Source organism: Elephas maximus, chromosome 12 (genome assembly GCF_024166365.1).
Source record: "Elephas maximus indicus isolate mEleMax1 chromosome 12, mEleMax1 primary haplotype, whole genome shotgun sequence".
NCBI lineage: Eukaryota > Metazoa > Chordata > Mammalia > Proboscidea > Elephantidae > Elephas > Elephas maximus.
Window position 1 is genome coordinate 69,363,387 of NC_064830.1, and position 288,358 is coordinate 69,651,744.

The 288,358-nt window shown below is 47.3% G+C and overlaps 3 protein-coding genes across 5 annotated transcripts; 1 reads left to right on the forward strand and 2 right to left on the reverse strand.

The window, feature by feature from the left end:
- Positions 1-2,961: 2,961 nt before the first annotated feature.
- Positions 2,962-15,093, forward strand: RMI2 (RecQ mediated genome instability 2). Its single transcript, XM_049903873.1, has 2 exons — positions 2,962-3,361; positions 9,941-15,093. The coding sequence occupies exons 1-2, from the start codon at positions 3,073-3,075 to the stop codon at positions 10,087-10,089; spliced, it is 438 nt and encodes a 145-aa protein (XP_049759830.1). The 5' UTR covers positions 2,962-3,072; the 3' UTR covers positions 10,090-15,093.
- A 27,698-nt stretch (positions 15,094-42,791) lies between these two features.
- On the reverse strand, positions 42,792-196,458 carry LOC126087495 (uncharacterized). The gene is made up of 72 exons (XM_049905028.1): positions 196,392-196,458; positions 193,501-193,578; positions 191,983-192,036; positions 190,523-190,683; positions 186,436-186,506; positions 184,518-184,683; positions 184,300-184,437; positions 183,049-183,232; positions 180,991-181,136; positions 174,964-175,067; positions 171,601-171,766; positions 164,221-164,406; positions 163,951-164,103; positions 163,184-163,328; positions 160,316-160,474; positions 158,718-158,842; positions 156,656-156,850; positions 151,753-151,908; positions 150,969-151,153; positions 149,837-150,019; positions 148,125-148,216; positions 145,704-145,867; positions 145,030-145,189; positions 144,725-144,804; positions 142,131-142,317; positions 140,631-140,786; positions 140,144-140,277; positions 137,633-137,791; positions 133,870-134,050; positions 126,862-127,073; positions 125,022-125,210; positions 124,433-124,572; positions 122,754-122,916; positions 122,559-122,645; positions 116,100-116,237; positions 115,887-116,006; positions 114,270-114,362; positions 111,201-111,418; positions 107,241-107,434; positions 102,834-103,142; positions 101,681-101,895; positions 101,442-101,603; positions 99,518-99,595; positions 96,266-96,622; positions 94,429-94,785; positions 91,913-92,257; positions 89,262-89,393; positions 84,628-84,835; positions 82,338-82,504; positions 80,565-80,677; positions 78,193-78,274; positions 74,877-75,014; positions 72,050-72,212; positions 68,999-69,120; positions 68,001-68,141; positions 67,660-67,773; positions 67,430-67,558; positions 66,625-66,786; positions 65,020-65,184; positions 61,386-61,554; positions 60,827-61,011; positions 60,465-60,557; positions 60,100-60,304; positions 58,510-58,694; positions 58,330-58,427; positions 55,862-56,046; positions 54,404-54,609; positions 52,086-52,263; positions 51,279-51,388; positions 50,944-51,060; positions 50,680-50,821; positions 42,792-43,410 (listed from the first exon to the last, which is right to left on the reverse strand). Exons 1-72 carry the CDS (start codon positions 196,456-196,458, stop codon positions 43,406-43,408), a joined length of 11,226 nt encoding a protein of 3,741 aa, XP_049760985.1. The 3' UTR covers positions 42,792-43,405.
- Positions 196,459-220,652: 24,194 nt separating this feature from the next.
- LITAF (lipopolysaccharide induced TNF factor) lies at positions 220,653-255,198 on the reverse strand. Of its 3 annotated transcripts, none has more exons than XM_049903308.1 (4): positions 255,105-255,198; positions 228,717-228,936; positions 225,696-225,852; positions 220,653-222,227 (listed from the first exon to the last, which is right to left on the reverse strand). In XM_049903308.1, the coding sequence occupies exons 2-4, from the start codon at positions 228,928-228,930 to the stop codon at positions 222,119-222,121; spliced, it is 480 nt and encodes a 159-aa protein (XP_049759265.1). In that variant the 5' UTR covers positions 228,931-228,936; positions 255,105-255,198; the 3' UTR covers positions 220,653-222,118. The 3 variants fall into 3 exon arrangements, with proteins under 3 accessions (XP_049759265.1, XP_049759266.1, XP_049759267.1); XM_049903309.1 differs by lacking the exon at positions 255,105-255,198 and adding an exon at positions 255,068-255,090; XM_049903310.1 differs by lacking the exon at positions 255,105-255,198 and adding an exon at positions 232,281-232,489.
- Positions 255,199-288,358: the final 33,160 nt, after the last annotated feature.

Consider the following 288,358-nt stretch of genomic DNA (forward strand, 5'->3'; position numbering starts at 1 on the left):
CATATGCATGTGAAAGCTGGACGATGAATAAGACCGAAGGAGAACTGATGCCTTTGAATTGTGGTGTTGGTGAGGAATATTGAATATACCATGGACTGCCAAAAGAACAAACAAATCTGTCTTAGAAGAAGTACAGCCAGAATGCTCCTTAAAGGCAAGGATGGCGAGACTGCGTCTTACATACTTTGGACATGTTGTCAGGAGGGATGAGTCCCTGAAGAAGGACATCATGCTTGGCAGAGTACAGGGTCAGCGGAAAAGAGAAAGACCCTCAACGAGGTGGATTGACCCAGTGGCTGCAACAATGAGCTCACGCATAGCAACGATTGTAAGGATGGCTCAGGACCAGGCAGTGTTTCGTTCTGTTGTGCATAGGGTCGCTATGAGTCGGAACCGACTCGACGGCACCTAACAACAACAAACATCCCTGGTTCCACATCTTCTGAATCCAGCTTCAATTTCTGGCAGTTTCCTGTTGATGTACTGCTACAACCACTCTTGAATGATCTTAAGCAAAATTTTACCTGAGCGTGATATTAACATTGTTCGATAATTTCCGCATTTGGTTGGATCACTTTTCTTTGGAATGGGCATAAATATGGATCTCTTCTAGTCGGTTGGCCAAGTAGCTATCTTCCAAATTTCTTGGCATAGACTAGTGAGCATGTCCGATGCTGCATTTGTTTGTTGAAACATCTCAGTTGGTATTCTGTCAGTCCCTGGAGACTTGTTTTTCGCCAGTGCCTTTGGTGCAGCTTGGACTTCTTTCCTGAGTACCATCGGCTCTTGATTGTATGCTACCTCCTAAAATCATTGAATATCGATCAATTCTTTTTGGTATAGTGACTCAGTGTATTCCTTCCATCTTCTTTTGATGCTTCCTGTGTCGTTCAGTATTTTGCCCATAGAATCCTTCACTGTTGCAACTCGAGGCTTGAATTTTTTCTTCAGTTCTTTCAGTTTTAGAAATGCCAAGTGTGTTCTTCCCTTTTGGTTTTCTAACTCCAGATCTTTGCACATTTCATTATAATACTTTACTTTGTCTTCTGTAGCCGCCATTGAAATCTTCTGTTTTTCTCTTTTACTTCATCATTTCTTCCATTCGCTTTAGCTACTTGACATTCAAGGACAAGTTTCAGAGTCTCTTCTGACATCCATTTTGGTCTTTTCCTTTTTTCCTGTCTTTTTAAATGACTTCTTGTTTTCTTCATGTATGATGTCCTTGATATCATTCCACAACTCGTCTGGTCTTTGGTCATTACTGTTCGACACACCAAGTCTATTCTTGAGATTGTCTCTAAATTCAGGTACAATATACTCAAGGTCGTACTTTAGTCCCATGGACTTGTTCTTATTTTCTTCAGCTTCCACTTTTTTTTTTTTTGAACTTGCATATGAGTAATTGATGATCTATTCCGCAGTTGGCCCCTGGCCTTGTTCTGACTGATGATATTGAGCTTTTGCATCATCTCTTTCCACAGATGTAGTCAATTTGATTCCTGTGTATCCCATCTGGCGAGGCCCATGTATATAGTCACCGTTTATGTTCTTGAAAAAAAGTATTTGCAATGAAGAAGTTATTGGTCTTGCAAAATTCTATCATGTGATCTCTGGCATCATTTCTGTCACCAAGGCCATATTTTCCAACTACTAATCCTCCTTTGTTTCCAACCTTCGCATTCCAATCATCAGTAATTATCAATGCATCCTGATTGCATGTTTGGTCAATTTCAGACTGCAGAAGTTGGTAAAAATCTTCAATTTCTTCATCTTTGGCCTTAGTGGTTAGTGCGTAAATTTGAATAATAGTCGCATTAACTGGTCTTCTTTGTAGGCGTATGGATATTATCCTATCACTGACAGTGTTATACTTCAGGGTAGATCTTGAGAAGTTCTTTTTGACGATATATGCAATGCCATTCCTCTTCAAGTTGTCATTACTGGCATAGTAGACTATATGATTGTCTGATTCAGAATGACCAATACCAGTCCACTGCAGCTCACTAATGCCTAGGATATCAATGTTTATGCATTCCATTTCATTTTTTATGATATCCAGTTTCCTAGATTGATACTTTGTACATTCCACATTCTGATTATTAATGGATATTTGCAGCTGTTTCTTCTCATTTTCCCTCCCCCACATATCTGTCAGTTTGTGGTACTGTGGGGGCTTGCATGTTGCTGTGATGCTGGAAGCTTTGCCACTGATATTCAAATACCAGCAGGGTCAGCAATGGTGGACAGGTTTCAGCTGAGCTTCCGGACTAACACAGACTAGAAGAAGGACCTGGCAGTCTACTTCTCAAAAAAAATTAGCCAGTGAAAACCTTATAAATAGCAGCAGAACATTGTATGACACAGTACCGGAAGATGAGCCCCTCAGGTTGGAAGGCATTCAAAAGATGACTAGGGAAGAGCTACCTCCTCAAAGTAGAGTCAACCTTAATGATGTGGATGGAGTCAAGCTTTCGGGACCTTCATTTGCTGATGTGGCACGTCTCAAAATGATTAAGTACATTAAAATATAATAAATAAAACTCATATTAAATATAAATAAAATAATAAAATAAAGAGAAATTTTAGTAGCTGTCTCCGTCTCCTTCCACCCTTATCTCCTGAATGGATTGGACGTCCTTGATCACTCTCAATAAACACTGAATTATGACACTACTGTTCATTTCAGCTCCACTACCATTTACTGAGCATTTACTGGGTACAAAATACTGGCAAGGTTATGAAGATGAGTAATCACATCCCCAAGTGATTTGCATGCACGCCAAATTTTGAGAAGCTTTGAAAGAGGGAGTCTTTACCTCTCTCCCTTTATTTATCCTTTATTAACGCAGCGCATCCGTTCGTTCCTAGCTTGGAGGCGTGGAGTTACTGACATATGCATGCGCACTCCTGGCGGCTTGCGCGGGGGCGGGGAGGCGGGACCGCGGACTGGAGGCCCCGCCCCTTCCGCCGGCCATTGGCCGGCTCCATCAGCGCTTCCCGCAATAGTGACCGCGGGCCGGGCCTCGTAGCCCGTCAACGTTGGCGGGAAAGCTGCGGCGGCAGCGGAGTCGAATGGCGGCAGACTCTTCGTTGTCCGTCCGGGGCCCAGCGGCCGTAAGGCTGCCGCGTGCGCCGCCCCTTAAGGTACTGGCGGAGCAGCTGCGACAGGACGCGGAAGGCGTGCCAGGCGCTTGGCGGCTGCTGCGGGCCGGCCGCGAGCCGCTGGAGCTGGCGGCTGTGTGGATGCAGGGCACGGTGGTGGAGGCGGGCGGCGGCGAGGCGCGGCTGCGGGACCCGAGCGGGTCCTTCGAGGTGCGCGGCCTGGAGCGGGTACCGCGCGGGCGGCCCTGCCTCGCGCCAGGTAACGGGCGGCCGGGCGGGGTCCGGGTGCGGGGCATACTCCTGGGCCGAGGTCGGATTCGAACCCGGGGCTGACCCTGTCTGTACTGCCAGAGGCCGGGCCTGGCTATACCATCTCCCGGCCCTTGCTCTTGCAGTTCCTTCGCCTGTGTATCCCTTCTTGCTGTCCCTCCCCCAGCCCCCGTTATCTGAGTTTATCCGATGATGAACCTCAGCTGCAGCCTATTTAAGGTATACGTGTTCCTGGAACGCCTCCAAGGGGCCTCGGCATCTGCATTTGTAAGAAAATTCTGTTTATTCCTAATGTCTCAACCAGGTGACATTCCTCAGGGAACCCCTCCCTGACCCCGAGGAATGGTGACCCTCCTGTACCTCCAGCATGGAACTGCCTAAGGCTGGTTGACTAATGTTTGCCTCCTCTGTAAATGCAGTGGTGCTCAAACTTGAGCATGGTCAGACTTACCCAGAGGGCTTGGACCCACCCTGCCAGCTTGTTAAAACCCACATAGCTAGACTTTAACCCAGAGCTGCTGAAACCTTGGTGGCGTAGTGGTTAAGTGCTTTGGCTGCTAACCAAAGGGTCGGCAGTTCGAATCTGCCAGGTGCTCCTTGGAAACTCTGTGGGGCAGTTCTACTCTGTCCTGTAGGGTCGCTATGAGTTTGGTTTTTTTGGTTTTCTTCTGAGTCTGCAGGTCTGGAGGCCCATACCTGGCCTTTCTAACCAGTGCTGCTGGTGCTGCTGATCCAGGGACCACCTTGAGAACCTCCCTTCCAGAGTCTGCGCTGTGTCCCCAGCGACTCACCCATAGGCGCCCTGAGGAAACAGCATTTCTCAGAGTGACAGGCATTGAACACTCACCTCATTCAGTCCCTGGGATGTTTATGTGGCACCTGCTGTGTGCCAGGACCTCGTGCGGGAAGCACTGGGCTGCAGCAGAAATCAAGATGGACATGACTAATCTGCTTTGAGGACAGGCGGTGGGCACAGGACAGGGACAAATCTTCCAGAGAATCGCTGATCCCAGTGGAGCCAGGAGGAGGTGCTGGTTGTTGGAGTGATTGGTTGGAGAGTTTCCTGGAGCGTGTGAGGTATAAGCTGAGGAATCTGAAGGATGAGTAGACCCCCTGTCCCCTGAGAGACCTTCCTCCCAGATTGTCGTGGATTCGAACTGGAGTCAGTGATCTGGTCAGGGCTGCCTAAGACTCAGACAGTCCTGGGTTGAATTCCTGGCTCAGCCCCTAGGCAGCTGAGCTGCCTGTAGCACTTTCTTAACCTTTCTGGACCTGGATTCCCTCTGTAAAAAGGGAGTAGGAAGTCTTGCCTGTTGTGTGAATTAATAAGTAGGAATGTAATGAAGCAAAAATGAGTTAAAAATGGCCTTAGCACAGTGCCTGGCTTACAGTGAAGGTTCAAAAAGTGTGACTGTGGTTATATACTGATTCCCACCCCACTCCCTGCCCTGTCTGTCCACCTTCCCTCTCTCCTGCCCTCCGCTCCAGTGCTATTGTGGCACAGGGATTGACTGGCAGCCTCTTTTCCTACAGTCCACAAGTTAAAAATGGCACACATGTATATATATATAGTGCTTTAAGTGAAAGTTTACAGCTCAAGTTAGTTTCTCATACAAAAATTTATACACACATTGTTATGTGACACTAGTTGCTATCTCTATGTCAGTACACTCTTCCTTTCCACCCCGGATTTCCCATGTCCATTCAACCAGCTCCTATCCCTTTCTGCCTTCTCATCCTGCCTCCTGACAGGAGCTGCCCATTTAGTCTCATGTATCTACTTGAGCTAAGAAGCACTCTCTTCATGAGTATCATCTTATAGTCCAGTCTAGTCTTCGTCTGAAGAGTTGGCTTCGGGAATGGTTTTAGGGTTTGTAAATAGCCGAAAAACAAAATAAAGATACTATTTCCTGGCATGTGAAAAGTCTATGAAATTTAAATATCAGTGTCCATAAGTGAAGTTTTGTTGGAACAGATTTGCTTACATATTGTCTAGGGCTGTTTTCTCGCTACGGCAGCAGAGTTGAGTAGTTACGACACAGACCATATGGCCTGCAAACCAAAACCCAAAACCGTCAAGTTGATTCCCACTCATAGTGACTGTATAGGACAGAGTAGAACTGCCCCATTGGTTTCCAAGGAGTACCTGGTGGATTCAACTGCCGATCTTTTGGTTAGCAGCTGTAGCTCTTAACCACTATACCACCATGGCCTGCAAAGCTCAAGTATTTACTGTCTGGTTCCGCACAGAGAAAGTGTGCTAACCCTTGGTCTATCCTTAATCCGGGTTGCCTTGTGTCGTGGCTTCCAGGCAAAGCCCCTTGAAGGCAGTGGGGCATCTCTGTGTCTGGGCCCCAGCTCTGGCATAAGGCCTGGCCTGGGTAGGTAGGTAGTGTTTGCCGAGTGAGCACTGGTGAACCTGTGTGACTTACTACTGGCTTGAGTGCCTGTGGGCAGGGCTAGTGCTATTCCCTCTGAGGAATTAATCCCTGCATTGCTTTACCAAGTCTCAGCTGACAGCCAACTCAGTTCCTTCAGGTGGGAGCCAGGAGAGTAAACAGGTATCTAAAGTGCAGCAGTGATATTACAGGCGGGAGCATGGGGTACTGTGGGTGCAAGGAACCCTGGTGGTGCAGTAATTAAGTGCTTGGCTGCTAACTGAAAGGTCAGTGGTTTGAACCCACCAGCCACTATCTGCTTGTATAAAGATTTCAGCCTTGGAAACCACATGGGGCAGCTCTGCTCTGTCCTACAGGGTTGCTATAAGTCAGAATTGACTCGATGGCAATGGTTTGTGTATATATATATGTACTGTGCGCATAGAGCAGGTTCAACTGAGGCAGCCTTGGGGATCAGGGAAGTCTTCCTGGAGGAGGTAGGCCTGAAGCAGTGCTGGAGTTTGTAGGTTGACCAACCATCCTAGGTGGCCTGGAACTGAAGGGTTCCTGGAACGTAGGACAATCCATCACCCTGTGTCCATGTGCAGTGGCAGGAGATTGTCCAGGTCCAAAGAGCAGCATGTGGAAAGGCTTGGAGGTGACAGAAAGCTCAGTGTCTTTGGGGAGCCTGGAGCAGAATGTGGGGCAGCCTCCATACTGTTTGTGGAAACTGCCAGCCTTAAGGTGGCCTTTAGCTGATGTCACTGCACCTGCTGAACCTCTGCTGTGCCGTCTCTGGAGCATCCAGCAGTTTTTCTCTATAAACATCAGGTGCTGAAGGTGCAGAGCTGAGTAAGGTGCTCCCTGCCCTCGAGTTGCTCCCAGTCTGCAGGAAGAAACAGGAGACAAATCACCTAGAATGTGCTGTGGTCAGCGTGGTTCTGGAGGTTGGGGTACTGCTGAGAAAGGTCACCGCAGAAGCAGAGTGGGGCATGGCTGTGAAGAGGGAGAGATTGGAAGCTGGAAGGAGCCTTTTTTTTTTTTTTTTAATAGTGCTTTAAGTGAAAGGTTACAAATCAAGTCAGTCTCTCATACAAAAATTTGTATACACCCTGCTGTGTACTCCCTATTCCTCTCCCCTTAATGAGACAGCGCACTCCTTTCCACCCTGTATTTCCATGTCCATTCACCCACCTTTTGACCTCCTCGGCCTTCATATCTCCCCTCCAGACAGGAGCTGCCCACATAGTCTCATGTGTCTGCTTGATCCAAGATGCTCACTCCTCACCAGTATCATTTATCTACTATCTATCTAGTCCAATCCCTATCTGAAGAGTTGGCTTTGGGAATGATTCCAGTCTTGGGCTAACAGGTCTGGGGACCATGACCTCCGGGGTCCTTCTAGTCTCAGTCAGACCATTAAGTCTGGTCTTTTTACGAGGGAAGAAGACTTTTGAAGTAGTCAAGGCAAGAGAGGATGAAGGCTTGATGGGGGTGGGAGGGTAGGTAGAATTAATAAAATCAGTTGCAGTCCTGGTGGCGAAGTGGTTAAGAGCTACGGGTGTGTTATGAATTGAATTGTGTCGCCCCAAAAAATGTATCAGCTTGGCTAGTCCATGATTCCTAGTAATGTGATTGTCTACCATTTTGTCATCTGATGTGATTTTCCTATATGTTGTAAATCCTACCTCTATGATGTTAATGAGGTGGGATTAGCTGCAGTTATGTTAATGAGGCAGGATTCAATCTACAAGATTAGGTTGTGTTTTAAATCAATCTCTTTTTAGATATAAAAGAGAAGTGAGCAGAGAGACAGGGGGACCTCATACCACTAAGAAAGTAGTGCTGAGAGTAGAGTGTGTCCTTTGGACCCAGGGTCCATGCATTGAGAAGCTCCTAGACCAGGGGAAGGAAGACTGATGACAGGGACCTTCCCCTAGAACCGACAGAGAAAGCCTTCCCTTGAAGCTGGTGTCCTGAATTCGGACTGCTAACCTCCTAAACCGTGAGAGACTGTTAAAGCCATTCACTTGTGGTGTTTCTGTTACAGCAGCACTACATATCTAAGACAGGTTGCTCACCAAAAGATCGGCAGTTGGCATCCACCAGCTACATCTTGGAAACCCTATGGGGCAGTTGTCCTCTGTCCTTTAAAAAAAAATTAGGGTTGCTAAATCCACCTGACAGCAACAGGTTTGGATTTGGAGTTACCAGTTCCTGGTTGTGTGTGCATGACCAGTTGCCCCTGGACAGTGCAAACGGTTCACATGCTCAGCTGCTAATTGAAATGTTGGAGGCTCGAGCCCACCTTGGCGATCTACTTCCGAAAGGGCAGCTATTGAAAACCCTATGGAGCACAGTTCTATTCTGACACACATGGGGTTGCCATTGAGCCGAAGTGGACCTGATGTCAACTGGTTTAGTAACGAGGTTGTCTAATCTCCGAGGAAAGAGGCACCAGCTGAAGCCAGTGAGCTCATCTGTGTTTCGTACAGGTCTACAGTTGTTTACTTTCTCTGGTTGGGGTCATTCTTTTTCTGAGGGTTCTGTCTCAACCAGCACTTTAGGGCCATTCACAGGTCAGTCAGTGAGAGATCTGACCTTAATTACTTACTCAAGGAGAATCGTGAGGTAGGTTCAGCGTAGCCTAAAGATACCCTGCCACTGGTTAAAAACCATAGAGCTCAGGGATCAGCCTGCCTGGCTTCCTTCACCCACAGGAAGCACAAGTCCAGCCCTGCTGGATAGAAGCAGCGCGAGGTGTGAGTACAGCAGCCTCGCGGGGCACAAGGTGGGGACTGGCAGGGTACCTGTTCTTCCTGCTTTCTTTGGGGTTTTTAACACAATTGAGTTTTGTGTGGTTAAGACTGGCCAAGTTTTGCTTTCAAGGAGAGCCACTTCCCCGAGGGAATAGGAAGAGAGTCACGGTTAATATGTCATTAGATCATTCCTATGGCAGCCAGCCCTCTTGTTGATTTGCCTGTGTGTGCTCAGCCAGTGGTCAGGCTACAGAGGTGGTGGCAGGTGTGGGTCCTGTGCAGTTGGAGTGGGCGGGGGGGGGGCGGGGGGGAAGAGACGCTGTCATCTGCCTGGCTTGACAACATTGGGGAAGATTGGATTTGCTTTGGGGCTGTCACAGGGTATCTTTGCAAAGAGGGCCCATCGTGTGCACAGAGACCAGTCACATATACTGGCGTTGAACAAGCGACAAGTAGAGAAAAGCCTGGATTTCCTGCCTCTGCCCTACTGCAACCTGTCTGATTATATCTCATGCTCTGATGTGAGGGTCTCCCCATTCCTAGGATGTGATTGTTTTGTGCATGACGGTAGCTTGCTGCGAGTTCGTTGAACATTTTAAAACAAGAAACCAGAGAAGATAACAAATGTCATCTTCCAAGTTCAATGTTTGACTTATTGTGTGTATATATGTATATGTATGTAATATATGGAAACTCTGGTGGCACAGTGGTTAAAGGTTGGCTGCTAACCAAAAGGTCAGCAGTTCAAATCCACCAGCTACTCCTTATGGGTTAGTTCTCCTGTGTCTTATGGGGTTGCTATGAGTTGGAATTGACTTGACGGCAGTGGGTTTGGGTTTTTTGGTTTATGTGAATACATATATATGAGCCCTGGTGGCACACTGCTTAAGCACTTGGCTGCTAACCAAAAGGCTAGTGATTTGAACCTGCCTAGTGGCTCTGTGGAAACCCTGGTGGTGTAGTGGTTAAGTGCTACGGCTGCTAACCAAAGGGTCAGCAGTTCGAATCCGCCAGGCACTCCTTGGAAACTCTGTGGGGCAGTTCTACTCTGTCCTATAGGGTCGCTATGAGTTGGAATCGACTGGATGGCACTGGGTTTGGTTTTTGGTTTTAGTGGCTCTGTGGGAGAAAGATCTGGTAATCTGCTTCCATAAAGATCACAGCCAAGAAAACCCTGTGGGGGCAGATTTCTGTCACATGGGGTCACTATGAGTCGGAATCTACTCGACAGCAACAACTCTGTGTGTGTGTGTGTGTGTGTACATAAAACTGACTACCTTGACATTTAATAACTCATCTGAGTTTTCTTCTTTCTCTGTTGTTGCTTCTCTGATAAAGTTGGGCTCTCTGGACTGGGTCCATTTGCTGCATCTTTTTTTTTTGTTTTCCTTCTATTACTGTGAATATTAAGATGGGCTTTTCTTCTTCTAGGCAAGTACGTGATGGTTATGGGAGTGGTTCAGTCGTGCAGCCCTGAGCCGTGCCTTCAGGCTGTGAAGATGACAGATCTCTCTGATAACCCCATCCATGAAAGCATGTGGGAACTGGAAGTAGAAGACTTACACAGGAACGTTCCTTAGACGATGCTGGAACTGTAGTTAAAGCGGACATGGAAAGCCTGGAGCTGTTGAGCTTCTTATGCCATGTGGACTTCATCCACCTCGTTCAGTGTCTATTTCTCCACAGTTTCTCAGAGAGCTTTGGTTGATCAAGGAGTCTGGATGTAGGAATTTTTTATGCGAGGATACTTAACTCAGCCTGCGCTGCCCCTTGCCTTGAATATGTTTGCTGATGAAAAGCAGATGTTGTGTTATATTTTGGGAGGGAGGGGTTTGTGTGTGTTAATTCTTTCTCTAAAGCACGCAGAAATCTCATGTTGTGTTTTCCAGATTTAACAAGCGATGATACTTTTTCCATTACTCCTGCCACCCTGTTTTTACGATGCAAAATTTTGAATCTTGGTCATTGCCCGAGGTGATGGTACCAGGCAGGAAAACAGCCTGCGTCAGAAAGGACTGACATCATGCCCATGTCTTCTCCATCCACGGCCTCCATACCTGTCTGCAAGTCAAATGGCATTTTCCAACTGCAGGGCACAGCGGCCCTCCCTGACACACGGCCCACCTCGCTTCCACCATAGACACCACTCAGCCAGTTAATGTCCCTTTCCCCGTAGATGTGGATACCTGCCTGGCCCCCTTCACTTAGAGATGTTGAACTGTGCTCAAAATTTGTAACATGAAGGAGGATCTAGAGTGGAATGAAGATCACGATTGTGAACCGCTTTCAGGCCCTATCTAAACTTCTGCCTCATCACCTTTAGTGAGAAACCACACAGCCCCCTGCTCCCGGATTCTGACATCTTTTTGCTTGGAATGACTTTTCGTTTTGCTTGTACCGAATGTTGGTTTTCTGCTCTTTGCTTACTGCCCATGCCTCGTTTTTATTTATATTGTAAACATTAAAGGGGTCACGTTCCAGCATAACGGTAGACTTTGGTAGCATCGCAAATTTATAGTATCATGATAAACAGAAGTAAATAATTTTAATATAGCTAGATGTGTTTGTTTTTTCTGGCTTGTATTTTTTGTTGTTGTCTGTTATTCTTTTTTTATTGTTGAAAGTATACATAGTAGAACATACACCGATTTGACAATTTCTACATGTACAGTTCAGTGACATTAATCACATTCTTCAAGTTGTGCAGCCATTCTCACCCTCCTTTTCTGAACTATTCCTCCACCATTAACATAAACTCACTGCCCCCTAAGCTTTCTATCTGACCTTTGTATGCTGTTGTCATTTTGATCTCATATAGATAGTTCCTCAGAAAAGCATAATGCCCAAGGCAGGCATTCTTTACTAATTAAGCTAAAGTATTATTTGGTTTAAAGAAAATTCAGGGGATATTTTTAGGTTTAAAGATCTCAGGGCAGTAGTTTCAGGGGTTCATCCAGGCTCAATGACTCCAGAAAGTCTGGATTCTCGTGGAACGATTTTTGATGTGCCTGTACTGGATGTTGGGTTTCTGCTGTCTGCGTGCTACCCGTGCCTCATTTTTCTTTAGATGCAGACATTAGAACGGAGTCGTGTTCTAGCATTCCTGTAGGGTTTGGTGGCATTTCATATTTTATGGTGTCATGATAAAAGTTTTTGTATTTTTTTTGTGTCTTACATTTTTGCATGTTCTCAGTAATAAATATTTTTAGATACTGTTTATTTTTAAACGATAGAAATTTTCTTTTAAAGGCGGGCAAATTGGAAAGTATGTATTGCTTTTATTATGGATCTGAGCTTGTTGGAAGTTTGGAGCTTGTTCCAAGTTGTTTTGCATTTACAGTTTGGGGTTTTTCAGGCCGTACTGCTGAGCTTTAACGGGGAGCTTTGCAGCCCCACAGACCTGAATTTGAGCCTTTCATCTGTCACTAAACTTGCTCTGTGACCACAAGGAAGTTACCTAACCTCTCTGAGATTATACCCTGCTCATAGCACTTGTGTGAGGGAAAAATGAAGACTCGTGTAAGTCACTTTTACATAGTATCTGGCACGTGGTAGGCACCAAATCATTGTTGCTGGGAGGAGGAGTTAACATCTTGCTTAGATTTTTCAGTTGCCTTAAAAAAAATGTGTGTTTTAGAACAGTTTTAAATTTGTAGAAGAGTTGCAAAGATAATACAGAGAGTTCCCATACACCCCCCACCCAGTTTCCCCTATCATTAGCATCTTATATTAACCTGGTACGTTTGTTACAGCTAATAAACCAACATTGATGTGTTACTATTAACTGAAGTCCATGCTTTATTCAGACCCCCTTCGTTTTCGCCCGATGTCTTTTTTCTGTCTTCAGGATTGCATCCAGGACACCATGTTACATTTAGTTGTCATGTCTCCTTAGGCTCTTGGCTGGGACACTTTCTGGGTTGCTTTGAATTTTACATTGAAATTTAATTTTTGGTACGGTCCATGGGATCTCTGTTTATAGGACTCTTAGGTTAAAACTTTATTACCCCCAAAAAGACTCCCGTGGGGTGCCCAGTAGTAGCCCCTTGAGCTGGGTCTGTGGCAGATGCTGTAAGGTCTTAAGCTGAAGTTTGCCCAGCTGCAGCTCTCTCTTATCTGAAACCGGCATTTCTGTTCACACACTGACCCAGGCTACCGAGAACCTCGGTGACCATATCCTGCCCGGCTTGTCCTCCCCTAAGTGTCTGGCGGCTAGTACCTGACTGAAAAGTGCTCATTGAGTAACACTGCTGCCTGGCTAGTAAAGTGTCTTAGGAAGATGGGGGTTGGAAAAAGAGGTCTGTGTGTTTTTCCCAAGTCCTCACAGACTGCCAGCAGCTCTGTTCTGGAAGCGGGCCGTCTCAGTCTGTTAGCTGGACTGCTGTGGTTTCTCTGAATATTAATAACTTTTACTGCTTCGACTAGTGTTTCTTCCTTGACATCACCCAGTGAAAACGCATTTGGGAGGGGGGCGAAGTTTCGTTTTTCTGGTGCCAAATCAAAGTTGGTTTATCAGCAAGCACCCATGGCAGACAACGGCAGGCTGTGTGCTTAGGCAGCGTCGCTTCCCTTTTGAAATTGGCTCTTTTCTAAGAACTGAAAATAAGCAACCTAGGCCATGACTTCACTTTTCTTGGAACTGCTTTACATTAGAAGAAGAAAAAAAAAAACCCTCAGCTGGTTTTGATCACTGAGTTCCCTAATTCTTTCTGTTGCATATTCTTGTAAAGCTAGAGTTTACTGCAAACTTCTTATCCATCAGGTAAAGAGGAGGGGGAAGAAATGACCACATAAAAGAATTTTGTCTTCTGGTCGCTTTGTGTCCGACTTAACGGTTGAGAAAAAGAACTTGGAAGGGATGTTGTGTGTGCCTTCAAATCCCAATGGTCTCAGCCCATCTGTTGGGCCACCAAGTGGGCCCGGGCTGGTGTTGTTAAACATCAGGCTGTGGTCCAGACTCCCCGAGCAGCTGCTTATTTGCAAGGATAAGGGGGAAAACGTGTTTTCAGCCATAGTAACCTACTTTTAAGCAGTGGTCTTGGAGCCTGTGCAAAAGGACATCTTTAGGGGGCACTGCCTGCTTAGGATAGTGGATACAACAGCTCAGTCAAAGGGGGTGCCACTGAGCAGTGTCTAATAACCTGCTAAAGCCGAACGTCCTTCCTCAAGCGTGTTAGACATAGAGACATGGGGCGGGGCAGAGGGGTACACTTATCCCTGGGCACAAGTTCAGAGGGGCGCCAGATGAAGCGTGAAATGACTTTCCGAGGTACCACAGATATGAAAGGCGCCTGAGTGAGGCAGCCGGACGAGAAGGGGGAAGGAGCTCCAGCTGATGCTGCCACCCACGTCTCCATCTTAAAATTGGGGAGGGGGGTGTGCAACTTAAAGATGGGCTGTGGGTGCCTCTTACGCCCCAGAGGGACGTAATTTTAATGCTTGTCATAGACCCTGTTTTCTTCTGTTAGCCACACCTGCTTCCAGCCCTGGTCCCGCCCTTTCCTGTCCGACCCCAGGCTTGGAGGTCATTCTGTAAAGTGGAGATAATTCTTCCTTTGCAAGGTGGTTCTGAGGAGTAGAGATACTGCCTGTAAAGCCTGGTGCCTGGTAGGTTGTTGGAACGCTGATTAGGTGCCCCTCCCCTACCCTTTTTGGATCTCTGTACATATGCACATAGACTGTTGTGAAATCATCTCTCAGTATCTCTGTCCCCATTGGAGGGGCCTGCAGGGCTTCAATTTGTCTTATTTATCTGTGTTTTTTTTTACCCTAGCACAGGGCCTTGCTGGACATGCATGGGGAGGTTGGACCAGTAGTAATAAGTACCATTTGCCATGGAGTTGATCCCAATTCATGGTGCCCTATGTGTGTCAGAGTAGAATTGCTCCATTGGGTTTTCAAAGGCTGATTTTTAGGGAATTAGAATCCCAGGCCTTTCTTCGGAGGTGTCTCTGGGTGGACTAGAACCTCAACTTCTCAGTTAACAGCCAAGCGTGTTAACCTTTGCACCACCCAGGGACTCCTTTGAGGTCAGAAGACAGGAAATATATAGCAAATGCACAATGTTCTTGACTTTACACTTGGCTCACAAGTTTCCAAATGAAAGGACCCCTTACAGGCCTGACTGAAAGGGCCTGTTTAGTCAAGCTCCAAAAACCAGTTGCCATCGATTCCGACTCATAGTGACCTTTATAGGACAGAATAGAACTGCCTCAACGGGGTTTCCAAGGAGTGTGGTGGATTCGAACTGCCTATCTTCTGGTTGGCAGTTGAGCTCTTAACCACTGTGCCACCAGGGCCCCTGTCAAGCTCTAGTGTACTTTATAAATGGTCTGAGGGTGCTTGCTCGAAGGATCAGGAATGCTGAGTACAGATAGGGGAGACTCCTGATAAAGACATAAAAGGCTGGAGGAAAAGAAGCAAGGCAGCTGAGTCCAAAAAAAGGATTTACCTGGTTTGGGCAGAATTTGAAATTACAGTCCTTCGAGAATCATTAAACGTCTATTCTATGTCGGCATCTCCTCCCTGGAGGGGAGATGAGAGGGTAGGGGGGTTAGAAGTTGGCAAAATGGACACGAAAAGAGAGAGTGGAGGGAGGGAGCAGGCTGTCTTATTGCGGGGAGAGCAAATGGGGGTGTGTAGCAAGGTGTATATAAGTTTTTGCGTGAGAGACTGACTTGATTTGTAAACTTTCACTTAAAGCACAATAAAAATTAAAAAAAAATCATTAAACGTCTCTTGATAAAGAATACAAATTCAACTAAGAGTTGCGGGCCATAGAAGCTTTTCCCTGTGAGGTGCACCCCTCCCCCATTTTACGGTTGTGAAAACTGCAGCCCCAGTGATGAGGTCATTTGCCCAAGGTCATCCGGCCAGCAGGCCAAGGCAAAGACTGTCGCAAACCAGTTGATGTTCCACGTTGTTAGAGACATTGTTAGGGACACCGTTCCTCAGCATGTGATTTAGTTTGTGGCCAGGGCGTTCACTCCTTAGACCCCCTCTGTGGAAGCTCAGTGTCTCCACAGTTGAGTGCTAGCACCCCCTGCTGGTCTGTCAGAGCAGCTGGGCTTCCTGTGGCCACCGAAATGGGATGACAGCCAGTGACCAGAATGGAAAGCTGCAGGATGAGGCAAAGGAACAAGTCAGGGCCATGAAAACTTTGCAGCCACCCCTTTCAGAAGTTTTCCTGCGTTGGCCAAGCCATCTTCAGATGAGTTCCAATGGGCCTGCTTTTGAATCCCAGCCCTGCTGTCTACTAAACGGGTGACCTTGGGGAGTGACTTCCCCTTTCTGAGCATTATTGCCATCATCTGTAGAAAAGGGATAATTAGAGGGCAGAGAGGTTAAGTAGCTTGTCCACATGGCTATAATTGGGATCCAGGCAGCCTTAGCAGGTGCTCAAAAATGCTCATGCCCGTGGTCTCTCTGTTACCAACCACTTACTGAGCATCTCCAGGGGTCCCAGGCTCTGGCAACTCACACAGTGAACAAGACACACAAAGCTCGTGCCTTCCAGGGCGTCTCCTGCCGCAAGCCTCTCCTGCCTACAGCTAGAGAAAATTCTCTGTAATGGACTCAAACATACCAACGACCCTGAAGATGGCTCAGGACCGGGCAATGTTTCGTTCTGTTTTACACAAGCAACTAACAAGTGTTTCGATTGGACTCAGCTGGGTCATCTGGGACGCTCTTCCAGCTCAAGGTCCTTAACTTTCGTCACATCTGCAAAGTCCTTTTTGCTATAGAACATATTCACAAGTTCTGGGATTAGGACGTGGACATTTTTGAACATCATTCTGCTGCCAAACCTGCTCTCTGGCCCCTAGAGATGCACGTCCTTCCCAAATGCAAAAATACATCCACCCTACCCCAAGGTCCCCAAAGGTCTCCTTCCCATTATAGCATCAACTCCCAGTCCCAGATCTCGACTAAATCTCATCATCTGAATCTGGTATGGGGAGGCTCTGAATATAATCCACCCTTTCCTCTCCACGATCACTCAAGGCTCAAGAAACAAGTTATCTTTCCCCAAAATACCATGGGCAGCCACCTAGATGGGTTGCAGTCTAGTTCCTATCCAAGGGACCAGCAATGGGATATGGGCACGGAAGATAAGAAACAGTGAGACTGGCCCCAGAAATCCCAGACTCCTAAGCTCCTTCCCATCTGCTCAAATAGGGAAAGGAAAGGGGCTTTTCAAACGTAGGGGCTGATAACCAGTAAGCCAGGGACGTGCGGGCTTACCTGTGTTTATTTACTAATGTGTAGTGAACAATTTCATGTGGGTCTGTGGCGAAAAATAGGTGAAATTGTTCACTACAGATTAGTAAATTCAAACAGGTAAACCTGTGCATACCTTATTGGGTATTCTGGTGTATTGGGTAATCCGGCCCTACAAAAGGGTCTGTCAGCACCTAACTCTGTGTCCCGTGAAATAAGGAAAAAGCAGAACCAAAACTTTCCATCAAATCAGTAGTGCCTGTTTTAGAAAGTGAGTCAGACTCAGCCCCAGCTCTGGGGTCGCGATTGTGCCCTGGGCTGCCTCTTTCTGTGGAGGTTGTCTAAGGCACAGGATGCCTTTTGGGCTGATTATCCACCCGACCTGGGCTGCTTCTGACCTCTGTTATCCACTACATGTATTATTAGAATTAGAATCTTGTGGGTATGGCTCAGGGAAACCTAAGTTTTCAAAAAGCTCTCCAGCTGATTCTCGTAAGGTTTGGCAGCCGTAGATCTACGCTGCCTGGCCTGGTGAGACCTGGCAGAAGGGGGCAGGGTGGGCAGAGCTGCCTGGTTAGTGCTGCCTGAGGCCTCTGGGGAACCTTGGGCCTTAGCTAGAGGGTGAATGAAGAACTCCGGAGCCCATAAGACCAGGACCTAGGGGCCACACACCCGTTTGGTTCTCTGAGGAGGAGAAGAAACAGGGTAGACAAACCCACAGCAGAGGACATGGCTCATCCACTGACGGGCTGCCCTTGGACGTGCAGATGTCAGTGCTGGACTTCTGCTAAGGGCGTCACAAGGTAAGGATGTTGGCTTTCTGACATAACTCAGCAATCCCCATCCTAGGTATACATCCACGGGAACTGAAAGCCGGACTCCAAACTGAAACTCCTTGAAGAAAATCTCAAGTAAACACTAGCACAGGTGTATGTGAATAACGAACGTTGGGGAAACCCTTCTGCTGACTGTTGGCTTTTATTTGGTGTTCTGGAGTGCACTGTTCTGTCTGATACGAGGGCCACTATCCTCACACAGCTACTGAGCACTGGAAATGTGGCTAGTGTGACTGACAAGGTGGCCAGGTTTAGCAAACAGAAATACAGGGCACCTGCCCAGTGTGGGCTTCTGTCCAAAGAGCAAAGAGCTCACAGTATGGGGAAAGGGGAAGCCTGACGAGTACTCCCTAGCCAGGTGATCAATGTTAACATCCGCAGTCACGAGCCAGCTTTTTGTTTATTTTATTGTGGTAAAAATACACAAAACAAAAACATCTGCCAATTCAACATTTTTTTTTACATGCACAATTCAGTGACATTAATTACATTCCTCATGTTGTGTAACCGTCACCATTTTCCTTTTCCAGATTATTCCATCACCATTAACAGAAACTCTGCACCCCCTAACCAATGACTTCCTCTTTCCCCCTCCCAGCCTTGGTAACCACTAATAAGCTTTGATCTTTATGCATTTGCCTACACTAGATGCTTCATATAAGTGGGGTCATATAGTATTTATTCTCCTGTGACTGACTTATTTCAATCAGTAAAGTGTTTTCAAGGTTCGTTTATGTCATAGCATGTGTCAGGACTTCATTTCTCTTTTTGGCTGAGTAATATTCCATTGTATGTATATAACATTTTGTTTATCTGTTCATCTGTTGATGGACCTTTAGGTTATTTCTACCTTTTGGCTGTAATGAATGTGGGTGTTTGTGTTTGGTTTCCTGCTTTCAGTTCCCTTGGATATATACTTAAGTTTGGGATTGCTGGGATATATGGTAGTTCTGTGTTTACTTTTTTGAGGAACTGTCAAACTGTTTTCCACAGCAGCTGTACTATTTTGCATTTCTACCAGCAATAGACGAAGGTTCCAATTTCTCCACATTCTTGCCAACACTTGTTGTTCTCTGTTTGTTTGTTTGTTTGTTTGTTTATCATAGCCATCCTACCCATAAACCCATTGCTGTCTAGTTGTTTCTGACTCAGAGTGACCCTACAGGACAGGGTAGAATTGCCCCATAGGATTTCCAAGTCTGTAATCTTTATAGAAGCAGACTGCCTCATCTTTCTCCTACAAGGCAGCTGGTGGATTCAAACCACTGACCTTCTGGTTAGCAGCCAAGCACTTTAACCACTGTGCCACTAGGGCTTCTATAGCCATCCTAGTGGGTGTGAAATGGTATCTCATTGTGGATTTTTTTTTATTGTGGTAACTATATATGTAACAAAACATTTGCCGTTTCAACATTCATCATGTGTACAATTTAGTGACATTAATTATGTTTGTCAGGTTGTTTAACCATCACCCACAGTTAATTGTTTCTGGATTTTTCCATCACCCTTAACAGAAGCTCAGTGCCCCCTAAGCATCAAGTCCTCCATTTCCTCTCCCTCTAGCCCACCCCCGTAACCACTAATAAACTTCGGTTTCTATGCACTTGGCTATTCTACATATTTCATATAAATGGGGTCATACAGTATTCTCCTCTTCTATTTTTGGAAAGGTTAAAGTAGGATTGGAGTCACTTCTTCTATAAATGTTTGATTCAACTCCCCAGTGACAGCATCTGGCTGAGGACTTTTCTTTGTGGAGAGGTTTTTGATTATAGATTAAATCTCTCCACTTCCGAGGGAGTCTGTTGAGATCCACTGTATCTTCTTGAGTCAGCGTAGGGAGTTTATGTGTTTCAAGGAATTTGTCCATTTCCTCTAAGCTATTAAATTTGTTGGCATACAACTGTTATAGTATTTTCTTATAATCCTTTTTATTTTTGTGAGGTTAGTTGTAATGGCCCCACTTTGTTTCTAGTTTTAGATATTTGTGTCTTCTCTCTCAGTCTGGCCAGAGGTTTGTCGATTTTACTGACCATTTAAAAAAAGTCAGTGTCTGGTTTAATTGATTCTATTGTTTTTCTTTTCTCCATTTCTGTATCTCTGCTCTGATCTTCATTATTTCCTTTCTTCTGGTAGCTTTGGGCTTAGTTTGCTCTTCTTTTTCTAAAGCCTCAAGTTGTAGTGTTGGGCAAGTGATTCGGGATTTTTCTTTTTTTTTTAAATATGAGTATTTGTTGCTATAAATTGCCTTCTGAATACTGCCTTCGCTGCATCCCATAGGTTTGGTATGCTGTGTTTTCATTTTTGTTGGTCTCACAGTATTTTTTTTATTTCTTTCTTGACTTCTTTGACCCACTGGTTGCTTAGTAACATGTTATTTAGTTTCCACATGTTTGTGCAGTTACGCATTTTCTTTCTGTTAGAATTTCTAGTTTCATTCCACTGTGATTGGAAAAGATGCCTTGTATAATTTCAAACTTTTTAAATTTGAGACTTGCTTTATGTCCCAAGTATGGTCTATCCTGGAGAATGATCTGTGTGCACTGGAGAATAATGTATATTGTGCTGTCGTTGGGTAGAGCGTTCTATAGACGCCTGTTAGGTCTAGTTGGTTAACAGTGTTGTTCAAGTCTTTTACTTTACGGATCTTCTTTCTAGTTGTTCAACTGAGTATTGAAAGTGAACTATTAAAGTCTCCAACTTTTACTGTAGACCTATTTCTCCCTTCAATTGTCAGTGTTTGCTTTATAAATTTTGGGGCTGTTAGGTTAGGTGCATAAATAGTTATAATTTTTATATCTTCTTTATAAATTGACCCTTTTATCATTATATAGCGTCCTTTGTCTCTTGCAATAGATTTTGATGTAAAATCTGTTTTGTCTGATGTTAAAATTGCGATGCCTCCTCTCTTTTGATTGCTATTTGCATGAAAATTTTTTTTCCATCCTTTCACTTTCAACCCATTTGTGTCTTTGTCCCTAAGGTGTGTGTCTCTGGTAGACAGCACATAGATGGATCATGGTTTTTAATCCTTTCTCCCACTATCTGCCTCTTAACTGAAGTGTTTAATCCATTAACGTTTATAGTAATTACTAATAAAGTGGGACTTACTTCTGCCATTTTGTTACTCATTTTCTGTATGACTTATACCTTCTTTAAGGAGCCTTGGTGGCTCAGTGGTTAAGCATCTGGCTACTAACTGACCACCAGCTGCTCTGCAGGAGAAAGTTTTGGCAGTCTGCTTCTGTAAAGATTACAGCCTTGGAAATCCTATGAGGCAGTTCTACTCTGTACTATAGAGTCGTTATGAGTGGGAATTGACTTGAAGGCAATGGGTTTGATTTTGGTTTATAATTTCTTTATTCCGCTTTTCGCCTGTTCTGACTTCTTTTGTGTATAGATTTTCTCTTCTTCTTCTTCTCCTCCACATTTTTTTTTGCCGAATCTTTTTATTTCTCTTCTTTATTTTCGTGCATAATATTTACTATCTTTGTGGTTACCGTGAGGATTACATTTAACATCTGACATTTATAACAACCTAATTTGTATTAACACCAGCTTAACTTCAGTAACATACAAAAAACTCTGTATGTATGCCAATCCCTCCCCCCCACTTATATTGTTATCATTAATTATAGCTTTATACCTTGGCTACCTTGTAATCTAAATTTATCTTATTATAGATATAATTTTTCTTTTTTTCCTATGCTTTTGTCATTGTAAAGCATGAAGGACATACCAGTTGTATTTCTTTTTTTAGTTTAAAATAAACATTTATTTGATTTTAGGTGAGGTTAAAAGTTCTTTACAGTGTCTTCAGCTATTTGTATTTCTCCTGATATGAACTTGTTTATATCTTTTGCCCAGTTTTCTATTTGGTTGCTTTCCTTTTCTTGTTGATTAGATATGTTCTTAGATATGTTGGCTTTGAGTCATGGCGACCCAGTGTAAAACAGAATGAAATATTGCCCAACCCTGCACCATCTTCATGATCACTGATATACCTAAGTCCATTGTTGTGGGCACTGTGTGTTTTGAGTGGCTTTCAACTTAGGGGGCTCATCTTCTAGCACTACATCAGACAATATTCTGTTGTGAGCATAGGGTTCCTTTTTTTTTTTTTTTATTGTACTTTAGATGAAGGTTTATAGAGAGCAAATTAGTTTCTCATTAAACATTAGCACACATATTGTTTTGTAACATTGGTTGCCAACTCCACAACATGTCCACACTCTCCCCTTCTCAACTTTGGGTTCCCCATTGTCAGCTTTCCTGCCCCTTCCTGCCTTCTTGTCCTTGTCCCTGGGCTGATGTGCTCATTTAATCTGATTTTATTTTATGGGCCTGTCTAATCTTTGGCTGAAGGGTGAACCTCAGGAGTGACTTCAGCACTGAGTTAAAAGGGTGTCCGGGGCCATACTCTTGGGGTTTCTCCAGCCTCTGTCAGACCAGTAAGTCTGGTCTTTTTTTGTGAATTAGAATTTTGTTCTACATGTTTCTTCAGCTCTGTCAGGGACCCTTTATTGTGATTCCTGTCAGAGCAGTCAATGGTGGTAGCCAAGCACCATCTAGTTGTGCTGGACTCAGTCTGGTGGAGGCTGTGGTAGTTGTGGTTCATTAGACCTTTGGACTAATCTTTCCCTTGTGTCTTTGGTTTTCTTCATTCATTCTCCCTCGTTCCAGACGAGGTGGAACCAGTGGAGTATCTCAGATGGCCGCTTACAAGCTTTTAAGATTCCAGATGCTACTCACCAAAGTAGAATGTAGAACATTTTCTTTATGAACTATGTTTTATTAATTAAGCTAGATGTCCCCTGAGACCATGGTCCCCATCCCTTAACCGAGTAATTCGGTCCTTCAGGGTTGTTGGATATGTCTGTGAAGCTTCCATGAATTTGCCTTGGTCAAGTTGTACTGACTTCCCCAGTATTGTGTACTGTCTTACCCTTCACCAAAGTTACCACTTATCTACCACTTATCCCTCCCCAACCCTCCCCTCCCTAGTAACCATCAAAGATTGTTTCTTTCTGTTTGTAGACCTTTTCGTGAGTTTTTATAATAGTGGTCTCATATAGTATTTGTCCTTTTGTGATTGACTTATTTCACTCAGCATAATGCCCTCCAGACATACCAGTTGTATTTGCCAACAAAAATTAGATTTATTAATTTAAAAAAATACAGGCCACCCAGTTAAATTTGAATTTCGGGTAAATAACGAATAATTTTTTATATGAGTATATCCCATGCAGTCTTTGGAACTTAGTTATATTAAAAAATAATTAGTTGTTAAGCTGAAATTCAAATTTAACTAGGCATCCTGTATTTTATCTGGCAACCCTGCTCATAGAACTAAATTTTAATTTTATTTAGCTTTAATTAGTTTAAACTTAAATGGCCAGATGTGGCTAGTGGCTACCATATTGGGCAGCATGGGTTTAGAGCTATCCAGCTTGCCCCAAGGTCAGCAGTTAAGAAAACAGGTAAAATAGCTTAGGCCCTGAGAGGTTGAGACTTGTTCGGAATATTCTTATTCCAAGGCCAGTCATCTTCTCACTGCACTTGACCTTGGCCCTATAGAGTAGAAACAGTGCCCTAGGGGCCTGCAGGAGCCCCATGTGGCAGTGTTGGGCCCCTTGGAGACCTGGAGAAGAACTGGAAGACATGGAGTCCTTGGTAGGTGTGACAGACTGGACTGGTTAGGGACTGACTGCACTACTGTGTAACAAATTACCACAAACTAAATTAGGGGCTTAAAACAACACAAGTGTATTATTTCACAGTTTTTGGAGACTCTGGCAGGTGCAAACAGTTAATGCACTTGGCTGCAAACCAAAAGCTGGACATCTGAGTCCACCCAGAGGCACCTCAGAAGAAAGGCCTGGTGATCTACTTGTGAAAAACCAGCCATTGAAAACCCGATGAACGCAGTTCTTTTCTGAGACTCATGGGGTTACCGCGAATCGGAGTTGACTTGACAGCAACCGTTTTTTTTTCTGTGAGTCAGGATTCTGACACGGTGTGGTTGGGTTCGCTGCTCAAGGTCTCATAAGGCCTAAAGCAAAGTGTTGGCTACTGAGGTCTTTTCAGGAGGCTCTGGGAAGAATCCACTTCCAAGCTCATCCAGATGAGCTCGTTCTAGCAATGATGTAATGAATCATTCTCATGTGTACGAGGTTGAATAGCATCCCCCAGAAATTCACATCCACCTAGAGCCTCAGAATGTGAACTTATTTGGAAATAGCGTCTTTGAAGATGTCATTAAGGATCTCAAGGTGAAAACATCCTAGGTGTAGTGCAGTCTAATGCCTGGTACCCTTATAAGAAGAGGAGAGGACAGAGAGAGCCACACAGGCAGAGAGAAGACAGGCACAGAGAAGAAGCCCAGGTGAAGACGGAGGCACAGACTGGAATGATGCTGCCACAAGTTAAGGATTGCCAGGAGCCAGAAGCTAGGGGGAGGCAGGGAAGGATCCTCCCCCTGAGCCTTTAGAGGGAGCATGGCCCTGCCAACACCTTGATTTCGGACCTGTAGCCTCCAGAACTGTTGAGTTTGTGGTACTTGGTTAAAACAGCCACAGGAAACAAATACATCATGCTTAGAATCTCTGACTTCCTCTTCTGCCCTCTAGACCTAGACTTCAAGGGCTCCTGTGACCAGATCAGGCCCGCCCAGGGAGTCTCCCTATCTCAGGGTCAACTGATTTGAGACCTTAATTAAACCTACAAAATCCCTTTACAGAAACACCTATGTTAGTGTTGATTGAATAACTGGAAGGAGATGGGTATACAACCGCTCCATAGGGTTTCCAAGGCTGTTAATGTTTACGGAAGCAGACTGCCACATCTTTCTCCTGCGGAGCGGATGGTGGGTTTGAACCTCTGATCTTTCAGTTAGCAGCCAAGCATTTAACCACTGCGCTACCAGGACTCCTTGTGTGTATACCAGGGGCTAGGAATCTTGGGCGGCATCTCAAAGAATTCTGTCCACCACAAGGGGTTGCCAGATGGAATTTAGCATAAACAGTAGAGCGAGTGAATTTTCGAGCTAGGCAACGTGGTTTGAAATTCCAGCACCATCAGCACTCAATGTGTGACCTGGGACACATCCTCTCTGAACCTCTTGTTTCCTCATCTGTAAAATGGGCAGAAGAATGGCCTTGTTCAATGAGTCGTATGGCCTGTGTCTGACACAACTGGTATAACGATGCTTGTTCCTGCTATTCTTGGTTGCTTGCTCCTAGAGTGGCCCTGCTCACTGCGAGCCCAGCTCTGTTTTCCTAGGCGTGAGAGTGGAGCCTTCCCTGCCTTTCCACATTCCGCACCTCTCTGGCTGGGCTGGCCCAGACATGACATGGGAGAGAAAGATCAGTGGGAAAAATCTTTAAAAAAAATACACGTACATAGTAAAATGTATATCCAATTCAAACACAAACGTCATTGCACATGTGGGCAAGTGTTGATGAGCCCGAGCTTGGGGTGTTTGTCAGTAGAAGTTAATTTCCATCTGCTCCCTCCCTGCGTGGCTTATGGACGGCGACCTTTCTGGCTTTGATATTCTTGTGGAGGCATTTCGCCATGAACATCCTGTTTATTCCATGGTTATGGGCCTTTAGTAACAAATTTGCTTGAAAACCTTTTGAAATTATTTATGGAGAGAGAAAGAACAAGGACTCTTGGGTAATATGAAGCAACCGGCCAGTTTTGCAAACGTTCCAACATGGGTGGTTTATAACTAAGTGAAAAAACGTGTCTCTTCTCCGCCGATTTAATGCTTTGTGCAATGCCTGGGCCATAAGTGCTCCCAGAAGGTGTGAGGAGGCGTAACTGGCTCCCAGGGTGGCCACCGCAGTGACAAATGGAGCCAAGAGCACATGTCTGCGTCTGAGGGCCCTTCAGCTGCTGCCAGCTCCAACCGGGAGAGCAAGGTCCCTTTCTGTCACCAGCCTTCCTGGCTGGGGCAATGAGACGACTTCAGCGACAGCAGAGAGAGGGATTAGTTCTGGCTTAACATTTAGGTTTTGCAACTAACGTTTCTGGAGGCAGTGTTTGGGGCCCAGACAGGAAGAGGAAACAGCTCTGGAGTCCTCAGAGGCTGAGGAATCCCTCACTCTTTGATTGTAAGCACAGGGCTTGGGCCAGTTCCATCCTTCTGCAAAGTTATTTTCAGAGACTCAGAAGCTGATAGTCCCAGGTTTCTCTTCCTCACTGGGTCCCTCTATAAGAGAATGTGTCTGAGACAGACCATCTGGCTTTGCTCCAGCCCCTCCTGTGCCCTTAAGAGGGTCACCTCTCGTCAACAGTGAAGCTCAGCCCTGGTCCGAGCGCTGCAGAAACAAACAGCAGCCCTAAGACCTTTGTAAGGAGTCCCTGGGTGGTGCAAACGGTTAAGTGCTCAACTACTAGCTGAAATTCTGGCAGTTCAAGCCCACCCAGAGGCGCCTCAGGCGACAGGCCTAGTGATCTGCTTCTGAAAGGTCACACCCTTGAAAACCACGGGAGCAGTTCTACTGGGCACACATGGGGTCGCCATGAGTTGGAATCAACTTGACAGCAGCTAACAATAATAACAATAAAGACCTCTGTTTCAAAGTGGCCAGGCAAGTGTTGGGCTGCTGTGGCATCGTTTACAAGATGGGAGAGTAACACCCTCCCCATACACAGGGGTTTCAAGATGGAATGCAGCCTGTGGAGCTCCCCACCCCCACCCTGCCTCTCTTCAAGGGGGAGACACAGTCAGGGTGGGACTGGGAGGTGATACTGCAATTAAGAGTTCTATGGGTTTGTGGTTTCCTCTCACTGTCTCCACTTCCTTCCTGAAACCCCAAAAGAGGCTTTGCGGGAAAAAGAAGGACCTTTCAGATCCCAGAGCGCAGCCAGGAATGGCTGTCCCCAGTTAGTTAGCCAAGCTGGTTGGAGCTTGGGCGGCTGGGCTGGCCTGTGAGTTTGAACGGCCAGGGCCACTGAGGCACAGCTGGCCAGCTCCTGAGCACTGCTGGCCATTCTGCAGACGTTGATCTTTGTTCCTCCTCAGAAGCCATTTCAGCATTGACCAAAGGGCTTTTCAGGTCTTATCCTGCTCAGGACAGGCCACCTTATAGTGACCTATAGCCACACTGTGGAGCCCTGGTGATGTAGGGGTTAAGAGCTCAGCTGCTAACCAAAAAGTCGACAATTGAAATCCACCAGCCACCCCGTAAACCCTACGGGGCAGTTCTACTCTGTTTTATGGGGTCACTATGCTACTAGACGGCAGTGGACCGACTGGATGGCACCTAACAACAACAACACAGTTCCACTGTAGGGACAGATGTCCTCTGGCCTCCAGAGGTCTTTAGCACAACATGCGTATACAGGCCCCAGCCCCTGGGCGCTCACTGCCCCTCTCGTTACTATCACAGTGAAGCCTGTGACAGCCGGAACTCTATGGGACTACCTCGTTCTTCTGAGTCTCACAAATTTTCTGCCTTTAACAGGGTGCTTACTGTCACTATTAAGAATCCTACCTCATTTTAGCGCTGAGTTTTCCGTCTCTGACAGGTTCCCGCCTTACACAGGCTCCAGCTTTTCCAGGTTTTATGGTCATTGTGCAGCTGTGTGAAATGGACTGGGTCTGGAGGAGGTGGGTTGCCTGCCAGTCAAGAAAGTGGTCCAGGGACATGGCACCATGCTGTCTAAGGTTTGGCTAGGCAGTGGCCCTAGTATGGTCATTCTAGACCTCAGAATGGGTTTCCCTTTTGAGAGTCTTGTGGCTGATGGCTCCTCGTTCTGTGGGAACCCTGACCTGCTCCAGCCACCTGAGAAGCTACTTTAAGTGGCTCTGTAGTAGGTCTGGCTATGTCATCTGCAGGGCCCAGTGCAAAATGAAAATGTGGAACCCCTCGTTCAAAAATTAAGTAATTCCTAAGAGTGACAGCAGAACATTCAAGCAAGCGTGGGGCCCTTGTGAGTACGGGGCACGTGTAACTGCACAGGTTATGTGCCTGGGAGGCTGGCCCTGGTCCACACAGAGAACAAGGTGGGCAGTCATCTGCACATGCAGCTGTGGGTCACCCTACCCTCTGGGTGAACGGACTAGCATCTTTTGGAGGCTGTCGGTCTGGGGAGGCTAGCGGAACCGGCAGAGCTTGCTGTAGCCTAGGCTGAGTGTGTGGGATACAGTGACAGAGGGGGGTTCTCCAGGCAGCGTCTCTTCTCTGGATCAGGAGGTCCCCTGAGCTTGGACCCCTGACCTGGCCATCTGTCACAGGGCCCAAAGTTAAACCCAGAAGATCAGGCAACGGTGCATTCAAATTGCAACTCCCTACAAGTCAGCTGTTCTCCAAAACTTTGTTTTTTGTGGGGGAAGGGAGATGTGCTGTATCCATGATTTTGGATTGTGCATCTTTTATTATTCTATTTGAGAAAGCAGACCAAATGGATGAACTTCAAACACAGATCTATCACTGTCATGCAACCTTACTAAACTCGGGGGGTAGAAGTCTACCCCAAAACACTGCAAAAGGATTTGTTCCTTGTTTTCTCCGCCTTTGGCCTCCAGCCCCATGCGTTCCAGGTTTCCATAAATGCCTCACACACTCTCCCCAGGGAAACCTTAGTGAAAACCTTCACTTTTCTGTTTTAAGTGAGATTTCAAAGCGAACTGTGTTGGCTGGAAAAAGATGTGGTTCCCAGTTACAGGGAGCAATTTGTCTCTGAAGAGGGTAGGCTAGAGGTTGTCAAGGAAACCATTATTTGCAAAGTTTGGCTTTTTTAAGTTATTGGTGAATAAGAAAAACAAGTGCCATTTTATCCCTTCTCCCAGATGGTAAACAGGAAGGGACGCCCTTTGCTGGGTAAATGCTGGGTAAAGTGAGTCATGGGCGTGCTCGGCCGCAGCTGGCCTGGGGCTTATGAGACTCCTCTCCCTCTTGACTTCGGGCCCCTTCCTAATTTACCTGAGAGGGTGAAAAGTAAAAGGCAAACAAAGGCCTTTGGTCTAACTGGATGGGAGGAGACAGAAGTTCTCTGGGTGGGGAACTGACGGAAGAAGTCTGCAGAAACTGAAAAAGATTTGTTCTTTTTTTGGAAAAAAGCCTCTTGTTTAATTTTGAAATCAAAACATCATTTGCAATGCTTTCTCTTGCCTATTAGTCTTTTTTTTTTTTAATTGCGATATAAATTGCATAACAAAATTCACCATTTTAACATGTGCAATTTAATGGCTTTAATATATTCACAAGGTTGTGCAACCGTCACCACTGTTTAATTCGAGAACATTTTCATGTCCCCAAACAGAAACCCATACCCATTACTTCACTCCTCATTTCCCCTGCCCCCAAGCCTCTGGCAACCACTAATCTACTTTCTGTCTCCGTGGATTTGGACATTTCATATAAATGGCATCATACAATATGTGGGCTTTTTTTGTGTCTGGAGTCTTTCACTTAGCATAATGTTTTTGTTTTTCAAATCTTTATTGTATTGTGGTAAAATACATGAAGCATAAAATGTGTCATTTGAACCATTTTTAAGTGTACAGTTCAGTGGTGTTAATTATATCCACCATGTTGTGCAACCATCACCACCATCTAAAACTTTTTAATGGCCCCAAACAGAAACTTAGTCCCCTTGAGCAATAATTCCCCATTCCTCCCTCCGTCCAGCCCCTGGTAACCTCTAATCTACTTTCTGTCTCTATGCATTTGGCTGTTCTAGATTTTTCATATAAATGGGATCGTACAATATTTGTCCTTTGTGTCTGGCTTATTTCACTCAGTATAATATTTTCGAGGTTCATCCATGTCATTTTAGGACTTCATTTCTTGTTATGGCGGAGTGGTATAGTATTGTAGGTATGTATCACATTTTGTGTATTCAAGTGTTAATGGTGAGCATTTAGGCTGTTTCCACTTTTTGGCTATTATGATTAATGCTGCTGTGAACACTGGCATACGAGTATCTCTTTGAATCCTTGCTTTCAATTTTTTGGACTGTGTCATATGATAATTCTATGTTTAACTTTTTCAGGAACCTCCAAACTGTTTTCCACAGCAGCTACACCCCATCAACAGTGAACAATGGTTCCAATTTCTTCACATCCTCACCAACACTTGTTGTTTTTTGATTTTTTGATAATAGCCATCCTAGAGGGGTGTGAAGTGGCATCTCATTGTGGTTTTCATTTGCATTTCCTTAATAACTAATGACAAGGAATATCTTTTCATGTGTTTATCAACCATTTAGGAGCCCTGGTGGTACAGTGCTTAAGTGCTTGGCTGCTAATTGAAAGGTTGGTGGTTTGAACCCACCAGCTGCTCCACAGAAGAAAGATGTGGCAATCTGCTTCCCTAAAGATTACAGCTTGGAAACCCTATGGGGCAGTTCTACTCTAACTTATAGGGATGCTGTGAGTCAAAATCGACTCAATGACAAGTATTGGCCATTTGTATAAATGTCTATTCAGGACTTTTTCCCATCTTTTGGTTGGGTTGGTTGTTTTTTTTTTTTTTTCCCCTAGCATAATGTTTTCAAGATTCACCCATTCTGAAAAAATATTTCATTGTATGGATATACTACCTTTTGTTTATCCACTTACCAGTAGATAGACACTTGGGCTGCTTCTACTTTGTGGCAAAAGGGACTTCTTGACACCTAGTGGAACTGCAGGAGTCTTGGAGCTGGGCCTGGGTCTGGGAAAGACTTAACTGGAAGTTAGGAAAAAGGAGTGCAGTATATAGCATTTCTCATGAAAACAACCATTTTCTCAGTTTCTAATTGTGGTATCAAAAAGTACTAAGTCCACATATTATTTATCTACTTTGATGTTAATATAACATTCTTATAATTACTGCTTACATGGTATATCTTTTTCTATACCATCTCACTTGTGTTTTTACATTTAAAATTTATGTCTTCTACACAGCATATAGTTGGGTCATGATTTTTTAATTTAGTCCAATAGCCCCTCTTTTTCAATTGGAGTGTTTAGTTCACTTACAGTCAGTGGAATTACTAACATGGTTGTTGTTTGTTTTCTATTTGTTCCTTTCTTACCTTCTTTTGGATTAATGGAGTGATTTTTTTTTTTTTAATATTTCATTTCATCTCCTCTATTTTTTTTTTTTAATTGGTTTTTAGGTATACAGGCAGTCCCCAGGTTATGAACGTACATCGCATAGTTATGAACCAATTCCCGTAAAGCCTATTATATTAAAAATTCAAGGTACATACAGTGGTTTGTAATAACAAATGGGCACTACTTAGCCAATGAAAACATTATTATTATTATTACAGTATTATTCTGTTAAAGATGTTTTAGTGTATCTGGAAGTGTTTCTTTAATGTTTTCTATGTATAGAAAGGTACACTATATACTAGGACAAACATTTGACTAACTGACATTAGATATAAACCATACATAAGTGTTGTGACTTACGTGCAAATTCAACTTAAAGATAGACTTAGGAACAGAACTTGTTTGTAATCCGGGGACTGCTTGTACCTCTTTATATTTTTTATATTTATTAAAATTATTACATTTTCTTTATTGGTTGCTTTAGGGATTACAACACACATCCCGGATTTATCATAGTATACTTAGAGTTAATATTGTACTGCTTTGGCAGTAAGGCAATAAAAAGAAATTAAGTACCGATACATGCTGCAACAAGGATGAACCTTGAAAATGTTATGCTAAGTGAAGGAAGCCAGTCACAAAGGACCACATATTGTATGATTCCATTTATACAAAATGTGCAGAATAGGCAACTCTGTAGAGACAGAAAGTAGATTAGTGGGGTGGAAGAGAGGGGTGCGGGTAATGGCTAAGGGTAGTGGCTTTCTTATTTGGGGTAATGAAAATTGATTATAGTGATGGGTGCCCAACTCTGTGAATCTCTAATAGCCATTGCATTGTATACTTTAAATGGGTGAATTGTATGGTATGGGAATTATATGTCAATAAAAATATTGTACTACTTTACATGTAATGTAAGAAACTTCCAACAGTATAATTTCATTTACTGCCTCCTAATCATTGTTCTGGAAACCCTGGTGGCATAGTGGTTAAGAGCTATGGCTGCTAAACAAAAGGTTAACAGTTCGAATCCACCAGGCGCTCCTTGGAAACCCATGGGGGCAGTTCCACTCAGTCCTATGGGGTTGCTGTGAGTTGGAATCCACTCGACGGCAATGGGTTTGGTTGGAATCATTGTTCTCTTGCTGTCATATATTTGAACACACTATAAACCCAACCATGAGTTGTTACGGTGTTTGCTTTAAATTATCAATAGCCTCTTAAAAATTAAGAGGTCTTATACTTGCCTACATATTTTGCTATTTTGAGGGTTCCTCGTCCCTTCCTCCAGACTTGGGCTTCTATTTAGGATCGTTTGAACTTCTTGTAGTATCTCTTGCACTGTTGGCCTGCTGGTGACAAAGTCTCTCATCTTTGCCTGAAAATGACTTTTATCTCGCTGTCATTTTTGAAGGATGTTTTTGTTGGGTATAGAATTCTGGTAGATAGGTTTTTTTCCCCTGTCATTCCATTTTCTTCTGGCTTCCACTGTTTCTGATGAGAATTCAGCCATCATTATTACTGTTGTTCCCCTGAATGTAATGTCTCTCTATTCTCTGGCTGTTTTGGGGATTTTCATTTTGGTTTTTATTAGTTTGACTATGACTATGCCTTAGTGTGGTCTTCTTTGTTATTAATCCTGTTTGGGATTTGCTGATCTTCTTGGGTCTGTAGGTTGATGCCTTTTATCAATTCCAATAAATTATTGCCTATTATCACTCTTTTTATTATAGTGAAAATATACACATCAAAACATTTGCCAATACAACAACTTCCACACTAACAATTCAAAGACATTGATTATATTTTTCATGTTGTACAACCATTCTCGCTATCCTTTTCCAAAATACTCTACCACCATTAACACAAACTCAATGCTCCGAAATAAAAACTCCCTCTTCCCCCTCCCTCCTACCCCTGGTAACCATTAATGATGTTTGGCTTCTATATATTTATTTCATATAAGTGGGATCCTGAAATATTTGTCCTTTTGTGACTGGCTTCTTTCACTGAGCATAGTTTTTTCAAGGTTCATCCATGTGGTAGCATGCATCAGAATTCATGGCTGCATAATATTCCATTGTATGTATGTACCATGTTTTGTTTATCCATTCATCTGTTGATGGACATTTTGGTTGTTTCCACAGGCTATTATCTTTTAAGATATTCTTCTGCCCTATTCCCTCTCTCTTCTCCTTCTATAACTCCAGTTACATGTATGTTAGATGATTTGATACTGTCTCACAGGTCTTAGACTTTCTGCTTGTCCTTCCTCTCTTCCTTCTTGTTTTTTCATGTGTTTCAATTTGCATAATTACTACTGACCTGTCTTCAGATTCACCGATTCTTTCTTGTGCTGTGTCCAGTCAGCTGTTAAGTCCAGATTTTTCATTTCAGATATTGTACTTTTTAATTCTAAAATTCTCGTTTGGTTCTTTTTTTAGAGTTTCTATTTTTCTGTTAGTTTTCCATCTCTTCATCCATTTGTCCCTTTTTGACTCTAAATAATTTAACGTATTTTAAAGTCTTTGCTAATTCTAACACCTGGGTCATCTGTGGATCTGCTTTTATTAACTGTATTTTCCTGTTTCACATAACTAGTCATTTTGGATTGTATTGTCAATGATATCTTGTAAAAGTTGCATTATCTTCCTTTAGAGAATGTTGAGTTTTGTTCTGGCAGACAGTTAAATTATTGACTGATCACCTTGAACATATTGAGGCTTGATTTTTCAGCTTTATTAGGGTGGGTCTATTTTAGTATTTTTCCCCTCAGATCTAGGGTGTAGCCCTTCCTCCTACGGCATGGTCCATACGAGTAAGGCTTGACCTTCTTGGGCTGTCAACTGAATGCCTAGGATGTTCATCAGGGTCTTTCCTCTTAAGCTGGGTTGGAACTGTTTACCTCTAACATTTCTGTTCCATTCTCAACCACGCGTTCAGCAGCTGTTTTCCAGTAGGTCTCAGAGTCTCCCCCTCTCAGAGTCTCCCCCTGCACATGCAGAGTTTAGAATTTAACCAAGGGTCTGAGGGGAACTGCTATGAGATTTCTTCTTTTCTGTGGCTCCTTCCTCTTCTGTGCCCTGACCTGCAAGTTCCAGGTACCCTAACATCCTTGGGCTCTGAATCCTGTTCCCCCACCCAGCAAGACTGCTGCTGCTCTCTGCTTGGGCTGTACTTCCCTGCTCAGCATTTAAAAAGCTGCTCCTAGGATGAAGAACACCAAAGACACAAGGAAAATATGAGCCTAAGAGACAGAAAGGGCCACATAAACCAGAGACTCCATCAGCCTGAGACCAGAAGAACTAGATGGTGCCTGGCTACCACCAATGAATGCCCTGACAGGGAACACAACAGAGAATCCCTGATGGAGCAAGAGAAAAGTGGGACGTAGATCTCAAATTCTACTAAAAAGACCAGACCTAATGGACTGACTGAGACTGTAGGGAACCCAAAGGACATGGCCTGTGGACTCTCCGTTAGCCCAAAACTAAAACCATTCCCAAAGCGAGCTCTTCAAACAAAGATTAGACTGGACTATAAGACATAAAATGATACTGATGAGGAGTGTGCTTCTTAACTCAAGTAAACACATGAGACTATGTGGGCAGCTCCTATCTGGAGGCCGGATGAGAAGGCAGAGGAGGGGACAGGAGCTGGTTGAATGGACACAGGAAATACAGGGTGGAGAGAGGAGTGGGCTGAGCAGAGAGAGCAACTAGTGTCACATACCAATGTGTGTATAAGTTTTTGTATAAGAAACTGACTTGAATTGTAAACTTTCACTTAAAGCACAATTAAAAAAGGAAAGAAAAATGTTCCTAAGCAGAAAGCCATGAAGAATGTGGACTTCGCTCATGTACTTCCCTTTTCTCAAGGATTGCAGCGCTGTGCTGCACTATTTAGCTCATGCAAACAATTGCTTTTTGTATTTTGTCTAGTTCTAGAGTTGTTTATAATGGGGGTGGGTAAGTTTAATATAGCTACTTTACTGTGGCTGGCCATGCAGACTTTTAAAACTTTTTATTAGGACACACACATAAATATATACATGGTTGTTAGTTGCTGTCAAGTTGATTCCAGCTCATGACAACCCCATGTGTGAAGAGTAGAACTGCTCCATAGGGTTTTCAAAGCTGTGACCTTTTGGAAGGAAATCACCATCCCTTTCTTCTGAGGTGCCTCTGGGTTGGTTCAAGCTGCCAACCTTTCAGCTAGTAGTTGAGCATTTAGCTGTTTGTGCCACCCAGGGACACAAATACACACACACACGCACATTATATTAACTGTATTTTCCTGTTTAACATAGCTACTCATTTTGGATTGGACTGTCGATGACATGTTGTAAAAACTCTGAAATTTTCTTCTAAATTTCTGGATTTTGAGTCATGCTTAGAAAGGCTTTTCCTGCAAGAGATGGTTAAAATTTTGGGGGGGGGGGGTCCTGCTAGTGTTTTTACAGTTTCTTTTTTTATGCTTAAATCTTTGACCAATCTAGAATTCATTTTGATGGAAGGAATAAAGTAGAGGAATTTAACAATTTTTTTCCTAGATGCTACCCAGTTGTTCTAATACCAATAACTAGGGAGTATTTTCCACTGTTTTGAAATGAAGTCTTTTTTTAGTTATATACTAACTTCTTGAATATGTTATATCTATTTCCGGGTCTTATCTTCTGTGTCCTTGATCCATTTTATGTACATATACATACATACATACATACGTCAGTACCAAATTGTCCTAATTCTTGTGGCATTGTAGCTTAATACAGTATAGTATCTAGTTGTATTAGTTGCTTTTTGTTATTCTTTTTAAAAAAAATTTCCTGGTTGGTTCTTGTTTTAAGTTTATGAACTTTAGAATCAGTGTGTCTAGTTAAACATTATGCGTGCACATACACGCACTCATATTTTTATTAAGATCACCTTATTTATAGGTTAAGTTTAAGAAGAAGTTACTTTTTTTAATGGCCTTATTTACATACCTTAAAAATTACCCATTTTAAGTGTACAATTCAAAATTTTTTAGTAAATTTACAGAGTTGTGCCACCATTACTACAATTCAGCCTTACAATATTTCTGCCCCCCCAAAAGATTCCTGGTGCCCATTTGCAGTCACTCCTGTTCCTACCCTCAACCCCAGGCAACCACAAATCTACTTTCTGTTTCTATCGATTTTTCTTTTCTGGGTAGTTTATGGAGCCCTGTTGGCACAGTGGCTAAGAGCTATGGCTGCTAACCAAAAGATTGGCAGTTCAAATCCACCAGTCACTCCTTGGAAACCCTATGGGGCAGTTCTACTCTGTCCTCTAGAGTGGCTATGAGTTGGAATTGACTCGATGGCAACTGCTTTGGATATTTTATATAAATGGAATCATGCAATGTGCAGTCTTTTGCAACTGCTTCTTTCACTTTGCACACTATTTTTGAGATTCAGCCATGTTGTAATATGTATCAGAACATCATTCCTACCGATTGCTAAGTAGTATGCCGTAGTGTGGACGTACCACAATTTGTTTACTCATTCATCAGTTCAGGGGCATTTGTGTACAAGTCTTTGTGTGAGCATGTATTTTTATTTCTCTTGGGTAGATACCTAGGAGTGGAATTGTTAGATCATATGGTAAATTTAAGGAGCCCTGGTGGCACAACGGTTAAGTGCTCGCCTGCTAAGTGAAAGATCGGTGGTTCGAACCCACCAGCCGCTCCGTGGGAGAAAGATGTAGCAGTCTGCTTCCACAGATATTACAGCCTTGGAAACTCTCTGGGGCAGTTCCGCTCTGTCCTGTAGGGTCGTTATGAGTCAGAATTAACTCGAAGTCATCGGGTTTATGGTAAATTATTTTAAACTTTGTGTGTGTATGCTTTTGCTGAAGGTTTACAGAGCAAATTAGTTTCTCATTAAACAACACAATATGGTTTTGTGATATTGGTTGCCACCCCCACAACATGTCATCAATCTCCCCTTCTCGACCTTGGGTTCCCCGTTACCAGCTTTCCTGTCCCCTCCTGTCTTCTTATCGTTGCCCCTGAGCTGGTGTGCTCATTTAGTCTTGTTTTGTTTTATGGGCCTGTCTGATCTTTGGCTAAATGGTGAACCTCAGGAGTGACTTCAGTGTTGAGTTAAAAGGGTCTTGGGGCCATACTCTTGAGGCTTCTCCAGTCTCTGTCAGACCAGTAAGTCTGGTCTTTTCCTTTTGTGAGTTAGAATTTTGTTCTACATTTTTCTCCAGCTCTGTCTGGGACTCTCTATTGCGATCCCTATCAGTGCAGTCGGTGGTGGTAGCCGGGCACCATCTAGTTGTGCTGGCCTCAGCCTGATGGAGGCTGTAGTAATTGTGGTTCATTAGTTATGTTAAACTTTTTAAGAAGCTGCCAAACTGTTTAAACTAGCCACACCATATGACATTCTCATGAGCAAGTGTGAGAGCCGCAGTTCCACATCCTCGCCGACACTTGGCACTAGTAATTGCATCTTTTTATGTTGAACCTTTATACTTATGAACACGGGCAGTATGGCTTTCTGTGCATTTGAACTGTTTTCTATCTCGTGGAAGCTTTTAAACATTTCTTCGTGTAGAATTTAAACACGTTTTAGTGCATTTATTTCTGGGAGGTGTTTTGTTGTTCTTGTTGCATTCTTGAGTGCTATTGTCAATGGGATATTGTCTTCTGATGAATTTTCTAACTGCTTGCTGTTTATTCAGAGGGAGGCTATGTGTTTTTTTTTTTCCAGGGAAATTTTATTCATGTAGAAAGATATTAATTTTTTTGAAATTAATATTGCATTTAAGGTAGAAGTTTACACAGCAAATTAGGTTCCCATGTAACAGTTTCTACACAAACTGTTCACTGATATTGGTTACATTTTTCCCAATGCGCCATTATTCACATTCATTCCATTCTGGTTGTACCATTTCTATTTCTCTAATGTACCCACCCCTTTACCGTCTCATCTTCACTTCAGAGTAATTTTTGACCATTTGGTCTCCTGTAGATGATTTTTCTTAAAACACTATTTGTCTTGGGATGTTAATTTTGCAGCCAACCCCTTGGTGAAATCTCTGTTTGCTGTATTTTTAGGTTGCCTCTCTTGAATTTTCCAGGATCAATATATTTCATGTCCTCCTTAAATGGCTTACTTCTTTCTCTTACCTTTCATCAGCTAGAATCTCTCGAATAACAGTAGTAAGGATCCTTGTTGCTCCAGAATTTAACAGATGGAGTGGTTCCGTTGCTTCCAACTGTTACAGATGGTGCTGGTGTTTTGGCATGATGGGTGTGAGTATCCGTGTATAATTTTATCATATTAAGAAAGTAACCTTTCTAATTTAACGGAAGTTTTTGTAATGTATAGTAAGTTTTATCAAATGCCTTTTCAGCATCTATATGATGACCATGATTTTTCTCCTTTAATGTATTAATATAAAGTAAATTAAATGATGTCCTTACATTGAGCCATCCTTGCCACACTGTGCAAGTCTCACTTGGTTTTGGTGATTTCTTCTTTTAATGTCCTGGTTGAATTTTTACTTGGAGCCCTGGTGGCACAGTGGTTAAGCGCTTGGCTGCTAGCCAGAAGGTCAGTGGTTTGAACCCGCCAGCTGTTCCTCAGAATGATGTGGCAGTTTGCTTCTGTAAAGATTCACAGCCTTGGAAGCCCTAGGGGAGCAGAGTTCTACTCTGTCCTATACGGTTGTTATGACTCTGAATTGACTTGACAGCAGTGGGTTTTTTGGGGTTTGGATTTTATTTGCTAATATTTTATTTTGGGTTTTTGCATTTATTGTAAATGAAGTTGATCTGTGGTTTTCCTTCTTTGTGCTATAATTTCTGGCTTTGATAATAAATGTTCTACAGGCTTCCTTAGCCTTCCTAAAGGCTTGATAGACTTCACCCATGCCTGAGGTGGCCCCCACCCCCATGTGGTTTGGGGGAGGCAGTATCTTTCTTACAATTTTTCCAGTTTCTTCTAGTATAGTTACATATTTTCTCTTTTTAATACTTTTTGGTACTTCATTTCCCTAGAAAATATCCGTTTCCACCAGGTTTTCAAACTTGCTTGCATAGACAGTCTTTAGAGTTTCCCTATTTGCCCTGATTAGTTTAACACCTTCCCCCTCTCCCCAGTAAAACTTTTCAGTTAACGTAAGGCCACCATCTTATGGTTAATATATTTATTAAGCCTTTTACATGCTTCCAAGCTGATCTAAGAGAAACAAATTGTCTAAGACATATATCTCCCCACAAAGCCACTGAGGCAAAGGGAAGTTGCTGGAAGCACCCTCTGCAGCCAGCGGTCTAGGGTGCTTGTCCAGCCCTCTCCAGAATCCCAAATTCACTGGCCAGAAGACTTCAGGTGACCTCATTTCCACCCACTCTGTTTTAAAGGAATAATTGAGATGCAAGATGGGATAATAAAAGCTGACTCTGATTCTCCTAAGATGTATGCTGACCTGGTCAGCATCCTCCCTTGCTTAGACAATGGTCGAATGTGAAAATGGCCTGAGGCACTTTTTTCCTTTCCCATGTCTGCTGCAAAACTCAGGCCTTCACTCAATGGCCACACTTTCATTTGATTATAGCCCCAACACATGGCAAGAATGGGATTGATGGAGGTTTCTTCCAAGAAATGACTCACATGTTTTTCTCCTTGGGGTTAGACCTCAGTGTCAAGGAGGAAGTGGTACCTGCCTCCTTAGTCTCCCTCATCTTCCTCACTTACTTACCTTTTGTCTCCACCTTCTCGCTCACTCTTGACACTTCTGCCATATAAACAAGCTCCAGCAGTCCCCCTGCCCCAATTTTGGGGGGAACAAAAACTTCATTTGACCATCATATTGCCTTCCTTCCTTTTAATTTTTAAAATTTGTAATTATTATACAACCCATATTGTAATACTTACAAAGGAAACTTTAAAGGAGAAATGGCCATCTGCAATTACACCAGCCTTCATAGCTGAAAGATTTCAGTTTTTCTAGGTTCCCTTCTAGTTACTGTCCGTCTGCAGTTGTTCTTTTTATATATATATATATAATTTATTTTTGTTGTTTTTGAGAATATACACAGCAGAACATACACCAATAATTTCTACATGTACAATTCAGTGACATTGATAACATTCTTCAAGTTGTTCAACCATGCTCACCTCCTTTTCCGAGTTGTGCCTCCCCCGTTAACATCAACTCACTGCCCCTAAGCTTCCTATCTAACCTTTCGAGTTCCTGTTGTCAGTTTGATCCCATATATAAAAGCTCGGCTGCTAACCAAAAGGTTGGCCCTTCAAATCCACTGGGCATTTCTTGGAAGCCCTGGGAGGCAGTTCTACGCTGTCCCATAGGGTCGCTATGAGTCAGAATTGAGTCGACAGCAACAAGTTTGGTTTATTGGTTTAGACAGATTTTTAAAAACACAATACTCATGGCAGACATTCTTTGCTAGTTAAGCTAAGCTACTGTTTGGTTTTAAGAAGACTTCAGGGGATATTTTTGGTTTCAGGTTTAAAGATTATCTCAGGGCAATAGTTTCAGGGATTCATCTAGCCTCCATGGTCCCAGAAAGTCTGGATTTCACATCTGCTGTCATCGTTAGTGCAGATCTTATGCAATCTTGTTTCCTGATTCTGTTGTTGTTAGTTGCAATCGAGTCAGCTCCGACTCACGGAGACCTTACATACAACAGAACAAAACGTCGCCTGGTCCTGTGCCATTTTCATGATTGTTGGTATATTTGAGTCCATTATTATGGCTATTGTGTCACTCCATCTCATTGAGAGTTTCCCTGTTTATCACTGACCCTTCGTTTTACCAAACAGGATGTCCTTTTCTAGCAACTGGTCTTTTCCCATGACCTGTCCAAAGTAAGTGAGACGAAGTCTCAACATCCTCATTTCTAAGGAGCATTCTGGGTGTATTTCTTCTAAGACTGATTTGTCCATTCTTCTGACAGTCCACAGTATATTCAGTATTCTTTACCAACACCGCAATTTGAATGCATCAATTCTTCTTCTGTCTTCCCTTTTCATTGTCCAGCTTTCACACACATGTAAGGTGATTTGGGTCAGGCGCACCTTAATCATCAAAGTGACATCTTTGTTTCCTGCTTTACCTGGAGATTAATCTTTTTGTCATGTTACTACATTGGTATATGTTGGACTTTTTAACAGATGATTTCAAAATAATGCATCAAATTGGTGAACCAAAACTTTGAAACACCATTTCCCTGTTGGATGCTTATGACTTTTCATCATTTGAATAATGAGATTATTTTGAAATTTTTTTGGAATCTTTTATATTTCTATTCCCTCCCTTTTTGGATGATGTCTTAGGAGTGGGCTTATTAGGTTAAAGGAATGAATTGTTTTAAGGCTCTTGAAACACACTACTGATGTTATACTAACTGAAACTGCCAGCTACAGAATGTGAGGGTATGGTATGGGTTTTGCCAACAGCCTTACCAACTCTGGGTATTATTATTTACATATTTATTTTGCAAAGTAATAGATAAAATTATACATGGTTATTTCAATTCACATTTGATTACCAATAATGCTGTCTGTTTCCCCTCCCCCCTAATGTTTATTCCTCAATTGTATTTTTTCTCTTTTGAATTGCCTGCTTGTATCCTTTAACCAAATTATCTCATGGAGACTCCAGTTTTCTTATTCATTTGTACTTGCTCTTTATATACTGTAGACATGAATATTTATGGGTCTTTCGATTGAATTATTCCCCTTCCTGTTTTTTATTAAATTCTGTGTGTGCACGCACACACAAACGCAACTGCGAAGTGTTGATGTTGGCAGCTCCACCTTGAGAAGGGAGAACTATCTGTCCATCTTTGTGTCCCTGACAGTGCCCAGCCCACTGCTGTGTTCCAGGTAGACACTGACTGATGAGTTTGGGAGGCAGGTTGGAGAGGTTTCTGCAGTTTCCTGCCATTAAGCAGATAGAAACTAATAAGTTAGGTGGTTGCAGACTTCGGGCGCATCAGACTCTGAACTGCCTCAGCCCCTGCCCTGTGCCTTCCAGCTCATTTGCTCTCCATTGTGAACCATCTCCCCCCTAATATCCTGGGCTGAGTAGACACGTTTCTGGTCATGCACGAGATGGCTCAATGGGCATTTTAACGTGTATCAGGGAAAAAAACTAACAAGCACTAGCTGCTACGGAAAGAGCCCTGGTGGCACAATGGTTAAGCGCTCAGCTACTAACCGACGATCAATGGTTAGAACCCACCAGTGGCTCCATGGGAGAAAAGACCTGGTGATCTTCTCCCAGTAAAGATTACAGCCTAGGAAACCCTATGGGGCAGTTCTTCTCTGTCCTGTAGGGTTGCTATGAGCTGGATTCGACTGGATGGCACCCAACACCACCAGCACCTGCTATGGCTGGGGACATGGCTAGTGTTCACTTGACTCTCTTTCTTAAATGGTGGAATCTATGGCACGATGCTATTGCAAAAGCAGAAGTTCGTGGCCTGTGTAGAAGCTCAGACCAGTCCCAGTCTGGCCGTTTTGCTAGTTGTAAGACCTTGGGCAAGTCCCTTGAGCCTCAGTTTCTTCTTCTATTAAATGGGCTATTGGAATGTCTAAGAAAGGCACTCAGCAGTGCCTGGGCTCAGGGTCCCTTTACTGTAATAGGTAACAACAGGGCAGGTACTCGGTAAGTCAGATCACCCTCTTCCTCCCCACAGGAGTGTGGGAATGTACATGACTGGCTTCCCCAGCCCCACTCACCCTGGAGTCTCTTCTAAACTCTCTTGAGCCCCTGCTGTGGGGAGGCCAGGAGTCTGGCATCTGGCCTTCCAGTCACCCCCCTCCTCTTGGCTCACACTTGGTTCCCTTTGCTCTGGAATCTGGACCCTCTGAGCTTGGGGCAAAGCCTTGGGATGGAGGGGGCTGGCGCCAGGCCCCTGCTGGCGGGCAGATGTCACAGAACCCCCACCTCCTCCATCTCTCTAGGGGTGGGGTAGGCCCAGCATCAGATCACATGTTCTGGGGTTCAGCCAGCTTTATTTTCCAGTCAAAAACACAGGAAGAGCACGTCCACCTCCTCCCCTACTCGCAATTACAAAGTAAAAAATTTTGAACACTGTATCCTCAGGGCTTGAGTTCTGGGGTGCACTTACCACATGTCTATGGAAACCTACCCTTCAAAAAAAAAAAACCCTTCAAGAGCTCCCGAAATGTTCAATTCCAGTGTATGCACCCCAAATAGGGAGGTTACTCAACCTGGTTCCTGATGAAGGGACTTGGGACCATTAGTTCCCCTAAAGGACCCTCGTGCCTCAGGAGAGACCCCTACAGCAGGTAGAGGAAGCCAACCCCCAGGTGGCTGTTGGACAGAAGGGGACACAGCCAGGAAGAGCCCTGCTGTGTGTCACCCTCTGCAGGCCCAGCCCAGGGCATGTGTGGAGGCATCAGAAATTACAGATGAGAAGTAAATATCTTAGCAAGTGCTGGAGGCAAACTCCCTTCCGGGGGTGAGGGCAGGTGGCCAGGCTGTCCCCTAGTTTCCAGTGTAGGTACTAAGGATGCAGAGTTACCCAGACCAGGTGGCGAGTCCCTGTAACCGGAAGCATTCTGAAAGCAATGACAGCAGCTCTTTTTTTCCTTGGACTGGAGCAGGTTCGGTTTTCTCAGAGCTTCCTGGCATTTCGTGAGGGTGGTTCTGCCCCGGCCAAGAATCTTGACCTTGCTGAGAGTCAGATATTGCAGCTGGGATTGTGGTAGAAGGTGAATGATTTTGATGTCTTTGGCAGCCTGGAGCTGGCTTAGGCAAAAGCTCAACCTGTAATGAGAACAGGAGAGAAGTCAGGCTGTGCTCAGGGTCCAGAGGAGAGGGTGTCCAACTGTTCTACCCTGGGATGCGCCAAGGCCCCTGTTACAGCCTGGCCCCTCTGCAGGCCCAGCAGTGTCTCCCATCACCCTCTCCCCTTTTTGTAAGAGTGTCAGGGATGGTTCCATGGCTCTCTGCCTCTGCGGGGCGTTGTGAGTGCAGTGGGTGCATGAGCCGCTCAGAAGTTGAACAAGCATCTACTGAAGGCTCAGGCAGTGTCAGGCCCTGCTGTGGGCCCCCTGGAGACAGGAGACTTAAGACCTGGTCTCTGCCTGAAGGGCGTCCCTAGCTAGCCTAGTGAGAGGACAGAACCTCAGCACACTGGGATTTGGGAACATAGGATGCACCTGAGTTAGTGGAGGGGGGTCAAGGGAAGGTCTTGGAGGTGATGCCTGACCTTCAAAGGACTGACAGGTGAGGCTTGTTAGTCCTTTGAAGGTCATCTTTTTTCCCTCTGACACTGTTATCTTTGCTCTAGTTTCACTACTTGTCTTGGTGTGGATTTCTTTTCTTCTTAGTTGTTTTATTGTGGTAAAAATACAGTAACAAAACATTTGCCAATTCAACATTTTTACATACAAATCAGTGACACTGATTATGTTACCATGTTGTGCAACCATCACCACTATCCTTTTCCAGATTATTCCACCACCTTTAACAGAATGACTTCTCCTCTCTCCACTCCCTCCCACCCCCAGTAACCACTAATCAACTTTGGTCTCTACAGATTTGCCAATTCCAGAGACTTCATATCAGTGGGCTCATACATTTGTCCTTTTGTGATTGATTGGTTATACTCAGTATGTTTTCAAGGTTGGTCCATATTGTAGCAAGTATCAGGACTTCACTCCTCTTGATGGTTGAGTAATATCCCACTGTATGTAGATACAAGGAACCCTGGTGGCACAGTGGTTAACTGCTCAACTGCTAACTGAAAGTTGCATGTTTGAACCCACCAGCCACTCCGTGGGAGAAAGATGTGTCAGTCTGCTTCCATAAAGACTTACAGCCTTGGAAATCCTATGGGGCAGTTCTACGGTGTCCTACAGGGTCGCTATGAGTCGGAATCGACTCAGCAATGTTTTTTTTTTTCTGTATGTAGATACATTTTGTATATCCATTCATCTGTTGATGAACATTTGGGTTATTTCCACCTTTTGGCTACAATGAATACTGGTGTTTGCACGCCTGCTTTCAGTTCTTCTGGGTATAAACCAAGGATTGGGATTGCTAGGTCACATAGTGGCTCTATGTTAACTTTTTGAGGAACCATCAAACTGTTCTCCACAGCAGCTGCACCATTTACAATCCCAGCAGCAGTGGAGGAGGGTTCCAATTTCTCCATATCCTTGCCAAAAGTTGTTATTTTCTGGTCATAGCCAGGTGTGGACTTATTTATCTTGCTTGGAATTTATTGGACTTCCAGAATCTGTGGATTCCTCACCATCCTCTTCAAATATTGCATCTACTTCATTCTCCCTTTTGCTTTGGGAATGCCAACCAAATGAATGTTACACGTTTCACTCTATGATCTTTGTCTCTTACTTTCATCTATATTTTCCATCTCTTTGTCTCTGTGCTGCATTCTTAGTTTCTTTTGATCTATCTTCTAGTTCACTAGTTACTTCTTTAATGATGTCTAAGGTATGCCTGACCCAAGGCATGCTATTTTCAATCACCTCATATGCATGTGAAAGCTGGACAATGAATAAGGAAGAACAAAGAAAAATTGATAGTTTTGAATTATGGTGTTGGCAAAGAATATTGAATAAACTATGGACTGCCAGAGCAATGAACACATCTGTCTTAGAAGTACAGCCAGAGTGCTCCTTAGAAGCAAGGATGGAGAGACTTCATCTCATGTACTTTGGACATGTTATCAGGAGGGACCAGTCCCTGGAGAAGGACATCATGCTTGGTAAAGTAGAGGGTCAGTGAAAAAACAGAAAGACCCTGAATGAGATGGATTGACACAGTGGCTGCAACAATGGGCTCAAACCTAGCAAGGATTGTGAGTATGGTGCAAGACCAGGCAGTGTTTCGTTCTGTTGTCTATCAGGTCACTAGGAGTTGGAGCCAACTCAACAGCACCTAACAACAACAGTGCATGGTTTAAAACCCATCTGCTAAATTCTAAATTTCAGTCATTATCCTTCATAGTTTTATAATGTCTTTTTTTGGTTCTTTTTCAGATATATTGTACGTTTAATAATTTCTAGTTCTTGGCCAAAATCTACAGTCTGTGTCTGATAAACTCAATATCTGAATCCCTTGAGTTTGTGCCTGTTCATGCTGGTTCTTGCTCTTAGGGTTTCATCTATTATGTTTTAAAAATTATTTGTAGAAATAACTTGAGGCCTAGAATGGAGGATGATTCTTCAACTGCTTTTTCCAGGTGTCTAGTTTTTAGTGATACTAGCAGTCTGAATTCCAAGCTTCAGATTCTCTAGACTCGAAGCCAGGCCTGGCCTGTGTAGGACTGGTTTACTTGTAGCTCACCCTCACTCCTAGGGTTCAGCATTTTGGGGGCATGATCCAGAGTGAGTGATGGCTAATTAGGTCCCCAGCTTGGCTGGTATGAGATTCTGATTTAACATCCTAATCCTACCAGCACAGCTAGCCTTTCCTCTGCCGCTTCAGGATCGGCAAATACCTACTCACGGGGCAAATCTGTCGTAAAGTGCTGGGCTCTTTTGATTTCTGTCCTCCCTTGGATTTTGAGCAAGATGCTTTTAACATGCCATTTTCTCTGGCTTATCCAGCTTTCTCAGATGCCCCACCAGGAGGGTGGTTCTGAATTACCTACTTCAGTATAAACCCATTGCCATCGAGTTGATTCCGGCTCATGGTGACCCTATAGGACAGAGTAGAACTGCCAGCCTTATAGTTAGCAGCTATAGCTCTTAACTACTGCGCCACCAGGGCTCCTACTTCAGTATATTGATGTTAAATACCATCCTTTGATTCCAGGGATTAATCCCAGGTGGTCATGATGTTTCATTAGCTGTTTGTTTGAACATTTAGAATTTGGTTTACTAATACAGTGAAGCCTGCGAGAGCCAGAACTCAACAGGACTGCCTTGTTTTTCCGGGTCTTAAAGCTTTCTGCCTTTGATGGTACAATCTCACCACTTTTATATCACTCGTTTTAGCGAAAAATATTTGCGTTCTCCTCCTCTGACACGTTTCCACCTTACATAGGTCCTGGCTTTCCCAAGTTTTATCTTATGTGTATTGCAGGACTTTTGTATCTGTGTTCAAGCATGCAGTTGGCTTCTACTTTCCCTCTCTTTTATGATCCTTGTGGGGTTTTGGTATCCTAATACTAACTTCACTAAAATTGGGTGGGGAGAGGCAAGTTTCCTTTTTCTATTTTTCTATTCTGCAACAGCTTCGGGAAATTTTTCTCAAAGACTTTTTAATCTGAAATGATAGATTCAGAGGAAGTTGCAAAGTAGCAGAGAGAGGTCCTGCATACCTCTCGTCCAGTTTCCCCAGTGGTTACATCTGACGTAATTATGGGACAATGTCAAAACTCAGAAACTGACATCTCAGAAACTGACATTGGGAGCGTATGTGTGTATAGTTCTATGTCATTTTATCACATGTATAGATTTGTGTAACCGCCACCACAGTCAGGACACAGAGCAGGTCCGTCATCACTTAGAGACTCCCTCATCCTACTCCTTTACCTACTCCCCAACCCGTCAGCTACTAATTTGTTCTCAATATTCATAATTGGGTCACTTTAAGAATGTTATGTAAATGGAATTATACAGTACGTGACCTTTTAAGATTGGCTTTTTTCACTCAGCATAATGCCCTTAAGATCCATCCAAGTTGTTGTGTGTGACAACAGTTGATTTCTTGTTACTGCTGAGGAGTCGTCCATGGTATGAATGTACCGGAGTTTGTTTAACCGTATAGCAACTGGAGGGTGCTTTGGGTGTTTCCACTTTTGGGCTATAACAAATAATGCTTCTACCGACAGTTGTGTACAAATTTGTGTGTGAACACAGGTTTTAATCTTCCTAGGGTAAGATAACCCACCAGCAGCAGCACGGAAGAAAGCCCTGGCAAACTCTTCTGTAAAGATTACAGCCAAGAAAACCCTACGGAGCAGTTCTACTCTGTAACCTGTGGGGCTGCCATGAGTTGGAATCGACTCCACGGCGGCTGACAACACCCGGATAAACGCCCAGGAGTGCACCTGCTGGACTTCATCTTAAGTGTGTTTAGTTTTTTACAATATTTCCATTCTGTTTTGTTTCCATTAATCTAGTTTCCCTGCCCCCTTTCCTCCTCATCTTTGTTTTTAGGTAGTTGCTGACCATTTGATCTCATTGAGGTGATTTTTTTAAAGGAGCACAGTACTTACAGGTGATATTATTTTCTGGGCCAATTTGTTATTTAGCTACCAGGTGACCTCAGGGGTTATTTTCAGTTCAAGGTTCGAAGAGTATCTCAGGGCAGTAGTCTCGGAGAGTCCTCCAAACTCAGCCAGTCCAGTAGGTCTGGCCTTTTTTTTTTGGGGGGGGGGGGTCTGTTTTTTGGGTTTTTTGTTTGTTTTTAGGAATTTGAGGTTCTGGTCCACATTTTTCTCTCATCAGGGTTCTTCTGTTGAGTCCCTGATTAGAATGGTGGGTAGTGGTAGCTGGGCACCATCTAGTTCTTCTGGTCACACAGTAGGTGAGGCTATAGTTCGTGTAGACTATTTGTCATTTAGTGACTTTTTAAAAATCTTTACTGGATCTGTAGTTTTGACCTCTTGCTCATTCCTAACATTTTTTGTTAAAAAGCTTCTCTGTGGTTCATTTCTTTCCTATTTCATTCATATATCTTGATTTCTCCCTTCTGCTTTCCTGGGTCACACCAGGGATCAGCAAATTTTGTACTATCTGGGCTTTTACAGAAACAGTTTAGCCTTTGCAGGCTACACAGTCTCCGTCTCAACTACTTGCCTCTGCTGTTGTGTGAAAGCAGCCGTGGGCAGTACATAAGCCAATGGGCGTGGACAGGCTCCTTTAGGGAGGCCCACTCAGACACATCGGTGCTGAAAACTGATTTCATCCTTAATCTTAATAGTTAAATACCCAGTTCAAACCTATTTTGATGTTTTAGTTTCTTAGCGCTGCTATAACAGAAATACACAAGTGGGTGGTTTTTTTTAAGAGGCTAGAAATCTGAATTCAGGGCACTGGCTTTAAGGGAAGGAAGATCGTTGTGTCTTTTCAGTGCTTAATCTGCTCTTTTATATCTCAAGGGTGATAGGATTATGTTAATTAGGGTGTGTTTTAAACCAATTTCCAGATGGGATTACATCCACAGGTATAGGGATTTAGGATTTACAACACATATTTTTGGGGGACAGAACTCAATTCATAATGCTTGACAATTATTTTCTTGTAATGCTTTAAAGATTTATTCCACTCTCTTCTGTTGTTGCTGGTTGGAGAGTGTTGTCTATTTTCAAGGAACAAAAAGTAATCTCTTTTCCTTCCTCTCTGGTAGCTTTTAGGACCTTTGCTTTTGTTTTTCTGCAGTCTCACTCTGCTGTGTCTTGCTGTGGGTTTATTTATAGTATTTGGAATACTTTCAAGGAGCCCTGGGGGCACAATGTTTAAGCACTTGGCTGTTAACCGAAAGATCGGTGGTTTGGACTCACAAGCTCCTCCACGGGAGAAGGATGTGGCAGTCTGCTTCTATAAAGATTACAGCCCTGGAAGCCCTATGAGGCAGTCCTACTGTCCTATAGGGTTGCCATGAGTTGGAATCAACTCAACGGCAATAGGTTTGGGATACCTTCTGCTTCCTGAATCTAAGGATTCATGTGTCTGAACTATATTTCCCCGTTCTGGAATTCCTGTTAGACATGTTTGTTGTCCTCGAGTTGAGTACGACTCACAGCGACCCCAGGTGTGCAGAGTAGAACTGCTCCATAGGGTTTTCAAGGCTGTGACCTTTCGGAAGCAGATCGCTACTAGACCTTTCTGCCAAGTTAGACGCTCTCATTTCAGTCTCCCTCTTTCATACATTCCATTTATTAATTTTCTCTTCTGCTCTTGAGCCTATGTGTTAAATTTTAAATTTCAGTGAATGTTTTTCATTTCTAGAAATTATTTTTAGGAGTATGCTTATCATTTTATCCAGTTTCTTTTTTTTATATCTTTAATAGTTTCAATAGTTTCAGACAGCCACTAATTCTATCATCTGATGTTCTTGGGGGTCTGCTCCTGTCATTAGGGAGCCCTGGTGGTACCCCGGTTAAGCACTAGGCTGCTAACCGACAGGTAAGCAGTTTGAACTCACCAGTTGCTCTGAGGGAGAAAGGTGTGGCAGTCTGTTTCCACAGATTTACAGCCTTGGAAACCCTGTGGGGCAGTTCTACTCTGTCCTAGAGGGTTGCTGTGAGTTGGGATCGACTCAGTGGCAATGGATTTTGGGTATTCCTGTTTCTTAGTGCTGCTGTAACAGAAAGTTATTTTCTCATAGTTTAGGAGACTAGGAGTCTGAAATCAGGGCACCGACTCTAGAAGACTCTTTCTCTGTCCTCTCTGAGGGAAGATCTTTGTCTCTTTCAGCTTCTATTCCTCAATTTCTTGGTGGTCTTCATGTGGCATCTAGCATCCCTATCTTCCCTGTTTGTGCTTGCTTCTGTGTGTGATCTGCTCTTTTTATATCTCAAAAGTGATTAACATAACAAAGAAAACCCTAATCTCAGTGACTGTACCCACAGGTATAGGGATTAGGATTTACAACACATATTTTTGGGGACACAATTCAATCCATAACCACCCCCATGCCTGTTTGGTGGGCTTTAGCTGTGGGAACCCTGCACAGCGTTGGTGGAAAGGTATGTCCCAGGGGTTTGCGGACATCGCAAGGGGTGTACGTTCAAACCCCCTAAGGGTAGGTATGTGATTGTAAATTTTCAGGAGGTACCTTTTTACCATCCTGTCCCCTAGAGTTCTTGTCTCCTTGGCCGCAGGGCTTTCTAGACCTGGCTGGGTGGGCGTCTTTTGCTCTTTCTTATTAAGTACTCCTTTGGACATTTTTTTTTTTTTTTTGGACATAACTTGGTTTTGACTCTTAGCACATGGTATGACAATGGAGCTGTCCTCCCTGGCCTGGGCTAAGACAAAGGAACTGGCTTTCCCTCTGGGATGGGAAGCAGAGGTCAGCCCAGACACGGGGAGAGTGGTACTGGCTGGGACAGCTTACCGCAGTATGGAGGAGTGTCCAGGGGCACAAAGCCCCGGGCACACAGGTGGACATAGGCAGCCGCGAGGCTGCAGGCAGGCTGGAGTTCCTGGGGGCCGCAGGTGTCCTGGAGGCACAGGCTGAGGAATGGGGTGGGGTCCACCTGAAATCCAGCAGCACAGTCATGTCCCTGCCCACTGTCCCTCAGGAGGAACACAGGCTGGATCAGGACATGGGTCCATCTGCTCAGTGGCCTCCCTGGGGTCCAGGCGCAGCCGCACTCACCACACTGAAGCAGCTCCCCAGGCTGGAGTGGGGATCCTGGAAGAGGGCCCGGCAGATGGGGCTTGGCCCTAGGCACACCTGCAGAGGCTTCTCGGGGCTCTTGCAGTCACCACCCACCTGAAGGGACACACACAGGCTCAGGCCTTTTCTCTCTCAGGCAGGCTTGGACAGGGGCATCCGCCCCGACCCTGGGCTTTGCTCAGGTCTGCAGCCAGTCGCCACACATACTTCTGTCTCTCCCCCCACCACGGAGTCCTGATAAGTCAGTCACAGGTCCCAGGGAATAGGGGCTGCTGAGCTACCCACTGGGCTTGGGGCCACCTCTTTCAGCTCACCTGCCAGGCTTGGGTGAGCTCCTCCAGGCCACTGGCCCTTGTGCCATCCGGCAGCATCAGCTCATCATCTGCCTCATTGTTGTTGGTGCCCAGTAAGCCGGCAGAGACACCTGTGGGATGGGTGTGGTGGACAGGGCGGGCCGTGCACTCTTATGCTTTTTCCGCCAGGACGTGTGTGCGTGGGGTGAGCATAAGGCACACAGGGCTGGCAGAGTCTCACCCCTCCCGCCCACCCTGCCTTTGTACCTCCATTAGAGGCAGAGAAGACAGGAGAGAAAGGGACTGCAGATGCCACTCGTGCCCCCCCCCCCCCCAGCCCCACAACGGCCTGGCTGCTAGCTCTTAACAGGCATTCTGTGGCCCAGGGCACAAGTGTTTCTGGGGCTGCCTGGCCCGATAGAGGGGGGAAGCTGAGAGTTAGTCTCACACCTGAGTGGCATCCCCCAAAGGGTGGCAGACTATGGGGTCCGAGAGCTCCAGGTGCAAATCCCGGCTCTGCAGTGAGGGTGCGTGACTAAGAGCGCCTATAAATGGGATCCTCACCATGAGGACTAGATGAGGCTCAGTATGCAGTCAACAAGGGAGTGCCCCACCCCGGAAGGGATCAAAGTGGAGACATGGACTTTGAGGGTCATCCTTCCAATCCAGAGCCGCTTGGAATGTTGTCTTGGTTCAGGTTGGGAGCCCCCAAGGAGGAGTAGCTGGCTGAGAGAGGCTCACAAGGGTGGCAAGAATGCTGCTCCTGGAACCCGTCACCCCAGCACTGGGATACAGGGTAAAGAGGCTGCCCACCAGGCCCAGACCCACCGTGGCGCCAGAGGTCCAGTGTCAGGCTGCAGAGGCTGGCTTGGGTGTCACAGGAGACGGAGACACCGTTCTCACCAGCCAGCTCGATCCTAGGGGCATCCCTCCTCGTTGTGGCAGGAGGCAAATCGGGGTCCAGACAGTGCTCCCCAGGTGGGGAGGGGTTGTACAGCTGGTACGTCTGTGGGCAGATGGGGGATGAGTAGGATGGCCAGCCTCAGGCTCCGGGGCATGGCTGGCAGCTGGCAGGGTCTGCCCCCAGGGCCTCGCCTGTGGGCCTGAGAGGAGACTGCCCAGAGTGGACCGCCCAGCTTCAACCACTGAGCGCTGGGTCAGTGGGGAACATAAAGGAACTTTAGGTAAAATGCCACCCCCTGGGGGCATGCAATAAGACCACTTACTGTTTGTCTCTTTACAAATTCACCTGCTCTAAGTGCTGCCTTGAGTTTTGTTTGAGGTGCATAGCTGCCTGAGCTCAGCTTTTCTCCAGTGATGGCCCCTTATTCTCTCGGTACCAGAACAGTCTAACAACACTGTCAACATGCCCAAGTGTCTATTGTTTTTAAAACTCCCTCCAGCTAGCCATCTCTCAGTCTTCCTGACAACAAAATTCCCTTGAGGGTCCCTTCCTTCCCAAGTCAACATTTTCAGCTCCTTTTCCTCTTCTACCCCCACGGCTTCACCAAAGCTGTACCTGTCAGTCACCCAGGCCCCTGGGTGGCCTCATTAGCGTCAGACCCTCTCTTCCATTCACTGCCTGTGAGTCCTGCTCAGCCTCTTGGGGGCCTCAGACCCATGACTTTAAAATCCACCTCAACATGGCCGCTCCCACACATCAGGCTCTGGACCCACGAATGCCATTGTGCTGTCTGCTGGTCTCTGAGCCCCTCAAGCTGAACGTGTCCAAGTCTGAGTTTTGCCCCCTCCCCCGACCATCACCATCTTGCTAAATGGCACATTACTGCCACTAACCCAAAAACCCCAGTCACCTCTGACTTCCTTCCCTCTCACATGCACTTCAAGTTCCCTGGGGGGGCGGGGGGGTGGTATTCCCCAAAACACATCCTGAAACAGACCCATTCTCACTTGTAGCAGTGCTGTGACCTCCTACCTGGTTTTCAGGCTCCAACCTGGCCCCCAACAGTCAAATCCCCCAAAGTGGCCAGAGTGAAATTTTAAAACACAACCTTCTTCCATAACACCCTCAAACAGCTTCCAATCCCTTGGAGAGTAAAATCTGAACCTTGGCCAAGCCACACCAGCCTTGTTTCTGCTCATGAATACAGCACACCTCAGGGCCTTTGCACCTGCCAGTCCTCTGCCTGGCACACCCTTCCCACAGGCGGTGGCAGAGCTGGCTCCTTCATCGTTTGGGGACCAGCCCAATTGTCACTTCACTGGAGGTATGACTTTCCCTACCTAGTGTCTAAGACCGGCCTTCACCCAGATACCCTGAAATGATCTTGTCTACCTTGTACTTCCACCGCCTGTTTGTCAGTGTGTTGTACTGTGGTGACTTGCATGCTGCTATGACACTGGAAGCTATGCCACTGGGATTCAAATAACAGCAAGGTCACCCATGGTAGGCAAGTTTCAGCAGAGCTTCCAGACTAAGACAGAAGGAAGGCCTGGCAATCTACTTCCAAAAATGAGCCAATGAAAGCCCTTTTATGGATCACAACAGAATACTGTCTGATATAGTGCTGGAAGATGAGCCCCCTAGTGGCCACAACAATCACGCATACAACAATCATGCATACCAACAACTACAAAGACAGTGCAGGACCTGGCAACACTTGGTTCTAATGTACGTGGGGTCGCCATGATTCAGAGCTGACTGAAAAGCAACAACCATAAGAAGAACTGGAGTTCCCAATTTACCAAGTAATTATGCTTAAGCGCTCACCTCGTTAATCTGGCCTTGCTGTTGTACGCAGGGTCACTGTGAGTTGCAGCAAACTCAGTGGCAACTAACACCACCACCCTATACTTATATTCTACTTCTCGCATGAGATGGGGACAGGCTGGTGCATGTCCCAGTGGCTGCTTGCAAAGCCTGCATCACCCCATTTAACCTTCTCACCAACTGTGCCCTTGTCTCCATTTAAAAGACGAAAAAGCCGAGGCCTGATATCAGATGGCTTGTCAGTGGTACACAGAGCAAGGATTTTATTTGAATCCAGCCTGTCCAATTTCAAAGCCTACACTCACTGTCAAGGGGGTACCCACAAAGTCACATGGATACCGGTCTCAAGAGGCAGCGCTGTCTCCCCTACCATCTGCCCCTGGTCACCAGGCCCCTCCTGCTCTTGTATACTCACCTTCAGGTCAGGATAGAAGATGAGGGCTGTGTGGTTCAGCTCCACAGACAGGGACGTGAGCCCTGAGCTTGCCCGGCTCAGCATCAGGGAGAAGGCATTGTGAGTGAAGTCCTTGGCCAGCAGCAGCCTGCCGCATCGGGCACCGAGGCCCCACACCTGGCCATCAAAGGTCACCACATACCTGGTCCCAGCCACCACGGCGTGGTCTAGGAAGAGGAGCCAAGGCAGGGTGAGCAGGGCCACTGTGTCCCCCTGTAGGATGTCCAGGCTGCTCTGGCTCTCTCTGCTCTGTGGGCAGGGACTTTGTGGACAACCCACGGGTCCTGTAATCCCAGGTCTCCCCCAGCCCCAGTTGCCAGGCCCCAGGAACGTCAGAGCTACAAAATGACCTGCACTCTAGGGCCTCCCTGAGATGAAGGAGGCCATAAAAAGGAATGAAGTTCTGATACCTGCTACAACTTGGATGACCCACTAAAACATTATGCTGAGGGACAGAAGCCAGACAGAAAAGGCCACATGTAGTATGATTCCATGTACATAAAATGTCCCGGATAGGTGACTCCATAGAGACAGAACACAGATGGGTGCTTTCCAGATGCTGGGGGGGATAAGGAGACTGAGGGTGGCAACTGAGGGGTGCAGGTGTTTTTAGGGTAATGAGAATGTTCTAGAATTGACTGTGGTGGTGTATGTACAAATCTGTAAATATATTGACAAAAGCCATTGAATTGTATACTTCAAATAAGAGGACTGTATGGTACATGAGGAGAGGACATGAACACCCCCCCCACACACTGTACCCCACTCCTTAGCAAGTCCAGGTGCCAGCAGCTCCCCCAAGAACTTGAGTCCTCCCATTAAGGGCTTGGGCTCAGACTACCTCATGCCTGTTATCTATATGAACAGGCAAGCTGCAGTGTCTACTTCACAGAGGAGGAGACTGCGGCCCAGAGAGGGCAGATGACTTGCCCAGGTCACACAGCAGGCATGGAACTGGATGCAAACACCCCAGGCACCCAGCCTGCAGAGCTGTGTCCAGGCCCCCTCAGCTCTTGGCTGCAGGCCCTGCCTGCTCAGCCAAGGAGTCTGGTTCCCATTAGTGGCCTTGGCTTCCTGGTGGATTGGAGGCTTGCCTTTTTTTCTCCAGCAGGGTCAGTGGGAGGGAGCTGGCCTGGTGCCCTTCACCACTCTCCTCACCCCTCTGCTGGGCCCTAGACTCAGGCTCTTAAATCTTGGACAAGAAGCCTACTCTGTAGCCTTAGCCCTAGTTCTAGTCCCATATGATATTGGGATGTCTGGTAACCTCTGGGCCTCGGAGGGGGACCAGAATGGAGACCTCCCCGCTCCCCCTCCCCTCCGGCCTCAGTCCAGCCCTGCTGGGCTCTGAGTCTACCAGGCTTCCTGTACCACCAGGAAATGGCCCACAGGGTGGATGGGTCCTGGGCCAGTAGGACTCACATTCCAAGGGGCTCTCTAGCAGGCGGCTCTTGAGTCTGTAGTACTCAGCCAGCATGTTGGCCCTATACAGGTCCTGGAGTGGCTGCAGCAGCTTCTCCTCAACCAGGTAGCTGGCCACCTGGGCCAGGTCCAGGGGCTCGTCCCCTGCCGGCAGCAGCGGCAGCGTCACCACCACAAGTCGGTTCCTGGGGAAACATGGTGGGGCTGAGGGACCCACAGCAAGCAGCTGTGCCTTTCTAAGCCTCACATTTCTTAGCTGTGGAACGGCCAAGAGGGGGCCCAAAATGATACCACTTTATCAGTGACCATTTTAGGGAGGGAACTGTCTTTGTTCTGGAAAGTTTTTGTTCAGGAATTCAGAGCCAAGGAACCAGGGGCAATGGGTCAACTCTGACAATTCCCAAACTACTCTCCTGCCCAGGTCTCACCCTTGAATGCCAGCTGCCTACTGGGCATCTTCACTGGGGTGTCTTGATGGTGCCTCAAACCAAACATATCCAGAAAGGAACTTCTGACACCCTCCCCAGGGCAGGCAGAATAAAACCAAAAACTCAAACCAGTTGCCATTGAGTCAAGAGTTGACTCATGTGTGTCAGTAGGTGTGTCAGTAGAATCGTGTTCCACAGGGTTTTCAGGGGCTGAGTTTTTGGACACAGATCGCTAAGCCTTTCTTCTGAGGCACCTTTGGGTAGGTTTGAACCGTCAACCTTCTGGTTAGTAGTCAAGTATTTAACCGTTTTTGCCACCCAGGGACTGGTAGGCAGAAAAAGGCCCTCAAAGATGTCCACGTCCTAATCCCTGGAACCTGTGAATGTGTCACCTCATGTGACAAAAGAGGTTTTGCAGATGTGGTTAAGGACCATGAGATGGGGAGATGATCCTGGGTTATCCAGTGGGCCCAATGCAATCACAGGGTCCTTCTAAGGGGGAGGCAGGAGGTCAGAGAAGAGAGAAGACGTAAGGGTGGAAGCAGAGGTCGGAGAGGAATGGAGTTGCTACCGTGCTGGCTCTGAAGATGGAGGAAGGGCCAGGAATAGGAGTAGCCTCTAGACCCTGGAAAAGGCAAGAAAACGGGATCTCCCCTCGAGCCTCCAGAAGGAGCCGGCCCTGCCGACACCTTGACTTTAACCCAGTGAGACAGACTTGGGACCTCTGACCTCCAGAACTGTAAGACAATAAACTTGTTTTCAAGCCTGAGATTGTGGTGATAATCACAACACCAACAGGAAGCTCAAACACCCCCAGTCAGCTTCCCTGCAGTCTTCCTGTCTCCATAAATGGCCACGCCATCCTTCCAGTTGCTGAGGCCAAAAACCTTAGAGTCATCTTGGCTCCACCTACATCCAATCCATCAGCAAATCCTGCAGGCCTGACCTTCCAAACACAGCCAGAATCTGCCCCCACCTCCACCCCTCCATGCTAACCCTGCGGTCGGGGCCACTTTCCTCTCTCCTGGACAGATGCTTCTACCCATGCACCGTCCCCATAGTCTCTATTCTCAACACAGGGGCCAAGGGGTCCTTCTAAATGAAGTCAGCCACCTCCTTCCTCAGCTGAAAACCTTTCTGTGAGTTCCTATCTCACAGCAGAGGGCAAAGTCCTCACACTGCCTGATGCCACTGGAACCCCATTACCACTGGGACGCAGCTATCTGCCCTCCCTCATGCACAGGCTCCAGCCCTGCTGGCTGCCCAGATGATCCTCAGACAGGCAGGACCCACTGCCAGGGCCTTTGCACTGACTGTGTCATCTGCCTGGAACTCCCTTCTCCTGATATCCACGAGGCTCCCTTCCATGCCTCCTTCAGGTCTTTGCTCCAATACAACTTTCTACTCAAAGCCGACCACTGCTGCTGTATTTAAAATGGCCCCCTCAACCCACTTGCTCTGCCTTGTTAATTTTCTATGGCATCTACCACCCAACATGCTAGATAGGTCGGGGGTTGGCAAACTCTGGCCTGCAGGCCAAACTCAGCCTGTGGCCTGTTTTGGGACTGCCTGTGAGCTAAGAATGGTTTTTACGCACTTAAGGGGTTATTTAAAATGAACAATCGAAAACAAAATAACAGAAAAGAAGACTATGCAACAGAGACCACACGGCCCGCAAAGCCTAAAACATTTAAGGTCTGGTCTTTACAGGAAAATTGGCGACTCCTGGTCTAGATAGCGAGCATGCTCAGTGTGCCTCCCCTCAGTAACTGGGAGCTCAGTAACAGGGAAGAGGCTTTGTCTGTCTCGTTTGCTGCTCTGTTCCCAGGACTTAAACAGTGCCTACAGGCAGAAGGCTCTCACTGTTAACACCTGCTGAATGAACAGCGAGCCTCAGTTTCCTCATCTGTGAATGGGCCCTGGGAGTGACTGCGTGGCAGGGCTGTCTTAGGATTAAAGGAGATCAAGAGCATCCTGAACCCAGCATACTGCCAGGCAAGTGGCAGGAGTTGAGAAAATGTTGCTCTGACCCAGAGTTACCTGGCTGAGAAGCTGTACATGTCCAACAAGGGTCTGCAGAGCCTCCGCAGTACCTGGGACAACCTGGCTTCGGCCCAAGAGAGTGTCAGGTGGGCGGCCTGCAGACAGAGGGCACAGAGAAAGCCTTAGGGCCGTGCCCACCTGGCCAGGCCCGTGTCCCATCCCCTCACCCCTCCTCACCAGCTCGAGGGTGTCCCTCATAGCTCCTAGGACCGGCCCAATGGGCCTTGGCTCCCCGTTGCTGAGCATCCCGGGCACCCAGGCCTGCAGCCACCGCACAGCTGTCTCAGCCCGCTCCCGCCACACCTCATCCAGGGGCCGCAGTGTTACCTCCAAGTAGGCATCCTTCAGCGTGGCCAGGGGCCCTGCAACAGGCAGTCACAACACTGGGAGCACTCAGGGCTCTGGCTGCAGGCAAGGGGGCATGGCCCGCACCCCAGGCCTAGGCCAGAAAACCAGCACTGCCTGATACCTGGCCTTGAGGAAGTAGGGCCTGCTACCTAGGATAAGGAGGTGGGGTGGGAGTAAGGCTGCGGGGTGGGGTGGTATAATAGAAATAAGGCTGCAAGTGGGGTGGAACAGTAGAAATAAGGCAGCAGGCTAGGAATAGGACAACAGAAATAAGGCTGTAGGCAGATGTGGGATGACAGAAATAAGGCTGGGGGTGGGGCAATAGAAATAAGGCAACGGGCATTAGAGACTGTGCAGTGAAGAGTTCATGTAGCAGACCTGACTGTGCTCCTTAGAAAGGCCTCCTTAGGCTGGCCCTTGGCTGGCATCTGGGAACTTGGATATCGGGAGGGCTCCCCGCATTCCCAGGGCTCATGTGCTTGGACTGTTTGTACAAACGATATGGTTGTGGCTGAACACCCCCTTTCCTTCAGGGAGTCTGGGATTTTGGTATGTGCCAGGGCAGGGGGTGCCTATGTGACCTGCCCCCAGTACAACCTGGGCGCTGAGTCTCTGAGCACTTCCCTGGTAGATATTTCACACATGGGGTCAAACCTCGTTGCTGGGGGAAGTTAAGTGCATCCTGTGGGGAGAAGCCTGGGAAGCCCTGCCTGGTGTCCCTGGACTTTGCTCCCTTTGCTGACTTTGCTTTGTATCCTTTCACTGTAATGAATTATGGCCGCAAGTACAACTCTATGCTGCATCCTGTGAGTCCTTGCACAGAATCACCCGACCGGGGGGTGGTCTTGGGAACCCCGACACAGAAGCAGGGGTGAGAGAACACTTATCAGCCCGTCAGAGGGACGCCCGCCTGGCTGCTGGGTAGGGTCTTGGGGGCTCCCAGCTGCACCAGGTACTCCTGGATTGAGGCGGGCCCAGGGGCTCCCAGCACTGCCAGTGGCTGCCGCACACTGATCAGGACAGAGGCCTTTAACCCCGCACAGCCACACTGCTGCTCTCTGCAGAACCAGAACCAGGCCCTGGAGACCACGGCAGAGGACCTAAGAGACACAAGGCTGTGTGTGCAAAAGACACCAGACAGCAGACAAAGAAACTTAGGCAGCAGTTCCAAAAGAAATAAGGCAGCAGGCATAGATCGGAGACCCGCAAGAAGAAAGCATGCAGCAGGGAAATGGAGGTGGCAGGTCCCTTAAGAAATAAGGCAGAGGATCTAAACAAAGATGGGCTGCAGGTCCCCAGGAAAACAGGGAGCATTTCTGACTCCTATAATGCCGTGTGCCCAGTGTGAGGGCCTGGGCTTGGGGGCCCTGGGGCTGGACATGGATTGGGGGGTGGTCTCGCCACCTCTGCCTCACTCACGGTCCAGCTCGCTCCGCAGCTGCTCCAGCCCCGCCTGCAGCCACTCTAGGGACAGCGGCAGGTGGTGGGTCAGCATCCGCCCAGCCTGGCTCTGGCTCCACAGTGAGGCCGCCGTCTGGCCACCTGCCTGTATGGCCTCTAGCCCTGCCTGGGACAGCTGTAGGAGGGGGCCTGCCACACTGTCCAGGGGGCCCATCAGCCGCACCTGAGCAGGGAAACCAACGCAGGGTCAGTGTGAGGGTCTGGGGCACAGAATGCTCCTGACCCTCTTAGCTGGGGTAGGATTCCTGGTGAGCCAGAGATGGGCCGGAGGGGGTTCTTTCCTTTCCCCAGGCATCCCCAATACCCTGACCTGGTCTACCTACCAGGCGCTGGGACCTCCTCACATAGGCGTCCAGGCTTCGGATCTTTTCCTCCAGCTGAACTTGTATCCTGGACCCAATGGCTGCGATCCTGGACTGTGGAGACAGAAGGGCCGGCTGTGGGCTCTAGGAGGGCCTCGGTGAGTGGATGAGTGGGTGGGGGGGGGCCCCAATATTGAAGATGAGGCAGGGATGAAGCAGACAGCAGGTACCCGGTGCCAGCCCCAAGGGCCTGAGGATGTATCCATCAGGCCGTGGGGTATCTGCTCTGGTTCTCTTGGCACTGCTGGACCCAAACAGTGTGGGGCTCCTGGCGATGTGGCCTCTGCCCAGGGTCAGTGACACCACTACCTGGGTCCTCTTACCTTCACGTGGCTCAGCAGGGCCACCCGGCAGCCATATGCAACCAAGCAGAGGCTCTGGTTGGCAGCCAGCAGGGCCAGGCGTCCCAGGGGCTGGCTGGGCTGCCCACCATCCTGGAGCAGGGCCTCCACCTCCACTGCTCGCCCCTGGGCACAGGCCCGCAGCACCATACTCTCCTCTCGGCTCCCTGGGGAATGGACCTGCTGTCACACCTGGCACTCCTCCATCAGCCTCTGGCTGCCACTCCTCCTCCCCTCCATAGCCTTCCATAGCTCCCCACTGCCCGTGGATTTAAGGGCCTCAAACTGTGCCACCTAATCAGCCTTCTGACTCACCTGGTGCCTACATTGTGCTTCCTCCACTGCCCCCCACCCTGCCCACCTATCTCTCATCCAAACCCTCCCCAGTCTCAGGAGCAGGAAGTACGTTGCCTCCAGGCTAGGGGTCATTAAGTCCTAATGGGACTCTCAACACTACATATTTGTACTCCCTGGGGCCAAGGTATGGCCCTGCCCCAGTGGCTGAGCCGAGACCTGGCCATTCCGCTCGCTCTGCACTCACCTTCCTCGTGACCCACAGAGGCCTGCAGGCAGCTCAGGGCCCGTGACACTGACAGCCCCACCTTCTCACGCCCGCTGTCCACGCTGCCTTCCAGCCAGAGCAGACTCTGGGCGTCCGAGGCGGAGACGCCCCCCTGTAGGCTGAGCTTCGGCACCCTGGGGCATCGGAGCTAGAGGGGCAGAGTGGGTCTGAGTGGGGCCCAGCCAACCTGTGCCCTGGTCTCGGTACCCTGCCAGCCCAGGCCTGGGAACGGGCCCGTTGGGGAAGCTGAGGTGGCTGTGGGGCGGGGATGGATGGTAACACTGTACCCCATTATCTCCAGGGGCCCTGAGCCCCCTAGCTTGCCCTAGCCACAGGGCCAGAATTCCCACCCTTTGCAGAAAATGACTATTAAAAGAGCACGTGGGAGCCCATCAAGCCCAGCACTGCCAGCCGGGGAGTTAAAAATTACTGCTGCTTGAGCCCTACCCCAGAGATTCTGATTTAACTGGTCTGGGGGGCACAGGCTTTAGCATTTTTAGCAATCCGAGTGCCAGGTGTTTCTATCTGCAGCCCACGTTTTCTATGTTCACAGGAGACTCACTGCAGATGTCTTAGCAAGTTCAAGGGAACATTGTGAGCCACATCTGGCAGAAAGCCCTGGTCACTGGGCAGTTGTAACCAGCAGAGATTCGATTTGTTTATCCAAATCCTTGAGAGAGCCTAGACTTGGAGTGTACAGGACAGGTAAGTTCTGAACAGGGTGCGGCAAAGACAGGAAGGCCTGCAGGGGTCCTAAGAGAAGGTAAACCTGGTGGAGGGCAGGGACGGCAGCCAGTGGACTGATCTAGAAGCAGTGGGGTTCAGGCCTGGACTCAGCTTTATTCTAGTCCAGACACTGCAACTAAAAAGCTGTGCAACCTTGAAAAATTGTATCACCCTCTCTGGGCCTCGGTTTGAAAATCTGTAGAACTAAACAAAAAAAACAAAACTATTGACATCAAGTTGATTCCTACTCATAGTGACCCAATAGGACAGAGTAGAACTGCTCCCATAGGGCTTCCAAGGCTGTAAATCTTTATGAAAGCAGACTGCCACATCTTTCTCCTGCAGAGTGGCTGGTGGGTTCGACCCAGCGACCTTCCAGTTAGCAACCAAGTGCTTAATCACTACACCACCAGGGCTCGTATCTGTAGAACAGTGGTCCTCAAAATTTAGTGTGTATCAGAACTACCTCTGTGTGTGTACGTGCGTGTTTATGAAACATGCAGATTCCTGGGTTTCCTTCCCCAAAGATTTCTGTGGTGTTAGGTTGGAGAGGAGCTCATGAATGTATATCTTCAGCAGTACACAAGATGAGCCTGATAGGGGCGTCTGCAGACCACGCTTCACATTTGGGAGTCCTGGATACCCACCGTCCCACCCCTGTCCCCAGCTGTCATCTGAGCCCTGTCCCTCTATCACTAAAGAGCAGAATGGCAGTGACTGTCCTGGGCATCTTAGCCCCTCTAAATCTGTCCCTCCTCTGTATATGGGGTCACTGGGTTGGTGTAAAAAAACAAATCCATTGCCTTTGAGTAGACTGTGACTCGTTGCGACCCCATGTGTTACAGAGTAGAACTGCTCCGTAGGGTTTTTTTTTTTTTTTTTGGCTGTTATCTTTACTAAAGCAGTTCACCAGGGCTTTTTTTCATGGTGCCACTGGGTGGGTTGAGCCACCAACCTTTAGGTTAACAAACCATTTGGGCAACCCAGGGACTTGCATTGGTGTAAGAGCCTGAGAAAGGCCTCTGTCCCACTCCTTGGACCCCCAAATGGGGCAAGCAAAGAGAGGGAAGGCAAGAGAGAAAGGGTATAGGAGGAGCACTGGGGAACAGAAGGCTGGCCCTCACTGAGCCGACCCTGGGGGGTATGTGCCAGGCCTCTGATTCTGGAAGGCAGGTGCTGGTGCACCAGGGGCTTGGCTGGGTAACTGGGAAGCGAGAGTCAGCCCTGGAGAACCCCAGAAAGAAACCACCATGCCTGCTGGGCTTGGAGAAGGGACCAAGTGGGCTCCCAACCCAGAAATGCCATCCTCAAGGGAGGGATGAGGTGCGGGGATGGAAACCCCATCTTGTGAGCACCTACTATTTGCCAGGCACTGTGCATACACTGTCTCTTTCCCACCCAACAACTCTACAGAGGAGTGGGCACTTATTCCTATTTGATAGAGGGGAAGACTGGGGCTCAGGGAAGTCACAAGATCTACAGCCCTGGAGAAACAGGCAGGCTACAGGAGTCTGGCTGCAGCACTGGCTAGCACCTGAGCTGTGCTGGGAGAGGGGAGGGAGCCCAAGAGCCTTCACAATGTATCTCACCTAACCCCAAAGACCACCTTCAAAGAACACCTGATCCCCACCTATGGAGAAGGATACCCACGTACGGAGGCTGAGAGAGGGAGACACAGCTCTATTCCTTTCTACCTCCCTGGGCCAGTGGGTGGGGGAGGAGGAGATTGGACCTATACTATCTAATAACAATAATAAAACCAAACCAGTCGTGTCAAGTTGATTCTGACTCATGGCAACCCCATGTGTGCAGAGTAGAACTGCTCCACAGGGTTTTCACGGCACCTTTCAGTTGGCAGTGATATGTAACCATTTGCGCTGCTCAAGGACTCCATGATAATAATTGTTGTTGTTGTTAGGTACCACCAAGTCAATTCTGACTCATAGGCACCGCATGTGACAGAGTAAAACTGCCCCATAGAGTTTTCTAGGCTGTAAACTTTACAGGAACAGATTGCCTGGTCTTTCTTGCAGAGCTGCTGGGTGGGATCGAAGAACCAGCCTTTTGGTTAGCAGCTGAGTGCTGAACCATTGTACCACCAGGGCTCCTTAATAACAGCTCATACTTACTAAGTGGCTGCTCTGTACCAGACACCCTTGTACGCAATCTACACATTTTAATACATTCAATCCTTATAGTATTAATCCCATGTGAAGTAAAAAAAAAAAAAAAAAACCTGCTGCCCTTGAGTAGATTCCAACTCATTGCGACCCTATAGAACAGAGTAGAACTGCTCCACAGGGTCTCCCAAGCTCTTAACCACTACACCCCCAGGGCTCCATGTGAGATGAAAACCAAAAAAACCCATTTCCTTTGAGTTAATTCTGACTCACAGCCACCTTATACGACAGAGTAGAACCGCCCCATAGAGTTTCCAAGGAGCACCTGGATTCAAACTGCCGACCTTTTAGTTAGCAGCCATAGCTCTTAACCACTACACCACCAGAGTTCCCATATGAGATAAGGTTGATGCAATTTTTAATCTCCATTTTACAGGGAAGGAAACTGAGGCACAGAGAGGTGAACTAAGTTGCGAGGTAGGAAGAGCCTGGGCTAGGATTCAAATCCGGAAAGTCCAGCTGCAGCCTTTTGGTTATAGGAAGGGCTGGATGTTAGGGGTGAAGGAGTAGCCGCTTTTTTATCTGGTGGTCAGTGGGTCCAACCCAGGGTTAAGTCCTGATCCCCTACCCGTGTCAGCCTGCAATTCTGAGGATAGCCACTAGATGGCAGGACCACCCAGGCAGGGGTGGGCCTGTTGAGAGGGAGGGCTGTCAGGGCACCTTTCCATGGGGCAGGCAGACTTGGCCTAATGGGGGGTCCCACCCACCTCCAGCTTGCCAGAGAAGTCCGGTGCCTGGGGATTGCTGGGACTGCGGAGGGTCAGACTCAGGTGCAGGCCGTGGTCCGGGTCAGGGGCAAGGCCCAGCAGGCAATGGGAGCGCAGCAGAAGCCCACCACGGCCCAGGGTGTGCTCCCCAGAGACCAAGAGGGCCTGAAACAAGAGGCTAGGTGAGCAGTCACGGGGCCCAGGGCATGCTCCCTGGAGACTGAGAAGGCCTGGGATGAGAGGGTGGTGCAAAGTCAGGGGGCCCAGGGTGTGCTCCCCAGAGACTGAGGGTCTGGGATGAGAAGGTCAGGAGGGCCCAGAGGCGGCAGCCTCCTCTCTGCCACTGCCCTGGGCTGGGCCACCATTCCTCATGCCAGGCCTGTCCCAGCAGCCTCCTGTCCAGTCTCCCAGCCTCCACCCCTGCCCCAGCCCACAGCCCTTCTACCGCTGGGCAGCTGGATTGACCTTTAAGAAAATGCGCATCAGGCATTATTTCCCTGCTGAAAGCCCTCTGCCTTCCCACTGCACAGAAGAAAGTCCAGTCTCTTTGGCTTGGCCTACGGGCCTGTGTTATCCTCTTGACCTCACCTCCTACCCTTTATGTGGGGTGCCCTGTGCTCCTCAAACACACTAAGCAAGACCCCACCACAGGGCCTTTGTACTGGCTATTCCTTCAGGGCTTGTCAGCAAGCCCCCCACAATCACCTGCCCTTTCCCTTGCTTCATTCCATCATAGCGTTCACCACGCCCTGACCATATCTCATGTGACTCTCTTCTCTTCTTCACCCCACTGGAATGTGAGGTCCAGAAGGGTAGAAACTGAGCCTGTCTCTTTCACCATCTGTGGCACTGCACCTACAACAGGGCCTGGCATATGTGAGCCCTCCAGTGTTTTCTGAATGAATGGATGAGTAGACAGGAGTTAGCAAACTATGGCTCATGGGCCAAATCTGGCCCACTGCCTGTTTTTGTAAATAAAGTTTTTTAGGACACAATCAGATCTATTCTTTGAGGTATTATCTATGGCTGCTTTGGTATTACACGGCTGAGTTGAGTAATCGTGACAGAGATTGTATGGCCTGAATTTACTGTCTGGCCTTTACAGAGAAACTTTGCAACCCTTTGGATGGATGGATGGATAGACAGTTGGATAGATGGATGGATAGATGGGTAGACAGAGGGACAAATAGTTGGGTGGGTGGGAGGGTGGGTAGGTGGATGGATGAATGAACAGGTAAGTGAGAGGGTGGGTGGATAGATGGATGGGTGGGAGGGTGGAGGAAGGAAGGAACTAAACCAGCTGACAAACCAGGAGCAGTGTCTGGTGGAGGAATCAGTCCCAACAGCTTACCTAATAATGCTGATGGTAAGAGCATTTTTCTCTTATGGTCCAGGCACCGTGCTAAGTTCTCCTCTCACAGCTCTAACTCCCACAAACAGCTCAAGCGCTGGAACCTATTGCTTTTTGCGTTCCTCGATGTAACCCCCAAGGCTCACAGAGGAGACGTGCCTGCCTGCACTCCCCAGCCAGCAGATGGCACAGCCTGCATGCTGCGGGTACCCCCTCTCCCCTCACCCCTGGTCCCTGGTCCCCAGGGCACTCACCCTGGGCAGGCCGCAGAGCCCCACAGAGAAGGTATGGTGCAGCCAGTGGGTGTAGTCAGTCTCCACCTCTCCCCAGAAGCTCTGCTGGGCACAGGTGGCCAGGAAGATGTGCTCCAGCATGACCTCTGCATGGATTTTGTCTAGTTGGGGCCCCTGATGCCTCTGGGAACAAAGGGCACCGTGGGAAAGGGGGTGCGTTGTATTGGAGAAAAGAATGGCCACGCTCGTGCTGATGCCCTGGGCACAGCCAGGTCCAAAGTCCAAGACCCTTTCCCAGACAGGAGGAGGTGCCAGAAATCCCACTATTAAAACCCTCATCAGAGAGCTTCAGCCCAGTTTACAGAGGAGACAACTGAGGCCCAGAGAGGAGAAACCGTGGTGGGAGACCCCAGAGGAGCAAAGGGGCTTTCGAGGTCATCTGTCTCCATTTTTTCCACCACCTGGTTCCTGCCCCAGGCTCGGAAGAACAGCACTCAACCCTACCAGGAGGGCCATGGTTCTGGAGGACACCCCATCCCTGACAGCTCTGGGCACCTGGGCTCCCAACCTCCCGCTTCAAGCTCCCAAGGGTACCTTGCTTTCCTTATCTCCTACAGCCCTCACTGTATTCCAGTCAGGAAGGGATTAGCACACCCATTTTACAGATAAGAACACCAAGGCTCACAGCAGAGAAGTAAATTGCCCAGGGTCCTGCAGAACAGCTAGCACTCGTACCCAGGACCACCTGGCCCCAAAGCCGGGCGCTTTCTGCAGTGGGGGAATTGTCCTGTGGGGGTGTGCCCAAGGCCCACACCCAAGCCCTCACCTCATATGTCAGGTTCTGTTGCACCCGGTGTCGGTCCCAGGACAGGTCAAGGTGCTCGCTGAACATGGTTGGAGTCTGCATTAAGGCCCCACAGGCCTTGAGGGCACCTAGGCCCAGGGTTTCCTGGAGCTGGGGGGGAAGAGAATGGGCATGTGACTTGGGGACAGCAAAGAGGCTGGAGGAAGGGAGAGAGAGCCCTGTGCCTGCTCAGCAGTCTAGCCAGTGCCTACCTGCCCCATGGAGGCATCCAGGCAGCTGTCCCAGGTGGTACTGTGCGCAGAGGACCTGTTGGCCCAGGTGAGTGCCAAGGTCACGGCCTGCCCTTGGTTCCAGGCAAGCTGCACCTGTGTTAAGATGGGGACCAGTGGTGGTGAGGGGGCTGGGGGACATGGAGAGGCTGTTGCCCACTCCCTCCCCTCCCTGCTCATATCTGCAAGAGCTCAGAGCCCTGCCCAGACTGGGAGATTAGAAATATTTGAATGGAATACACCTCATCGTCCATATGCAGACATGGCTTGTCCATGAAATCCACAGAATGAAAGCCACTGGGAGGTCAGCACATCCCACTTACCTGCCATCTCTGCCTGCTGCCCGTACTCTCAGCAAGGCCCCTGGCCTCAGCGTGCCGCCAGGAGAGGTGGAAGGGGTGAGCCAGGGCCAGGTGGGCAGCCAGTTTGCCCTGCCTCAGCTGCAGCAAGGAGGAGAGCAGCACCTGGGGAGGGCACAGGCTAAGCCTAGGGGGGCCATCCCTCCTCCCCCTCCCCACCCCACACAGACAACCTTCATCATCAAGGTCAAGGGTGTACAGGCATCTGGCTCTGGGCACAAAATCCCAAACTGTGGGAGGCCCTCAGAAAGCTCCAGCCCATTTCACAGAAAAGGAAAGTGAGGCCTGGGGAGGAGCAGACACGAATAAGTGTGTGATTGAAGGTGGTACATGTGGGGGCTGAGGACACAAGCGCTGGAGCCATTTACAGGTTCAAACCTCAGCCCCACCTCCTCTAGCTCTGTGATTCTGGGCAAGTTACTGCACCATTCTGTGCTCCAACTTCACCTTCTGAAAATGGGGCTAACAATAGCACTGAGTGGATGGGGTTGATGTGGGGGTAAATAGCATGGCTCTTGGCATTGGAAACCATGGTGGCATAGTGATTAAGAGTTTGGCTGCTAACCAAAAGGTTGGCAGTTCGAATCCACCAGCTGCTCTTTGGAGCAGTTCTACTGTCCTATAGCAGTTCTACATTCCTATAGCAATGAATTGGAATTGACTCTGTGGCAATGGGTCCTTTTTTTTTTTTTTTTGGCATGGGATAAGTGCCCAGTATGTGCCGGTCACTATTATTAGATTTATTATTGTTATTGCTGCTGTTGTAAAGGTGTTGTTGGAACCCAGGGCTCCTGCCCCCCACCCAGGGCCTTCCCCACAGTCCCTTGGAGACTGGCCTGAACAGGCAGGCCCTGGGGAAGTCTCCTCTGGCAGGGGCAGGGCCCTGGGTGTCCCCTTCAGGCGGCGAGAGTTCATCTCCACCTGCTCCCCAGGGTCCCCTTCTAGCTCCGATGCCTACCTACCTGGCCCTTGCCTTCCCAGCCGATGACCAGGTTGTCCCTGTGGCTGTGCCCTGAATGCTCCGAGGAGAGGCGGAGGCTGCAGTGCCTTGGTAGGGTGTGTGGCAGCGGGTGGGTGAGCTCCACTGGACAGAGGAGTAGGCACATGAGGCCAAGGATGTCATCTGAGACCGAGGGGGCTCAGAGAGTTTCAGCTGACACTGCTGCTCACTGGGCAGGTGGCCCCTCCAGCCAGGTGTGGGTGCTTGGAGCCATGAACTCAAGTAGTTTTCACAAAATCCAGGTGCTACTTGTCCACTTAGTCACCCCACACTCAACACGATCCCTAACTGGCCTCAAATCTCTGCCTGTCCTTTGTCCATACTCTCTGCAATGACACTCTGCAGCTCCCCCATCGAGAGGTGATTCAGTTTCCCCAGCCCTTCGATCTTGGCGGCCTCACACGAGCCAAGGCCACTTAAGGCCTTGTTCCTTCCACTCGCTCTCTCGGCGCCCTGCCCAGCCACCGAGAGAGCAGACCCAGGCTGGCCCACTGGACGACTGGCCACCCAGAGGGCAGGTCGGTGGTTTCAGGCAAAGCCGTCTGTTATAGGGTGAACTGTATCCCCCCAAAAGAAATGTGGGAGTCTCAACCCCTGTACCTGTAAATATGACCCTGTTTGGAAATGGGGGTTTCTGTTTGTTATGTTAATGAGGTCACACCAGAGTAGGGTGGGTCCTAAACCTAATCACTTCTGCCATGTGTCTTACCGAAGGAGAACAGACACAAACAGACACACAGAGGGAAGACAGACACCACATAAGGACCTGTCTGCAAACAAAGGAACCCGAGGATTGCAGCTGACACCAGAAACTAGGAGAGAGGCCACAGAAGGAATCGACATAACTGAGACCCTGATTTGGACTTTTAACCTCCAGGACTTTGAGAAAAGAAATTTCTGTTCTTTAAAGCCACTCACTCGTAGTATTTTTGTTACAGCAGCACTAAGTGACTAATACACCATCCTAGATCAGCTATCCCCCAGGCAAGTGAGAGAGCCCAGCCAAAATCAGCAGAGCCACTTAGCCCCCTGGAGCAACCTCGATGCTGAGTGAGTCCAACTGTGACCAGACCACCCAGATGATCTGAAGATCCATGAGCAGTGATACACACTTACTGTCTTAAGCCTGGGAAACCCTGGTGGCTAGTGTTTAAGAGCTATGGCTGCTAACCAAAAGGTTGGCAGTTTGAATCCACCAGGTGCCCCTTGGAAACTCCTGTTCCAGTTCTACTCTGTCCTATAGGGTCGCTATGGGTCAGAATCAACTCGACAGCAATGAGTTTGATTTTGAATTTGGTCTTAAGCCCCTGAATTTCAGGATGGCTTGCTACGCACCAGTAGCTGACTGATACAGTCCCTCTACTCAACAACCTGTAATGCTCCGAGACACCTCCCACTCACAGGCTCCCCACAACCACTGTGCCATGGTCAGGTCAGCCATCCCATGCCCTCATTCCATCTTGGGGCCTGATACAGGTGGCATCCCCAAAGCCAAGACCTCACAGGCTGCCAGTCCCCTGGCCCAGCTTTTCTCCCCTTCCCCTCCTGGCTGAGTCTCTGCCCTGACGTCCTGCATCACTTGACCCTATCTTGAGAGTACACCAATTGCTCTTGCTTCCCAGACCCCCTGAGTCTGCCCCATTGAGGGTAGGCAGTGGCCATCTCGGCACCCTCTGAGGTCTCACAGACAGGATCTAGGGGCTGTGCCCACAGACACAGGCATTAGCTGGTTCTCAGGGCATCGCCTGGCCATCCAGTCCAAAGAACGCTGACCACACTTGTGCAACCCACACGCAGAGCTATAGCTCTTCACTCCCTCAACACTCTGACCCATCAACTCCAGGGCTCTGTAACCACAGTGTGGGGGCCACAGGCTCCCAAGGGTGGGACTCCCTCCTTCACTCTGCTCAGCCCATGCAGTGCGGCCAACCTCTGCAAGGGTTCCTGTGGTCCCTGTGTGCACACATGCATGCACACACATACACATGCATGTGTACACAGGTGCACACATGCACCCGTATACACATGCAAGCACACATATGCACACAAACACACACACGTATACACATGCACGACACACGTGTGCATGCACATACACACCGTCTTGACTTGCCAAGGATTTACACCTTTCCTCTGCACCACAGGGTACACGTGGCAAACATGACTGGAGAATTCCATCAGGCCACCCTGTCAGCTGTGCCTCCAGGCTGAGGTCTGCACTGTGTCTCCTGCTTGGCAGGGTCAGCAGGTCAGATTCTGCTCTGTGCTAAGGGCGCTCCTCAAACAGAAACTGACAGTCTATGTTGCTACAAAAGCCTGGGGGGCCTCTTTCTTGCAGGGCCCCAGGGTCCTGGGTTCCACTGCTGGGCCGCTGTGAGGAAGTCCCTGAGACAGCTCTTACCTTCCTGCCAACACTTAGTGGCCAGCCGGGCACCCAGACCACACCTTCCACACCTTGCTCCCTTCTTGCTGTCCCAACACACTCAGAACAAACCCCAACTCCCCATCAGGGGCCGAGACCCTGTGTGACACCCATATCATCCCCCCTCTCTCCCTGTTCCTCCTGCACTCCATACCAGCCACGCAGGCCTCACTGCTGTTGCTCCAGCACTCCAAGCTATTCTCACCCGTGGGCCTTTGCACCTGCTGTTACTTCCTCAGACTGTCACCACGGCCAGCTCCTCCTCATCATTCAGGCCTCACTCAAACATCCCCCGCTCAGAGAGGTCTCCCTAGGCCCCAGCTGACCCTGCACCCCAAAGCCAAAGGCTGCTTGCTTTCCCGGCCCTTCTCACCTTTGAAAGTGGCCATGTTCTGACATTATTTTGTTCACGTGTTTCCCTGCTTACTACCTGTCCTGAGGGCAGGGGTCTGGCTGATCTTATTTCCTGGTGGCTTCCCAGTGCTGGGAACAATGCCCGAGGTAAGTGGGCACTCAATAATTGCTTACTGAATGAGTGGGTTGGTGGGTAGGGCACCACTCAGCAGCTGCCTGCAGCTCCACGACACTCACCCTGCAGGCTGAAGTCCCCAGTGGGCCTGAGGAAGAATCCGGTGAGGCTCCCATTAAGGGCCACTTCCTGGCCATCCCACAGCAGCATCTGGCGCAGGACAAAGGTCCCACGGGCTCGCTCGTATACTGTCTGCAGGACCAGCTCCCTGGGCAGGGCACTGAGCTGGAAGAGGAAGATGGAGCTGGGGTCATGGGGTAACCCAGGCCATGGGGCTGCCTGGGGCGAGAAAGGAAGAGAAGGTTTTAGAGGAAAACCAGGAAACATCTGTGGAGCATCTGCGGTTTACTGAGTCCTTATATACATTCAAAAAACCAAACCTGTTGCCGTTGAGTTAATGGTGGGTTTGAGCCACCAACCTTCGGGATCGCAACCAAGCACTTTAACCCCTGTGGCACCAGAGCTCCTTACGTGCAATCGGGGATGAAACAGCCACCCAGGTTCAATTCCTGCCTAATGCTCCTCATGTGCAGCTACCACCCATCTATCAGTGGAGGTCTGCATGTTGCTCTGATGCTAAACGGGATTCAGTGGAGCTTCCGGACTAAGACAGACTAGGAAGAAAGGCCTGGTGATCTGTTTCTGAAAATCTGTCAATAAAAATCCTATGGGTCCCTGAGACCGGAAGAACTAGATGGTACCCAGCTATAACCGATGACTGCCCTGACAGGGAACACAGAGAACCCCTGAGGGAGCAAGAGAGTAGTGGGATGCACTCAAATTCTTGTAAAAAGACCGACGTAATGATCTGACTGAGACTAGAAGGACCCCAGAAGTCATGGTCCCCAGACCTTCTGTTAGTCCAAGACAGGAACCATTCCCAAAGCCAACTCTTCAGACAGGGATTGGCCTGGACTATGAGATAGAAAATGATACTAGTGAGGAGTGAGCTTCTTAGGTCCAGTAGACACATGAGACTATGTGGGCAGCTCCTGTCTGGAAGGGAGATGAGAAGGCAGAGTGGAACAGGAGCTGGCTGAATGGACACAGAAATACAGGGTGGAGAGAAGGAGTGTGCTGTCTCATTAGAGGGAGAGCAACTAGGAGTATATAGCAAGATATATATAAATTTTTGTATGAAAGACTGCCTTGATTTTTAAACTTTCACTTAAAGCACACACAAAAAATTTTTTTTTAATTGCACAAAAGAAAAACAAAAAAAACCCTACAGGTCACAATGGTCCAATCTACAATCAATCATGGGGATGGCACAGGACAGGGCAGCATTTTATTTTGTTGTGTATGGGGTTGCCATGAGTTGGGGGCCAGCCTGATGGCAGCTCACAAGAACAACAAAGCTAGGCACGGCAGATGATGTATAGAAAGGGAGTAAGTGGCGGGGGAAGTAGAACCCACAGGAGACTGCATAGCCCCACCTCTCGGCTCCCTTCGAAGCTGTGTGGCCTTGGGCAAGTTCCCTAACCTCTCTGAACCTGTTTCCTCATGTATAAAACGAGAGTAAAAATAACAGAGCCCACCTCGTCAAGATCATGTGAATGATGTGGCCAGCCCGGGGCCAGACCCATGGAAAGAGCCAAGTAGGAGCTACTGTAGCTGGTATTATCATCTGTCAAACATTTGGCAGCAGTTACCATGTGCCTCCCCCATGCTGTACAATGACAGGAGCTGATCCCTGCCCTGAAGGGGCTCCCAGGCTGGTGGGGGAGATGGTCACACAGACAGAAGGTGATGGGACAGGTGACAAGGGCAGCCACAAGAGATACTCAAGGGACACAGGACCATGGAGAAGGAGGCTGGTGGACAAAGCAGGGAAGGGCATTCCAGGCAGAGGGAATAGCCTGTGCAAAGGCTCAGAGGGTGGAAATGTCCCCGCCTGTGGGTGCCATGGTTGAAGGGTGGCTTGAGAGCACTGCAATGGGAGCATTGGAAGGGGGTTTATAAATATCTCTTGAACCCACCACTACTGCCTCCACATTGGTCCAAGACATCATTATTTCCTGCCCTGCCCACTATGGTGGCTTCCTCACTGGTCTCTCTGCTGCCCCCTGTAGGTCCCTCCCCACACAGCAGCCAGAGGGATCTGAAGCCATCAAATGGATCGTGTCCTGTGATGACTTCCAATTTCCAATACAATGACATCAACTCCTCCCTGTGGCCTGACAAGCTCTGCATGATCGGGCCCCTACTATCTCCAATACCCCTACCCGCCCCCCGAAAGGCTTCTTGGCCATTCCTCAGACTCGCTGCCTAGGCCCTCTCTACGTGGTGTTTTCTCTGCCCGGAATGTCCCTCCCCCAGACTTTCAAATGGCAGAAACTTGCTTGGTATTCGGGTCTCAGCACAAATGTTGCCTTAGTGGGGCCTTCTCTAGCCACCTAATCTGAAATACCACCCTGTTTTCTGTCTTTTCTATGGCACATATCACCATCTGGAATGTTTTCTTACTTATCTGATTTTTTTGGGGGGGGGGTCAGTCTCCCCACCAGACTATAAACTTGATAAGAGCAGAGACTCATCAACTCTGTTACAGGCAATATCCCCAGCTTCTAGAACAGAAGGACCTAGTAGATGCTCAATAAACAATGTGAAAGAAAGAACTGTACATGTAGAAACTGCTGAATTGGTATATGTTTTGTTGTATATGTTCTCAACAATAATAAATAAAATTTAAAAAATGAAAAAGAGAAAGGAATGAAGGAAGGACACAGAGACGAGCTGAGAACTCCTTCTGGAAAATTTTGCCCACTTCATAACCTTGCCTGCATTGCATGTGCCCAGGAACCAGGACTTCAGGATAATTCTTCTTTCCTCAAAGGGCTGTCCCAGGGGCCTCCCAGGCTGTCCTGGCCCTGGCTGTTCCTCACATACCTGGAGAAAGGTTTGTTCCAGCTTGATGGTGTTGGTGAGACCAGCCTTAGCAGCCACCAGCCGGGCACTGATGTGGAAACGATGCTCCTCCATCCCCAAGACAAATGTGCTCTCAGCTTCACCTTTGGAGTACCATAGCTGTGTCAGAAGAAAAAAGAGTAAGAACTTTCCTCATCAGGTCTCTGATGGCACATTCAGATGAACTCTGATGTAACAAAGGTCTTGAGCTTCAGTTCGGACCGCTAGATGTGGCCATGACAACAACATACCCCCCCCCCCCCCGCCCCCAACATGCTCTCATCCTCTAAAATTAACTTGAAGATAGCTACTGGCCTGAGGCCAGCAGGCAAAAAAATCTGGTTGTACTACCACTGCAGACAGCAGGGGGCGGTTTGGCACAGAGAACAAAGTACAGGTGTTGGCATCCACCAGACCAGGGCTCCAATTCTGACTACCACGTATGGGGTGAATGAACACTGGGCTAGTTACTGAACCAACTGATCTTCAGCTTCCTAATCTGAAAAATGGGGGTAACAATACCTACTTTATTAACGAGCTCTTAGGAGAATCAGAAGAAATAAAGTGTTAACTTCCAGGCTGGCTGAATAGGAGAATCACTTGGGGGAACTTTGCTAAAAATAAAGATTCTGGGCTGCCACCTAAGACTTGTAAAAACAGAACCTCTGCGGAACAGAGCCAAGAATTGGTATTTTGAAAGAGCTCATTTTAAAGACACGGCAGTATCCACGTTGTACCCTTGTCAAAAAATGTTCAACCAAATCTAATCGTGAGGAAACAATCTGACGAATCCAAATTGAGGACATTCTGTAAAATAACTGCCTGGAAGGGTGGTTAAGCACTTGACTACTAGCAGAAAGGTTTGCAGTTCGAATCCACCCAGACTTGCCTCTGGAGACAGGCCTGGTAATCTGCTTGCAAAAAGTCACAGCCTTCCATGGAGCAGTTCTACTCTGCACACATGGGGTTGCCACAAGCCAGAATCAACTCGACAACTAACAACAAGAATAACAATGATATATGTGCTGAAATGTCTATGAGTCAGAATCGACTCGACAGCAGTGGGTTTGGTTTTTTGGTTTATACTGACATCTGCAACTTACTCTGAAATGCATCAAAACAATAAGGTGGATGGAGAGGCATGCGATAAAGCAAGTAAAATAAAATACTAATGGCTTGTATTTGTAATGTAATTATTTAATTGAATAAAAGTTAATTCAAAGACAATTCTCTTAATTTTTCTATGTTTGAAATGTTTCATAATAAAATGTTGAGAAAAAAAGGTGGGGGTGGAAGAAAACTGTTCTAGATCAGGGGTTGATAAACTAGAGCCCTTGGATCAAATTTGGCCCACAGCTTGGCTTTGTAAATAAAGTTTTATTGGAACACAGTCACGCCCATTTTATTTACATACTATCTGCTCTGGCTGCTTTTGCACTACAATGGCACAGTTGACCCTACGACCCACAAAGCTGATGATATTTACTATCTGGCCCTTTACAAGTTTGCAGGCCTCTGTTCTAGATTAAAGAAACTAAAGAAACATGGCAACTCAATGCCATGGGTGGTCCTGAATTGCATCCTGAATTCCAATAAATAAAACAAACAGACAATACTGGTACAACTGGGAGACTTTATGATGGACTGTCTCTTAGATGACAGTATTGTTCTAGTATTGAATTTCCTGCATTTTGCGACTGTACTGTACTGCTTATGTCCTTGTTCTAGGAGATATTACTGAATGATTTAGAAGAGGTAGGGTGTCTCCAGAAACACCTCTGTATCAACTCTCAATGATACAGAAGAAATATGTCTGCATGTATGAATATATACAAAGATATATATATAGTGTATGTATATGTGTGTGTGTGTGTGTATATATATATGTATATATATATATATATGTATATATAACCTATTGCTTTTCAGTCAGCTGTGACTCATGGTGACCCCATGTGTGTCAGAGTAGAACTGTGCTCCATAGGATTTGCAATAGCTGATTTTTCAGAAGTAGATCACCAGGCCTTTCTTACAAGGCACCTCTGGGTAGACTTGGACTGTCAACCTTTTGATTAGCAGCTGAGTGCATTAACTGTTTGCAGCACCCAAAACCCATTGCCGTCAGGTTGATTCCGACTCACGGTGAGCCTACAGGGCAGAGCAGAACTGCCTTGTAGAGTTTCCAAGGCTGTAAATCTTTATGGAAGCAGACTGCCACATCTTTCTCCCACAGAGTGGCTGGTGGGCTCAAACTGTTGACCTTTTGGTTAGCAGCCAAGTACTTGTAACCACTGCACCACCAGGCCTCCTTTGCATCACCCAGAGACTCCATATATATAACACATATAAGTACAAATAGGGCAAGAAGTAGCAACGTATTAACAGTTGGTGAATGTTCACTGTCCCGTGATAACTTTTCTGTAGGTTTGAAATTAGTCACACTAAAAATTGGGGAAAAACTAGGAAGTTTCCTGAGTGACTGTGCTGCTGCAGCCACGTACAGGGAGCTCCAGAATCATGTGAGAACATGAGGTCCAGGGCCTGGCGCACAGTAGGTGCACTGCAAACCAGGGCTTCTGGGCCAGGGTGTGGGGGGGTGGTGTTCAACAAAGCTTGGCTGCAGTGGGATATTAATGTGAGTCATCAGCAGGGGTAATCACTCATTCATATAGTCATGCGTTCACTCACTCAGTGCCTTTCCCTGAGCACCTACTATGTGCTGGGCCCTGGGCCACCTGCCGAGCATTCCTCCAGGAGCTCCTGGCTTGGGGAACCACAGTGACGACATAGAGGGAGAGAAGGAATTCTGGCCCGGGGCCCAACCGGCCCTCCTGCCCAGCCCTGAACCCCCACAGCCACAAGTAGGGCTGACACGTGACTGAAGTGCAGGAGGACCTGCCTCATGGGGATTCCAGAGGCCAGGTGGGAACGGGTCTTAAGGACAAGGGTGAGGGGCCATGCAGGGCACCTGGGAGTAAGCTGGATCAGCTCAAAGGGCTGTGTCATCTGTCCCAGCTGCTAGGAGTGTACCAGGCCAGGGAGGCAGTACCAGGCGCCAGGCACTGGGCAGGTAGGCCTCCCCAGCTCCCCGGTGCTTGTGGGCCCGGCTGGGGACCCCGGGGGGTAGTGCAAGAATAGAAAGCTGGAGCCAGGGGTTTCCAATGGCAGCCCACTGGGCCTGCAGTAGGCCTGGACAGATGGGGATGTGTTAGCACAGTCCCACGGGCTGGGCCTGCCACAGCTCGGGCTGGGCATCTGGGATCATTGAGGTACTCAGGGGTGGCTGGGGCACTGTTACCTTTGCTGAAGCTGAGGCTCTGCCAGGGACACGGCCCAGAAGCCATGTCAGGTGATGCCGGGCTGAGAGATGCAGCTCTTTGCTGGAAGGAGGGAAAGAGAAGGACTGAGGCCTGGCACCAGGGTGCCTTCTCAGGGCCCCAGGGTGGGTCAGGACTAGGACAGCCTCCCGGACTGAGAATGTATAAGATTCAGAGGTTCCGACCAGCTGGCAGCCCAGCAAAGCCATTTGCACACCCAGGGCGTGAGAGCCCCATGGCGCAGTGGTTTCGGCTGGACTCTGGAGCTGGTGGCCTCTGCTCTGGCTCCTTGGCCAAGTTTCTCTGTCACCTGTCTCTGGGGCTCAGTTTCCCCATCTGTTGTTCTTGGTTGTTTTTGAGTTGCTTCCAACTCACAGAGACCCCATTTGACAGAGCAGATCTGCTCCACAGGGTTTTCTTGCTATAATCTTAACGGAAGCAGATGGCCAGGCCTTTTCTTCTGTGGTACCACTGGGTAGGTTTGAACCACTAACCTTTAGGCTGAGTGCAAACCGTTTGTGCCACTTTTTTTTTTTTAAGGACCTTTCCTTATCTGTGTTAGTTGTTGTTAGGTGCCATCCAGTCAGTTATGACTCACGTACAACAGAATAAAACGTTGCCTGGTCCTGTGCCATCCTCACAATTGTTGCTACGTTTGAGCCCACTGTGGCAGCCACAGTGTCAATCCACCTTATCGAGCGTCTTCCTCTTTTTTTACTGATCCTCTACTTTACCAAGCACGATGTCCTTCCCAAGGAACTGATCCCTCCTGATAACATGACCAAAGTACATGAGACAAAGTCTTACCATCCTCACTTCTAATGAGCATTCTGTCTGTGCTTCTTCCAAGATAGATTTGTTCATTCTTCTGGCAGTCCATGGCACATTCAGTATTCTTCACCAGCACCATAATTCAAAGACACCAATTCTTCTTTGATCTTCCTTATTCATTGTCCACCTTTTACATGCATATGAAGTGACTGAAAATACCACATTTTGGGTCAGGCACACTTTAGTCCTCAAAGTGACTTCTTTGCTTTTTTAATACTTTAAGGAGGTCTGTTGCAGCAGATTTTCCCAATGCAATACACCATTTGATTTCTTGACTGCTACTTCCATGGGCGTTGATTGTGGATCCAAGTAAAATGATATCCGTGACAACTTCAATCTCGTCTCCGTTTATCTCAATGCTGCTTACTGGTCCAGTTGTGAGGATTTTTGTTTTCTTTATGTTGAGGTGCAATCCATACCGAAGGCTGTAGTCTTTGATCTTCATCAATAACTGCTTCAAGTCCTCTTCACTTTCAGCAAGCAAGGTTGTGTCTTCTGCATATCACAAGTTGTTAATGAGTCTTCCTCCAATCCTGATGCCCTATTCTTCATATAGTCCAGCTTCTCAGCTTATTTAATCAGCATACAGACTGAATAAGTATGGTAAAAGGATACACCCTGCATACACTTTTTCTGTGTAAAAGGATAACAGTGGTACTGGGTTGCTTGTCATCTGTGTGCTCACCAAAGGACCCCTGTGGGTCTGGCCAGTGGGCATCCCAGTAGGACTGGGAGGTAGAATAAACTCAGGCTCCCTCCCTGCAACCTCTCCATACAGTTCCCCTCCCCTTACCCCTCTAAGCCTAGGGTGGTAACGGCTCCCCACTGTGGTTAGCCCCAGGTGCTGCCCCATCCCGATGGGTCCTCTACACCAGGGCTTCTTAACCTTGGCACTACTGATATCTTGGACCAGATAATTCTCTGTTGTGGGGGCCGTCTCTCATTGCAGGACGTTTAGCTGCATCCCTGGCCTCTACCCACTAGATATAAGTAGCAACCTCCAGTTGTAACAAACATGTCTCTAGATGTTGCCAAATGTGCCCTGAGAGGCAAACTCACCCACAGGTGAGCACCGCCATCAACAAAAACACCATCTTTCAACAAGGGGCTCACTTGTCTCCCTCAATGACTTGGTCTGGGTGCTCATCCGGGTCCTGTGGAAGCCCAGCCAGTGGTCTACCCTGATTCAGCCCAACTGTGAGAGCACTGAGCACTATGCCAGGCACCCAGTAGGGGCTCCAGACTCAAAACTCGTTGTGCTTATTGATGGGCATTCGAGGCCTGCTATCATTTGGTTTGTGGGACCAAGGACTCCTGATTGATGTCCTGCCCCCAGAGGTGAAGTTATTAGCTACGTGACCCTGGGTAAGTCACTCTGCCTGTCTGAGCTTCCTTTTCTACTTCCATGCAGGGGGACTGGGAGGAGTCAAGGAGGCCTTGTGTCTGGTGTCAGCACACAGTAGGAGTGCAGCTAACGGCTACTCCACCCCCTGCTCTCAGAAGCCCCTAGGGCACCCCTCACCTGCGTGCCTGGTTCTGGCCATGAACGTCGAGGACCAGGCAGGCTTGAGAATCACACGTCAGTTGCAGGGAGGAGCCCATCTCTTCCGCTGCCCAGAGTTTCCGGAGCACGAGCTAAGTAGGGAGCAGGAAGAGGCAGCAGGCTGAGAGGTGTGGGGGCCTGGGGGGCCTGCAAACCCTCGCACGGCAGGCAGGGATGCCAGCCACGTCCTGTAGCCCCAGCGTGCCTCGCTCCCCCAGCCCACAGCAGCATGGAGGCCACAGACGTCCAGGAGGCCTGGCCCCGCTATGCACCCTCCTGGGTGGTAAGGACCGTGGGCAGGGCAGGGCTGGCAGTGCCTATCGTGCCCCCATCCCCAGCAGACTTACAGTCCAGATACCAGCAGAGACTCAGCTCAGTGCAGATCTCCCCCATCCCAGCCTGGAGGCCAGGAATACCCATTGCAATCGAGTGGATTCTGACACCTAGCAACCCTATAGGACAGGATAGAACTGCCCCACGGGGTTTCCAAGGCTGTGGTCTTCACGGAAGCAGACTGCCACATCTTTCTCCCATGGAGAGAAAGCAGCCGTTCAGTTAACAGCCAAGCGCTGAACCACTGCATCGCCAGGACTCACTGAGGCCAGGAATAGGGGGTATCAATGCAGTTGGGAGAGAAAAGGGGTCTAGTCTGCTCCATCATGGGGATGACCTCTTTACGCAAAGTGACGGAATAGGGAGTTAGATCCTCCACACGAAGGTGACATCCTGGCCCGCCTGGACCTCTGGGGACCGTCCCCCAGGTGGAGTGGACTAAGGGTCAGGGGACTGTTCAATAATCCAAAACAGGGGGCCATCAAAAGGCATCAATGTGTGCTTCCAGAATGTGCTCTGCAACTTTTGGAGGCAGAGTGCCCACCCAGGCACAGCCAGCTCCTGCCAAGTTGACGGTGGTTGGGTAGGGCCTGACGCCATGCAGTGGGGCCACAATGATCACCCTCAGAGGCAGAAGAGCACTGTGGGGAAGGGCCAGCTCCAGGTCTGAGTCCCCGTTTTGCTACCTACTAGTTATGTGGCCTTGAGCAAGCCACCCAAATGCTCCTGTGGGCACCAGAGATGACGATGATCATGGTAATCTTGGTCACGATCACAGTCATCATCACAGCAGCAAATGCTTCTGAAGCACCTGCTGCACCAGACGCTGTCCGGAGTGTGCGGCTGGCTTTATCTCATTCGACCTCACCATCCCTGTGTTACTGGTACAATTATTATCCCATTTTTCAGATGGGGAGACTGAGGGCACAGACAGTGCAAGGAATTTGCCCAAGGTCATATAGTCAACAACTGGCAGAGCTGGGATTCGAACTCTGGGAATTGCATTTGTAATGACTGGGCTGACCTGCCTCTTGCTGGAGTGTTTACAGGATGAAACGAATGAATACCTACAAAACCCCAAGGACGGTATGGAGCACACAGCACGTGCTCTAGACACAGAAGCTGATTAAAGTCTAGAACAACAGAAAGGACACAGGCCCGGGAGCCCAGACTCTGGGAAGCCAGTCCACACCTGCCCCAGGGTGGGACTATAGAGGCTGCTCTGTAGATGTTAGTTACAATGGTTGTCATTGTTAATAAGGCCTTTGCAAACCGTAAAGTGCTGGAGCAACACAAGGCATGATCACCCCCATCGATCCTCCCCTTGGTGGGTCCCCTACACACCAGGAACTGGATGGGAGATGACAGAATTTGGAGGAGGCCCCACCCCACGCCCAGCCACCCCGGCCCACTCCTCACCTGGCTGGCCAAGGGCAGGCCCAGCGTCCTGAGGGCAGACACTGTGTGGCTGGCGTTCACCACCAGCTCCAGTGTGCCATTGAGCGGCCTGTCCACCAGGGCTGCCATGTCCACACTGACCCTGTTGTCCCCACCATGGAGGGCCACACTGGCCCAGGTCTGGGTCTCTAGAGGCAGAGAAGGTGGTAGGATTGGGTTCACCTCCCCTCCCAGTTCAAGGACACACCAGAGACTATAAAGAGGCCACGCCCTGTGGCCTGTGGGTATAGGCAGGAAAGGCTGCTGTGGGTTGAATACCCACTCCCATTGAGTCAATTCCAACTCATGGCAACCCTATAGGACAGACAGAACTGCCCCATAGGGTCTCCAAAGCTGTAATCTTTTCGGAAGCAGATTGGCACATCTTTCTCCTGCAGAATGGCTGGTGGGTTTGAACCATCCACTTTTGGTTAGCAGCCAAGAGTTTTAATCACTGTGCCACCAGGACTCCTTGTGGGTTGAATGGTGGCCTCCAAAAGATATAGTCTGAGTACTATTTCCCAGTACCTGTGAATGTCACCTTATTTAAAATCAGGTCTTTGCAGATGTGATTCAGTGAGGGATTTTAAGATGATATCATCCTGGATTAAGCAGGTGGGACCTGAAGCCAATGAACGTCCTTAGAAGAGACAGTAGCGGGGATGAGAGACAGACGCACAGGGAGAAGCCACCTGAAGACACAGGCAGAGGCTGGGGGGAAGCACGCACAAGCCAAGCAATGCCAAGGAACGCTGGCCGTCACAGAAGCTGGGAGAGTGGCCGGGGCAAGGTTCTCCCTCGCAGCCTCCAGAAGGAACCAACCCTGTTGGCACCTTGATTTCGGACTCTGGCTCCGGAGTCGAGAGAGAATGAATGTCTGTGATTTTCAGATGCCCCGTCACAGGAACTTGTTATGGTGGCCCCGGCATGCTGCCACACCAGGGATGACTGCCATATCTAGGCCACTGCGTCCCCAACCATCCCTTCCTAGAAGCAGTCCATGAGGTAAGCTCTCACCAAGGACCAGCCCTGTCTGATCCAGGCCCCCATTCACCCCACAGGAGACCCAGGGTAGAAGGACCCAGGGGGCTGGAGGAGCCACACGGGGTCCTGATCATTCAAGAGCTAGGTCTCTGCAATCTACATGGGGGCTTAGGGTGGCTCTAGGTTCAAGTCCTAGCCTAATCATTGGCCAGCTCTGTGGCCTTGGACGAGTGGCTCAGCCTCTCTGGGCTTCCCTTCCTCGTCTGCAGAATAAGGATGATGTTAATAACACCTACCTCATAGGTTTGTTCACGCATTCATTTAAGAGACGTTTAATTGAACACTTACTATGTTCATTCAGCAAGACTAAACTCATTCCAGCCCTCATTCAGCATAAATTCTAGTGTGTGGTGGGTGGAAGACAGACGATGAAAAATAAATATAGCTGATAAGTAAGTTGGAGCCTGGATGGTGCAGTTTGCACTCAGCTGCTAACCTAAAGGTTGGCAGTTCAAACCCATCCAGTGACATCTTGGAAGAAAGGCCTGGCAACCTGCTTCCGTAAAAATTACAGCCAAGAAAACCCTACAGAGCACAGTTCTACCCTATAATTCATGGGATCACCATGAGTTGGAATTCGCTTCACACATGTTTTTTTTTCTTTGGTTTGCTAAGTCAGTTCCATGGTATGTGAGAATGACAAAGCCGGGAACAGGAGTGGGGAGAGCTAGAGGGAGGTGAGGGTGCAAATTCAATAGGGTGGGCAAGAAAGAACTCAAGAGGAGATGGCATTTGAAGAGTACCTGGAGAAACTGAGGGGGTGAGCCAGCCACGTGAGTGGGACAAGAACATTCCAGGCAGAGGGAACGGCCTGTGCAAAGGCCCCACGGTGGAAGCCAGGCTGGTGCATATGAAGAACAGCCAGAAGCAGACTGAGTAGGGGTGGGGTTAGGAGATGCGGTCAGAGAGGTGAAGGGCTTGAATGGTGAGGGCCTCCTACACCCCAGTAAGGATTCGCCTTTTACTCTGTATAAGTGAAACTGTTGGGCAAGTTTAATGAGCTCATGTGCATACAGCCTGCCTGGTGTGTATGCAGTAGGCACTCAATCAATGCTGGCTGTTATTACTGTTGTTATCGTCCCTGTCCTCCATACCAGGAGTCAGATCCTTGAAAGGCGAGGCCATCCTGGTTAGTCCAGGAGCTCAGGGCCACCCAGGCCTGATGGGGTTCCCTACTTGCCTGGATCCAGGTCCCAGCAGCTCCCCAGCCGTGCACTGGGGCCCTTACCGTGCACCTGCAGCTTGGTGTGGAGTTGGGCTTTGTTTGGGACCCCGGCCCTCAATAGGACCTCACTGTTGTGTTCACTCCAGCCAGAGAGCTCCAGGCGCCCATCATGGTAACCACAGCCCACGGAGTAGTTGAGCGATGTGGGTCCCACCGAGACAAATGAAGAATGCTCAAAGCTGGAGCCGTCATTGTGAACATCCACGGAGACCTGGAATGACAGCAAGGAGATGCTGGTCACCTTGTGCGGTAAAAGCCAGTCTCAGCCAAGCTCACACAGCTCCTGCAAACCTTCTGCATTGCTGGGGGCGGGGTGGGGGGGTACTAAGACTCCTTCGGAGGAGCAGGTTTCAGACACCATGGGCGTTGCCCTTTGGCTAACTACACAGCACAGTTTTGCTGAGTGGGGCATGCAAGCTGAAGGAATGAGCTGAATTGCTCACACCTAAAGAGAAAATGAAGGAGCCCTGGTGGCACAATGGTTAAGTGCTCAGCTGCTAACTGAAAGGTTGGTGGTTTGAATCCACTCAGTGGCTCTGTGGGAGAAAAGACCTAGCAATCTGCTCCCGTAAAAATTACAGCCTAGGAAACCCTATGGGGGAGTTCTACGCTGTCCTATAGGTTGCTATGAGTCAGAATTGACACAACGGCACACAACAACATAGAGAAAATGTTGAGGAACTGATCAGGACGTGGGATAGATGAGAAGGATGCTTGGGATGGGGTAGGAGACTTTGGGTAGAGGAAAATGTTCTGGGTGGGGAGAAACAGACGTTGGCAAGCTATACCTACAGGCCAAATCTGGCCCTCCACCTGCTTTTTGTAAATAAAGTTTTATCAGAACACAGTCATGCTTATTTGTGTACATACAGCTGCTTCTGTGCTACAACAGCACAGATGAGGAGTTGCAACAGAGACTGTATGGCCCACAAAGCTTAACATATTTACTATCCGGCCCTTTAGATAAAAAGTTTGCCATCCTTGGTGTGAAATATAACTGCCACCCTGAACCTCCAAAACATATGCTGAATGAAATAAGCCAGACACAAAAGGACACATACTATATATGGTCCCATTCACATGAAATATTTAGAATATGTAAATGGACAAAGACCAAAGTTATAAATGGTTACCAGTGGCTGTGAGGGGAGGGGATGGGGAGCTATTGCTGAATGGGTACTGAGTTTGGGGTGATGAAAAAGCTCTGGAAATATATAGCGGCGATGGTTTCACAACATGGAAAGCGTGAGTGAGGCCACGGAATTGTACACCTGAAAATGGTTAAGTGGCGCAAATTTTCTGTTGTATTTTACCACGATTAAAAAAATTGAAAAAAGAAAAAAAGTTCTTGAATGGATGGAAGAATGACCACACTGATTCCCACCATCACTGGCGCTTGCCGAGGCCAATCTGTAGGCCCATCTTGTCCCCCACCCACAGCGTGTACAGTGTGGGGATACCGTGTTGGAGTGTGTAGTTGAGAGACATGTGCTGTGGCCGCTGAGCGAAGGTAACTTCCTCGGACACCTGTGGGGGGCGGATGACTGTGGGACTTGGGCCACTGGGCTCAGCCATTGCCACAGCTCCCCAACCCCAAGGACTCTGCCAGCTGAGCCCCACACCTGTCTGCCGTCCACTTCAACAGGCAGAGTGCGCTTGTAGCTGGGCCCGGGCCACTTGGTGGCCAGGTCCAGCAAGGTGCGGACTGGGAGGGTCATGGGGCTGGGCTGGGGCAGGCTGTGTGTCAGCAGCACGCGGGGTACCTGCTGGTCGTACACTGGAGCAAGGGAAGTGAAGACTCAGGGGCCTGCGAGGTGGACAGAGCAGAAAGCAAACCACCCACAAAGTGAAATCACGGCTCTCTTTTTTTCCCTCTGTTGGCCATGGTGTCATGGAAAAACCGCTGGACAGACTGTTAAAAATGTAGTGAATGTGTTTGGGGTGTCTGATATGAAGAGTCACGTGACAGGTGCAACATTCAAGTGGGAATTCTGCCCCCAGGGGCAGAACGTCAGAGAGCAAGGCTTCAGTGTAGCATGGGGAGGGGCCCCCAGAATGTTGTTTGGCCAGAGAAAACCATCAGATAAGGAATTAGGAGACTTGCAGGATGACAAGTGCTGACCTGCAGGTGGAGCTGCTTCTCGTTCAGGTAACTCAATGTCACATGCCTGGGTGAGATGCAGCAGGGATTTTTTAAAAATTGGGGGAAGGGGTTGGGTTTAAATTAAGCAGTGGTTAGTGACTCTCCCAAGGAGCTTTGGGAAGGCCAGCTAGTTCAAGTTACAATCAGAAAAGTGAAAGTGAACCTACACATACCCTATGACCCGGCACTTCCACTACTAGGCGTATAACAACACAAATGGGCATGTAAGTTCACTAAATGGCACAGGCAAGAAAGTTCCAAACAGCTCTATCGGCAGCAAACAAAAACTGGACGCTATCTGTTGTGCATTGAATTGTGTCCCCCAAAATATCTGTTAAAATCCTAACCCCTGTGCCTGTAAATGGAGACCCTGGGTGGTACAAAGGGTTAAGGTGCTCGAATGCTAACTGAAAGGTCGGCGGTTGGAGTCCACCCAGAGGTGCATCTGAAAAAAGCCTGGTGATTGACTTCGGAAAGATCAGCCATTGAAGCCCCTGTGGAGCCCACTTCTACTCTGCCACACACAGGGTTGCCATGAGATGGCAACTGGTTTTACTGGTGCCTGTAAACACGGCCCTGTTTGGAAACAGGGTTTTTCTCTTGTTATGTTAACGAAGTCGCACCAGAGTAGGCTGAGTCCTAGATCTAATCACTTCTGAGTTCTAAAAAGAACAGGACAGAGACACACACAGGGGGACAGCAGACACCTGGGGACATCAAGGATGGACAACAGTCAACAGAAGCTAGGAGAAAGGACCATAAAAGAAATCGACACAGCCAAAACCCTGATTTGGACTTTCAGCCTCCAGAACTGTGGAAAAACACTCCTCTTATTTAATCCTTTCGTGCCTGGTGGTACATATAGTGACCGTAAGCTGTTTTAGCCTCTGGTGTTTACTGGGAAGCTGCTATGCTGCTGACAGTGCATGCTGCCACCAAGCAGCGGCCTTTATGACTGCTTGAAACCAAGGAAATGGGAGTGTGCTGCGAACTACTGTTTCTACAGGGTATTGTATAAGGTGTCTGAATTTCTGGTAGGAAAAATGAAAATTTTGAAAATTCATATTGGTTACACATATGTACCAATAGACCTGGTGGGGACTCTGGGGTATAATTAGTGGTATTTCGTATGTCCCACTTAACACTCAGGGTAGGCTTGTGTGAGGGGGCGATAAACAAACAAACCCATACTAAAAAAAAAAAAAAACCATACTACCTACCGAAAATTCAGACACACTCAATGATTCGGCATGCTTCCGTTAATGAAAACACATGGTATCAACAAAAAATTCAAAGCAGGAAATAATTGGGTCACCAAAGTTAAAGCCACTACTTGTGGTATTTCCATTACAGCAGTAGGTGGCACCATGGTTAAGAGCTTGGCTGCCAACCAAAGGCTGGCAGTTTGAATCTGCCAGCCACTCCTTGGAAACCCTATGGGGCAGTTCTACTCTGATCCATAGAGTCCCTAGGAGTTGGAATCCACTTGATGGCAATGGGTTTGGTTTTTGTTTGTTTGTTTAGGTAATTAAGACATGATTCAAATGCTGACTAGCAGTAGAACAAATACATGAATACGCACAACAGAAGGATTACACAGCTGTGAACATGAACAATTAACACCAGCCTGGTGAATCCCATAAACATGATCTGAACAAAAGCAGACAGATACAAAAGAACACGCTGGAAGCTTCCAAGGACATAATGCTCAAGAACATGTGAAACCGACCCATGTCGGGAGAAGTCATACGTGCAGTGACCTTTGCAGGGTGGTTAGTAATTGGAAGGGCCAAAAGGGGCTTCTGGGGTGCTGGTTGAGTTCTGTGCTTTGAGGTAGGTGCTGGAGTGTTCAGTTTGTGAAAATTCATTAAGCTGTATGTTTATCACCTGTGCAGTTTTCTATACGTATGTATATACATTACATCGTTAGCTGCCACTGAGTCGGCTATAGCGATTCCGCACACAGTGGAACAAAACCGCCTGCTCCTCGCCACCCCTACGGTTGGTGACAGATCAGACTGTTGTGATCCCAGGGTTTTCACTGGCTGATTTTCAGAAGTAGATTGCCAGACCTTTCTTCCTAGTTTGTCTTAGCCTGGGAGCTCTGCTGAAATCTGTTCAGCATCATAGCAACACGCAAGTGTCTACTGACAGGCAGGTGATGGCTACAGTCTTATTTAGTGCCCTCTTTGGCACATTTTTGTGCTACTTCGATAAAAAGGCTTTTAAAAAGCAAACAAGCAAGAGAAGAGTGGGGAGCTCGAGGGTGGGGGCGGCTGAAGAATTTCTCCAAAGAAGCCCTATCTGTCTACTATGAGGTCCAGAGGTGCTTCTCTTAGGAGCTTGGAGGGTGCCCAGGAATCTTTCTCCTGGCAGCCTCCTGAGCATGCCAAGTGGAAGTGACGGTGGGCAGTGTTGGCACCAGGAGGTCATGCGGTACCCCTCCTTCCCCTGGCCACCCCAGGCACTCCCACCCGCCCGCCTACTCCCTCACCTCCATCGTCTTGAGGTTGAGCAACGTCCGCAGCGTTACGGTATCCACGGTGACCAGTGCCTGGGTGTCCAGTACCACAGAGTTCACCACGATGTAGCCGGAGCTGTTGACTCGCCCAGGGAACCCCAGGGCCTAGAGGGGTGTAAGGCCATGAAAGCACAGCTTCTTAACCTGGGTGGGCAGGGTCCACAGTGGATGACCCCCCTGGAGCTGACCACAGACTAGGGCGTGGGTGTGTATGTGTGAGTCTTCTGGGAGCAGGTTTATGACTCTGATCCACTTCTCAAGGCATCTAAGGACCCGAGGTTGGAACTGCTGCACAGATTAATAAGCTTCTCCCTCCCCACACACCCCACAAACCATGAGTGATCCGGTTTTCGCGTCCAAGAAAACCAAGCTCGTCCTCAGCCCAGCTGGCAGACAGCTTTCCCAATAGCAGCTGTAGAACTCCCATTTCCCCAACTCTCTCCTCCCTTTCCATCTACCTCCCGGGAGCAAGAACCCTAACATCTGCCCTCACCAGGGCAACAGAAGGGAGTGTGTCCAGGAAACAGGCTGGGAGGCTGGCCTCAGTGACGGTCTCTCAAGCCTTCTTGCCAGCTCATCACCAGCATCACGAGGGAAAGAAACCATCGTTGACTGGTGCCGGCTACGCAGGCGGTGGTGCTGGGCAAGGAGCGTTTGCTGTGTTAGCTGATCTTCGCAATGGAGCAGGTCTTTGTGCCCCATTTTATGAGATGTCATTGGGACCCAGAGGGGAGCAACGACTTGGTCAAGACCATCCAGGAAGGCAGAGGGGATCTGGGATTCAGAATTTGGTCTCTCCTGGCCTTGAAGGTGGTCTTCCTAGGCCCCCCCAGAGCCCGATGCCCTGGCTCCCTGACGTCCCCCTGACCTGTCACAGGATTGGATCCCAGTAACCCTTCCCTCCTCTTTGAAACACTTTCTTCCTTGGATTCTGAGGTCCTTCTCTCTTGGGGTTCTTCCTCCTCCTGGTTCCTTCTTTTCAGTATCTTTTGCTGGTTCTTTCTCACCTCCCCAACGTTGTAAGTTGGGGAACCCCAGGCTCAGTCTACACCCACTCCACACCATCTCATCCAATCTTGTGGCTTCGAGCACCGTCTACAGGCTAAAGACTCAGTGCAGACCACGTCTTACCTCTGGGGTCCAACACTGCCCGCCCCCATGCCTCCACTTGGAGTCTATCAGGCATGTCAAAGTCAACATGTCTAAAACAGAACTCCCAACTCAACCACAGCCCTCTCTACAACCTGCTCCTCCCACAGCCCACCCACTCAGGAGAGGGTTACTCCAGCCCCCCAGTTACTCAGGGCAAGAGCAGTGGTACGGGCCCCAACTCCTCTCTCTCATACCCATATCCAAACTTCCACCAGATCCACTCCACCTCTACAACATATCCTGAATCTGACCACTTCTTTAAAACAGGGGGCAAATCCAGCCCATTGCCTGCTTTTGTAAAGTTTTATTGGAACACAGCCATGCCCATTCATTCATGTATTGTCTGTGGCAGCTTTCATGTGACAACAGCACAGCTGAGTAACTGAGAGACTGGGTGGCCCACAAAGCCTAGAATATTTATGACCTGAACTTTTATAGAAACAGTTGGCTAACCTGGTCCTTGAAAAGGCCCCTTCGTCTCCAGCCCAACTCGGGGACTTTGCACAGGCCAGACCTTCTGCCCAGAACATTCTCCCAAAACCCACATGGGTCCTCCCTCATCTCCTTCGAGTCTTGACTCAAATGTCATCTTGTCTCTAAGCCTACCTTGACCAACTGATATAAAATTACAAGCCTATCCCACATCTCTCCAACACCCTCCGCTACCCACCCCCACTTTCCATTTCCCCATATCCTCCATTCTCTCATAAACCAGACAAACCAAACCAGCTGCTTTCAAGTTGACTCCAGCTCATGGCGACCGCATGTGTGCAGAGAACCGCTCCAGAGGGTTTTCAGGGCTGTGGACTTTCAGAGGCAGATCACCAGGCCTCTGGGTAGGTTCAACCATCCACCTTTCAGCTGCACCACCCAGGGACACCTCATCCTCTAATATACCACAACCCAAACCATTGCCATCGAGCGAATTCTGACTCATAGCGACCCTACAGGGTAGAGTAAAACTGCCCCATAGAGTTTCCAAGGCTGTGATCTTTACAGAATCAGACCACCACATCTTTCTCCTGTAGAACTGCTGACAGGTTCAAACTGCTAACCTTTTGGTTAGCTGTAGAGTGTATAACTGCTGCACCACCAGGGCTCCTTTTTAATATACCCCATCACTCACTTGGAGCCCTGGTAGCGCAGTAGTTAAGAGCTCGACTGCTAGCCAAAAGGTAGGCAGTTCGAATCCACCAGCTGCTCTCAACGACAACAGGTCTGGTTTTGGATTTATCACTCACTTATTTTTCCTGTGTATCACTAGCTCCCCCTGCTGGAAAGCCCATCCCATGAGGCCAGGCATTTCTGTATTTGTTTATGGCTGTATCTCCAGGGCACACAGTAGGTGCTCAATAAATACCTAATGAGTCCATCACTCTCTTGTTTTTCCAGTGGCTAAAGGAGGGACCCTCTCCTGCCCCCCAGAGGCCCTAGTATCGGCCCCTACCCCACCCTCTGAGCCCCCTGCCTACCTGCAGGGCCTCGCAGGAGCTCTCGCCCAGCACGTGCCACTGCAGCCTGCGTTCCAGCTGCAGCTCACCGCTGCCCCTCAGCTTGCAGGCCCCCACCTGCATCTCCAGGCCCAGCTGGTACCCAGCCTCCTGTCTGAGCCAGAGGGTCAACGAGGTCTCTGGGGGTACAGTCTGAAGTGCAGATAGTGTGTGCTTCAGCTTCGCACGGAATGTGGCCTGGGACGCAAGCATGGCTCCAGCCAAGGTCAGGGAAGCGGCCTGGCCAGCCGTGGCAAGTGCCCCCGATGCTTCTGCTTCTTGCAGTGAGCCACTGAACTTCGTGCCTGCTGGGAGGCCCAGGCCCTGCTGGACCCCAGAAAGAAGGTCAGAGGGCAGTTCTGCACCAGGAATGACCGTGACCCTCACCCTCCTACCCCGTGCCTGGCTGTGCTTCCCCGAACCATCACGCTAACAACAAATCGGCAACAGTAACACACAACGGCCACTTATAGAGAGCACACAGCAAGAGCCAGGGCTCATGCTCGGTGCTATACAACAGCGCCCTCTTTTCATCCTGTCTGGCAGCTCTACCTAGTTGGCGGTCACTATTCCCATATTGGAGCCCTGGTGGCACAGTGGTTAAGCATTTGGCTGCTATCCAAAAGGTTAGAAGTTCAAATTTACCAACCTCTCCTTGGAAACCCTATGGGGCAGTTCTACTCGGTCCTACAGGGTCACTATGAGTCAGAGTTGACTCAATGGAAACGAGTTTTATCCCCATATTACAGATGAGGAAAACTGAGGCTCAAAGAGGCAAAGTGAGTTGCCCAGGATCATATGGCTGCTAAGTGGCAGAGCTGGGATTGTACGTCTTAAATCTGTGCTGTCCAACATGCAGTGCGATGCTTAACTTTATGTGCCGAACAGGCTAGGCTACAGTGACAGGTGTTTTGGTCAAACGCTTGTCTAGACAGGTGTTGCTGTGAAGGTGTTCTGTAGACATGGTTGACATCTACAACTGGCAGGCTCTAAATAAAGGAGATTACCCTCAATAATGTGCATGGGCCTCATCCAAGCAGTTGAAGGCCTTAAGAGCAAAAGCTGAGGTTGCCCAGGGAAGAAGAAACTCTGCCTCAAGACTGCAGCATCGTTAAAATCCTGTCTGAATTTTCAGCCTGCTACCTGCCCTATGGATTTGACTCACCAGCTCCTGCAATCACATGCACCAATATGGAGTCCTTGGGTCATGCAAACAGTTAACATATTTGGCTGCTAACCGAAAGGTTGCAGGTTTGAGTCCACCTTTGAAAACACCATGGGGTGCAGTTCAACTCTGACCCACATAGGGTCACCATGAGTTGGAACTGACTTGACAGTAACGGGTAGGTAGGCGTGTATGCACATGCGTGCGTGCACGCACACGCACACACCACACCCCTATTGATCCTGCTGCTCCGGAGCACCCTGCTACAGGTAGTCACTAGCCACATGTGGCTTCTTCAATTTAAAGTAAAAATTCAGCTCCTCAGCGACCCTAGTTGCACTTCAGGTGCTCAGCAGCTGCATGTGATTGTCATACTGAACAGCAGAAAAAAGGTTTTCTCATAGGAAGTTCTAGTAGACAGGGCTGCTTTATCCCATGATGCCTTACTCTCTCTTTCTCGTAGCCACTCTCTGTCCACTTGATTAGTATTGACAGGCTGCCCATGGGTGCCGATCGATCTGTGTTCAGGGTGCTTAGCGGACAAGACCCTGTCCTCCCAGCTGGGAGGACAGACGGACAAGGACACAGGCAGAGTGTCCATACACCCCACTCAGACGAGGACAAGGGGCTGGTCTGCTCACCGATGACTCCAGCATTCCCCTTCCCCAGAGACACAGCTTCCCCTCCCCCAAATCACCAGGCAATTCTCAAACCCCGTCTGAGGTGGACTCTCTTGGAGCAGGTAACACCAAGCCTGTGTTAGACAGGTTAGAACCAGGGCACAACTGTTCCCCGCTCGGCTGACAGTGATTTCCTCCCTGAGCTCAAAATGTTACCCCAAAACCAAAAAAACAAACCAGCTGCCAATGAGTTGATTCCTACTCATGGCAACCCTATGTGTACAGAGTAGAGCTGCTCCATAGGGTTTTCAATGATTATGACTTTCGGAAGATCGCCAGGCCTTTATTCAGAGGCACTTCTGGGTGGGTTTGAACCACCAACCTTTCAGTAAGTAGTCTGTGCCACCTGGGGACTCCAGAGTGTTACTAAAAAAGACAGATTCTTCTTAGAGATCCCCGAGCCCATGGCCCTTTAATGTCATAGCACCATGTGATTCTAATCTCTCCCAGCCTCAGTTTACTCATCTGCTGAATGGGGATACAGGATACTGTGAGGACTAGAGAGGGTGTCTGGGAGAAAGTAACTAGGGGTCTTAGAGAGCCCCTGGAGGGAGGGGCCTGCCCTGCTCACACCTCACCCCAGCAGAGACTCAGGAAGCCTTGGTGATAGTGCTCAGAGCTGCCCGCTCACTTCCCTGGCCCACCATACACACCTCCAGAAGTGGGCAGCCTGGCTCGGTGCTCAGCGTCCACTCACTCCAGTTCCCAGCACGGTGCTCCAGGGTCCCCTGAAGGGCGCACGGCCCCACCTTGAGGGCCAGGGAGCTGTGTACAGCAAAGCCAGGCCTGGCAGTCAGGCTGAGGGTGTTGCTGGGTGGTAGGCCCAGGCGGCCCAGCAGGGGCAGAGAGTGGGTCAGGCGTCCAAGAACTGCAGTCTGGTGCTGGCAGGTACGGGCCAGCTGCAGGTGGGCGTCCCCGCTGTCACTGTGGAGGCCCGCGGCCAGGTCAAACTCACAAGGGCCATGACTCAGGCTGCCCTCCGAGTACAGGACCCGAGGGACACCTGCTGCCTGGAAGGAGGAGGTGAGGTTCAGGGGCAGCTCCTCTCTGGGGCTCAAGTTGATTCTTTTCTCGTCATCTTGTATATTCACTTCCCTCAGCAATTATGACATGCCAACTGTATGCTTGGAGTCCCTGGGTAGTTCAAAACAGTTAACATGCTCAGCTGCTAACTGAAAGGTTTGAGCCTCCCCAGTGGTGCCTCGGAAGAATGGCCTGGTGATCTACTTCCCAACACTCATCTACACCGTCCTCACCGCCAAACAGCAAAGTGGCTTAAGCCACCAACCCACAGACGTGGGCTCCAGCTCTGGCTCCACCACTGGCCCTGCTTTTCCAATCTGCGGGCCTCAGTTTCCCCATCTCTAAAATGGGAATGGGAGTCCCTGGGTGGTACAAACAGTTAAAGCACTCAGCTGCTAACTGAAAGGTTGAAGGTTCAAGTTTACCCAGAGATGCCTCAGAAGAAAGGCCTGGCAATCTACCTTGGAAAAATCAGTCACTGAAAATCCTATGGAGCACAGTTCTGCTCTGACACATGTCAGGTCACCATGAGTCAGGGTTCACTCGACGACAAGCAGTTTTTTTGATTAAAATTGGAATAATCAAAGCATGTACATCACAAGTCATTCAGAGGTGTAAGTTAATACTTGTGACTTGCTATTTCAGGGCCAGGTATCAAGAACGGCTGAATATCAAAATCCACCATCAGTATCAACAGTTATTGGCTGGAGGGCAGGGATTCTAAGTGACTTGTTCTATCAGGGTTCAAAGACGCCCCACATGGGGGCACTGACCCAAGATGGGAGTGGCAGGGCTAGCTTCACTCCAGCCCCCAACCTCTCCGAGCCCCAGACCCAGGACACAAGCAGCCTCCTCCTCACGGGAGGAGGATTTAACATGCATGTCCTTGAGACATCGGCACAGAGCTCAGCACACAGTACATGATCAATGACCTGTTATTTTTTGACTATTCTTATTATAACTCCTAGATCCATAATCCTAGGACTGTGATAAGCCAGATCATGAAAAAAACCATCAAGCTGAGCCCCAGAGAGGAAGCGCAGCCAGTGGCTTGGCAGGGCCCTTCTCGAAAGGGGAGAACATTCGGTTTCAGTCCTATTTCTGGCTCAAAGCTTCATAGCTGATGAAACCCCAAATTCAGGTGGCAACTGCAAAAAGAACAGACATTCCCCACGCCAACTGCAGTAAATCAGTTGCCGTCAAGCCAATTTCAACTCATGGCGACCCCACGTGTGTCAGGGTAGAACTGTGCTCCACAGGGTTTTCAATGGCTAATTTTTTGGAAGCAGACTGCCAGCCCTTCTTGTGTGGCACTGTTAGGGGGACTCACACCTCCAACCTTGCAGTTAGCAGTTGAGCATGTTAACTGTTTGCACTACACAGGGACCCTGAGCATAGTAGGCAGCTAATAATTGCTGAGGGAGGTGGGAGCCCTGCCAGGACCCCAGGCTGATGATGGGGACATACCTCCAGCAGGGGACAGCGGTTCACTAGTGAGAGGGTCCAGTTGACGTGAGTGGCATTGGCCTCGGCCCTCTCCTCTCTGTAGGCAGTCAGGGTGCACTGGCCCAGGGCCACCTCAAGCTGGGCACTGGAGGCTTCACTTCGCTCTACCGATACTCGGATGTGGCTGTCAGGGGAGACTCCCAGAGCCTGAAGCGATGGCCACATGTGCAGCAGGCCAGCTTCCAGGAGGGTGTGGCGGCCACAGGCTGTGTGGACATGGGCCCTGGTGAAGGTGTCCCCAGAGGATATTTGTGCCACCAGGCTGGCCTCGCAGTTGTGGGCCAGGAGGGAGCCATTCAGGGACAGCACAGCTGGGCTCTGCCACCAAGAGAGACCAAGGTGAGGCCAAGCCAGTCCCCTACCTCCTCTCCCAGCCCCCACATAGAAGCCATGTTGCAGAATCTCAGTGTAAAAGCCAATGACCCCAGCCGCCACCTGAAGCCCACTTTTACCCATAGCATCCCCTCCCAAGCCATGGTCCATCTCTGCTTGGTCACGGGAGGTCCCCTTTCCCATGGCCACCCCCCTTATTAACAGACCACACTCATGCAAAACACTTCCCTCTCCTGGGCCAACACACCTCTCCCTCCCAGGAGGCAGTTGTGAAGTTCTCACCTGGTGTGCACATGTCTGAGTCCTCCCCCTAGTCTTCTCTCTCTTTTGTAGGACAGTCTCCCTTCCCTCAACATCCCTCTTGTGGCTGGGGTTCAACTCCCCTCCTGCCTTTGCCCCCCAGTCTGGACTTGCTCTTTCTTAACACCCAATGAGAGACAAACCCATTCCTGTTACAACTCCTGTTACAGAGTAGAACTGCTCCATGTGGTTTTTGGCTGTAATCTCCACAGGTACAGATTGCCAGGCCTTTCTTCTGTGGTGCCACTGGGTGGGTTTGAACTACCCACCTACCTATTTGGGTTAGTAGCTGAGCACAAACCATTTGTGCCACCCAGTGCTCCTCCAACTGGTGTGTTCTTGGGACTTGGAGGCCCGGTCTAGGGCATCCGGGGGGGAGTCTGTACCCCAGGAGCTACTTACCAGTTGCTTCCTGTCATCTGGTCTCATCTATCTGGCCTGCATAAGGGGACAGTGCACCCATGACTGTGCAAGCGATTGCTATCAGCCCACAGTGGCTAAATAGTGGCCACAGGAGGAACAACTAGCTCTGGCTGACGAGACACCATGCTCTCCAGCCAGGCTGCTGCTGACCCCTGGGCAAGGACTGAAGAGCGCCTGGCCCAGAACACACTTTGACTTCTAGCCCCTTCCCCAGAACTCCAGGCCCTGGATATCTGAGGGGTGTATAGTTCATCCACCCTCCTGTCCTAACCCTCTTCCGTCCGGAGCACGGGAGTCTTTCTGGCAATTTCATCTCCCCAGGTGTCTCTCATACACGTAGCTTACATCTCTTCTGATGGGAGCTAGCCCTCCTGTCCAGCCTGCTCAAACCACACCTGCCCCGGTCCTGATCCTAGTACGTCTTAATCTGGAAGCTCCACTGAAACCTGTTCAGCATCATTTCCAAAAATCAGTCAGTAAAAACCCTATGGATTGTGTGTTTGGCTGTGTATATTCTCAACAACAAAATAAAGGAAAGAAAACCCTGTGGATCACAACGAGTCCCTGGTGGTGCAAATGGTTAAGTGCTGGACTACGAACCGGAAGGTTGGTAGTTCAAACCCACCCAGATGTTCCTCAGAAGTAAGGCCTGGCAATCTGCCTCTGAAATGTCACAGCCTTGAAAACCCTATGGAGCAGTTCTACTCTGCACACACGGGGTCGCCATGAGCAACTCAACAGCAACTAACAACAACACGCCACTCTAAAAACTGTATGTCTGAAAACCCTGTGGATCACAAAGGAACACTGTCTGATCCATGACTGGTCGGGGACGGTACAGGACTGGGCGTCTTTTTGTTCTGTTGGGCATGGATCACCACGAGTCAGGGACCAACCCAAAGGCAGCTAACAGCAACAATTCTGATCCTATGCTCTCTTAGCAAACCCTTGCACCATTCATGCCACGGTATGACCTTGGGAAAGTGACATAATCTCTCTAAGCCTCAGTTTCCACATCTGTAAAATGGGAACAGTGATTCCCTGGTAAATGAAACCAAGAAAAGAGAGAGGCCACTAGACATGTGTTGGCTCATGTTTCACTCAGCACCACCCCATGGGGTAGGTGTTGTCATCTGCAATTTACAGATATGACGGTTGAAGCTCAGGGAGGTTAAGGGTCCTGCCAAAAGTCAAATAGCAGTGAGTGGCAGGCTGGGCATGAAGCCACCTGATTTTCCTGCCCCTGGGGCTCCCTGTGTAGGTGCAGCCGCCACCACTGCCCAAGCTGGAAGCAGAGGCTATGTGTCTTTCCTGCTGACACAGAGCCCGAGCTGGCACAAAAGGGCCTCCCTGGCCAGGCCGAGCTCCAGCTACCTGGACAGCCAGGCAGTGGGCCCGAACTATCAGCTCCCAGGACCTCCGGACTCCCAGCCCTCAGCAGCGTCCCGTGCCGGACACCCTATAGCACCTGCTCAGCACTCCAAGCACATGTTTCCCTAGACCCTAACACCCAGCTCCTTCAGGGGACACAACGTGCAGCCAGGCCAGGCCTGCCCCCAGCTGCCTGCTCAGCTGCCCTTAGGGTGGCACCGAGAAGCTCTGCAGGTGCACCCACAGTGTCCTCAGGTCCAGTTCACCCCCAGCCCAGGGTCCAGGAGCCAGAGGGCCAGGCAGGAGTGCTGGGAGTCAGGCCTCGCTGCAGTTGCAGCCCTACACTAAGGCCTCTTCACCGTGCTTTCCCCCGAGAGTGAGAGGCCCCACCTCCCGCTTGAGTCTGGGCTCCTGCGAGCTTGGCACCACCTGAGCCAGGCGATGCTCCAGCCCCACTGGTGTGTCCTGGCTCCGAGTCATGCCGTCTGCCTGCCTCAGGACACCCGGCCTACCCACCTGCCACCCAATCGCCCAGGTCAGGGTCTCACAGGAGGGGCTGTCTACCAATAGTCAAGTGGAGCCGTGCCAGCCATGGACCAGGCCCCCCTTGCAGCTAGGAGAACAGGTACATGTTGCTGGGGACACAGAGGGCACGGAGCAGCCCAGCTGTGACTCGGGGGATAGGTCACACTGTAGGCAGCCCCCTGTGCTCAGGCTGTGCCAGCCTCCCTAGAGGAGGACCATGACACACCAGCACCACCCTGCTTGGGACTGGGACCCCTGTACCTCAAGAGGCCTCCTGGTGACATCACCCTGGCAGACTCCGGACAGCCGGGTGGGTGAGACATCTCCACTGCAGTTGACCTGTGGAAACCAGGTGGGTGGGCAGGGGACAAGTTAATAGGCGGCCAGGGATACAGGAATGGAGAGGCCTCTTCCCCCGACCTGGATCTCAAGTGAGCTACCATTAGTGCCAAGAGCCAGCTCTACCCATTTCCCTTTGTGGAGTTCCCCCCTGGGAAAATAATTCTTCAAGAGAGGTTTATACAGGGCCCTGAGTGTTAAGCTGCAGTGTTGCCATAAATGGAGGTAAGGAGCACACGCTCACACAGCTTCTGTGTGCCAGGCGCTGCTTTAAGTAGTTTCTCCTCAGATGTTGCCAGTAACCATTAAAAAATGAACACGTTGCCGTCTAGTCAATTCCAACTCATAGTGACCCTACAGGACAAAGTAGAGCTGCCCCATAAGGTTTCAAGGAGTGGCTGGTGGATTTGAACTACTGACATTTTGGTTAGCAGCTGAGTGCTTAACCACTGTGCCACCAGGGCTCCTCAGTAACTTTCACCACCTATTGCCATCGAGTTGATTCCAACTCACAGCGACCCTATAGGACAGAGCAGAACTGCCCCAAAGGGTTTCCAAGGAGAGCCTGGCAGATTCGAACTGCCAGCCTTTTTAACCACCACACCACCAGGGTTTCCTCAGTAACTGTTAGGAGTCAGGAATTGATAACAGTCCCATTTTGCAGATGAGGAAGCTGAGGCACAGAGTATCAAGTCTCTTGTCCAAGGCCTCATCAGTGAGGGATGGGTTCAAACCTCACCACCTAGCCTTGGGCTGCGTGCCCTTGTCACCCTTCCTGCCTTCTGCACACTTTGGAGGGCTGAGCCATCCCTGCCATGGGCACAGGGAGGCTTCCTGGTTTTCAATCTGCCACAGACGTCTGCCTGCGTGTACCCTTGTCTAGGGGGACATGTGTTTCTCTAGGGGGTGCCCAGATGTGAAGATGGTGGGTGAAGGTTTCAGCGGTTGTGATTTTGTTACATGGGGCCAGGTGCCCTCCCAATTGGCTGTACCAAATCACTCTTTCAGGAGAAGGGAGGTGGGGGAGGGGTGGGGGTTTTAAGGACAGATGAGAAGGTAGACGGGAGGACAGGGGGATGGGATGGAAGGAAAGGGGGATAGGTGAAAGAAAGGAAGGGGAGAAAAAAGGAGGGATGGTGGTGGGCAGATGGGAAGTTAGAGGGGAAGATGGCAGGGGAGATGGGAGGGTGGAGGAGAAGGGTAGGTGGGTGGAAGGCGGTAGGTAGGAGGTTGGGGGACAGGTGGGTGGGAGGGGGCTAAGTGGGAGGTTGGAGGGTAAGTGGGTAGGAGAGGATAGGTGGGTGTGAGGGGATAGGTGGGTGGGAGGGCGTAGATGGGGGATTGGAGGGTAAGTGGGTAGGAGGGGGTAGGTGTGAGGTTGGGGCACAAGTAGGAGGTTGGGAGGCAGGTGGGAGGTTGCGGGGCTGGTGGGAGGTTGGGGGGCCGGTGGGAGGTTGGAGGCAAGTGGGAAGTTGGGGGGCAGGTGGGAGGCTGGGGGAGAGGTGGGAGGTTGGGGGCATGTGGGAGGTTGGGGAGCAGGTAGGAGGCTGGGAGCATGTGGGAGGTTGGGGGGCAGATGGGAGGTTGGGGGACAGGTGAGAGGTTGAAGGGCAGGTGGGAGGTTGGGGACAGGAGGGTGAAAGGGGTGGGGGATGGGAAGAGCTAAGTGGGAGCTTAGAGAGTAGGTGGGGGGGTAGGTGGGAGGTTGGGGGCAGGCAGGAGGGAGTAGATGGTGACTAAAGGAGCCAAGGCCGGAAGGAGGGCTCTGGTGGCCCCTGTTTGGGCCAGACCACCCAGCAAAAAGAGCAGCGGGCGCAGCTGGGCAGGGAGTCTCAGGCCGACTCACCTGCAGCCGGGAGGGCAGGGCGCCCAGCAGTGTAGAGAAGCTGTGCTGCAGCCCCAGGGCCAGCCCCTCATGGCCACCCTCTCTCCTCTGCTTCAGGTCCACTTGAAGCTGCTTCCCATCCAAGCTCATTGTCAGCCCAGCCACCAGTCCTTGTTCTGTGCTCTGGACAGAAGCAAAGCTCTGTGTCTCTCGAGCCCGCTGCCCACTGAGGGTGCCCGGGCCCAGCACCCCTCACCCACCTGGAAGTATCCACTGCCATCCATGGAGAAGCGGATGCCCTGGTGCTGCAGGCCTGGCATGGTGTGGCTAAGGCTGTCTGTGGAGCCGGGGGATGCGACTGCCAGGCCCAGGGAGGTGTCTGGCTGACGCCGGCCACTCCACAGCCCCATGTGCACAGAGTGGTTGGAGGCCACACGCATGAGTAACAAGACCAGCTCTGTCTCTTCAGGGACACCTGTGGATAAGAGGCCCAGCGTAGGGAGGGCGAGGGGCCACTGAGAGGCCCAAGCCCAGTCTACCCAATCGGGGACAGGGCAGGGCCAGAACGTGGGCCCCTTTTCAGCCTTCCTTCTCTCTGCAGGGCTCCCTGAGCCCCGAGGCAGACCACGCTCCCAGGCCCCACTGCCCCCAAATACAGCAGATCAAACCATATGAAACTGCCAGTATTCAACCATTTCTGATGCACAAAAATGGCAGTTTCATCTGTTCCAGCCTAATGGCACTGTCACCATACTTAACAGGTGGTAAGTCCTGCATCCCCTCCAGATTCTGCAGGCCCCGAGGATGGGGGCCTGTTCTCAGGAAGCCTAAGGGGAGTCAGAGAGAGAGAGCATGTTCTCATTGCAACTTGGGGTCCCTCCAGGCCTCGCAGAATGTCCCCAAGGTACCAGGGCGGGGGACATTTGAGCTTTTTCCCATGGCAGAAGCTGAATTGGGAGGGACGGAGCCCTGGGTTAGGCTTGGGGCAGGAGCTGTTTGCTGTCGGGTTTGGAAGTACGCCGTATTGTAATGATGGTCCACGCCGTATCGTAATGATGGTCCCCCTGTACCCATTTGTTGTGGCTGAATAACAATACGAGAAAGAAGGTGGAAGATGTAAACTAAGGCTCAGGCCTCTCCAAAGCTGCTGGGAGAAGCTGGGAGGAGGAGGAAACAGAGACGGAGCTGGGAGCAGGGATTTGGGCCAGCAGTTCTAGCCCACCTGCCTCCCCGTTGGAGAAAGATACAGTAGCCTGCTTCTGTAAAGATTTACAGCCTTGGAAACACTAGGGGGCAGTTCTACTCTGTCCTGTAGGGCCTCTATGAGTCGGTATCGACTCAAGGACAATGGGTTTGTCTCCCCCCTCCCTTGGTTCCAGGGCCTGTCTTTGTGGCCCTGTCCACCCCTCCTACCTGCAACACTCAAGGTGCTGATGTTGTGATTCAGGCTACCCGTGAGGTGGCCTTGCCCAGGGACCCAGGTGCAGGCCCCACCCAGAGCCAGGCTGGCTGCATCAGCATGGAAGGCAGCCTGGCCCAGAAAACTCCCCTGCTGGGCCTGCAGCTGGCCCCTCAGCCAGAGCTTCCCCGGCAAGGCCTGGCTGCTGTTTTGGGTGAGGACGAAGGTCATGCTGCGCACGCTGGTGCTGTTCCTTGTCTTCTCATGCTTGTCCCGCAGCAGGAAGCCCAGCACAGCTGAGTCGGCAGTGACCTTGATGCTGCCTGTAGAAGATGGGAAAGAAGCCACACAGAGTGGCCCAGAATCAGAGACTGGGCTGCTTTGGGGAACAGGGGAAAGAACCATGGGGTAGGAATTACCAAGGTCGTGATGTGATTCTAACTCACGCCAGAGACAGCAGGCCTGGGAAAAGGACCCGATGACACCAGCTCCTTCCCAGGAAGTTTTGAGGACCAAGTGAGCTAATTCACAACCTGACAGGGAGTTGGCAAACAGCATCAAGCCTGATACAGGACGCCCATTAATACAAGTAAGGAGCCCTGGTGGTGCAACGGTTAAGTGCTTGCTTGCTAACCAAAAGGTCGGCGGTTCAAATCCACTCAGAGGTTCTGTAGGAGAGAAGACCTGGTCTGGTGATCTACTCCTGTAAAGATTCTGTTGCCATTACCATTGAGTCCATTCCGACTCACAGTGATCCTACAGGACAGAGCAGAACGGCCCGCAGGGTTTCCAAGGCTAGAATCTCTATGGAAGCAGACTGCCACTTCTTCTCCTGTGGAGCAGCTGGTGGGTTCGAACTACCAAACTCTCAGCGACCTCCTGTGCCACCAGGGCTCCTTCCCCTAAGGATTACAGCCTAGGAAACCCCACGGGGTCGTTTTAGTCTGTCCTATAGGGCCACTAGGAGTCTGAATCAACTCGGTGGCATACAACAGCAACACTAACACAAAGGCACAATTCCTGCTCAAGAGGACCATATCCCACTTGTGACAGAACAAAAATTAACTCAGGATGGATCCGTGACATAAATATAAGAGTTAAAACCATAAAATTCTTAGGAGGAACACATCTTCATGGCCTTGGACTGGGCAGCAACGGCTTTTCAGATACGAGGCCAAAAGCACAAGCAACAAAATTAAAAAATGAATTAGACTTCATCAAAATAAAAAACTTTTATGCATCAAAGAACATTTTCAAGACAGTTTAAAGATTGCCTACAGAACCAGAGAAAGTATTTGCCAATCATGTGTCTGATAAGGGTCTAGTATCCAGAATAGATAAAAGAAATTTATCACTTAACAACAGAAAAACAAACGACCCAACTGAAAAACAGAAAAGGGACTTGAATAGACATTTTTCCAAAGAAGATATGCAAATGGACAATGAGCACATGAAAAGACGCTCAATGGCATTAGTTGTTAAGTGTCATTGTTAATTAGTTGTTAATATCATTGTTGTTAAGTGCCTTTGAGTCTATTCTGACTCACAGTGATACCATGTGACAGAGCAGGACTGCCCCATAGGGTTTCCTAGGCTATAATCTTTATAGAAGCAAATCTTCGTTTTTTCTCCCACTGAGCGAGCTGCTTATGGGTTTGCACCAGGAACCTTTTGGTTAGCAGTGGAGCGCTTAACCGTTAGGCCACCATGGCTCCTTACGGAAATGCAAATCAAAACCACAATGAGATACCACTTCACACCCACTAAGATGGTTTTCACAAAAAAAGAACAAAAAATAAGGGTTGGCAAGGATGTGAAAACATCAGAACCCTTCTCCATTGTCGCTGGGATTGTGAACTGGTACAGCCACTGTGGAAAGCAGCCTGGCAGTTCCTCAGTAAATTAAGCATAGAATTACCATATGACCCAGCAATCCCACTCCTGGACATATGCCCAAAAGAACTGAAAACAGGTGTCCAAACAAAAGCCTGTACATGGCTGTTCATAGCAGCACTATTCACAACAGCCAAAGGGTAGAAACAACCCCAATGTCCATCGAATGATAAAGGGATAAACGTGTTGTCTATCCCTACAGCAGAATATTATTCAGCCATAAAAAGAGAGGAAGTCCTGATACATGCTACGGCATGGATGAATCTTGCATACATATCCAAAATGAAAGAAATCAGACATGAAAGGCCACATATTGTATGATTCCATTTATATAAAATATTCAGCAGGCAAATTCATAGAGGCAGAAAATAGATTAGTGGTCCCTAGAAAGGGGGGAGGGAGGAGATGGGGAATAACTGCTTAATGGGTACAGGGTTTCCTTTCGGGATGATGAGAACGTTTCGGAAAGAGACGGTGGTGGTTACACAGCCTTACGCATATACCAAGTGTCTGTAACGGTAAATTTTCTGTTACATGTATTTTACCACAATTAAAAAAAAAAAAAAAAAAGCCCAATAATAAACATGCAAATAAAACAGATGTGACACTAGACAAAGGAAGATATACGAACAGCTAATAGTACGTAAAAAGTGTTCAACAATATCGTTAGTCACCAGAGAAATGCAAATTCAAACCACAATGAGATACCATTATATAAGATTACTGTTATTTTAAAAACCCTGACAATACCAAGTGTTGACAAGGATGGGGAGCAGCCAGAACTCCACAAAGAAGCAACAGTGCAAAATATTTCCTCTTTGGGATAAGTTCTGGCAGTTTCCTAGAAAACTAAACATGCACTTACCCTGGAAAAAAAAAACCCAAGCAGACTGCCAGGCCTTTCTTTCGTGAAGTGCTGAGTGGGTTTGGACTGCTAACCTCTAAGTTAGCAGGTGAGCACAACCTGTTTGTACCACCAGAAACATTTTACACTTACCCTATGACCTAGAAATTGTACTTCTAGCTATTTACCTAAGAAAAATGAAAAGCCTACATCCAAAAAGGCTTATATTAGAATTTTTGCAGCAGCTTTATCCCTACTAGCCCTGAATGGAAACATCCCAGGTGTCCATCAACAGGAAAATGGATAACAAACTACAGCATATTTACACAACGGAATACTACTCGGCAATACAAAGAAATGACTGCTGACATATGGAATGACATGGATGAATCTCAGAAAAAGAAGTCTTAAAACAAAGACTATGCACTGTATGATCGCATTTATATGAAGTTTTAGAACAGGCCAAACCAGCCTATGCTGGAAAAAAGCTGGAAGGGTGGTTGCCTCGGGGGTGAGGGCGGGGACTGACTGGGAAGGGGCTCAAGGGAACTTTCTGGGGTGATGGTCATGCTCTGTATCTAGTTAGGGGTTTGGGTTGCACGGGTGAATGCATTTGTCAAAACCCAGTGAATATACACTTAATATTTTTACATTTCACTGTATGTAAATTTTATATCGCGGGAAGGAAGGGCGGGAGGGAGGACCGTAAGCAAATACTGAACTCTGGTTAATGCCATATGGAAACCTGGTGGTGTAACAGGTTAAGCACTTGATTGCTAACAAACAGGTTGACGGTTCAAACCCATCCAGCCACTCCGTGGGAGAAAGCCCTGGCAATCTGCTCCTGTAAAGATTACAACCAAGAAAATCTTAAGGGGCAGTTTTACTTTGTCACATGGGATTGCTATCAGTCAGAATCCACTTGATGGCACACAACAACAGTCTGTGGTATGTGTGCTAAACTGTTTAGGGGTAAGGTGTTCTAAGGTCTGCAACTCACTCTGAAAAGTACCAAAAAATAAAATGGATGGATGACTGGACAGATAGATGGATAAAAACCAAAAACCTGCTGCTGTCAAGTCAATTCTGACTCATAGTGACCCTAAAGGACAGAGCAAAAGTGCCTCATAGAGCTCCCAAGGAGTGCCTGGTGGATTCGAACTGCTGACCTTCTGGTTAGCAGCCGTAGCACTTAACCACTACACCACTAGGGTTTCCAATGGATGGATAGATAGGTGATAAAGCAAATACTGCAAAATATTAGTGATTTTATAATTTAGATGGTGGGTATAGGGTTGTTGACTATGTAATTTTTTTAACTTTGCAGTATGTTTGAAATTTTTTGTGGCAAGATAGATGGGGGAAAGGACACAGGAGCCAACCTGGAGGGACTTCCAATGGCCAAGTGTGGGAAAGCTGAGCATCAAAGTAAGTACTGATACCCAGAAAAAAAAACCCATTATAACAGATTAAATTACACTGACTTAAATAGGAACTCATGTGTCCATATTGACATAAAGGAAAAGTGGATATTAATTTCTCATGAAGGGGTATCACCAGTGTGTGAGATCCTGGGATAGGGTACCAATGGACTTGAACTTGGTCTTTAACCCTGTGGTTAAATATAAAGTGCTTGCCCAAGACCTCCACTGCCCCTGTCCCCATGCATCCCCTAGGCCCTCACCCTCTCTGAGCATCTCCTTCTGCTTCAGCATGCCCACGAGGGTCAGGAGGCGGGGCACCGCTGCCCAGTCAGCCACTGTGTGTTGGGCTTGGCTCTGCAGGGTCAGGACCCAGCCTCCCCTCCACTCCTCAGCTACCTTCAAGAGAAGCTGTGCTTTGTTCCGATCCAGCAGTGCCTTGGAAAACAACCAAATCCTAGAATGGAAAGATATAAGGGGATGATAAAGGGAGGCATCCATCCCTCTAGATACCTAACATTTCTCCCCTTCAAGTAAGTAGGCCAGGCCAGAAAAGGTGGTTCCTAGACCCCACCATCCAGGCCCATCACAGGGTTGATTTTAGTGGACCCTCAGTCCATGGGAGGCAGTTTAGTAAGGAAGTTAAGATGATGGACTTTACGGTTAGCCAAGCTGAGTTCATATCCCAAAAGTGCTACTGTGTAGACTTGGACGAGGACATATCTTCTCTGGGCTTCAGTTTCTTCCTTTTTAAAGTGGGGAATAAAACACTGATATTGAGCTGATATTAATAATGATACTGATGCTGATAGGTGCTAACACTTTACCAGGTGTGATTGTGTTTCCAAAGATGGCCAGAACAATAGCTCCCAACCCACACACTCTTTTGCAAGGTGACTCTGCCACTCTCCCATTAAGAAAGGGGGTCTATTTCTCCTCCCTCTGAATATGGGCTAACCTCTTGGCCTGTTTTTTTTTTTTTTTTTTTTAATCAACAGAATGTGGTAGGCTGTGTAACTTCCAAGCCTGGGTATTACATGTGTGAAAGCAGCTTTCACCTTCACACTGAATGCTCCCTCTTGGAACTCAGCCACCACGTAAGACGTCTGACTAACCTGAGACCACCCTGCTGTGAGGAGGCCCAAGCCAGCCACTTGGAGCAAGAGAGAGACCATATGGAGGGACACTGAGGTGCTAGATATGTGAGAGAAGTCTGCTGGCGCCTTCCAGCCCACCCCAGTCCCTAGACCATGCATGTGTCTGGCTGAGAGCTGACTCTGCTGAAGGCTGAAGTTGACCAGGAGACCCAGAGAATGACCTCAGCTGACGCTATACAGAGCAGAACCACCCAGCTGAGCCCTGTCCACATATGACTGACAGAATCATGAGCAAAAAAAATGGTTGTTATTTTAATCCACTGTGCTTGGTGACACAGCAACAGCTAACTAAAACATGTGCACTTTACACGTACTATCTGACTGCTCACAAAAGTCCCACGAGAGTGAGACATTATCATCCCCATTACACAGATGGGAGCCCCGGTGGCGCAGTAGTTAAGAGATTGGCTGCTAACCAAAAGGTCGGCAGTTCGAATCCATCAGCCTCTCCTTGGAAACTCTATGGGGCAGTTCTGCTCTATCCTATACGGTTGCTATGAGTCAGAATCAACTCAACAGCAATGGGTTTAGTTACAAGTATTACACACATGAGGAAACTGAGGTACAGAGAGGGTAAGTAATTTATTCAAAGCTCTTATAACCAGTTAGTGGTACCTACTGCATGGGGTTGTTTATAGAATTAAATGAAATTGTGACTATAAAGTGCTTGCTCCTGATTATAATCAATGATCAATTCATGTTATTATGGTGAGGGACAGAGATAGCCCCAGGAAGCCTGTTGTTAAACCTCCAGGAGAAATGGGACAGGGACATGGTTCCTAATATTACACAGTGGGTTTTTTATACAACACCATACGAAATACTTCTATTGAGTATCAACACTGGAAAGAAACGAGCCATGCTTTCCTTGGTGCACATGCACACAGGTGTGTGTGCGTGTGCGCATCCCTTATGGCCACTACAAATACTGCCCTGGGATGGTTTCTCTCTTTGCAATGGCTGCTAGGAAACTCAGAGTCAAATATTCTGCTCAGCTTCAAAAATGTAGAGGACCTCATGGCAGACATTGCGTTTACTGATATCATTTTCCCATTTTTTTTTTTTTTTTCCTTTCACCCTAATTTTCTCATGTATTATTTTAAATCTAGAACAAGAGTTGACAAACTACAGCCTATAGGTCAAATCTTGCCAACCATCTGTTTTTGGAAATGAAGATTTATTAGAACATGGTAATATCATCCATAGTTGCTTTTGTGTTGAACAGCAGTTGAGTAGATGAGACAGAGGCTGCATGGCCCACAAAGCTGAAAATATTTACCATATGTCTGTCCCTTTACTAAAAGTTTGCCAACTCCTGATCTAGAACAATATACATTTTTATAATCTGCCTCAAATACTTTTTAGATTGGGGAAAAGGACAGGCAGTTGGACATGAACAGGCAGCTATAGATGATAAATCTAAGACCATGTCCAAAGCCTCGGGTCTTCTTGAATTCACGCCAAAGCTAGGGACAAAACTGAGACTGCAGAGGCAAGAGAGAACATTTGATGGGGATGTAATTTGTGCCAGCAGGGCACAGTACTCAAATTAGCAGCGGTAAGCAGTGGTGGGTAGTGAACATGTACGCTGGCCAGGCGCTGCCTCAGAGCTCAGTCCAGCACTCAGCCAACACTTAGGACAACCCTAGGAAGCCAGTCCAGAGACACAGAAGGGCAGAGGGGCTTAGCCAAGGTCACAGAGCAGCAAGCGGCAGAGCCAGGATTTAAACGCTGGTGGTCTGGCGCCAGCTCTCTTCTTCTTGACCATCATGTTATTGTTGTTGTTGGGTGCCAGCCAGTCGATTCTGACTCATAGCAATCCCATGGGACAGAGCAGGGCTGTTCCATAAGGTTTTCTAGGCTACAATTTTTTTTTTTTTATAATTTTTGTTGTTGAGAATATACACAACAAAATATATACCAATTCATCAGTTTCTACATGTACAATTCAATGACATTGATCACATTCTTCAAGTTGTGCAACCATTCTCACCCCTTTTCTGAGTTGTCCCTCCTCTATTAACATAAACTCACTGGCCCCTAAGCTTCCTATCTGTCCTTTCGAGTTGCTGTTGTCAGTCTGATCCCACATACAGGCAGTCCCCGGATTACGAACAAGATCCGTTCCTAAGTCTGTCTTTAAGTCGAAATTGTAGGCAAGTCAGAACAGGTACATACTTTTTTTATTTAGCGTCAGTTAGTGAAATGTTTGTCTTAGTACATATTTTACCTTTCTACATACACAAAACACTTAAGAAAAACTTCCAAACCACACAATGTTTTCGTGAGCATCGCAAAGTAAAAGTAACGTGTGCATTCGTTATTATGAACCATTGCATTTAACTCAAATTTTTAATACAATAGGCTTTATGGAGGTCCATCCTTAAGTACTAGCTGTCCATAAGTCAGATGGTCTTAACCGGGGGACTGCCTGTAGATGGTTCTTAAAAGTAGGCTGTAACCTTTACGGGAGCAGGTTAGGTTTTTCTCCCACAAAGCAGCTGGGTGGTGAACTGTTAACTTTTCCTTTTAGTTAGCACCCGAACACTTAACCATTTGTACCACCAGGACTCCTTTTGACCACCATACCATACTATATATATCCATATATTATATATATGTGAAAACAGAGCCCCGGCGGCAAAATAGCTAAACATTTCGCCATTAACCAAAAGGTCAGCAGTTCAAATCGACCAGCTGCTCCTTGGAAACGCTATGGTGCAGTTCTACTCCGTCCTACAGAATTACAATGAGTCGGAACTGGCTTGACGACAACAGGTTTGGTTGTTTTTTTTAGTGATTTTTGTTTTATTTGTAATACCTTATTATAATCCACCAAGTCATCTATAATGAATGTTCTCATAATCAAAAAATGAATAAATGACAAAAGCAGAGAAGTGAATGCCTCTCTCTCCCGTTCTCTCAATGCCTTAGACCCAAGAATGGCTCTAACTGGGGTAATTTAGACATGAGTGAAAAAAGAGTGATTCTGCCATTTCCAGGACATCAGCCCTTTAGCCTCAGAGGCCCCATCTCCCCCTTTGCAGGCCCCCTGGGGACCATTACCTTGTTGGGGCCATCTGGCCCGAAAGCTGCAGCTCAACAGCCCTGGGAGCCCGGAGGATGGCCTGGTGGAGGAGGATGCTCCCAGCCCAGCCCAGCCTGCCTCTCTGCATGTCCAGGCTGGTGACGGCCTCCAGCAGCAGCAGCTTCCGGCCGGCTATGTGCACGGACAGGGAGCTGTTGAGGCTGCGCTCTTTAGAGCGCCAGGCAGCCACCTGCACCTGCAGCAGGGTAGGACAGGGGTCAGTGGCTGAGGGAGTGACAGGAAGGGCCTGTGGGAGGTTGGGGGTGCAGCAGGGAGGGCATTATTCAGAAACACCTCCTCTCCCCTCAGAGATCTTGGGCCCCCTCCTCCAGGAAGCCTTCCTGAGCCACTCCAGGTCCAAGCACTCCCACACAGCATGTGGACAGCAAACACTTGGGAAAAGGCACAAAAGGGAGGGAAAAAAGGAGACGACTACCTCCCCAGACCCCAGCTCCTGGCCAAGGCACCATGCGAAGGTGTGACAAAGACTCAGGAGGCGACTCTGGGTAGACTCGAACCTCAAACTTTCTGTTAGCAGCTGAACCTGTTAACCACTTGCCCCACTCCCAGCCCTGGTCTCTATGCATTTGCCTATTCTCTTCATCTAAGTGGGGCCATACAATAGTTGTCCTTTTTTTTTTTTTAAAGAAGAAAATAAATATTGCTTTTATTTATTTAGGTTTTTCATTTGCCTTTTTATTTTATGATTTTGGACATACAATATATTTTTAATTTTCTTATTTTTTACTGTACTTTAGATGAAGGTTTACAGAACAAACTAGTTTCTCATCAAGCAGTACACACATTGTTCTATGACACTGGTTAACAACTCCACGACATGTCATCACTCTCCCCGGGTTCCCTATTACCAGCTTTCCTGTCCCCTCCTGCCTTCCAGTTCCTGCCCCAAGGCTGGTGTACCCCTTTTGTTACATGAACCTGTTCAATCTTTGGCTGAAGGATGAACCTCAGGAGTGACCTCATTACTGAGCTGAAGGGGTGTCCGGGGACCATACTCTCAGGGTTTCTCCAGTCTCTGTCAGGTTAGCAAATCTGGTCTTTCTTTTTGAGTTAGAATTTTTGTTCTACATTTTTCTCCAGTTCTGTCCGGGACCCTCTATTGTGATCCCTGTCAGAGCAGTCAGTGGCAGTAGCCGGGTGCCATCTAGTTGTAGTGGACTCAGTCTGGTGGAGGCCCGGTAGATGTGGTCAGTAGTTTTCCTTTTGTGTCTGACTTATTTCACCAGGCATAATGTTTTCCAGGTTCACCTGTGTCACAGCATGTATGAGGACTTCATTTCTCTATATGGCTGAGCAGTATTCCATTTTATGGACAGACCACATTTTGTTTATCCATTCATCCACTGACGGACCCTTAGGTTGCTTCCACCTTTTGGCCATTGTCAATAGTGCCATAATGAACACTGGGCAATGCTGTCGATGTTCAGACACATTCCAGTTCCACAGATTTCAAAACCTCTGTCCATGAAAAAAACACGCATCTGAGAATGATCAAGTCCCTGAAGCCAGAGCTGTTCTCAGTCTACCTTCGACTTTCTGAAACCCGCCAACATAGTGTTGAGCACGCAGCAGGCATCGAGAAGCTGAATTAAAGGGTCCCCCCGCCTTCTGTCCCGTCTGCCCTCCAGGGCTGGCACTATCAGGGTTACCTGTTTACAACTCTGTCTCCCAGACTCCACTGCTTTATTTCTGTATACCTAGCACACAGCCCTCGTCCAACGAAGAAACAAATGTGTTGGGGCTTTCCAAGGGCTGGCCCTGGGGAGCCTGTCTACCTGGAGGTCTTCCTCCTGTCCCTGAAAAAGGGGACTCATTTTCCTTGAAGAGTGAAACCCTCCAGGGTTGCTACCCCACCCTGGGCAAAAATACCCTTAGTCAAAAAAACTTCTTTGCAAACAGGTACTTGAACAGCCATGTTCACTGCAGCACTACTCACAATAGACAAAAGGTGGAAACAGCCTAAATGTCCCTCCACAGGTGAATGGGTAAACAAAACGTGGCATATGTACATACAATGCAGCCCTAGCGCCACAGCGGTTAAGAGCTTGGCTGCTAAACAAAAGGTCTGCAGTTTGAATCCACCAGCCACTCCCTTGGAAACCCTATGGGGCAGTTCTACTCTGTCCTATAGGGCCGCTGCGAGTCGGAATTGACTCAATGGCAATAAGGTTGGTTTTGGTTTGGTTATACATACAATGGAGTATTACTCAGCCATAGAGAGACATGAAGTCCTGATACCTGCTATGACATGGATGAACCTTGAAAACACTATAAATGAATGAAATAAGCCAATCACAAAAGGACAAATAATGTATGATCCCACTGATGAAATACCTAGAACAGCCCCACGTATAGAAATCAACGTTTAACAGTGATTATCAGGAGTGGGCAAGAGGGCAGGGAAAGGAAGACACAATGCTTGGGGGACATGGAGCTTCTGGGAAGGGTGATGGGGAAATATGGGAATGGTTAATGGTGATGATTGATGATGAACATAATTAATGTTACCGAATTGTACGGGTGAAGGTTGTTGAAACAGCAAATGTTTTGTTAACACAATTAAAAAAAAAAAAGCAAACGAACAATGAGGATCTAATCAGATCTAACATGAAGCTGGGCATGAAAATAATATAAATTAGCAAGATGATTAGGGAGAAAAAAAGAACTTCTTTAAAGAATCGCACACAAAGATGCCCTGGGCCTCTCCCAAACCCAAACATTGGCCAGGATGTTGAGGGGCGAATTCTGGTTCTCTCCATTCTCAAGGATGAAATGTGATCCCTTCACCCCCAGGGAGCTGAAAAGCTCTTCTCGCCTGGACAATCACTTCCAAATGATGGGTCTGGAAACCTCCCTGCCATCTGTTCTTGATTCAGAGGGGCTGTTTGGCGAAGTACATCACGGGGTGGCCTCCCTCCCTTCTCCTTCCTCCCTTTCCTTCTGCCCCATCTCCCAGCAACCTGGCTTCTCAGAGGCAGCACTTGGCAGGCAATTCAAGGTTCTCCCCAAGGGACCACTGTGCATACCTGTAAGTTTGGAGGAAACATTGGCTCATGGGGATGTCTGAGCTGGAAGAAAAACACGAAGTGGGAGTCCGACCCATTCAGCTGGACCAAGACCTGTTGGGAGGGGGAGTCAGAGAAACGGAGGTCAGAGGGAACAGAGGCGTGAGACGGAGAGACCTGGAGGTAGCTGGCTGGTCGGGGAGGAGGGGAACAAGTCATCCCAGAGTTTGCCCAAAGCAGGCCCAACAGCAGATCCCAGAAACTTCCATCCTCCCTCAGCATTTCTCAACCCTAAGTTTTACTCAGTTTGCCTTACTTGGAAGGAAGCTTAGGAAGTGAGGCCTTAGCTATGGAGCTAGGAGGACAATTTTGGGACCCCAGACCCCGTACTTCACCTGCTATAGTGCCTGCTTATGCCTGGCACTGTGTTACTGGCTTTACGATTGTCCCCTCATTTAATCCTCTAAAGCTGCTCTTCCGGGCTTGTGTTACTATGCACATTTCACAGCTAGCAAAACTGAGGCTCAGTAGGGTTAAGTAATTTTCTCATGGCCACACAGCTAGTCCGAGGTGGAGCTGGGATTTGAACTTGGATTTATATAATGCTAAAAGCCCACTCGACTGCAACCTCCTTGAAGATGGGGACAGAAACACGGTTACCTGGGCATCCTCAGTACTTAACAGAGCCTGGCACACAGCAGACACAATCCGTATATGGTAAATGAATGAATGAATGCACAAATATACCTACAGTGATTGCTATACATTCACCAAACCGCATTTCATTTTCCTCTTGGACACACAGCTAAGACTACATTTCCTAGCCTCCCTTGCAAGCTAGGTGGGGTCATGTGATATATTCTAGCCAATATCCTGGGCAGGAAGACACGTACTGCTATGGGCCTGGCCCATAAAACCTCCTGCATAATTCTTCACCCTTCCTCTCCCCTATCTGCCAGCTAGGGCAGAGACACAAGGTGGAAGGAGCCTGGATCTCTGACAGACTACGTGGAGCACAGCCACACTGTACTGTGACAGGACCAGGGAATAACCTTTCACGGTGAACACACTTCTGTTTATTACAACAGTCAGCTCATCCCAACTGTTCTGGATTCATCTGTGTCCCCCAAAAATATGTTTTGTAAATCCTAAATCCCTATATTTGCGCATATAATCCCATTTGGAAATAGAACCCTCTTTGTTATGTTAACAAGGCCATATCAGTGCAGGGTGTGTTTTAAAACAATCACCTTTAAGATGTCGAAAGAACAGATTAGGCACAGAGAAGGAAAACCGAGGGGAAGACACAGTCACATGAAGGTGTCCGAGGAATGGAAGCTGAAAAAAAGACAAGGACTTTCCCCAGAGCTGACAGAAAGAGAAAGCGTTTCCTTCGAGCTGGTGCCCTGAATTTAGACTTCTAGCTTCCTGACCTGTGAGAAAATAGATTTCTGTTCCTTAAAGCTACCACTTGTGGTATTTCTGTTACAGCAGCACTAGATAACCAAGACACACTGACTAATCACACACACACTGCCAAAATGAGGACTATGCTGTCAGCTTCCCAGGGCCATCTTGCCTGCACTCTGACATTAAAGCCCCTCCTTTCTCAGTAAGGGAGGAGAATGTAGTCCCGACCTGGGATGTGACGTTGTTGTTGACTGCAGCTCGTGCGTCCACACCGCAGGCAAAGGCTCCTTGGGGACTCCATCTGAACATGACATCACCGTCCAAGCTCAGGGCCTGGGGAAACTTCAGCTGTAAGAAACAGACAGCCTGCTTTAGTCCCGCAGACAGCTGACCTCAGCCTGGACGGCAAAGACTAGCATGGCCTGACCTGGGAACCGGTACCTGGGAGGAGTGGGCCATGTCCAGGGCCAGGCTGTGCCAGGTTTTCCCATGCCGAGATCTGTCACGGTGCAGACCCTTCAAGTGCAGCACAACCTTCTGGTTGACTTTCAAGGTGGCCTTGACCTCCCGGTTCGTAGCCTGGTGGTACGAGAATCAGAGCCACTGAGAGGCTGCTTCCCACCTCTAAGTACCTGCAGATGCCATCCTGGGAACCCAGTAGTTGGAAGAAAATGGACCCAAGATCCATGAGTTAAAGCAGAATCTAGGGCAAAAACTGCACACAAGAATAGTATAAGTGAAAAATGCTGAATTGGCAAATTACAATTAAAAAAAGTTAAAAACTTGAAAAACTAGGGACAGGAGCATGGGGACCTATTACACAGGGATGGTCAACTCCAGTGCCCACAGACGGGGCAAGTGGAGTGACCCCCAGGGGACAAATGTGCCTGCATCTTGTCCAAAGGGGGTGCCCTAGTATTAGCCTGTTTTGTTCATCGCTGTATTCCTAATACTCAGCACGGCTTCTGGCACATAGTAGGTGCTTGGTGAATATTTGGAAGAATGCAGAATCACTAGCTATAGCCTGAAACCCAAGCTAAAAGCAGTGCTGGGTTGGAAGAATATTTAGTTCATGGCGTGGGTGGCAAAATGATGGACTTCCAAAGATGTCCCCACCATCTATCAGTTGTCTTACTATGGAGGCTTGGTGTTGCTATGATGCTGGGAGCTATGCCTTCGGTAGTTCACATACTAACAGGGTCACCAATGGTGGAGATGTCCCAGTGAGGCTGACAGGCTAAGATAGGCTGGGAAGAAAGGCCTAGTGATCTACTTTCAAAAATTAGCCAATGAAAACCTTACGGATCACAAGAATACTGTCCAACTCACTTGCTGTGGAGACGTCATCAGGAGGGACCAATGCCAGGAGGATATCGCGCTTCGTGAAGGAGAGGGCCAGTGAGGGTGAGGGAGACCCTTGGTGAGATGGACTGGACAAGAGCCACAACAATGGACTCACATTCATTCCATTGTACATAAGGTTACTGTGAGTTGGCGTCAACGCGATGGTAGCTAACAACAACAACAAAGGTGTCTACATCCTAATTCCTGGAACCTGTGAGCATATCACCTCACATGGCAAAGGGACTTTGCAGATATGATTGAGTTAAGGATGGGGAGATGATCCGGGATTAGCAAAGCTGGCCCAATGCAATGATAAGAGTTCCTGTGAGAAGGGCAGGAGGGTCAGAGCCAGAGAGAGGCTAGATGTGCTACTTACTCTGCTGGCTTTGAAGATAGAAGAAGGGACCATGAGCCAAGGAAGGTAGGTGGCTTCTAGAAGCTGGAAAAAGGGAAGGGACAGAATTCTTTCCGGGAGCCTCCAAAAACAAACAAAAAACAGTGCTGCCAACACCATGATTTTAGCCCAGTGAAACAGACCCATTTCAAATTTCTGACCTCTAGAATTGTTAAGATAAAATCGGTATTGTTTCAGGCCACTAAATTTGCAGTAATTTGTTAAAGCAGCAGTAGGAAACTAACACACAGTTACTCAATCATTTATTCACTCAACAATTACCTGTTGTTGTTAAAGGCTATTGAGCCAGCCCTGACTCATGGCGACCCCATGCACAATGGAATGAAACACTGCCTAGTCCTGCATCGTCCCTATGATCAGACTCAGATCAGGCTATTGTGGTTCATAGGGTTTTTGTTGACTGATTTTTGGAAGTTGGTAGCCAGGCCTTTCTTCCTAGTCTATCTTAGTCTGGAAACTCTGCTGAAACCTGTTCAGCATCACAGCAACACACAAGCCTCCTCCAACAGACAGTGGTGGCTGTGGGTGAGGTACGTTGGTGAGGAATTGAATCCAGGTTTCCCGCACGGGAGGCAAAAAATTTTTACCACTGAACTACCACTGCCCCCAGCAACAATTTAGCTTCTGCTAAATGCCAACCACAGACTACACCTCAACATAAAGAAAACAAAAATCCCCACAGCTGGACCAATAAGCAACATCATGATAAATGGGGAAAAGACTGAAGTTGTCAAGGATTTCATTTTACTTGGATCCACAATCAACACCCACAATCAAGCAGCAGTCAGGAAATCAAAAGACCCATTGCCTTGGGCAAATCTGCTGCAAAAGACCTCTTTAAAGTGTTAAAAAACAAAGATGTCACCTTGAAGACTAAGGTGTGCCTGACCCAAGCCATTGTGTTTTCAATTGCCTCCTATGCATGTGAAAATTGGACGATGAATAAAGAAGAGGGAAGAAGAATTGACACCTCTGAATTGTGGTGCCGGAGAAGAATATTGAATATACCATGGAAGGAACGAATCTGTCTTGGAAGAAGTACAGCTAGAATACTCCTTAGACGCAAAGACGGCGAGACTAAGTCTCACATACTTTGGTCATGCTATCAGGAGGGATCAGTTCCTAGAGAAGGACGTCATGCTTGGTGAAGTAGAGGGTCCTCGAAGAAGAGGAAGATCCTCAAAAAGATTGATTGATTGACACGGTGGCTACAACAATGGGCTTAAGCACAACAATGATTGTGAGGATGGCGGAGGACCAGACAGTGCTTCATTCTGTTGTACGTAGGGTTGCTATGAGTCGGAGCCGACTCAACAACACTTAACAACAACAAATACCAAGCACACAGTAGCATGTTGCCGCCCTCTGCCATCTATGTAGACTGAGAAGTTTAAAAGACTCTGGCACAGAATTTATCACTGGTGTGTGTACACCTTTAAAAGAATAATGGATTTTTTAGAACCAAGATGGAGGGAGGAAAAAAAGAAGATCCAGAAGAGGAAAACAATGTGTGTCGTTAAACAAAGACATGCTTAAAAAAAAAAAAAAACTAAATTAAATTGAAGGAACCATCTATTGGGTTTTAGCCTGTTGTTGTCAGGTAGGGTTTTAGGCCCAATATGGTCAGATTTTCTGATTAAGAAGCAGAAGTCTGTGTTTTACCCCAAATCTGATTTTTTTTAATGTTTCAATTAATTCAAAATATTTTTTAAATGCTGAGAAGGCCAAGCCAAACACATCTGCAAGCTGGATTTGGCCCACGGCGCCATTCTGCAATCTCCGGTTAAAAAAAAGAAAACACCATTGGGAAGGACTCCTGCAGGTGTTCTGAGCTGTCATCCTGCCCGATGTTTCCCCTCTGAAGCTCCCGGGACTTCACCTCCCTAACCTCCAGGGAGTCATTCCCAGCCTCATTTAACTGACAGGGAAGTGAGGCCCCGGAAGGGCAGGTCTGGCTGCTCAACAGCTGGCCTAGCCTCACGTTCCATCCAACAGACCTCTGTATATGGGGTGGGGGAGGGGAGGGTGTGTGTGTGGAGAATATACCACTCTCTTCCTTGCCCAGGGCCTGGCATATAGTGGGTCTTCAACAAATAGTTACTGGAGAATGGGGCCATCTCCCAGAGCTTCAACTTCTCCTAAAAGGGTCAGGAACGAGACCTTGAGAAGGGCCTATTAATCATGTCTTAAGTACTTAAAAAACAAAAAAATCAAACCTGTTGCCATCTAGTCAATTCTGACTCATAGAGACCCTACAGGACAGAGTAGAATTGCCCCATAGAGTTTCCAAGGAATGCCTGGTGGATTCGAACTGCCAACCTCTTGGTTAGTAGCCATAGCACTTAACCACTACGCCACCAGGGTTTCCCTTAAGTACTTAAAAGAGATTATTTTACAGGTAGTCCCTGACTTACAACAGGGTTTTCTGTTTTGATGACTACTCTGTCGGTAATCTTTTTTTTTTTTTCCTAGTTTTCATTATTACTGCCTTTTATTTTCAGTATCTTTAAGAATCTGATCTTTATTTGTCTTTGAGGGTTGGAAACATTACACCTGAGAACGATAACATCAGCAAATCACAAAGCTGCAACACTGTACGTAGTACACATTACTAACTATAAGATGTATTAAAAAAAACCACAGATGGTTGTAAGTGTGGTTTGTTGTAACTCGAATACGTCATAAGTCATTTCATTTCAAGTCTCACAGCCACTGCATAAACTAAAAAACCAAACCAGTTGCTGTTGAGTAGATCCCCACTCCTGGCACCCCTCTGTGTTACACAGTAGGGTTTTAGTTACTGCAATCTTTACGGAAGTAGATCACCAAGCCTTTCTTCCACAGCTCCACTGGGTGGTTCAAACTCCCAATCTTTAGTAGGAGAAAAAACCATTTTCGCCACCCAGGGACTTTTCACTGCATAAGGGATGGGTATTGCTGTCCCCATTTCACAGATGAGTAAACTGATGTCCAGACACTTGAAATAATTTGCAAAAGACACATAGCCAAACATAGGTTTCTAGGAAGACAAAAACTAGGACCCTCTACGTCACAGGTCAGCAAACCTCAGTCCACAGGGCCAAATTTAGCCTCTTTTTTAAATAAAGTTTTATTGGAACATGGTCATACCCATACATTTATGTATTATCTATGGCACTTTTGTGCTACAAGGGCAGAGTCGAGCAGTAGTCACAGAGACTAAGACAGGGAGTAAAGACCCTGAGATTGGAGGGTGCCTGTTTGAGGAACAGCAAAGAGACTGGTGTGGTTAGAGGAGAACTGCAAGTCAAAGAGAAATAGACTATACTATCAGGGAGGTAATGGGGGTTCGGTGTGGAACACAGGTGCTTATTAAGACAAGTAACAGAGGAGCCTCTAAATCTGCAAACAAAGTAACAAGAAATGGGCCAGGGCGCAGAAACAAAGCCATATCCCAGAACAAGGGGGCAGGGTACCTAAAAATAGCCTGCAAACTTCTTTAAAATGGCCTTTCAGAAGCAGCTGGAGAAAACCAGCCCCAGGGACACACTCAGAACATCCCTCTGTGACCACTGTGTGACATTCAACTAGGGGCAACAAGGGGCTACAGTCCCAGCCAGGGAGTCGAACCCGGGGAGCCAGAGACTGTACAGGCACGACATCCCATAATAAGTCCTGCTACTAATCCCAGAGGCCTCTGGAACAGAAGCCATCTTGGAAAGCTGCTGTGCACGCACCTTAGTTAACATATCCCCGCCATAAGACTATATATCCCGCAAAGCCTAAAATATTAAAAAAAAAAAAAAAAAACAAGGAAAAAAATATTTACTACCAGGTAAATTACAGATAGTTTGCCGACCCGTACTCTGGGTCACAGTATATAAAGGATTTTAAATAGCACTGAGGCAACAATTATTCATTAAGCTCTTATTATGCATCAGTTCCTGGGACTACAATAATAAAGTACCATATTTTGAGAAAATAACGCACAGTTTCTACATTTGTTTGCCAACCCTACTCCCTCCCCAGGTATTTTCATAAGCAGAGCTATGCCAATTTTTTTACATGTTGCTGGAAAAAAAAAAATTAGCACACTGCACTTACAAAAATACCTGCGCGGGTGTAGGTGGCAAACAAACATAGAAGGTGCACTTTATTTGTGTAAAAATACAATAGACAGGAATCTTATGGACTTGCAGAGGAGACAGTGATGAATCAAAGAATCACACAAAAACACAACTGGTATTTGTGATAGGTGTTGGAAGCAAAGGTACAGGGTACTCTGCGGGGGTGCATGTGGAGGCTACGTGAGGAAGAGAAGGCTTCCCAGAAGAGATAATGCTTGAGCTGAACCCTAAACAATGAACAGAAGTGAAGCAGGCAGGCATGAGGAGAAGTTCCAAGCACAGAAGTACAAAGGTCCTGTGGCAGGAGAGAGCCAGAATGGAAATGAACCACAGCTGGGTAAAACGAATGCCTGAGAGGGGAGCTAGAAGAGTTAGCAAGACCAGAGGGTCAGGGTGTGAGTCTTTATCCCAAGAGAAGTTGTGAGGGTTTTAAGAAAGGGAGTGGCATGAGAATATCAGCATTTTGCAGCAATCCCTCTGGATTGTAGTTGGGGTGGTGGGCGGGGGGTGGGAAGAGTGGAACAGAATGTCTTGGTCACCCAGTTGAGTAATGGTGGCCACTTGAATTGGGAGTGGCTGGGGTAAAGAGGGAAACCCGGTGGTGTAGTGGTTAAGAGCTACAGCTGCTAAGCAAAAGGCTGGCAGTTCTAATCCACCAGACGCTCCTTGGAAACTCTATGGGGCAGTTCTACTCTGTCCTATAGGGTCGCTATGAGTCGGAATCGACTCAACAGCAGTGGGTTTGGTTTGGGTTGGGGGGGTAAAAGGGAAGGAGCCCGGTGGCACAGTGGTTAAACGCTCCGCTGCTAACTGAGGTCTGTGGTTCAAACCCATCAGCCACTCCACAGGAAAAAGATGTGGCAGTCTGCTTCCATAAAGACTAAAAAAAAAGATACAGCCTTGGAAACCCTATGGGAAGTTCTACCGTGTCCTACAGGATCACTACGCGACGGAATTGACTTGACGGCAGTGGGTTTGGTTTTGGGATTTTTTGGGGTGGAAGGCGTAAAGGTCTCTGGGATCTCTCTCACTTACAGTGTGCTGATTCCAAGTAACCAGACATCCCTCCAAGTTGCTGGGGACAGCCTTGCTGCTGTACGGGTGGGTCAGGCCTGCACAGACCTGGGAGAGACAACCACATATATACACATGTAAGAGGGGCAGGAGGTGGGGTGGGGAACTCCCTCCTGTCCCCAGTCTCCCTCCCCCTGCACCCCGGAGCGCACTCACATAGGGGTGCCCGGCCTGGTAGCCCAGGATGATGGTCTGCAGAGTCTCGTCTCGGCCATTCAGGACCACGCGGGTCTCCAGGGAGAAATGCTGGAGTTGCTTCTCAGCTGTGAAAGTCTCCTGCAGAAGGAGGCTCTGTGGGATGGGCAGGTCCAGGGGGTGCCTGGTGTAGAGAGGGAAACAGATTGTAGCCATCAAAGCTGCTGGCAGGGCAGGGGGCAAGTGTGTCCCCAGCCTCAGACTGGGTCTTCCATGGTCTTGCAGAGTTAAGACTGTCTCACAGAGAGAACATGTCAGCCTTGTGCTTGGTAATCTGCCAACTAAGAGTCACTCACCATCGCACTAGCTGCCTGGACAACCCTAGGTGGGAGACAGTATTATAGATTGAATCGTGTCTCCCCAAAATATGTGTTGGAGTTCTGACCCCTATAACTGCAGATGTGATCCTATTTGGAAATAGCATACTTTGTTATGTTAATGAGGCCAGATCAGTTGTGGGGTGTGTTCTATACCTGAGCCACCTAGAACAGAGATAAGCAAGCACAAACGGCTGGATGATGCATGCCACCTGAAGATCGCCAAGGAAAGCTGTGGTTACAGAAGCTGAAAGAGACAAGGACCTTCCCCCAGAGCTGACAGAGGGGGCCTTCCCTAGAGCCAGTGCCCTGAAGTCAAACTTCCCCCTTTATGAACTGTGATAAAAATAAATTTCTGTTCTTTAAAGCCACTCACTTGTGGTATTTCTCTTATAGAACCATTAGGAAACAAAGACAGCATGGCTAGGGACCCTCACCACTGGGCAGCAGAGGCTCAAGGGACATACAGCACATGGAGTCTGCGTTACGCAGACCAGAGCTAGAATCCAGGCTCGGCCTCTCACTAGCTGTGTGACTTTGGGCAAGGGACTCAACTCCTCTATACCTCAGTCTTCCCATCTGTAAAATGGAGGTAATAATAATAATAGTAAATAACAGTAAAATGGGAGTAATAATAATACCACCCACCTGGGGATTATTAGAGATAATGCATGCAGAGAATTCAAGCTCCCCAGGGGCAGGGATTTCTGCCTTTTTTTTCCTCTGCTATTTCCAGGTGCCTTTTTAAAGTAGCACTTGGCACATAGCAGGTACTCTGTAAACATAAATGGACTAAACAAATGAATGAGGCCTCTGGAGATGAGAGCTGCTGCTTTTTTGACATTACTGCTGTCATTTTATTAATGGTAGGTGGCTCGTCTAAGGTTGCACAGCTAGTCCACGCAATGCCTGGAGTTCAGGTTAGGTCTGCTAATTCCATCCCTATGCTGTTTCCTGCACACAAGGGACAGCCTTTTTAACCAGCTGTGCCTGTGAGGGAAGAGACCCCCCACTCACCCCAGCAGGTTTCAGGCTGGGGCAATTTGGGCATACTAATGAAGGCTGAGATATGGGGGCTTTGAAGTGAGGTGGCTTTTCTCTGAGTTATGGGCTGACTGGGGCTGGTCCCTAGCAGACCAATATAGGCCTCTCCAGGCAGCATTGCACATCCTGCCCCCACTTGGTGACCTTCTGCACGAGAAAATTGGACTTGGGCAAGTGATGCACACAGTGTTTGATCATCCAGACACCTCTGTAGGGGGCAGACTAGCAGGGATGTGGCCTGCCTTAGAGTGTCACCCTAGGAGCAGGGGGTACACGTACCTAAGGAGGAAGGTCCCTCGCTTCTGGTACGATCTCCCGTCATGCTTCAGCTCCTCCAGCTTGCCTTCCAGCTGCAGGCCCTGAGACTGGCCTTGAGCGCCGGTCCTCAGAGCCATCAGTGATATGTGGGTCTTCCGGGGCTGCAACATGGAGTGGGCTGCTGGCCACCCTGCCCTGGAGGTGGACCTGAACGGCAGCTGCCAACTGCCCACCAACTCACCCCTGGGAATTACAACCTGAGAAGGGCTGCTGGCCTGGGCTGCAGCCTCCACCCCACCAGTCCAAGGGGAGCCTCACTGGCATGCTGCCACACCAAGGCCCAGTAAGATAAAGCAGCTGGGTTCCCTGGCTCACAGAGGCTGAGCTTTGTTCTGGGGTCTGTGCTGATATGGTTGGGGTTCATTTTGAAGATAAAGAAACTGAGTCTCAGAGTGGCCTAACTAGGGTGCCCAAGGTCACATGCCAAGTTAGTGGCAGTGCTAGGACATGAAGCCCTTTCCCATCTAAGCAGAGAGAGAGGGGACTCAGGTGAGAGATTCCAGGTCTCTCTGGATGGCGGAGCCCCCAGCACAGGCCACCAGGTTCTTACCCATTCTGTGTGCCTGTAGGCCGCAGTTAGGTTCAGCTCCCTCTGGGGGCCCCTCAGCCAGCAGTGAAGGATCTTCCAGTCCCGGCTGTTCTCCACATGAATCTCACTCTTCACAGGCGCATTCCAGACTGACTCGAGTTCATTCCAGCTGCGGAAAAGGCTCCGCTCCAAGGCCATCACCGTGGAAACCTGCAGTAAGGCAAGGAAGGCCTCTGCATACCCTATTTCCTCCCCCCGGGATGCGCTTTCATTTCTTTCCCTCCCAGGGAACTCCTACTCATCCTTCAAAACCCCTCCAATGCCATCTTTGTGAGGCCTTTCCTGACTGTACTAAGAGGAGCTGGTTGCTCCTACGGGGCCTTGAGGAATGAGAAAAAAGTCTTTTCCATCTTCCCAGCCCCAGCCCCCTTTTCCCTCCTCCTCCTCAGCTCATGGAGGGAATATGATCTCATTGTGCCACTAATTACTAGCTGGCAGGGTCTATGTACCCCAAAGGGCACACGTGGACAGTTGGCCTCTCTCCCTCACGTAAGTATCCCTGCTGTGGTCTTCAGAGCCTGGGAAGATCCCAGGGTAATTGTGGCCTGATTTTGGGGGGCAGGTATAGAGCATTTGTAGCCTTGTACTGGACTGCACACCCAGCCCACTACTCCTAAGGATGCTGGGCACAGGCCCAGGAAGCAACACCTGGGGCTGGGGGCCCAGTTGGCTGCTGTTCCTTGTTCACTTGGCTCCTAGGAGCCTTACAGGGGAGGTGACAGGGCTAAGACAGGGTTTGGGCATTGCTGAACCTCTAGCCAAATACCTGAATGTCACACCTTGTCTCATATGTTGCTGTCCCCCTGGCCTTTCCCCTGGAATCTGCTGGCTGCTTGATTTCAGAAAAGGTACTTCCTTCTGCCAGCTGCTTGGGCCCATACCTTGGAATCAAGTTTGTCTCTTCCCCTGCACTCCCTCCCACTGCTAATTCATCAGCCCTGCCTTCAAACCAGCTGCTGAACCTGGAACCTTCCTACCACCTCTGCTGTCACCACCCTGGGCAGGCCACCATCCTCTGGTGTGTCAACAGCATGAGTTGCTGGCCACCTCTCATGCCTGTCCTGGCTCTGTCTGCTACATAGGCTTCATTGCAATCAGCAGTGGGTATAAAACTAACCTACATCTTTGGAAATATTCGGCAAAAGCCCTATTGTTCCTCACTTACAGCTACTTGTTTCCAAGGTACCATAAGACCTATCTTCAGATTTCATTTTACTTCCCCTCAGCTGTGAAGCAAGAATGTGGGAATCTACCCAAGAGACAAATGCTCCTTAGAACAATCTATTACATAAAATCAAAAGGGCAATATCTGCCCAAAAGCAAAGATGAGAAGGCAGGAAGGGGTAGAAAATCAGGGAGAAAGGAAATGGGGAACCCAGGGTGGAAATGGAGAGAGTGCTGACACGTTGTGGGGAATGAAACCAAGGCCATGAAATACTTCATGTTCAAACTATCGAATGGGAATGTAATTTGCTCTGTAAACTTTCACCTAATGAACACACAAAAAAAGAGTATGGAAATCCAGATTTTTTAAATACCCCCCTCTCTCAGGTTCACCTGGCAGCTAATTCTGATTGTTGTAAACGCTGGGTGAGCCAAACATGCCACATCTGTGGGCTGGTATGACCCATGGGTCTTGGGTTTCCCTCCTCTGCATGGAAGATCCAAACAGCGAGGAAATCAGGCTCATGTGTTGGGGTGGTCAGAGCTCCCTGGGGACCCTTCTGCTCTGCCCCACACAGCTCCTTCTGCTGGGATGGTCGTCCAATACAGGGGCAGGGGGTGGCCAAGCACTGCTCACCCGGAGGTAGGTGGTCTTCGGGGTGTAGATGTGGATCTTGCCCTCCTTGTTCCAGCCCTGGCTCCTCAAGGCCACGTTCACCACCAGATTCTTGAGGGCCCAGGCCTTGCCCAGTGTCAGCTCCAGGATAGCCTGGAACATGGCGTGCTGTGGCCAATGTAGCCTGTGAGCTGCGGAGATCATCAGCCATGGACTCTCCAGGTTCAAGGCTCCTGTGAAGGGCAAAGAGGGGCAGAAGCCAGTAAGTGGGGCAGAAGTGGAGCCTCCAGCAGGTGGTAACTCCCTTCGGTGAAGAGCAGTCACAACAGTCTCCTCATGGCCACCGCAGGTACCTCTCAAAGCTGGGAATGGCTGGGATGGGGCATGAGGGAACTTTCTAGAATGATGGTAATACTTTGAATCTCAACAGCGATATGGGTTACACAGGTATACGCACCTGTCAAAACTCATCAAATGGTACCCTAGAGATAAATGCATTTCCCTCTAGTTAAAGGTAGTGTTGTTAGTTGAACATCGAGTCATTTCAGACTCACGGAGACCCCATGTGTGCACAGAAGAACTGCTCCATAGGGTTTTCAAGGCCGCGACCTTTCAGAAAGAGAACACCAGGCTTGTCTTCCAAGGCACCTCTGGGTGAGATCAAACTGCCAGTCTTTCAGTTAGTAATCTCATGCTTAACCACCGATAAAGGTACACATGTGCATATGTCTCGGGGTGAAATATACTGATGTCTATGGCTTACTTTGAACTGCAACAAAAAATAAGACGGCTCCAGACTTTCTGGAGCCATGGAGGCTGGATGAACCCCTAAAACTGTTGCCCTGAAATAATCTTTAAACCTTAAACCAAAAATATCCCTTGAAGTCTTCTTAAAACCAGACAACAGTTTACCTTAGCTAGTAAAAAAAAGTTTACCTTGAGTATTATGCTCTTTTAAGAACTATCTAGAAGCTCTGGTGGTGCAGTAGTTAAGAGCTTGGCTGCTAACCAAAAGGTCGGCAGTTCAAATCTACCAGCTGCTCCTTGGAAACCCTATGGAGCAGTTCTACTCTGCCCTGCAGGGTCGCTATGAGTCGGAATCATCTCAACGGCAATGGGTTTGGTTTTTTGGAAGAACTATCTAGATGGGACCAAAGTGACAACAGTAACATGAAAGATTAGATAGGAACCATAGGGGGCAGTAAGTTTGTGTTAATTAGGGGGGACAACTCTGAAAAGGAGCGTGAGAATGGTTGTACAACTGAATTTTACACGTAGAAATGGATGAATTGGCGTATGTTTCGCCACGTACATTCTCCACAACAAAAACAAAATAAAAAGAAAAAAGATGGATGGATAGGTGAACGGAGAGGTGATTAAGCAAGTACAGTAAAATGTTGGTGGTAGAATCTAGGTAGAGGGTGTGTGGATCTTCACTGTACAATTCTTTTAACTTTTCAGTATGTCTGGAATGTTTTCATAATAAAACGCTGGAAAAAAGAACTAGAGGCAAGGGTTTGGTAAAAGCTGGATGGGGCAGTGTAGTGTGGTGATAAAGAGCATGACCATTGCTCTTCCAAGCTATGTGATGTCTTTGAGCCTCTCCTTCCATCGTGATGAACTAAACTAGGCTGCAGAACCCCCCTCATATTTTGTGATGATTATTCCAATTCATTCACTCAAATACTGCTGCTTGAGGCTCTTGGGATCTGGCAGTAAACAAACAGGCACAGTTGCTGCCTTTTGTAGTCTTGGGGCAATGGGGAAGATGGTGAACAAATAAACACACAAGTGCCCACCTAAGTGGAACATGCTGAGTGCTGTGAAGGAAAATAAAGAGGGAATTTTATTAAGATCAGGCAGGTCACTGAAGGCTTCTCGGAGGAAATAACCACTTAGCTGAGACCTAAATTACAGATAAGTGCCAGTGGAAGTAGAAGGCAACCCCTACTGGAGATGGAAGATTTACTCTCTGCGGAGATTTACTCTCTGGGAGGCAGGGGCACCAGGCACAGCAAAGGCAGGCGGTGATCTGCCAAGCTGAAAACAGGGAGATGCTGAATAGGGAGTAGACCAGTCCTCTCCCCACTGCTATCCCTCCCGGCAGGAGATGGGAAGTTTGCTCCATAAAAGAACAGAATAACTAGAAAGAAAAGATCCATAGATGCAGACCCTGGGAGACCCCAGTGAGTGCCAGGTCCCCACTGTTATGAATTGAATTGTGTTCCACCAATATACATGTTAGAATCCTAACCCCTATACCTATAAATGTAATATAATATAATCATCTTCCATAATGTAATCAATAAATCAGTTGTGGTCATACAAGTGTAAGGTAGGTCCTAAACCTAATTGCTTCTGAGTTATATAAAGAACAGCATAGAGACAGAGACAAGCAAGCACAAACTGGGAAGACAGATGCCATATGAAGATCACAAGGAATGCACGGGGCTAATGATAAGGAAGGAACTGACATGGCCAAGACCCTGATTTAGACTTTTAGCCTCCAGGACTGTGAGAAAATTAATTTCTGTTCTTTAAAGCCACCCATTTGTGGTATTTGGGTTACAACCGCATTAGGAAACTAAGACACCACCAGGGACTGATTGCCCAGTAAGCAAGGTTAGCACGAGCTGAGGGCATCAACAAAACAGGATCACCAGTTGTTCAAAGCAAGACTCATAGATGCCAAGCAGACAGGACACAAGGAAAAGTGAGCACGGTAGTGGAAGGGAACTGGCAGGGCATTAAACGAAACCGATACCAGCTCCAGTGCGTAAGAATGTGCTGGCCGGAAATAAAATTCACGCAGGGTCATGAGGGCATCCACATGCAAGGTTGTTTAAGCTATGAGGCTCCTACCTCTTCAACACCTTCATTGACATCTGTCTCCTACAGTCCCCTCCCATGTAACTGAAACTCCTTATCTCAGTGGGTCTCTTGGGAGTATACTATTTCTTTCCAGTAAACAAGAGGCGAGGGTGCGCTGTCAGAGTCTAACTCTTGTTATATTTAGCCACTAAAAATTTTCTAATCCAGTTCATCTCATTCTGTTAACATGGCATATGCCACTTTTGTATTCAATCGCTAATATTATAAAAAAAAAAAAAAAATTATAGTCGTGCTTAAAAAGAGGTTACATCATGGATAGGTAAGACACACACTTACACATATACATGTACACATGTATATACATATATAACTCACATTTCCCATTCATATGTGTCAGCAAGCAGAGGAGGGGACACCACAGATTATCAGTGTTTAGGGCCCTCACGTGCCTTAATCCATCCCTGGACACCACCCAATTGCTCAAAACGGAAGCCCAGCAGTCAACAAGTACTCCCCACCCCCAAGTAACTCACTCTTCAACCTGAGCACAGACCCAAGATCTCCTGATATTTGGGGAAAGCCTCTAACAGGAAAGACAGAAACAAGAAGAAAATCACAAGGAATGGATAAAACCCCCCAAATTCCATAATTTATACCTCAGAGAAGATATTGCATTCATGAAACCAAAACCAAAACCCGTTGCCATTGAGTCAATTCCGACTCATAGCAACCCTATAGTTGTTCATGAAACTGGATGCTATTAAAAAAAAAAAAAGAAAAGGGAACTTTCCACAACAAAAAAGTTCTTAGAAATATACAATAGCCAAAACATAAGTGTCAGTAGAAGGGTTGGCCGATGAGGTTGAGGAAATCAGCTCTCAAAATAGAACAAAAGGAAAATGAGATGGAACAAAGGAGAGAAAAGAAGAGACTCAGTTTCTGACCAACATCTGACCAAAAAGAATTCCAGAAAACAAAGGAAAGGAAATTATCAAAGAAATTGTACAAGAAAATTTCCCAGACCTGAATGATGAGTTTGCAAATTGAAAGGGCTTTTGCTAAGTGCCCAGTGCAATGGACAAACATAGAATCACAACAAGGCCGTCATCATGAGATTTTAGGCACTAGGAATAAAGACAAGCTCCCAAAAGCTTCCAGAAAGTGAGAAAATCACAAAGGATCATGGATCAGAAATAGCATCAGACCTCTCAACTAGTTCTAAACAACAGTGGAACTATCTTCAAAATCCCAAGGGAAAATTATTTCCAACTTACAATTCTCTGCTCAAATTATCCAGGTAAAATGAAGGGACTTTAAACATTCAAAACTCATTTCCATTAGGTTGATTTTGAATCACAGAGACTCTATAGGACAGAGTAGAACTGTCCCATAGGGTTTCAAAGCTGCTGTACATCTTTACAGAAGCAGACTGCCATATTTTTCTCCCGTGGAGCGGCTGGTGGGTTTGAACCACCAACCTTTTGGTTAGCAGCCAAGCACTTAACCACTGCTCCACCAGAGCTCCTTTTAAACATTCAGGGGCTCTCAAAATGTTTACTTTCCATGTGTTCTATTTCAGGAAGCTTCTGAAGGATGTGCTCCACCAGAATAAAGGAGCAAATCAAGAAAGAAGATGACATGGGATGCAAGAAACAGGGGTTGTGACCCAGAGGTGGAAGAAATTCTCAGGGTAATGGTGAAGGGAGGACCACAGCTGTTCCACTAGTCTACACTGGAGCAGGAGGACAGAAGCTCCAGGGAGAGTCTCCAAGAAAAATAGGATAAATGTTTGAAGCCAATACATTATCTGATACGTTTGTCTGGAGAAGAGTTTTGTTATGTCTAGAGAGGAGTTTTGTTACGTTGAGGAAAATTCTGGAAAACTAATCAAATAGGGGGAGAGGCAATTATAACTCTGGGAAAAACAAAAAAGTTGCAATCTTAGTACAACATGTGTCTCAGCCATGAAGAACATTTACAGAGTCAAAATTATGTAAACATTGAACACCGATTTAACAAAATGTTAATCCTCTTTTAGGAGGATGGAGGGAAAGAGACCTTTGAAAAGGGCTGGCATAAGAAATCCTTAGTAAGAAATCTATGGAGAATGCCTAAAACAGAAAAATCAAGAAATAGCAGCATGATGGTATTATTTTCAAATACAGAGGGTAAAAGAAGAAACATCTCAAATAGCTTATAGTGACTGCTTGGTGAGTAAGACTTGAGTCAGGAAGACATGGAGCAGATTACTGTTTTTGTTATACACCATTTAAAAATTTTTTTTTAAATTTCAAGTATATACAAAAGTAGAAACCGTAATATAATGAACCAGCCATACGACAATTACTCAGCTCCAACAACAACGAACTCATTGTCTAATTCACTTTTTGAATTAATTCAAAGAATTGTTGTTGTTGTTGTTAGATGCCGTCGAGTCAGCTCCAACTCATAGCGACCCTATGCACAACAGAAGGAAATACTGCCCGGTCCTGCGTCATCCTTACAATTGTTGTTATGCTTGAGCTCATTGTTGCAGCCACTGTGTCAATCCATCTCATTGAGGGTCTTCTTCTTTTCCGCTGACCCTGTACTCTGCCAAGCATGATGTCCTTCCCCAGGGACTCATCCCTCCTGACAACATGTCCAAAGTATGTAAGACACAGTCTCGCCATCCTTGCTTCTAAGAAGCATTCTGGTTGTACTTTTAAGACAGATTTGTTCGTTCTTTTGGCAGTCCATGGTATATTCAATATTCTTTGCCAACACCACAATTCAAAGGTGTCAATTCTTCTTCGGTCTTCCTTAATCATTGTCCAGATTTCACATGCATATGATGTGACTGAAAATACCATGGCTTGGGTCAGACACACCTTAGTCTTCAAGGTGACATCTTTGCTCTTCAACACTTTAAAGAGGTCCTTTGCAGCAGATTTACCCAATGCAATGCGTCTTTTGATTTCTTGGCTGCTGTTTCCATGGCTGTTGATTGTCGATCCAAGTAAGACGAAATCTTTGACAACTTCAATCTTTTCTCTGTTTATCGTGATGTTGTTTATTGGTCCTGTTGTGAGGATTTTTGTTTTCTTTATGTTGAGGTGCAATCCATACTGAAGGCTGTGGTCTTTGATCTTCATTAGTAAGTGCTTCAAGTCCTCTTCACTTTCAGCAAGCAAGGTTGTGACATCTGCATAACGCAGGTCGTTAATGAGTCTTCCTCCAATCCTGATGCCCCGTTCTTCTTCATATAGTCCAGCTTCTCGGATTATTTGCCAGCATATGGATTGAATAGGTATGGTGAAAGAACACAACCCTGACGCACACCTTTCCTGACTTTAAACCAATCAGTAACCCCTTGTTCTCTCCGAACAACTGCCTCTTGATCTATGTAAAGGTTCCTTATGAGCACAATTAAGTGTTCTGGAATTCCTATTCTTCACAATGTTATCCATAATTTGTTATGATCCACAAGTTGAATGCCTTTGCATAGTGAATAAAACACAGAAAACATCCTTCTGGTATTCTCTGCTTTCAGCCAGGATCCATCTGACATCACAATGATATCCCTGGTTCCACGTCCTCTTCTGAAACCGGCCTGAATTTCTGGCAGTTCCCTGTCAATACACTGCTGCAGCCATTTTTGAATGATCTTTAGCAAAATTTTGCTTGCGTGTGACATTAATGATATTGTTCTATAATTTCCACATTCAGTTGGATCACCTTTCTTGGGAATTTCAAAGAATAAACTATAGTAAATCTGTTTCTAAAAGGCAAGGAAAACAGTGTTCCAAGGAGAACAGCAGCAAATGCTAAGGGCCTCTCAAAATGTTTACCTGCCATGTACCCTCTCCCAGGAAGCTACTAGAGGATGTGCTCCATCAGAACAAAGGAGTAAACCAAGGTAGGGAACAATTTATCATGTTTGGGAAACAGAAACGAGCTCAATGTGGCTGCAGGACAAGAGGTAACAGGAAGAGTGGGGATAAGAGAAGATTGGTGAGGTAGGCAGGGGCTAGATCATGTTGAGCTTTACAGGTCAGGGTAAAAAGTCTGGCTGTAATTCTAAGTGTCATGGGACACAAAGGAGGTAGTGAGGCAAAACAAAAAGGAAAGGGTTCTAGGTGGTTGGCACACCTTGAACAAGGGCCTAGAGGCCAGAAATCCGAACCACTAGTGAAGGATACTCCAGTCAACACTCACCTTCCCACTTCCACAGGGTGGCCCGGGATCTGTCCTTCCACTGCAAGCCAGCCACCAAGGGCAGCCGCCCATCGTACTGCACCTTCAGGTGTGTGCTGCTCTCCACATGGGGCTGGCGGAGGCTTGAGTGGTACAGCTGTGTCCGGTAATCCATCTGCCTCTCAGGCACCTGCAGCACAAACTGGAGAAATTCCACACCCAAGATGCCCATTGCATCATGCCACTCCCAGCCCAAAATGTTCCACTTGTTCTTCACTATAGCAACTAAGCCCCTGGCTGTCAGGATCTGCCCCGACTCCACCACCCAAGCCATACAAGCCATAGCTCCTATCGTTCTGCACCTTACCTGTTACCTTCTAAATATACAGGTGAGAAAGTAAAAAATATCTTGGACTGAAAATTAAAAATCTGCCCAGCCATTCATCAGACTGATATAAGAGACACAGATTAAGTCAGAAACTTCACATCGTGACATCTGCCTCAGAGACCCTCCTGACACACACACACACACACACACACACAAACACACACATCTGCCTATGGAGGCACATCCATGGTTGTTCAGACACGCCCTTGTAAAAACCACCAAGAGGGAACTGGACAAACAAAATGTGGGAGAGCCACACATGGAATACTGCACGGCCACTTAAAAGATTACAGTCTATCCCTACAAAATAACATAGAAGGAAACAGCCTAAATGGCTATCCACAGATGAACGGATAAACCAAATGGGGTACGTACACACATACAGTGGACTATTTCTCAGTCATAAAGCGAAATGAAGTCCTAATACATGCTATGACACGGACGAAGTTTGAAAACATCATGCTGAGCCAAGTAAGTCAGTCACAAAAGGACAGATACTGTATGGTAGTATCACTTACGTGAAATAAGCAAACATAGAAAAGCCAAAGATGATTAACGGTTACCCAGAGTGAGAGGGAGGGGAAAGGGGGAGTTTTTGCTAAGTGGGTGTTGAGTGTATGTTAATGGTGGTGGAATAATTTGGAAAAGGATAACGAGAATGGCTGTACAACATGAAGGATGTAATCAATGTCCCTGCACCATACATAACTACAGACACTGTATTGACAATGTTCTAATGTGTATATTGCACAATAAGAAAATTAATAAAAAATGTTAAGTGTAAGAAAAACTAAGTGTGGGGTATTTGGGAACTCTCTTACTATCTTTACAACTTTTCTGTAAATGTACAACTATTCAAAAATAAAAAAGCTTATTTAAAAAAAAAAAAAAAGACATGGAAAGTTTTCCAAGACCCATTGCCGAAGAAGGCACAGCAAGACACACCAAGTGAAACTATGTGCTTCTGACAAGTCCACAGAAGAAACGAACAGGAGAACATCTCTGCTCTGTGTCTTAGACTATAACCACTGTCGCCTCCAGGTGGCTGACAAGGAGACCAGTATTGGGGTGGCATTGGTTAAAGGGAATTTTAGCCTGATTTTATTTATTTTCTTAATCTTATTTTCTTGTTGGTGTTGGGAATATACACAGCAAAACATAAACTCATCCAACCGTTTCTACATGTACAATTCACAGACACTGGTTCCATCCTTTGAGCTATGCAACCATTCTCACCCTCCTTTTCAGAATTCAGTTTTAGCCTCATTTTAAATGACTTATTTTTTTTACAAGGTGAATTTATTCATGCAGTATTGGTACAAGTTAAAATCAATTTAAAAATAAACACAAAAAGTGTGTGTCTCATAAGAGCACATCACCTGTTCAGTTGACGGGCACACGATCAATCCCAACATACTAAAAAGAATGAACTCTGTTTTTGGGTTCAGTTGTGTCCTCCAAAAAGATATGTTAAAGTCATAACCTTCCTGTGGTTGACTGAATCGTGTCCCCCCAAAATATGTTACTGGAGTCTTGGCCCCTGTACCTGTGGATGTGATCCTATTTGGAAATAGGGCTTTCTTTTGTTATGTTAATTAGGTCATACAAGTGGAGGGTGGGTCCTAAACCTAATCACATCTGAGTTATAAAAAGAGCAGACGGACAGAGACACACAGGGGTTAGACAGACGCCATGTAAGGACCCATCCATCTACAAGCAAAGGAGTGCCAAAGATACTAGAACTAGGAGAGGCCCGTGGAAAGAACTGATACAGTTGAGACCCTGATTTGGACTTTCAGCCTCCAGAACTACGACAAAATAAATTTCTGTTCTTTAAAGCCACCTGCTTGCAATATTTTGTTATGGCAGCACTAGGTAACTAAAACACCACAACTAACCAATCAACCCATTGTTGTCGAGTCAATTCTGACTCATAGTGACCCTATAGGACAAAGCAGATCTGCCCCATAGGGTTCCCAAGACCGACAGTCATGTCTTTCTCCTGTAGAATGCAGTGGGGGGTAAGACGCCCCAGTACCTATGAATATGACCTTGTTCGGCAATAACGTCTTGCACATGTGATCAAAACGAGGACGTACTAAATTAGGGTGGGTCCTAATCCACCATAAGGAGCCCTGATGGCGCAGTGGATAAAGTACTTGGCTCCTAACTGAAAGGTCGCCAGTTCGAACCCAAGTGGTGCTCTGTGGGAGAGAGATGTGGCAGTCTGCTTCTGTAAAGATTACAGCCTTGGAGACCCTATGGGGCGGTTCTACTCTGTCCCATAGGGTTGCTATGAGTCGGAATTGACTCGACGGCAATGGGTTTGGGTTTTTTTCCCTAATCGAATATGGCTGGTGTCCTTATAAAAGAAGAGACCCAGACATAGAGGGAATACAGCCACGTGACCACAGAGGCAGAGGCTGCAATGAGACCTTTACAAACCAAGGAATACCCGAGGCCACCAAAAGCTGGAAGAGGCAAGGAAGGATTCTCCCCTAGAGCCTTCAGAGGGAGCATGGCCCCATCGCCACCTTGGTTTAGGACTCCCAGCCTCCAGAACAAGGAGCCCTGGCGAGGCAGTGGTTAAGCACTCCACTACTAGCCAAAAGGTCCGTGGTTTGAACCCACCAAACGCTCCATGGGAGAAACATGTGCAGTCTGCTTCTGTAAAGATTACTGCCTTGAAAACCCTATGAGGCAGCTCTTCTCTGCCCTATACAGTTGCTAAGAGTCGAATCGACTTGACAGCAAAGGGGTAAGCCTCCAGAACGTAGGGGTCCCTGGGTGACGCAAATGGTTAAACACTCAACTGCTACCCAAAAGGTTGGCAGTTCAAACATACCTGGAAGCGCCTCAGAGAACAGGCCTGGTGATCTGCTTCCAAAAGGTCACAGCCTTAAAAACCCTATGGAGCAGTTTACTCTGCATGCATGGGGTCAAATGGGGTCGCCATGAGTCGGAATCAACTCCATGGCAACTAATAGCAACAAGAAGTCTCTAGAACTGTGGACAATAAATTTCTGTTGTTATAAACCACCCAGTTTGCGGTACTTTGTTGCCACAAACAAAGCCCTAAGAAGCTAATACACCCTCCCAAGGTAAAACCTAAAAATGAACTCTTGTTCCCAAAACACATTTTACAGTTGGAAAACTGCATTTCACAAGCCTAGCAGATAATGGCGGCCAGGTCCTTGGCAGCTGTTGGCACTCAGAGGCCCCCCTCATGGAGTTAGGTGCTCATTTGCCTGGAGCCTGGAGGTGAAAACGGTGATGTTGCTAAGCCTGAATTTTGGCTGTGGGGTTGTGACTTAGCAACCAGGGCCTGAGGCTGACACACTAGGACCTTCCCAGCTCCCTCCATCCCTGCTGGCCTGCAGGGACTCGGCAGCTCACCTCCATGAAGTAATTGCTCAGGGCGGGGCCTGAGTCGTTCCTAAAGGTCTGGCTGACACGGAGGCGCCTCTTGTTGTTGGCCTCGTCCCAACGATCCCCAAAGCTGGCCTCCAGCTGCGAGTGTACGAGGCCGGAGTCCTCCTTGTGCTGAACCTGGACCTGAGACACACACTCCAGTGAGACCCCCTGAGGCCTGCCCAGTCCCCGGGCTCTTCTCCGCCACCACCCGTGGGGCACAGGTAGGCTTACTTTCTGGGGAGAAGGTTCTATGAGAGGCACGGATTTTTTGCATTGATTTTGATTTTTTAATTTAAGAACTATGTTACTGCATTAGAATATGATTCATCATGATGACTAAGTTTTTTACACCCTAGTTTTTTAAATTTTGCACCTGAGGTGAGTGTCTTAGTCACCATGCCCTACCTAGTCTGCTCCCCAACATGGTGCTAGAAGGGCCGGCAGCCCTGCGGGCCGGGCCCTCTGGGGAAATGATGCTGATCTGCTTCATGTAAACCTGGGGCTTTGCTGCCCCCCACTCTTCCATGGTAGCTTCTGGTCCCAGCTTCCTGGATAGAGCCTACCTGGCTCAGGGTCTCACACCTTCAGGCTCCTGGGATTCTCTCCCACCTCTAGGGACGTGGTTGAGGCAACACACTCTTCCTGAGTGTCAAGAGGGTGCCAAGCTTGGCACTGGACACCAGGTACCCAAAAGTAACAAGCTAGACATGGACCTTGCCCTTGTGGAGGAGACAGTCCCATGGGGAAGGCGGATCTTTAAACAGGTAAATGAACGAATGCTCCCTTTGTTCATCCTTCCAGCCACTCTGGCTGCCTACCAGTCCTTTACACATTCCAGTCTCCCTCCTACCCCAGGGCCTCTGCACATGCTGGTGCCTCTGCTTTCATGGGACTGATATTGCCTCATGTTTTCATTTTAGCTTAAACATTACTTTCCCAAAGAATCCTTTCCCAGTCCCGCATCCAAACTAGACTCCCCTCTGCTGTGCTCGCTTAACCTCTGCTCTGTTTACCACTCATGGCAATTAGCTTTCTGTTGATCTGGCTTTCCTCTCTCTCTCTCTCTGTCCCCCTGCCACTCAGCAGTGGGGTGGCAAGGACCAGGTGCTGCCTTTGTTCACAGACGAACCCCCAATACTGGGAATACTGTAGATGTTTAGTAAATGCCTATGTTACGGGTTAACCTGTGTCTCCCCAAAATAGGTTATAAATCCTAACCCCTACAGTGGTTATGGAGCCCTATTGGCACAGCGGTTAAGACCTTGGCTGCTAACCAAAAGGTTGGCAGTTCAAATCTACCAGCCACTCCTTGGAAACCCTATGGGGCATTTCTACTCTGTCCCATAGGGTCACTATGAGTCAGAATTGACCCTACAGAAATTGGTTATAATGGTTATAAGCCCATTCAGAAATGGGTTTTCTTTGTTATGTTAATGAGCCAGTATTAGCGTAGGGTGTGCCTTAAATCAATCTCTTTCGAGATATAAAAGAGCAGATGAAGCAAGCAAGTAGTTGGGGGAAGAGAGATGCCCCACCACATGAGATCTCCAAGGAACCAAGACACAAAAGCTGAAAAGAGACAAGGACCTTCCCTCAGAGCCGACAAGAGAGAGAAAGTCTTCCCCTATAGCCAGCGTCCTGAATTTGGACTTCTAGCATCCTAAACAATGAGATAATAAATTTCTGTTCGTCAAAGCCACCCACTTGTGGTATTTCTGTTACAGCAGCTCCAGGTAAGTAAAGCAGTCTGTCTGAACGGTTCATTTTATGTGTCAGCTTGGCTAGGCTACCGTGCCCAGTTGCTTGGTCAGACATTTAGTCCAGATGCTCTTATGAAGTAATCAAGAAAAAAAAAACCAAATTCGTTGCTGTCAAGTCGATTCCAACTCATAGCAACTCTACAGGACAGAGTAAAACTGCCCCATGGGGTTTCCAAGGAGTAGCTGGTGAATTTGAACTGCCTACCTTTTAGTTAGCAGCCATAGCTCTTAACTACTTCATGTGATTAAATCAGCTGGCCTTAAGTAAACAGATTAAAATCCTCTATAAAATGTGGGCAGGCCTTATCCAATCAGCCTTAAGAACAAAAAGGGAATTTTCCCTAGGGTGTATTCTGCCTCCAAACTATATACAGGTATCTTGCCAGAACTCTTCTCCTCTTCCCATCACCTGACCTATGGATTTTGGGATACTTTCTCTCTCTGGACATATGGATACATATATACATATATACACACATACATAAAAAATACACACATATATATACCATTGGGTCTGTTTCTCCAGAGAAACCTAAGACAATAAATAAATGACTTAAATAAAAAATAATTTAAATAAATGCAGAACTGAAGACAAGGCCTGAAGTTCCAAACCCTGATCTGTCTGCCGTAGCTACACGACCTTAAGCAAGTCCACCTCTTTGAGGAGTTTGGGGTGCTCAAGCCCCGACCACCCCCGGCCCCATTGCACTCCAGTCCCCTGCTGAGCACCTACCTTGTGGTTGAAGGCAGGGACCTGCGTGCAGTGGAGCTTGTGGTCCAGCGCCAGCCTGTAGATGCCGCCTGCACCGTGCTCTGCCCGCAGCTCCTGCCTGGTGCTGCACTCCTGCTCTGGCCGCCTCGCCTGACCTGTGTCCGTCAACCCGAGGCCCTGCCTTTCTGCTCCCAGGCAGCCCCCAACCCAGTCGGGCCTCAGCCAATGCCCCCCCCCCCCCGGGGCCTCCCCCACATAGCTCCATTGGAACCCACTGATGGGCAGTTTTAAGAGATGGGCAGGATGTCTGCCCACCTCCTGTTTCTCTGCCCCGCCTCCCCACGTGTACTTGTTTTTTAATGGGGAGGTACACAGTCACATTCAGAGCGAAAGAGGCAACTAGTGGCTAAGGACATGGCAAGAGCAGCGCCTTCACCCCCGTAGCCCCAACCCCCAGGCGGGGCAGGTCCCACCAACCCACCCCACCCCACCAGGTGCCAGTGTGTACCCTGGAGGCCGTACTTGATCCTCAGGATGTTGGTCCAGTGGTGGCCCCGAAGCTGCAGCAGGCCCAGGGCGTACAGCCCCAGGAGCCCCGGCAGAAAAAGGTCACCACCCAGAGCCACTACCTGTAGCCCGTCCTCCACCTTCTTCTCCAGCAGCACTGTAGGGAGGAAGTGATGGCCGAGAGGCGCAGGACTGGCGTATGGCTCCACCCAGGGAATGACACCCCTACCCCCAGGACCAGGCAAGAAGATGGGAGGCAGGAGACTGCAGGGACCAGGCCAGGGTGAGCTGCTCCCAACCCCCGATTTCTCATGCCTGAGGGAGGCTGACAATGGGGCTGCAGGTAGTTTTATTTGCACTGTGGGTGGCAACTCAGAAAATCCATTCTGTGGGTCCTAGGTCCCTAGATGGTACACACAGTTTGTGCTCAACCTCTAACCTACAGGTTGGCAGTTCAGCCCCACCCAGCAGTACCATGAAAGAAAGGCCTGGTGACCTGCTTCCATAAAGATTAAGGCCAAGAAAATCCCACGGGCAGCTCTACTCTGTCACATGGGGTTGCCATGAGTCGGAACTGATTCAACAACACACAATAACAATGGGCAAAAGTTTTTTAAAATGAAGTCGAAGTAAAATGGAATGGAAGAGAAGAGAAATGGCGGTGTGTATGTGTTATCTGGGTAAATTCTACTTTCTGAAACATTGGTTTCTGCTCCATGAGTATGTGTGCACACTGATGTTCAGCCAGAACACACAGTACGGCAAGGCACTTGTTAAAACACTGAAAAACGCTCCTGCCGCGTGGTCAGCACAATCCTTGGCTTGTACAAACTGTTAATGCACTTGGTGCTAACCAAAAGGTTGGAGGTTTGAGTCTACCCAGAGGCGCCTCGGAGGAAAGGCCTGGCTATCTACTCCTAAAAAAGCAGTCATTAAAAACGCTGTGGAGCACAGTTCTACTCTGACATACATCAGGTCACAATGAGTCAGAATCAATTGGATGGCCACTGGGAAATGCGGTCAACAGCCACCACCTCAAGTGTCCCTGTCCCTGACCTTCCTCAGGACTCCCCAGAATGCCTCATGACGAGCCCCTAAAGGTGACACCCAGGCCCACTCCAGCACAACAGGAGGCATGTTCTTGGACTGACCAGTGCCTGGGCCAGCCCCTGCATTCAATATTTTAAACGGTACGCTGTGTCATTTGGGGTCAAAATGCAAAATGTGTTTCTTACTGCGGACTAGAATCGAAATAGTCCAAAAGCTGCTGTTTGAAGGTACGGAAGAGGCATGGGGGTGGAGGGGGAAGTAGTACATTAGAAAGGGAGCCTGGGGGGCTCAAGGAGAAGCTATGAGTGGCTATAGAGCCTGGATTTCTCCTTAGGTGGGATGTTGGTATTACGGATGGGAATTACAAAAGGGGCCCTTAGTCCCCATAGCCTGATCACTGAAGATAGGGTTAGGGCATGGGGGCCATGGGTGAGGGGGTTCCACCTCCTACCTGACATGTAGGCCTGGTCGCTCAGCAGGTTGCTCAGGGCCACAGAGAAGGCCAGCTTGCTGCCAGCCTGCAGGGTGAGGTTCCCAGCCAGGACCATGGGGTTGCCTGCCCTCACTAGCTTCACCTCCAGCTGGGCCTCAAACCACTGGGCCCCACCATCCGCCGCTGGCTGCAGGTCGCTCCTGCCCTGAAAAGGCCCAACATCAGCTGGGAAGGGCACCGAAAGGAAAGGTTCTCCTGCATGTCTTTTACTGCTGTTGTTACTGTGGTGGGATATACATTTAATAAAATATTTACCATATCAACCACTTTTTAGTGTACAGCTCAGTGACATCAATCACATTCCCCATGCTGTGCAACCATCACACTATCTGTTTCCAAATTTCTCCATCCACTCAACAGAAACTCAGACCTCTTTAAGCAATACCTTCCCCTTCCCCTCTTATCCTCCTTTGTTGCTGTTGTTCAAAAAAAAAAAAAAAAACATTGCCATCGAGTGGATTCTGACTCATAGTGACCTTATGGGTCAGAGTAGAACTGCCCCATAGAGTTTCCATGGAGCGACTGATGGATTCGAACTGCCAACCCTTTGGTTAGCAGCCACAGCTCTTCACCACTGAGCTTTTGTTAGGTGCCGTGAAAAGTTGATTCAGACTCATAGTGACCCCGTGTGACAGAGTAGAACTGTACCATAGGGTTTTCTAGGCTATAATCTTTACGGGAACAGATTGCTAGGTCTTTCTCCTGCAGAGCTGCTGGGTGAGTTCAAACTGCCAACCTTTTGGTTAGCAGCCATGTGCTTAACTGTTGCATCACCAGGGCTCCTTACCCGCCCCTGGTAACCACTAATAAAGTTCGTTCTCTATGCATTTCCCTATTCTAGATATTTCATATAGTGGGATCACATAGTATTTGTCCCCATGTCATTCTTAAATACCATCAAGTCTGATCCAACTTGAGCCCCACTCTGCTGCCTTATATTCATGAGCTCCTCTACCTGCTTCCCTACCCCATATGGGGTTACTGAGAGACTTCAAGAGAACTGCATGGGGTACCCTGGGCCCAGGACCACCCACAGGGCAGCCAGAACAGGCTTTGGGAAGCTCCAGCTGTTTCCGCTTTTGTGATGGGCCTGGGGCAGATGGAACTCGAGTTTCTCTAAAGCCAAATGCTTCCAGGCTGCTGTCAGCTCTCTGGGGAGCAGCAGAGGGTCCTCGGGAGGCGAAGGCAATTAGCGCTTCTCATTTCCCAAACAGTGGAAGCCTGAGGGCTCCCAGGGGCTCTGCAAGCCATTTGCAGGGCTCAGCAGTCAGCAGGTCTGGGAGAAAGCCAGCTTCCCTGGCAGCTTTTCTGCCACCCAGCCACAGCAGAGGTGGGAACGGGGACAATCCAGCCCCAGCTCTAGATGCTAACTCCAGACTTCCTTGAGAAATCACTGGAAATCGAAGCCTCATTGCCTCATTGCCAGGGGTACCCAGAGGTTCAGCTTGAGGAGAGGTCTAAAGCTGCTGTTTTTTACCGTTTGGGAGTCACAGACCCAGGTGAGAACTGGACGAAAGTGCTAAACCCTGTCCCTGGGAGGATGGGCAGATGCAAAAATTCTGCACACAATTTCAGGGCCTCAATGACCCACTGAGTTCCCTCCAGGCACCCTGGTTAAGAACTCGCGATCCCATGTGTTACAGGGTCACAGTGAATGGGAAGGAGAATCATCATTACCATCCAGCTCAATTTTCTTCTTGGGATGGAGAAGCCTGAACCGGAACTTCCTCTGGGGCAAGAGTAGAGCTGCTCCATAGGGTTTCTTGGTTGTAATCTCTTGGTTAAGTGCTACGGCTGCTAACCAAAGTGTCGGCAGTTCGAATCCGCTAGGTGCTCCTTGGAAACTCTATGGGGCAGTTCTACTCTGTTCTATAGGGTCGCTATGAGTCGGAATTGACTCGACGGCATTGGGTTTTTTTTTTTTTTTAATCTTTCTGAAAGTAGATCACCAGGCCTTTTTTCTGGGGCACCACTGGGTGAGCTGGAGCCAACAGCCTTTAGTTTACCAGCTGTGCAAAATCCGTTTGCACTATTCAGGGACCTTTAGGTGTATTGGCTATTTTTTAAAAAATTAAATAAAATTTAACCTGTGCCAGCACATGATAGTATAAAAAGATAGCAAAGATATATTTTTGAGTAACAAAAACCAAGGTGTAAACAAAGACTAGAGTGTGAGCCTTCTGTATAAAACAAACAAACAAAAAAAACCCAAAGGTTTTGCAGGCATATAGCCTGGTGGATACGTCAACATTTCTTCTGGAAATTTTTTAATGTTTTAACTTGGCCTTTTATACCTTTCTGTACTCCAAAATTTTTAAGGCATTTCCTGCATTCTGTTAACATCAGTGGGACTAGCAAGGGTAGAAATTGAGCCCATTCTTTCTTCTTTAAATTTTTCTGGGTAATAAGAACTAATAGGTGCTGACAGGTAGAAGAGGAAGAGCTGCTGAAACCCCAAAGGATGTGGGACCGTTAAGCGGAGACCTGGGGTCAGAAATGCCTGGGTAGATGGCAGGTCCCTGGGACAGATGGGCCGAGGACATGGAGCACACCTTGATATAGTAGACATCCCTGTCATCCAGGATCAGTTCCAGGTGGCCCATGTGGGTACTCCGGAGAGCTTCTATCTTTCCTGGGAGACAAGTGGAGAGTTTAGAGATCTGCATTCAACATCCTGGCTCTGCCCCTGCATTTGCTGGGGGACCCCCTGCTGGTTCCTTAACCTCTGAGCCTGTGGCTCCCCCACCCTCCTGTAAATGGGGCTGGGTTTAGCGCTGACGTCACAGGGACAGGTGCCCAGCCCTGGGCCTGGCACATGGCGAGGGTCACAGTGAATGGGAAGAAGAATCATCATTACCGTCCAGCTCAATTTTCTTCTTGGGATGGAGAAGCCTGAACCGGAACTTCCTCTGGGGCAAGCTATAGCTGATGTCCACCCCGACATCCCTCAGAACCTCTGACTTGGGCGTGCCCATGAAGATGTGGGCTGTGGCTTCTTCAGGGAGCCAGCTGTCCTTCTAGAAACACAGTAGGGTCCTAAGGACTGAGAACCCCTCCCTGGTCCTGCGGATCCCCTTTTCCAGAGAAAAGGCCCTACCCCCACACTTCTAAACCTTGACCTTACAAGAGAAGAACCCAACCAGGTATTTTTTGGCATCTAAAATTGTACCCTGGGGGAGAGCAGAGCCCTGCAGAACAGCCCGAAATCATATATGTTGTTGTTAGCTGCCAGTGAGTCCACCAAACATGACCTAGTTTGGGGTAATCAGAGCAGGCTTCCCATAGAAGGTGACTTCTAAACTGAGGAATTCAAAATTAACAAGTCAGAGAACCCTAAGCAGAGGGGTCAGCATGTGCAAATGCCCTGTGGCAAGACCTGCCCAGCCCAACAGCCCAGACAGGGGCCCCATAATGCTTGGGGGTGAGCCCTAGGCTGACCTCTCAGTAACATCCAGGGGATACCACAACCCGCCCAGGATGGAAAGCACAAGCAGGCTCCAGGGGGAGGAAGGGGCAATCCAGAGGACCTACCTGGAGATGGAGGTTGTAGGCGGCTTCCAGCAGATACTGCTGGAGGCCACAGTCCTGCTTCTTCAGCATCACAGCTACAGACACGGGCACTGAGAGCAGGTAGGGCTGGCCGGCTGCCGGCCAGTTCACCTCGGTACACAGCTGCCAGCCCCAGGTGCGGGATACTGCAGAGAGAGGTGAGTGGGCAATGTTGGTCAGTCAGAGTCAGCAGGCTGTGGGTGCTGGCCTAAGGCAATGCAGAAGGCTCTGCAGCAATGAAACAGTGTCTCTGTCTTCTTTTGAGAAACAGCACTGCATAGACATTAGTTGTGTGAGGTAGTGCTATGTAGACCAGGGTTCTGAACTTCATTTCTACTAACACCTGGGACCAGACAATTCTTTCTTGTTGGGGGCTACCTGCACACTGTAGGAAATTTAGCAGCATCTCTGGCCTCTACCCACTAGATTCCAGTAGCAAACCTCTAGTTGTGACAACCAAAAATGTCTCCATGTTGCCAAATGTCACTTGTGTGTGTGGGGGCGGGGGGCAAAGCACTTCAGTTGAGATTTCCTAGTGTAGACTTTAAAAGAGTGTTGGCCATCCTGTGCCATGAGACCAGAACTGGAGAGTGCCCAGTCACCATTACTGAACGTTTTGATCAAAGATTCTAGGAAGAATCCTGATCAAAAGAGGGGAAAATGTGAAACAGAATTGAAAATTCCCATAGAATTCAGGCTTTCTGGAGCCATGGAGGCTAATGAACCCCTGAGATACTCCCCTGAGACAATCTTTAAACCTTAAATGAAAAACATCCCCTCAAGTCTTCTTTAAACCAAATAATAGTTTAATTAGTAAAGAATGTCTGCCTTGAGCATTGTGACCTTTTAAAGGACTATCTATATGGGATCAAAGTGAAAACAGCAAATTGAAAGGTCAGATAGGAAACTTGGGGGCAGGGAGTTTGTGTAAACGGGAGAGGAACATTTTGGAAAAGGGGGGTGAGAATGGTTGCACAACTTGAAGAACGTTATCAGTGCCACTGAATTGTACAGGTAGAAATTGTCCAATTGGTGTATTTTTGCTCTGTATATTTTCAACAGTAATTAAAAAAAAAAAAAGAAGGTGGACCAGCACTGTGTAGAGGTTAAGGAAACAAGCTCCTGAGCCTTCTGTCTGGATTCAAATCCCAGCTCTGCCGCTTCCCAGCTGTGTGACCTTGGGCAAATTACTTAAGATCTCTGTGCCTCTATGTTCTTCCTCTGTAAACTGGGAATGATAATAGCAATGGCTTCCTGGTGTTGCTGTGAGAATTAGTAGGTCTATAAGCATTTAGAACAGTTCTTGTCTCCATTAATAAGTGTTCCCTACTAATATTTTTTTGGAGCAGTGGTTAAGGGCTCAGCTGTTAACCAAAAGGTTGGTAGTTTGAACCTGAGGCAGTGTGCTTCTGTAAAGATTACAGCTTCCTAAAACCTGTGAGGCAGTTAGTTCTACTCTGTCCTATAGGGTTACTATGAGTCGGAGCTGACCTGACGGCAACAGGTTTGATTTTGCTTTTATAAAAACGTATTCATTGCAGAAAATTAGAAAATCCAGAAAAGTTGTTTTAAAACTTCCTGTATGTGTGCTATACTTACAAAGTTTATTTATAAGTCTTTTTAAATGCAAAAAAAAAAAAAAAATCACCCAGAAGCAAAATTTGTACGTGTTCATCTGTCCTCACCTCACTCCAAAAATAATTGGAAAAAAATCTCTGTCAGGGCCTGCCTTGAAAACATAGTTGACATATCTTCACCACTTTCAAAGCAAATAAACTATTAAGACAGGGGGTCGGGGAGGGGGAAGAGGCTGGAAGCTCTGCTCTTATTTGGCTTATTCCCTTCCCGTCCTTTTACCCAGTTGAGGCTATATTCAATTTTGTTGCCTTTCATTTAATATTATTTTCATGGAATTTTCTCATGTTATTAAAATACCTCCTTCATCATAGGGTTTAAGAATTATGAAATAGCTCCACAATTTACTAAACTGAGTGTCTACAAACACAAAAGCAAGTATGCAAGCTACGTAGACAAATACAACTTCTTTTATGGACACTGACATTTGAATTTCATAAAACTGTCATGTCATGAAATAGTCTTCTTTCGATTGTTTTTCAACCATTAAAAAATATAAAAACCCATTCTTAGCTCATAAGCTATAGTTTTCCAACCCTACTGTTGGACATTTGAATTATTTCTTCTTTTTTGCTCTTGTAAATAATAATGTAAGGAACATCTTTTTGCATCGGGCATGTAAAAGTGATTTCAGTTTATTTCCATAGGACAGAGTTCTAGAAGCAGAATTACTGAGTTAAGAGGTACTTTTAGTCAGAAGAGCAACTCTGGAATTTGGAGCTGATGTTACCCCCCTCAAGGCCAGGATACCCACTTGGGGACACCTACCTTCCTTGTCAGTACAGGAGTGGGCCTCGGAAGGGCTGTGGACATGATTGAGGCTCCTCAGGTCATTCCCAGTGACAAGATACAGCTTAGAGCTGGATAGGGAAGGAGGACAGTTCCAGACAAGCCATTTTCATTCATTTATTTGACAAGTATGCCTTCAGCTGCTGGTGCTTGGCACTGGGGCGAATTCCACGGTCAAAAGAACAGGCATTTGGGGCTGGCACTCCAGTGGAAAAGACACTCAATAAATATGTCAACAAATGCGTAAACGCCATGGAAAACCTAAAACAGGGAAGGCATGGGGTTCTGTCCTGCAGAGTGACATCTAAAGGACAAGAAGGGGCCAGCAAGTCAAACAGAGGGAATGGCAAGTGCAAAGGCCCTGGGCAGGAATGAGGTGTTCCCTCTAAGAGTACAAAAAGAAGGCTGGCGTGAGGAGCTGGGGGGAGTGAGCCAGGGAAGAGAGGAGCAGGGCTCTCACCTTTAGTCTGGGGGAGGAGCCTGGATTTTATTCTAAGAAGCAGGGTTTGGGTGAGATGACTTAATTTATATTTTAATGACCTCTCTGGCTGCTGTGGAGAGAAGGGCGTGGAGGGCAGCAGGGGGGACATGCCTCAGGCTATGGTGGAGACAACAGGGAAGGAAGCAGGTAGACAGGGCACAGATGGAAGCCTCCAGGGGCAGCCTGGATTCACTCTTGCTCAGTCTGAAACCTACTCTCCAAGCATAACCTCCTGAAGGGGTGGGGGACCAGCAGGACCCAGGAGGGACCTTGGTAAAGCACTGAGGAGAATGGGAGTTTCCCACCCCCACTCCTGGGCCTCTGCACAGTCGCTGTCACAGACACACACACTTATATCTACTCAGTGGCACACTCACACATACATGCTCACACACGTTCACAGACACATATGTACACTCACGTGTTCACAGAGGCGCATGCTCATAGATACATGTTCAGAGATGCACGTGTTCAGACACACATTCACAAACACATTATAGACATAACACAGTTGTTCACAGCCACATACCCATGTTCATAGACACACTCAGAGACACATGTTCACACACATGTTCAGACACCCATTCTCTCATGCACACACACACATGCTCGTGTACTGTGTTCCCATGTGCACACAACACTCCCAGACACACAAACTCTCTCACATATACATCCTCACACTCACGAACACACATACAGAGACACTCAGGCATACACTCACATGCACACACACACAGGACAGATACACACCCACTTCCACTCACAGACACACACACCCACAGTCACAGACACGTGTCAACGTTCACACATACACGATAATATGCACACAGATTCACTGGCACGCATGCTCAAACACACTCATTTACAAGCATGCTCATGCCACATTCATGCTCAGAGGCACACGTTCATGCACACCTGTGCACAGACCCACCCACTCTCACACAAGACCATATACATATTGCAAACACATGACCACATACATGTTGCACACATGCTCACATACATGTTCACAGGCACAGGTATATATTCACATACATGCTATGGACACATGTTCACACACACATGCTCACAGATACAGACTCACAGGCACACACATAGGCATTCACTCTTACCGACACACTTGATCATACACTTGCTCACAGACATGCACACACTCCTGCATGTGTGCCCATGACATCACCCCCTCCCCCCTCTGGTGCAGGAGTCCTACCTGAAGTTGAGCAGCTCTATGGCCTCCTCGGGCGTGTTCAGGTGCACCTTCAGGTCCTGGCCCTTCCTTGCCTGGATCCCGCCGTCCAGGCTGGCAGTGCCTTGGATACCGGTCACCCACCTCACCCCTGCCCGCCCTAGGGCACCTGCTGTGCCCATTTGCGCTGAGATCTGGAGCAAGGCGCTGAGGGAGAGGTACACACCAGCTGTACCTGCAGGCCTGGCAGCTGAGGGTCATCCCAGCCCAGTCTGCAAACCCAGTGTCAACCCACCCACCACCCCCAGGCCGTTTTCCTCCATCCTGAGGCAGGACACCCTCTTCACTGTGGCCACCACTCATCAACTGCTCCATAGTGGCCCTCACCATCATTAGGTCCATTTTACAGATGGGGAAACTGAGGCTTAGAGAGGTGAAACCACCTGCCTTAGAACCTGTGGCCAAGATACAATAGAGCCAGAGCTTGGACCCCGGCTGTCTAACTCCCAAACCCATCTCGAAGAGCCTCCAGGGCATAGGACGTCCATGTTCCCCAAACCAGACCCAGAAACTAGGGGTACGTGAGATGAGTGTTTGGGGACAGTGGGCCAGCAGGTCTGGGACAGGCTCCAGAATCGAACTGAGTAGTGGGCAATTCCAGCTCAGATGCTTTAGCACCATGGACCCCTGGGCCAGTGGCATAATCTCCCTGAGCCCCAGTTTCCTCAGCTATTAAATGGGAACAAGCAAAGTGCACGCCTCACTGAATGGTGGTAATAAGTCAGTGGGTTCAGAGCTAAGCCTGTCTTACAGGTCGTGTGGATTGCCCTCCTCCTCCCTTTCCCTCGCACCCTCCCCTCAGAGACAGAGTGGAGTAGAAGGTACGATCATTGGGCTCTGGCATCAAACTAGCCTCTATCAGAACCCCAGCCACTCTGCTCTGCTGTGTGACCTTGGGCACATGACCGCCTTCTCTGAGACTCAGTCTTCTCATCTGTAAAGTGGGCATAACAGCTCAGGATCTTCCTCACACAATAGCTGGTCTGATGGTGTAAGGTCCCTCTCCAGCCCATGCTGCTGCCTCCAGAGCCCTCCAGCTCACTGCGGCTCCCTGCAAAAGGAGGCTCCCACCCCCCAGCTCCCTGGAAATAGCTACCTGGGCTTGATGTAACCGTTCACAAAGAAATCCGAGCGCTGCTGGAAGTCGGCAGCCCCTCGGACACGGATACTGATGGCAGCAGAGGCGTTGAGGGTCAGCTGGGCTGGGAGGCCAGACATGGTGGGGAAGGTGAGCTCCTCCATGGCCAGGCTCAGCCTCCGGTTCACCTGCACCTCCTGACCCTGTGGCCAAAAGTCACGATGTGCACGGGGAAGCCTCTGCCAAGGGCCAGGCGCAGCCCCAACACCAAGCTCACACAACCACATCCAACCCTCACCTCAGCCCTCAGAGGGAACATCCTCATTACCTTCCCCCACCACATTTCCAGGCTAGGAAACTGAGGCCTCAAACAAATAAACAACCTGCCCAAGACTACATAGCTAGAGAAGAGTGGAGCCAGGATTTGAACCCAGGCAGTTTGCCTATGAAAGTTTGGGGGTCTAGGGTGAGTCGATAAGGAGGGACTAGGCCCTGCTTGCAGCAAAGAGCACTTAGCATGTGCCAGGCATGTTCTAACCACTTTGTTGCATTAACTCATTTGATATAACAACCTTATGCAGTATATGTTGTTATTATTATTATTCCCATTTCACAGATGCAGAAACCGAGGCCACGGAAAGTTAAGCAACATGCCCAAGGAGATAAGCAGTAGAGCTAGGATTTGAACGTGGGCAGTCTGGCTCCAAATTCCATGCTCTTAAGAGTTTGGTCAAAGTGTCAAACAAGAAACAGGGTGGGGAAGCAATGTCAGCAGGGCAGGACCAAGACTGGCTTATGGTACCTTCAGGAGCTTGACAACCAACTCAGCCAGGTTCAAGGACTGCCATTTCAAGTGACTTTCCATCGCCCCACAGTTCATGAAGCTCAGCTCATGGCCAAACATCTTCACACTCAACTCACAGCGCAGCGCCCGCCGCTCCCCGTGCCTCTGGGTCACCTGAGGGAGAACCGAGACCACTGACCAGGAACGAAATGTATTCACATCAGATGTATGTGGTGACATTTTAGAAGAGCAAAAATTGTCAACAACCTAACTGCCCATCAATAGGAGAGCCGTCATATAAAATGAAGTCCACCCATAGATTGGAAATCAAAGTTTATGCTTAGAATGAGTTTTTAGTAAAAAGAGAAAATACTCAAATAACAGTATGAAGTGAAAAAGCAGACCAAATATATGCACACCCTGGTGTGAACTGCTGTGGAGCTGGCTCCGACTCGTGGTGACCTTATATATAACAACAAAACATTGGCCAGTCCTGTGTCATCTTCACGATCATTGGTATAAAGGTATATGCACACCGTATGATCCGGCATCTCTACTCCCAGATATGCCAAACAGAAATGCGTACACATGGTCACCAAAAAGATACACACAAGAATGTTCACAGCACTATGTGCGATAGCCAGAAACTGAAAACTACCCAAGAAACCATCAAAAAAATAAATAGGGTAAAAAATTGTTGCAGGTTCACACAGTAGAATACTACACAGCAATGAGGAAGAATAAACTATAAGTGTACACAACAACACAGACGAATCTCATACAAATTTTGAGCCAAAGAAGTCACACACACAAAAAGAATACATGGGGAGCACCACCGAGGTGGAAACAACCCAAATGTCCATCAACTGATGAATGGATCAACACAATGTGGTCTATCCATACAGTAGAATATCATTCAGCCAGAAAAAGAAATGAAGTACTGAAGCATATTACAATGTGGATGAACCTTGAAAACACCATGCTCAGCGAAAGAAGCCAAAAGACCACATATTGTAGGATTCCATTTATATAAAATGTCCAGAATAGGTAAATCCGTAGAGACAGAAAGCAGATTGATGGTTGCCAGGGGCTGGGGAAAGAGGAAAAGGAGGAGAAGCTGCTTAATAGGTATGGGGTCTCCTTTGGAGTAATGAAGCATTCTGGAATTGGTTGCACAACATTGTGAACATACTAAATGCCACTGAATTGTTTACTTCAAAAATGGCTAATTTTATGTTATGTGAATTTCATCTCGTTTAAAAAAAAAAAAGGTGTTGGGGAGTACATGGTGAATGATTCCATGTACATAAAGTTCAGAAAGGAAACCGGATGATCCTGCTGCTGCCAAACAGGTTGGACTGGATTTGCTCTCCTGCATGAAACAACTAGAAGCCCAGGTGAAATAGATTAAACAATAGTTCCCAAGACATCAGACACGAGGCAATGTGAGACAATGATCCCTGAGGATGGGAAACTGATGAGGGAGCCCAAGCTTACACCTGGAGAGAGTTTCCAGGCTGCGGTGCAGTGCCGGGAGAGGGTGTGGGGAAAGAGAACGGAGGCTGAGCATGAGGACACCCCAGGCACAGGGGCTGAGAGTCTGGGGAGACCCAGGTGGCTAGCCTTGGCAGGATAGGGTACTGGGGAGGAAAGGGCTGCATGGGGTTATCTGGAGATCTGCAGAGGGTCCTCAGAAAATCTTTCTGACATTGAATTAAGCAAAGATTTCTTAGCTACAATGCCCAAAGCACTTTCCATAAAAAAAAAAAAAAGATAAACTTGATTTCATCAAAATTAAGAACTTCTGCTCTTTGAAAGACACTATGAAGAGAATGAAAAGACATACCACAGACTGGGAGAAAATATTTGCAAATGTTTTATCTGATAAAGGACTTATTTCCAGAATACATAACAAATTCTCAAAACTCAATAAGAAAACAACTTAATAGAAAAAAAAAAATGGGCAAAGAATTTGAACATATACTTCACCAAAGAAGACATATGGACAGCAGATAAGCACATAAAAAGATGCTCAACATCATTAGTCATTAGGGAGATGCAAATTACAGCTACTAGATAACCCACTATTGAAATGGATAAAATGAAGGAGTCTAATCATGCCAAGTGTTGGCGAGGGTGTGGAGAAACTGGAACTGGAAGAAACGTAAAATGACACATATACAAGAAAACAACTTAGCAATTTCTTAAAAAATAAATATACACCTACCATATGACCCAGTCACCCCACTCCTAAGTGTTTACCCATATGTCCGTACAAAGACATGTACATGAATGTTCATAGCAACTTTATTTGTAATAGCTCAAAACTGGGAACAACCCAAATGTCTGTCAACAGGTAAACAGATAAACTGTACATCATCCACCCAATGGAATACTTATTACTCAGCAATAAAGAGGAAAGGAACAGCAAGGAGCCCCAAATAGCCAAAGCAATCTTGAAAAATAATGAATTGGAAGACTCACGCTTCTTGATTTCAAAATATACTGTAAAGCCACAGTAATCAAAACAGCCTCGTACCGGCATTATGATAAGCATAGAGACCAATGGAACAGAATCAAGAGTCCATAAATAAATGCATACATCTATGGTCAATTGATTTTTGACAAGGGTACTAACTCCATTCAGCAGGGAAAGACCAGTCTCTATTTTCATTCTTTTATTATTTCAATTTTACTTTGTTGTGGTGGTTGAGACTATACACAGCACACATGCACCAATTCAACCATTTCTGCATGTACAATTCAGTGACACTGATTACATTCTTTGAGGTGGGCAACCATTCTCACCCTCTTTTTCTGAGTTGTTCCACCTGCATTAACATAAATTCACTTCCCCCTAAGTCTCCTATCTAATTTTTAGAGGTGTTGTTGTCACTTCGATCCCATATAGATAGGTCTTAAAAGAGCATGATGCTCAAGGCAGGCATTTTTTTACTAGTTAAGCTAAACTACTGCTTGGTTTTAAGAAGACTTAAGGGAATATTTTTGGTTTAAATTTTAAAGATTATCTCAGGGCAATAGTTTCAGGGGTTCATCCAGCCCCCTTGGATCCAGAAATCTGGAATCCATGAGAATTTGAAATTCTGTTCTGCATTTTCCCCCTTTCAATCAGGATTCTTCTACAGAATCTTTCACCAAAATGTTCACTAAAGGCCAGGCACCATCCAGTTCTTCTGGTCTCATGGTAAAGGAGGCAGGCGTTCATGGAGACAATTAGCCACACACATTCCATATCCTCCTCCTATTCTTGACTCTCCTTCTTCCTTTTGTTGCTCCAGGCAAATAGAAATCAATTGTCATGCCTTGGATGGTCGAGTGAAGAATAGTCTCTTTAATAAATGATGCTGGGAAAACTGGATTTCCACATGCAAAGGGATGAGGCTGTACCTATACCTCCCACCATATACAAAAATTAGCTCAAAATGGATCAAGGACCTAAATGTGAGAACGAAAACCATAAAAAAAAAGCTCTTAGGAGAAAACATGGAAGTAATGCTTTGGGATCTAGTTGTTAACAACACGTTAGACATGATACCAAAAGCAAGAGCAAGCAAAAGACAAAAAAGAGATAAGCTAGACTTCATCAAAATTAAAAACCTTTGTGCTTCAAAGGACCTTATCAACAAAGTGAAAAGACAACCCAACAACTGGGAGAAAATTTTTAGGAACCATGTATCCGATAAGGGTTTTATATCCAGAATATGTAAAGAACTCCTACACTTAACAAAGAGACAAACAACCCAATTAAAAAATGGGCAAAGTACCTGAATAGACATTTCATTAAAGAAGATATACAAATGGCCAATAAGCACATGAAAAGATGTTCAAAGTCATTAGGGAAATGCAAATCTGAACCACAACGAGATGCCACTTCACTTCCACTAGGATGGCTATTATCAGAAAAATGGAAAACAACAAGTGTTGACAAGGATATGGAAAAATTAGAACCCTCATCAATTGCTGGTGGGAATGTAAAACAGTGTAGCTGCTGTGGAAAACGGTACGGCAGTTCAAAACTTAAACAGAGAACTATCATATGACCTAGCAATTCCGCTCCTACGGATATACCCAAAAGATTGAAAGCAGCTCAAACAGATACTTGTTTACCAAGGTTCATTGCAGCATTATTCACAATAGCCAAAAGGTAGAAACAATTGAAGTGTCCATTGACAGATGTACAGGTAAACAAAATGTGGTATATACACAAAATGGAATATTATTCAGCCAAAAACTGAAGCGAAGTCCTGATGGATGCTACAACATGAATGAATCTTGAAAACATTATGCTGAATGAAATAAGCCAGACACAAAATATTGTATGATCCCACTTATGTGAACTATTCAGAATAGGCAAATGTATAGAGATCAGGGTGTATCGGTGGTTACCAGAGGAATCACTGCTTCAGGGGGCACTGAGCTGCTGTTAAGGATGATGAAAAAATCTGGAAGCAGACAGTGGTGATGGCTGCACAACATAATGAACGTAATCAATGTCACTGAATTGCATACGTAAAAGTGGTTAACGTGGCAAATTGTATGTTATGTATGTTTTATCACAATAAAATTTTTACAAAGATTAGAAATCATTCCGTATTTCAAGATGGGTAAATTGAGGTTCAGAGAAGTCATACGACATACGGCGTCAGAAGAAGAAGTGGGGAAAAAAAAAGTAAAACTGATGCTGTCAGAAGTCAGAATAGTGGTGACCCTTGGACAAGGGTGCGTATTAACTGGAGGAGGGAGGCAAAAGGGAGAACCCTCTGGGGTGATGATAACAGCCTGGGTGCTGGTTACATGAGTGTGTTCAGTTGGTAAAAATGGAACATGTACAACTGAGCTGGCCCTGAGAATGATGAAGGTGGGCATGTGCCTGTGGGAGTAGGGTGGGGGCTTCCCTTACCTTCCGCTGTAGGTCTCTCATCTTCCTGGATCTTTCTCCTGAACATTCAGGGCTGGATGACTGTGAGGCAGGCCCTACTTCTGGTTCTGGGGGGTTCTCTGGCTGTTCCTCGCTGTCCTTGTCATGTCCCCAAAATGATTTCTGACCAAACAGCTTACGAGTGATTTCTTCAGCATTTTCCAGCCTCAGTCCCAGCTGGGAAGAGAAGCCAGGGGCTCAGGGAGCAGCAACTTAGTCCCACAGGTGATGGGGAGCTGAGAGACCAGGGCTGAAGGCTTGGAACAGGGCACTCAGAACTCCCAGGGTCCACCTAGGACCAGGTAAAGGGACAGAAACATGGGAAACCCAACAAGCTCTGCATCTGCCTGGCAAATGTCACACAGCAAAGAGAATTCCTACTGATTCTTCAAGGACTGGTTCAAATGTTGCCACCTCTGGGAAGCCGTCACTGAATTCCCACATCATTCCCTTCCCACATCACTCCATTCCTTCCTCTGAGTCCTCGGCACACGACTTCAAGGTCATACTCATACATTGAGTTATGTGTGTTATCCTATAAGATCCTGAACTTGATGAGGGCAGGAATCTATGTCTCCTTCACTAGGCATCCTCAAGGCCTGACCTGGTTGGTTCTCAAAACCTGATGGATGAATGAGTAAATCCTTCCTTCTATTCCTTCCTCCTTCCATCTGCCAATCCATTCACCCATCTGTGCTTTCCATCCATCTGTCCTTTCTTTCCTTTATTCTATCCATCCATTCATCCATACAACTATTCTATTCATTCTTTCCTTTGTTCTACCCAACCATCCATTCATCATCCATGCTTTCTTTCCCTTGTTCTATGTATCCATCCATCCTCCTAGCCTTCCATCTACTTCCTTCCTTCCAGCCACCTTTCCTGCCTTACGTCTATTCTTCCATCCATACTTCCATCCAGACGTCTCTGAGAACACACATAGAGAAATCACCAAAGGTCAGCTCTTGGTAGATCTGAACCTATCCATCCAGACAAGTTTGGATGATAGGTTCCTTGCTCTCCATAAATTAGATGGGGTAGGAATATATCACAAAAAACTCTCCCTCAGACAAGCTCCAGGGGGCTGGGGAAAGGATACGAAAAGAGTAGTGGGCCCCAAGGTAATCACTGCTCTAAAGTTGGCTGGATGTAGGACCTCAGAGATATTCCCTCTTCCATCATTGTCCCCCACAATGCCACACAACAGAATGCTGAAACCGCACCCTGTTACTCCCCAGCTTAAAATTCTTCCATGACCTAGCCCTGCTGCTCTCTCTCCACCCTCCTATTTTACCATTCCCCTCTTCACCCCCTACTCTACTTCTGTTCCTTAAACATACCAAGCCCTTTCTCTTCTCAGGATCTTTGCACTTACTGGTCTCCCCACCTGGAAGGCTCTTAAGCCAGCTCTTCACACTGCTATGCCTTCTCACCCTTCAGGTCTCAGCTCAAATGCCACCTCCCCTAATGCCCTATTTCAAGTAACTGTTCTTTTAACCATGTATTTACTCATTTCTTATCTCTCTAGGCTGTGGGCACCAAGAGGGCAAGGACCACGTCTTTCTTGTTTATCATTATATCCCCAGAGTCCAGCACATGTTAGGTAGTGAATGAATATCTGTGCAATGGATGGTGGGTGTATGGATGGATGTGGGATGGATGGATGGTTGAGCATGGGCATGGATAGGGGTGGGTGGATGGATGAGTGGGTGAGAAGATGACAGGTAAGAGGGTGAAAAGGTAGATTAATGGACAGATGGACAAGTGGGTGGAAGGGTAGATGGAAAGATGAGTGGGAAGGTATATGAATGAACAGATAGATGAGAGGGTGGGTGGTATGAGAGGATGAAATGGGTGGATGGATGTATGGATGAGTGTGTAGATAGATGGGTGTGTGGGAGGAAGTAGGGGTGGGGGTGCAGAATATAGGGGTGGATTGATGGAGATAAGAGAATGGATGGATGGACAGATGGTCAGATGGGATAATTTCTGCTTCCAAGTGCAGGAGAGGCTCTGGAAAGACTGAATTAATGTCCCCTCTTACCTCCAGGAGGTTGAAGGCATGACCTAGGGCATGGATAGTTAAGTTGGCCATGGCAGAACGGGGAAGAAAGGAGGCTGGAGAGAAGAGAAGAATCCCCTCCAAGTTGGCTCCCAGGCTGCCGGACACTAGGAGAAAGGAGAGGACCAGTACACTCTCTAACCCTCCCAGACAGGGTCTGGCTACAGAAGTACGTGCGGCTGGTCCTCTCAGTTAGGACAGGAGGTTCAGCCTTAAGCCTTATAGAGGAGCAGAGAAAACACAGGACAGAAGTGTCACAAATCACATCCACATCTGATGACCAGAAGAGGGGAGGCAGCCCCCGACCCCAAAACCAAATCCTGGTGCTAGAAAGGATTCCCCTTTGGTTCCTGCCTGATTACAACAGAGACGCAGTTTGGTGCCAACGTGCCTGAACCCCTCTCTGTATGTGCTAATCTCCCTCTTTAACAAAGGGCAAAAACAGTTGTCAGACTCATAGACCTCAGCAGGCAACAGAATCCACAGGATTTACGTGTTTCACCATCATTGTATTTCACTTCAGGATTATCTTCTCTTTAACCCATTGCTGTCCAGTTGATTCCAACTCATAGTGACCCTATAGGACAGAGTAGAACTGCCCCATAGGATTTCCAAGGCTGTAAATCTTTACAGAAGCAGACTGCCACATCTTTCTCCTGTGGAGCGGCTGGTGGGTTCGAACCGCCAACCTTTCTATTAGCAGCCCAAGCACTTAACCACTGTGCCACGAGGGCTCCTTTATCTTCTCTTTAAAAAAAACAAACCCGCTGCTGTGGAGTTATTTCAGACTCAGAGCAACCCTATAGGATAGAGCAGAACTGCCCCATCGGGTTTACAAGGCTGTGATCTTTACAGAAGCTGACTGCCGTACCTTTCCCCCATGGAGCAGCTGGTGGGTTGCAACTGCTGACCACTTGGTTAGCAGCCATGTGCTTAACCACTGCACAGCCAGGGCTCCTATTTTCTCTTCATGAGGAGTTAAACTGATTTTCTATTAGTGGTAGTGATAGAAAATTTCCCTTTAAAACAAATATAAGAAGAGAGCCAATTTGGAGGAAAGATGGAGGTATTGGATTGAGTGCTATTATATAGCTATCTTTTTACCTATTCCTACAAAAACAGCAGTTTCACAGTTGCTATTGGGATGCAGCAAAAAAAGAAAAAAATCACGCAGGTAGCAGGTAAATGTTTAACTTTTGGGAAACAGCATCCTTGATCTATAATGCCCTCAGGTGTTCGTGCAATGGATGGATTGATGTGAGTGGGTGGGTGGTGGATGGGTTAATGGATGGATAGATGGATAGATGTGAGTGGGTAGATAGATGTGGGTAGGTAGATGAGTGGATGGATGGATAGATAGATGTGAGTGGGTAGGATTGGTGGATGGATGGACTGATAGATGTGGATGGGTAGATGGGTGGATGGATGGATAGGTCAGTGGGTAGATGGGTGGATGAATGGATGGCTGGCTGGCTGGGTGGACAGGTGGGTGGGTAAGAGGTTGGGTGGTGTTAGGGCTCCCAGGTCCCCCAGCTCGTGTGGCTATAAAATAAAAAGTGGGCTGCCCCAGACAGCCATACCTGAGTGAAAGGTGACATCAGAATAGGACGAGTGTTTCCAGGTCTCTAGATGAAACTCCCGGGTGAGGATGTCCTCAGGGAGGGTATCTCGGAGAGTCTGTTTCAGGGGGTCATCCGTCTTCAGAAGCTGCAGGAGGTGACTCCACACAAAGGAACCCACTAAAGTTGAGTCATGGCCAGCAGGGAGCGGAAGAAGAAGGCAGTGAGAAATGGGCCTGGAGCTGGCACAGCCTGAAGGAAGGACCCTCTAAGCCTCCATTCTGGGTCCTGCTATTTCCACATCAGGGGCTTCTCAGAAGCCTAGTTACTAAGACCACGTCCTCTCTGAAGAAACGATGGCAAAGAGTATTGCCTTAATGGAACTTGGAAATCTAGCTACTACATGGAATTATGATGTGTTTTCCAGAAGAGAAAGGAAGGTACTGTGGGAATAGCCCTGGTTAAAGAGTCAGACTGGAGTCCATAAATCAGCTCTACTACTTATAAGCTGTGTGACCTTGGCTGGTCACTCTACCTCTCTAGGGCTCAGTTTCCTCATCTGTAAAATGAACTAACAACCAGCTTACAGGGCTGTTAGTGAAAACCAATCAAGAGCAGAACCTGGACCTAAAAGACTGAACATATTTCAGGGTTGGGAAAAGGGTGACATGCAATCCATGATGGGACCCTCTCAGCGTCTCTGCAGGGGCAAAAATCAAAGGAGATAACAACTGGGAAAAAGTCCAGTGGGGGATATTAGAGTCTAACTAGGAACCCCCAGCCCTCTCAGTCAGCCCAGCAGGGAGCTTCTGGAATGGTCTACCACAGAACAGAGCCAAGTCTGACTTTTGTGGGTAAGGCAGCCACTTATTCCCACTGGCCAAAACACAAGCCATTGAAGCTGAGCCCCTTGGCTGATCCCCCACAGGGAGGCCTAGCACCCTATTTGATGCAATTTGTGATCACAGCAGCCTGTCACCAACTCCACCCTCCACACACCTCAACCTGTGCCTGAAAATGACAATGCACAAGAGTTGCATCTTCTAGCGCTGCCATTTCTTTAGAAGGCAATTTAGCAACATAACATCACAGTTTCAAACATGCACACCCTTTACCGCTGCAATTTCTCTTCTAGGAAACTATACTCAAGTGAGATTAGCACAAGGACTCAAATGCAGACGTGCAGGGAGATTCACTTTGGCTGTTGTTTCTGACAGCAAAAGAAAAACACGAACAACCGAAATGCACATCAGAGGGGGACTGGTAAGATGGGTATGGAACAAGCTCACAATGGAACACCACGCAGCTGTCAATAAAGGGTCCACATGCCCTTATATGGATAAGCTCCCAGGCACACTCAAAGTAAAAAGCACAACAGCATGTATAATGTGATCCTGAACTGTTGTTACAGTTGATGTTGTTAAGGAGATAAAAAATAAAGAATACCCTGGTGGCACAGTAGTTAAGAGCTATGGCTGCTAACCAAAAGGTCAGCAGTTCAAATCCACCAGGCGCTCCTTGGAAACCCTATAGGGTCGCTATGAGTCAAAATTGACTCGATGGCAACAGGTTTGGTTTTTTGGTTTTATGCATTACAAGTCCTGATGGGATACACAGGAGAACTGTGAACAGTGAATGCCTTCAGGAAATAGGACGCGGGGCTAGAAGAGGAAGGAAGACTTTAATTTCCCATGTATACCTTGCTGTATGTACGCTTTGAAATTCTGACCCTGTGGGTGTATTATTACAATAATGTTGTTGTTAGATGCCCTTGAATTGATTCCAACTCACAGGGACCCTCTAGGACAGGGTAGAGCTGACCCCACGGGGTTTCCAAGGAGTGGCTGGTAGATTTGAACTGTTGATTTTTTGGTTAACAGCTGAGCTCTTAACTACTACGCTACCAGGCCTCCACAATCATAATAGCAGTAGTGATAATAATAAAGGAGTCCTGGTGGTGTAACAGTAAAGCATTTGACTGCTAACCTGAAGGTTGGTGGTTCAAGCCTACCCAGCAGCTCCGCAGGAGAAAGACTTGGCGATCTGCTCCTGGTTTTCTAGATCACAGTCTAGAAAACCCCATGTGGCAGTTCTACTTTGTCACATGGGGCTGGTAGGAGTCGGAATCAACGTAACAGCACCTAACAACCACCGCCATGATAATAACATTAAAAGCAACCGTCACACATACAGCACCTAAAACGTTCTAAATATCTTCGTGTACTAACTTGTTTTATGCTCACAACACTCTATGAGGAAAGTACTGTTATCATCATCATTTCACACATATAGAACGGAAACCACGGAGGTTTAGAAACTTGTCTGGGGGCACACAGGTAAGAGGTGGCTGAGCTAGGAACTCAGGCTATCAGGCTCCAGGCTTTCAACCCACTGTGCATTATAGAAAAACTAAAAAAAAAAATACTAGTTGAACTCTTTTTTTAAGTTACATATTCGGGTTCAGAAACTACATCCAGAGGCCCCCTCTATAAAGGTAACTCTCTGAACCCAGAAGGGATCTGAGATTCACAGATGCCATCCCTTCTCTGTCTCAGGTCTCTTTTTTGGGTACTCCATGACTTGGCCAGAGCTGGAAGGGGCCTCAGGGGCCAATGATTCCTGCCTGTTTTACAGATGAGGAAACTGAGGACCAGAAAGAAGCAACTTCTACAAGATTGTCCAATGGTAGAACTGACACTAGAACTGCCAAACAGGGGAGAGGGGCACACAAGGCCACTTGTCCAGACTGCGTGACAAGACAGAGGAGGCAGGAAGAGGATAGGAGAACACCTGGACGAGAGGAAGGAAAGGATGCTCCAGACCCCCACCCCCACCAGGAGGCACCCCAAGCCAGCCCCAGTCCTCCCCTCCAACCCTGCTACTGCTCACCCTGTGTGGACTGCTCGCCAGCCTGGGTACGCCGCACATGGGCAAACACCTCCTCGCCAGGACACCTCATCAGGGCCAGGTAGGCATTGATTCGGACCTCAGCATCCTCCTCGGGGGTTTGGTATAGGCGGAAGAGCACGGATCGCTGGCTTGGGCAGAGGGAAGGCCATCAGCCTGGGCCCACCCACCTATACCCAGGAATGCAATATCTCCTGACTGCCCAGGCTCCATCAGGTGGCCCCAGTGCCTTGACCCAGCTTTCCCAACATCTCCACTGCTGGACGCCTTCCCAACACACACTCACCCATGGTCCAGCTGTGAGAGGTAGCAGGGGTTTCCCAGCTATGCAACCCCAGGTCCTCTGACCTCTCCAACCCAGAGCCTTGGCAATTTCAATACAGAACTAAATGTAAACAATTGGTGTATCTGTGTCCCAATAAAACTTTATTTACAAAAACAAGTGGTGGGCCAGATGTAGTTTGCAGAACTACACACTAGAGGATTTGGAGTGCAGAATGACGTTTGTAATGATATGCTTTATGTATTTATTTGATGAACACGTGCCTCCCACACCAAACAGGCTCTGCGATGGCAGAGACCCGGACACCTGATCCCACCAGTGCCTAGCCTGGTGACCCACACATAGTAAGTGCTCTGTAAAGATGTGATGAATGAACAAATGAATAAGTGAGTTAATAAACAGTGGTTCAAGATCCAATTCCACTGCCCGATCCCAAACCAGTGATGTTGTAACACAAGGAGCTCACGTCTGCAGAGCAGGGAATCCTCCGGAAGGCCTGGATGGCCCCCAGCCGAAGCTCAGGGGCGTTGCTCCTCAGAGTTGCGCAGGCGCTCAGCATGGGAGTGAGAGCTGTGGCTGCCAGGCCGGCGTTGCCAATCGCCTTCAGCATGAGCTGGAGCTAGAACAAGATGGTAGCAGGGCCATGGGGCCTGGGCAGGGCACCAGCCTCACTTGCTGGTTCCCAGGGCACAGGTGATACCAAGGGCCCCAGGGTCAGGGCACTGACTATCCTCACCTGGCCAATGTCCGAGGGGTCCTGGCAGGAACAGTTCCGGCCCAAAGTGGCTCCGAGGATCCTCATAAGGGCGCTGATACCAGGCAACCGGTCACAGGGCCCATCCAGAGAGGCACAGAGGTTATATGCCAGGGCTGAGATGCTGAGGAAGGCACTGGGACTGGCCTCTGGCGTCTGCAGCAGTGGCTGGGGACAGAAACCAACCCACCCACCCCAAGGTGGCTGGTCAAGGGTCATTCACGGGCTTCCCTGTGGGGAGATCCTACTGGGATGCTTCCTACAAACCCAGAGGCCTACCCCCGCCCGTGAAATTCTAGACAAAGTGGTCTGTGGTGGGGTCCAGGCACTGAGCATTTCTAAAAGCACACAGGGGCACTTGTTATGTGCATTTAAGATGGAGAAGCACATCACCACGCTAACACTGGGTTCTCATCCCAGGGCAAGGCACCTTGGTCGGGGGCAGGGGACATCTGGCAATGTCTGAAGGCATTTTTTGTTGTCTGAGGGGTGCTCCTGGCACCTAGTAGGTAGGGGCCAGGGATGCTGCTCAACATCTTACAAGGGCACAGGATAGAAGACAACCCCTCGCAACAGAGGTTTTCTGGCTCCAGAGGTCAATGTCAAGGTTGAGAAACCCTAGGCTCAATCACCAATTTAGGGTGGCAGGGTGGGGTGGCTGTTATGGATTGAATGTGTCCTCCCCAAATACGTGTTGGAATCCTAAGCGCTATACCTGTGGATGTAATCCTGTTTGGAAGCAGAGTTGTCTCTGTTATGTTAATGAGATCATACAAGCGTAGGGTGGGCCCTAAACCTGATGACTTCTGAGTTATAGAAAGAACAGACACACACATGAAGACAGACACTATGAGAGGATCACCAAGGAGCCAAGGAACACCTGGGGCTACCTACAAGGAAGGAATTAACAAAGCTGTGAGACCCTGAGTTGGACTTCTAGCCTCCAGTACTGTGAGAAAATAAATTTCTGTTCTTTAAAACCACCCATGTGGTATTTGTGTTATAGCAGGTGATGGCTGAACAACATGATGAATGTAATTAACGTCACTGAATTGTACACGCAAAAATTTTAAATGGCAAATGACATTACATATATACTCACCACGTTAAAAAAAAAAGAAGCTATGCATTCCATACCTGTTACCTTTGTTTTTAATGTAATTTCTCTAATTGCAAGTTCATATGATTTACTTTTTAATAACAGCCGTGTTTAACAACTGGCTCATAAAAATCTGGGAGGCCTGGCATCCAGCTCTTGCACACCGCTGTCAGGACTGCCTCTCTGGGCACCAGAGCCCAGCTCCTCTGTCCATCTGCCCTGCCCTGAAGTGGGCCCCAGGGCACCTTGGGCCCAGCTCCCTGAGGAGCAGAAGTTGACTCTAGTCCTCCTTTGGGGGCAGACCACCCTACTCACCCAGGCCTATCTCTTCCGGGGGCCTTGAAATGGCAGCAACTGTGCGCAGGTGGAGTGTGACAGGCTAGTCCAGCTCCTGGGCAAAGCCCAGCCGCCCAGATGCCCAGCCACCCTCACCCCGGGCCACAAAAACCTTCAAATGAGAGGAAAGTAAACAGGGGACTCAGGGCTGGGGAGAGCTGGTTCTAGAACTCTGGGAGGAAAATGAGAGAAATGTGATTAATTTAATCAACACTCAGATGGCTCTGTTGTTAATCATCACACACATCGCCTTCTTAACCCTCACTCACGATTGCAAACAAGGAAGGAGTGACTGCCATTTCCATTTTGCAGAGAAGCCTGATACACAGAGACATCAAGTGACTTGCCCAAGGCCACCCAGCTAGGACATGGTGGAAACTGAACACTCTGGCGCCAAGGCCAGGTATTACCACACCCTCAACTGCTTTTCGGAATGCAAACTCTGGCTCGCTCGTGAAAACCAGGCCCCTGGGCACCAGAGGCAGGTGCAGCCCCAGTGCAGGGGAATCTTGGCCTCACAGGGAGAGAATATCTCTGCACCAGTGCTGTTCCTTAGACACATGATTCTTAACCTGGTTTGTGCGAGGGGGTCTGCATGTGTGCATCTTGGCGGGCAAGCATTTGAGAATCTGTGTCTGTGTGTGCATTCCCATGGGGTGTACACGCATCCTGGTGTACATATGCATCCTAGTGGGGGGCCTGTGCACATGTGTCCCTGTGTGAGCACTTCATATGTATGCATGTGTCTTGGTGTGTGTGTGCACACCCACGAGTCCCACGGTGAGTGTGCACACACTGTGCATGTCCCAGTGTGGGTGCATGTTCCAACGTGTATGTGTCCTCGTTTGTGTCTGTACATGTCCCTGTGTGCACATGTTCCAGTGTATATGTATGTGTGTGTGCATGTGTGCACATCCCAGTGTGGATGCGTGTTCCAACATGAGTACCTCCTATATGCACATGTCCTAGCGCACCCTGGTACATGTGTGCACATGTCCTTTATATCCCTGTGTGTGTACATACGTGTGCACGTGTGTCCCAGTATATTTCATGGTGTGCGTGTCCAGTGTGGGTGAGGTGTGCCTCGGTGTGTACCTGCATCAGTGTGTGTGTGTGTGCACCTCAGGGTGCACTGCGAGTCTTGGTGTGTGTCTCAGTGTGTACGTCTCTTGATACATCTCAGTGTGTGGGTACTCGTCGCGTTGGAGGTATGTGAACATGTGCCCTGTGGGTGTGTGTCTTTGCCTGTCCCCATGAGTACGTGTCCCTGTATGGGAGCATCCTGATGTGTGCTAGAGTGTGCCTCAGTGTCTATGTCTGTGTACATGTTCCATGTGTGTGCACATGGGAGGCATGTCCCACATGTGTGCATGTATCTTGTGTGCGTGTGTATGTGTGTGCACCTGAGGATGCATGTGTGTGAGTCTTGGGCTCTATGTCTCAATGTGTGTTTTCTTTGTGAAAGGAGGGGGGCTGTGTAGCTTGAAAAAGCACATTCAATGTTATTCCATATTTGGTAAACGAAAACAAACACTCCCTGTTTTCTTAACACAAAGGAGGGGAAGCAGGGCTGGCTGGGAGGGCAGGGGTTATGAAAAGATGGAGAAAGGTCAATCAGACTTGTAGACGGAAGCTTCCAGGCTGCCAGAGATGGTGCCAGGGGCTCTACCACTGCCTACTTTGCCCTAGGAAGGCTGTCAGGGGGTTGGGAGTAACCCAGGACCAGGGTTAGAGCCACCCTGCACCCTGAGGGCCACATGGCTTCCAGGGAACCCGGGTCTGCAAGCCTCATCAGTGGCCCTGGAGGGCAGTGGAACCAGTGCCAGCCCTGGGTACCCAGACTGGCCCAGACAGTAGGGACGCGGTTTGGTCGGTGACTGCCCTAGAGTAAATATCTCAAAGGCCAGCCAGCCCCACTTGCGGAGAACCAGAAAGCCAGAAATTAATGCAGAAACCTCTTACTTGAACGGGCTTGGTTATACTTCAATTAAAAGTCTGTTTAAAACATTCACTGTTTTTAAACTTTTAAAGATGGAAAGATAAAATTATTCCCAAACCCATGACTCTTATACAACTGATTTCATGTTTCCCATGTAACTTCAACGCTCACTCATCTCATAGAAAACCCAATTCTTCTCTGTCCTCTCAAAACCAATCCTCCCCCTTCCTTAAGAAGTTAAACACAGAATTACCATATGACCCAGCAATTTCACTCCTAGGTATAGTACCCAAGACTTGAAAGCTGGGACTTAAACCGATACTTGTGCATTGGTGTCCATGGCAAGCACTATTCACAGTAGCCAAAAGGTGAAAACAACCCAAGTGTCCATCAATAAATGAAAAAACAAACCAAACCAAACCCATTGCTGTCGAGTCAATTCCGACTCACAGCCACCCTGTAGCACAGAGTAGAACTGCCCCATAGAGTTTCCAAGGAGCACCTGGTGGATTTCAACTGCTGACCTTTTGGTTAGCGGCTATAGCACTTAACCACTATGCCACCAGGGTTTTGCAGTAGATGAAAGGATAAATAAAATGTGTACATACACACAACGGAATATTATTCAGCCATGAAGAGAAATGAAATCCTGATACATGCTACAACATGGACGACCCTTGAAAACATTATTCTGAGTGAAAGAAGTCAGACACAAAAGGACAAATATTGTATGATCCCACTTATACGAACTACCTAGAATAGGCAAATGTATAGAGACAAAAGGTCATTAGAGCTTATCAGGGGCTGGGGGAGGACAGAACGGAAGTTATGGCCAGGGCTTTGAACCCCTGCTGAGAACTTGCATTTCTAACAAGTTCCCATGGCTTTGACCTTCTCCATCACTCAGTGTTGCCTGCTCTTGACACTCACATGATGAGCTTGACCTTTCTGGGGCCTGGCGGCTTTCCCGTGACATTTTCTGCGAGACTCATCTGTGTCGTTGTCGTCACGAGGGTCAGGATTCTGTCCTTCTCCATTGCTGGGCTGTGTTAGGGACCAATTCTGAGAACCACTAGTAGAAAAAAAAAAAGTAGAGCCCCCCCCCAAAAAACCCACTGCCATCGAGTCAATTACAACTCATAGCAACCCTACAGGACAGAGTAGAACTGCCCATAGAGTATCCAAGGAGTGTCTGGTGGAGTCAAACAACTGACCTTTTGGTTAGCAACCGCAGCTCTTAACCACTGCGCCACCAGGGTTTCCGCTTGTAGAGCAGTGGTTCTCAAAATTTACTATACATAAGAACCACCTGGGAATTCTGTTAAACTGTAGATTCTGATTCAATATATCTGGGGTGTATATCTCGTTCCAGTTCAAACTCCCAGTTATCGCTGAAGGGGTACAGTGTCTGTTTGGGGTGATGAAAAATAGATGGTGGTGATGGTCGCGCAAATGGTGAATGGAATTAATGTCCCTGAACTGTATACTGAAAAATGGTTGAAATGGCAAATATTTTGGTATATGTACTTTATGACAATACAATTAAAACCAACCAACCCTCCCCAGAAGGCAAAGCCATAAAGCTCGTAGAAGAAAATACAGGAGCATCGCAACCTTGGGGAGGTAAAGCACTAGCTAGAGAAGACGGTAACATGGACTTCACCAAAATTAAGGACTTTTGTTCAACAAAACACCATTACGAAAGGAAATGGCAAGGAGGCAAAGGAACACAGCCCAGCAATGGAGAAGGACAGAATCCTGACCCTCATGATGACAACGACACAGATGAGTCTCGCAGAAAATGTCACGGGAAAGCCGCCAGGCCCCAGAAAGGTCAAGCTCATCACGTGAGTGTCAAGAGCAGGCAACACTGAGTGATGGAGAAGGTCAAAGCCATGGTGACCTGGCCATGGGGCACGAAGGAGCCCCTGGGAGCCGGAAACGTCCTCTATCTCATTCTGGGAGTGGTGACACAAGTGAACATGTGGGCGAAAATGCATCTAGCTGTACACCTAAGAGTGCTGCAGTTTCCTGACTGCCTAGTTTACAATGTGATTTCAAACACACACCACCAGATGCAGCGTGCACCCTGGGTGGAAACAGGGGTGAAATCCAAGGAGAAGTCCAGAGTCTGCTTAACAGCAATGTACCCGTGTTAGTTTCTGGGCTGTGACAGGTGCACATGGTGAAGGAAGGTGTTAACATGGCGGGAGCCGGGAGGGGTACACGGGAACTCTGTCCTATCCTGGCAACTTTTCCGTAAATCTAAAATTTTTCCAAAATAAAGTTTATTAAATCTCCCTCTCTCTTCAGTCTCTGTGTCTGTCTCTCTCCGTCTTTAGTTCTCTGTTTCCTCTCTCTTTCATCTCTCTCTGTGTCCTTATTTTTCCATCTGTCTCCCTGTCTTTCTAGCTGTCTCTCTCCCACCTTTGCAGGCTGCACTAATTGTGCCTGTATGTCCGGGACAATCCTGGCACATGGCACACCCCTGCTAGCTGGATGAAATGACGGGCACACACAGCCCAGGTGGTACTGCCCCGCCGCCAGCTCACAGCCCTAGTCTAGAAGCACAAGGTCACGGTGAGGCAGCAGAGGGAGACTTGGGGCTTCACCTACTTAGTTCGCTGCCTGTCCCTGACAAGCAAGAACAGCAGCCATGTATGTGATACGCTGCACATGCCATCACCCCTCATTTTAATCCTCATGGTAACCCCACGAAATAGCCCCATTTCAATGACGAGGAAACTGAGGCACAGAAAAGTTAAGTGCTTTGCCCGGCATCATACTAGTCAGGCACAGAGCTGGGATGTGAACTTGGGAAGCCTGGAACCAGAGTTTATGGTTTTAACCATCGCACTGAAGCCTAAATGAACAAATGAATGAATGAAGGGAAGGGGGAAAAAAGGGAAGAAAGAGGAGATGTTCCCAGCGGGGACTAACCGTGCCCAGCACTGGTGTGAGCCCTGGATAGGTTTTGGTGGTGCTGGCATCCCTGGTAGCCATGAGCTGCAGGCAGGCAGGCCAGGTTTGCATGTCATGCCCCTCAGAGCCCAGGCCTGGCTCCAAGTAGGACCCCGACTCGTGTCTGCTCAGCTGAGCTGAGCCAACCACACTGCCTTCTGGGAAAGGCCCCACTAGGAACCCTGAAGTCAGGGGTCAGAAGGCAGGTGCTCCTTATACTCCACCTGAAGAGACAGCCAGAGCCCAACAAACACAGGAGACACCCTCGTCCAATGTAGGGTCTGATACCCCAGGACTCTGCTGGCCAGTCACAGCTGGAAAGTGTTTCTACTCAACTCCCTCTGATGGCTTAAGTCCTCACCCACCTTCACCTGGGACATCAGGGTGAGAGGTGCCGAGCGCCACCCCCCAAGCAGTGAGGACGTACCCCATAATCCGAGGGAAGGGAGAGCAGCAGCATCACCTTGGGCAAGATGCCCAGACTCTTTTAGTCCTCAGTTTCCTCATTTGTAAAATGGGAAAAAAAGAGCACCTACTTCATAGAAGCATCATGAGGGTTAAATAAGGCCTGCATGTGTTGCTATAAATTCTTAGCCTAGTTTCCCCCAGATTTCCTAATTTCAAGACTCATTAATCATGGTTGTTCACAGCAATAATAATAACAGCGGCTCTATATAAATATATCCAGACTCAAGCCAGACTCCAGACAAAGGGCTTTACATGCAGTGTCTCATTTCTCACCATGAGCCCTGGAGGCAGGTTCTTGCTCCATCCCCATTTTACAGATCAGAAAACAGGCTCAGAGAGGTTAAGTTACTTGCCTGGGATCACACAGCTAGGAAGCACACTGCAGAGGCTCAAACCCAGATCCCTCTGATGCCAAAGCCTGCACATAACCTGACACAGAGGCCCAAGGCCTATACCAGACCAGCCCCGCTACAGGTCCTCCAGGACAAGAGGAGCCCCTCACCATGTTTGCGGAGGGATAATAACATGGGGGTCCGGGTGGGGAGGGGCAGGGGCTCACCAGCAGTGTGAGGACCATGGTGTCCGTGGGCTGCGGGAGGAAAGCCAGTGACCAGAGCCAGGCCTCTGCCTCATCGGCCTCCACCTCCCCAGTGTTGATGAGTTCCCGCATGAGGTACACACAGTGCTCGGTGCCACAGCAGGGCAGGGCGTCCACCAGCGGCTGCCTGAAACGCGAGAGTCCACGGGGTATCAGGAGAGGAACCCACACCTTCATCTCAGATGCCTTAGGGTGTCAGAGGGGAAACCCAGGCTCCAATGCACCCAAACTCATACACTTCAAAGGGGCCAAGCTAGACCTTGGACCCAGGCAGCCTAGCCCAGAGACAAGCTCTTAGGCCCCACAGGTACAGCAATAAACAAGTTGCTGTGAAATCTATTCTGCCTCTTGGTGACCCTACGTGTGTGTCAGAGTAGAACTGTGCTCCTTAGGTTTTTAATGGCTGATTTATCAGAAGTAGATTGCCAGGCCTTTCTTCCAAGGCACGTCTGGGTGGAGTTGAACCTCCAACCTTTCAGTTAACACCCAAGCACGTTAACCATTTGCACCACCCAGGGACAACAATCCTGGCAGCTCTGCCCATCAGAAAACCCAGTGGCTCTAGGGAACACGAATTCCCAACCACTGCTCTTCTGAAACCCATGAAGGCAAATGTCACCAGGTGAGGGTGAGAATCCCCTGCCATCGGACAGGAGACCACAGTTAGCAAATTGCCTCTATTCAAACCTCGAATACTCTTGGCCCCAGGTCAGGGTTTTTTGTTTGGGGTTTGTTTTTGTTTTGCTTGTTTGGAAATTGCAGTAAGATTAAGAATCTCATGACAGAAGCCAAGCTGCCAACTCTGTAGAAGTGTAGGTCTGAATAGAGAAATGATGGTCGAATGCAGGTGGGTCCCCCTGTTGGGGAGGAAAGGGGAGGCTCCCCAGAACTCAGGCTCCAGGAGGCAGCTGGAGGTATGGGTAGAGGTAGATTAAACCCTCCAACCCACACCTCCCCCCACTGTCATCCACCCCATAAACATCTGTAAGATGGGGATGTTGATGACTAGACCTGCCCCGAGATGACCATGCATCCTCAGGAACACAAAGGCCACTTGGTCTGAGTAACAGCTTCCCTGCCCTTCCCATCTGTCTCCCTGACATTTCCTCTGTCTTCCTTTAGATTTGTGCCCCCGGGAACTAGGCTCAGGGTGCAGGTGGAGGAAGAGGCAGCGGCAGCAAGAGAACTCTCTCAAGAGTGTCAGTCCTTTGGAAACTTCTAGATCTGGGAAAGTCCTCCTGACATCTAGGTGGGCAGGTGAGACACAGGGGCTTGAGGGAAAAACCAGAGTGACAAGGAAGGTGTGTGGCCAGGGGCCCAGGCAGCTCCATATGAAGTCTGGCAGGCCCTTGGCACTTCTACTCAGAGACCCCTCTCTACGCCAAGCATAATTAAACAAGCACAGGTCAAAATATCATTTGTATTCAAGGATGTAAGAACTGGATTAAGAAGCAGAGGCCACCTGAGTTCAAATCCCAACTCTACTGTGTGACCCTGGGCAAGTTTCCTTAACTGCTCTGTGCTCTGTAGGGATAATAATACCACCTACCCCATGGGGTGGAAACCTTGGTGGCATAGTGGTTAAATGCTATGGCTGCTAATCAAAAGGTCAGCAGTTTGAATCCGCCAGGCACTCCTTGGAAACTCTGTGGGGCAGTTCTACTCTGTCCTATCGGGCCGCTATGAGTAGGAATCAACTCAACGGCAACGAGTTTACCCCATGGGGTTGTTGGGAGGATTAAATGAGAAAATACAGACAAAGGGCTTGAAAAGGTACTGGACACACACTAAGTCTCCGCATATGGTGCGTTAGCTATTATGTTTTACAGTCATTCGATTAAACGCTTGGTAATGTTGGGGAGGTCCTGGATGGTGCAAACAGGCTCAGTTGCTAACGAAAGGTTGGAGGTACAAGTCTACCCAGATCTGCTTCTGAAAAATCAGCCATTGAAAACCCTATGGAGCGCAGTTCTACTCTGACACACATGGGGTCGCTGTGAGTCAGAACTTACTCGACAGCAACTTGTTAATGCTGATTTTTGCAGGGGGTTTTTTCCTTCCATATCTTGGAGTCAATACATTTTTTCAGGTCTCAAATATTTTTGAGAGCCCCTGAAAAGCTCACAGGCCCAAGCTCTGTGTGTTCAGGGCCTGATGGATGGGTAGGCTCTGGGAAGGAGCCCTAAGCCCTACCCTGCACAGTCCTGAGTTAGGGCCCCAAAAGTTCTCTCTGTACTTGGTGGTCTCTTTGGCCCCAGGTCAGCAGCATCTGAGTGGCCAGCCCAGCCTATCACCACCCCTGAGTTCCACCCACCCACCCCCCACAGCAGAAGGATACCCAAGGCCCATTGGAATGCTAATTCCAGCAAGAGGGTCCTGTCTGGGAGAGGGAACAATAGTCTTCTTTATCTAGCCAGGCCCTTCAGCTCCTACCCTGGGGCAGGATGGGGCTAGAGTTCCTGTGGGAACTCCGGGCTCCCCACTTAATCTCCTTCTCCTGGGCAGACATCACCAGACTAAAGGACAAGTCAGTGTCACAGAGATATCGCCATCCATTGTGGGCTGAACTGTGCCCCCCAAAAGATATGTTCAAGTCCTAACCCTCAGTACCTGTGTGACCTCGTTTGGAAATACAGTCTTTGCAAATGGACTCACATTAAGATGAGATCATACTGGATTGCGGGGGGGCCTAAATCCAATGACTGCTGTCCTTAGAAGAGGAGAAGACACAGAGGCACACAGGGGAGAAGGCCACGTGATGACGAGGCAGAGTCTGGGGTGACGTAGCTACAAGCCAAGGAACTCCAGGGACTGCCGGCAACCACCACAAGTTGGAAGAGGCAAGGAGGGCTGTTCCCTAGAGCCTTCAGAGGGAGCATGGCCCTGCCAACATCTTGATTTCAGACTTCTAGCCTCCAGAACTGTGAGGTAATACATCATTTCTGTTGTTTTAAGGCACCCAGTTCATGGTACCTAGTTACAGAGCCCTTTTGGTATTGTTGCTGGGTGCAGTGGAGTTGATTTTCAACCATATTGACCCCATGTGGCAGAGTAGAACTGCTCCATAGGGTTTTCTAGGCTGTAATCTTTATGGGAGCAGATCATCTGGTCTTTCAAGGAGCCACTGGGTAGGTTCAAACCACCAACCTTTCAGTCAGCAGCCAAGCACTTAACCGTTGTTACCACCAGGGCTCCCTAGGAAACTAATATCATCCATCCCTCAGTGGGGACCCAGGACAGTGCCAAGAACCCCCCAGCCCACCCAGGGACCCCCAGCAAGCTCCTTGTCCAGCCCCCCCCCCCGCCCCCCAGCAAGTCCCTTACCAGTTGTCCCGACATTTAAAGGAAGACTGCAGCCAGAGTTCCATCAGCTCCTCCGTGGAAAGGTCCCGGAGCTCAGTTACCAAAGTCACGAACAGTTCAGCGGCCTGGGAATGAGAGGGGACGGACGGCATGAGAGGCTCAGCCAGGAGATGCCTGGGTGGGAAGCAGAGTGGGTGGAGGGAGGAGCAACCCCAAGGGTCCTCTTATCTGTGCCTCTGCCACCAGACATGACCACAGAGAAAGTGGGAATAACGCTGGTACCTTCTGCATAAAGTGTCCTAAGACCCAAAAAGATCATGCCGAATGCTTGGGTTTCTCTCCACTGAATCCCTAGGCCCCTGGCACAGAAGGTGGCACACTTCTGTTCTTTAATTTAACAAGTATTTATTGGGCACCTACTGTGTGCCAGGGATGTTGGTGGTTCAGCAGTAGAATTCTTGTCTTCTATGCGGGAGACCCAGGTTCAATTCCCGACCAATGTACTTCACACGCTCATCTGTTAGTGGAGGTTGTGTGTTGCTGTGATGCTGAACAGGTTTCAGCAGAGCTTTCAGACTAAGATGAACTAGGAAGAAAGGCCTGGTGATCTACTTCAGAAAATCAGCCAGTGAAAACCCTGTGGGTCACAACGGTCCGATCCATAACTGATCACGGGGATGGCACAGGACCAGGAAACGTTTCATTTCATTGCGCATGGGGTCATCATGAGTCAGGGGCCAACTCAGCAGTAGCTGATGACACCAGCTACGTGCCAGGCACTGCACTAGAGGCTAGGGATAAAATAGGTGAAAAACCAGACATGTTACCTACGCTCACGAGCTTTATGTTCCAACACAAGCTTGATAAACACTCGCTATGATTATAATCCAATTATTTTAATGAGACTCAGCGCATTTCCCGAGCTATGTAAGGTGGCAATCTTTTCTCACTTTTCTGATGAAAAACAACTTATGACTGTTTTTCAGAATTATTAACTGCGGTGGCTAATAAAGCATGGTTGGGGAGCTTGCTCCTTGTACAGCCTCTGAGTGACCAAACACTCACAAAGGAAGAAACGACTCTATTCAAAGTGTGCACCCTTCAGGTTTCAGGAGATATTTGGTCTGGGAGATCTGTCCCCGCCTTCCCTCCTCCGTGTCTCTTTAATCTCAAGCCCACAGCATCGGCCTAGACCCAGAGCCCCACTTCCTGCTGGCAGCTCCATGCTTCCAACTTCCCCTGGGCTCAGCCAAGGCCAGGAGAGACACCCCCACCCAGCCAGGGGCTACTGATGCTGGTGACTGTGTCCCCGTGCACACAAGTTGTGCTCAGCAAGACGTGGGCTGCAGAAACAGGCCCTCCTGCCAGCCTGCCTGCCCCCAGAGTCCCAGGCAGCCGCCACATACTGTGCCTTCTCTTGGGGTAGTCCTGAGCTCTTCATGGACTGCCCCCTGCAAGACACAGCCAGCCCCTTGTGCAGGCTGCCTGCAGCTGTCCCAACAACCCCTGGCCACCACTGTCCTCAAAGACGCTCTGTTGCCCCAGTTCAGGGCAGCTACCCTGGGCACTTGAGTCCAAACCAGCTGCCTTGCCCTCCGATAGGTGAATCCTCTCCCCACATCGACTACGATTCCCTGGGCAAGGAACACATATGCACTTTTAAGATAGTCATCAAGTCTGCAGCCACCTCCAGGCCTGGCTAAGCCTCTTCCTGCCTGAAATGGACAGCGTCAGCCCTGGAGCACACCTCCTGCTCTGGGGAGGGTTAGGGTTAGGTCACAAATGTTGGCTTCTGAACGAATTTTCCAGAGCCAGGCACAGCAGCAGGGGTCATGGGCAGTTCAACCTGGTTTCCCCTCCAGCAGGGACAGGTGAAACTCAGAAGAAGAAAAGGGGGCAGAGGTGGAAGGATGCAGAATAGAAGCAAAGGGTGCTAGGTTCCTGGATTAGAACCGTGTCACCACCACCACCCCTAATAACAACAACTAATAATAATATCACCAGTTACTTTGTATGGATCCTTTACTCTGTACCAGGCACTGTTCTAAGTACTTTGCATGTAGCATCTCATTTAACCTTCACAACAATCCTATGGGGACAGACCTACCATTATCCCCACTCGACAGAGAAGGAAACTGACATACAGGGCAGCCGAGTCAGGTGCCAATCTACAGTTGATGACAGAGGACGATATTTGAACCCAGCCTCTTAACTAGCATCCTACCAAACTTACACTCTCAACCAGTGTCCCACACTCAATGGCATGAAAAAAAGAAAGAAAAAGAGAGAGAGGAAGAAAGAAAGCCCTGATTTGCGGTATTTGCCAATTTCCATGGTGTAAATATTCCCATCATGGCTGATTTCAAGCTACCACTGTGATATCACTGGATGCAGACTTGGGTACAGACATGCATTAACACGACATTATATAGTATTTCCACCATCAACAGATTAAACAACTTCAAGTGCAAAGATAATACAGCAAAATGCAGTAAAATAACTAGGTGGTGATAATTTTTAATATTTATTGTCTATGCTTCTAATATAATTTATTTAATTGTAAGTTGATATAACTTAATTTTTAATAACAGCTGTGTTAACAACCAACCTTCACGATTCCTGGAAATTTCACAATCTACTCTGCCGAGCTGCTATAAGCCAGCTCCAGCACACCACCGTCTACACTGTCTCAGAAAACCTGGCTGTACGGACTGTTTAATTAAGTGCCTGTAACTTGGGCCCCTGAGTCTCAGAACACCCACAGGGGTCATGAGCAGCCCGGCAGAGCAGACTCTTGGCTCGCTGTGCTTTTCCCCTACCCACCCCGAAGCGCACCTGCCTTCTTCATCCCTCACTGATGCTTCCAGCCACCCCAGCCTGCTGCCCCCCATGTCACAACTCCCAGCTCTCTCTGTGGTGGGCCTGGCTGGGGAATTTGCTTTCTATTGAGCCCTGGTTTTGTTTCCAGACTGAAAAGCAAATCTTGTCTCCTGCCCACCAACAATGGTGAAGCAAAGTCATTTCAAGCCGTAGCCTCCGAGGTCCCCCTGGCAACCCGGTCAGGCCCTCAACCCTCCGAGGGCTGAGGGGCTGGCTGGTGGGCACCAACACGTCCGTGAAGAGCAATTTCCAGGAACAAGGTCTTCAGCAACCACCCCTCCCCCGCAACACCATCCCTTACCCAGGGACCTCCCCAGTAGAAATCGTTCACTTTCTTTGCAGCACTAAAAACACAAGACAGCCGTATGGTGTTCTCTGGGGCTGGCACTGCCAGTTCCCAGGATGGGGGACCCAGGCCCACAACACTCTGTGCCCTGAGCAGCCACTGCCAGGGAAACGCTGGGTCTGGGCAGCCAAGGAGTGTTCTTGGGGCCAGACATGAGGACGAGGCCTCTGCTCAAATCTCACCCTCTCCGTGCGGCCTTCACGAACCATCCTATCATTTAAAACTGCATCCTCATCCCTCCCTGCTTCCTCTCTCCCCACAGCCCTCTGAGGCTGAGGTGTTCAGCTGGCCCCACCTTAGTGAGTGCCCCTGCTCAAGCCCCCTGGCACTCTGCCCGCCCCCCCAACACCTCCCACAGCCAAGCAGGACCACGGTCAGGTCAGCACCACTGCGCCCCACCCGGTCCTGTATTATAAACAGACAAGCTATGCACCCAGACCTGCCCAGTCAGAAGATTAGGAGGTGGTTGTGGGCCTTGGAATATCTGAAAAGCCCCCTGCTCCAGCTACTGAGGGCGGGTGCATACTCAGTACACCTGGCCCCATGCTTGGAATGTAAAGGCCCCCATCGAAGTGGGCCAGCTGGACAGCCTATTTCTGTCCATGCTGGGCACATAGTATTCCCAAAGTCCTCAGCCTGTGAAAGCAGCCAGTGAAGCAGGTATTTATTTTAGGGCATCCCAAATAAACAAACACATATATTTTGAACCCATCTCCTTCCTCTCCCCCCAGCAAGCAGGCTCTTGGGTCTGAATAAGAAAAATTCCATTATCTGTAATGCCTTCAAGGAAAGCCTGTAATTCTCATGCTAAAGTTGGCAGCAAGGCTGAGGTGGCGCAGTAATAGCAGACACAGAGAAAACCCCCAAATGTCACTGATGTCGCCCAGCACTGAGCTGAGATAGCGGGGATGGTGTAACAAAGGTTGCCATGCACCTAGAAAGATCTAGAAGTCATCTGACCACAAGGCCCTGCAGAACAGCTCCCCGCTGGTGGATCTTGGATCCCTCAACTGTCTAAACTTCAGCAAAGCGGTCCTGCCTGGTCCTCAAACATGCCCACTTGGTCCAGCTTCAAGACTCTGGCCCTTGCCAAAACCTGTCCAAGGTCCCTGAGTGGCACAAACAGTTTGCAGTCATCTACTAACCCAAAGGTTGGTAGTTCGAACCCACCCAGTGGCATCACGGAAGAAAGGGTTGGTGGCCTGCTTCCATAAAGATTAAAGCCAACAAAACCCTATGGAGCAGTTCTACTCTATAACACTTGGGGTCACCGTGAGTCAGAATCAACTCAACAGCAACAAGTTAAATTCTCTTCCCAGAGCACCCTGGGTTTTCCACTGATCAGCGCAGATCTCATTCCATCTTCTACTCAGGGGAGCCTTCCCTGAACCCCTTGTTTAAAGTGGCCTGTCACTCAGCCACACCCACTGCTCTGTTTTCCTCTTATCACCAGCTGAAACTCTCATTTATTTGATGTGGTTATTATCCACCTCCCCCAGGTTAGATTTAAACTACATGAAAGCAGGGACTGTGCCTGTCTTGCTCAGCACAAAGGCTGAGAACAGTGCCTGGCACACAGTAAGCCCTTCATCTTGCTGAACAAACAGAAGTGTTCACAGGTTGGGCAAATCAGCCAGCAAGGGTCTGCTGATGGCAAAAGGTGTTCCTGGGAACGTGGAAGTCTCTACCAGGAGGGCACTGTGGAGAGGCGCCCTCAGAATAGGGCCCAGGCAGCGCTTTCCTTCCCAGGGATCAAGTTAAGCCTCCTCTCTCACGCTCTCCTCTTACACGTGGCTACAGGCTCCATCTCAGAACAAAACAGGAGGAAAGAGGACACCAAGGTCACAGCATGACCCCCGGAGTCTCAGACTGTCAAGAATCAAAGAAGGAGAGAACTTTCTCAAGCCACAGGGGTTGGATGAAGTCCCAAAATTATTGCCCTGAGATCACCTATAAACCTTAAACCAAAAATATCCCCTCAAGTCTTCTTAAAACCAAACAGTAGTTTAGCTTGACTAGTAAAGAATGTCTGCCTTGAGCATTTAAGAACTATCTTTATGGGATCACAGTGACAACAGCAACTAGAAAGACTAGATAAGGAACCTTAGGGGGCAGTGAGTTTATGCTAAAGGGGGAGGAACAACTCAGAAAAGGAGGGTGAAAATGGTTGCAAAACTTAAAGAATGTAATCAGTGTCACTGAATTGTGTACGTAGAAACTGTTGCATTTGTGTAGGTTTTGCTGCGTATATTCTCCACAACAAGAAAACATAAAAATAATTTGGAAAGAAAAAAGGTGGGAACTGGGCAGACATCTCTGAGCCTTGTGACTCTCTCTGGGTTCTGACCTCAATCATGTCCACCCCTTGACTTAAACATCTAGGGGTTCTGAGGGAGACCTGGACCATCTGTTTCTGATTTGGCTGAGGGAAGTCCTCAATGCTGAGGCCTGAGCATGGTTAGAGGATTCCTGAGAGATCTCCAGGCTGAGCTAGGCCTGGAAGGTTAGAGTTAGGGGCCTAACAGGACTGCTGCTCGCACAGAGACAGACGGACAAGGAAAAACCCTCCCCTCTTCCCCCCTGCCTGTGTCAGGGCACATGACTTGGCAAGTGAAATACCAAGGGAGGATTTCCTCCCCTTCCTTGCTTTTGCAACCAGGCACAGCTGTACAGCCCACAAGCTGCCCAACTGTATGCAGCAACCCTAATTCAAACATCTGGGAGGTTGGACCATAAAGCATGGATCTTGACAGGAAAAAGTGGGTGTCCCAGGGACTCCAATCTGAGGAAGACTCTGGTCTGAGGCTGGAGAAGCCGCTTACCTCAAAGCTCGTGGTCGGAGCCTGGCACAGCTTCCTCACTGAGGCAGCCACTGTGGCCACTGAGGACTGGGGCGGCGTCTCCTCCCACTCATACAGCAGGGTGCTCGGGGTCAGGTCTCTATCATCTGGATCTGAGACAGGAAGCGCTGAAGGGGGGTGATCACATGGAGCAATGTCAGAACAAGCCAGGGGGGCCCAGGACCTGCCCCACACCTGGCCAATGCACCCTTCGACATCTTAGGCAACAGGTCAGGGGACGTGCTCAAGGAAAATCATGGCAGCATTGGTGCTAACAGCAAAAGCCAGGAAACAATCAACATGTCCACCAGTGGGAGGTGATCAAATAAACTGTGACCCACTCATGCCATGGAACACTGAGTGCCCTTTAAGCAGAATAGGGCAGTTGGGCACATGGTACCATGCAACAATCTCCAAGTGGTTAAGGAACAAAGCAAGAATGCAGAAGAGTGTACAGAGTGATAGCATCTGTGTAAAATAAAAACAGACCATGTTGTGGATTGACTTGTAACCTCCCCCCAAATCCTAACCCCTATACCTGTGGATGTAATCCTACTGGGGGACAGATTTCCTTTGTTATGTTAATGAGGCCATATCAGTGTAGGTGTGTCTTAAACCTAGAGGCTTTTGGGATACAAAAAGAACAGATTAGACACAGAGAGAAGCAAGCACCAATGGGGGGAAGACAGACGCCATGTGGAGATCTACAGGGAACAGAGCAACGCTGGGACTGGTGAAGGTGCGACAAAGACCTTCCTCCAGAGAGGGGAGAGAGAGAGCCCTTGCCTAGAGCTGGTGCCCTGAATTTGGACTTCTAGCCTCCTGAACTGTGAGAAAATAAATTTCTCTTTTTGAAAGACACATACTCTCTGTTATAGCAGCACTAGAAAACTAAGGCAGACCACCTAAACAGATACACAGACTTCCATATCTGCGCATGCACAAATATATCTGGAAGAATACATGAGAAGCCAGGAATAGTGTTGTTTTTTTTACTGGGAAAGGGGACTCGGGGGGAGACTGGGGGACAGGGAGGATGGGACTTTTACTCTCTGTCCTTTGGTACCACGAGGTATGCCACCTTGTCAAAAAAATAAATCTTAGTCTCTTTTGTGCGTTTGGCCCTGTGGCTACTTCCTGATGAAGGCAGATTACCACAGACACGGCTGTCTTTTCTGCTCTGCATACAGCTATGCTGTTAGCCTTCCCCTACAATCCTGCTACAGGCCTTCCCTGACTCCACAGTCCATACCTTTAGCCTCAGGGCTGCTTAGCAAAGCACTGTGCCTACTAGATGCTGTCCAACAGTCATGACCGTCTCCCAGGTCTGGGGACTCACCCTCATTTTGTCAGTCTGTCTCCACCCAGGTGCACTGTGCTCACGCACTTGTTCCTGAGACTTCTCCTTTGCCCTGGAGTGCCTAGGACACAGAGGGCTCATTGCTGCCTTAGGGCCTCTGCACTCCCTGTTGGCTCCTCATCCTTCAGCAAAAATGTCACTCCCTCAGAGAGATCCTCTTGACCATCTCATTTAAGTCACTTGTCATCACGTGACTGTTGAATTTCATCCCTAACTTGTATCCCTGTTTCAGACTACCTTGTTCACATGTTTACCTGTAGGTAACTTTTCTCCCACTACGGTGCCAGCAGGCAGTGCCTGGCACATGACAGGTGCTTAGACAAATGTTTGTCATTGGCATGAACAACTCCAGAAGATCTGCTGAGGACCATCAGACCTAAGGAGAATTCTCCTACAAAAGTGGGGAGCCAGAAGATTCCATCCTCACTGAGCACAACCCAGGAAGAAAGGATAAGACCAAGCCAGAGCCAACTGAGCCAGCAGAAAGATCCTGGAGAAACTTCTAGAAGAGGCTGATTCCCCTGACAGTGGCCATTTTCAGAAACAGTTCCAGGGTGTCCAGACAGAGACAGAGTAATGCAGACGAGGATGACTTGAGCCCCTCTGGCCAGAGGAGGCTGCAGAGTTGCTCTGAGAGTCCCACCCCACCCTTGCACCATCCACAGCCAAGCTCAAGTCACCTGTGATGGCTGGATCCCCGGGCATCTCGTGCAGCAGGGTGATGGAGGAAAGGGTTCGCATTTGCACGGTGCTGGCCTCCCTCGAGAGGGGCCCCGCTGTGTGTAGCTCTGTGCAGGAGGCCTCCCTGGGCACGCCGGCCTGGAAACTCTGGAGGCAGGTCAGGTGGGAGGCCAGGCCAGGGTGCTGGGCCGAGGGGGGAAGGGACCACTCATGCCAGGCTCTGACACAGCCCGGAGCCCAGCTGGAGTCCCCTGAAACCAGGCAGCAAGGTTCAGGGGTGACCCGAGGGCCACATCAGAACACCGGGGGGCCTGAGCAGGGGCTGACAGGAGGCGAGAAGGAAGAGGGGCAGCAAACGGTAGCCCCAATGAGAGCAACAGTGAAAGCTCAGTGAGAAATGAAAACTTCAGAGTCAGTGTGGGCAGTAGACAAGACTGTAGCCTCCCAGACGTTGCAGCTTTTTATAACAACAATTAATATTAACCATGGCCATCTCTTACACAGATATTTACAAAATACTCATCGGCTTGGTGCTGTGGACAAATGGTGGGGGAGGAGAGAACAGAGGAAGAAGGCAAAAAAGAAGAGAGGGGAGAAAAGAGGGGGGGCTGGAGGAGGGGAGAGGAGAGAAAGAAGGGGGGGAAGGAAAACGAGAGGGGGGAATGGAGGGGAGGGGACAGGGAGAAGGAGGAAGAGATGGACAGGGCAGGAAGGGGGAGAGGAGGGGAGTCAGAAGAGAGAGAGGAGAGAAGGGAGAGGGGAGGAGAGGAAAGGAGATGAGGAGAGGAAGGAGGAGAAGAGGGAGGAAGGGAAAGACAAGAAAGGAAGGAGAGGGAGAGAAGGGAGGGAGGACAGGGAAGGAGGAGAAGGGAGGAGGGGGACAAAGGGAAGGACAGGAGAAGGAGGGGAGGGAGGAGCAGAGGGGATGGAAGAGAAGGAGGGTAGGAGGGAGGAGAGGAGGGGGATAGAAAGAGGAAGGAAAGGAGAGAGGGTGTGAGAATGGCAGGAAGAAGGGGATGCGAAGGAGGGAGAAGAGAAGGGGGAAGGAAGGAGGGAGGAGGGGAGGGAAAGAAGGAAGAGAAGCCAGGAAGGAGGGAGGAGGGGAGAGAGGGCGGGAGGGAGGAGGGAAGAGAAGGGAAGGAGGGAGGCGAGGAAAGAAGGCAGGAAGGAAGGGGCAGTGAAGAAAAAAAGAGCAGGGGAGGGGAGGAGAAGAGGAGGGAGGGCCTAGAGGAGCTGGGCGGCAGACTTACCACGGCAGCCCGGGGCAGGACCTGGGCGCGCAGGGCGGAGTGCGCCCTCCTCAGGGAGCAGCGTTCCAAGTCCTTGGTCTTGTGCAGCCTGGCGCCGCGGCGCTGATACGTGGTGGGGCACTGGCCCAGGACGTCCATCTGGGGCACCGCAGTGGAGGGGACAGGGTCAGCCCTGCTCTCCCCGTCCCAGCCTGCCCCGCTCCGGCTTGTGACCTCACCTCTTCCACGGTCTCGGGGCCGTGAGCGCCCGGGCGGCCTTGTACGAGGCTCAGGACGGCGCGCTTCACGTTCAGCGCCCAGCGCGGCTCAGCGCGGCGGGGATGCAGGCGGGCCACGCGGCCGGCACACAGGACAAAGTCGAGCGGCCAGCGGCCCAGGGCAGCGCTGTGGGCGGGCAGGCTGGGGCTGGCATGGGGGGCCGCCTCCCATCTCCTGTATTTTTAACAACCCCTTTCATACCCCCTAAAAGCCGCAGAGAGCTCTGTCCTACCGCCCATCAGCTTCCAAGGGCCCAGGCCACCTCTTCGCTCCCAGAGATGACAGCAGACAGCATCCCTGTCCCTCCTGCTCTGCCCCTGCATTCACCCCCCAAATGAACTACTCCGAGAACCCCAAGTTCCTTCAGATACTGGGCTTTCCAGCAACTTCTGAACCAAGCACCAGGAACCAGCAAAGTCTCTGCGCAAAGCTGCCCCAGCCTTGTCACCACTTGCACAAAAAGTCCTTGTAAAAATGCCAGTCTTAAGGTCTGAGCTTCCAGTAATAAGTCCACCAGGGTGGTATTCAGCAAACCCAACCCACATAACAGATGAGGAAACAGAGGCTCAGAGCAGTAAAGTAACTTGCTCGGGGGCCCAGCTGGGATTCGAACCCAGGCAGGCTGGCTGCAGCATCACAGGTCTCAGAAACTTAACTAGAAGAGACTTGAGACTCACCATTGTTCAAACAAGGAAAGGAGGCTCAGAGATAGGGAGCTACTGGCCCAGGGTCACACAGCAAGTCAGCGGTGGAGCTGAGACCAGAATTCAGTGGAATGCTCTTCCCACCCACCCTTCTCCTGGCCGGATGGTGCCTGTGTGTCTGTAGGATGGGGGAGGAAGGGTGGGTCAGGGAGTCCCCATGTCTATGCATGGGGTAGAAGAGACGAGTGCTCCAAGACGAAAGAAAGAGAACCATCAAGACCCGTGAATCCCACCTTACAGCAAGGTAGAATCTTGGGGATTGGAGTGCCCCTACCTCTACCTCCCCACGAGGTCACTGTCTCCTCTCCAGCCCAGGGAGGCCTCACTGGGGCCTTGGGACCTCCCAGCAGCAAACCAGGGTAGTCCCCCTGGGTCTCAGACCTCAAACTAGAGAAATGCTAATGGTGCCCGCCCCTCCCAGAATAGCAACTGTCAGTCTAGCCTCAAGGAGCTGAGGAGCCTGGGCCCCACAGACTTAGCATTTATGAGATGAGAGGCCCTAGACAATAGCTCTGGCTGCCCCTTGGAGAAGACCCTCCCTAAGCCTTTCAGCTGGGATCATCTGCCCCAGGATCCCTAGACAAAAGCTTTATTTTTTAACAAATAAATTTGCAATAAAAAAGGAAGAGGAATCTATGGAGATGGGGTGTCTTCAGGCTGCTGGATTGAGGCCACTGTCACAAATCCTGGGAACCAAGCCAGAGGGATGATTCCAGGCTTAGCTGAGTCACAAAGCAGGGCTTAGCTTGGGGAGGGAGAGGACATGGGTCTCCAAGAGTGGAGGATGGAAGAAAGGCAGGCCTCAGTGGGCCTGGTGAGCTCAACACCCAATGTCTCCTGGAATGTACTTAAGGCAGATACCAAGGGGGTGCTAGACAGACATGGAATCCAGAAAGGGGGGAAGAACCATGCTGAGGGTAACACACAGGGAAATAGAAGGTGAGCTCCTTCTACCAGGTAACAGACGACCACCCACCCGAGGTTATTTGGAGCCACCCAAGGGTCCAACATCGGGATAACTTTCAACCATCCTCATCATTAGTCTTCAGACCAATCTGGGCGCTTACGAAGGTCAACATATAAAGATACAACCCTCTTTGAACTTTGGTCCAAGATGGCATCTCTCTGCTAGGTGATAGGCTCACATATCCAGCCCCAAGGCCAGGCATCTTACCTCAAAGTCTCTGACTCCTTCAGAACCTCCACCTGGGACCCAAGGATAGAAGTCACCTGGAAATCTTGGAGCTGAGACAGAAAGCATGGTGAGTTGGTAACCTCTCCACACACCCCAGGACCCCACCAGCGCCCACACCCCAAAATCAATTCTGGGGCCCAGCCTGCTATACAGCCTGTGTTGGGGGCTGGGCAGAGAGACTCCTCCCTTGAGCAGAAGGTTCTAGCTCCTGGGTAAGAGATGCCAAACGTCTCTATGGGTAAATACTCAAAACGACCAGGCACCTACTGCTCCCAGCTAAATGTCTGAAACAGTCTCACTGGCTTCTCGGTTTGCCTGAAAATTTGGATGAGGGACTCAAACGGTATACAGTACAAGCCAAAACCTATTTATTAGGTTTCTAAAGCATATAAAAGAGGCTTTACCTACAAAAAATGAAAGGCTTAAATGTCCCAGTGTCACTAAGATTGTGTGTGTCTATTGCAAAAAAAAAATTTTAAAACAGGACTTTGTAAAGGTGAAAAATAAAATCACTCCTAAAACACTGAGCTTCTGTTAAGGGTGATGGAAGCATTCGGGAACAGTGATGGCTGAACAACATGAATTGTCCTTGTGAAGGTTGCTGAAATGGCAAATGATTTATTACCTGTATATTTAGCACAATTAAAACAAACGAAAAAAATCACTCCTAAAACCTGCCTCTCTCAATCAACTGATTTCACTTGTTCAAAGTGACTTAATTCCCACTCGTCTAAAACCAGCGCCCCTCCCCAAACAGAGAGGTACCATCTCCCCAGTGACCCAGGCTTAAAATCTTGGGGTGAAATAACTTCCACTTGGCATGAGATGTTTTCCCGGACAATGCGTCCCTCAGTGTCACCAGTGCCACTTATTGACTGACCACTTGCTTGCAAGCCATCCCTTGTACTAACTCAACAGTCTTCCCGTGTGAAGATTTTACATTCTCCACCAGGGAGAATAAACAAATTTATGCAGAATGGAGACTCTTGGCTAAGGAGGAAGGCTGATTACCCAGAAGTTGCAGCTCAAAGGGACTTTTTGCTGGACTCTGTTCAGCACCATAGATCTCCAGGGAAGTCATTTTATTTTTAATAGCAATACACCATAGAAAAGTGGGCAGAAGACTTAATGGGTGTTTCACAAAAGGGGAGATCCATATGGTCAATAAACATATGAAAAGGTGCTTGTCCTCATTGTTTTTGTTGTCGTTGTTAGGTGCTGTTGAGCAACCCTATAGAACAGACTAGAACTGCTCCAAGGGTTTCCAAGGAGCGGCTGGTGAATTTGAACTGCCGACCTTTTGGTTAGCAGCTGAGCTCTTAAACCACTGTGCCACCAGGGCTCCCTTATCTCATTAGTCACCAAGGAAATGCAAATTAAAATTACAATGAGATACCATCACACCCCAACCAGAATGGCTAAAATGGAGAAAGACATTCCCAAGGATTGAAAAGGATGTGGGCTAGTCAATTGAGGGAATCCCTCACACGCTGCAGGTACATTGGTACAGCCACTTGGGAAAGTTGATTGACAGAATCTATTAAATCTGACCATGAGGTGGTCAGTTTGTCAAGCTGTCAGCTTGTCATGCTGTGCTGGCCTGAGTGTTGCTCTGATGCTAGAAGCTATGCTACCGGTATTTCAAATACAAGCAGGGTCACCCATGATGGACAGGTTTCAGCAGGGCTTCCAGGCTAAGACAGAAAGAAAGGCCTGGTGACCTACTTCCAAAAATTCGCCAGTGAAAACCTTATGGATCACAACAATAATAGTGTCTGATATAGTGCTGGAAGATGAGCCCCCTAGGTTGAGAGGCACTCAAATTACACAGTGGCTGCAACAATGAACTCAAGGATACCAAAGCAATGTTTTGTTTTGTTGTGCATGGGATTGCTATGAGTTGGAGCCGACTTGACAGCAACTAACAACTAAAGCTAAATGATCTATAATCTCACTCCTAGGTGTAAACACAACAGAAAAGTATACTTGTTTCACCGAAAGAAATGCTCTAGAATGTTCGTGGCACTATTTGAAATAGTCCCAGGTTATCTGGAAACCACTCAAATGCGTATCACCCGTAAAACGGATAAAATATGGTTTGTGCACACAATGAAATACTAGACAACAGAGAGAATAAGCCACCTACAACCACTCACAATTCAGATGAATTTCACAGGCATAATGCTAAGCAATAAAGCCAGCCACAAAAGAGAATGTCTTGTTTAATTGCATTAATGAGAAGTTCAAAGATAGGCAAAACTAATGCATGGTGACAGGAACCAGGGGGATGTATTGTTTCTTGATCTGGTGTTGGCCATACAGGCGTGTTCAGTTTGTGAAAATACTTATGATTTTTGCATTTTACACTAAAATATATTTAATTCATTGCCCTTCAAAGTTGTTGTAAAATTTCCATTCAAAATCTTTGAAATAAGCCATTTCTCTCTACCCTTGCCAACATTTGACATTTTCACGGTTTTTCTTCTCAATGCTAAAAACAAAGTAAACAAATAAAACTGTAGCAGTGAGACAGATAGGGTTAACTGTGCTGGTGGAACAAAAGAGCTTTTAAAAGGATTACCATCTAGAAGTTGGGTAAACAGGAACCCACACTGTCAATGTGAGATAGGATTGGGGGCAGCCCATGAAGTACTATCTCCTTCTTAGTGTCTTTCTAGTCCCCTCCTCCTCTGCAGGATTCGTACGCGCAGAGGAGCAGAGTGTGACTGCTGTTTATCCTTCCTTAGCCCTCTGAAGATGGCGATGTAGTGCCCATGCGCTATATCCCGTAATAAGTGGTGCCAAGGCTGCCGAGAGGACTCTACCTTGCATATCAGCGGGTTCCATCTTAGATACCAGATGCGAGTGCAACCTAATTAACATGCACCACCATTCTGAGAAGTACCCACCCCTTTAAAGAAGCTCACTAAATATTCATTACTCTATTGTCTCTATAGAACCAATATAAGCCCTAGCCTTGCTTCGCTTTTTGAGTCAATTTTTCGGAGACGCTTAGATCCCCCTTGACTCCTTTTGCTTGACTCAAGCAAAATAAAGCTTGCTGAAGATAAAGTTTGTCTTTCGCGTGTATTCTTACTCGGGAAAAGACAAGGACGATTTTTGTCAGATTGGCGATTGGTAACAGCAGCACACAACTTGCTTTGTGAAAACTAGCCCTGCTGAGGAAACCAACTGCTAGTATTTTAATGGAAGTGAAGGAAAGTGAAGACTCTAATAACAAACTGGCAGCTGTGACCAGAACACAGACGTTTTAGATATTTAAGAACCCATTCTGTGCTCTATATGAAACAAAACATTTTTGAGAAACTCTTGTCAGCCAGTACTCCAGCCAGTCAAAAATTACTTCTCAAATATAAGACATTAGTGGAAATCAAATGGCCACTGATATGGAGTGGGAAGGTTTGTCCAGAAAACACATGATAGTCATCAGAAATGGGACCAAGAAGAATGGTCAGGCACAAACAAGAATACGGGGGCTAGGGCTTTGCTTCAGGAAGATCTTAAAGAAACCTACAACCACAAGTGAGTCTAGCTCACAATTTTGCCTTGACTGAACCCAGAACTAACACCACTACTCCACCTCATCATGTGCCTTTAAGCCGGGCCTGTGGTCTCAGTCATTGTGAGGCCCGTGTCTAGTTCAAAGGAGCCCAGGGCAGGTCTGGAGGCCCCATTCAGGTCTTGTTTCCACCCCCGACTCTGTCCTTTTGCTCTTTGCTCACTCCTTGAACCTGCAAATATCTCAGTTTTGACCCTTGGTCTTGCCAAGGAGACAGACTGTCCCCATCCTGTGGCTCTTTTTGCTCTGAAGAACATCCTCCCTTGACCCCTGCAACCCTCTCACTTGCCCCTTTGTGGCACCTGCTACAACCAAAATGACACCACTTTCTCACATCACTCTCCAGGGTCCTCACTTGCTATATTTTAAGATTGCTTAGAAAGCTCCTCTCCAGTTATTAACTAAATTGGAAATCCAAGAGGCCGTGCTTTCCCCTGAGCCCTCCCTATTATCCACGTGACATCCCCCTTGCACAAAGACACTCACCCGCAAGGCCATCTGGCACGGGCCAAGTACATCCAGAATCACCAACCCTTGGAGTCCAAGGCCACTCCACTCTGCAGGGGCCCCCTGCAGGCCAGTGCTGGTATTGGTGGAAAAGCGATAGGTGTATCTGGTGCCCAAGGGTAGCCGGAGTCCAGCTGATCCTGGAGGGTGAGCAGAGGGCCAGAATCACCTTTATAAACCATCACTATCGAACACCCAGCTCTGCCTGGATGAGAGGCCTCTTTGCTCCCACCTTCCCCTACTTATCTGGGCTATGTGCTGCCTGCTCCCAGTTTGGAGGAAGGCTGGGTATGTACAGACCCCCATGAACATGAAAAAGAAAATAAAGATAAAAGCTATCAATGTTTAGTAAATGTTAGTGTTATCATGCCCTAGGCCCTCTTCCAAGAACTTGATATACATCAAGGTTTCTCATCTTTGGCACTACTGACATTTGGGGCCAGATAATCCTTTGTTGTGGGAACTGTCCTGTGCATTGTCGGATGTTTAGCAGCATCCCTGGCCTCTGCCCACTAGATGCTAGTAACACAACCACCCCTAGCTGTGACAACCAAAGCTGCCTCCAGACACTGACAAAATCGCCGTTGTTGAGAACCACCGATAAACATTTAATCCTCATAACCAATTCTGAGGTGGGTACACTTATTGTTTCCATTTTACAGAGAAGGAAACTGAGGCTCAGAGAGGTTAAGTAACTTCCCCAAGGCCACACAGCTGTGATTCAAACTCTGGCAGTCTGACTCCTTACCTACTACCTAAATGGACATCGTGTGTGTGTGTGCGTGTGTGTGTGCGTGTGCGTGTGTCTTGGGAAGGTAGACGAGAGTGGGTGGTAATTGTGAGTTTCTAGAAGACAAAATTGTAAAGCTGGCATAAATGATCAGAGGAGTAATTGCTCTGGGGAAGAGCTGAATTACGGAGCAGAGAGGTAGTATTTCTCTAATCTTTGCTTTAGGCTAAGGGACCAATTGTGAAACCAAATGAAGTGTCAGTTGTGACACCACCCTTCCCCAAGGGCTTGGGGATAAATTAACATTTTCATGTCAATTTCATTGAGCTCAAACATAACCACACCTCAAGTTCCCAAAATGCTTCTCTCTTGCCAAAGAATTTGCCTCAAGGTTCTCTTATTGACTCCACCCTAAAACACAAAGAGGTTTATTCCACCTGGGGACCATAAGGTATGAGGAAAAAGTCCCACAGCCTTGGGGCTGGGCCTCTTAAGCCTTTTTCCTCTGGGTTTGTGTTTGCCTCCCTAATGGCCCACCCACTAGCTAGAAGCCTTTGTATAACGGGCCTTGGTTTCTCTTAGGTGGAGGCCAAGTCTTCTGGGTTGTCCCTAATGACATTTCACAACAGGTCGGCTTTGTTCCTTGCCCCAGTCTCCTGGCCACAACAGGTCTGATAAGACTTACTCAGCTTCACAGAGACTCACTCACCTGTGCAGGTAGCCATGCAGGAGGTTACCTGTTCTGCTGGAGAATCAGAAATTTCTGAAATGACAAATCAAATGGAATCAGGGCAAGGCCAGAAGCAGGCATGAGGTAGCCCTATCCCATGGACGGCTGACCTGTTCATGAAAGAGGATGTTTAATGGCCCAGGGGCCAAGTGGGCAAGAAGAGAAAATGCCAGCTTCCTCCTCCCTTACAGTGCCAGGTGTGATCTCCCCACTCTTCTCCCAGTGCGCTCCTCCCCATTTTGAGTACTGACACCCTGGACCCCCAGATTGCTCAAGCTGATTACCAGGGAGTCATTTCTGCTTCCACCCTTTTCCCTCATCACCACCCTCAAGCCCAATACATTAGCAAGTTCTGTCAATTCCATCAACAAATGTAGGTTTACATCCATTTATCCATCCATCCTCCATCTATTCACCCATCCTCCCATCTTCTTATCTATCCCTCCCTCCATCCCTCCTTCCATCTCTGTATCCTTCTATCAATCCATCTATTCATGGATCCCTCTCTCATCCATCCATCCACCCATCCATCGGAGTGTCTCCATTTCCATGGCTGACATACTAGGCACAGCCACTCCTTCTCTTGCCTGGATGACGGCAGTAGCCTAACTATTTTCTCTGTGGTCAGGATTCATTCTCTTCCCAGTCATCTTACAAATATGTAAATCAGATCACATCATTTCTCTGCTTAACAGCTCCTAAGCTCCCCTACCAACTCACGCACGCATAATAAAACCCTTACTGCACCCTGCAAGGCCTCTCACCCCACTATCACCTTCCAGCCATCCCAATCTTTCTTCTCTAGCTCAAAGCCCGCTCACAAGCTCTTTCTGCCTGCCCAGAACACTCTTCTTCCCACTCTCAGGTCTTTAGGTCTCAGCGTAAATGTCCCTCCCTAGTGGGGCCCTTTCTGACTACCCTGTCAAGAGTAGGTCCCCCACCCTGTTAGTCTCTGTCTCAGCACCTTGTTTTCTTTATAACATTTATAAAATTTGTTAACGATTTTGGTTGTCTTATTTAACAGGGTATCCTTGGCTCCTACAAAGTACCTGATCCCCAGAAGAGACTGGAATAAATGAATAAAAACAACACTTACATGGTACTTAGTGTGGGCCACACACTGTTCAGGAACAGCGCATGGCGAAATAACAATGCATGGCTGCAGCATGTGCTAGGTAAGAGTCAATTGTCTGTATTCATTCATTCTAGTCTGGTTTAACACATTTATTCACCTCCTTTAATCGCCCAACAATCCTGTGATTTACGTGCTATTATTATTCCCTTTGGCTTTTTTTTGGCAGATGAAATGAGTTGCCCAAGAGCACACAGCTAGTTAGTAGTGGAGCTAAGGTTTGTACCTAGGCATTCTGGCTCCATAGTCCACAACCTACATCCATTCACTTACCCACTTATTCATTCATGATAGTGAATGAATGAATGGACAAACCAACAAAATGGGACCAAGAGGCTACGGGAGTAAATTGTGGTAGCTGGTACCTCTGAGTGTCAGCTGTTCCCTCTTAGCTTTCATGACACTGTCTTCATTTCTCCTGCCATCTAAGCTGTAGAGGACAACTGGAGTATGAACAGACTCAGGCCAAATGCCCTCTTTGGCCCCCTACGGCCCCCTACCTCAGGCTGCTGAAGAAATGCTCCAGGGAGAATCCCCAGAGCCTCTTTCCTGGAAAGGGTCAGCATCTCTCCCTCTCTCCACCCGCCCCAGCCCTCTGCTAAGGCTCTAGGAGACTCCCAAATACCTGCAACCTCCCCACATCCACCCACTTTCGATTCTAACTGCCACGAGTCTGGACCACCCCTGGGCACCAACCATGGCCTCCCAGAACTTAGCCAGGGGTCTGTCTGCAGCCCTTTCCATACACTGATGTTTCAATAGCACCATTGCCATCCTCAGAATCACCACCTGTGCCTCAGTAGGTAATCACTACTCATGCCAGCCTGCTTAATCCCATGAAAGACAAAATGATTCCCAAAAGGGGGATGGGGGAAGAAGAAGCACCTTACACAATTTTGTTTAGAACTTTTCAAGCAATAGAACACGGTAGGATATTTGGCAGGGTGTTTTCCCCCTGAAGAGCCTGGATCATCTAACAAAATCCTTTGCATCAAGGTAGAATACCAGTGGATAAAACCACGTTTCAAAGACATTTAACTTGATTGATTTCCCTTCGAACTTTCCTCCAACTTTTTCATAGCTTGAACTCTGGGTACCCAATTAAACACATTTATAAAGCATAACCATTAAATATCCAATTGTGCACAAGTCCAGCACTCTGCTTGTTTACTGGACCAACAACCTCTACGTTTGCTTTGCTGCCCAGCTGAGCCTACAAGCCACGATCCCCCTGAGCTCCAGAAGTTAGGTTGTGTTCTAAGAGAACTCTGCTTGAACTACATCTGTTCCCCTTCCAGGTCTCAAGCACTTAAAAAAACTTTTTTTAAATAAACTTTTAAAAGTTCCAGCACATATAATGAAATATTACTCAGCTATCCAGAGGAATGAAGTCCTGACACATGCCACAACATGGATGAACCTTGAAAACATCATACTGAGTGAAATAAGCCAGTCACAAAAGGACAAATACTGCATGATCTCACTTATGTGAAATAAGCAAATATATAGAAACCAAACTTCTGGCCTCTTGAACTATGAGACAATAAATTCCTGCTCTTTAAAGCCACCCACTTGTGGTATTTCTGTTACAGCAACACTAGGTAACTAAGACACCTGCCAACAACACAAATCTACTGACTACTTACTGTGTCAGGTGCCAAAGACACAGGGATCAAAACAGCCTTCTACCTCACCTGTTCTGTCCAGAGGGCAGCCACCAGCCCCTCGCATAGCTACTGAGGACCTGAAATGTGACTAGTGTCACCAAGGAGTGGAACTTTTCTTTTTTACTTAACTGCAATTAGCTTAAAGTTAAAAACATTTTCAATTCAGTTACTGGAAGATGTTTAAGTATGTTCAAACAAGCAAGTATGTTTCAAAACAATTTAAGTATGTGGATCTACTTTTTCAACTATAAATTTCAGGAAACCCAAATACAGATCAAGTTTTTATGATAAAAATTGAAATATACCGAGTGTGAAATACATGCTGGATTTCAAAGAAGATAAAATACAGCTCATTAATTCTCTTTCATATTGATTAGATTTTCTAGTGATATTTTGCATGTACTGGGTTAAGTAAGGAAACCCTGCTGGTGTAGCGGCTAAGAGCTCAGGCTGCTAACCAAAATGTCAGCAGTTCACATCCACCAGGCGCTCCCTGGAAACTCTATGGGCAGTTCTACTCTGTCCTATAGGGTCGCTATGAGTCAGAATTGGCTCCACGACAACAGGTTTGGGGTTTTTTTGGCAGGGTTAAGTAAAACATGATTAAAAATTAATTTTACCTGGCCTTTTTTGATTTTTGTTTTTAACATTGCCTACTAGAAAATTTAGAACAAAATATTAGCATTATATTTTTATTGGATAGTGCTGCCCTAGACACTTGCAGCAAGTAGCCGACTACTAAAAGTTCAGGGGCGGATTAACTGTAAGCAAGGTACACACAGGCTTAATTGTGTTTACTCACTAATCTGTAGTGCACAGTTTCACCTGTTTTTAATTGTGCATACAGGTTCATCAGTAAGCACAATTAAGGCCGAAACAATTTCACATGGGTTTCACCACGCCTTTGACATGGTGTAAAACAGGTGAAATTGTTCACTACAGATTAGTAACCAAAAAAAAAAAAAACAAAAAAACCCCATTGCCATCGAGCTGATTCTGACTCATAGCAACCCTACAGGACAGAATAGAACTGCCCCATAGAGTTTCCAAGGAGTCCCTGGTGGATTCGAACTGCCAACCTTCTGGTTAGCAGCTGTAGCTCTTAACCACTACACCACCTGGGTTTCCAGGTTAGTAAGTAAACACAATTAAGCCTGCGCACACCTTGCGTATAAAGTAATCCAAACTGAAAGTTCAACTAACAAAAGCTTCACAGCGTCATCTGGTATTAGAGAGCTGCTTAGTGTCTTCAAACTTGCCGCCTCATAAGGCTGGAACATAACCCAGCTAAACGTCTTGCACACAAGCCCAGAAGTCTGCAGAGTCACTACTCAGGATTTGAGATGTGGTCTCTGCATTTTCCCAAGCCCCACCTTGTCTCAGTTTCCAGATAATGTTGGCAGAAGATTGGAGCGATGAGGGAGCCACCTGTAATCTCTCACCCTGCTCTCTATGAAAGGCAAAACCAAGGGTGGCAGAGAAGGGACACAGGTAAACAGACATTCCATTACAAAAAAGCTGTCCTAGGTGAATCTGGCTGTGACCCCCATCACCCCAGCCAGAACCAGGATTGCAGCAGCTGTACTTACTCCCCAAAGTTGCCACTGCCAGCATCCCGAGCAGGACCAGACCCAGGAGCTCCTTGATCGGTGGCATTGCCGCCGGCCCCCCGCGAGCCCCACACCACAGCCTCCCTCTCCAGGGTGCCTCAGAGCAGCCTTGAAAGGACCCTTCTTTCACAAGGAGGAGGGCTCAGGGGACGGGCAGGGAAGGAGGGGGTTTCCAGGGCCAAGACCCAGCCAATCAGAGGCCTCTGATTAAGTTATTAGCACCCCAGCCAGGAGGGAGGAAGGGAGGGGGCTTCTGATCAGTGAGGGGGTGAAAATCTCTTTTCAGCCTTGGTGGCAAAAAAAAGGGCATCCTCTTCTAGCCCTCCAATGGAGACCTCAGGGCAGAAGGCAACACACGGGGGGTGGGGGGGGGGAGGGGGAGGGACAGTTTGATTTGACTTCTCTTTCCCACTGCTCTGGGCAGGCTGGTTCAGGAGGCCTGTGGAGGTTTCCAGAAGCTTCAGGCCTGAGGTCTGGCCACTCCTGACTCGTTAGGCTGTGTTGTTGTTAGATATCATACAGTTGGTTCTGACTCATAGCAAGCGAGTGAATGTACAACAGAACAAAACAATAAATACCCAGTCCTGCACCATCCTCATAATATGTTTAAGCCTATTGTTGCAGCCACTGTGTCAACCCATCTTGTTAAGGGTCTTCTTTTTTTTCTGTGGCCCTCTACCACGCATGATGTCTTTCTCCAGGGACTGGCCTCTCCTGATAGCACGTCCAAAGTATACCTGAGAGAAGTCTTACCATCCTTGCTTCTAAGGAGCATTCTAGCTGTACTTCTTCCAAGACAGATTTGTTCCTTCTTCTGGCAGCCCGTGGTATATTCAATATCCTTCACCAACACCATAATTCAAAGGCATCAATTCTTCTTTGGTTTTCCTTATTCACTGTCCAGCTTTCACATGCATATGAGGCAATTGAAAATACAAAGGCTTAGGCCAGGGAATCTTTAGTCCTCAAGGTGACACCTTTGCTTTTTAACACTTTAAAGAGGTCTTTTCGCAGATTTCCCCAATGCAATACCTCATTTGATTTCTTCACTGCCGATTCCATAGACATTGTGGATCCAAGTAAAATGAAATCCTTGACAACTTCAATACTTTCTCCACTTACCATGATGTTGCTTATTGGTCCAGTTGTGAGGATTTTTGTTTTCTTTAAAGCCCAAAGCCCCACCCTGAGAAGGCAGGAAAAGTCCTTTGGGAGGAGAGGGGTCTCTCCCAGGACCCAGTCTCTCTGGTTCCCTCACCTCAACCCACCTCCACCCTCACCTTCTGGCTTTTTGGCCTCAGGTAGCCAATCTCCTCGGCCACCACCTCCTCAAACCCTTTGCAGGCCTAGCCAGGCCTCAGGTGCATCTTTTTGCTGTTAGCTGCCTCCCCACCTTAAATGTACTTTAAAAAAAAAAAAAAAAAGCTTTATTACAATATAATTCGTAAGGAAGGACCTTCCACTAGAACCACACATTGAATTTGAACTTCTAGCCTACTGAACTGTGAGACAAGAAATTCACCCATGTAAAGTGTACAGTCCAAGGGTTTAGGGTATATTCACAGAGTCGTGCCACCATCACCGTGATCAATTCATAATATTTTCATCACCCCCAAAATAAACCCCATACCCCGTCACTCCCCACCTCTGGCCCCTTTTGAGATATAAAAGAGATTAAACAAGCAAGCAAAAGAAGCAGAGATGGGGGAAGAGAGATGCTAAGCCACATGAAGATGGCCCAGGAGCAGAAGTTCAAAGAGACAAGGACATTCCTCCAGAGCCAGCAGAGAGAGAAAGCCTTCCCCTAGAGCCAGTACCCTGAATTCAGACTTCTAGCCTCCTAAACTGTGAGAAAATAAATTTCTGTTTGTTAAAGTCACCCACTTGTGGTATTTCTGTTATAGCAGCACTAGGTAACTAAGACAGGACCTTAAAAAATAGATAATAATAATACCAATGACAAGAATGTTGTAACTGGAACACTGTATCAGTCACTGCGCAAAGCCCTCCATGTGTATTAACTCGTTCAATCGCCTCTTCTTCCCCACAACAACCTGCAAAGGTGAACTAGCACCCCCCCATTTACAGAGGAGGAAGTGGAGACACAGAGGGATTAAGTCACTTGCCCAAATGTCACACAGCTAGCGGGGATTTTAACCCAGCCTGGCCGCAGAGCCTTGCCTCTTTTGACCCTGGCAGGTTTGCAGAGGGTTATCACTTTCTTTCTCCATCCTGTCCCCCAGCAGACTCTAGTCCCTGCTTACAGGCCTAGTTTCCAACCCTGACTTCAGTCAGGAACCTGAGCAAAAAACTTGCAACCTCCGACGCGATGATTTGTGGCCGGCACAGCGCAGTAGCAGGGGTACTTGGTAAAAACAGATTCACAGACCCTGTTCTAGACTCAGCTGATCAGAACCACCAGGGTGGGGCCCCTCCTTCTGGGGATTCTGATGACTAGGCAGGTTTCCCAGCCCCCAGTCTACCAACAACTGCCAAGGAAGGGCTCCCTATACCAATATTGTTCCCCAAACCCATTGCCATCAAAGTTGATTCCCATAGTAACCCTAAAGGACAGAGCAGAACTGCCCTAATCTTTAAGGAAGCAGACTGCCATTATCTTTCTCTCACAGAGTGCCTGGTGGGTTCAAACCAACAGCTTTTCAGTTATCAGCCATGAACTTAACCATTGCACCACCTGGGCTCATTTCTGATATTGTTACTGTGGCCAAAATCCTGTTAGGCTGGTTAAATAGCTCGACTTAATTCACAAAGTCAGCTCTCTGTATTGGCTTCCCAATTACCACAAATTGGGTGGCTTAAAACAGTAGAAATGTATTCTTTCAGGAGGCCACATGCATTGCTCTCAGGTCATTTCCAATTCAGAGCGACCGTATAGGACAGAGTAGAACTGCTCCATAAGGTTTCCAAGGAGTGGCTGGTGGATTCCAACTGCTGACCTTTTGGTTAGCAGCCAAACTCTTGACTACTAGGCACCAGGGCTCCTTCAAGAGGCCAGCAGTCTGAAAACAAGGTGTCAGCAAGGCTGATTCCTCCCGAAGGCTCTGAGGGAGAAACAGTACCATGCTTCCTCCCAGCTGCTGGTGGTTGCTGGCAATCCTTGGCGTTGCTTGGTTTGTAGACACAGCATAACTCCAATCTCTGCCTCTGTTTTCACGTGGCCCTCTTCCCTGTGTGTCCTTTTGTGTCTTATAAGGACACTCCCATTGGACTTAGGGCCCACCCTAACCAGTACTATCTCATCCTGATCCTTACTTTAATGACATCTGCAAAACCGTGTTTCCAAATTAGGTCACATTTGAAGTTCTGAGTGGACACGAATTTTAGGGGGACACTATTCAACACACTATATTCAATCCACAAGCCTTTCACTGTAGACCCAGCTCATTCTCTTTTCCTTCCACCAAACTAAGAAAGTCCTGCTTCTTTCTTGAAAGAATTTGAGGCATAGAGTTTGCCAATAACTGGAGATAGAGCTTCCAGTTAGTGTGAATTAAGTCGGAGGATGAATTAAGGCTCAACACACTCGGGTCAAAGTTACCAGAATAAAAAGCCTTCTTTTAAAACTCTCAAAAGATGGTATTACACCAGTGTTCATTGCAGCTAGTGCTAGTCACAATAGCCAAAAGGTGAAAACAACCCAAGTGTCCATCAACAGATGAATGGATAAACAAAACGTGTTATATACATACAATGGAGTATTACTCAGCCATGAAGAGAAATGAAGTCCTGATGCACGCCACAGCATGAATGAACCTGGAAAATATTATGCTGAGTGAATGGTCTCATTCACATGAAATATCTAGAATAGGTAAATGTATAGAGAACAAAGTTTATTAGTGGTTGCTGGGGTGGGTAGGAGAGAGGAAGGGGGTAAGGGAGAGCCATTGTTTAGGAAGCACTGAGTTTCTGTTTATGGTGATGGGGAATCTGGCAACGGATGTTGGTGTTGGTCGCAAAACATGACCAATGTAATTGATATCACTAAATTGTACACAGGAGCCTTGGTGGTGCAGTGGTCTATGGTTCAAACATACCAGCTACTCCAGAGAGAAACACGTGGTGGTCTGCTTCTGTAAAGATTACAGCCTTGGAAACCCTATGAGGGAGTTCTACTCTGTCCCATAGGATCACTACAAGTTGGAATTGACTCAACAGCAATGGGTGGGAAATGGTATATGGGCAAAACGTTAAATTGGCAAATGTGTGTATTTTTCAACAATTAAAAAAAAATATATATATATTTTTTTTTATTCCACCAAAGTGACTGGACAGCAAGGTTGCAGAGCTAGGGAAAGTTGGTTGAGGGTGGTAGCTACTCCATGGCACAGAAAAAGTGACCAGTAGGGGGCGCAGTGAGCTTTTTTTGCCTGGATGGAGGATTTCACATTTGATTTTGGCCTTAAGGAACCACTATTTATCTTTTTTATCTTTGAAATAAACCTGCACCCTGCCGATTATTAGTAAGACAGGAAAAGCTGGCAGGGTGGGTAACAGAAACAATGGCTTATCTCATTGCTTACTTGTTCAATTAGCTGTGTGACCTTAGAAAAGTCACTTGACTTCTCTGGAATGGCACAATGAAGGGGTTGGAAATTACTGGTGAGGTGTCTTCCAGTCCCATATTGTGTTCAAGTGGAGAACAGGCGAGCCCGGAAAGGGGCGAAGTACACACAGGAGTACAATAAAAATATCATCATGTGTCTTTGAAGAGAAAGACAAATTATTCAATAAAGGGACAAACTATACAAGCACCCAGTTCACAGAAAAGGATACAGAAATAGATTTTCATCCTACTAAAAGAGGTTCAATCTCAGGCATAAAATAAATGTAAATGAGAGCTACCACAAGCACTTCTTTAAAAGTTAAACATACACGAACCATGTGACCCCACCACTCCAAGAGACATTTTTCACAGTGTGTCAACATTCTCATTATTTCCATTCTGGTTGTTCTGTTCTCATTAACCTAGCTTCCCTGCCCGCGCCCTTACCTTCTCATCTTTGCTTTAGGGTAAATGTTGAACATCTGGTCTCATATAGATTTTTTTTTTTTTAAAGAAGCACAGTACTTACGAGTGATATTGTTTATTTTATGAGCCAATCTAGCCAATTTATGAGCCAATTTAGCTGAAAGGTGGCCTCTGGGAGTGGTTTCAGTTCCCAATTTAAAGGGTATCTCAGGACGATAGTCTCGGGGGTTCCTCTAGTCTCTACCAGTCTAGTAAATGTGGCCTTTTATAAAAATTAGAGTTTTGTCCTACAGTTTTCTCTCATTCTATTCAGGACCATCTGTTGTGTCCCTGGTCAGAATGGTAGGTAGTGGTAGCCAGGCACCATCTAGTTCTTCTGGTCTCAGGGTAGATTAAGCTGTGGTTTGTGTGGGCTATTAGTCTTGTAGACTAGTTTCTTCTTTGAGTCTTTGGTTTCCTTCTTTCTCTTTTGCTCCAGACAAGTAGGGACAAATAGTTGTATCTTAGATAGCCATTCACAAGCTTTTAAGACCCCAGATGCTATTCATCAAACTAGGCTGCAGAACATAAACTTTATGAACTATGTTATGATAGTTGGCCAAGTTGCCCCACAGACTATGGTCCTAAACCTCCAACTCTAGTAAACCAATCCCAGGAGGTGTTTGGTTATTCAAAATAATTATTCTGAGACAAGTCAAAAAAAAAAAAAAAACAGTACATTCTGTATGTCTTCACTTATATTAAAGTCCAGAAAATGCAAATTAATCTATAGTGACAGAAAGCAGATAAATGGCTGCCTATGGAAAAAGTTAAGGAGAAGGGAGAAAAAGAAGAATTACAAAGAGCATTAATAAAATTTGGGGGTGATAGGTATCACTGTCTTGGCTGTGTTGATGGTTTCATGGGGATTATGGGTCTCTGGGGTGGTGCCAACAGTTAATGCACTCAGTACTAACCAAAAGGTTGATGATCTGAATCCATGCAAAGACGCTTTGGAAGGAAGACCTGGCAATCTACTTCTGAAAAATCAGCCATCAAAAATCCCACAGAGTGGAGGCAGAACCAATATGGTGTTACAGACAAAAGCATCTTGCTGTCCCTCTGCAGCAAAGATCTGAAAAACTGAATGAAACAGATACAAACATCAATCCTGAAACCCTAAGCATCAGATGAAGGGATAAAGAACTCGATCTAACACCAAACGGAATGGGAAGCTGACAGAGAACAAAGAGTGAGGACAGCTACAGAATGGAGATCCCTACCAGCTAATGTGGCATGGATTCACCATCTTAGACTGCAGCAACCAAGGACTGTGGACATGGGAGTGTGGAAGGGCAGATTCACAGACCTCCCAACAGGGGATAGAGCACCCGGTGACCAGGGATACACACTTTCCCTCTCCCCACCCTTCCTCCCTCTGCACAGCCTCCGCCACTTTCCAAAGGAAGATGGTTGCTCGGCCAGAGAGACACTAGCTCACTGCAGCCCAGGTCTGCTCCACCCCCAACGGCTAGTTCCCCCAGAGACATATAGATATTTTTTTGTTATTTTGTTTGTTTGTTTCTTCTCTCTCTCTCTCCCTTCCTTCCTTGCCCTTCTCCCACCCTCCTGGCCCCACCCTTTCTCAACAGGCCATGCTGCACCATTTGGCTGAAGAGCTGTTGGTGCACAGCTCCCCAGGTCCATGCCACCCCCACCAGCCAGCTCCTTCAGTGCCATTTTTTTTTAATGTTGTTGTTGTTGTTTTTTCCTCTCTATTCCTTCCTTTCCATCCCCCACCCCCCACTACCTTGCCCCATGTACCATTCCCTCCTCTTCTTAACAGGCCGTGCTGCACCACTTGGCAGGAGAGCCACCAGCACATGGCCTCCCCTGGCCCCCACCAGCCAGCTCCCTTAGCACCATTTTTTTTTGTTGTTGCTTTTCTGGGGTTTTTTGTTTGTTTGGTTTTGTTTTTTGTTTGTTTCTTCTCTCTCTCTCTCACTCTTTTCTGTCCTTTCTTGTCTCCTGCCCACCTAGCCTTATGCACCATCCCTGTGCCTTCTTGAAGGGCTGTGCCACACCACTTGGGTAGAGAGCCACTAACGTACAGTCTCCGTGGTTCTGCACTGCCCCCACTGACTTGCTTCCTCAGTGCCATATTATTTTAGTTTGTTTGCTTTTTTTTTTTTCTGTTTCTTCGCTCTCTCTTTTCCTTCTTCCTTTCCTTTCTCCCACCCACCTGTCCCCACCTTCTCAAAGGGCTGTGCTACACCATTCAGCTGGAGAGCCACTGGCACATGACCTCTCCAGGTGTGTGCTGCCATCACTGGCTGGCTCCCTCAGCGCAATTTTTTTGTTTGTTTCTTCTCTCTGTCTTCCATCCTTAATTTCTTTTCTCCCACCCACTTGGCCATGTGTGCCATCTACTCCCTTCTTGATGGATGGTACCACTGGCACCCAGCCTCCCCAGGTCTACGCTACACCCACAGGCTGGATCCCTCTGTGCCATATTTTAATTTTTCTTTGTCTTTCCCCTTCTCCTTCTCTCTCCCACCTAGGTCCAGTACTGCCTCTGGCCCTTCCTGAGGGCCCGTGCTACGCTGCCAGGCAAGAGGATACCAGTTTGCTGCCACCTGGATTCTGCCCCACCTCCACCCCACCTCCACCAGCCAGCTCCCTAGGTACCATATTTATTTATTTTTATTTTTGTTTTGTTTCTCTCTCTCTGTCCTTTCCTTGCCTTTCTCCCACCCACCTAGCCCCATGCGGTGCTCATACCCCTTCTCGACAGGCCTAGCCATATTGCTCAGCTAGAAAGCCACTAGCACATGGCCTCCCGAGGCTTGCCCCACCCCACATCCTCTGAATCCCACTGCGTCACCATTTTATTTACTTTTTTTCTTCATTTTGTTCTGCTTTTTTTGCTTGTTACTCTTTCTTTTTGCTCTCACCCATTTGGCTCTGCATATCACATCCACTTCCTTCCCTCCTACCTACCTGCACTACACACCAAGCACCATGCTCCCAAGCAGCACCAGCACAAATCCCTGGCCCCCACCCCCCACTGCCCCTTGGCCCTACCCCACTCATCCCAGTTCATGCTGCAAATAACTCACCCCCACCCCTCCCCCTGCTGGACCTGCTGCGATGCACCATAGCTGACCAACTAGCCCTGCCCACCTGGACAAGGTGGTGAGAAGTATCATGCCCACAAGACACATAAGCAACAAAACACACCCAGCCCACCTGCCCAGAAAAAACAAAAAAGGGCAAAACAAATCTACAATCAATAAATGAAAAAAATAATTCCTGAATGTCCCAGATAGAGCAGACAATATCAAAACATTAAAATAAATAAATAAATAAAAGGAAGAATGGCTCCAGAAAGCATCCAAAATAAAACAGCAGATGACCTGCTGAAAAATAAATGATACAGGAGCTACCTGATAGGAAATTCAAAAGTCTAATATTCAGGGCTTTCCAAGAGATTAGGAAAGAGATGAAGAAAAACACAGTTGAAAATAAGGAAAAACATAGACAAAATCATGGAAATACAGATGAAATCAGAGAAAACACAGACAATGCAAAGGAAGAATTCAGGAAAATAATACAGGAACAAAATGTCAAAATAAATAAACAATTAGAAATCATACAAAAACAGCAATTAAAAATCCAAAAGAGAAACAAGACTTCAGAAAAGGACAGTGCAATAGAAGGTTTTAGGAGCAAATTTAAAGCAATGGAAGACAGGAGCAGTGAAATCGAAGACAAATCCTTGGCTACTACTTGTTTAAGGAAAAATTAGAGAAAAGAATGAAGAAAACCTGAGAACGATGAGGCACACAATCAAGAGCGAAAATCTGTGTGTGATTGGAGTTCCAGAACAGGGGGAGAAAATGGAAAACACAAAGATCACAGAAGATTTGCTGACAGAAAAGTTCCCTAATGTCATGAAAGATGAAAAGCTGACTGTCATGGATTGAATTGTGTCCCCCAAAAATATGTGTTAGCTTGGCTAGGCCACAAGTCCCAGAATTGAGTGACTGTCCACCATTTTGTCATCTGATTTTTCTGTGTTGTAAATCCTACCTCTATGATGTTAATGAGGCAGGATTAGAAGAGTTATGTTAATGAGGCAGGACTCAATCTACCAGATTAGGTTGTGTCTTAAATCAATCTCTTCTGAGATATAAAAGAGAGACGTGAGCAAAGAGATGGGCTGGCGGGGCGGGATGGGGCTTCATACCACCAAGAAACAATAGCCAGGAGAATAGCGTATCCTTTGGACCTGAGGTCCTTATGCTGAGAAGCTCCTCAACTAGGAAAGATTGATGACAAGGACCTTCCCCCAGAGCCAACAGAGAGAGAAGGACTTCCCTGAAGCTGATGCCCTGAATTCAGACTTCTAGCCTCCTAGATTGTGAGAGAATAAATTTCTTTTTGTTAAAACCATCCGCTTGTAGTATTTTGTTATAGCAACGCTAGATAACTAATACACTGACCATCCAAGAAGCTCAGCAAAACCCATAAAGAATAGACCACAAAAGAAAATCACCAAGACATATCATAATCACACTTGCCAAAACCAAAGACAAAGAAAGAGTTCTAAGAACAGCTCAAGAAAAACTAAAAGTCACATACAAAGGGGAAACAATAAGACTAAACTCTGATTACTTGGCAGAAACCATGCAGGGAAGAAGGTAATGGGATGGCAGATATAAAACCTTGAAAGAATAAAATTGCCAACCAAGAATAATATATCCTGCAAAACCCTCATTGAAATATAATGGCAAAATTAGAACATTTCTAGATAAACAGAAATTAAGCGAATATGTAAGAACCAAACCAAATTTACAAGAATTATTAAAGGGAGTTCTTTGGTTAGAAAACAAATAACATGAGACAATAACCTGAGTCTAGGACACAGGACAGCATCAGCCAGATACCAACCTAGGTAATGAACTCTCAAGGATAAAACAAAACTAAAAGATTTACAATAGGGAACCAGAGAGGTCAATCTGTAAATGACAGCAATGTCAGAACAATAAAAGAGGGAATAAACTGTGTAGGTATACAGCTTTCAAATGGAAAGGAAGTCAAGGCAATATCAAGTAATAAAAGACTGGTTTAGACTTAGGAAGATAGGGGTAAATTTCAGGATAACCACAAAGAAAGTTAACAAACCTACTCATCAAAAAAAAGAAAAAAAAACAAAGTCTCAGTAAACAGAAAATCTACAAAACTGAAAGAAACAGGGAAAAAAAATTCACAAACAAAAGGAATTCAGCACAGGAGAGTAAGAGGAACAAAGAAATGTAATCACCACCAAAAAAAAAAAAAAACTACAAAATGACGGCAATAAACTCACACCTACCGATAATCACACTGAATGTAAATGGCTTAAATGCTCCCATAGACAGAGAGTGACAGAATGGAGTAAAAAAAAAACCAAACAGGACCTATCAATATGCTGTCTACAAGAGACACGTCTTAGAAAAAAAAACATAACTATATTAAAAAATCAAAGGATGGAAAAATATATCAAGCAAACAGCAACCAAAAAAAGAGCTGCAATGGCAGTACTAATCTCAGACAAAATAGACTTTAAAACAAAATCCACCACAAAACACAAGGAAGGACATAACGATTAAAGGGACAATCCACCACGAAGACGTAACCATAATGAATATCTACACACCCAATGACAGATCTCCAAAATACAAAAAACAACAAGCTCTAACAGCACTGAAAAGGGAAATTGACAGTTCCACAATAGTAGTAGAAGACTTCAACACACCACTCTCAGTAAAGGACAGAACATCTAGAAAGAAGCTCAACAAAGATATAGAAGATCTAAAGGCCACAATCAACCAACTTGACCTCATAGACATATATAGAACAGTCTACTCAAAGTACACATTCTTTTCCAATGTACATGGAATGATTTTTAGAATAGACAACATCTTAGGCCACTGAGGAACCCTCAACAAAATCTAAAACACTGAGATAATACAAAGCATCTCCTCTGATTACAACTTCCATAAAAGCAGAAATTAATAGAAAGGGCAAGGGAAAAAAAATCAGATACATGGAAAGTGGATAATACCTTGCTTAAAAACCACTGAGTAATAGAAGAAATCAAAGATAGAATAAAAAAACTCCTAGAAGCAAAAAAGAATGAAAAGACATCACACCACTGCCTTTGGAACACAGCAAAGGCAGTGCTCAGAGGTCAATAAATGCACACATCAAAAAAGAAAAAAGGGACAAAATCAAAACATTAGCTATACAACTGAAGAAAGACAACAGCAAAAGAAGCCCATGGCCACCAGAAAAAAAGGAAATAATAAAGATCAGACCAGAAATAAATGAAATAGAGAACAGAAAAACAATAGAAAGAATCAACAAAATCAAAAGTTGGTTCTTTGAAAACCCCACAGAGCACAGCTCTACTTTCACATACACAAGAGTTGCCATGAGTCAGGACTGACTCACGGCAACCGGTAACTTTAATCACATCTGCAAAGTTCCTTTGGCCGTGTATCACAACATATTCGCAGGGTCCAGGGACTGACTATGTGGAAGTCCTTGGGGCCATTCCTCCCCCCACCTTACCTTACATTACAGTTGTATGTAAGCAGAACAATGACTCCACAGAATATTCATAACATCAACACCTATAACAACCAAGGATTGGAGACCACCTTCGCATCCTTCAGCAGAGGGCTGGTTGGCTGCATAAACGACACACACATCACAGAGTGCAGTAGTATGCAGCCGTAGAAAAGAACAAGGCATCTTGGTGACATACTGTTAAACGAAATAAGCAAGATGCAGAGCATTGCGTGTTTTATACCACCATCTTACGATTTAAAAAAAAAAAAAGAAGAGAGAAAATACACGTATTTGTTTGTTAATGTATAGCACTCTTTGGGAGGATACACCAGGAACTAGTAAGTTCTTTTTTTTTTTCTGGAGAGGAAAACTGGGTGGGAGGCGGGCACAGAGGTGTGAGGGAGAGTCTCTCTTCATTGTACTGTTTAAATTTTGTTCTTGTGTATGTACTGACTTAAAAAAAATTGTTTTGTGAAAAACCCAAGGAACCCAGATACAACATGGGCAGATAGTGAAAAATGAAGACAGGGACATCTGAGAAAAGAAAGATGAAAAGAGTTTGGATGTTTTGCAGCTGAAAAGTGGAAAGCAGATAAGAAATGACCAGGTATGTGGAAGTCTTGTAAACAGGCTGTATGATCTTTTCAAGGGCAAAGATCCCATGTATTAGTCAGGGTTCTTCAGAGAAACAGAACCAGTGGGATATGCGTGTGTGTGTGTATAGGTATATATGTGATGTATACACTTGAAATCCCTGGGTGGTGCAAATAGTTAAGCTCTTGACTGCTGGCTGAAAGTTTGGTGGTTTGAACTAGCGGCACCTTGGAAGGCCTGGCGATCTACTTCCAAAAGGTCACAGCCTTGAAAGCCCTGTGGAGCAGTTCTACTCTGCACAAATTGGGTTGCCATGTGGCAGAATCAATGTGACAACAACACGTATATATACACATATAGACAGAGATTTATTTTAAGGAAATAGAAATTGGCTCCTGGATTGTGGGGCTGGCAAGACCAGAATCCCTAGGTCAAGCAGCAGACAAGAACTCTGGCAGGACACCTATGTGACAATCTTGAGGCAAAATTCCTTCCTTTAACCTCCGGAAATTTCAGTTTTTGCTCTTAAAGCCTTCAACTGATTGAATGAGGCCCACCCACATCACGGAAGGCAACCTGCTTTATTTAAAGTCAACTAATTGTAAATGTTAAGCACATGTAGATAACTTCACAGCAACATCTAGATCAGTGTTTGACCAAGCAACTGGGTACCATAGTGTGATGGTTAAGATTGTGCGTCAACTTGGCTGGGTCATGATTCTCAGTGTTTATATGTGATCACTCCCATGATCGAATCTGCTGTAAGTAGCCAATCAGTTGAAAGGGAGTTTCCTTGAGGGTGTGGCCTGCATCCAAATATAAGCAGATGTTCTGGCTTTTTTGCTCACTCTGGATCCTGCAGCTGTCTCCTGTTTGTCTTACCTCTGGTTCTTGGGACTTGAGCTATCAGCTTATCTGCCAATTTGGGATTTGTCATTCTTCACAGCTATGAGTATGAGCCCTGCTTTCCAACCTGCTGGTCTTGGGTTTGACAGATTCTGGGTTTGACAGCCCCTGCGGCTACATGAATTAAGAGAAGCCTCTATCCTGATCCACTGAGTTGAGACGTTCCATCCTCTATAATTGCATGAGTTGTTTCCTTGATATAAATCTCTCTCTATATATTTTTTTTTCTATTTTTCTATATATATTTATACATTTTACTGGTTATGCTTCTCTAGAGAACCCAGCCTAAGACACATAGCCTAACCAGGTTAACACACAACATTAATCATCACCCCCCTCCTCCTTCTTGTACCCCTCAAAACACCTCCATGTTGTGTCCATAACAAATGCTTGCTGGTTGTGTGTGGGAGAGGGGAAGCACAGATTCTTGTCTAGAAATTATGCCTGCAGGTCCTCACGCACAGGTAGATGCTCAAAAAAATTTGCTGAGTGCTAAATGAACGCAATATCTATTCAGAACCACCACATAAACTGGGGTGGGGGGGGTGGTGAATCAGAGAGACACAAACTTGGTTTCACAATCAAAGATTAAATACACCTCTTCTGCCTTAAGAAGAGAAAAACTAGATGGTACCAGGCTACCGCTATCAGACGTTCTGATCAGGAGCACAATAGACCAGTCCTGAGAAAAAGGAAGAAAAATGTGGAACAGAACTTCAAATTCTTAAAGCATTCAGACTTACCCAACCTATTGAGGCTGAAGGAGCCCGCAACACTATGGTCCTGAGTTGCTCTTCAAACCTTGAATTGAAGCTATCCCCTTACTTAAATCTATCTTTAAGTAACAGTTTAGCCCAAAGAGTAAAGATTGTCCCCCTTGAGAATTGAATAAAAAAAAAAAAAAAAATCTATATAAGACCAAAGGGTCAACAGCTATTTTTTTTTTATAATTAATTTTTATCGTGCTTTAAGTGAAAGTTTACAAATCAGGTCAGTCTCTCATACAAAAGTTTACATACACCTTGCTATACACTCCTAATTGCTCTCCCTCTGAGATAGCACACATCTTCCATCCACTCTTTCTCCTTGTGTCCATTTGGGTAGCTTCTGGCCCCCTCTGCCCTCTCATCTCCTCTCCAGACAGGAGATGCCAACATAGTCTCATGTGTCTACTTGATCCAAGAAGCTCGTTCTTTACCAGTATCATTTTCCATCCCATATTCCAGTCCAATCCCTGTCTGAAAAGTTGGCTTTGGGAATGGTTCCTGTCCTGGGCTAACAGAAGGTCTGGGGACCATGACCTCCGGGGTCCTTCTAGGCCCAGTCTGACCATTAAGTCTGGTCTTTTTATGAGAATTTGGGGTCTGCATGCCAATGCTCTCCTGCTCCCTCAGGGGTTCTCTGTTGTGTTCCCTGTCAGGGCAGTCATCGGTTGTAGCCGGGCACCATCTAGTTCTTCTGGTCTCAGGCTGATGGAGTCTCTGGTTTATGCAGTCTTTTCTGTCTTTTAGGCTCATAATTACCTTGTGTCTTTGGTGTTCTTCATTCTTCCTTGCTCCAGGTGGGTTGAGACCAATTGATGCATCTTAGATGGCCGCTTGCTAGCATTTAAGACCCCAGACGCCACTCTCCAAAGTGGGATGCAGAATGTTTTCCTAATAGATTTTATTATCAATGTCACTGATCATTATATGTAGAAACTGGGGAATGGGAGTGGGTTTTGCTGTATTTTCACCAAAAATAAAATTAAATGTTTTAAAAAAAAAAAAAAGATCAACAAAGATTCTATAGAAGAATCCTGATCCAAAAAAAATGCAGAACAGAATTTCAATTTCTCATGGACTCCACACTTTCTGGAGGAGAGGGGGCTGGATGAACCCCTGAAACTATTGCCCTGGATGATCTTTAAACCTTAAACCAAAAATATCCCCTGAAGCCTTCTTAAAACCAAACAATAGCTTAACTTAACTAGTAAAAAATGTCTGCCTTGAGCATTATGATCTTTTAAGAACTATGTGTATGTGACCAAATTGACAAGAGTGACTCAAGAGATTAGATAGGAACTTTAGCAGGCACTGAATTTATGTTAATTGAGGAGGAAAAATTCAGAAAAGGAGGGTGAGAATGGCTGCACAACTTGAAGAACGTAATCTATGTCATGAATTGCACATGTAGAAATTGGTGTAAGGTTTACTGTGTATATTCTCAACATTAAAATTAAAAAAAAAAGTCAAATACTCATCCTTACACTGTCTTTAAGCAAAGTATTTGGGGGACACACCCCATCTGGAGGAAGGGAGAATGAAGAAAACCAAAGACACAGAGGAAAGATTAGTCCAAAGGACTAATGGACCACAACTCCCATGGCCTCCACCAGACTGAGTTCAGCACAACTAGTTGGTGCTCAGCTACCACCACCTACTGCTCTCATAGGGATCACAATAGAGGGTCCCAGACAGAGTTGGAGGAAAATATAGAATAAAATTCTAACTCACAAAAAAACACCAGACTGTCAGAGACTGAAGAAACCCTGAGAATATGGCCCCTGGACACCCTTTTAACTAAATACTGAAGTCACTCCCGAGGTTCACCCTTCAGCCAAAGATTAGACAGATCCATAAAACAAAATGAGGCTAACTGGGCACAGCAGCCTAGGGACAAGGATGAGAAGGCAGGAGGGGACAGGAAAGCTGGTAATGGGGAACCCAAAGTTGAGAAGGAGAGGCGTTGACATGTTGTGGCAACCAATGTCACAAAACAATATGTGTATTAATTGTTTAATGAAAAACTAATTTGCTCTGTAAACAGACAAAAATGGGGGGACAAAGTTAAAATTCTCATGGCTTTGTGAGGCATTGGGAGGTTTCTAATGAGCTGTACTCTCCAGGGGTCACTCATTTTCCTTCGAGCAAGAAAAAACCCAGGTGAGGCTGTGGGCCCTTTGAAGACATTTATTGACATCCACTGAGTCACTCAGCATCTTTTCCCTGAGGCCCAGGGTCCAACTATTCTGATCACATGCCTTAAAGCATTAACAGAGATGCCTCCTGCACCAGCCTGGCTCCGTGGAGCTAGGCAAGCTGGGAGGGGCCAACAGTCAGAGAGGCTGGGTTTTCAGGGCCAGGTGGAAGCCCAGAGGTTACCTACCCTCCTCCCCACCCCCACACCAGTCCCACCCCACCCCAACTCACCCCGACCCGGGCTTATCGGCAAAGGCCACAGCTTACAGAGTGGAAGGGACTCACCCAGCACCAGGCAGCTGGCAGAGCAGAGACAAGACAGGATGCCAGCATCAGGCTTCCTCCCAGGCTGTGTCCTAGCCCCACCCAACAATCCCCCCCACCTTGTTATACTTGTTAGCGGCAGGTGGTCTTTCCGGGCCTGGTGGGTTGGAGCCTCACTCGGTCTGCAGCTGGGGGTGGAATTATCTCCTAGCTCTGCTCCATTTTCTCCTCACCTGGAGCTCCAGCGCCCACCCTTACCTGTTTCTGGCTCCATTCCCTACCACAGAGGGCTTCAAGTACTGTCTTTATTGGAGTTTCCTAGCTCACCCCCACCACCCCTCTGTCAGTTTGTTGTACTGTAATGGCTTGTGTGTGGCTGTGATGCTGGAAGCTATACCACTGGTATTTCAAATACCAGCAGGGTCACCCATGCTGGACAGGTTTCAGCCGAGATTCCAGGCTCAGACTAGGAGGAAAGGCTGGGTGATCTACTTCCAAAAATAAACCAATGAAAACCTTTATGAAACAACAGAATATTGTCGATATAGTACTGGAAGACAAGCCCCCTAGGTTGTAAGGCACTTAAAATACACAATGGCTGCAACAGTGGATTTGAGCATATCAACGATTGTGAAGAGGGCACAGGACTGGGCAATGTCTCGTTCTGTTGTACATCACGAGTAAGAGCCACTCAACGCCAACTAACAACAACAGCGCGCCCACAAGCCTGCCCCTACCAGTCCAAGAGAGCCAGCCCCTAGTATATACTGGCATGTATAAATCATGTTCTGGCATATTCTGGCATGTTCTGTAGCCTTCTTCCAGATCTGCCAATTTTCCTAGCACAGAACATTAGAGCTGGAAGGATGAGCCAACCTCCTTTCAGAGAGGAGAAGTGCTTGGACATGGAAGGTTTAAATGACCTGCCCCAGCTACACAGCTGGTCACAGGTGGTTCACCTACAGTTCTCGACGGATTAACTGCTTTCAGTTCTTTTTTTTTTTTTTCCCCCAAATTCAACAAGCATGTACTGTACACTTAATCTAGCCTGGCACTGTGCTAGTTGCAAAGATGGTGAAACTCAGTTCTTTTCCTCAAATTCTACCTCTCACCTTTTAAATATTACTTGAGTAATTCTATGTTATATTCTTATTACATTTGTTAATGGTTACTACCACATTTAAAATTCATTCCAAGCTACACTGCATTCACAATCACTCAGGCCCATTTCACCAACTGCCCCAGTAAATCCTACACGTTGACATGACAAAAAAAGAGGTGTCCACAATAGACGAACCCTGATAGAATGAGAGAAAAATGTGAAAGAGAACCTCAAATTCCTTAAAAAGAAGAAAAAGGCCAAACCCATTGCCATTGAGCCAATTCCGACTCATAGCGACCCCATGTGACAGAGTAGAGCTGCCCTATAGGGTTTCCAAAACTGTAATCTTTCCATCTTTCTCCCTCTGAGCAGCTGATGGGTTTGAACAGCTGACCTCTTGGTTAGCAGCCAAGTGCTTAACCACTGCGCCACCAAGGCTCCTATACCCTGATTACAACTTCATTTAAAAAAAAAAAAAAGACTGGACTGGTTTGAGTCGGAAGGACTCCCCGAGACTATTGCCCTGACAGACTATGAGGAAGCATTTATACACAAGAAAAATCTTCTCATAACACAAGAAGCAATCATAAATGATGATGCTCTTACTTAGAGTCCCCAGGAGCAAGGAGCTCTCTCCAGTGTGCTGCTGTATTCCTGGCACAGGTTATACACCCAGTAAGCATTTGATGAATGAATAGAGGAAGTATGGATTCTATGACATCGGTGATAGAGCCTGTACACTAAAATCAGCCACAAGACTGAGGCATTCCCCCGTTCCCCTCAGGGCACACGCCAGAACCACATGCTGACAAGGGCCACGTTATGACTTCCGTGAGCCCCTTCCTCCATAACAATATATTGAACAGTGGATTTTACGAGTGCATTGGTATACAGATGAACACAATTCAGGCTGGATTCATTATTATAACCCACTATTGGTATATTCAGAGGAGCCCTTGAGTGGCACAAACAATTAAGGCTTGACTACTAGCTGAAAGGTTGGTGGTTTGAACCTACCCAGAGGCACCTCGGAAGACAGGAGTGGAGATCTACTTCCAAAAGATCGTAGCGTTGAAAACCCTACGGAGGGCAGTTCCTTCTACTCTGACATACACGGGGTGGCCATGAGTCAGAACTCGACGGCAAACAACACTGCTATATTCGGTTTTTTTTTTTTTTTCCTCTGATTTAAAAAGAAAATTCAAATTAAAACATTTCCTTGGATTCCAGGCACTGTGCCTCCTATGCCTACTGGAGAAGTCGCAGTAAAGACACTTTCAGAGGACACCTTTCAGCCAAATAATAGATGGGGCTATAAGACAACGAAGCCCCAGTGGCGCAGTGGTTACAAGCTACGGCTGCTACCCAAAAGGTCGGCAGTTCGAAACCACCAGGTGCTCCTCGGAAATTTCATGGGGCAGTTCTACTCTGTCCTATAGGGTCACTATGAGTAGGAATCGACTCGACAGCAACGGATTTGTAAAATAAACAACACCCGTGAAGAATGTGCTCCTTAGAACAATCAACTATACAAGACCGAAAGGGCCACATTTACCCAAAATCAAAAATGAGAAAGCAGGGAGGGACAGGGAAACCAGGCTAATGCAAACAGGAACCCAGGGAGGAAACGGGAAAACTGTTGACATATTGTGGGTCAGTGTCACAGAACCAATGCCATAGAACAATTTTTATAAGAATTATTGATTGGAAAACTAATTTGCAAAGCATAATAAAATGTTAAAAAAGAAAAGTCTGTCCCATCCAGAATTACTACCCAGAGCCAGACTCATCCACACACTCACACACAGACTCCCACAGACACTCACACCCACTCACAGACACTAGGGAGACACCCAGGCCTGCACAGTTCACACACACACATATACACATACACAGATACAGTCACACACTCCTACATACTCAGACACACCCACACATACAGACTCCCACAGATACATTCACCCACACCCACTCACAGACACCTAGGGAGACACCAGACCCGCGTGCTTCTCTCTCTCTCTCACACACACACACAGCACAGACATCTAAACTACCCTCCACACACGCAGAACCACAGACACACACACCCACAATACACATGCACAGGCACGCTCACACATACCCAGCCCCTACATTCTCTTGCACACACACACTATCTAGGCTCCCCCTCTTACACACCTAACACTAAGGGACACCTAGACTCTGTCCCTACACAGATACACACACATACTCTGGTCACTGATAAAGACCTGAACCCATCTAAGAGTGAATGTAAATGAGGAAGCTAATTCGTTCAAAAAACAACAAAGCTGGGAACGTTAAACCGATACAACCACAAGGAAGGGCTCTCACTGAAAATGGGAGGGAACTCATCCTGTAATTACGTTAGCCAGTTTGCCGCTGGCCTTAGAGATCAGGGGAAGGCTGACGAAGCAGCAGGTACAGGTCCTTTCTGACCAGAGGAACCACTGGCCACCCTCTGAGGGTCAGGTATGAGCCATCAGAAGGACATGGCCCTGACTTACAGTCTCCTCACCAGGCACATAATGAGCACTGTTCCTACCACCTTAACTTTAGACACAAACAAGAAAGGCAAAATACAAAAGTGTTCTACTATCTTACTATCAGCTCCCTTGGCCTAGATCCCCTGAGGGCAAGCAACAGAAATATCTCCACAGGAAGTTTAAAGTGATAGTCAAGTTTGCCACTTCCCCTCTTTTCCCAAAATGTCTCTGCTGGGAATGGCAAAATCTGCTCAGAAAAGCCCAGGTCCAAGAAAGGGGTCCCCCCTCATGGGCAAATGCCCAGGGGAGAGGTGTTTTGCCCAGGTTCCCAGTAAGGTGCCCTCTTGGCAAACGCAAGGGCCGTCTTATTCACTGTGTGCAGGAACATGGCCCACACCCTGCCAGAATCCACCTATTTACTGAAGCCAAGCCCCCTCCTGCTTATCAACAGCAAACTGGGAGACAAAGGGCTGGAGAAGAGGATTAACTTCCAAGGGCTGCCACTAACAGAAAATAGAAGAACCCCAGTGATTCCACCGGGATGGGGAGAAACAACCAATTAAATCACACAAAAATACCCAACAGCCCCCGGTTTCCCTGATGCAGCCTTCTGACTCATCTGGCATTGAACCCTAAGAGGTCATCTTCTAACCAGGAGAAAATGCCAGAATAACATGATAATTTTAGAGGATTATCTAGATACCAGGGGGCAGTGATGGCTCAGTGGTAGAATTCTCACCTTCCATGCAGGAGGCCCAGGTTTGATTCCCAGCTAATGCACCTCATGCAGTCACCAGTGGAGGCTTGAGTGTTGCTGTGGGGCTGAACAGATTTTTCAGCAGAGCTGCTAGACTAAGACGGACTAGGAAGAAAGGCCTAGCAATCTATTTCAAAAAACGAGCCAAAGAAAACCCTATGGAGCACAACGGTCTGATTCACAATCATGGGGATGGCACAGGATTGGGGAGTGTTTCCTTCTGCTGTGCATGGGGTTGCCATGAGTTGGGGGCAGTTAGACAACAGCTAACAACAATGATCTAAATATTACAATACACTCAGTTTCACTGTACTTTTCCCTCCTGGCTTGTATCAGTTTGTAAGGCTGGATTTTCTTATTTGAGGTTTTACTTCACCTCCACTAGTGCACCTCTACCAGAGAGGGGGCGGTGTCAAGCCTCTTCCACTGCTGGATCCCAAGCTGGGCATACAGTAGGTGCTCGATAAATATTTGATGAAACGATTGGCAGCGGAACACCCGAGGACTCTACAGTTCACAGTGCCTTCTTGGGGGTTCACCCAGAGGGACCCAAGAGAGCATAGCATCCCTTCCTCATTCGTCAGGCACAAACGGGAGGCCCAGAGAGACGGTGTACAAATCAGCCAAGGAGTGAAGCAGGCTGGTGTGAGGCTCAGGCCTTCTTGCTCTCAGTCCAGCTCTGTTGCCACCAGGCTACCAGAAACAGCTCTCACTTCGGAAGATGGCAAAGCTGTCCTTGCCAGGGCAGCTCCCGACGGGTAGCCCCTGCTAGACATGGCTTTGCAATGAGGAAACATTTAAGTAGCTACAGTGCGGTTCCTCAAAGTTAAACATAAAATTAGCATATGACCCAGCAATTCCACTCCTAGGAATAGATGCAAAAGGATCGAAAACAGGTGCTCAAACAAAAAACCTGTACACAAATGTTTATAGCAGCACTGTTCACAACAGTCAAAAGGTGGAAAGGACCCAGATGTCCATCAACAGATGAATGGTTAAACAAATTGTGGTATATTCATACAGTCTTCAGCCAAAAAAAGGAATGAAACACTGATACATGCTACATGAATGAACCTCAAAAACATTATGCTAAGTCAAAGAAGCCAAACACAAAAAGTCACATACTGTGTGCTTCCATTGATATGAAATGCCCGGAAGAAGCAAATCCATAGAGACAGAAAGTGGATTGATTAGTGGTTGCCAGGGGCTGGGAGTTGGGAATGGGGGTGACTGCTAAAAGATACAGGTTTCCTTCTGGGGTGATGAAAGTGTTTTGAAACCAGACAGACATGTGGTTGTACAACAATGTGAATGTACTAAATGCTACTGAATCGTACACTTCAAGGCAGTTTATGTTATGTGAATTTTACCTCGATTAAAAAGAAAAGGAGCCACTGGAAGTACTGGCAGGGCAATGCCGGATCCTTTGCTCATTCTTCCCAGGTAGGATCGTGTTTTGTACCCTGGTTGTTCAGTACCGTACATACAGCAGGGGCCAGCCAATCAATGATAAACAATGAAAACCACAGATACGCCAGACCAGAGTCTTCCATATTTTGCCCTGGACACTCACCTTGCCCTGTGACCAGCAAACACATACGCAACTATATAATCAACAGAGAAGTTGCACAAGCAATGCTTAGCTCTATCCCCTATGAGGAGTCCCTGGGTGGTGTGAATGGTGAAGCGCTCGGCGACTTGCTGAAAGGTCAGCAATTCAAACCCATCAAGAGGTGCCTTGAAAGAAAGGCCTGGTGATCTGCTTCCAAAAGGTCACAGCCATGAAAACCCTATGGAGCAGTTCTACTCGGCACATATGAGGTCGCCATGAGTTGGAACTAACATTACCTATGACTCACTGTGACAAGGACACAGCCATTAAATGGATTTTGCCCAGTTTGGAAAAGCATGCACAAGGTCACTTAACAGATACCACAGTACTTAGAGCTTTCAAAGTGCTTAAACACATGAAAATTTTCCTAATGTTGCAGAGAACAGTCACAAGATGGCTGGCTAAATGCATTAGATGGTATCCTTGTATCTGAACTGTTTCATTATTTTTAATCTTCCTGAGCCTCAGAATCTTGTTTCTTTAAAATTCTTAGATTAAAAAAAAAAAAATCTGGTTTCTCTCTTTCATCACCCTGGCTGGATCTCCTTTCAATTCACTCATGTTCAGATGAAAAACAGACGACTCATTGTAAACAGTTGAGTAATAAAAGCAGCAGAAAACTTTAATAGGATCCAAAATGCAAATCAGGATTTTGGAAGTAAAATTCCAACGTCTAGATTTACTCCTTACAAAGATCTTGAGCCCAAAGAACCAGAGAAGTATTTTAACATCCCAAACACAAGGCACTCTCAAGGAAGAGAGAAAAATCAAGGCCAAATTGTGTGTGTGAGTGTGTGAAGCAACATTTATAAATAGTTCAGTACCCAACAGAAATGTTCTCAGTAGCAACGGGGACAACCGTTGTCCCAGAGAAAACATTTTCATGGGCAATGCTGTGGTCAGCAAAGAATCAGTCATGTGCTTCTGAAGTAGCTTAAATAGATGTGATAACAGAATACCTTTTGTTAGCAAAACACAAACCAACACTTATGTATAAGGCCACCTTAGCTAGACGGCCACAACAGCATGTAAGATATACAGCTACTTTGGTTTGAAATAGGTGAAGATTCTTCTTGGAGATACAAGTAGGTATAAAGCCCTTTCATAAATGAATGCGATTCAGTGTTTGTAACAGGCTATTCCAAAGTCCCCAACAACCAGTGGCAGAACAAAAGAGCCTTTTCCATTGGTAAAAAGATATGAATAAGCCTGTATACTATGAACAATAACATGGAATGGCTAACAAATGCTTCATACTCAAGCATCTGATATTGTTTTTTAAGATCCATATATTACATATTTCTGCAGTCCTTGAAATGTGGCTCTTGTTTTAAAGCCTTTGCATTGCATATGTAATTAACAGCAGCTTGGGACGGATTCTCATACCACCATCTGAGCAAAACTGCTAAATATGCATGACCTTGGGTTCTGTCAAATGAAAGAAAAACACACAACCAGGATTGGGTAAACAGCAATTTCTCAAGACCATAAATTATGGTTTAAATGACAATGAAAGCTGTACCCAAATAACATTATTTTCCCTGCACACCCCGAAATGAAGCCATATCATCAGGTAGGAAACGGGGAGATGGCATTCCAATTCCTGGCGAGTTACAATGCCCCCTTCTAGCATCTCACAACCACCCCAATCAATTCACAAAGGGTGTTTTGTTCAGAGAATGAATGAGGGCAGCTTTCTTCTGTGCATTTTATTAAAACTTGAAAGCTATGGCTTGCTGCCACCAAGGACGCTCATTGGGTTCCAATAACCCAATGTCCAAATCTGCCTCAGGAGCACTCCACCCAACTCAACATCGGACATCTTGACATTGCAGGATATTCAGCAGTCTCAAGTCTCTATCATGACAGATTTTCTACCGTTATGGAGCAAATAAAGGTTCTTTGTAGCACCAGCTGGAAACACAACACGAGATCTTTCTTCACACCATGAGAATTGATAAATAGTTCACTAAGTGAACCAAAGACTTTATTTTTTAAAAGCAGAAAAAAAACCAAAGTACTGTGTGGGTATCCACAGTCATTGCAAAAATAATTATGGAAATTTCCAAAACATCGAGTGAATAAGCTGAATCGATTATGGCTACATTTTTCAACCAATATACAGATTTTGTTCTAAGGCCTAGGTTTGACTTCTACTAATATTATTCATGTGCATTCCCTATGACAATTTACTATTGGAAGGGGGACTCTTGGAAGTCTAGCCCAGCTTTGTCTTGATTTCAAAGATGACACAGCAGCTTGCCTAGAACCTGGCTTGCTGCTTGAGTCCTAGAAATCATGTCTTCTGATGCAATATAATAAACTGTATTTCTGTATAATAAAATCAAATTTTAGATTCCTCTGAAACAGGCCAGGTCACCGAGCCCTTCAGCACCACAGTATCTGGACCAAGATCAATGGTGCTTCCCATCTTCCCAAGCACACCACCAGGAAGCCAAAAGGGCCCCCACTTTGAGAGTTCATGATAGACGTTTTTAAGAACCACACTAAACCCAATTAAGGGCAGTGGATGAAATGGCTCACTTCTTTTTCTGTTTTAAAAAATATAAAAAAGTGAGAGTGCACTGGCAAATGTGAAAATGATACCAGCCATATGGCCAGAGAAAATGGTTCCATAAATCCCTCCTTTCAAAATCCTGTTCAGAAGTGTTTAAGACAAAAGGAGGTCATAAAAACTGTCGGTACAAACAATTCCTGCATGAGAAAAAAGCCCTTCACGGAACGTGGTGCTGGGCGTCTGGTACAGAGAGCCAGGAAAGGCAGACCGATGGTAAGATCCAGCCCTGTTCTCCAAACACGCATTCATGACCTCACGGCTGTGTGTCTGGTGGTGTTAATAGCCCCTCCTTGTACTTAAACAAGAATTAAAAAATTAACGTGAATTTATGTGCTAATGAAAAGTCAATTAATATAATCAGAGACAAGCCCTTGAAGTCTGTAAGGCAAGATTTGTGTCACCAGGGGTAGGGCGGGGTGGGTAAGATGGTAGGCACTCAAGGCTGGTTCCACCCCATTCCAGCCAGAACAGTCTGAAAAAGGGAACCTGTGGCTTCTCAGCTTGAGACCACCACCAGAATGGCCCACGGAGGCAGGGAAAGGAGCCAGCCCATGGCAGATCGCCATAAGATATTCCGACAGGGCAACCACCCCAGTTAGACGGGATGAGTTGGGGTCACAGGTGGGCAGGAGACCCTTGAACCCACTCTTGCAGTGAATGTCTCTGAATATCCTGTGCACATCTCCAAGCAGCAATGTCCAGGGTTTGGAGGTTTGTGACTTTTGATGATGGACCCCTGGGGAGAGAAGACCACCGCGGCAGAACCTCCACCAGGGTGGGGCTGGGTGAAAGTCAGAAAGGACTTCTTGCAGCCCACAGCTGCCTCCATGTCTGGCCAAGGCCTACAAACGCTTGTAGGTGCCCAGGACAGCTTTGCAGTTTGGGCAATAGTGGTCCACGTCCTGCAGAGCATCCACGCAGAAGGGGATGAAGCAGCAGCCCGCCACGCACCTGGGGGGACAGAACAGCCGTACACCGGCCACATTAGTGACTGAGGTGCAGTGAGTGGTAGCCCCAAAACAGATGTCCATGTCCTAACCCCTGGAATCAGGGAGTGTGACCTTATTCGGAAAAAGGGTCCTTGCAGAAGTCATTAACTTAAGGATCTCGAGATGAAATCATCTCAGATTTAGAGTGGATTTTAAATCCAACAACCAAAACCAAAACCAAACCGGTTGCCGTCAAGTCGATTCTGACTCATAGCAACTCCATGTGTGACAGAGCAGAACTGAGCTCCATAGGGTTTTCTTGGCTGTAATCTTGGAGCAGACTGCCAGGCCTTTCTTCCCTGGCACCACTGAATGGGTTCAAACTGCCAACCTTTAGGTTGGTAGTCGAGCACAAACCATGAATGCTACCCAGGGATCTTTTTAAATCCATTGACAGGCATCCTTATAAGAGAACAGAGAGACTTGAGACACACAAACAAAGGAGACTGTAGAGGGAGTAGGGCCACGTGAAGATGGAGGCAGAGACTGGAAGGATGCAGCCACAAGCCAAAAAACACCTGGAGCCACCAGGAGCTGGAAGAGGCAAGCAAGGATCCTCACCTGGAGCCTTCAAAGGGGGCATGGCCCTGCTGACACCTTGCTTTTGGACTCCTGGCCTCCCGAGCTGTGAGAGAATACCTTTCTGTTGTTTAAGCCACCCAGTTTGTGGTCATTTGTTAAAGCAGCCTCAGGAGACTAATACTCAGCCAATGCCAAGGATACCTCCACAGAAGGCCAGCCCTAGGTGTTTTTTCAAACCTTGGGTCATTTGGGTATCTTTCAAAGTCTTAGATCAGATGTTGGCAAAGATTTTTTTTGTGAAGAGCCAGATAGTAAATATTTCAGGCTTTATGGGCCATGCAGTCTCTGCTGGGACTACTCAGCTCTGCCCTTGTAGCCTGAAAGCAGCCACAGACAACCCATAAACAAATAAGTGTGGCTACACTGGAATAAAACATAAAACAGGCAGTGGGCCAGCTTTGGCCCAGGGGTCATAGTTTGCTAACTCCTGTCTGACGCTGTAATTTTCTTTTTCATATGGAGAGGCTTCTTCTTAAAACAACAACCAAATAAAGTTTCCCAGATAATGCTTCTCTTAACCTACATAATCAGTCACCAGCAAAGAGAGGCAGGATCTTCAAACAGCCTTACAATTGGTGTTTGCCAAAAATGTAGTTAAAAAACAAAACAAAACAAAAAACCTAACGTTTTACAGAAAGATAGTAACTCACATAAAACGGGATCTGAAACTATTCTGATGAGGAAGTATCTTGTGAAAGAAATAACCTCTAATTGCCTACTTTTATCAGAAGTTCAATAAGGGGCAGTGAGTCCATTTAGAGACAACCCTTACCTACAGCTTACCTGTGAAGCTTACCTGTGCAGGCACGACTCTAAGCAGTACCGCACACACATTCGCTCATTTTATCTTCAACAATCCCTGAGCCAGGCATTATTATTATCCTCAGTTTATAGATGAGGACACAGAAGCACAAAGAGGTGAAGTCACTTGCCCAGGGCCACACAGCTAGTGAGAGGCAGAATTTGAACCTACTCTACAATGTTTATGGAAAAAAAGGAAGGACAATTTCAAAAGTCCAATCAGCTGAAGCCAACACTCAATATAGTTTCCATTCTGCCTTTCCTTGATTAAAAAAAAAAAATTTTTCCATGCTTTTTTTATCCAGAGAATCTTTCAACAACCATTAAAAATAGTACAATCATATAATTCCCCTCTACGTTCTTATATTGGAAAATAAGAAAGTGAAATTGGCCACCAGATAGCGAGTAGTTGTTTGTAAAAAAAACATATACTATAAAACAGCTTTGAAAATTCAAAGTGGCATTCAAGACCAAGTGGGAAAGTTTTCCTTCGCATTTACTAGATCACAAACGAGGCTCTGATCTTTCCTTGATTTCTGAGATAAAAATTAGCTTTAACACCAAAGTCGATGAACTTCCATTTAGCATTTTCTGCCTGGGGAATGAAAACAAGAACTGGAGTTCTGTGAGTGGGACAGGGGCTTTGATGCCAAGAAACTTCTGTTTAGTCTCTTTTCTTCCCCACTTAATGCGTGACCTTAAGGCTGTTAATTAATCTCTCTGGGGCTTTGAGCTTCTCTTTGAAATTAGAAAGAGAAATATTATTCCTTCTTGACTGAACTCACAAGCAGACGATAGGGAGGAACAGGCCAGTTGTACAAGCACTTCTGGAAGGAAATACACCAACACTGTTTCTTTCAAGGAAGAAAAGGGAGCCCCCCCAAAAGGAGCCCTGGTGCCGCAGTGGTTAAGCACCCGGCTGCTAACCGAAAGGTAGGCGGCTTGAGCCCACCAGACACTCTGCAGGAGAAAGATACTGCAATCTGCTTCCGTAAAGATTACAGCCTTGGAAACCCTATGGTGCCGTTCTACTCTGCCCTACAGGGTCGCTATGAGTCGGAATCGACTGGACAGCAGCAGGTTTGGTAGTGTGGTACCCCCCGCCCCATACACACCGATGGTTCCCTGAGTAGCTAATACATCCAAGAATAAAAAGAGGCTACTTTTACCTGCTTAGGGAAAAAGAAAAAATTCAATTGTCTTTTCTCAAATTTCTCTCCTAGAACAGAAACTATTATCTCTTTGAACATAATACCCTTGGTGCAGACATAAATATTTATACAATCCACCAGCAAAGGCAACAGGAAAAATACTTGAGGTCATAAAAGGATAAGAGGTTTTGAAGAGATTACTATAAAGTATTTTAACGTACAGATTGTTTAAAGCTTCTCTCAGGCCCGAGCAAACATCATTATTTAAGTCATGAAAATCTAGAAGGAAAAGAAATCCCTGAGGGTATCGCCCTACACAGACACGGGCGGCTGTGATGCTTGTCCCTACACGCTGTGAGTGTTAATTTAGCAGAAAAGCAGAAGAAATGCCAGAACAGCAACTCCCAGGTGCTAATATGCTCAAGTGCAGTGACTCTCAAGTGGGGACAAGTGCGTCCCCCAGGGGGTAGTTGGCAACGTCTGGAGACATTTTTGATTGTCACAACTGGGAGGAGGGGGATGCTACTGGCATCTGGTGGGTAGAGGCCAGGGATGCTCATCGATACCCTGTAATGCACGGGGCAGCCCCCATGACACAGCATTATCCAGAGCCTTTCCTGCAAGAAAGGGCCTGGTGGTACAGTGGTTAAAGTGCTCAGCTGCTAACTGAACAGTCGGTGGTTCAAACTCACCAGCCGCTCCATGGGAGAAAACTGAGGCAGTCTGCATCCATAAAGATTTACAGCCTTGGAAACCCTATGGGGCAGTTCTACTCTGTCCTAGAGGGTTGCTATGAGTCAGAATCTATTTGAGGGCAACAGGTGTTTTTTTTTCTGTTTCTTCCAAGAGGGAGAGGACAGGGGCGCCCAGGAAGCCAGTGTGGGCCGAGGACTCACCCCAGCAGGCACAGGCTCCCGCAGGAGAGCCAGGTGAGGGCGCCGGCGCTGTAGCTCAGCCGCGTCACGATCATCTTGTTGCAGGAGGGACAGCACATCTGGACCGGGCGATCGAAGAACGAGATGGGCTGCTGCACATATACAGTCTGCACGGCAACTGGTGGGATGGGGAGGGACAGACATGGCTGCTCAGCAAACAAGGGAAGCAACATCCAGCAAAAGACAACCAGAGATGGAGAAGAAGCAAGGGTAGACCTCCACAGCCATACCTTGGGGTGGGCTCTGAAAACCTCTACACACAAGATGGGGAATGGGACTGCGCATTGCCAGAGGAGGGATTTGGCTCAGGTAGACCAGGCGTCTGAACTTGACAGTCCAGAGAATCATTTAGAGGACTTATTGAGAATGTGGAGCCCTGGTGGGGCAGCGGCTAAGAGTTACACCAAGCTACAAGCTGCTAACCAAAAGGTCAGCTGTTCTAATCTACTAGCCGCTCCCTGGAAACCCTATGGGGCAGTTCTACCCTGTCCTGTAGAATCGCTATGAGTAGGAATCAACTCGATGGCAATAGGTTTGGGTTTTTGGTATTGACAACGCAGATTCTTGAGCCCTGCTCCCCATCGAGTGTGACTGAGTAGGTCTGGGGCAGGGTCCCCAAACTGCCTTTCATGCCTCCCAAGTGATTCTCTCAAGGTGTTTTTTTCACCTGGAGATTAGTGGTTTCCAGGTACATGGGAAGTGACTGCTAACAGGTTCAAGACTTTTTTTTGGAGGGGAGGAGGCTTTGGAAATATTGTAGCATTAGATAGCGCTGATGATTGCACACCTTTGTGACTATACGAAAACCCTCTGAACTGTACACTTTAAAAGGGTAAACTTGATGGTAAGCGAATTATATTTCAACAAAGCTGCTATTCAGAAAATGGAATAGTGTCTCCCTCCGAGCTGTTGCTGGAGCTAGATGTGATTAAGATTGTAAAGTGCTTGCACTGTGCCTGGTACAGGGTTAATCCTTGATTGAATGACTCACTCTTCACAGAGCTCCTTGAAGAACTCCAATGCCTAAAGATATGGGTAGCACTTATTTACCAAGCCAGGGAACGTTGACCCAGCTCTTTAAGACGCCAAGCTGGCGAACCGTGTTGATACATGAAACCAGTATATGAAAAAATGAGAAGAAGAGAAAACTATGTGGAAGCATGTAAGGGCATTCACAATAATCAGAAGGGAATCTGGACTGATGGAAATAGTTAAGCACTTAGGGTTCAGTGGGTTCTTTGTATTTTGGCAAAGTTGTTTAGCCTCATATTTCTGTCAGAGTGCCTTCCTTCTGTTTCTTTTTACGTTGTTAGAATGCCTTTCCTCTAATCTTCACGTTAGGGGCAAAGAACTAGTGCTCAGAGTTAACTGAACTTAACACTCATAGTAAGAACCTCCTTCCAAAAAAGAAGCAGTATTGAAAACTACTTTAGCAGCAGCATGTAAATTGTATAGGGTATTTTGGCGGGGGGAGGGTTCAACAATAAGTTATTGATTGCGATGTGATCAAAAACTCTAAAGTCATCTCATCCACTTAATTTTTGAAAAGTCAGAATAACTAGAAGGCAGTAACAGTAATACCACTACCACCAGCTGCCTTCAGGTTGGCTCCTATTCACAGCGACCCCACGTGTCAGAGCAGAACTGTGCTCCAGAGGGTCTTCAGTGGCTGACTTTTTTCAGAAGTAGATTGTCAGGCCTTTCTTCGGAGGCACCTCTGAGTGGGTGTGAGCTGCCAGCCTTTCAGACAGCAGCTGAGCATGTTAACCATTTGCACTACCCAGGGACTCCAATAATAATAATAATAGTTCACGGTTATCGAAATGATCTCTCTGTGCCTGGTACAGAGAACCTTATTTAATCTTAACAATTCACCGATGCAGATACTTAATGAGGCCTATTTAACAGATGAAAGGAGCCCTGGCGATTCAGTGGTTAAAGTGCTTGGCTGCTTATGGAACGGTCCCCTGCTTGAACCTACCCACCAACTCCACAGGAGAAAGACATAGAGATCTGTTGCCATAAAGATTACAGCCTAGGAAACCCTATGGAGCAATTCTACTGTCACACGTGGTCACTATGAGTTGGAATCGATTTGATGACACACAACAACAACAACCAGGATATAAGGATTCCTGGTAGCATGAGCACTGGGCTGCTAACCAAAAAGTCAGCGGTTTGAACCCACCAGTGGCTCCACAGGAGAGAGACCTGGTGATCTGTTCCCATAAAGATTACGGCCTAGGAATCCTATGAAGCAGTTCTACTCTGTCACACAGTATAGCTATGAGTCAGAATCAACTCAACGGCAACAGGTAACGGGATATTTTACAGACGAGGAAACTAAGGCACAGGGAGGTTAATTAAGTGAACCCAGGCACAGTCTGACTCCCAGGCCCACTCTCTAAACCAGTACTTCCTGCACTGCTTGTGACACTGAATCAGCTGTCTACCTGGGGACACCTGGGCGCACCTGGGCAGCATGAAGGACCAAAGCGCAGGCACTATGAAGAAGTTGGTCGAGGGCAGAGGAGCAACCTGCATTAGTGGTGAGCTGGGGAGGGCTTCAGCTCACCTGTTTTTCATTCAGGGCTTCTCCCTCTCCTACTCCAGCCCTGGGTTGGGGACAAAGTTTCTCTGTCAGACCTCACCAGGAGGGGTGGGGGTCCTTCAAACACAAACTCCCACTCCCAAATTCCTCTGGGATAAATAGCTGGTTCTACCTTTGTGATAAGCTGACAAATTATTTACAGTGGACACAGTAGCTTACTATGAAGCAACCTGAGCCTCACCGAGGTGCAACGTAAAAGACTGTGTATGAGATTTTGGGATAAGCGGTACGGCTGGACTGACTGGCACTTAGTTGACAGTCTTTATTTAGGCAGAGTCACTTTGGTCCCTCTCCTGAGGCTGAAGGAGTCCTCAATGCCAGGGCAGAGGGCTAAGGGGCAGTAGGGGGAGGCCTGGGGCGGCCGCACATACTGGCATTGGCGTTGGGGACGGGCACCGGCTGCGTGTAGTATGCGGGAGGATTCATGCCCTTCCCATCGGGGCCTGACACAAGCCCAGTTGTGGGCCCAGGCACGGGCGCTGCAGGCGTGGGGTAGTAACTGTTGATCGTCTCCTCGTAGGATGGGGGTGCACTTGGCACCGCAGAAGGCCCGGCAGCTGCCTGATAGGGTCCTGGAGCCGACATTTTCACCTAAAAACAGAAGACACTGGAATCAGAAATTCAACTGACATCTCTCTCTCTGTCTTTTGCTTAATCTTTAATTTTCTCCCTGTCAAACAGAACATCTGAAGAAATTACTTGCACCCAGCCTTGCCCCAAAGCCGGAAAGGGAGACTTTCAATTCCCCTTCAAGACCCCCAAATTATTACCTTAACAAGGGATCCCCTAAGTAAACATAACATGTAAATAACTACAATAGAAAATCATCAAAAACCCATGAAATCCCAAGGGGAAACATCAACCAGAAGAGAAATTTCTTCACTCAACAATGACTTGTCTGAAAAATCTAGTATTTTTTTTCCTCCTTTTCAACCACTGCGGTTTTTACTAACAGTGTTTCAGGTGATGGAAAAGAAACACCACAGACTATGGCAAATACAATGCTGAGCAAAAACAACCAGACACAAAAAATATAGACTGTAGTACACCGATGTTCACTGCAGCACTGTTCACAGTAGCCAAAAGGTGGAAATAGCCTAAGTGTCCATCCACAGATGAGTGGATAAGCCAAATGTGGTCTATCCGTGCAATGGAATATTACTCAGCCATAAAGAGAAATAAAGCCCTGATACAGGCCACAACATGCATGAACCTGGAAAACATTATGCTGAGTGAAATAAGTCAGTCACAAAAGGACGAATACGGTACGATCTAACTTCATGAAATAAAAAAATATACAGACACCAAAGAAACCCTGGTGGTATAGTGGTTAAGAGCTATGGCTGCTAACCAAAGGTCGGCAGTTTGAATCCACCAAGTGCTCCTTGGAAACCCTATGGGGCAGTTCTACTCTGTCCTATAGGCTCACTAAGAGTTGGAATTGACTCAGTGGCAACGGGTTTGTTTTTTTTATAGACACTGAAGATTATCAATGGTCAGCAAGGGGCAGGAGGAAGGGGACGGGGGAGTCATTGCTTGTGGGCACTGAGCTTCTGTTCAGGGTGACGGGAATCTTTGGGAAAAGTGGGGATGATTGCACATGATAAAGGTCATCAATGTCACAGAATTATACACATAAAAAATCGGTAAATTGGAAAAAGTTTTATATATTTACCAAAAAAAAAAAAGAAAAGAAAAACCACCACCACCCTATACAGTGCCATTTACATAAAGTTCAGATATGGGCAGAACGAATCCACGGGGCTAGAAGTCAGGAAGTGGTTATCATGGAAGGGGAGTCAAGTCTAGGAGGGGCTTCTGGGGGCACTGGTCATGTTGTTTCTTCACGTAGTGGTGGTCACAGGGGTGTGCTCGCCTTGAGAAAATTCAAGTTGTACAACTAAGATTTGTGCACTTTTTTATATGCATGTTAGTTTTTTAAGAAGTAAACACACACACACATACACTCACAGCCATACCCCTTTTGAAAAATGAGTACGAGAGCAGCCGGGCACATATTTCCTTTGTGAGGGCAAAGAAAGGATTTTTTTTTCTAAGCAAAGCTGGTGCCCCCCTCAAATTACACCACCTGTACTCAGGGTGTGCTCCTGTCCGAAGCGCTGTGCTCACCACCACGGGGGCAGCTCTAGGACCTGCACAAAGCTGTCCTTTGTGTGGCTCTGTTTTCTCAACTGGGCAGGGCGAAGCTGCATTAGAGAATCCATTTAAGCCCGTCTCGGGAGAATGGGGAAATGAGAGTGAGGGCCTCGTGCCAGGATCCGGGGGCTCGGACAAGCCTGCCGCCCCATCCCCACATCCCGTCTCGTTTTTCAGAACCCGTGGGAAGCAGAAGCAGCAATTAATTCTGCTGCACAGCAAAGGGGAGACTCCTGCGCAGAAGCCCTGCCTTTAAACCAAACCTGAAAGAAGAGATTTCTCTGGGGGAAGAGAAGAAATGGCATTTCAAAGTGGAAATAGAAGCACAGGAAAGCAAACTCATACAAGAGTCAATGAGACAAAGTCAATAAATAAAGCAAGATAGGTTGCCAAGCCGGGTTCTAGAAACTTTGAAAGCCCTTTTGAGATGTCTGCACTTTGTTCTGTAAGTCTGTGCTGTCCAATGAACTTTCTGTGATAATGGAAACATTCTACAGCTGCGGTGTCCAATATGGTAGCCACTGGCCATGTATGGCTACTGCGACTGAGGAGGCGGGCTTTTAATTTTATTAAGTTTAAGCAATAGCCAAAAGGTGGAAACAGCCTAAATGTCCATCTATAGATTAACGGATAAACAAAATGTGGTATACACATACAACAGAATATTACTCAACCATAAAGAAAAAGAGTCCTGATACATCCTGTGATATGGACGAACCCTGAAAACATCATGCTGAGTGAAATAAGTCAGTCACAGAAGGACAAATGTTGTACGATCCCACTCATTTGATCCCACTCTAGAATAGACAAGTGTAGCAAGACCAAAGTTAATTAGTGGTTACCGACAGCAGGCAGGAGGAAGGGGGACAGACTCAATGCTTAAAGGACACTGAGCTGTGAAGAGTGATGGAAAAATCTGAGAATGGTTATGGGTGATGGTTGAGCAACATACCGAACATACTTCATGTCACTGAACTGTACATGTGAAGATCGCTGAAATGGCAAATGTTTTGTTATCTATAAATTTGCCACAAAAATAAATAAATTTAAAAACTGATATTCAATTTAATTATTGGAAAACTTTTATGTAAGTCTGGGACAACTTGGTTATGTGAATCTATTTTTGCAACAGTAAATTTAATGAAATCTAAATATAGGTAAAATATTTCTGGTTTAAAAATTCAGCATCCAATTTGAGGTATGAGGTCAATGTTAAAGACACACTGGATTTCAAAAGAGTTCATATGAAAAAATTAATGTACAATATCTCGTTAATAATTTTTATATTGATTACATGTTGAAATGTACTCAGTTAAGTAGAAAACATGCCATTAAAATTACTTTTCACTTTTTTTTTTTTTTAATGTAGCTACTAAAAAATTTTACACCACATATGTGACTTGCTTTATGGTTCCATTGGCTGACGCTGCTATGGGCAATGGGAAGCCACCGAAGGTTATAGAGGGAGGGTGGATAAAACAGGTAGTCTGTAAGAGAAGTAAGGACCATGCAGGGTCCCTGTATGAAAGTGGAGGTGGGAAGAGGGGGGGAGTCAAGACTACAGAGGAGGGTTAAGCAGAAGGTAAGGAAGACAGTTTAATAAGATCACAGAAGACCTTTGTAAAAACAGGTTCAGGGTTTAAATAATAAGACTGACTGCGAAAAGTGGTTTCTTTAAGGCCCATTGCTGGTTTCCGCTGATATTCAGGAACAGAAATGCAGATGAAGGAGGTAAGAAAACCATCAAGGTCAGTTCCAGGCTAAACCTCACCACATACCTCAACTGATGTTCCCTCTTCAGTAGCCCCGTCACCCCCACACGCCTGCTTCTGGCCTCCGCTGGCTTACAGGGATACTTTGCAAAGGGAACAGCTTGAATGGCGCAGGCGCCTTGCTGTTCTGAGGTAATTTACACAACTCGGCTGTCCCTTCCTGAAACAGGAAGGGAATGCAAAGGCAAGCTTGGAGCTGCCTACAAGATTTATTTTGAAAACTGAGTCATATAAAAAATTACAAGACCAGAATGCGCCAACGCATTACGGAAACCCCAAAATAGTACTGTCTGCTGTGGCTGAAGGCAGAGTGCTTTGTGGGGGGAGAAGGTCTCAGGGCGCCTAGAGTTGCGCAAACAGTTTGGGTCAAGCTGCTGAGAATTCACACAGCAGTGGAGTTTCTCTTCTTCAAAATCCACAGCCTTCCTCCTCCAGAAGCGAGGCAGCGCGGCCAGAATGTGCCAGAACACATGTTTTAAAAAGTAAACAAACATGCAGGTGTCAGGAGGAGGGAAGCCCCTTCTTCCCACGACGTCCTAATGGGGAAGGGCCTTCTTGTTCGAAGAATTAAGGAAATAGGCCCCCCAGGTTATCGATCAGGTATCATTTTTCGTGTGGACACATCCTATTTTTCCGGAACACTGCCTCTTTTGAGCACTGCTTTTGCATCAGGCAGCCACCTAAAACCACTTAAAATTCTGAAAAGAACAAGAGCAACAGGCCAGGGTAGTTAAAAACTCCATAACCAGCTGGTTTGACAGTTGTCTAAATAAATTCCACAGCTTTCCTTCCCTGAGGCCTCAAGCCAGGAAATGCCACTTCGATCAGCCCCATTTCTTTTTAATTTGGCTTCTCCTAGGGGCAGGAGGCCCACCTGCCCACCCACCCACCTCCCAGAAAGGATCTGTTCAACAATCTTCCATTCCCCCACGCTCACCCCTCCTCCCAAACGAGGCTCTTTAAGAACAGCCATTAGTACCCTTCTCCCGGCTGTGGGGTCCCTGGGTGGTGCGAACACACCCAAAGGTTGGAGATTCAGGTCCACCCAGAGGTGCCTTAGAAGAAAGACCAGCATTCTACTTCTGAAAACTCAGCCATTGAAAACCCTATGGAGCACAGTTCTACTCTGACACACATGGGGTCACCAAGAGTCGCTACCTACTCGACGGCAACCGCTGGTGGCAGTTTACACACACACACACACACACAATCACACTGCTGGCTATAGAGAGCACTCAAGATCACCCAGGAGCACCCAAGATCAGGACCCCTGTGTGCTGGGGCACTTGCACAATTAGATCTAATAAATACTTGTCCTTTTTGCTAGAACAAACCAGAAAACTGTAGGAAAGCATTTCTGATTGAACAAAACAGCAAGGCTACAGCTTTGCCTTGTACAAGTGTGGCCTTAGAGAACCCTTTGGTGGGTGGGTAGTTGGGGGCGTCATCACAGCAGCCAGGTTAGGACGTCTCTGCAGGGTCTGAGTCGCCATAGTTACGAGGAGCCTTGTAGGGGACAATACAGGAGTTAATAAGGGATCGCCCTCCCTCTCTCCCTCCACAGTTGTTTGACTTTGTCATTAGACCCATGGGAGTGGCATTTGAATGTCCATTTAATAGAAGGGGCTTTCCACCCCCAAGTCCACAAAGAAAATGTAGGAGTCAGAGGCTTCTGTTTTCACTATCTCAAGATGATTCTTTTATTAGCTATTTCCAAATCCTGAGAGAAATTCCAAATCCATTTCTTAAGTACAGAAAACGTGCCCAGAGCAGGCTGCATGGGTGGGAGGCCCATGCAGTTGAAGAGGGCCTCACACTTGGCTGAAGTCTCTGCTCTCACCATCTTGAATTCTTTCTACTTCTTTTAACATGGGGCCCGTATTTTCCTGTTACACTGGGTCTCAAAAGTGATGTAGTCAAATGCGATTGCTGGCTGGTGAAAATCAAAACCAAACCCATTGCCAATGAGCTGGTGGATTCTGGTTAGCAGCTGAATGCAAACCACTGTGCCACGAGGACTCCCATCAAGTCAGTTCCAATTCATGGCAACCCCACGTACAACAGAACAAAACACTGCCTGGTCCTGCACCACCTTCGCAATCTCTGATATGCTCAAGTCCATCGTTGCAGCCACTGTGTATTCTGAGTGTCTTCCAACCTACAGGGCTCATCTTCCAACACTTTATGAGGCAATATTCTGACGGGATCTGTAAGGTTTTCATTGGCTAATTGGAAGTAGATCGTCAGGCCTTTCTTCTTCGTCTGTCTTGGTCTGGAAGCTCTGCTGAAATCTGTCCACCGTGAGTGCCTCTGCTGGTATTTGAACTACCGCTGGCATAGCTTCCGGCATCACAGCAACACGAAAGCCATGACAGGACGACAAACTGACAAACGAGTGGTAGGATTGCTGGTTACAGACAAGGAAGAGGAGACACTTCCAATCCATGGAGGTGTATTTCTGATATAAGGGGACTTGGGCTTCAATTCGGAAACCAACCTGTGACCAGTTGCGAGATCCTCAACAGATGAACTCAACTCTGCAGGCTCTTGCCTTCTCTCTCTATATACACATCGTTTGGAATTCTGGGGTACGCTCTGCGTTGAAAATTTCTCATCCCAAATCTCAGCAGTTCACTCAGTGAACAAGATCCTCTTAAATGGGCAGTGATGGGTACACCAATATTTATCTCGGGCCCCATAAGACTGTGTCATGGAACCCTGGTGTAGAACAGCCTCTCAATCTTTTTCTTATTACCACACTCTCCAAGGAGAAAAATTAAATTATATTTAAATTCAATTAATTAATTAAAATATAATTTAATTTCTCCCTAACAAGAGAAACGAAATACTAAGAAATAAGATTTTCTTGGATTGCACTTTAAAGAGCCACAGAAATCAGAACCAGAACCAGGTGCTGTCAAGACGATTCCGGCTCACAGCGACTCCGTATGTGTTAGAGTAGAACTGCGCTCCATATGGTTTTCAATGGCTGATTTTTCAGAAGTAGATCACCAGGCTTTTATTCTGAGGAGCCTCTGGGTGGACTTGAACCTCCAACCTTTCAGTTAGCGGCCGAGCGCATTAACCGTTTGTACCGCGCAGGCACTCTTGGAAGGCCACTCACCATCGTAAATATCTAACGTCTTCAACCCCTCCCCCAGGAACCAATTTGTTGTTCTGTGCCTTCGAGGCAATTCTGACTCGTAGCAAAACAACTTCCACTCACAGGAACCCCACGTGACAGAGCAGGGTTTTCTAGGCTGTAATCTTTATGGCGGTTAAGCATTCAGCTGCTAACCAAAAGGTCAGCAGTTTGAATCCACCAGCGGCTCCTTAGAAACCCTATGGGGTGATTCTACTCTGTCCTATAGGGTCACTATGAGTTGAAATTGACTTGACGGCAATGGATTTGGTGTTTTTTTTTTTTTTAATCTTCACAGAAGCAGATTGCCAGGTCCTTCTCCCGTGGAGCTGCTGGGTAGGTTTGAACCGCCACCCTCTAGGTTAGCAACTGAGCGCTTAACCATTTGTACCACCAGGGCTCCTTTTGGAGCTCTTTAGGCTTCACCAAAACACCTGTCACAGGGGGCAGTGCTGGTTCAACAGTAGAATCCTCCCCTCCCATGCAGGAGACCCAGGTTCGAGTTCCAGTCAGTGCACCTCATACAGGGCCACCACTCGTCTGTCAGTGGAGGTGTCAGCGTTGCTATGATGGTTGGATGATGCTGAACAGGTTTCAACAGAGCTTCCAGATGAAGATGGACTAGGAGGATAGGCCTGGCATTCTACTTTCAGCCACTGAAAACCTTGTGGCCCACAACGGCCTGATTCTGTTGTAACAACAACAATGTACCATATATGAACTCACCAGACAGGAAGGCTGACCAGGCCTTTTCACTTCAAACACCTGCCAGGCTGGGAAACTCAGGCACAATCAGCAACATCATTTTGCACACCTTGCCCCCAAAATAAAACATGACAGGAAAATAAATTTTCAGTGGAAGCAACACATTTGAACCCCTTGTGAGGTATCACCTCTCTGCATCTCCCTCACACATAAACGTGTAAAGACACATTCACTGTGGACATTCACACTACCCACCCAAGAAAAGAGCAAATAATACCTGCCAACTATGGATTCCAACACATTTTGTCCCGGAGCGCTTTGCAATTCAAACAACCTGCTTCTTCTCCTCGGTAAAGAGAGGTCAGGATCTTAATGATCTACCAACTGTAGTTACTCACTCATAAAACTCATTCTCATTTTGGGGAGATAAACAATGAAGGGGGAAGAGGAAAACCATGAAAGTCAACAGAATACTTCTGAGATGCAGTGTGTCCTATACTGCATTTTAAAAGTGACTCAGGGTGATGTCGGAGTATCTCAGCCACGTGCCCCCACACCCACGGGGAGGAGGCAAAGGCCTTGGAGCCCTGAGCCAACTGACAAGAGCAACTTGGTCTCAGCTTTTTAATATAGGAAACCCTGGAGAGAAGCCACACGGTTGGTAGTACGCAGGAACTGCCAGCCATTGGGTAACATCAGAGCACCCAGAACCGATATTAAGAAACTGATTCTGAAATTTTGCAAAGCGGAAATAAGCTCCATCGAGGAACCTCGCTCTTGCAACAGATTTGCTCCTAAAATTCAGCCTTAGAACTCCCTGGCCACAGCAGATGTTCATTTCGTGTTTGCAGGGCCAAACTGACACGCACAATGAAGTGTTCTGCCTCGAATGCTAAATTAAAAGGGAAGAGTCTGACGTCTCAGAAGCCTCAAGGTGGCCAGCTTCATCACTGATAATTCGGCCTCCGAGACATTGCTGAAATTCTCTGTAGTCTGCCTGTCACAAACTAAGGGCTTAAATTTGAGCCTAGAAGTTTGCGTCTAGTCCTACACTAGGAGTCCCTGGGTGGTGCAAACTATTAACGCAGTCGGATGCTAACTGAAAGGATGAAGGTTCAAGTCCACCCAGAGGCACCTCAGAAGTAAGGCCTGACAATCTACTTCTGAAAATAAAAGCAGCCACTAAAAACCCTAGGGAGCACAGTTCTACTCTGACACACGTGGGGTCGCCATGAGTCAGGGTCAACTTGGCAGCAGTTGGTTTTTGGTTTTAAAATCCAAGAAAACGAAGTTTTTTAAAGGAAAATGTTTATGTAATGATGAGCCACAATACAGATGGTCTTGCAGTTCAGCTCAAGGTAACATAAGGATTTACAGTTCAAACATCGCCATATATGCTCCAGGATTAGAAATCCCTTAATTGGTCTGGAATCCTTTGTTTCCTTCAGGATTCCTGGGGGGTAGTGGTGTTTCTCAGCGGGACACCCTGGGGTGTCTCGGCAGGAGATCAAGTCAAGATGTGGGTGGAAGGGAAACAACTTGAAAAGGGAAGTGTGGAGGTGTGCAAATATGAACGCGATAAAATCAGAAAGAAAAAAAGCCACAGTCTGCGAACCTCAAGACAGGTTCATTTTCACTCTTTGATGCAAGTTTATGGTGCTGTTGGTATCACCGCTCTGCGGACGGTAGCCCTGGATTTTGCCAACATCCAGTCCCAGTTCTAGCTCAGGTTATCAAAGAGGCTCAGGAGACGGTATGTTCCTACCCTTTATCCGTTTAACATCCGGAATCATGAGCCTGCTCCTCACTGCCACCACCCTATAAAGCTCAGAAATATCTGTCATACTATGTTCATTTTAAACCGAAAAGACCAAACCAGTTGGTGTCGAGTTGATTCTGACTCATGGGGGTCACATGTGTTTCAGGAGAGAACTACACGTAGGATTTTCAATGGCTGTGACCTTTCAGAGGTCGATCACCAGGTCTTTTTTCCAAGGCACCTCTGGGTGGATTCAAACCACTAATCTTTCAGTTAGTAGCTGAGCACTTACTGTTTGTATCCCCAGGGACTCTTACCTCATCCTTAAAAGAAAAAAGTTGCCTTTTATCTCAAACAAAAAAGAAGGAAAGAAACTCAAAAATCAGAGAAGGTATCAGACAATAGGACTGTCTCCATGAAACACTGCCTCCTCTACCTTGAGACCAGAACTAGATAGTGCCCAGCTACCACTACTGAACATTCTGATCAGGGACATAACAGATGGATCCTGATAAAAATGGAAGAAAATATAGAACAGAACATCAAATTCTCAAAGAATCCAGACTTACTGGACCCACGGAGACTGAAGGAATCCCCGCAATTATTGTCCCGAGATACTCTTTAAACTTTGAAGCAAAACTATCCCCTGAAGTCACCTTTTAACAAAATAGGAGGTTAGCTCAAAAAGTAAGGAATCTTACCCTTGAGTGTACCACACTGTTTTAAAAAATTATCTATGGGGCCAAATGGACAACATTCTAAAGCACAAATGACAAGTTTGGGGGCAATGAGACTGTTAATGGGGGTAAAACAACTAGGATAGAAATAATGAGAATGCTGACACAATGTAAAGAATGTAACCAATGTCACTGAACATTATGTGTAGAAATTCTTGAATGGGAGTGTGTTTTGCTGTGTATATTTCCACCAAAAATACAATTAAAAAAAACCGTTGCTGTCGAGTCAATTCTGACTCATGGTGACCCCATGGGTATCAGAGTAGAAACGTGCACCACAGGATTTTCAACAGCTTATTTTTCGGAAGTAGATCACCAGACCTTTCTTTCGAGAAGCCTCGGGGCGGACTCCAATCTCCAACTTTTTGGTTGGCAGCTGAGCACATTAACCGTTTGCTCCACCGAGAGACTCGGCCTGAAGTCACCTGTTCAACGGAGACTGTCAACCATTCCCCAGAAATGACAACCTGTTTTTTTTCCATGGGTATGAACTTCCTTCTACCCCATGATGCCATGAGCAACAACTCTTGCTGGCACGTATGGCGAGAAAAGAGGAAGAGCGTTCATTTCTTTGTAAATATTTCCAACCTCCCTGTCAAAATCACTTATTTATGGACTGGTGACATTCTCTGAAAATTAGGGACTTCAAGAGTCTAAGGGCATTTTTTTCTTCCCACCCACACCCCTTGCTGCTGAAAAGACAAGCAGGTAGGCAGGGCACAGGAGGGAAGGAGCGCTAAGGCTGAGAGATAATGGCCAAAGCTGAGAATTCCCTTAAGCAACACAGAGCACAAAGGCATCACAGCAGAATCTGACCAAAAACTAGGCCCCATGGGTAGACATTCATATGTTTGTCTAAATCCCCTACAGTTGATCCTCTCATCAGCCACCCTACCACTACTCGCAGTGTGGTAGACAGAATAATGCCCCCACAAAGATGTCCACATCCTAATCCCTGGAATCTGTGAATGTGGTGTGGGGTAAAGAATTTAACCTCACCCAAAGTAATCTGGACTTTGTCTTTGGTTTCTAAGACAGAAATCTAAACCCTTGGAATTTCCTGAGTAACTGAGGTGACTCTATTATCTATAGGCCTCCAGACCAGATTCAACAGACTATGCTAAAGAGGTGACTCAGATGGGAGTTGGGAGGGGGGTCTGATTCACTTAATCATGACAATGTAATAAGGCCCCAGTAAAGGCTCTGAACACGAAAGCTCCATGGGCTTCCTGGTTGGTGAAAGTAATCAATGCCCGTGGGAGGGTAGTGCACACCTTTCTGGGACATGGAAGTGCCACACTGGCAACCCTCCCAGACCTCGCCCTACCTGTCTCTTCATTGGCATCCTGTTTGCTGTAATAAAACTGTATAGCACTTCCTGTGAGTCGTTGTAGTGAATTATCAAACCCGAGGGAGTAGCGGGAACCAACAGGTCAGAAATGAAGGTGGGGGGGGCGGGGCAGGGAGGACCCCTAAGCTTACGGCTGGTATCCTGATGGGGTAGGAGGAACCTCTAAATTTGTAGCTGTCGGGTGGAGTCCAAGCTTGCACTGATGCCTGAGGTCTTGGGCCGACCTGGCAGTCTGGAGGACTGTGGCTTTTAACTCGGGGGCTCTGACCTCACTCTGGGTGGCTAGGGTCAGAGGAGGAAGTGCCACATGTGCAGCTGGTGTCAGGATGGAAGTGGAACAGAACGAAGCTGAATTGGCTGATCCTCATAGTCGGGTGAGAGAAAGTTGCAACTTGATTTTTTCCACGCACATGGTAAAAGGGGCTTTGCAGCTGCGATTAAGTTAAGGCCTTTGAGACAGGAGATTATCCTGGATTATCAGGGTAGGCTCATTGTAATGACAAGGGTCCTTAGAGGAGAGAGGCAGGGGGTCAGAGAGGAGAGGAGAAGCTACATCGCTGGCTTTGAAGACAGAGGACGGGGGCCATGAGCCAAAGAATGCGGGCAGCCTCCAGAGGCAGAAAAAGGCAGAGAAACTTGATTTGAACCTAGTGAGATCTGTGTCAGAATTCTGACCGCCAGAACTGTCACAGTATAAAGGTGTTGTTTTAAGCCACTAAATTTCTGGTAATTTGTTACAGCACCACTAAGAGCCTAACATACCCAGCCTCACAGCCAGATCCTCCACTGGCCCTGAGGATTCTCAAGGGGACTTCTCTCTCCTTCCACAGTGGCAGCCCACTGTGCCCCCCAGCAGAGATGTGACCCCATCAACCTCCCACCCGAAATCCCAGGCATCTCTGTTTGCCTGCCCTCGGCTCAGAAGCATTCCTTTTCTGGCTCAAACTTAATTTTACTCCTGTAAGTGTAGCCATCCCAGCATCCTTTGCAGTCTCCCGGGGGCTCTGCTCCAACAATGTCTTCCTCTTGCCAATCTCACTTTCTCAGCTGGCTCTTCTCCTGAGGCCTATAAAACAGTTCAAATCTTTCCCTACTAAAATGTGAAGACAAAATGCCCTTCCTCCCTCACCCTGAGTCCTCAGCTCCTCTGGCTCCCTGCCTCTCTTCAAAGTCCACTATATTTACTTCCCAGTTGCTTTTCAACCCCCAGCATGGCCTTCCTTCTTCCTTCAGCTGATGCCTCAAAGAACCCTTCCTGTTTTCGGTCCACATCTCCTAAGGCTGTAGCCCATCTCCTCTGGTTCACCTTCCGCATTTGGCTTGGCTCACTTCTCTGACTGTTCCTCCTGTCTCCTTCAGGGGCTCCTCCTTCCCTATCAACTTTTCATGGCAGGGTCCCCAGGGACTTGGGGTTCTGTACACAGTTTCTGTGGTCCCCCAACTCATCCTCAAGGCCATCCAGCTGACGACGGCCTTCCCCTGGACAGCTCTCCTGGATCTTCCGCATAAGAAAACATGCTCACACTCAGAATCAAAGAGACACAGCGAAAGCTACACTGACACAGGCATTCGAGACTGATATCTCAGTGGTAAGTCATGTGGATTTACGATGAGACAAAAAGTGCACTTCCCCTCTGTGGTTGTCTTCTCCAAAAGCCGTAACTCCAGGCTAATCACCAGAAAAACATCAGAGAAACCCAGACAAGGGGACTTTCTACAGGGGTCTGGCCAGTACCCCTCAAGGCTGTCAAGATCTTGGACAAAAAAGTGAGAAACTATCACAGCCAAGAAGAGACCAAGGAAACATGCCACCAAGTAAACGTAATGTGGGAGCCAGGATGAATGAGAAAGAGAACATCAAAAGAGAAGCTGGTGAAATCCAAATAAAGTGTGGAGTTTAGATAACAGCGATGTACCTGTGGCAGTTTCTGGGCTCTGACAAATACACCCTGGAGATGTCAGATGATAATTCTGACGTTTTTCTCGTGATTAGCCCAGGGTTATGGCTTTTGGACGCCATAGAGAGGAAGCACCCTTCTTATCCCATCATAGATTTACAAGACTTACCACTGAGGTATCAATCTTGATTGCCTGTCCCAGTATAGTTTTCACTGTCTCCGTAATTCTGAGAGTGAGCATCTCTTCTCACACCAAAGACCCAGGGGGGCTGTCCAGGGGAGGGTCATGGTCAGCTGGAAACCAGTGATGGGTATATGGGAACTCTGTGTACTATTTTTGCAGCTTTTCTATAAATTTAAAACTCTTCTAAAATAAAACGTTTTTTTTTTTTTTATCTTTAAAAAATAATGCAGAGATATAATTTTCTACCCATTATCCTAGCACAGAGCAAAATGGTTGGCAACACACAGCGCTGGCCTGAGTGTGGGTGAACAGGCCTTTCACCCACGCCTGGTAGGGGGTACTCTGAGGTTCCCATAATGGGTGCATTTTGGAAGCAAGTCTATCAAAATTTAACATACCCAAGCCCTTTGACCCAGCAATTCCATCTCTAGAAATTTATATAAGAGATACCCTCATGCATGGATAAAGTGACAAAAATGATGAGGATACAGGGGTATTCACTGTAATATTGCTAGTAATAGCAACGCGTTAGAAACAACCTAACTGTCCATCAGCAGCAGATTGGAAAAGTCAGTAATGCCCCATCCACGTAATGGAATACTATGCAGCCATCAAAATAGAACAAGGAAGTGGTTTACATGCGGAAATGCAATTATCCCCAAGATGTATCACTGCATGAAAAAAGCCAGAACCATGTTTATAGTATGTCACCCTTTGTGTGTAAGGGAGGGAGGGGGTACACATATGCATAAAATTTCTCTGAAAGAATACACAAAAACTGATAATAGAGTACGAAGAGGAAGTAGGTGGGCTGTGGGATGTAGTGGAAGGAACGTTTTTCACTTTTGTGCCACTGTTGATCTTTTGCATATTAACCCATAGCAATATTCCATATTCAAAAAATAAATTTCATTTTTTAATGAAGAAAAAAAAAGCCTCCTCTGCAAATTCACTTTGCCCTTCCCACAGGCTGGCTCCACCATGTCCTCCCCACCTCTGGGTCAAAGCACTGTCATCTTAACCCTTTGTCCCATAAAATGCCTCTCATGTCTCTACCCACACCTGGCCCTCAGTCTCTCCATGAGTGTTTGTGGACTGATTAAAACTTCTAGTGTTTACTCCAGTTTGCAGTCCCTGGGTGGTACAAACGGTTAACGTTCTCAGCTGCTAACTGAAAGGTTGTACCTTAAGAGTTTCACCCAGAGGCACCTCAAAAGAAAAGACTGGCAATCTACGTCTTAAGAATCAGCCATTGAAAACCCTATGAAAAAGATGATCACTCTACCATTTGTGCTATATCATCCCAAAACTTGGAACAACACCCTGTTACCACAAAGTTCTTCTTTTCATATTGTGCATTATGGTCCATTGGTCATCAGTAGGTTCTGAGGGATGGTAGTGGACAAGGGATTGTGGAGACATGGTGGAAAGAGGGCCCTCCCTGTCCTTGCCTCACTGGCCTTACTCATTTGGGGAGCCAAAAGGCAACTTTAACCAACATGGGCCATCTGGGAGTAGATACAACAGGGAAAATGAGCACAGATTCTGAGGCTGGTAGAGGACTGGGGTAGATGGGGCAAGGGCAGAGCAGGAGCTCGGGGCATTTTGGACAGATACCCAGGAGAAGGCACACCTGTGTGCTAAGGGGCGGGGGAGGGTCCTGTTATGAAGGCCTCATACCAGGAAGAGCCTGCTCGGGATGAGGTGGGAACCAGGCTGGACCCCTCTAAGACTCTACACAAGGGTTCTGTTTAAATTACCAGCAGCCCAAGAGTAACCTGAAAACCCCCCAAAAGTATTCCAACTCCTGCCAAGAATGAGATTCTAAAAATAAGCCTCAAACCCTAGAACGAGGAGAAACCACCCACAGCAGAAGCCACCCAACAACTCCTAGTCAGTATAAACACACATCAAAGGCACAACGGCCTACGGCCAAGGGGTGTCCTCTTCCAAGATCACACAAAACCATGTCTAAACACAACACAAACTCCAGTCCCCAGAACTTCTGGTGATGCTTCTTTCTGACTGAGCACCTCCTTCAAGCACCAAAATAAAAACTGTCTTAACGATTTTCTAAAATCTATCCCATATTCCTCTCTCCCTTCTTAAAGTTTGCAAAGAGCCCAATCAGCCATTGAAAACCCTATAAAGCACAGTTCTACTCTTAACGCACTTGGGGTCACCATGAGTTAGAATCGACTCAACAACAACTGGTTTTTTGGTGAAAGGATGATCTCTCTGCCACAGAACCTACTGATGACAAATGGACCATAACACACAGAAGTTTGCATTTTGTGGTTTTCCTCCACTACCCCAAGCTGCCAAGAGTCCGACCTGGGCCAGGGGCAGCCCCTACCCTGTCCCTCCATTTGCTGCTAAGCTCAGGGTATCTGCCTTGACGATAAATATCTGTATCTGTGGAACATGGCAGTCTGATATTTGCTTATTTTCTCAATTCTGGGCCATATTCCAGATGACTGCAGGTAACTGTCACGTCTCTGAAATTTAAAATTATGGAAAAGAACTGTCTTTAAAAAAAAAAAAAAGTATTGTGGTAAAATACATACCATGAAAATTTGCCATCTTAACCATTTTTAAGTGTAGAATTCAGCATTACGTTCACTATGCTGCGTAACCATCACCACTTTCCATTTTCAACGTTTTTCATCACCCCAAACAAAAACTCAGCGCCCCTTAAGCACTAACTTCCGGTTCTCCCCTCCCCCAGCCCCTGGTAATCACCAATGAGCTTTTGTCTCTGTGCATTTGCCTGTTGTAGGGATTTCATGGAGTCCCTGGGTGATGCCAATGGTTAGTACACTCAGCTGCTAACTGAAAGGCTGGAGGTTTGAGTCTACCCCAGAGGTGCCTCAGAAGAAAGGTCTGGTGACCTATTTCTGAAAAATCAGCCATTGAAAACCCTACGACGCACGGTTCTACTCGGACACACATGGGGTTGCTCTGAATGGGAGTCGGCACCATGGCAACTAGATATTTCATGTAAGTGGGATCATACAATATGTATTCTTTTGTGATTGACTGATTTCACTCAGCGTAACGTTTTAAAGGTTTATCCATGTGGTAGCACGGATAGGGACTTCATCTCTATTTATGGCTGAGTAATATTTCACCGTATGGACGTACCACATTGTTTATCCATTCATCTGCTGATGAACGCTTTGGTGGTTTTCTACCTTTTGGCTATTGTGAATCCTGCAGTGGAAAAGAACACTCTTGCCTTTAGCAAGACTTAAAGATATGATAAGAACAGGGTGGTAAATATTTAGCAGTCCCTGGGTGGTGCAAATCGTTAACAAGCTCTCAGCTGTTAACTGAAAGGTTGGAGGTTTGAGTCCATCCAGAGGTGCCTGCCTTGGAAGAAAGGCCTAGTGATCTATTTATACTTCCCAAAAATCAGCCATTGAAAACCCTATGGAGCAGTTCTACTCTGACACACGTGGGGTTGCCATGAGTCGGGGTCGACTCCATGGCAACTGGCTTTAAGGCCTGTTCACACAATCCAGCCCGTAATGACTCATGCCTTCCTGTTGCCCTAACTGCTTCCTGTCTGCGAGTTAGAGTCTATTTCCCTAAGCGGACTCAATCACTCCTCCAAGGGAAGGGCTGTGTTCTACATCTCTCCGGAACCCCCACAGGACCTGGGAAAAAGGGGCACGCAGACTGCGTCCTCCGGGAGCTGAGCTTTTGTGCGCCATACACGACAAGGCTCTTTAGAACTGTACATTTTTTAAATAAGGGAGAAGAAACAAATCTTTCTTACAAAAGAATTCCAAATAAAATATGCAGATACTCTCCTAGTTCCAGGAGGTGAAACTTATCTTTCCCACCTGCACCTTCCCCAAGTGTGGGCTGGACATAGCGACTCACTTTCAAAGAACAGAGTTTATGGAAAGGGAAAAGGAGTAGCTTTACAGTGGAGATACCTGGCAGATATCACCTTAACCTAGTGATGAAGGTCACGATCACCAGTGCTGACGTGGACACCATGTACTTCCTGATATGAAATAATGAGGACACTTCTCTGTGGTACTCTTCTCTCAAGCCCATTGTTGTTAGGTGCCATTGAGTTGATTTTTGACTCATAACCACCCAGTGAAAGAGAAGAGCTTCCCCACAGGGTTTTCCTGGCTGTAATCTCTACAGAAGATAGCCAGGCCTTTCTTCCGCAAAGCCTCTAGGTGGATTCAATCCACCAACCTTTGAATTGGCAGCCAATTGCAGTCCTCTTGCGCCATCCAGATTGCTTCCAAAAACCCACAACCCCAGTCAAATCAAGAGAAACCACTACTCATCTGAAAGCTTGTCATACTGTGGTGGTTTGCATGTTGTTGTGATGCTGGAAGCTATGCCACCGGTATTTCAAAAACCAGTAGGGTCACCCATGGTAGATAGGTTTCAGTGGAGCTTCCAAACTAAGACAAACTAGGAAGAAAGGACTGGCAATCTACTTCTGAAAACTAGCCACTTTGGATCACAACAGAACATTCCCCAATATAGTACTAGAAGGTGAGCCTCCCTGGCTAGAAGGCATTCAAACATACCAATGATCATGAAGATGCTGCAGAACTGGGCTATGTTTCCTTCTGTTCTACATAAGGCTGCCATGCATTGGAGCCAACTTGATGGCAAATAACAATGATAATCATGATAAAACATCAGACAAACCCAACTTGAGGGACATTCTACAAAAGACCTGACCAGTACTCCTCAAAACTGTGATGGTCATGGAATATAAGGTGGAGAAAATGTCACAGACCAGAGGTGGCCAGGGAGACTTGACAACTAAATGCAATCTGGTACCCAGAAAGGGGACAGTAATGGAAAAATCGATGAAACACAAGTAAAATGTGGAGTTCATAGTAACGGACGAATGTCAGTTTCCGAGTTGTGAAAAACGTACCCCCGTGACGTAAGACCTAACAACGGGGTAAACTAAGTGAGGGGTACACAGGAAGTCTCTGTACTAACTCTCCAACTTTTCCATGGGGCTTTGAAAGAAGGGGAAAGGGGAAACATTAGGGCTTCTAATGTTTCTATTTGGGAAGGTGATAAAAAGGAAGAGAAACACCCCAGCACTTCAGCAAAAGGGCGGGCTGTAAAGGAACCTCTAAATCTCCTCCCAGCTGAGTGTGTACTCAAGTCTGTCTGCAAATCACACCTCCTCCCTTAAGTCATAGGTTTCAAAACTCCCACCAAGTCATTTTAACCACATGTGGGTGGTAAACTCTTCTAAAAATACACCCTGATGCTGCTGTGTTTTCTAGACTTAGGTATCAGATCAACACATGAAAGGGCATGCTCTCCAGAAAAAAGATAAAGCAGCTTTTTAAACCACCAACATAATCCTCCAAGATCAATTCTTCCAGAAAGAAAAAGAAAACTATCCAAGTCCACGCCATCCCACCCGCCCCCCGCCCCCCCCCCCCCCCGCCCCGAACCAAACCCAGCCCCAGAAAAGAATCACTGAGCAGGGTCTCCATGAATATATATCTCACAGAAATGACCCCAGGAAAAAAAAAAAGGAATTCTTTAAGCAAAAGAAGCCCATCAGAAGTAAACTGCCAGGTCCAGGAAAATAGCTAAGTTTGTAAACAAGATGGGAAACCAGCTGGGAGAACCAGAAAGATCTGGGCTTTTTATGTCTCTGGAGAAAAAACATTCTTTAAAATAAAATAAATACACAAACAAAGTAAAATGTGACTACAACAAACCCTAAGGAACTCCCCAGATTGAACAACTGTTAAATCAAATATTGTCTAAGTTTTTTAAACTAAGGGCCACTGGCTGGTGATTTTTAAAATTCAAAGATCTTACAATGGTGCGTTTGTCGTCATGGAATTTAACCAGCATTTGGTTACAGAAAATGCCCAAAGTGAATGGTGTGTCTATAAGCTTAAATTAATAAGGAAGAAGGATTTAGAACAAAAAAGGGCAACTAGGATCTCCAGGCCTCCGGGGAAAAGGAAGTGAGAGAGTATTCTTCATTTCTTAGGCTATTTGGCCCCAACGAATTCAAACTCAGTATAACTCAGAAACAGTATTTCAGAGAAATGTTTTCAAATTGCATCTTCCAACTTCAGCCTGTTTTTCAAGGGTGATACGTTTCCCAAATCAGAGGTAAAGTTACCACAATCTGAAAGCCAGCTTTGAATATGGCCTAACTACATATTACAGTGATTTGTGGAAGGGAAAATGCTTCCACAGGGAATGAGGCTGGTCCCCCAGCATCAGTGAGCAACTTCCCCATGAATTCCTGGTGAAATCGCATCCCCAAGTTTCCACACGAATGATGGTTTTTGATGAAACAGCCTAACGCGAATATTAAAAGGACTGCATCAAGATACAAAATGGTAACATACCCTGGTTACAACTTCATAAAAATGGGCACAATGACAACAGACCGCAGCCGCCAAATAAGGACATCCAGTGCTAGTTGTTTCATTCCTATAGTGAGAATACGCCAGATTTTGTTCTTTATTGTCCTGACTTTCTGTAATACTGGTTTTGTTTTATAACTTTTTAAAACAGCAGTGAATAACCTAACCAGACTCAAGATCAAGGCAAGTCAGCACTAAATTCTTCAAAAACTTTTCAGTTTAGAGTGCCCCTGAGGAACACTGTCAAGTCGCAGTTCATTTTTTTTTTCCAAATTTTATTTATTTTGTTGTTGAGAATACTCACAGCAAAACATATAGCAATTCAACAGTTTCTACGTGTACAATTCAGTGACACTGATGACATTCTTCACGTTGTGCAACCATTCTTACCCCACTTTTCTGAGTTATTCTTCCCTCGTGAACATAAACTCACTGCCCCTAAGGTTTCTATCTTAATCTGTCGAGTTGCTGTTGCCAATTTGATTCCATATAGATTGTTCTTAAAAGAGCATAATGCACAAGACAGACCTTTTTAAATAAAAAAGCTAAACTACTGTTCAGTTTCAAGATGACTTCAGGGATATTTCTTGCCTTAAGGTTTAAAGATTATCTCGGGTAATAGTTTCAGGGGTTCATCTATCCTCTACGGCTTCAGAAAGGCTGGAGTCCATGAAAATTTGAAATTCTTTTCTGCATCTCCCCCCTTTTGATCAGGATTCTTCCATGGAATCTTTGATCAAAATGTTCAATAATGGTAGCTGGGCATCATGCAGTTTTTCTGGGCTCATGGCAAAGGAGGCGGTTGTTTGTGGAGGCACTTAGCCACACAGTCCATTTCCTCCTCCTATTCCTGACTCTCCTTTTCCTCTGTTGCTCCAGGTCAGTACAGACCAACTGTTGCCCCTTGGATGGATGGCAGCTCACAAGCTTTTAAGACCCCAGGCACTACGCAATGAACTAGGAGGTATAACAGAAGCACTAAACACGCTATTAGGGATGTCCCATGAAACCATGACCCTAAACCTCCAAACCAAGGAACCAAATCCCATGAGGCATTTGGTTGTACATAATAAGCAGCCTCAGCAGCTGCTCTTTTTTTTTTTTTGTCATTGTTGTAAATCACACAACTTCTGCCAATTTAACTTTTAAGAGGTGTACAACTTATTGACACCGATTACAATAATTAGCTGTGCAACTCTACCCTTAATCAATGCAACTTTTCCATCACTGTTAACCTTCCTTTTCTCCCTCCCTCCTGCCCCTGATAACGACTAATAAACTTTGACCTTTTCTTGTCTTTTTACATAAGCGAGGTCATACAATATTTGTCCTTTTGCAATTGGCTTATTTCACTCAGCATAATGTCTTAAATCTCCATTCATACTGTCGCGTATTATCAAGGCTTCACTTCTCCTACTGGCTGAGTAGTATTCAGTTGTATGTACGGACCCCACTTTGTTTATCCATTCTTCTGCTGACAGACATTTAGGTTGTTTCCACCTTTTGGCTATTGTAAACAGTGCTGCAAGGAACACTGGCGTACACGTCTCTCTGGAGTCTTTGCATTCAAGTCTTTGGGTCATGGGTCATACGGTAGTTCTATTTTTAGTTTTTTGAGGAACTGCCACACTGTTCTCCACAATGACTACACCATTTTGCATTCCCACCAACAAGGGATAACAGTTCCAATTTCCCCCACATCCTTGTCAACATTTGTTATTAGCCATCCTAGAGGTAGTGAAATAGTTATCTCATTGAGATTTTGATTTGCATCTCTCAGTTCAAATCCACCAGGCGCTCCTTGGAAACCCTATGGGGCAGTTCTACGCTGTCCTATAGGGTCACTCTGAGTTGGAATCGACTTGACAGCAAAAGGTTTGGTGTTTTTGGTTTTGGATGGCTAATGATGCTGAGCATCTTTTCATACGTTTGTTGGCCATTTGAGTGTCCTCTTTGGTGAAATGTGTACTCAAGTCCTTTGTCCATTTTCTAACTGGGTCATCTTTTCATTAAGTTGTTGAAGTTTTATACATATTTTGGTTATTAGACCCTTGTTGGATATATAGTTTTTGAAAATATTTTCCCAGTAGGTAGCTTACCTTTTCCCTTTTTTTGGTAAAATCTTCTGATAAACCAAAGTTTTTAATTTTTATGAGGTCCCATTTATTTATTTTGTCTTCTGCTGTTTGTGCTTTTGTTACTATATTAGATAATCCATTGTTCAAAGCTAGGCCTGACAGCATTGCCCCTGCTTGGTCTTCTAAGAATTTTATGGTTTTAGTTTGCACATTGAGGTCCTTAATCCATTCTGAGTTTGTTTTTGTAGATGGTGTGAGGCATGGATCCTGTTTCATTTTTCTGCATGTGGAAATCCAACTTTCCCAGCACCATTTATTGAAGAGACTCTTCTTTCTCCCACTGAATGGACTTAGTTCCCTCTTCAAAAATCATTTGATCAGAGACGTGTGGGTTTATTTCTGGACTCTCAATTCATTCCATTGGTCTAAGTGCCTATTGTTATACTAAAAACTAGTACCAGGCTGTTTTAATTACTGTAGCTATAAAACCAAAACCAAACCCGTTATCATTGAGTTGATTCCGACTCATAGCCACCCTATAGGACAGAGCAGAACTGCCCCACAGGGTTTCCAAGGAGCAGCTGGTGGATTCAAACTGCTGACCTTTTGGTTAGCAGCCAAATGTTGAACCACTTACGCCACCGGGGCTTCTGATAGCTATGTAGTATGTCTGAAAATCAGCAAGTGTGAGCCCTCCTACTGTGTTCTTCTCCTTCAACATTATTTTAGTTATTCAGGGCCTCTTGCCATTCCATATACAGTTCAGGACTGGTTTTTCTATTTCTATAAAAAGGCAGTTGGAATTTTGATCAGGATTCCACTGAATCTATAGATTACTTTGGGTAGTATTGACATCTTAACAATATTAAGTCACCCAGTCCATAAACGTGGAACATCTTTCCATTTACTTAAGTCTTCTTTAATCTCTTTCAGCAGTGTTTTATAGTTTTCATTGTATAAGCCCTTCACGCCCCTGGTTAGATTTATTCCTAGTTATTTTATTCTCTTAGATACTACTGTAAATTGTTTCTCTAATTCCCCTTTCAAGTTTCTCATTGCTGTGTATAGAAACCCAACTGATTTTTGTTTGTTGACCTTGTACCCTGCAACTTTGCTAAATTCTTCTATTAGTTCCAGAAGTTTTCTGGTAAACTCTTTACGATTTTCTATATATAGGATCATATCAGAACACTGTCAATTCTAAAGCTCCCAGAGCTAAGTAGATTAAATTCTCCATCATTACTTTCTCTGAAGTTAAGACCAATAAACAAAAAAGTGTCTCAGGCCAAGAATCCGGAGGAATTAACTCCCTACCTGCTAAGAGGTGAACAGGTGACACTAATACCCTCTATGATATGATATTTCCTTTCTTCTGTCCATGACTTTGTTCTTAGCTGCTGTTGAGTCGGCCCCCAACTCGTGGCAGCCCGAGGCACAAAAGGAGTGTACTGTTGTGATCCATACAGTTTTCACTGGGTGATTTTCAGAACTAGATCACCAGACCCTTCTTCCTAGCCAGTCTTAGTCTGGAAGCTCCGCTGAAACCTGTTCAGCATCACAGCAACACACAAGCCTCCACTGACAGGCCTGTGGTAGCTGAGCATCAGGTGTACTGGCCAAGAATCAAACTTAGGTCTCCCACAGAGCAGGTAAGAATTCTACCACTGAATCACGACTGCCCTCAAACAACAAAATTCCAGCTCTTCTAATGACATAACTTGCAGCCAAAAGTCATCTTTATTAGCTATAAAAGCGTTATCAAGTTTTCCCAGAGTGTCAATGCAGCTCAAACAATAAGATGAAATTGTGAAAACTCAAGGAAGTGCCATAAAATCTCATGTAACAATTCCAAGGTAAGTAAACAATCTAGTTCAGTGCAGCCCATGACCAAATGGGCTCTAGAGGCATCAAACACACACGTGTACTAAAGAAAGTATTCAAGAGATCTATTTACCAGACAAGACAGGTTACCTCACCCACTGGGCTACTTTCCTTGCTGTAAAAGCAAATGCAAACACAGGACAAGTCACAATGCCCAGTCTAGGACTTCCTTTTGTGGAGTGTGGATTCTTTTTTCACACTCACTGTAACTCTGGGGAAAGGCATCTTCAGGGGGAGAATTTTAAGCCCTTAATGGACCCCAGCTCAATATCAAAGTGGCATTATATGTACATCCAATCAGTGGGGATGGTTAATGGCCTCTGCAAAGCGTGTACTATTTATCTTCTTGAAAATTAACTTAGGCTAGAAATGTCTTCTGGAATCTTTCCCTTCAGTGGGTTCCCTTTCACTGTCCTCAACCTTGGGCTTGTCTGTGCCTCCTCTGCAGTTCTGCTGAGACCCTTCTGCTTATTTGGGAGGCTGCCGACAATGTCTACATGTCCCTTCTGCCAGATGTGCTCCAGCATCAGATTTCCACGAAATCTTCCCTGATCAACCTGGCCCATGCTCTTAAGTCCCTTCTTCCACTCCTCTCAAACCCTTTGCGTAATTATAAGAGCATTACTGAGCAACAGCCCTGGCTTTTTTGCACCTGTGTGTATTTCCACTTTCACCCAAAACGTAAGCCCCTCAGGACCAGGAGCCATTTCCTCTGTGTCCTTTATAAAAAAGCAATGCTGTACTTCCCCACAGCCAGCCCATAAAAGGAACAAAGGGAAATTTGTTAACCAAAGACAGTGAATTACTTCAATCTAGTATTTTAGAGACTTAATTGATCCTATTTTAGACCAATCACCCAGTCATTTAATCTACAAAAACATTACAACAAGGATACATTTTCAAATGAGAATAAAAGCATCTATTATTAACGCCTTAAAGTAACAGGAAAGAGGGAAGACGGGCCTCTCCCACTGAAGCTCTAAGATAAGCCTTTCTTAGAGAGTTTGGTGCACATTTAGATCCCAGAGCGAGGGCTTGCTGAGTGGAAAGCCAAGTGCGGCATGGGTGTTATTCAACACCAGGTAGAACAAGTCATACACCCTCTGGATCCTGACGCAACCGTAACACTGAGCTCTATGGCAGAGTCCCAGAAACCAGCCTGTGCCTCTCTTTACACAGACAGGTTAAAAAACGAAAACAAAAAACCAAACCCATTGCCGTGGAGTTGGTTCCAACTCAGAGGGACCCTACAGGACAGAGTAGAACTGCCCCACAGACTTTCCAAGGAGCGCCTAGCAGATTCAAACTGCCGAAGCTTTGGTTAGCAGCAGCAGCACATAACCATTGCCACCACAGCCAGGTAAGTCCTACTGTAAAATAGCCACTCTGCAAAGGTGGGGGAAGGAAGGCAGGTGAGGCAGTCAAGCACACACTAATGCACATTGTGAGTTCCAAAAAGGGCCTCGAGGGAGCTGAGGCAGCCCAACCCAGGGTTCCAGGTAGTTCTTGCCCCAGCCCCAGCTCACTGAGGCCAGGGAAGGAATTTACCCCTTTGGGAAGACTGGTGGAAGTGTTATCCTGGGAGAGCTAGGCTGGGAAGGCTCTGTGGCTTCCAGAAACTGGATTTCCCAACGGCCAAAGTTCAGTCCAACCCGCAATGACATCAGCCCCACTATCCGGAAGCACGCAACCAGCTGGCCTGCCTGGGTCTTTCAGAGCGCATCTACTTCCCCCATCAACTCCTCTGCCTGACCCCGAACAAGAGCTGCGGTCAGAACAGCGGCCTCACCGCCCATACCCATCTGGAACCAGATCGGAGGAGGGCACTTGTCCACCTCCTTCTCCGGTTACGCGGCCTGTTCCTAGCTGGTCCCACCAGCATCCACTCTGCACGGGCCATGGACCCGGCCTGGGCCAGCCCGGGGGCCACCCCCAAAAGCCAACCCCTGAGCTCCCGAAGCACCCGCCCACCTTATCCATTAGGGAAGGGGGACTAGACCACAATGTGCTGTGCCCCGGATTTTCACCTCTGGCACTTCCCAACCCCGCCCCCCCCAACCCACGGGTGTCCACAGAGGCACCCATCGAGGACGATCCCGGCCCTTCCATGGAACCCCCAGGGGCAGGGGTGAAATCTTGGACGCCCCGGCTCCTCGAAGCAGAGTTTCTGGGAACAGCGTCCGGAAATTGGGGCTTTGTTTTTGAATCCCCGTGTGATGATTCCGGGGAATCTCAACTTTGAAATCTGCAGCCACTAGAGGGAACGGCGACTTTCCTGAAAAGTCCCCCCTCTCCGGAGAGGCCCCGCAGGCAGGGAGGTTCAGGCTGGGCGCCCCGCCACGCGCAGCCTGCCGCGATTGACCACTCTGGGGCGCAGGCTAGTAATCCCCCACCTGTAGCGCGGCCCGGCCCGGCGACCGGAAACGAGAACCTGCCCCCAGCCGCCCCGCGGACGGTTCTGCCGCGACCCCAACGCCCTCCACCCGTAGGGATCCCGGGACCCGCCGGGCTACCCCCCCCCCCACCTCCGGGAGCCCCGCGCCGCCACCACCGACGTCCTGGCCTCAACAGGGCACGGTGGCCGGGGACCCCGGTCCTCGCCGCCCCAGAGCCCAGGCGGGCGCCCCCGGCCCCCGCCCGGGAAGTCCATTCGTGCCCACCTCGGCCGCCGCGCCCCCACTAGCGCGCCACACTCACCGCCGCCCGCGCCGCGAGTCGAGTCAGGAGGTCTGAGCTGGCCGCGCAGGCGGCGGCGGGACGGCACCGGGGAGGAGGGCCGCGCGGCGGGGCGGGGGCTGGGCCGGCCGGGGCGGGGCGCTGCCGGGGCTTCCGGCTCCTGGCCGCCCCCGCGCGCGGCCGCCTGGCCGCCCGGCCGCCGGGCGCTCGTGCCGGCTGCTCAGTGCGCCTGTCGGCGACCACCGAAGCTTCGGCTTCTCCCCTTTCCCTCCACCCCTCCGGTCGCCCGTTGCCCCTTGAACTCCTCCAAGTCACACCCCAGACCCTTGGCGCTGACCTCGGAGCACCCCACTTGCCCCATCTAGCGGTTCCCGTTTCGGATCGGCCCCTGCACGTCCAGTCCCGCCCTGTGCCGCGGACGGCCCTGAACCTCTCCTGATTTTTCGCCCCCTGCTCTCCCCACTTCCTGGAGGGCCCCCCATCTCCGGCATTCCTTTGCCTTCCCCACCATCATACCCCGCGGACCACCAACCACGAGTCCGAGTCCCAGATTCCAAGCTGAGGCGCTCCCTGCCCTCTGGAGGTGGCCGTTCTCTCCGTAAATTCAGAGGCACCCGGACAACCCAAGGCACTCCCTCTTTGCCTCAGTTTCCTGTCTGTAAAGTCGGCGTGATAATAGCTGTCTCATAGGGTCTATTGAGAATTAGCTGCGATTATTCCGGTAAAGGAAACCCTGCTACGGCTGCTAACCAAAGGGTCAGCAGTTCGAATCCGCCAGGTGCTCCTTGGAAGCTCTATTGGGCAGTTCTACTCTGACCTGTAGGGTCGCTGTGAGTCGGAATCGACCTGATGGCATTGGGTTTGGTTTGGGGGTTTTATTCCGGTAAGGGTTTAACACAAGTGTTAAAATAGGAGCCCTGGTGGCACAAAGGCTAAGGGCTGGGCTGCTGACCGGTTGGAACCCACCCAGCTGCTCTGCTGGAGAAAAAGCCTGGCGACCTGTAAAGATTACAGCCAAAGAAACCCTATGGGGCAGTTCTACTCTGTTACATGGGGTCTCTATGAGTCGGAATGGACGTCAGGGGCACCCAACAAGTGTTAAACAGAACTTATCAACTGCCTCACTTCTTTGTGTCCCCCTGGGTGGACTATGGCCCCTGGGAGGACATTCTCACTCCATCACAGAAAGCTCGGGAAATCAATACCTCTTGTTTCAACATCCACTCAACCCTCTGCCCTGTCTGATAAGAGCCCATCTGCCTGCTACAGTAATAATAGCCGTCCTATCCCCTAGCGGGCCTCTGTCTGAGAAGTCATTATGGGGCACTAAGGTGCATTTGTGGCTTTGAGAGTACACAGAGTCCTGCAGATGAGTGGAACCCTTGTGTGACCATCCAGAGAAATGCCACTTGAGCAGAGAATCTTCAAGTCCCATATGGACCCACAGACTTGGACGTTAGAGCCCTCTGGCTATCCAAACCCCTGCCTTTACATGAGGACAGTAAAAACATTGAGACTCAGGGAAAGCGACTTGCCCAAGGTCAGACAGCAAGCTGGTGCCAGAACTGTCCCCTCTGCCCCAGCCTAAAGCTTTCACTACCTTCCACCGTGTAGACCCAGCTATAAACAGTGGTGGAAGAATTACTAAATTGTAGGAGAATTTCAAAGTCCTTCCCAGCATGTGGAGTTACCAGGGGGCTGTTTTTAGTGAGGACAACTATATTGCTTTAAAACTATAGAGGAAGCCAGGTTATGCCCAACCTCTGCCATTCTCCATTCTCAGGATACAACCATGGCGGGCAGAAGGACCGATTATCCTGAAATTAAACCGTAATCTACTTTGAACCATCATTGGTGAGATGCAAGCCCTCCAGAGCAAAGTGTTCAAGAAACCACCACCCGTTCCCATCGAGTCAATTCTGACTCATAGCAACCCACCGATACCCTGGTGGTGTAGTGGTTAAGTGCTATAGCTGCTAACCAAAAGGTCAGCAGTTTAAGTCCACCAGGTGCTCCTTGGAAACCCTGTGGGGCAGTCCTACCCTGTCCTCTAGGGTTGCTATGAGTTCACAAAACAGTCCTACAAATTCTGAGAATCCCCCTAACTTATTCTTTCTCTTTTTAATTCTGCAGAGGGAAACGCAGCCACGAACCTGAATTTTCTTTTGTCTTTTACTGAATGCTACATTTTCATTCATTTTTCTCCCCTAACTACTGAGCCACAACAGGAGCTGGCTTTGTTTTTTCACCTGTCTTAAACACTTATCGTGGCTGCGAGCTCGTGATTATTTACAGGAAGAGCTGTAAAACTGTAACTCTTTTTTTTAATCTCCCCAAAACCACAGAAGCTGAATTTCCAACCCAAGGCTTCTACACAAGGCTTAAGTAAAGAAGCCACAAGACCATCTCAGTAGATGCAGAAAAGCATTTCACAAAATCCAACACCCTTTCAGGATAAAAACTCTCAGCAAACTAGAAATAAAAGGAAACTTCCTTGACCTGATAAAAGCATTTATGAAAACCCAACGGCTAACATCATACTGAAATGGTGAAAGACTGAAAGCTTTTTCCCTAAGATCAGGAGCAAGACAAGGATATCCGCTTTGTCCACTTCTATTCAATGCTGTACTAGAGGTTGTAGGCAAGGCAATTAGGCAAGAAAAGGAAATAAATGGCATCCAGATTAGAAACAAAACTGTAAATCTTCATGAGTTTGGATTAGGTAATGGTTTCTTAACTTCAGCAAAATTAAAAAAAAAAAACCTTTGTGCATAAAAGGACACAGTCAAGAAAGTGAAAAGACAACCCACAGAATGGGAGAAAACCTTTGCAAATCATATATCTGATAAGGGACTTGTATCCAGAATATATAAAGAACTCTGACAACTCAACAACAAAAAGACAAACAACCCAATTAAATAACAGGCAAAGGACTTGAATAGACATTTCTCCAAAGAAGATAGACGCATGGCCAATAAGTACATAAAAAGAGGCTTAAAGTTATTAGGGAAATGCAAATCAAAACCGCAGTGGGATGTCATTTCACACACACTAGGATGGCTGTTTCAAAAAAAAGGAAAGAAAGAAAAATACAAAGAGAAAATAACACGAGTTAGTGAGAATGTGAAGAAACTGGGACCCTCATGCTTTGCCGGTAGAAATGGAAAATAGCGTGGCTGCTGTGACGAACAGTCTGGTAGTTCCTCAAAAAGTTAAACATAAAGTTACCATAAACCAAACCCACTGCTGTTGAGTCGATTCCGACTCATAGCGACCCTATAGGACAGAGTAGAACTGCCCCATAGAGTTTCCAAGGAGCGCCTGGTGGATTCGAACTGCCGACCTCTTGGTTGCAGTCGTAGCACTTAACCACTATGCCACCAGGGTTTCCAAAGTTACCGTAATGCCACCAGGGTTTCCAAAGTTACCATAAAAGGCCCAACAATTCTACTTCTCTGTATATACCCAAGAAAACATGTGATTACATAAAAAATTATACAGGAATGTGCATAGCAGCATTAGTTGTAATAGTCGAAAAAGTGGAAACAACCCAAATGTCCATCAGCTGATGAATGGACAAAATGTGATACAGCCATACACTGGTGTATTATTCAGCCATAAAAAAGAAGTACTAAGACAGGCACGCTACAACGTAGATGAACCTTGAAAGAAGCCAGATGCCAAAGGTCACATACTATGATCCCGTTTCTATGAAATGTCCAGAAAGGGCAGATCCGTAAAGACAAAAAGTAGATTAGTGGTTGCCAGGAGCTAACGGAGAAAATGGGGAGTGACTCTTCATGGGTATGGGGTTTCTTTTTGGTCTGATGAAAATGTTCTGGAAGATGACAGTGGCCATGGCTGCACAAACATTATGAATATACTAAAAAAACCACTGCATTGTACACATTTAAATGGTTAACATAGTGGTTAAGTGCTACGGCTGCTAACCAAAGGGTCGGCAGTTTGAATCCACCAGGCGCTCCTTGGAAACTCTATGGGGCAGTTCTACTCTGTCCTATAGGAATGAGTCGGAATTGACTCGACGGCACTGGGTTTGGTTTTTGGTTTCAAATGGTTAACGTGGTGAATTTTAACCCCCATAGGGTTATGCGGTATGCATGAACGGTCTCTTTTCCCACTGAAGACTTTGCAGCTCGGTGCTTATCTGACAGGTGGTCGGAACGGGGTCTGGGAAATGGACATGCTGTATGCCGATACCCCTGGAATCACACAGGCTAGACAGAAAGAGAGATAAATCTCTTCCTCTGGGTCTCTTCGGAAACTTCAGAAATGACAGCAGCCGGGGGGAAAACAAGTTGCTTAAAAGAGTGCAGAATATGATCCCTTTTTGTTAAAACCCATGCAAGCACCTGGAAGAAAGTTTTCAAACTTTTTCAAGGATGAAGAATGCTATAAATAGTTGTCTTGAGTGATGGGAATTAGGTTTTTGTTTTGTTTTTCTCTCTCTCTCTCATTTTCTAATGTTTCAAGAACAAACATAAATTGTTTGTATTAAAAATCTGATTGGTGGAACCCTCATCCATCGCTGGTACTTTCGCAGTGGAAAACAGTTTTGGGGGTCCTCAAAAAGTTAAACATAGAACTACCATAAAAAAAAAAACATGAACTACCATATGATCCAGGAATTCCACTCCTAGGTATATACCTAAAAGAACTGAAAGCAAGAACGCAAACCGAAACTTGTACACGAATGTTCACAATAGCCAAAAGGCAGAAACAACCCACTGTCCATCAACAGATGAGTGGATAAACAAAATGTGGTATGTCCACACCAAACTCAGTGCCATCGAGTCGATTCGTACTCTTGAAAATATTATGTTGAGTGAAATTAAAAAAAAAAAAAAAAAATCCATGCCGTCGAGTCGACTCTGATTCATAGCAGCCCTGTAGGACAGAGTAGAACTGCCCCATAGGGTTTCCAAGGAGCAGCTGGTGGATTTGAACTGCCGACCTTTTGGTTAGCAGCTGATCCCACTTGTGTGAACTATCTAGAATAGGCAAATGTATAGGGACATACCAGAGGTGGCAGGGAGGGGTAAAAGAAGGAATCATCGCCTGGGGGCACTGAGCTTCTGCTAAAGGTGATAGGAAAATTTGGAAATAGCCGTGATAGTTGCAGAACATGATAAAAGTAATTAATATTACTAAATTGTACATATGAAAACATTGAAATGGTGATTTTTTTTGTTGTTGTTATTCATATACTCACCACAATACGGTTTTTAAAAAAATCTGCGGAAAAGGCAGGCACCCAGCTGCCAGACAGAGCCTCCACTAACTGGTCTGCGTTAGACGCAACAATAAATTCTGGTAACTAATGTTTCCATAACACCTTTTTATTTCCAAAACGCGTTTCACATACACACCACATCAGTTCATCCTCACAAAAGCCCCGGGATTCTTTTGTGATTCATTTTGAGATTCTTACTGCCGAGTTACAGAGATGGGAAAATTGAGGCCCGGGGGGGGCGGGGTTGCACCCTGCCTGGTGCCCAGATCCTGGCTGGCTGGGCTTGCCCTCTGTACAAGCCCTTTGTTTCTGCTGCTGCCAAGACGGGGCCGAAACAGGGGTGAGCTCAGGGGTGGGGGTAGGCTTATGAGTAGGGTTGCCAGATTTTGTCTACAAAAATAACGCCCAGTTAAATCTGAATTGCAGATAAATAACAAATGTTTTTTTTAGTATACATATGTCCCAAATATTGCAGACTTGCAAAAGTTTCCAAATATTGCACTGGACATAATTCAACTAAAACTTACATTTAACTGGGCGTCCCGTATTCCATCAGGCAACTTACCTACAAGGTCTACTTGTGGCCAGAGCAGGAGGCCCCAGTAAGCAGGCAGTCCCTGGTCTCTGTGGTGATGGCACCCATAGCCAGTAGCCCAGGTATACTTCCCGGGCCGGTAATTATGTGGGTCAGCCTTTTCCCTGGAGGGGCGGGAGACCGTCCCAGAACGGGCCAGGCCTCTGTCTTCACAGGCACTGTAAAGTGGTCCCTGGAGCAGCAGGCAGGGCCATCCCTGGCCTGCCTAGAGAGAGGCCTAGTCTGGGCCTCACAAACCGCAGGGAAAATGCATCCTTGGACTGGGAGGCCACCTTTGAGGCCTAGCCCCCTTATAACAGCAAACAGATGTCCTCCTCCAGACTGCTGGAGATACCCTGCCTGCCTGTGTCTCTATTTTACAAGACATACTCAGGCCACAGCAAATGGCAAAGGATGCGGAATTAGCCCCTGCCACAAAATGATAATAAGGAAACCCTGGTGGTGTAGTGGTCAAGTGCTAGTGCTGCTAAGCAAAAGGTTGGCAGTTCGAGTCCACCAGGTGCTCCTTGGAAACCCTATGGGGCAGTTCTGCTCCGTCCTTATAGGGCTGCAATGTGTCGGAATCAACTCAATGGCAACGGGTTTGATTTGGTTTTGGTTTACATAATGATAAAGGAGCCCTGCTGGTGCAGTGATTAAAGTCCTTGACTGCTAACCTTAGAGGTCAGTGGGTCAAATCCACCAGCTGCTCCACAGGAGAAAGATATGGCAGTTGGCTTCCGTAAAGATTTACAGCCTCAGAAACCCTATGGGGGCAGTTCTACTTTGTCCTCTATGGTTGATATGAGTCAAAAATCAACTCTATGGCAATGGGTTTGGTTTTGACATACGAAAATCAACACCCATGGGTGCAGTAGTCAAGAAATCAAAGGACGTATTGCACTGGGAAAATCTGCTGCAAAAGACCTCTTTCAAGTGTTAGAAAGCAGAGATGTTACCTTGAATACTAAGGTGTGCCTGACCCAAGCCATGGTATTTTCAATCGCCTCATATGCATGTGAAAGCTGGACATTGAATACGGAAGACCAAAGAAGAATAGATGCATTTGAATTATGGTGTTGGTGAAGAATATCTAACATACCATGAATTGCCAAAAGAAGAACAAATCTGACCTGGAAGAAGTACAGCCAGAATGCTCCTTAGAAGCAAGGATGGTGAGACTTTGTCTCACGTACACTGGACGTGTTATCAGGAAGGATCAGTTCCTGGAGAAGGACATCATGCTTGGGAAAGTAGAGGGTTGGAGAAAAAGAGGAAGACCCTCAATGAGATGGATTGACACAGTGGCTGCAACAATGGGCTCAAACATAGCAAATGATTGTGAGGACCAGGCAGTGTTTTCTTCTGTTGTGTATGTGGTCACTATGAGTCAGAACCAACTCGACAGCACCTAACAACATAATGATGACCACCATCTGTGAAGACAGGCCTGGCGATCTACTTCCAAGAATTAGCCAATGAAAATCCTATGGGTCACAACAGAATATTGTCTGATATAGTGCTAGAAGATGAGGCCCTAGGTTGGAAGGCACTCAGCAGTGGCCACAACAATGGACTGAAGCATACTAACTATCATGAAGGTGGTACAATACCAGACAACATTTTATTATGTTGAATACATAAGGTCACCATGCATCTGAGCCGACTCAACTGCAACTAACAACAACAATAATATATAATGATGATGACAAGGATGACTAGCTCAACCCCCACTGGCGTTTGCATGTATTATTCATTTTTCTTCTTGCAACAACCCACCTGTTTTACAGATGAGGAAACTGAGACCCAGAGAGGTTAAGCAACATGCCCTGAGTCACACAGCAAGAGGGTAACTGGAGATACGATTTGAACTGGGTCTGGCTGACTCCCGAGTCTGCCACACAGCTTTCTCACTCCTTCAGCTGATGTGTCCTGGGGGCCAGGCACAGTCTTGCGGGGCTAGGACTACAGTGATCAGATAAAGGGCAAGGTCCCAGCTCCCCTGATGTTTATGTTCCCATTAGGGGATGGGGAGATGGACAACAAATCAATAAGAAGTAAGTATCCTGTGACTTTGGGATCATCCGCTGGCTCTTCCTCATTGTAGCCTCTTTCCATGGCCACCCCTGGGAAATGCCCAACCTCATGGCACAGAAGGACTTCATTCTCTGAGATCTAGTCCCGTAAATCACAGAATCGTGTTTATTTAACTAGCATTCACACCGTGCACTGCTATCATGACAACCCTATGACAGACGTATTCTCATCCCCACTTTACAGATGTAGCAGCTGAGGCCCAGAGAGGTTAAGTAAGTTGTCCAAGGTTACACAGCTAGTACATGGCAGCAGTGGAATTTGAACTCATGGCTCCAAATCCATGCTTAGCCACCAGGCTGTGGAGAACTCCTTGGCACTTAGAACCTTCTGGATTGCCCAGACCTGTGGCTTTCAGGCTGTTGAAACTTAGAACCTTTCCTTCCAACATAATCTCACGCCAAGCCCAACCCAGGAAACAGGAATCAGCAGTTCTTGGTGAGTTAAAGCAAGTCCCTGCCCTACCCAGTCTGAAGGACAGCTGACTGCCAACTTCCCCCTCTCCCCGCCCCTGACCCCCAGTCCAGGTCCTTCGTTTTACAGCTGAGACCTGAATAGGAGCTGGGAGCTGCAAGGGCCCAAAGCTGGTGTCTGAGTTGGGGTGAGCCCGTGCGAGCCTGGCTCACCATGCAGGGTTCCTCTCCTGGCTCAGGGGCACCCACTGTCCCTCTAGGTGCTGTGCCTCTTTTGTTCCTGCCCCCACCAAGCTCTCTGGGCTCTCACAGGGACTTCCTTGTCTGGGTTTTCTTCAAGTAAGCCTTCGCTGGGCTGTTGTCTGTGTTTCCTGAAATTTGAACATGAACACCAGTGTTTGTCCATCAGCTCACCAGGGCTGGGCACCTGGCACCAGCTGCAGAACACGGCTTCAAATCCGATTTCTCTTCCCTCGCTTAGAGAAGTGTAGGCAGGCGGGAGGCTGTGCATGGGGTTGGGGGGCAGGGGCTGTGCATACAGATGGGAGTCTATGTGGGTCGGGGGGGCAACACGTGTGGGTCAGGGGGTTGTGCATTCAGACATGGGGGTCTGTGTCAGTTGGGGGTCTGTGCATACAGACGGGGTCTGTGTGGGTTGGGGGGTCTGTGCGTGAGGGTAGAGGGTGGTGGTGGAGTGTGTGCGTTTGGGCCGGGTGATGTGTATTCTGGTGAGATTGGGAGGACAGCCTCAGGTTGCTCACCCTCCGGATGGTCTGTCTGGGGCTTAGGGGTAGCAGTCAGGCCCCTTTGGTTTGAGGAAGTGGTCTGAGAAATGGTGATGACTTGGACTTCATATCCGGCTCCCGGCCTGAGCTAAAGTCCCTGTTGGCCCCTTCTGGGCGGCAGGACCACAGCCGGTTCCCTCCCTTCCAGACTTCTCCAGTGTGGTGGCCAGCGTGAGGTGGACGAATGAAGGACGCACCTGGCACCATGCCTGGCACACAATAAACACCAGTGGTTCAGTTAGACACTATGGGAACACCACCACCACCACCGTAGGCAAGGGGCCTTTAAGATTTTCTCCTCCCTCCTGGCCAGGACTAAATGTCAGTTACCAGGCCTACCACGTTCTGAACCAAGAATATCCTCTTTTTAAAACTAGGGTCCATTCTAGCCCATGGTCACTGCCAGGTCCCATTCCAATTCGTGTGCATGTGTGTGGACTGGCCAAACCAGAAAATAAAAGGGCGAGGGGCCCCGGCAGGCTGGCAGGCTTTGTGGAAGTTTTGGAATCAGGGCTGGGGGTGGTCCCCTCCTCCTAAGCCCTGGACTGACCAAAAAAAAGGAAACGAAGGAGGAGAAAGGGGAAGTGAGTTGGGGCCAACTCATTTCTAAAGCAGTTACTGCGTTTCTGAGCATCACAAAGAAGCTATGAAATGAAACAGAAATCACGTCTTTGAGGTTATCCAGCATAGGGCACCATGGGGGTGGGAGCAAAAAATCCTCTGAGCCCCCAGAAGCACAGCTTGAGGGCCCCCTTGCTGGGACATTTGCACATCATCCAGATGCATGAGAGGTGTGTGTGTTTTGACCCTGCAATTCCACACGGGGAATTCACCGCACAAACATCCTTGTGCCTATGTGCAGACTGGATGCTCCGGGCAGCCACGCTAAAGGCAGCTCCAAAGTGGAAACAACACAAAGGGCCATGAAGAAGGAGCCGGACAAATACAAGGCAGAAATCCACTCAATCAAGTGCTCTGCCGCTATAGAGGAAGTAGTCCTGTATGTGCAGTTACGGGAAGCAGGTGCCGAAATCTTCTTTAGGTGCAAAAGCAAGTTGTACAACAGGGGGTAGTGACCCACTGACGTTGTGTGTCAGTCTCTAGAGCAGCTGTCTCACTGCAGGTCACGCCATTCACGGGGGTACGAAATCATTTGACTGGGTGACCCAAACGGTTAACCTGCTCTGCTGCTAACTGAAAGGTTGGAGGTTCGAGTCCACTCAGAGGCAACTCAGAAGAAAGGCCTGACGATCTACTTCCAAAAAATCAGCTGTGGAAAACCCTATGGAGCACAGTTCTACTCTGACACACATGGGGGTCACCATGAGTGGGAACAACTCCACACAGCTGGTCATAACTAGTATGACCAGCCATCTACCTTCCTTCTTCTTTTTTTTTTTGGTAAATGCTGTCCTTTTTTTTTTTAATTTTATTGCGGTAAAATATATATAACGTTTTCCATTTTAACCCTTTCTGTGTGTACAACTCACCGGCATTAATTCCATTCACCAGGTTGGGCAACCATCACCATCATCCATGGCCAAATGTTTCTCATCCCCCTAACCAAAAACCCAGTCAGTCCTGAAGCAACAAATCCTCTTTCTCCCCTCCTCCCAGCCCTCATCTTTCTTTCTCTTATCATTTATTTTTGTTGTTGTTGTTGTCGAGAATATATACAGCAGAACATCACCCAGCCTTTCTTTTTTAATGTACGGAATCAAAGAGCAAACCCCTGAGGGAATTCCATGTACTAAGTATTGTTTCATAAAACTTCTGTTTTGGTTATATGCGAATGTCCCGGTGTCCCAGGTCACGGCGTGAAATCGTTTCTCACTGTGGGTTGTCCTCAAAGCAAGTTTGAAAACTCCTGATGTGGAAAATATCTCAAAAAAAGGACCCAAACAGGGAAGGAAGTTTCCCTCTAAAGAAGAGGACAGTGGGAGTTTATACAATTCCAGGCTATTTGTTGCTGTTGTCTTTTTTAAACAATGAGCCTGTATTACTTTGGCAATAAAATAAAGAGCTTTTAAAACCTCTAGAAAAAATAAACATCCCTGCCCTATCTCTGGAGCCCTGGTGACACAGTGGTTAAGAACTTGGCTGCTAACCAAAAGGTCCACAGTTTGAATCCTCCAGGTGCTCCTTGGAAACCCTATGGAGCAGTTCTACTCCGTGCTATGATCCCTCATCGACTTGATGGCAACGGGTTTGGATTTTTTTTTTTGTTTGCCCCATCTCCGGGAGAGAGGTGGTGCTGTTCGAGTTGTCAGCAAGCTTTTGACAAGAAAAAGGCCAAACTCCTCCCTGGGGGCTCTGCCCCAGGGGGCTTCACCGCCTCCCTGGTTTTCTTCCACACATCCTAGCCTTCACCTTCAGAAACCCACAGGATCATCCAAAAAGGAAACACACCTTAAGATGTCAGTCTTCATTTCTGAAAATGGAATAGGCGCCCCAGTGTCTGCCTTTGATTTAGTGGCCCAGAAGGGGAGACCAGGGAGGAGAGAAGTTGGTGGAGCCCTGGGGAGAGGCTGTAGCTGGGAAGTGCCCCACAAAGTCAAGTGCCACTTTTCCTGCCACATGGAGCAATATGACCAAATCAGGGACGTTAGCAACAGCCACGGTGGGTGTCGCTCCTAGCTCCCCATCGAACCCAACCACCTAGCGTATGGGCAATTTTGTTTTCAGCTTAGCATTATATCATAAGTGTCTTCCATTTTGATAAATCTCTCAAAATTTCATTAATTTTTTTTTTCATTTAGTGTGGTAAAATACATCAAAAATTTTGCCATTTTAACCATTTTTAAGTGTACAGTTCAGTAGCATTAATTACATTCACAATGTTGTGCAACCATGACCACTGTCTTAGTTCTAAATCATTTTAATCGCTCCCAAAGGAAACCAGGTACCCATCACCAAAAATCCAAACCAGTTGCCTTTTGAGTCAATTCCAGTTCATGGGGAGTCCCTACTTTCCTCCTCCCCCCAGTCCCTGGTAACCACTAATAACCTTTTGTCTCTGTGCATTTGCCTATTCTGGGTATTTCATATAAGTGGGATCATACAATAGTTGTCCTTTTGTGGCTGACTTATTTTGCCCAGCATGACATTTTTAAGGTTCCTCCATGTTGTGGCCTGTATCATGACTTCATTTCTCTTTATGGCTGAGTAATATTCCATTGTATGGCTAGACCACATTTTGTTTATCCATTCATCTGTTGATGGACACTTGGGTTGTTTCCACCTTTTGGCTATTGTGAATAATGATGCCATGAACACTGGTGTACAACATCTTATTCCATGCTTTCAGTTCTTTTGGGTATATACCTAGGAGTGGAACTGCTGGATCGTATGGTAAGTCCACATCCAACTTTCTGAGGAATTGCCACAGTGGCTGCAGCATTTTACCTTCCCAACAGCATTGCACGAAGGTATAATTGTTTTTCATCAGGTACTTAATGATCCACTAAGCCAATTCAACAGATACACTGCGTCCAGTGACTTCCTATTATAAATGTTACTGCAGTAAATATTGCTGTGTGTGACACTTTTCTTTTTTTAGGATTATTTCCTTCAGAGCAAGTTCCCAGGAGTGTGACTGCTGGGCAGAAATGTGAGTTTGTTTCCAGGCCCTTGAAATACTCTGCCAAGCCGTTTTCAGAAACACACACCTTTTTAAGAAACTGCTGGCTGGCAGTGGGGAGGGGGGCTCGATAGTGAGTCACCAACGCCTCCGTGGTCGTTGGATGTGAAACATCTGTGACCCAGGTGCCCCATGTCAGGAAGCGGGAGCAATGCAGGAAAGAGGACTTGCTTTCCTCCAGGAATTGGCCAGCCCGAGACTCGAGATTCAAGGGCACTGGGAGCGGGTCTGTTGCCCTGGCAGTCCCCTGAGAGCTCCTGAGGGCAGGGGGGCATCCCTTCCTCTCTTGTCCACCGTAGAAGCCTGGAACCCATGCCCTTGGCATCCCCAAAGCCAGGCCTGGGAGGATGGGTGTATTTCTCGGTAGGCTGAGTTATGCAGCGTGGACTCAGAAGGTGGAGTAGTAATAGGGGCCGTTGTTCTCGAAGAATGGAGTCTAGGGTTGCACACACCATGTGACACAGGCATACGCTGGGCAGAGGGGACAAGGGCCATCATTTGTGCAGAACTGTTGGGAGGGCTATGAGTTGGAATCGACTCAACGGCACTGGGTTTGGTTTGGTTGGGAGGGCAGAAAAAGGGGTGGGACACAACAAAGGTCAGCTCTGCCTCCAAAGACCCTGGGGACCCCCGTGGAGGCTTGGGGGTCCTGGTAGCTGAAAAGCTGCTGCTTCTGGCTTCTAGGTGAGGCCCTGCACCACTCTTGAAGGGACAACAGGTGGGAAAGGAGGTGGCAAGTACTCTCCCTGGGCCCCTGCCCTTCACCAGTGTGTGCACACCACCCCCAGCCTAGATCTCTACAGCCCAGAGCAGGGCAGAAGGGAGAATATTAGGGGGCATGAAAAAGAAGGAAAACCAAACAAGCTGCTGTCAAGTTGATTCCAATTCATGGTGACCCCATGTGTGTCAGAGTAGGCTTTTCAGTGGCTGATTTTGGGGAACTAGATGGCCAGGCCTTTCTTCTGAGGTACCTTTGAGTGGGCTTGAACTGCCAACTTTCAGTTAGTAGTTGAGCGCTTAACTATTTGTGCCACCCAGGGACTCCTTGAAAAAGAAAGAAGGAAAGGATGAAAAAGAGAAGGGAGGAAGAGAGAAAGAAAGGAAAGGTGGGAGGGAAAGAGGGGGGAGGGGAGGAAGGAAAGGAAAAGGGAGAGAGAGAAAAAAAAGAAAGAGGAATTGAAGCAATGAGTGAGAAGGGGGGAGGATGGAGGAAAGCAAAGAAAGGGGGAGAAAGCGAGAGAAGAAATTGAGACAAGAAAGAGGGGAGAGAGGAAAGAAGAAAGGGAGGGAAGAGGGGTGGAGAGAGAGACAGAGGGAGAAGCGGGAGAGGAGGAAAGGAGGAAGGAAGGAAACTGAGACAAGGACCAAGAAAAAGGGGGAGAGAGGGCAGGAAGAAGGGAGGGAGGGAAGGATTTGGAGTTAGAGGAAATAAGACATGTTTAGAAAGCCAGTGTTAATGTTATCTTCCAGTGTGTTCTGTTTATGGAAAGATAATGATCTATTTCTGTAAAAACCAAAAGCTAAAAAGAACATCTTATCTCTAAATTTAAGAGATTACAGAGAAAGGCAGCAAGAAGGGCCTACAATTTTGGGTCTGAGGAACTCGGAGGGTAAAGTCCCTTCTGGTCAGTTTGGTGGGGTGCACCCTGGGCCTCTGCTCCCAACTGTGCTAAGGGTGGTGAAAAAGCATGAGGTCACTGTCCCTTCCAGTTCACCCCAAACCCAGGCTCTCTGGAAGGAAGGTCCTGGCTGGTCTCACGGATGGGGCAGATAAGTCGATTCTGCTGGGAACTTGGAAACGCCAGGGCTTGGGAGATGTCAGCTGTAGGCTCCAACATCTGGACTCCCTCCACTTGCTCCTACCACTGCCACAGCACTGGTCGCCATCATTGCTGCCTGGACTATCGCAGTAGCCTGCTAGCTTGTCTCTTGGCTTTCGTGCCTGCCCCTCCACTCTGCTCTCTACACCCTCCACCACGAATGGTTCCAGCTACCACTGATAGAGGTCCCTGAGTGGTGCAAAAGGTTTGCCCTTGACTACCAACTTAAATGTTGATGATTTGAACCCACCCAGCGGCACTGCAGAAGAAAGGCCTGGCGATCTACTTCCATAAAGATTACAGCCAAGAAACCCCTATGAAGCTGTTCTATTCTGTAATACCTGGGTCATCATGCACTGAATCAACTGAACAGCAATGGGTTTTTTTTTACTGCTGATCAGGCACCTAGTGGTGTGCTGAAATTTTGTGAGCTCTTCATATACATTACACACATAACTCTCACAACTGCACTCTGGGTAGGTACTACAGTGTCTGCTGAAAACCCATCAATGGTTGCCTACTTAGGATCAAGACCTAAACTCGCACCATGACCTATGACTCAGGCCACTGATGTCTCTGGTACCTACCCCCAGCTCCCCATATTTCTCTTTCTCCATCTCATTGCTCACACAGGATCTGTAACTGTCTATTTAGTAGATTTTCCTTCCCCTCATATGCAAGCAAAAGCTGGACAACGAATAAGGAAGACCAAAAAAGAATTGATGCCTTTGAACTATGGTGTTTGTGACAAATATTGAATTCACCATGCACTGCCAAAAGAACGAATGAATCTGTCTTGGAAGAAATATAGCCAGAATGCTCCTTAGAAGTGAGGATGGTGACACTTTGTCTCAGGTACTTTGGACACATTATCAGGAGGGATCAGTCCCTGGAGAAGGACATCATGCTTGGTAAAGTAGATGGTCAGAGAAAAAGAGGATGACTCTCAATGAGATGGATTGACACAGGGGCTGTAACAACAGGCTCAAACATAGCAGTGATTGTGAGGATGGTGGAGGACCAGACAGTGTTTCATTCTGTTGTACATGCGGTCACTATAAGTCAGAACCAACTCAAGGGTACCTAACAACAACATTTAATGGAGGGATCACTTTTTCATTAAACTTGTTATTATGGGCCATTACAAATATACATGCAAGTTGGCACGATGGTATAATAAACTCCTATGTACCCACTGTCCAGCTTCAAAGTCATCAACTGGAGGCCCATCTGGGACCATCTACATGCCTGACGCCTCCCTCCATTACTAACCCCCCCCCAAAAAACCAAACCCAGCACCGTCGAGTGGATTCTGACTCAAAGCGACCCTATAAGACAGAGTAGAACCGCCCCGTAGAGTTTCCAAGGAGCACCTGGCGGGTTTGATATGCCGACCCTTTGGTTAGCAGCCATAGCACTTAATCACTATGCCACCAGGGTTTCCCCCTCCATTACTAGGTTCTTATTTTTTTCTTTTCTTAATTCAGTTTCTGTTTTAGAGCAGTTTTAGTTTTATAGGAAAATTGCACGGAAAGTACAGAGAATTCCCACATGCCTCGTCTTCCTCCCTGCAGTTTCTCCTATTATTAATATCTTGCATTAGTGTGGTACAGTAGTCCGCCCCCCGCCCGGTGTCTGCGGGTTCAGTTACCGAAGTCAACTGTGGTGTGAAAACGTTACATGAGTACAGAGTGATGAAATCTCGTGCTGTCCCACTCTGTCATTCGTTCACATAACTTTTATGGCAGTATATTTTTATGGTTTTCTATTTCATTTTTAGTTGCCGTTGTTAATCTCTTACTGCGCCTAATTTATAAATTAAACTTCATAAGTATATATGTCTAAAAGGACAAAGTATTATATATATAGGGTTCCATACTATCCATTGATTCAGGCATCCACTCGGGGGTCTTAGAATGTAGCCCCTGTGGATAAGGCGGACTACTGTACATTTGTTACAGGGATGAACCAATGTTGATACATTCTGATTTACTGAAGTCCACGGTTGACATTAGGTTTCCATCTGTGTTGTCCAGTCCTGTAGGTTTGGCAAACACATGACGTCATATGTCCACCATAACGGTATCCTACAGGGTAGTTGCACTGCCCTAAAAATACCCTGCACTCTACTTTGGATTACTTTTTTAACAGACTATTTATCTTAGATTATTTTGAAGCAAATCCCTGGTATCGTATCATCTGTAAACACTTCGGAGCCCTGGTGGTGCAGTGGTTAAGAGCTCAGCTACTAACCAAAAGGTTGGCAGTTCAAATCCACCAGCTACTCCTTGGAAACCCTATGGGGCAGTTCTACTCTGTCCTATAGGGTTGCTATGAGTTGGAATTGACTTGACGGCAATGGGTTTGTTTTTTGTTTGGCTTTGGTAAGCACTTCAGTTCATGTCTCTAAAAGACAAGGACTATTTTTGAAAACATAACCAAAAAACTACAACATGCCTTCAAAAATAACAGTCATTTCTAAATATCATCCAATGTCTTCCAGTCAGGGTTTACATTTTCCTGACAGTCTCATAACCATTTTTTAAAATCTGGTTTGTTTAAAACAGGTTCCTGTTCACTGTATTTCCAGAGCCTGGCAATGGGCCTGTTTTACACATAGTAGGTGCTCCAGGAATACTTGCTAGGTGAACAAATATACCATCCCCCACCACCAGCTGCCATGGAGTCAACTCTGACTCATGATGACCTCATGTGTGTCAGAGTAGAACTGCACACTATAGGGTTTTCAATGGCTGATTCTTTGGAAGTCTATTGCCAGACCTTTCTTCCAAGGTGCCTCTGCGTAGACTCGAACCTCCAAGCATTTGGTTGGTTGTCTAGCATGTTAACCATTTGTCCCACCCAGGGTCTCCAAAGAAATAATAAGGAATAATAATAAAACAATAAAAACAGTATTAATATCTTCAGGGTACTTCCCAAGCTGGACACTGCAGATATTCTCATTTAATCCTGACAGTAACACCAAGAGGTTAACTCCTTTTGTTGTCCTCATTTTACAGAAGGAGCAACTGAGGCACAGAGAGGCAAAGCGACTTGCAGAAGGTCACACAGCTGGGAGGTGGCGCCTGAATGAGCAGGTGAAAAGGGTGTGGGAAACACACTCACTGTTGGCTCTGCACTTCACCTGACAACAGTCCTCAATTTGCAGGTGAGGAAACAGACGCACACATGCAGGTTGTGCTGGTCTGGCCTCGCCCTCTCCCAATCATACCCTACACAGCCTGAAGAAAACAGGTACTTGGCACAGTTTCCAGGGCCAGGAGTTACGCCCCTCTTTATAGACACCAACGTGGGCACCCTGCAGAGGACCATCTGACCTGCTTTCCCTTCTTGGGATGACCCTGGAATGCCCTTCTCCCACCCCCGGGAGGAAGGAGTGAAGGCACCTCAAGCCTCCCTGACCCCATTCAATCACTGAGCAAGCATTTGTTTTTTGATCACAACTAGGTGCCTCTAGATTGGGCAAATCTGCAGCAAAAGATTTCCTTAAAGTGCTAAAAAGCAAAGATGTCACTTTGATGCCTACAGTGCACCTGACCAAAGCGATGGTCTTTTCAATCACCTCACATGCATGCGAAAGCTGGACCATGAAAAAGGAAGACAAGAAGAGCTGATGCATTCAAACGGTGGTGTTGGCAAAGAATGCTGAATATACTGTGGACTGTGAGAAGAATGAACAAATTAGTCTTAGAAGAAATACAACCAGAATGCTCCTTAGAAGCGAGGATGATGAGACTTCGTCTTGTTTACTTCGGACATGTCATGAGGAAAGACCAATCTCTACAGAAGGACATCATGTTTGGTGAAGTAGGGAGACAATGAGAATGAAGGAAGCCCTCGATGAGATGGATTAACACAATAGCCTCAACAATGGATTTAAACATACCAGTGATCACGAAGATGGCACAGGACCAGACAACATTTTGTTCTGTTATCCATAATGTCACCATGAGTTGGAGCTGACTTGACAGCAACTAACAACAACAACTAGATGCCAGAAGTCCCTGGGTGGTGCAAATGGTTAATATGCTGGGCTGCTAACTGAAAGGCTCGAGGTTCAAGTCCACCCAAAGGCACCTCTGAAGAAAGGCCAGGCAATCTACTTCTGAAAATTCAGCCATTGAAAACCCTATGGATTCCATGAAGTCATCTTTAAACTAAACAATCGTTTGGCTCTTTTAATAAAGAATGTTTGTCTTGAGCACTGCACCATTTTAAAGAATTAGCTATATGATATTAAACCCACTGCCATCAAGTCAATTCTGACTCATAGCAACCCTATAGGACGGAGTAGAACTGCCCCAAAGGATTTCCGAGACTGTCATCGTTACATAAGCAGATTGCCCCAGCTTTCTCCTGCAGAGTAGCTGGTGGGTTTGAACCACTGAACTTTCGGTTAGCAGCCAAGTACTTTAACCACTGTGCCATCAAAAAAAAAAAAAAAACCATTGCCATCAAGTCAATTCTGACTCATAAATGGACAACAGTAACTGCAAACACAGAGGACAACTATAAGGGGCAGAAAGCCTAAGTTAACGGTGCTGAAACAACATGGGCAGAGATGGGGAGAATGGTGACATGATGTGAAGTATGTAACTCTTGTCAGTGAATGGAATATGGGTATGTTTTGTTGCATATATTTTCACACACACAAAAAAAACCTATAGAGCACAGTTCTACTTTAACAGACAAGGTCGCCATGATTCGGAGTTGTCTCAATGGCAACTGGTTTACTAGATGCCTGCCATGTGGCAGGCCACGGAGAACAAGCTGTGAGTTAAGACCAAGCCTGAGTCTTGTGGGGAGATGGGCGTTAAACACAATCACCAAACATTGTTTATAGTCAACTGGAAGAGGGCCCAAAGGAAGGACATAGAGGCAAAAGGAACACCTGAGGGGGCAGTCACGGCAGGCTTCCTGAAGGAGGTGAGGCTGGAGCTGACAATGTGAACTCCTGAAGCTAGTGGCCAGGTCCTCTTATTACTTATTTTAAACAACTCTAAAAAAAAAGAAAAAAAAATTTTTTTAATTAATAACATAGCATTAACAATAATAATTATGAAAAATACTCACAACAGCTGACAATTGCTGGATTGTGTTTTCTTTTTTTTTTTTTTTTTTACAAATGGTATCTCTTTTAATTTTTACAATAAAATCAGTAGGATCGGAGTCATGGTGGTATAGTGGTTAAGAGATCGGCTGCCAACCAAAAGGTCAGCAGTTCAAATCCACCTGCCACTCCTTGGAAATCCTGTGGGGCAGTTCTACTCTGTCCTATAGGATCGCTGAGTCAGAACCAACTTGACAGCACCTAACAATTACAAAAATGAGTAGATACTATTATAAACACCATTTCATAAACGAGGGAACTGAGGCTCAGAAAGGTGATGTAACTTGGCCAAGTCACAGAGCTAGGAGGTAGCAAAGTTGGGGTTCAAACCTGAGCCCACCTGATTGCAGATGCAGGCTCTAACCACTGCTTTTCCTTTATACTAAGAGGACATGGGAATCCCTGCGTGGTACAAACGGTTAACACACTCAGCTGCTAACCAAAAGGTTGGAGGTGTGAGTCCACCCAGAAGAGGGCTGGAGTTTTGAGTCCTTGGAAGAAAGGCCTGGCAATCTACTTCTAAACAAATCAGTCACTGGAAACCCTGTGGAGTCTCTCTCCCTCTTGCTGCCAGCGTGGTGTGTGTGGCCACCTTCCTTCCACGCCATGTCTTCTCATAAGACTTTTTGGATCAAGAGATGCCTGGCCAAGAAACAAAAACAGAATCATTCCATTCCTCAATGGATTCAAATAAAATCAGGTACAACTCTAAGAGACATTGGAGAAGAACCAAGCTGGGTCTATAAGGAGTCACACATGGGATGGCACACAGATTAACGCTCTATCAAGGTCACTAGCGTCTTACCATATCAACCTGAAAATTTCACCCCTATCTGAATCATTGACCAAGTTGTATTGGGAAAATTCTGGTTTCTTCATTTGTTTTTATGCTTCCACATTAATAGGTTGATTCAGCAACAAAGATGTGAGAACCTTGTTTGAAAATAGAAAAGAAGAAGAAAAAAAAACCCTGTGGTGCACAGTTCTACTGTGACACACATAAGTTGGGGTTGATTCCATAGTAACTGGTTGGTAAAAGATGTTTAAAAAAAAAAAGTGAGGGGCTTCTGAGGCAGAGGACTGGGCTCCAGTGCTGCCCATGCCACTTCCAGCTGTGTGACTGCAGGCAAGTCACTTCTTCTCCCAGAGCCTCAGTTGTCTTATCTGTAAAATGGGGAGATCAGTGGTTCCCATCTGCCTGGGTGTGAAGCACGTGGTCCAGAGTTCCATATATGTTGGTATCTGTTGTGATTCCAGAAATGTCTCTTTCCCTCCACTTTCTCTCTCGTATTCCAGAAGCCTCAAGAATGTCTGTTCCTGGAATGGGACAATTCCTGGAAATCTGGAAAGACTGTGTGTACTTTCCCCGCCTGGGAAGGGAACAAACGCCTTCATTGTCATCTACCCTCTGGATTCACGCCTGCTTTCCCCAGCCCAGATGGTCCAGCCCATCGTTTCTGGTTTTGAGATACCAAAGGACATCTGCCACCCCCGCATATTGCTGTCGTGTGCCGCTGAGTCAATTCTAACCCATAGCAACCCCATGTGACAGAGTAGAGCTGCCCCATAGGGTTCCCTAGGCTGTAATCTTTACAGAAAAGAGTGCTGGTGGTACAGTGGTTAGGCCTCAGCTGTTAACCCAATGGTCGGCAGTTAGAAGTCACCTGCCACCCCATGGGAGAAAAATACGACAACGTACTTACGTATGGGGCAGTTCTACTCTGTCATATAGGGTTGCTATGAGTCGGAATCGACTTGGGGGCACAACACAACAATGATCTTTATGGGAGCAGATTTCTAGGTCTTTTCTCCTACAGAGCTGCTGGTGGTTTCGAACCACCAACCATCACCACTTGAGACACTCCAAAACGTGGGCTCCCCACTCCCGGCTGCTCCTGTGGCTTTGGGGACTGAGCAGAGAGGAGCAAGGAGAAGCTGGCACTTGCGCCGTGAAATAACCCAGCCAGGAACGGATGGGAGGTGAGGACTCCACAAAGAAGCAAGTGTGCGAGCAGCTCGTCTCCGTACACAATGGCTCCTCAGAGACCTGTCCCCGGGGAACGCAGAGGACCTCTATGGATGTGGTCTAAGAAAGAAATGTCTGTGTTCTTCCAGGACCTGCCCCCGCAGGCTCCAGGCCAGGAATGTGCTGCGCTGCGTCTATTAAGTTTCTAAAATTATGCCTAGGTTGGGGGTTGGTGAGGGCAAGGAGCGGGAAAGGATGCAGCGGGAGGGCGGGCGGGTGTGCCGGAAATCTTTAATCCTATTCCTGGGCACCCAGGCTGCAGTGGGCAGGGAGGGAGTGTCCCTCCAACAGATGTCAGGTCAGGTCGGAGAATCAAAGGCCCTTCTGTGCGGAGCCTGGTAGTGCTAATGTTTTTAGACATGCCAGTGCCTACTCAGATTGCTCCCTGGAGTGGAGGAGCTGGGGGAGGGGGGCAGGAATGGGATGCCATCTTTGGGTAGCCCAGTGTTGAGGAGTAAATGACACAAAGAAAATTTCCAGTGGCCACAATCTAGAAGTAGGAGCAGGGTCGGGTTGTGCACTGCACAACTTCAGAGGGTGCTCTTCTCAAATATAGAGTAGCACCTTGGAGAACCATTCAAGGTGGCCAGAAATGTATCAGAAGGGGACCAGCTAATTCATATGTCCAGGGGCTGTTGTCAGCTGCCATTGAGCTGGCCCCTGACTCATGGTGACCCCATGCACAAAGGAACAAGACACTGCCCTGTCCTGTACCATCCCCATGATCAGTTGCAGATTGGACTGTTGTGATCCATTGGGTTTTCATTGGCTGATTTTCAGAAATAGATCTCCAGGCCTTTCTTCCTAGTCTGTCTTAGTCTGAAAGCTCCACTGAAGCCTGTTTAGCATCACAGCAACACCCAAGCCTGCACTGTCCGACGGGTGGTGGCTGCACATGAGATGCATTGCCTGGGAATCGAACCCTGGTATCCTACATGCAAAGTGAGATTTCTAGCACTGAACCACCAATGGGCTGAAAAATGGGCTGAGTAGGATGCAAATCAGTGGCCAGTTTATATGTGGGGAACAGAGCAATATCTCATCGCAAAGAATCCTGATCAAAATACTTAGCCCCCCAACACACACACACTCGCACTAGCGGAATTTAGTGAGGGGAGGGGCAGGAGGCAGGAGGAGTCAAGAGGGAGGAGCTTCAAAATCTCTGGGCTGTCATGGGGGATGAACGCCTCGAAATGGTTGCATGCCTTGAAGAACGTAACCAATGTCACCGAATTGTACATGCAGAAGCTGTTGAATCGGGGTAGGTTTTACTGTGTATATTCTCAACAACAACAAAATAGATTTTAAAAAGTTTTTAAATCCATGGGCTGTCCTACTCCCCAGATAAAATACAGGACCCCCTGTTTAATCTTAACGTCAAATACTACTGTATGATCCTTCTTTTATAAAGAGACAAAAATAGATAAATATGGAGAGACCAATGCTCACTGGTGGGTACCAGGCAGAGGAGGGGGGAGCGGCTGGTGGATTTGAACTGCCAACCTTTCGGTTAGCAGCTGAACACTTAACCACTGTGCCACCAGGGCTCCCTTTAGACCATAGAGGCTTGTTATTTTTGGTGATGGGAAAAGTAGCCCCGAATGTGGGCGTAGCAAGCACAGTACAACCAAAGGAAAAACGAGTGTTTCAGCATATATGGACGGGTATAGACAAAGTTAAAGAGAATGATGACAAAATGTGATAAATGTAACTAATGTTACTGAACAATTTGTACGAAAATTGTCAAATGGAAACCAAACTTGCCATGTAAACGTCCACCAAAAACTCAATTTAATTTTTTTTTTTTAATTTTTAATGGCAGATGAACAATGAGTAGTTTTTTAGTGTGAGAATATCCCCAATACTGCATGGGACATACTATGCCAAAAAGTAGTATGTTGTTTATCTGAAATGCAAATTTAGCCAGGCGTCCTGTTTTTGCTAAATATGGCAGCCCTGCTCCCAGAAGACCGGCGTATAAAAACTCTTTTCACCGCCCACCACTGCCTGGAAATAGCTATTAAACCAGCAGCTAATTGGGAGCAAAGTTCCCCCCAAGCCTTTTGGCTGCTGCACTGCAGTCAACAGGATTCCAGGTGCGGAAAGAGTGGTCCCCTCCCCCGCCAAGTGGCATCTCAATGGGTCCTTCCTCCCCTGGGGGCTCCGATTCCACCTGGCTTGGCTGAGAGGTTCATGTGAACATGGGTGCCCAGCGCAGCCACGTGTCCATGGGGAGGCTGGAAACGTAGTCCTGAAGCCCAGGGACCTTCCAGCTGGCAGGCAAACAGCGCTGCCCACACCACTGAAACTCTGAGGGATGAGTCTTGTGCAAGGCCTGTGAGGCCCAGATTTACGATCCCATTGGGGCCTCTCCAGAAAGTCCGACCAGGCAGCTTCCCAGGCAGGTGACACTGTGACTCCTGGGGTCGGCCTAAGGGCTTGTGGCCAGGAGTGTCCCTGGCTCCCCCAGGCTCATGGGGAGGGCAGAAAAGAGAATAAGGAAGGAAGGGACTCAATGGGCAACTCCCAGGTGGTGTCCGTGGGGACAGCTGGCTGACTTTTGCGGGGCCACCTGCAGCCAGGGCAAACTGCATGTGACCAGGGGGCAGCCCAAGCCAACACAGCCAGCAGGGACACTCACACATCCAGAGAACCATACTGAAAACTGCCCCAAGCCCCCGGAAGTGAGGGGACAGGCCTGGACCCCGAATGGAGACAGGGCCCTACTCCCAGCCCCACACCGCATACTGACTTTCCCACCCCAACCCTCTCCCAGTTTCTCTGTTTGTCTGAGTTCTTGAGAAGGATGGACGCCAGGCTGAAAGGAGATGTTTGAGGGATGAGTCAGCCCTCCTTGGGAACAATTCCACTTCAGAACGCAGCTCTGCTCCACCACAGCGATAGGGCAAATCTCGGGGTTCCCTGTGGGTCTCCATCACTCCAGAGTCCTATCCCCCAGAGACGCACAGGGGCACTTCGTCCCTGAAAAAGCTGTCCCGCATGCGATGTAGCTGAGGGCCCGGGATATCTCTTCCCATGCCATGGTCGGGACTCTGGTTCTTGACTCTGGTTTTTGTTCTGTTCGCACATCCCTACAGAGTGGGGTAGAGGGAAGGACACTCACACCGGGCAGAGACCAGAGCATAGCAGGGCAAGGGTCACCTGGGGCCGAGCAATGCAGCCAGCCAACCAGGTGCAGGTCTTTGGACTGCTTTTTCCCAGCTGTCTGGGTAATTCAGCCCCACCTCCGTGCAGTGTCAGACCGTATTATTCTGCTGGTTCAGACTTGCCCCACCATAGGCATCAGAATTCACATTCTCCCTTGGGCTGCAACTCCTGCAGGGCAGGGACCATGCTGATTCATGCTGGATTCCCAGAGGGGTAGGGCAGTCAAGGAAGGCTTCCAGGAGGAGACAGCTCTTGTTACAGGGAGGACATTGTCACAGGGAGAACTGTGAAAAGGAATGCCTGGTGTATGTGCAGGTTCGGCATGTAGATGACTCACAACCTGAGATCTTGACTCAGAGAGCTGGCCTGGAATCTTGCCTCCAACCATCTGATGACTCTGGGCAAGCCGCTTCACTCTCAGAGCCTCAGTTTCCTCATCTCTAAAGTGGGAGCTACCATAGGGATAAACGTTGCTGCTCCATAGAATCCTTTTGCTCCCTGCCAGGCTCTGGGATTTGCACATTTACTCACACTATCTCACCCATTAAGGAGCCCTGATGGCACAGTGGTTAAAGTGCTCAGCCACTAACTGAAAGGTCGGTGGTTTGCACCCACCAGCCACTCCAAGGGAGAAAGATGTGGCAGTCTGCTCCCGTAAAGATTACAGCCTTGGAAACCCTATAGGGCAGTTCTACACTGTCCTATGGTGGCACTGTGAGTCCGAATCTCATTCACTCCTGTGACAACACTTGGAAGCAGGTGACACTGTTAGCCCATTGTACAGATAGGGCAGCGGAGGCTTATGAAGGTTCAGAAAGACGTCCGAGGTCTCAAGACAAGCAGGAGTCTGACCCAGTCCAGTCGGCCTCCTGTGGGATGAGGGTGGGCATCATTCTCATTTTCCTTTTTCCTTCCCAAGCAAGGAGTTTAAAGCAACAGAAATTTATGCTCTCACAGTTCTGGAGACCAGAAGTCTGAAATCAAGATTTCAGCAGGGCTGGTTCTTTCTGAGGCTCTGAGGGAGAATCCATTCCACGCCTCTCTCCTAGCATCTGCTGGCTGCCGGCAATCCTTGGTACCCCTTGAATTGTAGATACATCACTCTGATCTCTGCCTCCATCTTTAGGTGGCCTTCCCCTCTGTTCTTCTTCTCCTTTCTCTTATAAGGAAACAGCCAGCCGTTGGGTTTAGGGCCCATCAGATAATCCAGGATGATCTCATCTCAAGATCCTTAACTTGATTATATTCTGCAAAGACCCTTTTACCAAATAAGGTCACACCCACAGGTCCTGGGTGGACATAGCTTTGGGGGCCACCATGCAACCCATCACATCACCCTTACCTCTGGTGGGAAGGAAGGCTTTGATCAGAAAGGAGAAGGCCCCCAGAGACTTTATGAGCAAAACAATGCACAGAAATCACACTAAGAGAGGGAATTCGCAGGAAAAAGCGTTCCCCTGTGGCTGATTCTCCAAATAAGCCAGAGACCTTGTCTCTGTCTACAGCTAAGTTGTCTAGTACAGGAGCCACGAGACACACATGGCTGTCGAGCTCTTGAGATGTGGCTGATCCAGTTGAGATGTGACACAATACATACCAGGTTCCCAAGACTCAGTAGGGAAAAAAGAATATAAAATGTCTCCTTCATAATTTTTTATATCAATTACATGTTTTAATGATAGCATTTTGGATATATTGGGTTAAATAAAATCTATTATTAGAATTAATTTCACCCATTTCTTTTACCCTTTAAGACATGTCTACTAGGAAATTTAGAACTGTGTACGTGGCACACATTGTATTTCTGTGGGGTCAGCACTGTTCTAGACAGACAGCAAGGAGCTGTTATTTTGTGCCAGCGGGCGTGTGACTTCCAGGACTTCGGGTGGCTGCCAGATGGAGCTAGGCATAAACCCACCAGGCCCAGCCACAGATGTTTCCCCAGCACCCAGCTCTGCACATGGCACAGAGTGGACGCTCAGTAAACACTTAACTGGAGGAATGAATAAACAAGCAAAAGAACGAAGAAGGAAGGGAGGGAGACAGGGAGAGAAGGAACAAAGAAGGAAGATCTTTAAGAGTGGCCCTATAGGACAGAGTAGAACTGCCCTATAGGGTTTCCAAGGCTGCAAATCTTTACAGAAGCAGACTGCTATAACTTTCTCCTGTGGAGCGGCTGGTGGGTTCCAACCATTGACCTTTCTGTTAGCAGCCAAGCACTTAACCACTGAGCCACCAGAGCTCCTTAAGGTTAACACAAATAATCCAAAATAATAGCAAATCTCTAAATCCATTTTAATCTGAATTAATCTGGGTTTTCTAAGTCTTTTTACAACCTAATTGTCTTTGTAATTAGATAAGTAACAGTTGTTAGCTGCCTTGTAGTCAGCCCCCCAACTCATGGCAACCCCGTGCACAACAGAACAAAATGCTGCCCGGTCCTGCGCCACCATCGTGATCAGTTGTGGCTCAGATAGTAATGATCTAGAGCGTTTTTGCTGGCTGATTTTCACAAGTAGATCACCAGGCCTTTCCACCTAGTCCTTCTTAGTCTCCACTGAAACCTGTTCAGCATTATAGTGACAGGCAAGCCTCCACTGACAAACAAGGGTGGCTGTGCGCTAGGTGCATTAGCCGGGAATCAAACCTGGGTATCCTGCATGAAAGGCGAGAACTCTACCACTGAACCACTACAGCCCCCCATAAAAGTAAGTAGGTCAGGAAATACATTAGAAAGGAAGGAAGGAAGGAAGGGAAGGAGAGAGGGAGGGAGGGAAGGGGGAAGGAGCTGGGGTTCCAGGGGAAAGTGAGGCAGGAAAGTCCATGGAGGGCCACTGTGGGGAAGAAGAGGACAGGGATCTCAAAGAGAGAGGTGACTCCTGGACTTCTATCTGTGGTGGAGTCTGTAGGGCACGGGCACCAACTCAGTGGAAAAGTAAAGACGTATGTGTGATGGGTTCCTCTGGGCTTTCGTTGTGCGACGTGGGCTAATAGCAAGATTGTTTTTTTCCTGGTGCCGTTGCTTCCCTGCGGTCGGAGCATTCTTGGGTCCCGCCCAGGCTGTTTCAAGGATGTGAGAAGAAGATACAGAGGAAACATCACCATGTGGTAGAACCAAGAGGAGGCCAGCTCACCAACGGCCCCAAGTGTCACATGAAGAGACATGCGTGTCGCCCTATTGGACGAGGGGCTGCCAACTCAGCCCCTTCAGGGACCAGGCAACTAATGGAAATGGAAGAAGTGAACAGAGTGAAAGAATGATCATGGGGAATTCTTGGGCTAGTGAGTTGAACTAAAAAAACCCAAACCTGTTGCAGTCGAGTTGATTCCGACTCATAGCGACTCTACAGGGCAGAGTAGAGCTGCCCCATAGGGTTTCCGAGAAGCACCCAGTGAATTCAAACTGCTGACCTTTTGGTTAGCAGCTGTAGCTCTTAACCACTTCGCCACCAGGGTTTCCAGGTTATATAAGTGACTCTCAAAAATGTATGTCCAGGTCTTAAACCCCAGTACTTGCGAATGTGACTTTATTTGGAAATAGAGTCTTTACAGATATAATTAAGGTAAGGATCTTGGAAAGGGATCACCCTGAATTTAGGGTGAGCAGTGGTGATTCAGTGGCAGAATTCTTACTTTCCATGCAGGATACCTGGGTTCGATTCCCGGCCAATGTACTTCATGTGCAGCCAGCACCCATGTCAGTGGAGGCTTGTGTGTTGCTATGTTGCTGAACAGGTTTCATCAGAGCTTCCAGACTAAGATGGACTAGGAAGAACAGCCTAGCAATCTATTTCCGAAAACCAGCCAATGAAAACCAGTGGATAGCCCAAAGGACTAAAGGACCACACGGACCAGAGTCTCTGCCAGCCTGAGACCAGAAGAGCTAGATGGTGCCCGGCTACCAAGAATGACTGCCTTGACAGGGATCACAGCAGAGAGTCCTGGACAGAGCGGGAGAAAAATATAGAACAGAATTCAAATTCATGTAAAAAGACCAGACTTACTGGTCTGACAGACACTGGAGGAACCCCCAAAACCATAGCTCCCGGACACTTTGCTAAATCAGAACTGAAATCATTCCTGAAACCCACTTTTCAGACAAAGATTAGACAGGCCTACAAAACAAACAAAAAAAATAATACATGTGAAAAATGTGCTTCAGTCGAAGAGACCAAATAGGCAGCTCCGGTCCAAAAGCAGGATGGGAAGGCAGGAAGGGGCAGCAACTGGATGAATAGGCACAGAGAGCCCAGGGGGAAAGGGAGAGCGTGCTGACACAGTGTGGGGACTGCAACCAATGTCACAAAACAATGTGTATAAATTTTTGAATGAGAAATTAACTTGACTTGTAAACTTTGACCTAAAGCACACACACACACACAAAACCCAATGGATCACAACAGCCTGAGCCACAGCCAATCATGGGGATGGTGCAGGATGGGGCAGCGTTTTGTTCCATTGTACACGGGGTCACCATGAGTCGGGGGTGGACTCGATGCCCGGTAACAACAACTAACTCTAGTAGGCTGGTGTCCTTTTAAGGAGAGGGAGACTGATAGAGATACCAGCATGAGTCTGTGTGAAGTTGGAGGCAGATATTGGAGTTAATCAGCTATAAGACAAGGAATACGTTCTCTCACCTGAAGCTAGAAGACAGACATGGAACTGATTCTCTTTCAGATCCTGCAGAAGTAACCTACCCTGCCGGCACTTTGATTTCAGACTTCTGGGCTCCAGAACCGTGAGAGAGCAGATTCGTTATTTTAAGCTGTAATTTATTATAGCTGCTCTAGGAAACTAATACACTTGGCCTCTATTTCACTTTTCCACCTTAATGGTGATGTAGGCAAAGAGGGGTGTTTCCTTCTATTCTATAAGAAAACCAGAAGCCTAAGTATGACGATGTAAGGAACAAACACTCAACCTCCTATCGAGGGGACATGCAATAGGGAGTGGTGAGGACTGTGGCAAACTGGAGTACACATGCCCAATCTAAAGGTTGTGGCAGACACTGGGGGGGAGGGAAGCCACCTCCTCTCAGCCCTTGCTGTTCCAGTACACGCTCACAGCATTTACTGTGACTCCCTTTTTTTTTTTTAATTTTATTGTGTTTTAGGTATAAGTTTACAGTGTGAATTAGTTTTTCATTAAAAAATTAATACACAAATTGTGACATCAGTTGCAATCCCTGCAATGTGTCAGCACTCTCCCCCTTTCTCTTTCCACCCTGGGCTCTCTGTGTCCATCCATCCAGGTTTCCTGTCCCTTCCTGCCTTCTCATCTTTGCTTTGGGGCAGGTGTTGCCCATTTAGTCTTGTATGTACTGTGACTCTTCATCTGTGACCCTCTCCCTGAGGTCTTTCTCTTGGCCCACGTGCATGGCACACTGGCAATGCCAGTCTAGTCCCCCGGAAGGAGCCCTTCTCCATCCACGGATGGGAGTTGCAGGAACGTACCCCAGCTCCCTCACTCCTCAGAGAGCACAACTCCGAGGTGGGGCGTACTCTGCCGTCTCCCAGAGATCCCGGCGGGATTGCGCCCTGGCTGCCCACAGCAGTGATCTGCTCACTGACACCCAGTTTTATATGTAGCCGCCTTCCTTCCCTGCCTCTCTTCCCCATCTCCAACGGCGCTTCATGGGACCCCCTTCCAAATAAACTGCTTGTACCCAGATATTGGTCTCAGGGTCTGCTTCTGGGGTGATGGGAACTAAGCTAAGGTACAGGTGCCTGTAGCTGCAGCCAGTTTTTGCTGGGTGGGTATTGCAAGCTCTCTTTTTTTTTTTTTTCCAGAGAAACCAGAAATCCAGAGTTTTCTGTGAATTCTTTCGATTTTTAATCGAAATTGAACAAAATAAAATAGAATAAAACGAAATAAAACGTGACTGGGGGCTACTTTGGCCTGTGGCTATAGAGGGCTGTAAGCAATGGGGACATGGTCAAGGTGTGCTTTGGGGATTCACCCCGGGGGTCCTGAGTAGGAATAGCTGGGAGGAGGCCCCACTTATGGGACCCCAGCTGGGAGCATCTGGTGGGCAAAGCATGTCCACCTGTGGGCCGGCAGGAGACCCAGAGTAAACAATCTTCCCAAACACTTTTCTAAACACACACGCCCCGGCTTGCTGGCGGGGGGAAATCCCAGGACCCCTCTGCCTGCCCAACATCCAAGCTCAGGCCCAGGAAAAACAAACATGGGGTGGCAGAGTGCCCTGAGGAGGCAGCAGTCGTGGGAGAGCAGCTTCCAGACCCCACACTAGTGAATTTCTTTTTAATTCTGTACATATGGGGGAGGCTGTCTTTACAGATTTCTACCTCCCCACACTACCCTCCTTTTTGCCTTGTTCAGAGAAAACAAAACGGGTGTCTCTCGAGATTGTTTTTGGACCGTTTCACATGGTTATTTAAAGCCATTGCTTTTCTGCTGCCTTTTCAGAACTTAAATTAAGAATCCAGGGTGTCGTAAACCAAAAGCAAAGAAGTTTCCTGAACAAACTGAATGCTTTGAAGGCTAGTGTAGCAGGGGCAGAGGTTTGGGGACCATGATTTCAGGTGACATCTAAGTCAACTGGCATAATAAAGTCTATTAAGAAAATATTCTGCATCCCACTTTGAAGAGTGGCATCTGGGGTCTTAAACGTTAGCAAGCAGCCATCTAAGATGCATCAATTGGGTCTCAACCCACCTGGAGCAAAAGAGAATGAAGAACACCAAGGACGCAAGGTAATTATAAGCCCAAGAGACAGAAAGGGCCACATAAACCAGAGACTACATCATCCTGAGACTGGAAGAACTAGATGGTGTCCAGCTACAACCCATGACTGCCCGGACAGGGAACACAACAGAGAACCCCTGAGGGAGCAGGAGAGCAGTGGGATGCAGACCCCAAATTCTCATAAAAAGACCAGACTTAAGGGTCTGACTGAGACTGGAAGGGCCCCGGTGGTCATGGCCCCCAGACCTTCTGTTGGCCCAGGACAGGAACCATTCCCAAAGCCAACTCTTCAGACAGGGATTGGACTGGACAATGGGTTGCTGGTGAGGAGTGAGCTTCTTGGATCAGGTGGACACTTGAGACTTGTTGGTATCTCCTGTCTGGAGGGGAGATGAGAGGGCAGAGGGGGTTAGAAGCTGGCGAAATGGACATGAAAAGAGAGAGTGGATGGAGAAAGCAGGCTGTCTCATTAAGGGGAGAGTAATCGGGAGTACGTAGCAAGGTGTATATAAGTTTTTATGTGAGAGACTGGCTTGATTTGTAAACTTTCACTTAAAGCACAATAAAAATTAAAAAGAAAAAAAAAGAATCCAGGGTATCATTAAGAGCACAGGAGGGGTAGGTGGTGCTGTAAAATTTTGGTCCTGTGTGTTTGTTGTTCTATAACCAGCCAAAGCTATCCGTGCCTGTTCTGAATAGTCTTACACATTTAGTGAATTATAAATTGGAACTATATTCACGGGGCGGGGGGGCAGAGAGGGAAAGTACAGACCGTTAATGGGTCCTCTAAGAGACAGGTGGAACCCTGGTGGTGCAGTGGTTAAGAACTTTGGCTGCTAACCAAAAAGGTTGGCCGTTCGAATCCATCAGCCGCTCCTCGAAAACCCTGTGGGGCAGTTCTACTCTGTCCTATAGGGTCACTACGAGACTCGACAGTGATGAGTTTTTCAAACAGGTATTTCATGTATCATTAACTCATTTAATCTTCATCACGACCCAAATAACTACATAGTATTGTATCATTAGGTCTCTTTTGGTTGCAAGTGACAGAAACCTACACCAAAGGGAATTTATCAGTTCACATAACTGCAAAGTCCGTGTTATGGGCTTCAGCAATGGCTGGATCCAGGGGCTTGAACTTTGTCATCAGGGATCTCTCTTTTTCCATCCTTTGGCTCTGCTCTCCTCTATGACTGCTTCATTCTCAGGCAGGCCCTTCCCTTGTGGTTACAAAGATGGCCCCCAGCAATTCCAGGCTTATACCCAACCAGCTAAGCAACCCTAGCGGAAACAGAACACCTCTTTTCCCAATAGTTCCGGTAAAAGCTCCCGGAATGAATCTCATTGGTTCAGCTTGGGTCATTTGCTCACCCTTCAACCAGTAAATATGGTTGGGGGGAAAAAAAACCCAAACCCATTACCATCCATCAATTCCGACTCATAGCGACCCTACAGGACAGCGTAGAACTGCCCTATGGGATTTCCAAGGAGCAGCTGATGGATTTGAACTGCCAACTTTTTTTTTTTTTTTAATTAACTTTTATTGAGCTTCAAGTGAACGTTTACAAATCAAGTCAGACTGTCACATATAAGTTTATATACACCTTACTCCGTACTCCCACTTGCTCTCCCCCTAATGAACCAGCCCTTCCAGTCTCT

Excerpts from the sequence above, each read along its gene's own strand:
- RMI2 (XM_049903873.1), top strand. The coding sequence starts at position 3,073 with ATGGCGGCAGACTCTTCGTTGTCCGTCCGGGGCCCAGCGGCCGTAAGG. Across the intron at positions 3,362-9,940 it reads GCGGCCCTGCCTCGCGCCAG|GCAAGTACGTGATGGTTATG; the intron begins GTAACGGGCGGC and ends TTCTTCTTCTAG.
- LOC126087495 (XM_049905028.1), bottom strand. The coding sequence starts at position 196,458 with ATGCCACCGATCAAGGAGCTCCTGGGTCTGGTCCTGCTCGGGATGCTG. Across the intron at positions 181,137-183,048 it reads CGGGGATCCAGCCATCACAG|CGCTTCCTGTCTCAGATCCA; the intron begins GTGACTTGAGCT and ends ACCCCCCTTCAG. Across the intron at positions 150,020-150,968 it reads AACGGTTACATCAAGCCCAG|CGCCTTGCTCCAGATCTCAG; the intron begins GTAGCTATTTCC and ends CCTCTCCCTCAG.
- LITAF (XM_049903308.1), bottom strand. The coding sequence starts at position 228,930 with ATGTCGGCTCCAGGACCCTATCAGGCAGCTGCCGGGCCTTCTGCGGTG. Across the intron at positions 225,853-228,716 it reads CGTCCCCAACGCCAATGCCA|TTGCCGTGCAGACTGTATAT; the intron begins GTATGTGCGGCC and ends CCATCCCACCAG. Across the intron at positions 222,228-225,695 it reads GGGAGCCTGTGCCTGCTGGG|GTGCGTGGCGGGCTGCTGCT; the intron begins GTGAGTCCTCGG and ends CTGTCCCCCCAG.